This window comes from Strigops habroptila, chromosome 16 (assembly GCF_004027225.2).
Source record: "Strigops habroptila isolate Jane chromosome 16, bStrHab1.2.pri, whole genome shotgun sequence".
Lineage (NCBI taxonomy): Eukaryota > Metazoa > Chordata > Aves > Psittaciformes > Psittacidae > Strigops > Strigops habroptila.
The window spans coordinates 3,092,206-3,351,251 of NC_044292.2; the positions used below are offsets into that span (position 1 = coordinate 3,092,206).

General features: G+C 46.1%; 17 protein-coding genes and 3 long non-coding RNA genes across 41 annotated transcripts; 9 read left to right on the forward strand and 11 right to left on the reverse strand.

Moving 5' to 3' along the window:
- Positions 1-2,631: 2,631 nt before the first annotated feature.
- LOC115617270 (guanylin) lies at positions 2,632-18,657 on the reverse strand. 5 transcript variants are annotated; one of them, XM_030507558.1, is made up of 6 exons: positions 18,605-18,657; positions 16,769-16,855; positions 9,678-9,941; positions 8,176-8,225; positions 5,100-5,289; positions 2,632-3,643 (listed from the first exon to the last, which is right to left on the reverse strand). In XM_030507558.1, exons 2-6 carry the CDS (start codon positions 16,812-16,814, stop codon positions 3,576-3,578), a joined length of 618 nt encoding a protein of 205 aa, XP_030363418.1. In that variant the 5' UTR covers positions 16,815-16,855; positions 18,605-18,657; the 3' UTR covers positions 2,632-3,575. The 5 variants fall into 5 exon arrangements, 3 of the variants coding, with proteins under 3 accessions (XP_030363418.1, XP_032776207.1, XP_030363419.1); XR_004389998.1 differs by lacking the exons at positions 8,176-8,225; positions 18,605-18,657 and adding an exon at positions 13,922-14,229 and having other exon boundaries at positions 16,552-16,857; XM_032920316.1 differs by lacking the exon at positions 18,605-18,657 and having other exon boundaries at positions 16,552-16,847.
- A 297-nt stretch (positions 18,658-18,954) lies between these two features.
- On the forward strand, positions 18,955-24,516 carry LOC115617269 (pre-mRNA cleavage complex 2 protein Pcf11-like). Of its 2 annotated transcripts, XM_030507554.2 has the most exons (4): positions 18,955-19,040; positions 21,026-21,214; positions 22,589-23,275; positions 24,343-24,516. In XM_030507554.2, exons 2-4 carry the CDS (start codon positions 21,167-21,169, stop codon positions 24,412-24,414), a joined length of 807 nt encoding a protein of 268 aa, XP_030363414.1. In that variant the 5' UTR covers positions 18,955-19,040; positions 21,026-21,166; the 3' UTR covers positions 24,415-24,516. The 2 variants fall into 2 exon arrangements, with proteins under 2 accessions (XP_030363414.1, XP_030363416.1); XM_030507556.1 differs by lacking the exon at positions 18,955-19,040 and having other exon boundaries at positions 21,208-22,978; positions 23,188-23,275.
- LOC115617271 lies at positions 23,118-27,047 on the reverse strand. The gene is made up of 2 exons (XR_003994559.1): positions 26,911-27,047; positions 23,118-24,481 (listed from the first exon to the last, which is right to left on the reverse strand). It is a non-coding gene; the product is annotated as an uncharacterized LOC115617271 (long non-coding RNA).
- A 1,907-nt stretch (positions 27,048-28,954) lies between these two features.
- MIIP (migration and invasion inhibitory protein) lies at positions 28,955-37,015 on the reverse strand. 4 transcript variants are annotated; one of them, XR_003994556.1, is made up of 10 exons: positions 35,011-36,798; positions 33,968-34,456; positions 33,246-33,348; positions 32,675-32,786; positions 32,406-32,470; positions 31,831-31,960; positions 31,364-31,460; positions 30,399-30,506; positions 30,222-30,321; positions 28,955-30,099 (listed from the first exon to the last, which is right to left on the reverse strand). XR_003994556.1 is itself a non-coding variant. In XM_030507551.1 (10 exons), exons 2-10 carry the CDS (start codon positions 35,167-35,169, stop codon positions 29,935-29,937), a joined length of 1,428 nt encoding a protein of 475 aa, XP_030363411.1. In that variant the 5' UTR covers position 35,170; positions 36,875-37,015; the 3' UTR covers positions 28,955-29,934. The 4 variants fall into 4 exon arrangements, 3 of the variants coding, with proteins under 3 accessions (XP_030363411.1, XP_030363412.1, XP_030363413.1); XM_030507551.1 differs by lacking the exon at positions 30,222-30,321 and adding an exon at positions 36,875-37,015 and having other exon boundaries at positions 35,011-35,170; XM_030507552.1 differs by lacking the exon at positions 30,222-30,321 and adding an exon at positions 36,893-36,999 and having other exon boundaries at positions 35,011-35,188.
- Positions 37,016-37,663: 648 nt separating this feature from the next.
- Positions 37,664-51,295, reverse strand: MFN2 (mitofusin 2). Of its 2 annotated transcripts, XM_030507549.1 has the most exons (19): positions 51,216-51,295; positions 50,704-50,855; positions 50,273-50,451; positions 49,479-49,614; positions 48,961-49,123; positions 48,307-48,431; positions 47,874-47,982; positions 47,672-47,779; positions 47,140-47,293; positions 46,484-46,551; positions 46,190-46,311; positions 45,727-45,853; positions 44,989-45,093; positions 44,158-44,260; positions 43,258-43,478; positions 42,975-43,124; positions 41,883-42,079; positions 41,370-41,504; positions 37,664-40,708 (listed from the first exon to the last, which is right to left on the reverse strand). In XM_030507549.1, exons 3-19 carry the CDS (start codon positions 50,445-50,447, stop codon positions 40,639-40,641), a joined length of 2,268 nt encoding a protein of 755 aa, XP_030363409.1. In that variant the 5' UTR covers positions 50,448-50,451; positions 50,704-50,855; positions 51,216-51,295; the 3' UTR covers positions 37,664-40,638. The 2 variants fall into 2 exon arrangements, with proteins under 2 accessions (XP_030363409.1, XP_030363410.1); XM_030507550.1 differs by lacking the exons at positions 50,704-50,855; positions 51,216-51,295 and having other exon boundaries at positions 37,970-40,708; positions 50,249-50,330.
- Positions 51,296-51,502: 207 nt separating this feature from the next.
- Positions 51,503-69,183, reverse strand: PLOD1 (procollagen-lysine,2-oxoglutarate 5-dioxygenase 1). The gene is made up of 19 exons (XM_030507560.1): positions 68,965-69,183; positions 64,481-64,572; positions 63,873-64,009; positions 62,508-62,671; positions 61,894-62,006; positions 60,123-60,186; positions 58,925-59,022; positions 58,500-58,601; positions 58,258-58,389; positions 57,870-57,991; positions 57,583-57,687; positions 57,033-57,158; positions 56,063-56,204; positions 55,434-55,547; positions 55,084-55,149; positions 54,605-54,709; positions 54,052-54,198; positions 53,630-53,755; positions 51,503-53,361 (listed from the first exon to the last, which is right to left on the reverse strand). Exons 1-19 carry the CDS (start codon positions 69,044-69,046, stop codon positions 53,206-53,208), a joined length of 2,193 nt encoding a protein of 730 aa, XP_030363420.1. The 5' UTR covers positions 69,047-69,183; the 3' UTR covers positions 51,503-53,205.
- A 2,762-nt stretch (positions 69,184-71,945) lies between these two features.
- On the forward strand, positions 71,946-80,948 carry KIAA2013 (KIAA2013 ortholog). Of its 2 annotated transcripts, none has more exons than XM_030507561.1 (3): positions 71,946-73,060; positions 73,810-74,663; positions 80,883-80,948. In XM_030507561.1, exons 1-3 carry the CDS (start codon positions 72,082-72,084, stop codon positions 80,931-80,933), a joined length of 1,884 nt encoding a protein of 627 aa, XP_030363421.1. In that variant the 5' UTR covers positions 71,946-72,081; the 3' UTR covers positions 80,934-80,948. The 2 variants fall into 2 exon arrangements, with proteins under 2 accessions (XP_030363421.1, XP_030363423.1); XM_030507563.1 differs by lacking the exon at positions 80,883-80,948 and adding an exon at positions 76,012-77,018.
- On the reverse strand, positions 77,610-81,791 carry LOC115617275. The gene is made up of 3 exons (XR_003994561.1): positions 80,778-81,791; positions 79,166-79,297; positions 77,610-77,893 (listed from the first exon to the last, which is right to left on the reverse strand). It is a non-coding gene; the product is annotated as an uncharacterized LOC115617275 (long non-coding RNA).
- A 1,431-nt stretch (positions 81,792-83,222) lies between these two features.
- On the forward strand, positions 83,223-88,648 carry LOC115617469 (soluble guanylate cyclase 88E-like). Its single transcript, XM_030507984.1, has 6 exons — positions 83,223-83,233; positions 84,044-85,139; positions 86,672-86,806; positions 87,044-87,218; positions 87,665-87,763; positions 88,539-88,648. The coding sequence occupies exons 2-6, from the start codon at positions 84,105-84,107 to the stop codon at positions 88,646-88,648; spliced, it is 1,554 nt and encodes a 517-aa protein (XP_030363844.1). The 5' UTR covers positions 83,223-83,233; positions 84,044-84,104.
- A 17,415-nt stretch (positions 88,649-106,063) lies between these two features.
- Positions 106,064-108,525, forward strand: LOC115617274. Its single transcript, XR_003994560.1, has 3 exons — positions 106,064-106,346; positions 107,439-107,756; positions 108,234-108,525. It is a non-coding gene; the product is annotated as an uncharacterized LOC115617274 (long non-coding RNA).
- Positions 108,526-113,327: 4,802 nt separating this feature from the next.
- Positions 113,328-114,396, forward strand: LOC115617346 (natriuretic peptides A-like). Of its 2 annotated transcripts, XM_030507706.1 has the most exons (3): positions 113,328-113,684; positions 113,823-114,099; positions 114,245-114,396. In XM_030507706.1, the coding sequence occupies exons 1-3, from the start codon at positions 113,577-113,579 to the stop codon at positions 114,268-114,270; spliced, it is 411 nt and encodes a 136-aa protein (XP_030363566.1). In that variant the 5' UTR covers positions 113,328-113,576; the 3' UTR covers positions 114,271-114,396. The 2 variants fall into 2 exon arrangements, with proteins under 2 accessions (XP_030363566.1, XP_030363565.1); XM_030507705.1 differs by having other exon boundaries at positions 113,329-113,684; positions 113,823-114,396.
- Positions 114,397-118,380: 3,984 nt separating this feature from the next.
- On the forward strand, positions 118,381-121,168 carry LOC115617363 (natriuretic peptides A). The gene is made up of 3 exons (XM_030507737.1): positions 118,381-118,761; positions 120,331-120,616; positions 120,887-121,168. Exons 1-3 carry the CDS (start codon positions 118,642-118,644, stop codon positions 120,901-120,903), a joined length of 423 nt encoding a protein of 140 aa, XP_030363597.1. The 5' UTR covers positions 118,381-118,641; the 3' UTR covers positions 120,904-121,168.
- A 5,240-nt stretch (positions 121,169-126,408) lies between these two features.
- Positions 126,409-147,451, reverse strand: CLCN6 (chloride voltage-gated channel 6). Its single transcript, XM_030507638.2, has 23 exons — positions 147,346-147,451; positions 146,518-146,577; positions 145,389-145,454; positions 144,791-144,856; positions 144,040-144,106; positions 143,532-143,638; positions 143,166-143,292; positions 142,500-142,567; positions 142,348-142,406; positions 141,566-141,698; positions 140,558-140,671; positions 140,106-140,272; positions 139,119-139,245; positions 138,618-138,744; positions 138,124-138,277; positions 137,858-138,017; positions 137,606-137,712; positions 136,809-136,995; positions 136,026-136,183; positions 134,752-134,908; positions 133,933-134,040; positions 133,170-133,295; positions 126,409-131,846 (listed from the first exon to the last, which is right to left on the reverse strand). The coding sequence occupies exons 1-23, from the start codon at positions 147,427-147,429 to the stop codon at positions 131,766-131,768; spliced, it is 2,610 nt and encodes an 869-aa protein (XP_030363498.1). The 5' UTR covers positions 147,430-147,451; the 3' UTR covers positions 126,409-131,765.
- Positions 147,369-158,028, forward strand: MTHFR (methylenetetrahydrofolate reductase). Of its 4 annotated transcripts, none has more exons than XM_030507642.1 (13): positions 147,369-147,661; positions 149,884-150,135; positions 150,242-150,295; positions 151,274-151,512; positions 151,820-151,930; positions 152,109-152,302; positions 152,761-153,011; positions 153,737-153,871; positions 154,152-154,332; positions 154,687-154,869; positions 156,250-156,351; positions 156,588-156,707; positions 157,161-158,028. In XM_030507642.1, the coding sequence occupies exons 3-13, from the start codon at positions 150,285-150,287 to the stop codon at positions 157,356-157,358; spliced, it is 1,725 nt and encodes a 574-aa protein (XP_030363502.1). In that variant the 5' UTR covers positions 147,369-147,661; positions 149,884-150,135; positions 150,242-150,284; the 3' UTR covers positions 157,359-158,028. The 4 variants fall into 4 exon arrangements, with proteins under 4 accessions (XP_030363502.1, XP_030363500.1, XP_030363499.1 ...); XM_030507640.1 differs by lacking the exon at positions 150,242-150,295 and adding an exon at positions 148,225-148,269 and having other exon boundaries at positions 147,534-147,661; XM_030507639.1 differs by lacking the exon at positions 150,242-150,295 and having other exon boundaries at positions 147,534-147,661.
- Positions 158,029-158,997: 969 nt separating this feature from the next.
- Positions 158,998-179,045, reverse strand: C16H1orf167 (chromosome 16 C1orf167 homolog). 4 transcript variants are annotated; one of them, XM_030507645.1, is made up of 21 exons: positions 173,101-173,639; positions 171,847-172,630; positions 171,256-171,299; positions 170,460-170,679; positions 170,109-170,281; positions 169,542-169,639; positions 168,993-169,179; positions 168,371-168,552; positions 167,843-168,029; positions 167,466-167,688; positions 166,774-166,955; positions 166,518-166,611; positions 165,999-166,141; positions 165,274-165,485; positions 164,380-164,524; positions 162,293-162,560; positions 161,639-161,747; positions 161,164-161,395; positions 160,919-161,054; positions 160,099-160,209; positions 158,998-159,389 (listed from the first exon to the last, which is right to left on the reverse strand). In XM_030507645.1, exons 2-21 carry the CDS (start codon positions 172,282-172,284, stop codon positions 159,330-159,332), a joined length of 3,444 nt encoding a protein of 1,147 aa, XP_030363505.1. In that variant the 5' UTR covers positions 172,285-172,630; positions 173,101-173,639; the 3' UTR covers positions 158,998-159,329. The 4 variants fall into 4 exon arrangements, with proteins under 4 accessions (XP_030363505.1, XP_030363504.1, XP_030363503.1 ...); XM_030507644.1 differs by having other exon boundaries at positions 168,993-169,176; positions 171,847-173,639; XM_030507643.1 differs by having other exon boundaries at positions 171,847-173,639.
- AGTRAP (angiotensin II receptor associated protein) lies at positions 178,303-187,631 on the reverse strand. Of its 3 annotated transcripts, none has more exons than XM_030507650.1 (5): positions 187,510-187,631; positions 182,520-182,554; positions 182,196-182,307; positions 181,397-181,595; positions 178,303-179,203 (listed from the first exon to the last, which is right to left on the reverse strand). In XM_030507650.1, exons 1-5 carry the CDS (start codon positions 187,534-187,536, stop codon positions 179,097-179,099), a joined length of 480 nt encoding a protein of 159 aa, XP_030363510.1. In that variant the 5' UTR covers positions 187,537-187,631; the 3' UTR covers positions 178,303-179,096. The 3 variants fall into 3 exon arrangements, with proteins under 3 accessions (XP_030363510.1, XP_030363507.1, XP_030363508.1); XM_030507647.1 differs by lacking the exon at positions 187,510-187,631 and adding an exon at positions 182,726-183,561; XM_030507648.1 differs by lacking the exons at positions 182,520-182,554; positions 187,510-187,631 and having other exon boundaries at positions 182,196-182,511.
- A 5,802-nt stretch (positions 187,632-193,433) lies between these two features.
- On the reverse strand, positions 193,434-205,857 carry DRAXIN (dorsal inhibitory axon guidance protein). Its single transcript, XM_030507651.1, has 7 exons — positions 205,300-205,857; positions 199,405-199,882; positions 197,844-198,031; positions 197,205-197,316; positions 196,769-196,858; positions 196,424-196,513; positions 193,434-194,409 (listed from the first exon to the last, which is right to left on the reverse strand). The coding sequence occupies exons 2-7, from the start codon at positions 199,859-199,861 to the stop codon at positions 194,297-194,299; spliced, it is 1,050 nt and encodes a 349-aa protein (XP_030363511.1). The 5' UTR covers positions 199,862-199,882; positions 205,300-205,857; the 3' UTR covers positions 193,434-194,296.
- Positions 205,790-214,167, forward strand: MAD2L2 (mitotic arrest deficient 2 like 2). 2 transcript variants are annotated; one of them, XR_003994564.2, is made up of 10 exons: positions 205,889-206,034; positions 207,956-208,007; positions 208,236-208,354; positions 208,928-208,999; positions 209,939-210,039; positions 210,161-210,255; positions 210,366-210,439; positions 212,482-212,574; positions 212,870-213,118; positions 213,219-214,167. XR_003994564.2 is itself a non-coding variant. In XM_030507655.1 (9 exons), exons 2-9 carry the CDS (start codon positions 207,968-207,970, stop codon positions 212,909-212,911), a joined length of 636 nt encoding a protein of 211 aa, XP_030363515.1. In that variant the 5' UTR covers positions 205,790-206,034; positions 207,956-207,967; the 3' UTR covers positions 212,912-214,167. The 2 variants fall into 2 exon arrangements, 1 of the variants encoding a protein (XP_030363515.1); XM_030507655.1 differs by having other exon boundaries at positions 205,790-206,034; positions 212,870-214,167.
- LOC115617317 (F-box only protein 6-like) lies at positions 214,056-219,071 on the reverse strand. 2 transcript variants are annotated; one of them, XM_030507652.1, is made up of 6 exons: positions 218,983-219,071; positions 216,912-217,226; positions 216,179-216,305; positions 215,871-215,966; positions 215,421-215,556; positions 214,056-214,753 (listed from the first exon to the last, which is right to left on the reverse strand). In XM_030507652.1, the coding sequence occupies exons 2-6, from the start codon at positions 217,168-217,170 to the stop codon at positions 214,607-214,609; spliced, it is 765 nt and encodes a 254-aa protein (XP_030363512.1). In that variant the 5' UTR covers positions 217,171-217,226; positions 218,983-219,071; the 3' UTR covers positions 214,056-214,606. The 2 variants fall into 2 exon arrangements, with proteins under 2 accessions (XP_030363512.1, XP_030363513.1); XM_030507653.1 differs by lacking the exon at positions 218,983-219,071 and adding an exon at positions 217,352-217,394.
- Positions 217,422-223,318, forward strand: FBXO2 (F-box protein 2). The gene is made up of 6 exons (XM_030507654.1): positions 217,422-217,517; positions 218,908-219,183; positions 220,543-220,669; positions 220,767-220,862; positions 221,213-221,348; positions 221,778-223,318. Exons 2-6 carry the CDS (start codon positions 218,934-218,936, stop codon positions 221,910-221,912), a joined length of 744 nt encoding a protein of 247 aa, XP_030363514.1. The 5' UTR covers positions 217,422-217,517; positions 218,908-218,933; the 3' UTR covers positions 221,913-223,318.
- Positions 223,319-259,046: the final 35,728 nt, after the last annotated feature.

The following is a 259,046-nucleotide window of genomic DNA, read 5'->3' on the forward strand; positions in this document are numbered from 1 at the left end:
CCTTGGTGCCCAGCAAGATCATGGAGCAGATCCTCATGGAAACTATGCTAAGGCACATGGACAGTAAGGGGGAATTGGTGACAGCCAACATGGCTTCACTAAGGGTAGATTGTGCCTGACAAATTTGGTTGCCATCTATGATGTGGCAATAATGTTTGTCGATAAGGGAAGAGCGACTGACATTGTGCGCCTGGACCTGTGCAAGGCATTTTACACTGTCCTACATAACATTGTTGTCTCTAAGCTGGAGAGGCATGGATCTGGCAGATGGACCACTCAGCGGATAAGGAATGGGCTGGATGGTCACACTCAAAGAGTGTGGTCAACGGCTCAAGAGGCGGGCCAGTGCAAACTTCATCAAGTCCAACAAGGCCAAGTGCAAGGTCCCGCAGCTGCGTCGGGACAATCCCAAGCACAAAGACAAGCTGAGCAGAGCACGGATGGAGCAGCCCTGAGGAGAAGGACTTGGGGGCTTTGGATGATAAGCTCAACATGCCCCGCCAGCGTGCGCCTGAGTCCAGAATCCCCCCATGTCCTGGTCTGCATCCCCAGAGTGTGAGCAGCAGGTTGAGGGAGAGGATTCTCACCCTCTGCTGCGCTCTGGGGGACCGCCCCTGCAGTCCTGCATCCAGCTCTGGGGCATGAGTACAAGAGGGACGTGGAGTGGTTGGAGCGAGTACAGAGGAGGCCACGGAGGTGATGCGAGGGCTGGAGCAGCTCTGCTCTGGAGACAAGCGTGAGAGAGCAGGACTGGTTCAGCCTCGAGAAGATAAGGCTCCGGGGAGACCTTAGAGCACCTTCCAGTGCCTAAAGGGCCTACAAGAAACCTGGAGAGGAGCTGTTCACTGGAAGTTGAAAGATCTCTTCACTGGGATTGGGAAACTTCTCTTGTACAAAAGCTGCTTGACATTCTCTTTAATTAAGCTTTCATTTAAATCTAATGAAGATGCCAGGGGAAATTTGGACAGTGATCCTGTCCTATAATCTCCAGAATACCTAGTGGAGATATTCATCTGACTGACATCTATGTGTCATCAGTGGCACATGAGAATGTATATTAAAGAAAGCTAATATGTATAACAAGGAAAAAAGGACAAAGTGTATCTGTGATCAGCTAGAAGGATGAAAATGTGATTGCACCAGTATTCATGTTGTGTTACTTCTCTATAAAAGTCTGGTCTGCCAATGACTGGGCGTTTCTGCTGGTTAGTATATTTACATTTGAATTCAAGTTCTCTTCTATGAGGTGTTCATTGAATTTACTGCTTTGAGATAGTGGTTACTGATTTAGTGACATGGGCAACAAAGTGTGATTTATAGTTAAATCCGGGGCCTTCTGAGTTACCGACTTTCACCATGACAATGCTCAAACTCTGGCAACTCTTCCCAGGGCAGCGCTGATAGACAGGCACTCTTGCTGGGCTTTAAGGAGTTTAGCACCATGGGGAAGACACCAGTGACCCAAACCCGTATTATGGTTGCAGGTAGACTGGGAGACAGACAGCACGAAGCATCATGGAAAGCTTGTCCGGATTCTTTGTAGGACCTGTTCACAGCACGCCTGCCTGATTTCTTGCCTTATTCTGCCCTTTGCCATCTTGATACATGTTGTGCATACTTACTACATACAGCAAGATAGGAATACAAAGCAGATTTTTCTAACAAAAGCCCTGAGCCAAGACTCGATTGTCTGTAAAACTTGTATGAAGAGGCGAGAAAGATATCATCAACAAGACGACATCTATACTCTCATTAGTGATTAAACATACATAGGAAAAGCATGTAGATGCCACCATTCTTTCAGCCACAAGAGCCTGGAAATGATAGAGGTAGCCATGCCACTGCATGGCGAGATGTATCCTGAGAATTTGTTTCCTCAACTGCCTAGGATGGTTAAATGGTCATGTAAGGAATACACTGGGTTCTAAGATTTATCCAAAATCCCAGTCCTTACTGAACCAAATAAAAAAAAACTTGCGCAAAAGATAATCTATGAGATGACACTCTTAATTACACTTATGTATTAAGGGTATAATTGCTTACGATATTTCAAAACACTTCCATCGCAGCTGGCTTTGCTAAATTTCAGAAAAGGCTTTCTTTCACCTCTCTCATATTTCGTTCACTGAGGAGCTGCTCTTTATTTCTGGAATTTGAATATTCCAGCCAGGAATGTTTTGAAAAGCCACTGGTTCAGCTTTAGAAAAAGAATCAGAGTTCCCAGCTCCCTCTCAGAAAGGTTTTACATTCAGGCAGTTTCTATGTGTTTGCAAGTGTGTACTCTTTTGGTCACCTGTTCCTCAAGGCTAGGTAGGAGCAAACTCATTAACTTAATCACAATCACTACAGTCACAAACTTAACTACAACCATTATTTTAAGACCACAGCCTTCCAAGATCACATCTCTCTTCCACCCATGGGGTCATGTTATGAGAAATTACTAGGGAAGCATTTACTCAGAAAAGCTTTCATGTTGGCCAGGCCAGCAGCAACGGGCAATGTTATACTCTTACCGTTTTACCATCCCTCTGGTACTTTATCGCAGATTTTTCACCATGACGCAAAACACCTCTATCGTATCCTTCCCCATAAAATGAGCAGAGCATGAAATGCAAGCACGGCCAGTTAGACTATTTTTCACACTGATTTATTTTTCTACTCTCTTCTGAATTTACAGAAGAGGAAGTCTTTTTATGACTGCTTTATTTCTGCTTGCTTATCATGAGAATTTACTTTATGTGTTTACCTAGCAACAATTTCATAGCTTTGCTTCCATCTTCCTGGAAAAACACTACAAGACAGTGAAAGAAAGTAGACTAGATACAAAACAAGCTGAATGTTTTGAAAAAGCACCTTATGATCAGTAGCTAACATTTTCTTGTTAAAAATGCTGTGATTTAGGAATATGTTGTTGATCTGTTGATCTGTTGCCTTCTTGCCAAGTGTTCCTATCCTCCTGTATGGTAATTTCCTAAATTTGCAACAATTAGTACAAGTAACAGACTGAAATTTTCTGACTATGAAAAGGTTGCTAAACACCAATAACTTGTCCCCACGTTACTTGATTTGTTACAAACATACACATCACATGCAGATCTACAGGTAGTGAGATAGTTTTCCAACATGCTTCAAAGCATTGGCTGGAAAACATAATAACCCAATGCTGCTAGGTGTGATGTGTAGGGAAGGCCAAATCACAGGCAGATTTTTCTATCAAAAAGACTGCAGGGGGCTACTCACTTTCACCCATCATGTTCCAATTCAGAAAATAGTGGAAAATGAAACTGTGTCCAGGACATTTTTGTTCCAGTGTGACACATGTAACACATGCACAACTGAAACCTCCCAGATGAGGTTTACCAGAGGTTTTCCTTGTAACCAGAACCGCACTGCTGTTGGCTCTTGATCTAACTACTTCAGGACTGCCATTGATACGTCTACATGAGCTAGTAGCTCTAGTTTGACTGTAGTGGAGATGGAGACCAAATAGTGATTTGTGGAAGCATGTGATCTTGCCATATGAATGCACAAACTTCTTAGCTTGACACATGTTCTTTGGATTGCTTCATCTTTATTCAAAAGCAACCAGCGCAGGCAGCATTGGCACAGATTTCACATAAATCAGCTTCTTGGGCAACCAGGTCTGTTAGAGAGAAAAGAGGGAGTTTCAATGAATTGGCAAGAGACTTTCTTGGAGAGCAGAGCCACATATCAAGAGATTTGATGACTCCTTTCTTTAGGTTTAAATTATAGGTTTAACTAAAAATAGCGTGTGTGGCTTTAAAGTAACATAGTAAAATACAGCAAACTGTTCTAACTTGCTAACATGTAGGGAATAAGGAATATCTGGCTCATGGGGGAAGGAACATCATGGGACTGATAAAAACTAAGGAGGTAGTTAGTAAGACCAAGGATGTTAATCTTCAAGATAACAGAGACTGGAACAGAACAAAAGCAAGGTCATACCATTTTCTAACTCAGCACTAGGACCTTGTGAGCATACGAAAGCACTGAGGTCACTCATTAAACAGTGAGAAAGACGATCAGCTACCACCAGAGACTCCCACTCAGGAAGAAAGCGCATGAGTAATTAGAATGTAAATATTATAATTAGTTCCCGACAATCTAATGAATATGTAAATCATTTTCCCCAGAAAAGCTGTAAATAGGCATGAGTATACTAAATATATAGCCACTGCTGGCAAGTAATGGGTGCGCTCACCTTTCTGAAACTATTTGTGTGTGCACCCAGTACTGCGGTAAAGAACGACTGCTTTCCAAATCTCCACATCAAGTCTTCGAGAGTTTCTCTGACCAACTTTTGCAGCAACATTTCCATCACTGTTTTATGAGTTTTAATGTTCTTTGAAGTTATTACTTGTTTAAATAAAATTAGTTCTTGCAAAAAACAGGCCAAAAGAATGAAATCAAACCTGAATTTTTTTGGGGAAACAATGGGAATGTGGAGGCAAGAGAACAATTGGGAGGGTGGTGGGGATGTGACTTGTAGAATCACAACATTCACTATATTCTAAAGTGACCGTTGTATTGAACAGTAGATAAAAGCAACAAAATGAAGTGAAAAAAACAGAAGCTGTAGCAGCCTGCTCAAACATCAGTACACGACAGACATTGCCAAAGACTGATTCACCTCATTTAGATCTCACGCCTCTTTCCGGCTACCTGGAAAAACACCTTCTACACTGATTACAGAGAGCAATTGGACTCATTCAGAATTTGTAGTTTGCTAGAACTGAGTGATATATCCCTGCTTTTCCTGTAAGCCAGAGGATATAAGGGGCTCTCTCACTTAAATTGTGCACGTTAGCATGCAGCTACCTGGAGGAAGCTTTTTCCTGGTTACAGCAGCCTGATTTGTACAGCCTACAGCTAAGCTCAGCACATCAAGAATTGTCTTTTAGGGTGCTCACAATCAGTGCTGGCCAACAATTGTAGGAAGGATAGAAAGGCAACATGGACTCTCTTATCTGCTTTAGAAGTGACAAAGAAGGAATTATGTTTCTTTTCCTGCTGCTACTTGAATGTTTAAGGTTGAAAATTGTGACAATAATGTCAGCTATGCAATATGAGCTACGTACTCAGCCTCTCAAAAACAGTGGATGCGTCTTCTCTTTTGCACACAGATTGGAACTCCTCAGGGAGATCTTTTTCATCACATGGAGAGTAGCTAGCCATTGAAACCACAACGTGAGGGTTAAAGGATCTGTTCTCATCCATAAGCTCCTTTAGCTTCTTCACAGACTCAAGGGAGAATTTCAAGTCTCCATCCTATGTAGACAGAACCAGAAAAAAAAGGCATCAGGAAGTTAGACTTAGGCTAAGGCTATACTGTTTCAACAATGAGGTCTCCCCAAAACTATACTATAGGAAAAAGACAGTGTTGAAACAAAGCCTATATAAAATCAGTGTTAACTGAAAGTGAAACGATCAGTTCTTCAAGGCAAAGACCAACAGTGAGACCTGGCTGGCCGGTCAGAATTTTCATTATGTGGATGGCGGCAGACTTAGTGCATTTCTCACTCCCAAGAGAGACACCCATTAAATCTGGGGTTGAAAGATACAGGCTGGTAATCTTCAGCTAGAAATGATGACTTGGCAACACATGGTAGAGACTCATAAAATCATAAGCTGAATGGAGGTAAATGCTAGTTCAATTTTTGTGCTTTTTCTTCTAATACACCGGTGAAGAAATTCAAGCATTGGCTCTCATGTGGCAAGATCTAACCAAGCAAAAAGACCTATTCCTTTGTATTACACATTGTTAAGAGCTGAAATCACTCATGCCAAGGTACTGTTGCAAATTTTCTTTAATTTAAAACTTGTCCATATGGTTAATGGAACATAAATTATTTGCAACATAAATATGACACTTCTGACTCAAAGCTCATACCAAAAGCTTCAGGAAGCTGGGACAGTATTTGGGAAATATTACTCCATGCTTTATATTGCTAGACCCTCTGCATCTCTTAATGATCATTCCCTCACTTTCAAGTGAATCCCACTGCTGAGGTTATAAACTTAAACTGCAGGTATTGCAACAGTTAGTTTATGTGCATAAAGTCTGTGTCTGTCTGCAGATAATCAGTTTGGCCCAGAAGAGAGATAAGCATTTTCAGATTTGTCTTTAGTATGTGTTTGAAGTCGGTTTAATGAACAACTTATAGTCAGTAGGATGATAAGTAACACCTACTCATTCAAAGAAATCAAGTGAAATGACTTTGATATAGCATGAGGCCAAATATTGCCACTTGTTTCACACTCTCATGAGCCCAAGGTTGAATAGTATGAGATTGAAGGGGTGGAGGGGTGTAGCTGGTTTCAGGTGGAGGGGAGTGGAGTATGGGGTTGGTTTTGTTGTTTTTTTGTTGGTGGGGAGTTTTTTACAGAATAATAGAATTTTTGTGTAGAAGAATTAAAAAAAACCAAATCCAACCAACAACCAGATAAACTCTGGACATGCATTTACTTAGTGAATTCTTTTCTACCTGCAACTGGTTTATGATTTTACTCAGGTTAATTTATTGGTCATGGTCGCCTATGAATTTTTTTTCTTTTTTTTTTTTTGTATAAATAGAGTTCTAGATTCAGCCATTCGTCACAGACCCCAAAAGCATAAAACTGACAACTATAAAACAATGGTTTTCCACAGGTTCACTTTCAGAGAAAACAGAAAGTAGAAATGAACCCTGAGACATGTATGTCCTGGTGACAAAAAAAACCAACAAAGGAACATCAAAAAAACTAAAACAACCCCCCACCCCAGATAAGAAAGATTTATCAAAGAAAGTTCAAGAGGAGCAGCATCTTCCCTCCAAGGTGAAAATGCATATTGTGTTGCTGACCTAAGAGATTTTAACACAGAAATAGTGCAGGCCAGAACAATCCACCTCTGTAGTTTTTCTGGGTTTACTCCATGCCTAGTAAACCATCTTCCTCCAATTTCCATTATATCAATTCAAGATCTATGATAGAAGGTGTCAAGACAGTGAATCCCAGTCTTCAAAAACATTATATAAAGTCAAATGAACTTCTGCCTTGCAAAACATTTTGTTAAATGAACAAGACCATAAGCCAACCTTGTTCACTAATTACTTTTAGTCAGACCTTACGGGACCTCAATTAGTCCAAGTGAAAGGACAAACATGCAGAGTACACTGCACATATATGTGGAAAAAATACAGATTTAATGATTAATGAGGTAAGATTTCAAACTACAAAGAGGATTTAAAACTACAGAGCTGCATTTTCTGCACTTTTACCCAAAGTCTGTTATCATTTGGTTATTTTTTATGCTTCCAGTGGAAAACAAATTCTTCTCATTAAGTAGGAAGCTATCTGTTCTAAATGTTAAACAGTGATTTGGAAGAAAGGAATACCTTAAACCTACTATCTCTGGATATCTCTGACATCCAAAGGAGAGAAAAAAAAGATATTTCAAGACACAAAAAGAGTACTTTATACCAGGAAACCTACTGCACACATGCAGAGTCAGTAATTGTTTCAGGAATGTCAGTTCTTTTGGTACTCTCTGGAAGTTACATTTCAATCAAACTGAAATATCCCTAAGTGTTTCTAAGGATGAGTGCAGGCAGATCCAACACACTCCCAGGCACAGACAAGAGTATTGAATCTCTTAACTGCTTCCAAGACACACGAAAGTGCTTCATATCCTGGAAAATTTGATACAGCCTTCTCTAATACCTCATCTGCCTATTCATATTTCAGTGGATTCAGCTAACCATTTCTTTCACTTTTTAATGATATTTGTGTAGGCTTCATCTCATAAGCAGATCATTTCCATAAAGAACTTCCTGCCTAGAAGCAGCACCATTATATAATTTTAGAGGTGTTCCCAGTCTTGCAGCTTCACAACACATGGGGGTATGTTCAAAAGAAACACGGTGCCTCAGACAGCAAGGGATTTCAAAGCAGTGATAAGGCTGGTGAAGTTAAACTGCACCATTTTAGTAATACCCAAAGCACTTTATAGAAAGAAAAACAGAACTACAGGGAGATTAAGTTGGATATCAAGCCAGAGCAGAGCAAAACTTCAGGTCTATTAGTTTAGTTAAGATTCCTGTTGCAGCCATTTCACATGGTATCAGTACTTCATTGAACTTGCAACACCAACAAACTAAAGAGCAGAAAACTCACCTGAACATAGACCGCCTGAGAGCTGTGCACCAGTAAAAGGACTGCAAGGACTGTAAACGAAAGAAAGCCTTTCATAGTGCTTGCAAAGTATAGCCTTTCCTAATCTGAATATATTGTAATATATTTGAATATATTTGGTCTTTATCTTTCTTCTTCTGTCTCTCAGACTACCTCTTTTCTTCTAAGCACTCAGACTGCCTAGTCGTCAGAGATCTATGTTTCCAGTGCAAAGCTAGAGCTTTATAAAGAATTCACATAGCATTTCCTTGGTAATCCATTAATCTAAACTCTTTATTGACATATAATAAACCCTCAATAGACTATCCGTTATGTACTCCTGAGCAGAGTAGGACAGTCACACCCAAGCAGATCTTGGAGTTATGAGTCTCTCCCACTTTGAGACACTGGCCATGACACAGGCAAGCAAAACATTCCAGCCTACAATAAAAAAAAAATCACAGAGATTGATCTAATGCAACATCTGAAACTCCGTCTTTTATCAGGAATGTACTTAGGTTTCTGACCAGTTGCTGCAGAGCTGTGAAAAAGAGAAATTTGAAAGGAGATAGAAACAAAATGCTTTGCACTGATCACTGGCCAGTCAGTACCCTCTTTTTGGGATTCCAGGTACTAAGAACGTAGCAATGGCCAAGGCAGATAAACTCAGGCTGTGCCTGCAAATGACCAGCTATAAAACATCACCTTGCTAGTGCTTTTTGCTACAACAAATTAAAATGGACATATTAAAAAGCACAGGGACAGTCATTAAGGATAAAGGCTGCAATGAATTGTGTTATCCCTCTCCGGGGAGCTATTTCAGGCTCCCCAGAGCCCAGCTCCAACAGTGAAAACATCCAGCCCCTGCTCCCATGCCTAAGGTTCCAGGACAGAAAGCTAGTTCTGGGCATCGCCTACAAGTGGTGAGCTCTGGAATGGTGCCACCAACATGGCAATCCACCATGAAACTAATCACGTAAAACTCCATCTGTGTACTGCCCTTCTTTTGAGAGCTTTTGGGTGTCCTGGAAATGGCTCTCAGAGTGCAAACATCCAGCCCCTGCTCCCACATTTGAAGGTGCCAAAGACAGAAAGCTGTTGCTATGCATAACCTGCACATAGCAAACACGGGAACAATCTCACCAACATGGCAATCCACCCTTGATTAGCCACCTAAAACTCCATTTGCATTCTACATGTGTGTCCTTTCACTTGGACTAATTGAGGTCCCATAAGGTCCCCCTCCTGGGGACCCATGTGGGGATCTTGGAAGAGCTCAGGGACTGAGCGGTTGATCTGAATGTTGCAGATGGTGATGTCTGTAACGGATGGGAACCTAGCCAATAGTTGGTGACTATGAGAGACATAGCAATGTATGGTTTTGACAGAGTGTATTTAATAAAGTATATATATTTTTGTTCATCTTGACTGTTCAGCTGAAAGAGGCAGGAAAACATAATGATGCAACTGTTCTATGACTATTAATGGATAAGTTGGACACTTACCAACTGCAGATGCCTGGAGCAGATGGGACAACCTGCCAGTGGCTGCTGCCTGTGCTTGCTGACAGCTGTTTCTCATGGTGTGGCAGAAGATGCAGAGGGTGCTGGTGGCAGAGGAGACAGCTTGCAGCAGTGGCTGGCAGCTCCTGGTGCCCGAGTTGCGGGTGTGTGCCAGGGTGCCACTACTTGCACTGCTGGCAGATGGACTGTCTCCTCCTGTGTTATCACTATGCGAGGCAGTGCCACACTGTGCACCAGGCTGCTTGTCTGCAAGAGAAGTGGAGGAAAGAGGCTGCATGACGGTGTCTCTTGCACCCACGTCCCAGCTTGTGCAGTTCGGCTCCCCTGACAGCCCCCAGGGCAAGGCTTAGCCCCACAGGCGGCTGCTGCCTGCTTCCAGAGCCGGCTGGGGAGAGGGCTGGCCAACTGCAGCCCGCAGCAACTGCCAAGAGCACGTCTGGCATGCCTGGGCAGCCTGCTGGGCATGGCATGGGGGGCTCAGCTTGCTTCCTCCTGCACCTCCCACCTGCCCATCGGTAGCTCCTGTTTAGCAATCTAACCCTCCGTTTTAAGTGGTCAGACTTGTTAAAACCCAAACCAGAGTCTGACACACACACACAAAAAATAGAATATGGAAGCTACCAAGAAGCACTTTCCTTTGAGCAGCTGCAAGAAAGCCTCATGACAAGCAGACCAAACCCAGAGCATGCTTCACCCCACAACCTGTGCAAGCTCGTCTCAAAGAGTGGTCCTCACACCTATGTGCCACCTTCAACCAAGTTTAAGGCAAGTAAGAGCTTCAAACTCCAGGAGGCTACCCCACCATCAGCTTCACCCCCAGTAACTCCCTGCAGGATCCCTTGCCTGGGGAGCGCCACATGCGTGGTGCTAAGGGAAGCCAGATACCTGTATTTCCAGCCATGATTCCTTTGAGTTCATCGATTTGAGAACATGTCTCTGCCACTCAGTCAGTGGCCTGGCTCTCTGAGTGGTATTTCTGTAACAGAGCCAGTAAGAGCAGGGACCGTCAGCACTATGCTGCAGTTCCCTAACACAAAAAAAGGCAACTCCGGCTCACTGCAGGAGAGTGCAGACATAAATGCACTCAAGTGTTTTCAAGTTACACGAGACATTTGTAAGTGTGTAGACCAAATATTGACCTTCTGAGCCACCTGCAGGTCACACATAGAATCATAGAATCATAGAATAGTTAGGGTTAGAAAGGACCTTACATGCCCATCTGCTCCCGTGCTGTGGGAGCTGCAAGGCAGCCAAGCACCTACAACTCCCTGAATTCCCAGAAATAACAGCCCCCTTCAAAACCCTAAGCATGCGGCAGCAAAGAAGGAAAGTAAAGTCAAGAATCTGTGAGACACGGTGTCTCGACCTGGTCAAAAGACATATGTGACTCAGATCTGGTCACAGTATGTTTGTCGCTTGGTTGGAACTAATGCACAAACGAGGCCAGATGCTGAAACTCTTTAACAAACTGAAGTATTTATTCCTGGAGAGATCAAAGCAGAGAGAGAGAAGAGGGGGAGGAGAGAGATAAAAGAAGAGTTGCAAGCAGATAGTCACCACCTGTGGAGCCAGCGGCGTCTCGTTGGTCCTCTTCACCCAGGGTGTTGCTGGTGGTGGGATCTCACCTTCTAACCTGAGCCCTGCCCTTTTATGTTTGTGTTCTTTGGGGTGTTATCCATAATTTGCATGCCAAGCATAGAGAGGCATTACTATGGTAATGATGGACGTGTTTTAGTGAACACATGTGCAGTTCCAAAGTTGGGGGTTCTTTTGAGTCAGCATGTTTCAGTTCTGTGGAGGCTTATCAGCTTCGAACAACAAGGGGGTCAGAACGATCCTGCCTATGCAGTATCGAAAGCCATCATCCTTCTTGTTTGCTTCATTTGCAATAATTCTTGCAAGGCCTCCCATAGTCGAATGTAAAGGGTATCTGAGACAAGCTCACTTAAAGCTGTGTTTGAGAAGCGGTGTTTGAGACAAGCTCAGTTTCCAGGCTCTCACATATGGTTCATTAAACGCCTGGGCTACCTTCAGAGATCCCACTCCCACACATCATTTGTGAACTGATTATGAAGGCAGCACACTTCCATCACCTTCTCTACTTATCTCTAGAACACACCTTGAGAGCCTTTCGGTTTCACAAGCAAGACAGCATGCAGCCATCTCTGTCAGCATGAGAGGGAGCTCCAGCAAAGGTGAAGAAGGCCCGTGAAATGGAAACACCATACAGGAGGCACTAAAGACGGCCTGTTTGAGCAGACTGGTGGCTCTTCCTGTAGTGGATACACACAGCTCGGAGCCGGTGGGCTGCTCCCTAGACCCACCTGAGGAGGATTTCACACACTACCTCCCAGCAACAGCCCAGCACTCACTGACAGCTTTGCTGATACTGTGTTCCACTTTGACCCAGGGAAACATGTCTCTCTAGCAAAATTCACAAGTAAACTGTTTTTTCTTGGTTTTTTGTAACTTGTAGCCATTGCACTGACATCTGAAGATCTTCATGGAGCATTTCTACTTTAATAAGAGACCATCTAAAGAGACCGATAGCAGAGGCCAGGACTACATCACGACTGCTCTACGTGATGACCACCCATGTGGCCACTTAAACCCCAATTTTCTTCCAAATAAGAGCTCAATTTGCATCCGTTTCTGACAACACAGGAAGCCAGAGTCTCAAACACTAACAGCATTCACCTACTCAGGTCATAATTAACAGCTATAGCACCAAGTGCAACAGCTCCTTCGAACCTTCTCCTCAGAAGTTCCTTTTTTAGACAAAGGTGTAGGACGGGCCTGCCTTCAAAGCTGGCCACGGGTTGTACTAGAAGTGCAGCCTCCCTCTCCAGTGTTACCTGTGTGCTACAATTGAGTTGCAGTGTGATCTCTGAACTGCTGCGTGATCTCCTCCTCCACCCTCAGCATCACACTGAATCACAGAATCATAGAATGGTTTGGGTTGGAAAGGACCTTAAGATCATCTAATTCCAACCCCCCTGCCACAGACAGGGACACCTCACACTAGATCATTTCACCCAAGGCTCTGTCCAACCTGGCCTTGAACACTGCCAGGGATGGAGCATTTACCACTTCTTTGGGCAACCTGTTCCAGTGCCTCACCACCCTCACAGTAAAGAACTTCTTCCTTATGTCTAACCTGAACTTCCCCTGTTTCAGTTTAAACCATTACCCTTTGTCCTATCGCTACAATCCCTGATGAAGAGTCCCTCTCGGCAGCAAACTCCTGAAGTTACAGGAATCACCTAGATAATGGTCCTGTTCTTGCACTACATGCAGTGTTTGGTCAGTAGGGCTCTGGTCTCAGCAAGTTTTAGAGCCATCTGAGAAGAGAGTTTTCTGTCATGACCTAAATTCTATTAGCTGATGCCTGGATTTCCATCAATATGCAAAAGCTCCTCTTGTACTTCAAGGCTGGGATTTTTAGAGGAATGGCTCTGCAGACTGCCTGGTTCTTCCAATAAGGCAATTCATTAAGCTTATTCCAGCCATGAAGAGCTTACAATGTGAGGAGTCATCACTTCATATAGTTCTAGTCTCCACATATTAAAGCCTGGTGGAGAAGAAAAACTCAGTCCCATCCCAGATAGGAATTAATCTATTTTATTATGTACAGTGCCACACTGGCATTATTGTTCATGGCTTTCTATCTGCTGTATAAGCCAAAGAACAGTTTCTGCAGTGAACTATGTGCAACTCTCCATGCTCCTATGCCATGCCGTGCAACTCTCCAAATCATCTCCAGTAGTCACCAAGGGCACCCCACAAACAGCTCTTCTCACTAATTCCAATATAAACATCAGGCAGCAACAGTGCAAGTGCAAATCTTCACTTCACCTTCATCCGTCTTGGTGTCCTGGCTTCACTCTGCACCTCAACACACAACTGTTACTGCTGGAGAGGGTTATAAAGCTTCCCAGTTTCTACACTTAGGCAAGAGCTGAGCTCAAGGCTCACCAGCAAAGGACCTCTGTTCCTGTACTGTAATATCTCCAAACCAGGCACTTCCAGCAGGATCAGCAGGAAGAAAAGGCAAGCCCTCCATGGAGAACAGCACCAGCATTAACATGCTCCCCAGCTACAGCAGGCTGAGAACCTCCTGTAGTACATGTACAGCACCAGCTGTAGTTGCCCCAGTTGCCTCAGTACCAGTTGTAGGTACTGATTGTGTACAAGCTCTGAACCCAAATACTCCAAGCACATCTTACCTTTAATTCAAAACAACCTCACCCCAAACAACATCGCTCAGATTATGAAGTTGTTTGCAGTCAATTAAGAACTCTTAAGAGTCTTCAACAGAAGATTCAAAACAATTTCCTTGTAGCCTGAGGTTCTGTGCACTAATAAGGCTATTGATGACATGAGTCACAGGGCAGTTGTTTATTCCTCCTCTATTTTCCATCTGACTTCATCCATTTAATTTGACATTCCATCTAGCAGCATGTTTTCATTGCAGGTGCTGGAAGTACACCTGTGCAGGCAGATCCTGTCTTGGCACATATAATGAAACAGATAACTGCAGAGAGGAAAAAAGAAAAAAGAAAAGAAAAAGGCATTTGGAGCTGCCAGAGGACTAATCTTCTATAAGACACTACTGCTTGCAGGGCCCTCGAGGGCTGGAGGAGCAGCAAATTCCAGTTAGTCTACAGGAACTGACACAGATGCCAACGTATCCCAGCCCTCTTTGTTCAGGTAAATGTTTCCATTCCTATAAGCCACACTGAATTAGAGATCACCTATGTGTTAAAGAATCACTGGCCTCATATACTTCACAGCACTCCACACTTAGCAATAATTTTGTGGGTTGCTTAGCTGTCAAACAACTTCAGGTCCACGTCCTTCCAGCCACTTCCTTGTAAAAATAAAACATTGACAAGATACCCTGGGGTAAGATTTGTGTCTAATCCTAACCAATGTGCACACAAGCATCCATCCACTAGCTCATATGTGACAAGAGCTGCAGTTAATTGGGGTGACCAGGAAGACAACCTGTCAGTGAGTCTTGCTGGCACAGTGACTTGCCACCGGGTTGTGTTACCTTTGGTTTTCATCACAAAGGCTGATGGACAAAAGCAACCCCAGCAGAAAGTGAATTAGAACAATCATCAGGCTAACCAGGCCTGAATCAATTGGCTCAGTTAACTCTTTATGTGAAGATGACTTTGGCAGTGCAGAGCAAACACAGACATTAGTCAAAGGCAACCCTCAGTATACTGAAAAACGGTGCAAAGCAGTTCAAAACAATATTTTCCTATCAAAACTAAGCCAAGCTGTTATTTTAGGCCCATATCAATCTTTAGCACAATAAGTTTTCATCTGTAAAAACACACTATAGCGCTTCCGAAACTCAACTTTCTAGTTGGCTGAACAGCACTCAAGGAAAAGATAAAGCAAAACAAAGTAACTACGCTAAAATTACAGTAGAAAAGATTCACCATCCAAAGTACATTAGACCACAGGGCAGGCAGCTTCCTCAAAAAGCTCTCCAAAACCAAAGTTGAAGTGGGGTCCAAGGTGTCTAAATTTGTTTTCTCCACAGTTTCTTTAGTTCACACATCAGCACATTGACTTGTAAAAAGAAATTATTAACTACCATGCAAGAGTTCATAGTTTCTCCTTATTAAAGAGACAGCAGCTCACTCCTGACTTAGCTACAGGTAGAGCACAAACATTTTCCCAGCAAATGGAAAAAAAGTAATATCTGTGGCCAGTAAAAAAAGCTTTGATTAATTCAGCCAGAAGATGCAAACTGCTCGCACTGCACTTTACTGTACTCACTCCACATTGGATCTCTTGAGGTGCTGCCAACCCTCATTTTCCTAACAACGAAGAACTGCTGAGCAGCCCAAGTCAAAGAATTGGTGAGCAGCTACCACAGCACACTGTATTGATTATACAACCACGTTCCTTCAGATCCAGCACAATACAGTTGTCTGTGATGTTTTGGCCAGTCCAGCAATGGAACCAAAATTGCGTCAGTCTGTGGTACAACACCAGGGCACAGCCAGGGATACACAAACATGACTAAGCCTCTTCAAGAATCAGGTGACTGTCAAGTATCAAGAAATCAAACTCTTCAAGTTGCAGTTCCTCAATGAATACTACCAATATAAAGGAGCATTTCTAAAAGAAAAAAAATCATCCACAAATCCTCCCACCACCACAAACACTGCAAGAGATCAGCAGCCTGCAAGGAACCAAGTGACCAACCTCAGAACAAAGCCCCACAAACAAAGAGACATCTTAATCCCCAGAGCAGAACTCATGGTTCAAACTGAGGATTATAAAGAGGTTCAGACAACTCTTGAAAGCCTTGGCTCTTTTAACACTGGATAATCTCAGATGTCACATTAGTGAGGCGAGAGTGAGTAGCACCACAAGTAAGGTGACACTCGCTGCCACGGCAAAGACATCAACTCACAGGATCCACAGCCCTCAGCCTTACTTCAGAGACAGAAGCCACTTCTTTGGTAATGACACCTGTCCCAACTTTGGGCAGGATGGATGCAATGAAGCAAACCTGATTAACAAGGACCATATTTCTCTCTGTAAGCAGTGTCTCATGCAGCCCTGTAAAACTCATGTAACAAGTATCTATTAAACTGCTCATATACTACACATCTATTAAATTGCTAAAGAACATCTCTCCTCAGAAGTTACAAAAGGCAGGAATTAAATCCATTAGAACCAATTCCTTTGTCCACGACTTCGAGTACATGGCAGAGGGCGGCTGCCCCAAAGATCCATCGATGGCAGCAGGGCTAAGGGCTGATGAGGACACCATCCCCCACGTCCCAACATCCTCATCCTAACCAGCTCCCTCAACAAGCTCCCCTACCTTTTGGAGTACAGGGCAGAAGATGGCTGCAGTATGGAACTGGTGGATGGTGACAACACCTTCCTTGGTGGCCTCGACAGCCCTTCTGGCACTGCCTCCTTCTATGAAGTCCCTGCCTTGTTGCAGCACTGGGCGGAGGGCGAGGGACCAGCAGCAGCAACATTAGGAGATGCTGACCACTTCTAGGGGCTGGTGGCCTCCCCCTTTCAGGACTCACGGGCACTGTGGTGGTCAAAAATCCAAATCTTCCTATGTGTCACCATTCAGTGCATACTGCCGCAATGCTGCCTGAAGCGCCCAGATGCTGTGGACAAAAAAAAGAATGAAATGAAATGAAGTGAAATGAAACGAAACGAAATGGACTGTCCCCCACACAACATCCTTGTCTCTAAACTGGAGAGGCATGAATGTGATGGATGGACCACTCGGTGTATAAGGAATTGTCTGGATGGTAGCTGTTGTGGTTTAAGCCCAGCCAGTAACTCAGAACCATGCAGCCACTTGCTCATGCCCCCATTCCCTCCCCCACCCCTGCTCCCAGAGGGATGGGGAGGAGAATTGAAAGAATAAACCCCATGTGTTGAGATAAGAACAGTCCAATAACCAAAGTATAATACAAAACCACTGCTACTACTACTACTACTGATAAGGGAAATAACAACTACAGGTTGGGGCAGACTGGATAGAGCAGCCCTGTGGAGGACTTGGGGGTGTTGATTGACAAGAAGCTCCCCTTGACCCAGCTTCAGTGTGCACTTGAGCCCAGAAACTATGTCCTGGGCTGCATCCCCAGAGTGTGAGCAGCAGGTCGAGGGAGAAGATTCTCCCCCTCTGCTGCGCTCTGGTGACAACCCCCCTTCAGTCCTGCATCCAGCTCTGGGTCAACAGCACAAGACGGACGTGGAGCTGTTGGAGCGAGGCCAGAGGAGGCCACAGAGATGCTGCGAGGGCTGGAGCAGCTCTGCTCTGGAGCCAGGCTGAGAGAGCTGGGCTGGGGCAGCCTGGAGAAGAGAAGGCTCCTGAAGGGGAGACATTAGAGCAGCTCCAGAGCTACAAGAAATCTGGAGAGTGGCTTTTTACAAAAGCCTGTAGTGACAGAACAAGGGGGAATGGCTTAAAGATCACAGAATGTGGATTTAGATGAGAAATTAGTAAAAAGCTCTTCTCTGTGAGGGTGCTGAGGCGCTGGCACAGGTTGCCCAGAGAAGCTGTGGCTGCCCCATCCCTGACAGTGTTCAAGGTCAAGGTTGGATGGGCCCTGAAGCAAACTGGTCTAGTGTGAGGCATCCCTGCCCATGGCAGAGGGGTTGGAATTACATGATCTTAAGGTCCTTTCCAACCCAAACCACTCAATAATTCTGTTCCATTTCATTGTTTCATTATTTCATTTTGTTTATTTCCTTTCATTCATTACTTAATTTCATTTAGTTTCAATTTTTCTTTAAATTTCAATCAAAATAATTTACATTTATATTCTTTCCTTTCCCTTTCCTTCCCTTCCCTCCCTTCCCTTATTGCATGATTTAATTTTATTTAAATTGATTTTATTGTTTCATATTTATTTTCATTCAATTCTTTAATTCTTTCGTAATTTAATTTAATATAATTTAATTTACATTTCATTTCATAGAATCCCAGAGTGCTTTGGGTTGGAAATGACCTAAAGATCATCCAGTTCCAATCCCCTACCACAGGCAGGGACACCTTCACTAGACCATGTTGTTCCAAGCCCCGTCCAACCTGGCCTTTGAACACTGCCAGGGATGGGGCAGTCACAGCTCCTTTGGGCAACCTGTGCCAGGGCCACACCACCCTCTTCCCTGTGGAAGAACTTCTTCCAAATGAAGTGAAATGAAATGAAACTAAACAAAAATAACTTAAATTCTCTATATGAACTGAAATTAAATCCTGTTTCAATCTGTATCCTTTGTGAGTCCTGGAAATGCTTCTGGAGCCATCGCTGCTCTGTCCCTCTCCACCTCCTCACCCCGACCCACACTGCTGCTCCTCAGCCTCTCCGGCTCGCTCCTGCCCTTCTCCTCCCTGTGCTCACCTCTCCCGGCCTTTCCCGTCCCCTCTTCCCGCTCCCTCTGCCCTATGCCCTATGCCCGGGGGACGGTGTCCCAGCAGGCCCTGGCAGCAGGACGAGCGCCCCGGGGCACGCTGGGAGCTGCAGTGCTAGGGCAGGGGCTGCGGGCGGCCATGTTGGTGCTGGGCGGTGCAGCTTCTGCTGCGGCTGCGGCCCAGCTGAGGGGAGGGCCGGGGCCACCGCTGAGGCAAACGAGCCCTGTGGAGATGGAGACAGACCGGCTGTGGGCACAGGCACCGGGCACCCTGCCTGCCAGAGCCCGCCGAGCTGCCCCAGCCCCGCCTGCGCCCTGCAGCTGGCGCTGGAGCTGCGCAAAAGGAAAGGGGAAAGCACAGACAGGCAGAGAAAGAAGGGCCTCGGCTGAAGAGCTTCCCTGGCAGGACAGAGGGCGGGAGCTGTGGTGAGTCCCAGGCCCTTGGGGCCGTGTCACCCTCTTCTGCCTCTCAGTCCCTCCGGGATCCCCCCTTCCTTTTCCCTTGCTGTCATTTGTTTTGCTTCCCCACAGCTCTCCTCTATTCCTGTGCTCTCCTCCCTGCCCCTCTTTCCCCCAGGTCCCTGTTTCTGTGTGGCTCTACTCTGCCCTTTCCCTTGCTGCCGCTCATTCTGTATCCCACAGTCCCTTTCCTTCTCCCCCTTCATCTCTTCCCTCTCTGTCTGCTGCCCCTGCCCCAGAGGGCTCCTGATACTTCTCTTTTTTTTCTCCATCCCTCTGGGCTGCTCACTGCCCCGTGTCGTGGTTTAAGCCCAGCCGGTAACTCAGAACCGTGCGGCCACTCGCTCACTCCCCCACTTCTTCCCTCCTGCTCCCAGAGGGATGGGGAGGAGAATCCAAGGAATGTTGGTCCCATGGGTTGAGATAAGAACAGTCCAAGAACCAAGGTATAATACAAAACTACTACTACCACCACCAATAGTAATAATGACAAGGGAAATAACAAGGGGAGAGAATATAAAGCTAAAAGGGGAAAGGGAAAAAAAACAACAAACCAATAAATGCAAGCGATGCACAATACAATTGCTCACCACCTGCTGACCCATACCCAGCCTGGCCCATGCAGTGATCTGGGCCTTCTGGGTGACTCCCTCTGTTTATATACTGGGCATGATGTGCTGTGGTATGGAATACTCCTTTAGCTAGTTTGGGTCAAACTATCACCATTGTTCTCAGACTAAAGTCAAAACCACAGCACTGCACCAGCTACTGAGAAGGAGAACTATTCCAGCTGAAGCCAGGACACCCTCCTTTTCCCTTTCTCTTAGTTGTTTTTTCTTGCTAATAGCCTAATTGGTGGTGGTAGAAGATGCAAGTAGAATTCCAGCACTGACTTTGTTCCAGCACTGATGTTGTTACCAATTGAGTCTCAGCAGTAAATGCTCACTAAGTATCTTTAGACAATTGAAGTCAGAAACTTTTGCCCAGGCATTTCTGCACCTTATGCAGTGAACTTCAAACCCTCTCATTGCAAATTGTATAGAGGTACCCCCAAGAGATAAGTATGAATTTATTTGTGTTGACGTTCCTGCCTCTCTCGGAAAGAACTTTTCCAGACTATTCTGTGTCATGTGGTAACACCTTTGAAATAAAATGCAACAAAAACCGTCTTCATGGTCAATACATAACAGTTGAATTGGGATACTGAAATTAGGACAGCTGCATGTATTTTGTCCTCAACCGATATTCATTTATTGTTTCATCAAATGACTTAAGTTATGAAATGAACTAAATTTTTCTTTGCTGTAAATTTCTAACTTACCCCTCATGAGATAATCCAAACTAATTGTGAAGAGATAAAATGGCCACTCGCTCCTACAAGTATGCTTGATCTGTGGCTCACAGACGAGGCTCATTTTGCAGCCGAGCTGAAATATCATTGACTTCATTTTAGCTAATACCCCTTTTGCTCCATTTGTTGGGAAAAAATCCTTCTGTGACTCAACAGCTTTTTCTGCTCACAGAGTTTGTTGTTTATTGATGTGTTTGTCATTGTTCTATTCCATTCGGCACCAAGGCCTGCACAATGTATGGCCTCAGAGACTGTTGCCTTCCAGTATTTTTGTTACCGTATTTTTTTTTCCACAGAAATTGCCAAATAAAATGAGAATTTTGCTATTGAAATAGTTGAAAGAAAGTTTTCAGAGAATGGTAATGTACAATAAAACCTTCAAATAGCCTTAAAACAACAATTCCACATTCGAGCTTCTGATTCCGTGGGTATAGATGTATGACCTGCACTGCTTATAAATTCTGTATAGCAAGTTCATTGTGTTAAAACGGCAACCCGTTAACAGAAATAGGAAATAGATGAAACCTCCAGTTCTACAGAAAAGATCAAGAAATTGTTTTCTATTAACTTAACAAGCCATACAATTGTTTGATTGTTTTAGGTGGATGCAGATACTAAGATATGTTTATTTAAATTACGCTCCACATGGAATGCTACTTTTCCTTCAAAGAAATTACTTGTACTAGATATCAGAGTCAACGTGTTAGATCCTGCTTGGCCAATTCACCCTCTGCCCCCAGACATGGACTTTTCCAGCATCCGTGCAAAGCGCAAGTTTTTAAAGAAATCGGTAAGTTTGTATGCCTGCTGCATGAACAGATGGAGATACGTGTAGTTGTCATTGTTTGTCTGCTGCTTTCTGACAATTTAGTCTATTAATAATGAAGTGTCTGACCTCTGTACACCGGCAAGAGGATTTTCTGAACTGAGAATATTGGATAGGTTGGGTTTTAGATTTCAAAACTCTATTCTAGATTGTGGAACGATTACGAAGTTCTTGGGGTTTTGTTTTTAACTTCTCTCCAAAATGACGCCTGCCGATGATCCTCGTCTTCCATCTCTTCTTGTCGCTCACAGCAAGCCAGGCTATTTCAAATACATTTGCTCTTAGAGAAGAAGGAAGCCCGATTTTGGAAATAAAATCAGTTTCCTCATTAGATCAGGCTAGTTTGATGCCACCATCAGAAGACGGCGGTTAAGCTGTATTGTCTTATATTCATAAGTGAAAGCCTTGCTATGTTGATAGCTAATTATACCAAAATAAAGCACCTTTAAAGTGTAGAAATACGAAAATTATATCAGATGCTCGGCAGCTTAGTTGCCTTGAACATGTGGAATATGTAGAAAAACTAATGCTGTAATGAGAACATGTGCCTAGGTGACATATTTTGTAGTACTGATTTTGCAGGAATGTGAAAGCAAGACAGTATCTGAAATTAGGAAGCAGGATCCAAGACTGAAAAGACATCTTCAAGAGAAGTCAGAGGATAAAGAGGAGGAGGAGGTGAAAGAAAAGAGAAGGAAGGGAAGTACAGAGGAAAAAGAAGAGCAGCAACATAAGACACATGAACACAGACTGAGGTCACTCATTAAACAGTGAGGAAAGACGATCAGCTAGCACCAGAGACTCCCACTCAGGAAGAAAGCACATGAGTAATTAGAATGTAAATATTACAATTAGTTCCCAAGTTATTACTTGTTTAAATAAAATTAGTTCTTGCAAAAACCAGGCCAAAAGAATGAAATCAAACCTGAATTTTTTGGGGAAACAATGGGAATGTGGAGGCAAGAGAATAATTGGGAGGGTGGTGGGGATGTGACTTGTAGAATCACAACATTCACTATATTCTAAAGTGACCGTTGTATTGAACAGTGGATAAAAGCAACAAAATGAAGTGAAAAAACAGAAGCTGTAGCAGCCTGCTCAAACATCAGTACACGACAGACATTGCCAAAGACTGATTCACCTCATTTAGATCTCACGCCTCTTTCCGGCTACCTGGAAAAACACCTTCTACACTGATTACAGAGAGCAATTTATCAGATGCTCGGCAGCTTAGTTGCCTTGAACATGTGGAATATGTAGAAAAACTAATGCTGTAATGAGAACATGTGCCTAGGTGACATATTTTGTAGTACTGACTTTGTAGTACTGATTTTGCGGGAATGTGAAAGCACAACAGTATCTGAAATTAGCAGGCGGGATCCAAGACTGAAAAGGCATCTTCAAGAGAAGTCAGAGGATAAAGAGGAGGAGGTGAAAGAAAAGAGAAGTAAGGGAAGTACAGAGGAAAAAGAAGAAGAGCAACATAAGACATGTGAACACAGACCAGTAGGCAGCGGAAATGAAGTATTTGATGGTGCTCTTCAGAAGCAAGACACGACTACAGAGGACTCAGAAAATCAAGGTGGAAAACGAGGGAGTCCCAGTAGTCGAAAACAGTCACAATCACGCTCTCCTGAGGCACGCTCACCATGTACACAGGAGAGGAGCTCACACAAAAGGAGACATGGGAGTTTCTCTCCCAGTTCATCAACTCCTAAAATAAGGAAGGTATGTCAGATAGGCCCTAAGCAGCCTCATGTTGAAGAAGGCTTATGCAGTCCTTTGTGGACCTTTCAATACCAAACTGACATGGTTGACTCTGGGAAGGAGTTTACCATGTATAAAATCATTGAGAAACTTGTACAAGTTAATGATAAAAAAAGCAAGTTTATAATTGCATTCTTACACAAAGAATACTTAAATGCTTATTTCCACAGGTTTCTTTCACGTCTGCTCAACCAGGGCCTTATGGCCAAGGTCAACAGCATTTGCCATATCCTGGCAGTTTTGTTCAGAACCCTGCAGGTGTGTAACAAAATCGTTAACTTCCTTGTCTTTCTTTTAGATTGTTCCATTTGTTAGTGGCCACAAAAATTACCCGTTTGTAATGTCCTGGTGTACTAGGTCTACGTGGACAAAGGGAAGCTTCCTCAGTGAGGTGGCCATAGATGCGGTTCCTGTAGTACTTTTCATCTCTTCAGGGGTTTCCCTCAAACAGTAGAGGCTGTCAATAGTTTTCATTAACCATGTGGGTTTCGTATGTAGATATGCCCAAAAAAAAAACCCCAAACCAAAAACCCAAGATAAATTTTTGTCTGCTTTTCTGGAAGGCACCAGCCTGTAGGTGTGGCTTGCATCTTCCAGGGTGTGTCAACATTCCAGTATACGAGTGGTTAGTAAAGAAGAACTGCTAAACCGTCAGAAGCGTTTAAAGTAGGTGATGAAGTAGATTGGTCCTGGTGAAATATCTAAGCATAAAATAAGGAACATACTTAATTTCAGTAAAGAGTAACCCTAGAAATGTGTGTATGGGCAACCAGCTCAGGCTGCCCCCATGAATTGACGTGACCAGAATCCCAGAGGGCGGCGTCTTCCCTCTTGTAACTGCCAGAGGCTCCATAGAGCCGTTCCCTGATTAACTGACACACGTAGTTCCACCAGAACAGGGAGGATAGGGTGTAATTCCATATATTCGCCTATTAGGGCCTTAACTGCTTCAAATGCTTTATTTTGCTCTGGTCCCCACTCCCACTCTGTCTTTTTCCGGGCAATTCTATGCAGAGGTTTTAATAAAATAGCCAAATTAGGTAGTTGATTACGCCAAAAACCTACTGCTCCCAAAAATTGCTGTATTTGTCTTTTTGTATTTGGGGTTGGCCGTTCTTGAAGGGTTTTTCGTGCCTTTTCAGGCATCTGTTGGATACCATTAGACCACACAATTCCTAAATAGGTCACAGTGGTGGCTGGACCTTGTATCTTTTTCGGATTCACTGCTTGGATGACACCCTTTCAAGTAATTGTGAAAAAGTAGTGCTATTAAAAATTAAATTATTTGAATGTGAGTTAATGCCACGTTGACTTTCACTTTGCAGACGTCATCGTGTGATTGCACACCAGCAAGGTGCTGTAGAACGTCCACCAATGATAATGATGAACATTGTTAGTGATGTGTCAGTTTCAACAAACTGACCGGTTTTTGTTTTGTTCTGCTTTCTTCCAGTTTGCTTCATTCTGTAAAAAAAAAATAAATTGAACTGATAGAATTAAATAAACTGAAATGAAACAATGGAAAACTGAAATGAAAAAATAAAAAGAATGAATGAAAATAATGAAAGTTAATGAAAGGAAGTGAAAGGAAAAGATAAAGGAAGATGGTTAAATAGTGAAAATAAATAGTAAAATGAAAAAAGAAGCGAGGGAAGGAGGAAGGCAGGCAGGCAGGGAGGTAAGGAAGAAAGAAAGAAGAAATAAGAAAAAGGAAGAAAGGAGGGAAAAAAGGAAGGAAGGAAAAGAAAGAGAAAGAGAGAAAGAGAAAGAAAGGAATAAAGGAAAAGAAAGAAAAAGAAAAAGAAAGAAAAAGAAAGTGAAAGAAAGAAAGAAAAAAGAAAGAGGAAGGAAGGAAGGAAAAGAAAGAAAGAGAAAGAAAGAAAAAAGACAAAGAAAAAGAAAGAAAAAAGAGTGAATGAGTGCATGAATGAGTGAATGAGTGAATGAATGAATGAATGAATAAATGAGAATAATGAACTTTAATTAATTTAAATGCAGGAATGAAATGAAATTCTAAAATCATAGAATGGTTTGGGTTTGAAGGAGCCGTAAAGCCCATCCAGTACCAACCCCCTGCCACAGGCAGGGACACCTTCACTAGAGCAGGTTGTTCCAAGCCCTGTCCAACCTGGCCTTTGAACACTGCCAGGGACGGGGCAGCCACAGCTTCTCTGGGCAACCTGTGCCAGGGCCACACCACCCTCTTCCCTGTGGAAGAACTTCTTCCAAATGAAGTGAAATGAAACTAAAGGAAATTAAATTAAATTCTATATATGAACTGAAATGAAATCCCGTTTCACCCTGTATCCTTTGTGAGTCTTGGAAATGCTTCTGGAGCTGAAAGAACATCTGGCATTTCAGGCAAACAACGGTCTCATCGTTATTTGACTCATGGTCAGTGCAGGGAATAGAGTGGCATGGCATAGCACAGCATAACACAACATAGCACAGCATGAGGGGTTCAGGGCAGGGCTTTGGAGTGCACAGGAGGGTTGGGAGGTTCTGGGGGAGATTTTGGGGTGCACATGGCTTTCGGGGTGCAGGGGATTTTCCTGGCAGCCAGCCGGATTTGGGACTCCCAGGATGGTTTGGGCATTCAGGGAGGGTGTTTGGGGTGCAGAGGTGGTTTGAGGGGGTCCCATGGGGTGTTTTGGGGGTCCAAGCAGAGGTTTTGGGGGGCATATGTGGCTTTGTTGCTCTGGGGAGTTTCAGGGTGCAGGAAGCTTCCTGGGGTTGAGGCTTTCAGGGAGGGGAAGGGGGTTGAGGTGCAGCACCCGGAACGTGGGATGGAATAGCATAGCAGATTGAATAGAATAGCATAGCTCAGTTGAAAGTGACCTATGACAACCATCTAGTCCAACTGCCTGACCAATTCAGAACTGACTAGAAATTGAAGCATGTTATTAAGGGCATAGTCCTTACTGGCATTGTCCGTATGCACTCACAGGCTTGGGACACCAGGAAGCTTGTGCCAGTGTTTGAACACCCTGTCTGTAAAGAAATGCGTCCTAATATCAAGTGTGAGTCTTCCCCTGGCTCCCAGGCATGCTGGCCCTGGATCCCAGGGAGATCAGCACCTAAAACTCCATCTGCTGTTTCTCTAGTGCTCGTTCTCGGTCATATGGGAACACGGCTCACAGAGTGTGGACGTCTGGTCCCTGCTCTCACAACTGAGGAGCCCAGGCAGGAAGCTGGTGCTGGGCATCACCCACACATGGTGAGCTCCGCAATGGTAAGAACATGGCAATCCACCCTCGTTTTGCCACTTAAAACTCCACCTGCGTTCTGCCTGTCTGCTGCCTGCTCTCAGGTGTCCTGAAGCATGGCTCACAGAGTGTGAACGTCCAGCCCCTACTCCTGCAACCTAAGAACCAGGACAGGAAGCTGATGCTGGACGTCACCTACACACAGTGAGCTCCACAACTGTACGAGCAGCATAGCAATCTGCCCTCACTTTGCCACCTAAAACTCCACCTGTGTACTGCCTCTTCGGTACCTGCACCTAAACACCATCCTGAGCCCCCAGAGCACCCTCCAGAGACCCCAAACACCCTCCTGAGACCCGAACCGAGCCGCGAACCTGCCCCGGCTGAGCCCCGAACCCCCGTGTGCTGTGGGACGGCCCTGGGAGACCCGGCGAGGTCGGGCGGTGCTTGGAAAGTAGCCTGGGGGACCCACGGGGCGGGCCCTGCCCCGGATGGCCGCGGGCGGCCCTGGCGAGGGGCGCCGGCGCCGGCTCCGGCCCTCCAGGCTTTATTCCTCAGCCGCTCCCCCGTGCCCTCCCCATCGGGCCCCGGCCCCCCCGCTGTGCCCCATCACCAGCCGGGCAGCGGCACCTGTCCCGGCTCCAGCTCCCGGTGCCGGCCTCGGGCCGAGCCCTTCCTGCGCCTCACCTGGGCCCCGCCGGGGCAGCCCTGACCGGCCGCCGCGGCACCTGCGAGGAACAAGCCAAAAGAGAGGAGGAGGTAACGGCCGCCGCCGGGGCTCAAATCTCTTCGGTCCCGCCCCGCGGCACCGCCCCGCGCCGGGCGGACGTGGGGTTGGGGCCTGGGCGGCGCTAGGGCTGCCGCGAGGGTTGTGCGGAGCCCGCGCCGGTGAGCCGAGGAGCCGGGGACGGGACCGGGCCTCGCGGTGTCGGGGCCCTGCCGGTGTCCGCTGCTTCCTGGGCTTTGTGCGGGCACCGCGGCGGAGCTGTGCCCCGGTCCGGCCTCGCCGCCTTCGCCCCGGAGCCGCTCCCGGCGCCGGGTCCGCAGCGGCGAGCGGGGCCCAAGTTCCGCGCTGCGCGCTCCTGCCCGTGGCCGCTGCCCGCACCGGGCCGGGTGTGCCCCGCCGGGGCTCCGGGCACGGTCCCGCGGAGGCTGCGGCCGCGGAACGAGGACGGCGGCTTCACGCACAGCCCGAACCAAGACGCGGGGCTCCCGGGGCTTTCCACAGCCTGGAAGGTCTCAGCCTCTCTAAGCTATACTGCCGAGGTTAACACATCGGATATAAAACCTAAGCATCCAAGCACAAGAAATCGTGTGTAACAGACTTTCCCAGGACTGGCAATAGGGAGAGTTTTCAGACCTCTTTTCCAGAAAAAACTAAGACTGAAAGGAGCATACTGAGCATTTTGTATATATACGTATGTCAGTTCCTTTTTAATCAACGGTGTCACTGATTTCTTAACCCATTGGTTAAATTTGGCTGAGGATGCACTGTCATCAAGTTTTACAGAGCTTTATGGAAGGAGATGACTTGGATGCAGAGAAAAGGTTCTAGCAACAGTCTCACTGAGGGAAAGGCTGCAGTGGGAGGAGACCATTGCTCCTCAGAAGAAAGAATCCATCTCACACATCCAAAGTGAAACCAGGCTTCCCACTGCCATCCTTCTTAGAACTTCTTAGTCTTAAATTCATTCTCACTTGAACTAGACATTTAAAAGAATGGGAAGTGGAAAGTCCTTATTGTTGCTGCTGGCTTTTTGGAAAGGCTATTACCTCACACGATGCTATTATAAGTCTATAATAAAAGCAACAGCAATGAAAAGGGTGAAGAGGTTGGGTTTCATAGGAACTTTACAACCTGCATTCATTTTTAAGTGAATGCATTAATTTCAGACTTTGTGTGTTTTGATTTCAAATACAATGGAACGGGTTTTTCAAAAGAAGTCCTATCACTGACTGGCAGAAGCACCTCCATTTTATAAAAAACCCATGCTACTGTTCTCTAAAGTTTGCCTGTATTTCCTAGAAGATAATCCTCTATGTTAAGATAACATTAAAACAAAAATTAGCAGAACAAATAAAGCAGACAACCCTCCCTGATTTCTCTGCTCTTCCAGCAGAGGACAATGTCTATCAGAATAAAAAGCAGAAAACCCCTATAGGCATGCTATTGTTATTTATGCTATTTATTTGATTACGTGCATCTGTCTCTAGCATTCAAGTCTCCTTTCGTTTTAGGTGCTAAAGGTAGCAATGCCCAAAACCAAGGCTGCTTGGCATTTTCTGTTTTAGCTAATTTAGTTATAATGCCAAGCTTAGTTAGTGCTTAGGTAAGTTTTACACCAGGTATCTGATCTGTGCTGATCACGTGTGTGTAGCGTGAAGCTGAGGTGGAGGGGACCAGAGAAGGTCCTGTAAACCAGCAGTTAGTCAAATGTTGCTTGATACTAGGAGCAAAAGAATGCAGAGACCCAGCTAAGCCATGAGGGAAAGTCTCTTTAACACATGCCCACTGTCTATTTATTGAGCTGCAAACAGCGACAGCCTAGTAAAGAAAGGAGTAATAGAATACTACAGAAGTAGCTTTATTACACACATGCTCAAGCAACACTACTCATGACATTTTCTGATTTTGAAGTGGCTGATTTTTACGACTTCTAATGTTTTGGGTTTGAAGGCAAGGTAGTAAAAACCTTGAATTTTAATTTACTATAACATTTGGCAACTAGTGTTTTATAGTCACTGGATTAATTTCTTTTAATATTTTCAATCTTTAAAAAAAGTCTATTCGTACATTTGATTTAATAAGTAATATATTTGATATATAAATAACAGTGAATGCCAAGAAGCTGAAAATATCATTGCTATAATCCTAATTCCTTCTGTCACATTAGACCCCAGAAATAAGTTTGTGGCAAGAATTGCTGTTTCAGACTTATTCAAAGCAAAATAAAACATCGGGTTTATTGTTTTTAGACAAGGAAAATAAGATCAGTCTATAAAGTTTAAACAAATCACATTATATACTATATTTTCTTTTGTCACAATTTAAAAACTCAAAAATGTTTTTGGTTTATCCCCAAAAAAGCTTGGAAAAGCAGAGGCAAGCAGAATTTACAAACATCTTAAGGCATTATCTGGCTTTTTGGTAAATAACGTCTCATTTTACTTTTTCCACATTCACGATTACTCTGATGTAATGCACCCTCAGACATAGCACTGAAAGGAAACTGCACTTTTGTAAACTAAATTATTGAGTAACTCAAGTTGAAGGCATTACCAAATTATGTGTCATGTTTCCAACATTTGGAAATGGACATATTTGTATGCATTCCACTAAACCAGGCCATCCAGAGGCCCATTCCTCACCCTGGCATCCAGAGTTAACATTACACTTCTGGTTTATTTAGTTGAGGCGGCAGATGAACTCTGTTGCTACAGCCATCCTAGTGGTAACAGTACTAGTTAGTCATCCTGTACACATCACTTTATCCAGCCCTAGGCAGGGGAGCTCATGCATCTGCTTAGAAGTAGCTGCAAAAAGCAAAGAAAGAAAGTAAAAAACCATAGTTGAATGTACAAACTCTCATGTATGTCTATTGGTTGCTCCTGTACACACATGACTATGAAAACTAGTTATAAATCCATTCAAAGATTTATTTTTATCCAAATAGAGTTGTTTCCCTTCCCCAGGACAATCAAGCCAGTAGTTCACAGAGTTGAGGCAGTCAGGTTTAAATCTGGAGCTGCTCTGTAGTGGCCAGGTTTGTTTTGCTCCTTCTGCTGAGAAGCACTGCTAAATCTGAAGTGTGCCAAGCGGGTCAGGTTCAGAAGCTGGTCAGTTCTGGTTCCTCCTGACACTCTGGACACCAAGTTCTGGAATCCAAATGAAGAGGGTATTAATAGAATACCAGACTTTTCCCATTTGATGAAGACTGGGGAGCTGAAGAGGCTTTTGCCAGTTCTCCAGCTCCATTTGCTGTTTTGTGTCTGCTCACACTAGTTTCCACAGCACCAAAGTAAAATGCTTCCCTATGGAGATCAGGGGAAAATCTTCCAGGCATTTTCACTTGCTCAGCCACCGATGATTATGATGCCCTTTAGAGAGACAGGATTGCAATTCCTGTCTATGCAATTCACAGCATCTCCAGGGGCACTTAACAGGCTATTCTTACCAGGCGAGGATGGTGAGGAGAGTTCTCTTCCAGGGAAGCTCGCAGATCCAAACTGCTGAGTGTGGGGTTGCTGGAAGGGATGATATTTTTCCAGCCAGCCAGGCAGTGCTGTGAAGAGATGGGAGTGCTGCATTGGAGTGCTTTACCCTTTTTAATCTATTGTGGCCTGTTAGTTCTAAATAATGACTTCTGCGCAGGGAGGTTTGAGCAAGTAATTAATTTTTGGAGTTTTATATGACTAGCAGGAAAGAGAAGAAATCTCTAATGAAGCAGAACTGCACAGTTGTCCCCTCTTCCACCTTTCACTAACTATTTCTGAATCCATCTCCTGCTTTGTGAACTCAGGCAACCAGCCTCTCTGAACCCATCTTGACTTGTCCAGTTCCCTAAACCTCAAAATCAGGCTTCTTCCTACGTCTTCCCTGGAAATGTCTAGACCATGGCTAGGTCTGATTAGTAATACTGCCTGCAGCATTGCCTAGTGGCTGGAACACAAGACCAACTCTACTGATACAGTTTTAAACCCACCCTTGCCATTATTGATTTTGCCTGGCCCATGTGCAATACACTGTGAATACTTCATGGAAACTTGTCTTTGAGACTCCCTAACATCTGTGGAAAGAAACACAGGCACTCTTAAGGTCTGGTTCATCATGTTGAAATGTCAATGCCTGAAATAAGTCAGCTGAATCATGCCTCAGAAGTATATAGCTCCATATGGCACTTTCTTTTTCTCAGTGTAAAGCATTTGGAGATGTGTCATATACTTTATGCCAGTTACACAAAGGTATGAAACTCAGAAGCACACACCAATGGTTTTTCTTGCTATCTCAGTGACACAGATCACAACTTTTAGTGGAAACCTTGCTGGGGGATGAGTCCCAGATTCTCCTTCCTTCTTGTGCTGTAAACCAACGTACAGCCTGGGCTGTGCCATCAGTATCAATAAGAAGACAGCAACTTACCGAAGGTAACGCTAGACTGTCTTCTGGTTCAAAGCTCTTCCTGCGATGGGCTTTGTGTTTGTAGGCAGGCATAAGGGTAGACCTGGGAATGCTGACCCTGCAACCACACAATGGAAGTAACTGCCTACACTTTCTACAAGGCAAATGAAATTTGCATGCCTGCCCAACTCAGAATCCAAGGGTCTAATCCCAAAGTGAACCAAGTGAAACAGTTTTGGATTAGAGCATTAGACACTTAACATGTACATTCAGATTCTGGAGCAAATTCAGATAAAACATGCATTTCTCACTGACTTCAAAACTGTTTCTGCTTATGGAAAAGATCAGTGAGGAGTTTTAAAGCAAGAGAGAGAACAGCAACTGTCTACAGTGCAATTTGGCACTGTTTTCTCCCTCACATCATCAGCTTTTTCTTCCCTATTGTTTCCTTGAATTGTGCATATCACAAAGCAATAATTCTTACTTACCTGACATAGGCTGGCTCTCCCAATTTCTCTGGGGGCCAGTGAGTACGTGGGATCTTACACACGGGGCAGGCAGACTCTGAATCCACAGGGACAGGGAAGAAGCGCTGGTTTAACCGGTAACAGTAAACACCTGCCATAGAGTAACACACCATCACGATATTTATTGCTAGTTTGTCAGAAGGCTTCTCAATCCACTCAGCAAAGCTGGGTTCTACCAGTGTCACACATGCATTCTATAGAAAGAGCTGAAATATCTTTTACATTTTTCCTGAAATATCTTTTGCATTTCCTGTCCCCAAATAAGTTCCTAAAAAGCAAAACCAGAACTTCAACCTCCTCAAGTTAAAAAGAGATCAGCCAGTTACAGGAAACCCTGATGACACTGATGGAAAGGGGATCCCTAGAAGACTCCAGTATCTTTGGAGTAGAAAATTGAATCCGGTTTAGAAGCTGCAGCTAAAACCAACACATTCTTCCCTGTCTTGCACGATGTGGGGCTTTCTCAGAATGACAGGCAAAGACTGCTCAGTTGTTTTTGTTCACAGAAATTAGATAAGGAAGAAATATGATCTTACACTTATGGGAACTGGTTATCAAATCTGGTTCTTGTTCAGCATCTATGTAGTCCCGAGCCCTGCACCTAAAGAAACATACAAACAAATCAGTTAGTTTCAGGGGGGTAGGCTCCCTGAACAGGCCCACCTTTTCAAAACATACATTTCTGATTGGGAGGGAAATAAAGGCCTACAAAGCCACCTAGAATTTCCCACTCCAATCAGTCTACACTTCTCATTACTCTAAAGAGATACATTGCTGCTTCAGCCCTACCCCCATACCCACTTACTCTGGGTGCTGCTTGTGAATACATTCTTCTTTGTTGACCTGTCGGAACTCGTGCAGCTCAGCAAAGTACTGGTCAGATTTTTCTGCTACTGAAGGGCTTGTATCTAGAAGCCCTGAGAGCATCAAGGAAAGAGAAAAGATCAAGGATTTACCAAACACAGAAAAGCACCAAAGCAAGCCTCACACAAAACAGTCAAAACAAAGGCCTGAAGCACCAAAATGGATACTAAGAAAAATATGCATGTGTCAAACCAGAGATTTACTGCATCATTTGGGCCCATTATTGCATTCATTCATTTTGGTTACTTGGTATCCCCTCTGACCCCACTCAGCTTTGACACTTGCTGCCTGGCTTCCCATACCACTGCCACATCACCATTCCAGGGATGCACTGGTCTCGCCTGGACAAGGAACAGCATCTGACAAAACTGCAGCTTCTCTGCTGAGACCTTCTACATGGGCTCTAGGGCTGCGGTTCTGTCACACCTCAATTTAAAAGGGCCGTAAACTGTGTTTTAAGTTGTCATATTACTACAACATACTGAGAGCTTTGCTTCTTGTTTAGGACTCACCTGCAATCCAGTCATAGCCCAGGAAAGGACGCACGGACCAGGTGCTCACAGGTATGGTATGTTCTTCAGGGTCAGACTCAAAAGTGACATGACCAGCTTCCTTCTGGGAAGAAAACAATTCATAAAGACTTCCTACACAGGTAGCAGACATTCAAAGATACAGCTTAGGAGACAACTGGCAGCTGTTCAAATGGGACAGTTGTGGCTTAGTTTGTGGCTGGATTCTATCTATGCCTCTACCCGTAACTTGCTCAGCAGTCCTTTGTTTTATCAAGTCATAAAATAGAAAGAGGAGGCAGGGGACTTGCCCAGGGAAAGGCAGAATTTGTCAGGGCTTTAAACAAAATGCTCCCTGCATCACACATCCCCAAACATCAGGCCACCTCTGGTGACTTGGAGGAAGACCACAGCAATAACCTGCCCTTCACACCTATGGAAAAAAGCTATGTGGCAGCAGCACCACACCAGGCTGTTCTCTCCAAGATGTGAATCACATACACAGAGGACAAGGAGTCTCACAGTGAAGTGCTGCAGTCTTCAGTTCAAGGGCTAAGAAAAGCAGGGCCTGAACAAACTGCCACAAGCCCCCAGCTGCTAAGGCTGGGAACAGCTCTGACCCCAACTTCCAATTTGCCCAGTGAGAACAGAGCAAGTAATGTTCTCCTGAGCCTTTCTCCCCATCTTACTATTGACTGATGAAAATAAGCAAAAACCCCATTTACCTTTGACTCTTGGGACTGAGATGTCAGCAAGACTGATTCACGAATTACAGGCTCTCTAACAACCACATGTTGCTTGCTGGTCTCTTCACCTTGGCTGCTGCTCAGGGATGGGGCCAGACGACTCTCAAGCTGTTTCTTCTCATGGAAGCCATCTAGCAGAGTGGACTGTTTTCTGTTCTCTCCATGTCCCAGAGGGAACGATTCTTTCTCTGGACTTCCTTGAGCATGGTCACCCCTCTCCACTCCAGAGGTTTTTCTACCACAGGTAATGATTGCAGTCACTGGCATAACATTCTTCTCTTTCCCAGGAAAGCTGGAATCCAAACCTACTGCTTCCTGCATCTTCTCTTGTTGCTGCACCCCTCTGCCATTGCTGTTGTGTTTAAGAGATGAACAGAGGGCTGCTCTGGCTGCGTAAGCTCCAGGTTCCACAGACACCAACATTGCAGGGTCAGCTGTAGGCTCCACAGCATCAGCCTGATTTTCCTTCTGTAAGGACAGAGACTCTCATACCATGTGGCATCATTCAGATTACAAACACCTTTTGCTAGGACACTTCACTCAGTAACAGAAAATCAACCTCTTGTTCTAGTCTGCTCACCCCTTTACATTCCTGTGGGGAAAAAAAGCAAACCCATATATTACTCATGAGACATTATTTAAGTGCCTGGAGAAGATAAAAAAGGGATCCACTTCCAGATAAATGCAGCTCTTCCCAATTTGAGGAACCACTAAACTTTCAGCCTTCGTGCTTAGAAGAAATAAAAAGATTATGTTCCACAAAGTTCATTCCTATCTTAGATTAAGAAACCTATATTTCTTGGGCAGGAACTGATCTCTGAACCCTTTGCAAGAACATGGTGGAGACCACAGGATAAGCAATAAACAGCTACTTTTCTGACTCCATATTCCACATTCTACTTTCTACCAGCTCCTCTGTGTCTATCTGTCTCCTTTACTGCACCACTCCATAGGCAGAGCTGCTGTCTTTCAGACAAGGTCCATTTGCTTCCCAGCACTTCTAGCACAGACACAACACATACCCTTCTTGTGGGCAAGGGGACAGAGCTTTCAGTAGCTGTTCTGTTATCAAGAGATGGCTTGCTGGGAAGTCTTTTTCTGATCTCTTCCTGCTTTGTTCTGAGCCTTTGTAGAAGGTCCTGGTTGGCCTGACGCAGCCTCTGCAGGTGCTCTATCTCCATCCTGTGAAAACATTTTACTGCAAAGCCAGAGGAAGGGTGAACGACATAATGGAAGCATGAAGCAAAGGAGCAGTCTCAGGAGAAACCACCTGCAGGGGACTTCTCATAAAAACCACATATAGCTGTTGGAACACCGGGAGTGTTGATCATTGCTCCTGAGAAACCAGCCAGTCTCAAAACTCTTTATGCTAAGAACTAGCACCACTGCTTACTTCTCTCAGATGTATTGTCAAATATTTTGCACCCAAAAACTTGTAGCTGACTGAATGGAGACAAGACTCTCACAGAGGAAACAGTAAACATGAAAAACTCACATCAAAAAGCCAAATAAAAGACATTTGATTCAGAGGCTGATATTTAGGACAACTTTATTCTGCTTTAATGTTCTTTTTAAGCATCCAAATTTATATTGCAATACTAACAGGATGCTCAGAAATTCAAAATATGACTAAGGAATATGAATGTATTTACTACATCCAAAAGAAATACTGAGTTAAAACTGTCCTCCACTTCCTACCCCAGGGAGGAAGACTCCAAAAGACTCAATTATGACTCAGGACTAGGGCTCAGGCAATTCCAGTACCACACATTAAGTACTAACCGTTACTGCCCTTTTATTGGGAGAGGGGGGAGAAAAAGGGCTAGATAGATAGATAGATAGATCTATCTATCTATCTGAGTGGAAAGCTGTCACATTGTTCAACATGGTGACACCATCACCAGCTCCTTTAAATTTGCAGAAAGTGTTGTTTTAATTAAGAAAACTAAACCTACACACACACACCCCTCCCCCCATTGCTTTTGGCTTGAGTAATCAATTATACCCTGAAGACAACTCTGTGCTTCTCCAGGACCTTATGTCCCTAAGGATCCTTAAAGCCTTCTCCAAAGCTCATCCCATTTGTTTTTGTGTCTGCTGCCTTGGCAACTGGACATGAGGAATCAAATGCAAGTGCTGTATGACAGCACTGGTTGGAACGAAGAGCAGTGCTAACAATCAAAAAACTACAATATACCTTTTTGTTACCAGAAAAAAGTGAGAGGTGTACTACTGGGCATAAAATAGAAATGCCAGTCTTGAGGCACTAAATCTGAGATCATTTGAACAAAACAAGTTCTCACAGTACTCACAGGACAAAGCTAAGAGCATCCTCTCACCATTGCTCATCGGAAAGCAAATTCTCTGAAAATAACATTACTCAAGGGACTTCCTGGAAGGGTTTTACCAGATGAGACCCACTCTTAGTATAATCTATAAGAAGCTGTTAGTCCTTCATGCTCAGACCCAGGAGCTCAAGCTTATGAAACTGCTTTAGTCTGAATCCTTTGTGAAAAGGAGCTTAACTTCTTGCAGTTAAAAAGAACTAATGGTCGTGCCTGGAGCTAAGAACTCCCATCTCTGTGACACCGGGTTAAATAAGAAAGTTGTCTAACAGCTACATAGAGCTCCCCAGAGCTGTTTCTGTGCAGACTTGCTGGTTCCGATCTCCCTGCCTATGGGAGATTGCCCCGGGCACTGTCAGACTTCCCTTCCACCTCCAAGAGGCCTGGCAGGCTGCAGAGAAGCCGGTAAACCCCCCCCGTACAGCGCGGTGTGGGAAGCCCCCGAGTCTCGCCAGGCCGAGCGCCTCCAGGGCTGCGGGCGTTCCAACTCCCCGGGCTCTCCCGCCGCTGACTCCGCGTTCCCAGGCCCGACTCTACGCACCCGCCGCTCCGCGCCGCTCCGCACCACTGCGGGATCCCCGTCCTGCTCCAGCCGCCGCCGGGATTCCCCGGGCGGCCCCGGCCCAGCCGCTCCAGCCGCAGAGCGGCCGCCACGGCGGCTGGGCCCGCCCCTTGGCTCCCGGCATGCGCGGAACGGCTGGGCCGGGGGAACCCGGAACCGGCTCACGGCTCTGCCCCAACTCCTGTGGGGTTCGTCCACAGCTCCCCGTGTGAGGGGACCACGGAGCCCAGCGCCCCCCGCAGCCAAACGGGAGCGGTTCTGAAAACCCACCGCTGGGAACGTGCCCGTTGCTTTTCCATTCCACACAGCATAACCATAGAACCATGGTTTGGGTTGGAAGGGACCTTTAAAAGCTCATCCAGTTCCAACCCCCTGCCACGGGCAGGGACACCTTCCACTAGAGCAGGTTGCTTCAAGCCCCCTCCAACCCGACCTTGAACACTGCCAGTAATCAGTTGAGAACACCCATTGACCATGATTTCAGTCTCTCAACACAGTATCTGCTGACCATGACTTCCTGCAATATTCTCAAGAAATCACTGATCCCATACCAACATTTTTAGTGTAACTTAGGAAGCAATGTCTCAAACTTTCCATTGGATAATTAAGTATCATTGGTCTCCTTGTTAACTTTCACAGTAAGCACACAGATTAAAGGTCATTATTGTCTAACATGCAATTTACTACAATATATATCATCATCTGAGTAACTACTATACTTACAATTGAAGACTTTGTATCACAACATGCAGAACACATCAGGATAAATATTTTTCCAATTCATATTTATTTTGGTTTCCATTGTTTACAGCATTGATACAGGAATAATTCATGCAAATTTATCACCTTAAATACAGCAGAGAGAAAACTCACTGGTAAGAGTATTTCAAAGAGCTCCATCAACATAACACAATGAGAAAAGTGAGCAGCAGCAATAAGATAAAGTGCATTTAGCCGACCTTCTTTAATACGAGTTTGGGGAAGACTGGGTTTGGAATTACCTGTTCTAAGGATTAACTTAACATTCTTTACGAACATCAGAAGAGAACAGGCTCCTTGCTGATAAGTGTTTGCTCCTCCACCACTCTGAGTTAAAGAAGTACAGCTGCATTTTGTTGTAAAGGAATTCAGCTCATAGGCTTTTCTGTTAAAAGTTTGATTCTTGATCACTCAGGCTTCTAGGGACAAAGGTTACAGACATACTTAAAACATTCTTGCCTCCCATGTTAGCAGTTTTGCTTCTTAAAACTTTCAAGTGTTTCTTTCCCCGTTCTACAGGTTAGGTTTCAGCACAGCAGTGGGAATGCCTCCACCACCACAACCTGAACAGTGTCGGGAACACACACACTGGCAAGACCACAGATTCTAAGAGCCCCTCAGTCTCTCTTCCCTTTGCAGATCAGACACTGGCTTAAAGATCAGCTCATTTATCAGATTTCCCCTAAAGGTCCAATGAAGAGATGCTACCTCACGCCTTTAAAAGCAAGCTCAGCATTTCAGACAGCCTAGAACTGCTGAGCAGTGGTACATCTTCATCTTCCCCTACCTGGCACTGACAATTTCCTGGTGTATTAGGGATGTGCTTAATGTTTTAGCTCAACAGCACAGCACATAGCCTGTTAGAGCTGCGTACATGATAACTTGAGAGACTAGAAATCTGAATTTATTCACATAACGCCTGCAGCAGAATAACAGTGGATGATTCCACTTACTCTGGTATACTTCACCACAAGCCTAGGGAACACATTTCCAGAGGCAAGGACTCAATTTTCTTTCTTACTCCTTCTTGGATCTGATCCAAGACATATTTATGTCCTGGTGGTTGCCAACCAAGGCCAAGGCCTCTGATTAAAACAGCTTTTCAGTTTGGGTTGGATTCAAAGTTGTCTGCTGGAAGCGGAATGTTTGTTTGCTTCCTGCATTCCAGAGACAGAACAAGAGTCTCACTGTCAGCTCCTGCATGATCAAGATACTTCAAGTCTTACTTGCAAATGTCAGAACAGCCAGAAGTACTTACTGACGTTTCACTATTCTTACTCCCTCAAGTATCAGGCAGCTGCTTCTTTGTGGAACTTCTGTGACGTATGAAACAGGGGATTCGTGACAGGCATATATATTCACATCTGAGTATGAATGAGAAATCCTAAGGCCAGCTGATACCATTTGCAAGTGAAAAGTCTGTCAATGTGACAAAAACCCTCACTGTTAGTAGCTCTGAACTCACCTGGGACCTGCTCAAAGAGAGCTCATATTCTCTGAAGTTCGACACTGACCAGATTCGGGTTCTCACTAACCTCAGAACTACAGGATCCGATTCTGGATTCCTCAGACATTTTGTGGGGAACAAAAAGGTTATAGCCAACATATGGCAAAATATTGAACCACCAAGTGGAAAAGAAACTTTGCAACATAGGAACCTGATCCTGGTACAACTAAAATTAGTGGGAATGTCTCCTTTATCAATTCCAACAGGAAATGACTCAAGTCCTTACAATTCCCAAATCTTATACTCCAAATTCAAAATCGCTTTAGGGCAAACCTCAATGATTAATTTAATCCATTTGCAAATAAATAACGTCTTTAAAAAAAATAAGTTGCCATGACCCATTCCTGCCCTGGCATAACATACAAGGGATAGGTCTCCCCCTGGCCCAGAGGAGCTGCACTGCCAGCTCATTCTCATACTTTTAACAGAAGAGAAACAAAATCAAATCATATTACTGCAGTGGACTGTCACATCCTATGGGAACTCTGCATTAATCAAAATCCCTTACAGCTTGTAATCCTCATGCTGTTCTTGTGGCCAAATTGTGGTAATGGAATTCCAAAGGCCTGCTTCCAGAAACACAGCTGTGTGTTTCCAAAGACGAACCCCACATTCATCAACTCATCTCTTACATTCCTTTATACATTCCACCAACTGAGTGGTTTTTGCTATTTTTCTTCCCAACAAGCTGTCAGATTCCCTGCACTACCCCCTTCACAGGAGCTAGTTATGTCCTTGAAAACTATTTGTCCATGGTATGAAATGGGCCAGACTGCATGATTAAATTGCTCTTAACAGGAAGAAATTAACTCCAAAGACAATAAGCTTACCAAAACTAAATCTTACTCCCTCTTGCTCTGGAAGAGAACTGGGTTTTGTTCATCGGTTTAAACATCCTGACAGTAATAAACCTTTCTATGAAGGGACATGGTGATTCTCTGTCATAGTCTATAATAACGGAATATTAACCTAGGAGAGAGGCCTGCGTGGGCTATAAATGCACTGTGAAACCATCGTTACACCTGTGTGCAAGGGATCTGTGTTTAGACAATCTGCTGTTTGTCACACATACATAAACTCGGGGCTTGGAAGTCAAAAGATCTACCTTCATGTAGTAAAATGAAGGACTCTTTAAAGATGTGTCAGAATAACTTTTAGCCTGATAAATATTTGGTTTCAATTTGTTACTGTACTTGATTTTGCTTTAAAAAGCCCCCTGTGAATGTATGAAGCACACATTCCTTCTGAAGTAGCCTGAAGTAGTCTCACAGGAAGGAAAAGAAGAGTTATCGACAGCTAGTGTTTAGAGGTGGGACACAAAACAGGGAAGCACAATCCTATCGTTCACACAGCAACTGGAAACATAGCAATAGGCTTTTGCCTATTTCCTTCAGGGAATTCCATCACCCACCATGTTCTCTGCAGTAATTAAGAGAGCACTGAAGGGAAACAGCATTGATTTTCTGTTCCTCCCACACTATCTGCTTTGCTGCAGGTACTGATGTGTGAACATGTTGAGCTCGCTGTCAAGCCAACCCGCTTTATTCCTGCAAGGACAGAAAATCTCAATGAGGTGGGCACAACAGCTGTTCTCAAGCCCATCTGAAAGAAGCATGACTCAAATGAGTCAACAGCCAGGCATGGAGAGGAGTGCCAGAGGTCCATTCCAAAACACCACTACCATCCTCTGCCCTTCCTCAGGTCGGGAACACTTGCCCACTAACAATCCCTGGGCTTTGAGATTCAAACAGAGATCCTGGTCACAACTTCACATTGCTCTTACCATGTAGATAAGGCATGTTTGAAAAGTTCTTCCCAACAACTTTTGCAGGGTGAAGAAAAACATCAGACAACTGTGTACTGTGCAAGGGTGAGGCTTTTTGCATAATTTTGTAATAGCCTGAAGGAGTTTGTAGGAGCAGAGGACTGTATTTTGACAAACGGAAAGGAACTGTAACTCCAAACAAACCAAAAACAGGAAGGAAAAGGGGTTGTGTGAAACAGAAGATTTAAATGACTGTCAACACTACATGGGAAAGCACAGGGGGAAAGGGAACACGATGCGGCAGAGAGATGCTGATGCCTGCACATGAAATGCTATGATGGAAGGACTGCACTCAGATACACCCTAATCTGAACATCTTGGGGCAATGCCATGAAAAACAACTGTATGCAAACATCTGTGTATAGGGGATAATAAAATCTCACCTGAGCAGTTTTGCTTTGCTCTGCAGTGAATCCAGAACTTCAATTTTTTTATTCATGGCAGAAATTTCCTGCTCAAGATTCTCTCGTGTGACATCCACTTGCTGACACAAATGAGCAAACGTTCCAGCCAGCTCTCTGTGAAACAAGAAAAGTTGGATACAACGAGAAGTAAATCAAGAAGCAAATTCAAGGAATAAATCCCTTTGATATACAGTGATTACGATACAGACTCAGATGTTCATCTTTCCATTTTTGCACAAGAATATGTTAGAGCATCAGAACAATTTGAGAGGCAGAAGCACATTAACACTAATGATCAACAACACCCAAATACTACATCAGTAATTCAAATTTTCTTTTAAAACATGTTTTTAAATCTGGAATTCAACATGCAGCCTTATCTTATTTCAACAAGGAATATCACTGCAGCTAAACCCAGGACAATCACTGAAAGAAAACCAACAATCAAACAATAGAACTAGTTAAGGTTTTAACTGAATATAGGAAACTTACTGTTGGACTTGGTGGCTGCAATTAGAACCTGTGTAACTGACGATGAGCTGCAATTTCTCTCCAGCATACTCTACAAATTGCCTCTTGAAAGCTCTCTCCTTTGCTTTTGTGGTCCAGGTGAGGCGCTCATATACATAAAGGAGCCCATAAAGGCCAAAAGAGAGAGCAATCAGTCTCCAACCCACAGCCTTCCAGACCTAAAAAAAGCACAAGGAAAACCAAATGACATGATCACCCAGGAAGGATGCTGACTCCTAAGAGTGATGCCTAGAGTTTTGCACTTATATTTTAGGCACATGAAACTGACTTGCAAGAGGTTTTGCTGGTCAGACAGCTTACTACTGATGTGCAGTCTACAAAATAAACCTACCTAACGTAAACTACTGGGGCTCTGTATGGGTTATCTCTTCCAGCACATTTAAATTACATCTGCAAGTGCAAACGAACTTTGTTTGGTTCACAGAATCCCTGTTCTGGAAGTAAAAAGACATTTTTAAGTGACCATCTCCCCTTTGAGAAATCATCCACCCCTAGACACTGTGACTCTGGCACTAAAGAAATTTAAGATTCTTCCTGCAGGAGGAACTAGAGTTACCACCTAAGTTATACCTCTTATGCCTCCATAGTTTGGAGACATTCAAGATTCAAAACATCCATCACTTTCAAAAGACAGAAAAGCAGGAAGTGCTGATTTGATCTAAAATAAATTAGGCATAGTATCTAAAATTAAGTGCTCTCCTCCCCTTCCAGCAAGATAACCATGATCAGAGGTTCTTGTTAGATATTTCTGTCCTAATTTCTCTGTAAATGGGAAAAGAAAAATACTGATTTTTCTATTATTCTTACAAAGGAACCAGAGACTAATGCTTTTGTAATGTACGACAAATGTGTCATCTTCACAAGAAGCCTGGCTCCAAGCCTAACTGTTATGCAGAATAAGCTCAATATTTATACTCAAATGGAAGATATCAAAGAAGAATGTATTTCACTATCTGCGACCAGCAAATATCTACAGGATTCAGCAGTGCAAGAATTTTTCCAGTCAGTGCTCCCACTGTATTTACATAAATACTGCTCAGATTGCCAACGCACCACACCACCAACCACGATGATCCCCATGGAAGTTCGGGAAGTCAATGAGGCCAGTCCAGTCACCATCGACACCATTAGCTCTTCCTGGGTCATAGAGCCCTGAGGCAAAGGAGGCAGACTGGGATTTGCTGGTGTTAAAGGGCGTTGAACCTGATTACAAAAGCAGTGACAAAACAAAGTACAGAATAAGAGAAGGAAAGCCACTGGCCTTCCCACCAAAAAGAGTTCAGTGGCCACTGAAATTATACCACATCTATCCCAACCACAGAATGAGGTATCTTACCTGGTCATTATAGCCCATCAAGGCCCGACGACCATTCTTTGGTCCCAAAAACCTGTTCACCAGCATCGTCCATCCAAGAGAGAAATGGAATTCTATGTCCTCTTGGAAGTCGGCACAAAGCTTGTCACAGTTCAGATCATAGCTGAGCATGAAGCACTGCCGGGGAATTAACATGTCTATCTGGCCCCGCAAAGAGACTGGGAGAAGGGGTTTTAAACCATCTGCACAGACAGAAAATTCAAAACACATTCAAAAACCAGCTGCTGAGTTCTCAAGAATTAACTGGACTTGTATTCTGTAATCAGGGTGGTTATGGGTTGTTCCATCCTCCACAGTTCTTTTTCTTAGTACCTTACACTTCCTAAAACCAAGCATGTTGCAAAGCACGAGTTACATCATGAATTAATATTCGACTCTTATTTCTTCAGATCAACTCAGAAGGAAATCTTCCCACAGATCCTCTTAAATCCTTACAGGTAGGTGGTGAAGTTTACAGTTCAGCATTAGCCTGGAAAACCTAAAGGCCTGCGTAAGCACAATACTACTTTTAAAGCTTATATTCAGATAGGCACCTCGTTACAAGTCATGCACATTTCATTAGGATCTTGGCTGGAGAATCTCTCAAGCTGCCAAAGTCACAGTTACTCTCTGCTATGAGGATTAAGCTGGTTGTATATATTCATTAGCAAATCACTGCACAAGTTCAGACATAAGAGTGGAAAAAGCAGGAGTAATTAGTCCTCTCGTAACAGCATTACTACTCAAGATGGAAACTAAGACAATGCTATCATCAACTAAGACATCAGCCACCAGATTAAGCAGAAACCGAGAACATCTACCTACTTATTTTGCACTACAGCTAAAGGAAAGAACAAGGGCAATGTTGCCTGCTGCACTGACCTATCATTTCTTGCTGCATTGTCTGCAGGGAAGCAGTGATTGCATTGGAGCAACGATCTGACATGTTACGGCCCAGGCCTTCCTCAATGTGTTTATGTAGCTCCTGAGAAAGAAAGAAAGGGTTATTAAGCTTAAAATAACCATAGGCAAGATGCAGGCTGCAAGTGCTAGAAATTCTCAGTTGAAAAACCCATCCCAGAACAGAAGCACACATTCTGTCTGCCCACTATTCTAATATTAATTTCACTTTTACCCCCTTTCTTCAGTGAAAGAGAGGAAAAAGCAAATTAAAAATGTCGCATGTACTCTAGTCTAGGAAAAGATCTGTTTGATTTATGCAATGTGATACATCACATGCATCAATTTATCACTGAGGTTATGAAAAAAAATAAAATCTATTTCTCCATTTTTTATTTTGTTTTTTTATTTCATTTTTCAATTTTACTTAAGATGTTCACTTTTTATAGAAGCTGTCCAAACACAAGGGACATTCTAACAAAAGATTGTGCACAACATGAAAAGCTTAACTCATATCCTGTTTGGAAGAATGTTAAGTATCTCAATGATCTGGCACAATTAATGACTCAGAGCTAAAAAAAGGCCTCTTTAAATTGCTTAAGCAACCTGTGAGAAGCAAACATCACTTACAGAATCATAGAATGGTTTGGGTTGGAAAGAACCTTAAGATCATCTAGTTCCAAGCCCCCTGCAAGGGGCAGGGACACCTCACACTAGACCATATCACCCAAGGCTCTGTCCAACCTGGCCTTGAACACTGCCAGGGATGGAGCATTTACCAATATCTTCTGGCAACCTGTTACACTTACTTACACTTTTGTAAACTTTAAGAACTACTTGAGATGGATGGAAGTCTGCTTGGTATTCATCTACCAGCACTGAGAGCCGTCTGATTTCTTCTGCCATTGCATTTGACACCTAGAGAAACAGCACAGGACAGTTTCTATATATCCTGTCCTAGGAGAGACACAAAACCAACACTGAAGACACACATTTCTTAGTAAAAAGGCACTGCTGAACACTAGGCACAACTGTGCCACACATTGTGTGCCAACTGCAATACTGGTAACTTGCAAACAAGGAAGATGGCTGAGAAGTATGTAAACTTATGTCTTGTGTAATAATGCAGACAAAAAAACGAGGCAGTGCAAGACTGTGAAAAATTAACAGGCCTTTTCTGTATACTCATAATAGTGACATTATGCTAGACTGAAATAATAAGGAAACTTATCTGAAATATTTTAGTACTTTAGGAAACATTTAAGACTGAAATATTGTAGCAAAATAATTCCAAAATTAATCAAAGTCTCCCTGTTTATTTAAAGCATCTTGTACAGACTCCAAAAGTTTCCCCCAAGTATTTTCTTTTTCATTTTATTACCTCAAGGGAAAAAAAAGACTAAACCAAACCCCTCTTCTGAAAGTATTCCTTCTCTTCTGATCTCTAACTCCCACATTTCTAGCACTTCAAAGCATTGTCAGCACTTTGCATTTTTCCCACCATGCTGTAGTGGTTTCAGACAACGTTTTTCTGCAGCCACTCCTCCTTACCTGCCTCTCCACTTCTTCTGTGATCTGTTTTATTTTCCGCTTGTAGTCTTGAGTAAGGAGCTCCAGCTGTTTATCAATAAAACCTAAACGCTCCTGTCGTTCCTCTCGCGTTTCCAGACAGTAAACTCTGGGGGAAAAAAGGGAAAACTGCCCATCAGAAGTCAGATAAATGCATTTTTGATCTATAAATATCATTTGAATTCCAGAAACTAGAGAAATTCTCCTGTGCAAAACCAAAATGTTTCAGTATCTACAATACATTACATACACACAGCACAGGACAAAAAAAGAAGTTCTTTTCCCAAAACTTTCTAGTTCACCAGAAGCAAGACTACTGGTACATGTCCTTCCCACTCCCAAACACGCAGTATTCTGCTTTGTATATTAAATCCTCATATTCCTTTAAATTACTCCCAGAATACAAGCTTCTGTTATGCAAGCATCAAGACCCAGCTCTCCTCACCGCTGTTCCTGGGCAGCAATATGCACAGAATCCATGATGAGACGAACATCTTCTGCAATCTGCTTCGCTCTCACCGTGTGCTGCTCAAACTTTGTTTTTACTGCTGACTGTGAGATACATTCCTGCACATAAACAGCAGCCCAAGATTAGCCACAGGCAGAAGCACAATAACACAATTTCTCCTTCCCATATAATCTATTTCTAATACACGGTCCCACTCCACGTTTATAAACTCTTGCCCCCAGCCTTTCAGGAGTAAAACCTAAACAGAAGGTTGGTACACATAATGCTCACCTCAAATCTTCTCTCGAAGTTCTGAAACTCAAACATTCTTACTTGAAATCCATCTGCCAATGCTCCACCTGAGAGAAAGTACAAAACAACCACTTAAGTTTTGAGAAAGCAATCAAATGCCGGGTATCAGGAAATGCTCCTGCTTTACCTTGAAGCCAATGCAAAAGTGCTGCTAAGCCATCTCTTTGTTTTTGACTGCTCTACTAATAATCTGACCCACCCTAATTTTAACTTTTTTTTTTTTTTTTTGGACTAAGATATAGAATCACAGAATCATAGAATGGGTTGGGTTGGAATCTTAAGATTATCTAGTTCCAACCCTCCTGCCATGGGTAGGAACACCTCACACTAGACCATGTCACCCAAGGCCCTGTCCAACCTGGCCTTGAACACTGCCAGGGATGGAGCATTTACCACTTCTCTGGGCAACCTGTTCCAGTGCCTCACCACCCTCACAGTAAAGAACTTCTTCCTTATACCTAACCTGAACTTTCCCTGTTTAAGTTTAAACCCATCACTGCTTGTCCTATGAGTACAGTCCTTGATGAAGAGTCCCTCTCCAGCACCCCTGCAGGCCCCGTTCAGATATTGGAAGGCTGCTATTCTCCATTTTCTTCCCTATAAGAAAATGGAAAGTTTCTGTTAGCTTTCCTTACCTCCTTCTGGCATCCCTTGAGCTTTCTGAATCCTGGCATTGAGCACTTCTTTTGCTGACACAAAGAAAATGCGATCTCCTGCCTGGGCTCGATCCACCACACCTAGCTCATCTACCAGGAAACTGGTGCACCGCTCCATGTGCTGCCGACGCACCTGAGGGACAAACAGGATAAACCCCACATGCAGTTAAATCCACTTTACACTCCAGCTCTTCAAGGTTAGACCAGGCATCCTGATGCCCTCTGCTGGTCTAAACTACTAATACACAAGAATAAGGAATAGCTTTGCCACTTGATGGAATCTTCCAGAGGTTATCGAAGTGATCTCACTTCAAAAGGCCCTTGTGAAACTCTTGATTTCCAGCTCTGAATTCAAGAGGCCTGATCACTAGTCTATCCTCCCTCTAGTTGCCACACAATGGTAATAAAAATACATACTGTAAAACACATACAACACTATGATTCTACCTGCAAGGACCAGAGTCAAAAATGGACTCCATGCAAAGAGAAAGAATTTAAACACATGACAAACCTCTTCCATGTATTCTGGTTCAGAGGCAGATGCATCCCAGCGGTTATTTAAAATAAATATATTGGGTCGAGACAGACGTTCATTCACCTTGTGAAAGAACTGTTTCTCCTAAGCAAAATGGAACAAAACCTCTTCAGATTAGTATGTCAATTTTTTTCGTAACTTTTAGCCAAATTCACTGAACGAGTGGACTTGAACATACAGTTTGCATCAATGTTGATTCAGAATTTGCCACCAGGACAAATACGTCAGCATCTAGACAGAATTTGTCAATCCAACTGTCCAGCTCTGTGGTAACATCAATGCCAGGGCTAGCAATAAAAAGAGAAGAGATGTTACTATGCTGTGGAAACAGCAGAAATAGAATTAAAAAGGTTAACAAGAGATGTGTTTCAGCTTTTCAGGACATTAATTTCCCATGTCTGAGCTACGCTGTGCTGAGGTGACACAGAGTACAGGCTAAAAGGCAGTACCAATCAAGAGAAGCTCTGACTGCTAACTACAGGCAAAGAACTTTAACCCCTGTCACAGACTAGAACAGGGTCAATTTCCTTGATGTTTGTTAAATTAGTATTTGAAGACATTCTTGTAATTAATATGTGATAAGTAGGGAAGGAAAGAAAGATATTTCTCACCTGTCCATCAGCACCAAGTCATCCTTTAAGAGAGGACATTTGGAATTGGGCCACATTACACTGACTAGGCTGCCAGCATTCAGAAGTTCATCTTGATGAAGGGCATGAGCCAGCTGGTTTACTGTCTATTAAAAAGATGGATCATTTATAACATTTCCTGCATGCTAAGACCCATTAACACAATTACCTCCCCTTCAGAGCTCTTCACAGACAATTTAAGATAAAACCCAGCTCCAAATCACTTTCTCCCTGGGAGGTTTTCCACATAAAATTTACTTGAGTTTCCTAGTCAAAAGGCAACTGCCTAGTGAGAGTTTACTGTCAAGAAAGGTTACTGAAGAACTACCAGGAAGTCTGTGCTCCCTGCCAGTCGTACAGAGCTCAGAACTTCCCGAGTCGTTGTTCTGGTTCCCTGCTATCACTAACAAATGCAACCTATCATCTTTTTCATAAAATGAGAACATTCCACCCTGTAACTTGCTCCATTCCTCCCTTCCTACATCTAACAAAAACCTGTTCTTCATCTCTACTCCTTTAATGATTAAATACTTTAACTGTGAAGCTTATTCAAAACGCCTTAATTTTTTGCTCCTTCCTTTTTCTGGCACTTCTAAAGAGCTCTTCTCCTTTCTCTCATGCTTAAGGAAACCATACCTTAACACTTTTCTTTTCCTCTGAGCCTTCAGTAAGCAGGAAAGCTTCATGTCCATCTGTCCCCTCTACACGCAGGAAACAATTAGTGGTGTGTCCAATTCCTGAGGGAAGGACTTTGTCCCACAGCATGGCATTTATCACAGTGCTTTTCCCATTGCTTGTCCTGAAGTCAGATTAAAGAACAGTATAGCTAGGCTTCTGAGACTCAGGTATACTTGCCTTGCTATTACAGAAAGCAAGTTCCCTAAACCAAGCAGTACCACAAGCATTAATAATTTAGGTGCCAGAGGCAGCTTACAAAAAGATTTATTTTATTTTAAGTATACTTTCAAGTTGAAGAATTATGTGCTACAATATTTGTTTCCAGTTTACAAGAGGACTAGTACTAGGGACATGCCCATTACAAGCAAAAGCTGGAGCATTAGTGTTTCTATAAATATTTTTTACTGGCTACAGTCCTAAAGATGGCAGCTGTTTTACTGAGTGGGGAGTGTAGGCAACAGAAGCACGTGACTCACCTGCCAAAAAAAGCAACCTTCATGTGTCGCCTCGCCAACACTTCACTAATGCCATTCACTTTTGACAGGTAGCCTTTGACTTCCAGTACCTGCTCTTCTGTGGTGACAGGATCAAGCTCTACATTCTTGTGTGTGTCTAAAACCAAAATACATCACGTCTCTGAATTGCAGAAGTCATCTGTCTCACTACTCCTCACGATGTAACACACATAACTAAATTATTATCTGTGTCCCAAAGACTGCGTGGCTAATCTTCGCACATGCAATTACACCCTGAAGCAATTTTGCATCAGTGTTTATCAGCTGGTCTCTTTTGCATAGCTAATAACCATTCCCAACCTTAGGACTGCCTTAAACAGTACACAGCCAACACTTCAAATACTCCAACACTCTTAAAAATAAATCTTCTGTCTGTATCTTAAGCTGTTAAAGCCAATTATTGGCATACGCTATGTGTCACTTGCAACATGTCTAGGTAAGAACTGAAAGAACTACAGGCAAAAAACCTGAAGGGTCTCATATAGCTTATTTTTAAACTTCCAAACAACAGAAAGAACAAGCATAGCTCACTAACTAGCTGTTTCCTCACATGCGTGAACTTGTCAGCTTGAAAATATGAACCCTGAACTCCACCCAAATTCAATAAAATAATCTTCTTATTATAAATATTGATATATAAACAGCATGAGGGTACAAATAAACACAGGCCTAGCAGTGTCACTTAACTGAATGAGGGGGTTTTGCTGTGTGGGTGAAGCACTGTTACACACCTGCAGTTCAAGAACCCAGCTTACCTTCCAGGAACGAGGCGCTCTCACTGATGTATGCAGCCAGTTGTTCAAAGATACCATTGATTTTCTTCTTTGCAGTGACAAAATGTTTAAGTGGAGAAGCATTTACCTCAGCCATGTGTCTTTTATCCTTCTTCACTGCAACTATTGACTTGGAACGAGTAAACAGCAGGGACATTGCGCTACAGGGGAAAATACAGTAAATAAAGGTGGCTCACTAAGTGCAGCAGCTATCCAACTAAGCATCCTATGAAGAGCTAGTTAAATACACATTTTAAAAATAGCCTTCTTTCTTACACACAGAAATTGTTCCATTTTTTACAACTAGACATTACTCATATATCAGAAAGTTAAAAAAAAAATAAAATCCAATTTTCCTTCTCCCTCCCAGTAAACAGGCCCCTGGTGATCACTTCTCCTCTTCCTCCGCTTACTTTGAGTTTCGTTTTCACCAGACAGGCATGGTCAGCTCGAGTCCCTCTTGAACATGAACGCCTGCAGGCCGTTTACCTGCCCTCTCCCTCGCTCTGACCGGACTCTGTCCCGCAGCTCTTCCAGCGACGCCGAGTCCAGCCTGTCCCCCTGCCTGCAGCAAAGGGACATGGGGGATGAGGGACACAGGCTGCCGAGCTCCGTGGTGGGCGAGGCTGTGCTCCCCCGCCATCGCAGTGCCCAGGCGATGCGCTGGCTGATGCTCCGGGCGGCCGCCATCGCCTTCTCCTCACGCCTCAGGGGGCTGGCGCGCACGAGCAAAGGGCGGGAATCGCCCCTCTCCCTCTCCCACCGCGCGGCGCGCACCACCACGCAGAGGCGGCAGGACCATGCCCCGCCGGGTCCCCCACTCCCCTTCCCTCCCTTCCCCTGCCCCTACCGCCCGGGGGAGCCGGGCCCGGCTTGGACCGGCTCCCACCACCCCTTCGCCGGCAGGCACCGCCCCACCTCTCACCTTCACCTCCGCTCCCGCACGGCCGCCATGACACCCCGCGCCACCGTCACCCGCCCGGCGCCAAGGCGGCGCGTGTCATCGGCGCGCGACGGGCGGGCCCTCTCGCGGGGCACCATGGGAGCTGTAGTTCTGACGGCTTCAGCCCCCACCCAGGCCTCAGCCCCGCTGATAGAACCGCGGGTGCGGGGTTTACGCGGGTTCCCCGGGCCGGCATCGCGCAACCGAGTGACAACGGGCTCTGCAACCCCCACCGCGGCACGGGCGGAGGAAAGACACAACAAACCACGTGAAAAAAACAATCCTGCTGAATAAATACATACACCTTTTCGAGACCCTATTGCGTCCCTTCACTTGGTAACAGAGAGCTCTGGATGTCACCTAACACAATTTATTATTGTTTTACCTTTAAAACCCATTGCTCCTGCCTGGATTTTCCTCCCATGGGTGTGTAGCCTTGAGCCAGACCCAAAAAGCACATGGAAAGCAGTGGGAAAAGGTCAATGCCGCCTTCCTTAAAGCTTGGCCTTTCCCAACCTAGTTGATTCCTCAGGTCTGCTCAAATCCTATAAGGTTCCCTGCCACAACAGACGTCTAAAGCTGTTCTGCCTACTTTAATATGACCCATCCTAGCTAAAAGGGCTCCTTTATCTACAATAAGACAGAACCTGGAGCCACAAGGAACAAAGAGAAAGTTGGGTTTTTTCCCTAAGGACAGTTGTGGTGTGAATTTACTGCTTGTCAAGCATACTGACTGGTCTGGCAGACCCAGAGCGTAACAGTGTGTGGTGAGCAGAGTAGGTATCTTACAGGCAACAGCAGAAAAGGTTTCTCCCCTTCCCTCTCTAACCATGGGTCTAGTCTAGACAGATTTTTACACCTACCAGTTCACCACAATCTCTCAGCACCTTCCCACTGGTCATTTCTATCACATTCGACCCTCACATTCAAGAGTCTGCAGTGGAGTGTTTTGGTTTGCAATCTCAAATAATTGATAATGACACCTCCTAAGTACCAGAGAACAGCTCCTTGATGGCCCATTCAAATTAGATGCAAAGAAAATAATCAAAACAATCTCTGAGAACTGGAATGAAGCCACCAAAGACCACTGGGACCTCTGGGTTGTTATCCAGAGATTGATGAGAGCTTTTGACAATCTTAAAATGGGATAGAACAGATACAATTCAGCAGTGAAGCCCTCCTGACTAATCTAGTTGTTCTCAGCCTTCCCTTCCTCGGATTTTATCTGCACAACAGGGACTGATTCTGTCTGGGTATGCATGCTCCTTTCAGCTGCTGTAACACAAGATAGGGAGGCAATCTTTTATCTCTTCAGTCTAATCCCAGAGGTAAAGCATCATTAGTGGACCTTCCTTCAGCTAACCAGAAGCACCTATATTGCCACTGCTACTGCTTTGAACTTTGTGATATGCTTCCAAGGAACTGCAGAGGTAAGGAATCAGATGATCTCCAGGCTCTTACTACTGAGTTTCATCTGGTATCACATCTGTTATGACTCCTGGAGTCTGCTCCCTGATTGGCTTATATTTGGAATAGTATCCAGGAATTATTGTCTAATGTCCAGTCCCATGTATGTGGATACATGGATGAAAACGAGCTTCCAGCTATCTGGAGAAAGAGCTTGTGACTTGCCTCCAAGAAGCTGAATTTCAAGTCCAAGAAAGCATTTTTGTAAAGCCAACCAATCACTGAAGGTTCAAGTAAATTGCACTTCCAAGAGTGAGCAGATGAGGAGCAGAATCAAAAATGAAGGCACAATATCTCCTTCCAAATTCTACAGCAATATTCCTAGATATCACCTGCAGTATCAGAGAGGGAGATCTTCCAGTAGTGGAGTCTTAAAACATCATTAAAAATCAATATCCAAATAGCTTTGATCAATGCCTTAGAAACTCTCAGCAGCATTCCCTGATTCCACTCAAAGTCAGCAGTGAGCAGGGCCAAGGAAAGGTCCTTCCTGTGAAGCATGGCTCTAGGGGTCAAGAAAGGACACTGCAATGTAACGGGTTCCTTTGGTGGTGGGAAGACCTTCATGGTAGTGGGTCAGGCGTCCTGGATGCATAAGGGTCCACCCCTTCCGTGGAGCTCGAATGGAGCAATTGTAGCGCAGAAACCGGCAGCCTCCTCCCTGATGGAAACACAAGAGACACATCAGCTTGGTAAAAGTACCTCAGGGAAAGAGTCCCTGCCTCCTCCTTGGAAACTTTCAGAAAATCTGAGAAGGTACTTGGAGAATCTTCTGTGTTCTGATGCATTCAAAAATCTTTCCACCCTAGACATTTATTACTTGGCATCCTTAGTGTGAAGAAGCCAGATGTGGGTAAGAAAAGGGTTTCCAGCTGCCTGGACCGCTTCAGAAGCTGTACTGCATTCTTGACACACTGGCACACACTTACCTCATAGTCTGTCCCAACTCTGTTCAAAGCAATGTTAATGGTAAAGGTGGAAGCATCATGGTGGGGCACTAAAGATGGCTGCTCGTCAGGTTTGTAGCGAACAACAAAGGCCAGCTCAAACTGAGTCTGCAGGAGAGAAGAACAAAGTGCACATCAGTTACAGGGCTGTAACAGTCCATGGCTACTGAGCTGCAGAGCAGGGTGTGGTAAATTGCATCCTGCTGCTAAGAGAGAAAGGTAACAAGAAGGGAGGAGAATGTCATTAGGAAATCGTGTATTTCCTGATGCATATACTTACATCATACTCAGGGTCAACTGGGAAACAGTATGCATACTGCTAGAGGATTCCAGCAGTCTTTTCAAAGTTGCAACTGGAGGAGGTGCTGATCTGAGCATGAGTTTTGATGCTAAGGCCCACATACCTTGGTATAGTATCCTGGGTACAGTTTCTCTGTGATGGGTGCAATATAGTCCAGAAGAAACTTATACCATTCTCTTTCAAAGCCAATTTGGTTCATGTGTATGTCAATAGTTGGGACATTCTCATATCCTCCTTGTATTCTGCTGTCCTGAAACAGAATCATGAAAATACCCGTAAGGATGGGAACCTTGGACTTCAGGAGTGAAAAGCACTTGTTTCTGGAAACTACAAGTAAGCGTTTATTGATCAGAATTTCCAGGATGGACAACTCATTTCAAGCAATAATTACAACCTAAGGTAAAAAATATTACCATCAGAAGGGCTAAACACTGTATCTTCAGAGGATGCTAAAGAGGACTCAGGAAAATTAATTCACATTTAAGAAGACGAGCAAAATCATAGAGTCAAATCAGGAACAAAATTGTATTGCTGGTTTAACTGTTTCCTGGTTTAACTGTGAGATCTAAGGCCTTCCTACAGGAGGCACTGCTGCCACCCAATACGCATGAATGATGGTGTGACCCAGAAATCAAAAAGCTCCTGCTTCTTCTTACCGTGTTGTCACCTGTGGACCACTGGCCATAATGTTCCATTTCTTCCACCAGCTCATCACAGGCAATGTCAGTGAATATGGGGAACCAGTAAACATCTGGGCAGGGCTGCAGAAGGTAGACAGGTGAGAATAGCAGAAACAAGGACAGGTGCTTGAGGCAAAAGGAGTAAGACTAAATTGACTGTAGATTGAGTCAGTTTAAGTGGAAAGTAACTAAAATATTGAGGATAGAAATTTGTCTTCTGATGTATGTGCCCCACTTCCACTTAAGAGAGCTGGCGACGAACTTCTAGAAGAACAATTTGACTCTAAAAATACTTTCAAGGTCATGTTTCCTCTGGATTTGAAAGACTATGAGGTTGTGCTGAACTGCTTATTCCTGAGTATGACAGTAGTGATGACTGTCATTCTCAGGAATGTCTTCAGCATTGTCCTGATGCTAATCTCCCATTCTGATGGATAAGAGGGATGTTTTCTTACCATTTCTACCAATTTCCCTTTCAGAGCTGCTGTGTAGTTTTCATGGATGTACTTTTCCCTCCAGTCCTGCAGTTAAAAGAAAAGCAAACCAGTCATTTCTGTGGGGCCTGGTTAAAGAGGCAATGAAAGGCCAGGTACTCATGCAGCAGTTATTTCACAGGCTTTGAAAATCCAGATGTTATGAATCACACAAACACTCCCTGTTTAAATTCTGTGACTATTCTTCTCATCCCACCTGAGATATATTGCTATTACAAGGCCTGGACCTTCGTTATTGGTGAAGCTGGTCATGAAATCTTCACATGCCACATTGCTAAACCATGATAAGCTGCGCATGCAGGTCCTCTCACCTCAGGATTGCTGAATATTTGCCAGAGATCATTGTGGAGGTGAGTTGTCTGGTAATTCTCCAGTGACAGTATGTGTCCAAACTGATGCCGATTTGTCAGGTACATGAAGACTCCCTGCAGGATAGAGGGAAAGAATCAAGACCTCACATTTCTGTGAGCCACTGTGAAATATAAGCACTAGACAGTTCTCCAATGCTGATGGCTCTGCCCAAGCTATCCATTTACCCATTCTTTCTCCTATGGGCCTTCAGTTCAATTTCCACTCTCAATATGAAGAACTTTGAAAGGTTATAGACAGTAATTCTGTGCCTCTTGTCAGCCAGGCTTGGAAGCAGAGCGGAGCAGCTGCTGTGAGATTAGGTTCTTCCTTCTTACCCTGTCAAACTTATTTAGAACAGTCCTCAACAGGCCCAGAACAAAACTGTTATCCACATTTAGTTTTCCCTGGCTCTGTGTAGTTTCACAGCAAGACAGAAATCCCACACTGTTCCAAGTCTGAAGAGTACTGAATAATGCCAGTTCATTCTGTCCCATGCCCCACAGAGCTGAATGCCTTGAAACTTCTCAATCCCATCATCTCCACTCTGGCATGCAGTTCTTTCCTGGCAGCCTCTCTCTCCTCAACTGACCTGATTCCGAACGTTGTGGCAGAAAGCCATGTCAGTATCCAGCTTGCCACTGTGGAAGAGATCTCCCTGGTCAAGCTCTGATCGCAGAACCTTGGCTTTAACCAGGTAAACGCTGCTGATGTAGGGAACGTTCCAAAGCCCACTGAAACACATGGATAGAAGAGCAAGACTTGAAATACCACTAAGACAGAAGCTGCTGGACTGGACAGGATGGCAGGCAGCACTGCAGTGTCAGCCAGGCTTGCCTAAATGAGCCAACTCAGAACAGTAGGGAGAAACCATACCGATAGGGATTGTCATTCCAGGAAAAATCACTTACATTGCCCAGAGCTTTTAAGCTGCACAAATGTTAGTTTACTGTGAAAGCAATTAATTGACACTGTGTGGTTTTGCTGGGACATAATTAATGGCTTGAAACTCTTCTCAGAGAGATCAACATATTTTTTTCCAGTGATTTAAAAAAGTGAAGCAGCCAAAAGCGCATAAGCTGATTTCCAGCATTTATCACGCATATAATGGCCTAGAAAATAAAGACAGGGCCCTTCAAGAATACGAATGAGCCAACAATTGTGTTTTGTGAATATACCAATCAAGGATCATGTGGTATTTTATGAAGACTATCTGACAAAGATTAAACAGCACTTTACAGGATTTTAAGGATCACACTAACTACAACTGACATGAGTAAGATGAAGTGATTTCAGCCAAGTCAGAACTCTCAAACCCTCACTCTGATCACAAGAAAATGTGCCTAAAGTACATTATCGTCTCTACTCAGAGGAGAACAGAGAGCAGGTTCCAAATGGGAGTAGAGACTTCCTTTCCTATACACAAAGACATCTGTGCTCTCTGGTTCTTTGACATTAGCTAGTTTGATGAGAATGTGCTGCAGCAATGTAAATTCCTCAAATGTAGAAATGTTTTACATCTGAGGAATTACACCAGTAAGAAGCTCTGTTTGTGTACTCACACTCTCCGCCTTTGAACAATATCCACATAATCTTCTGAGCGGGCATAGTACCCATCAGGGCTCAGTGCTCCCCAGAAATTTGACCACAGCTTCTCATGACGGCTTACCAGTGGGGCAATCACCAGCCTGCGAGCACAAAAGGAAAAGGAATTGCAGGACAGGATGTTACCACAGGAAGAAAAGGGAAAGATTTACAATCCACAGGACTGTAAGAGTTAGTCTCCTGCACTTACAGAGTTGCTGCTTCTGTTTACTCTGTTGGAATAGAATCCCATATAAAAAAGGGCAAATATGGTCACAGTCTCCTATCTAACTGCACCCTGCAGCCGGTCTTCAAGAATCTGATTTGTTCTAGCACCTAGAGATGATTTACATCGACTGCCTAAAATTCAGGCATTACAACTACTGTGAAAAAAGACTAAATAAGAGGTTTTGTCTAATATTCTGACACAGTTCTCCTAGTGCTTTACATATCTCAGTGATAAAAGAGCTCACTGTATTCCTCATGTGAAAGATGACCAGTAAGGATTGCTCAGACCAAAGAACTCACTTGTTCTGCTCAATCAGGATCCTTAGAGTCTCCGTGTTCTTCAGAACTATCTCAGCATCCAGGCTAAAATAATAGTCACAGCCAGGATCCTTTCTGCACAAATCCCTATAGACAAAGAAAAAGAAGAGTCATAATGGCATGGGGAGTTAATGTCAAGAAAATTGAAAGAAAAGAAGTAACTGAAAGAAGAGAAGCATCCATTTGACAGTGATGATCCTCAGATAAAACAGACCGCCCTAGTGTGAACTCTGACTCTGCCAGCCATCACATATGGCCCCTTCACTTACATGCCCAAGTTACGTGCCTCAGCGTTCTCCACCTCATCATCTGGCCCAATCACTTTGACAGCGAGATATTCTTTGCCATGCTCTTTAACAAAAGAGTCCACCTGCATCAAGTGATGTTGTTCCTATGCCAAAAGAAAAATAAGGAAAAAGATGGGCTCATCCCAGGCTGCTCAGGCTCCTGTTCTCAAAAATGCCAAAGCAGACTAGCAACAGCTCTTCCCACTTCCACATCTTTACAGCTGGATGAAGCTATCTTATAGGTGCCACTGCAGATAAGTACTGGGATTACAGAGCCTGGAAGTCTAGTCAAAAGTTGCAAAGGTGCCTAGAGTACAGGAGTACATTTTCCCCACATTTGCTAAGACTATCACAAGCCAACTTTACTTACATGGTTGTGAATGAAAAGCTGGATTCGTTGCTTTGGGTAACGAAGGTTACGAAGCCGCAGGAAAAACTGGGAAAGGAATGGGGTGGGCTGCTCGATGAAAATGCCAATCAGAATCATTGGCAATGCCTCATCCTACATTGAGTGAAAAAAGGAGAGAAGTGGTGGCTCATGTACCACATCGGACACAGGAGATCCCATTGCAACTGTAAGACTTAAGAGCTTTGAATAGACATCAGCCTTACCTTAAACCCCGTGAGGCTTCGCAGACCTTCATCACACACAGTGCAGCCAGTCTCAAATGTCCATATTTGAGGAATGTAGTTTCCCAGGTAGTTCAGCTGCAGCTGCAAAAGGCAATTTACCATGTTACACATTATAGGGCAGGAGAGTTTCTTTGCATCCACCCCTTGTGTAAGTTCATGTCTCATCAGAACTTCATTTACCCTCTTCTTGGACTAAAGAATCTGAAAAGCACGACAGCCTGAGAGTCCAATTACACACTAACCTTTGAGCCAGGCTCACCTTGTGCTACAGACCTGGACCACTTATTCTTTTTCAAACATAAATGCATAGTCACTATACGGGAAGACAGTGACCTGATACAGGTCCTAAAGGGTCAGTTTGCAACAAATATATACCAAATCTTTTTCTCAGGACACCCCCTTACCTTGGTGGGTCCATTTCCATGAATCACCACAGGCAGAGTGTCATATAACAAGTTTCTTGCTCTCACTCGCGAGTTTTCAAACTTCAGAACCACCTCATCTAGAAAGGACATTGCCATCATGTTATCAGAGGAAGGCTTTTAGTGATAATTGGCAGCACAGTGCCTTGTTTCTACTGAATGACTGCTGAAAGAAGAAAGTATGGACATTTATAACCACGCACAAGTGGTTTAAGGGCTACAGACCATATCCAGAACGGAGAAAAATGTTCAGAATGATCCTGTGAAGTAACAGGAGGATGGCTGGGAAGTTGGACAAGAATCCAGCTTGCTGGGCTGACACACACACCTTATACTGGGAGTTAGCAAAAACCACACTGAAAGTGTCTTTCAAAATGGGCATTTACAAACTCTACAGTGAAGAACAGCTACTGATGGCCAGGGAGGACTCAGGTCCTTCCCACCTAAGCATTCAAAGCACGTGTTGTCTCTTTATCACCCCTGCCAGAAGTCCACCCTCCTGGCAGAGATCATCCAAGACGTCTCCCCAACACAACCACACTAAATCCTTTGGAAAAGAGACTAGTACAGATCCGAGCTCCAGTCTGTACCTGAGTACAGGAGCTAAAAACTACTGCGCTGTTACAATTTGTTACCTGACAGGAATAAAGGTGGAATGGTGCAAGACTGAAAACAGTAGGCAGCAGTGGCAGGAAAGTAAGTGAATCACTTTTGCCAGGACTAGCAAAATGAATTAATCAGGAGGTCAGGTCAGCAAGTGCTCACAGGCAGTATCTGCCTGTGTCTCACTTTCTATGGCATTCCAGACACAGTTCTGAAGCGGAAAGACAGGCAAGCCCCAGGCAGGGTTGTGTGTTATCACTTGCACTGAAAATCCCTCCCAGTTTCAATCCCCAAGGCTAATGCAATCTGACATGCTTGGAGATCAAAATGGTAGGGAGGTGTAAGATGGAAAACCTGACCTGCATTCCCCCAAGCGAAGAGGGAATTGCAATGAGAACCTAGTTGGTCACAGTGGAATTGCAAATAAATTCCAGAATTCTGGCAGAGGCTTTTTACTGAAGCTTATTCCGCAGGGACAGGAATTCCTGAAATTTAATCCCTTCAACCACAGCTTTATTTCTGGTGTCAATATGCAGTTGCATTCCAAGGAGAAATGAGATTCCTTCTTCCATCTCACCTAATGCTCCATTTAAGTTTTGGAAGATCCGACTTCTTTGGTCTAGACTGATGTTAATACTTTCCTTTAAAAGAATGAGATAAATAACCTGAATTAGAACACAAGTGGGCACCCATTCTTTACATGCAAGAGACCCTATGCTGAGCAAAGATATATTGCATTCCTATAATCATTTCCATACTCCAAGCTCTGAAGCCTAAAACACTCCTGGCTAATCCTCATTTTCACTTCAATCTGTGACAATTTGCCATTTTCTAAAACAATTTAAATGTTTCAGGCAAACCCATGCAAATAAACATTTTAAAGCTGCCATGGGTGTGCCAATAATAACATGCAGCATATTAATGAAGTATACTTGTAGGACAGTCATATAAACCCCACATATAACATGCAGGAATGCCAAGATAGCAAAACTATCTGCTGTGAAGACAATTTCTCACCATCTATCCACAGGGCAAGTGTTACCCCAAGTGTTGCCCCAGGTACCGATGTCAAACCAGAACATAGTAAGGACACAAGGCCAGTGTTGTGCAAACTTTGTTTTTACCCCTTGCTGCAAGTCACACTCTGACTGGATTTCTGTCAGACTAAAATCCAGCTCTGACTTAGCAGAGTTCAGTGTCCCTCCAGGCATCTGTTAAGATTGATTACTGGAAAGGACAGCAGGGTGCTAACATCCGCTGTCTGAATGCCAAGTCAGTGGAATTACTCAGCCTTTATGTGGCACAGGGCCAGAACTGCAGATGAGAACATTAAAGGAACTGTCCATGTTAAAATATCATGGGGCCATATTCAGATTAGGGGAAGTAGAAAAGTGCAGCTGTTCTGAATTTTTTTACCAGCTTTGCTGGTAAAAAAGTGCAACTCCTTCCCTGATCAGCCTGAAAGCAGTTTCACGTTTTTAATGTTTCCTCCTGACTTTATTGTTAGACTTTGACTTGTCAGTTCTCACGCATTTGTGGTGTCCCTCAGCGACAGACTGTGCTGCGTCATGCAGAACTGGGCAGGGACAACAGAAACAGAATCACCCTGTGGGCTGGATGATTCGGCCAGTGCAGCACACAGTGCTGAATGGCAATGCTGCTTTCCAGGTCCACCCCAGGCTTCTGCATGACGTTACATGGCATGCTACATAGGCTGATGTAGGTTTTGCTGGCCAGGATTTGGAGGTGTTTGCTGCAGTCAGTGTAGCCTCTCTGTTCCAGCAGGGCTACCCACATTGACATCGACGGTCCCCATCCTGTGGATCAACAGTGGCTAAAAGGCTGTGAACCTCTGTCCTTTCATCACCTCAAATCTACTCAGGCCTCATCTGCCTCTTCACCTAAAAGGTGCTTTAGTGCTAGGTTGGATATATCTAAGTCAGCACTATGCTCTGCAGGGAACAAGTCTGGGTTTCACATCCCCTGGGAGGAGGCTGGTTAGTTCTGTCACACTCTATAGCTTTAAACATCAGCACACACAGATACTGGCATGAGTTTCCAGTAAAAATTGTTTTAAGACATCTACCGTCCCAGTCACATTTTAAGTTTAAAGATAAAACCTCTACTAACAGAACAAGGGGGTAATGTCTAGAATACAAATTATCAGAAGGGAAATGAGTAACTAGACACACTACTGGCCATTTCCATGTAAGGATGCCAGAGCAGTAATTAAGAGTCAATATGTACGTGATTTACTACTTTTACTGTCAACAGGGATACTGTACAGAGGATTAACAGCAACGGTCCTCAGATAACTCCTCCTTGTCCCAAAATCTAGCCACACCTACTCTTTTTTCTGGATCCAAGAAGACATTTGTATAGAAGAGCTGGTCACTGTCATCATCCTGTCCTTTCCACTCCTCCACAAGTTTCTTCAGGTTTGAAGCATAACCTATGAAGCCTGTGGGAATAAGTAGGAAGAGGTATTTCAACCCATACAACCAAGAAAGGGAAGTACTCCTGTATACACATTCTTTCACACACTCTTCTCACCTCTTTCACACAAAGTCTCACTCCACTCTGTGTTATTGCAGAGATACATGAACTTTCAGCAAAGGCATGTATAGACTGCACTTCCCAACACAGACAGGATCAAACCTGTCATCTTCGGCATCAGCAAAGCTCAGATACCCCCACCCTGAATGACACATCTCACTGAAAAGGGATAGGGAGCAGGTTCCTATGCTTTACAGGCAATTCATAACTATGTCCCCTTTGCAGGTAAAAGACAAGAGCATTGTTAGTCTGGCATTACGGCCAGATATGCATAGGGCTTCAGTTTGCACCATCTTCTACACAGATGTTTTCCACACCTAGTCCCTTGCAACTTCTCCCAAAGCCTTTCTAAAAGGAATAAGCAGCTGAGAGGGGTTCTCAGCTGAAGGAATGTTCTGTGTCTTACCTCCAGAACCCAGGAAGCGCTTTCCATCTCGCACCTGAGGGTACTTGGCTTCCAGCTTTCTGTCAGGATAGATGTAATTCTCTGCTGAGAAGACCACCTTGCTCTTGGCTTGTTTGAACTTCTTCAGCAGTTCTGTGGGGCCCGAAGCAAAGAGTACATCATAGCTAAAGACAGACAAGAAAGGGACAGAAAGGAATAGAGTCAGAAAAACATGTCAGCGTGACAAGTTTCTAGGAACAGCTAATTCTTTAGGAATCCCTTTACTTTAGTTCTGCTTCACAGTATTACATTTTTTGTCCTAATTATAGCTAATTAAAGTGCAATTTTATTCATAGAGTGGAGGATGATACTTTCCACTGCAGAAGATTCCAAACCGGCTTGGGGCAACTTATGCCCATTCTTATTTGCACAAAGTTTCCAAGCTGCAAAACATGCTGATCTCTTCTTGCTTTTCCCCCATTTGGAATTGTGAAGCCCTGGTGCCTTCACTGTTTGTAACAACTTATTAGAAGAAGAATTGCTCTGCCATTTCTTTCTAGACTAAAGAAACCCACAGGTTTTTTTTTTCACATCTCCTGGCATCCAGCCACTCTCCACTGAGCTCCCTGCAAATCTTCGGGAGGAAATAGTGCTGGACACCAGTGACTGGATGCTGCACTCCAGCTGCTGTCTCTTCAGTACTGGTTAGAACTGACTAATTCCCAGGCAATGCTCCCAGAACAAGACTTGCATTTTCTGCAAGACGATTCGCATACTTCAAACTCATTTTGGTGAGTAAAGAAGTTACTCCTTCCAGAGATTAATCATACCAACTTCTCTAAATACACGTAGACGCTCAGAGCTGCAAAAGATACCTCCCTGCCATGGAAGCTAGAAACAGATACACAGATCCTAGCCCTGACTGTTGCTGTGCATATGAGAAGACACTGAGACTCCAAACTGTCCTTTTCCCTCTTCACATCTCTCTGGCAGACTAACTCTTGGCTCCCAGGATTGTGTTGCAGTCTGCCTTACCTTATAAAACAAATAGTTCTGATAAGAAAGGCCTGCCTGGATTCACAGAAATTGACTGTTCTTTCTTTGTAGACAAAGGCAGCCAAATTCCACCGTGGCAGAAACAGGTATAATGCCATCAACTCTATGCCAGAGCTGGAATCAGCCTATTGTGATCAGACCTTCCCAGCTGCCATGGATGCAGCTCTGAGCAACTCTCAGGCAACTGCAGCGAATTCAGGGGGAAAAAAACCCAGAGGTCTGGGCACACCTTCCAAAAGCAATCTACTTCACAGTAAATTTCTTCTTAGTAAGAACCTGTCCAAACAGCCTTATGATTCAGTTCATGGCAAATACTTTCCCACCCATTACCTCTCTATGAAAAGGATGATCAAGTCTTCCTTATCCACATACTGCTTCAAAGCTGATTTCAAGAGACGGACCTTCTGCCCACCTCCTGCTGGCTTCTTGTCATCTCCACCCTTCCACTCCTCATCCAGCCCCAGCACCTGAAGAATAACAAGCACAGGGTCTACTGAACAAGTCGTTTTCCCAGCAAGACTTACAGGAAAGGACCAGAACCCACAACCTTACTAATCCTGAGAACTCCCAGTGCAAACCCCAACAAAAAGCCTTCCAGAATCAGGACAGATGAACTAAGTATATTCACTAGCCTTTGAACCAACTAGCCTTTGTTACTCTGGGATGGACAGAGTAACACGTAGCACAGCAACAATGTGCTCTCAGCAACAGGGACAGAAGCACAAACTGTACTGTGTGTTTTGGCACTGCAATGGAAAAGTGCCACGGGGCTCCCTTGAGCAGGAGTTATGGATCTCGCTCAGGATAGAATAAAAGACTGGGCAGAAATGCCCCAGTCACAGTATTTTGTGGCTTCTATTTAATCACTTTGTGGCCAAGTCTTATTCCACACTTCAAAATTCCCTCTGACCAAGCACCACAGAGGCTGATGCCATCACCTGGACTTTGTAGTTGAAGAATTGGGCTGATCTTCTGAAGCGCTGGAAGCCCTCAGTCTGCTTGGTAGCAACAGTAAGAACCAGCAGGTTTTCTGCATACAGGAGAAAGCAGAAGAGACAAATTCAACTTGTTTTCATAACCAGCTGTTCTGTACCTGACGAAGAGGCTTTACTATCAATGCTGAGCCAAAGTAGGGATCAATAACCTTAGAGGTACTTGACAGACATGACAAAGGGAAGTCAAAATCCAGCCACTGAGAAGCAAAGTGACTTTCCCAGTACATTCTTTATGTTGATCATGAATCCGGCAATAGAATCCAGGAGTCTCAACTTTTGCACAGAGTCACTGCTGTTGAAGGACACAGGTCACATATGTTCTATATGACACTGGCAGATGTTCATTCAAAATCAGGCAAGGGAGGTAGTCAAGCTGTGGAGCTCCCATATCCTGCTGAGAACCAAACACACTGCTTACACCTCACCCAATTATCTCTATACTGTACAATGTTAAGCACTATAGGTGCTCTCCCCACAAAGCTTCAACCTCACGAAGAAAACCAGCTTCAAATCCTACTTATCTGCTGCCTGGATTTTCTTGCAATCAACTCAAAGAAAGAATGGATATAGCCAATGTTTTATTGGAGGAACTGTCACAGGGGACAGAATGTGGCAAAGGTGCTCTCAGATTTCACTGTTTGATTGAAGAACCCAAAACTAACTGCAGCACAAGCAAGACTGTTCTTTTGCAGCGGAGATTAGAACTTGGTACAAAATGAGAGATTATGTAAAGATACAATTTCATTGCCTGAGTTATGAGCTAGAAAAAGAAAATACAATGTACTAAATGTTTTTTCGCCCTGCTATTGAAAGCTACAATTCTCTTCTGTCACATAGAGTATGACGAATTAAACCTGAAGATAAAATATAGACCTACTACAAAATGCCCATTTGGAAGTCATCCATTTAGTGCAATTGGCTTCCTGTTCCCCACAGAGAAGCTCTTCTGTCGCTCAGCATTGACTGGGTGTGGGGAAGACCAAAATTAGGCTGAATGTTATTACTCACTCTCCCTGGCTGTTCCAATTTTCTATTGCATTCCTGAGGTGTTTTCCAGACTTTTTTCATACATACACAAACGTGAATTTAATTCTGCCATAACTTTCATTTACATGAACTTGCTTTTCATTTCCAGTTCCTTAAAAATGACAAAGCTAAATCCTGAAGTTCTCTTTCAGAGTTTCTCTATAGTACCACTGAAATGTTTTTTATGTGGAAGCTCTGATTTATTCATTGTAATGATTAAATGCTAAACTTCATCTTAACAGTATTGCTTAAGTAGAAATTTGTATAGGCTCTGGCAACAGTGCCTAAATGCAAATCCTGGCCATCTGATTTTAACATCAGAAAATACCTGGAAAACTGGAAGTACATTTTCTTGGCTTGAGCAGACTTCTTTTGGAACAATGATTTTTTTTTCAATGGATGTACCAGATGAATCTTCCTAGTGCACCCAAATTGATATTCTGCCTGATCTTAGAAGGATCTAGATAGACCTGGCAAAGGCAGTAAAAGTGAAAAATAAGTGTAAGAACCAAGTTAGGAAGAAAAAGGATATTCCCAAGGAAATTCCTAAAATTCTTCACCTGCATCAGAAAAAGAGAGGAGACTAGGAATAGTCAACAGAAGGTCAGCTATGGTTGTATTTTGTTAGACACTTACACAGAGAAAGGATAAATGAAAGAATATGAATCCTGCACTTTTTAAAGGCAGATTCTCAGAGGTATGAAGTGCATTCACAGTGCAGCTCCTCCAGCACACTCCAGTTCCTTGTGTCCTGTCCAGTCAGAGGGTGTAAACAAGTAAGTAAAATATATATTTCCTCAGGGAATATGTTAAAGCCATTAAAGTTTCCAGCCATACAGTGGCATGCACAAAACCATGGCAGCCTTATTATATAGGTCTGAGCTCATGGTTTTGAGAAGCTGAAGCTCATACTGCCAACAAAGAGGGAGGCAAATGTGGGCTTGCTGGAGAGGAATGTATCTGTCTAGATATCAAATTCTAGTACCTGAAAAGAGAGGAGAAAGCACATGATAATGATGAAAGAAGGCAAGAAAGAAAAACAGAGCCTGGCTATACAATTATTTCAGCCTGAATTCTCAGACATCTCAAATTAAATAGGTCCCTAATTCATATGCATGCCACCACCCCAAGAAAGCAAACAACTGTTTATGATATGACTTCCAGAAGTTTGTGGGAGGAGAGGTGAGAGCTAAAGGCTCACATGGATGAACAGGAAGCGGTGTCCTGTTTCTAAGACAGAAAAGGTTTTACCGTGCAGCACGTAAACTCACTGGAGCATGAAAAGCCAGCACAGAGACAATGATCCTCCCCAGCAGAATTCCAAGTTGCAGATTCCCTTTCCACTACTGGTCTGTGTGGGTAGGACTCTGAGAGATATTAAGCTCAGTTTCTGTTCTGAGAAATCTCTGCAGTAGTGAGAGCTTTCCATCCCAAGAGACATTCTTTCAGTCCAGCACTAGAAGCTCGTGCTGAGCTATGCTGCCTTCTCCTTTAACCCTTTTTTCTCTTTCTCAAAGATGTTGCTGAACATTGGTGCAGCTGAACATTGGTGCAGTATTTCAGAGCCAGAGCAGTAAAGCCTTTTATCTACAGTATCACACGCAGGCATTTTAAAATTTCCAAAAGCACTTTTATGCCTCCCTGTTTTCCATGTCACAGTTACTTTTCGGATGTAGAAATAGTTCTGTTAAGCTGGGCCTCCTGGGCCCAGAGGCTCCTTGGGCTGACAATTAGAAATCATGTAACTGGCAAAGCTGCAGAATAGGAACACAGCGTGATTAACAAAGCAAACATTGGACTAGGAAGCAGGGGAGCTGGGCTGTGCTGCTAGCTCTGCTATGCAACAAGAAGCCAATCTTGCTATCCCTCTGTAGAATGATAATCTTTTCCATCTGAAGAATGATAATAGAGAGCATTTACCACTTTTGTGAGGGGTTTTGGCACTATAGATGAAAGGATCCTGTAGAGACAAAGCACTGGAACAGGGACTCCGATATCAGTATCAGAGTTTTTATAGTAAGTGAAAATCTGTGACAAGATGAGTTCAGTAATAAAAGATTTTAGAGTTATTTAATCCTGCTCTGACTCTACAAGGAAAGCACAGCTGCAGCCACATTTTAAGACAAGGAATGAATTTATCCCTAGGCTGTGCTTTGGGAAATCTTACTGTGCCACTTCCTGTTCAGTGAAAACACCATTAATACAGGGATCAAATAGAAAAAAAATGGTGCATAATTTAGTAGTGGGCAATATAATCTCTGTATTAAATTCACATTTACTGAAGGTTGGGCTTTTTTAAGATTCAGTTAACTACAAATAACTATGCTTAGAGCTTTTGCAGAGATCTAAAAGAACATACAAGAGAGTATCATCATTCTCACATTACTCTGGGGAAGCTGAGGCACAGAAAAGGCAAGGCATTTCTTCTTTGAATGCAGTTAATTCCAAATCCCTCTTCCTAACCAACAGACCTCATGCTCTTTTCCCAGCACTCAGTTTATTATCTCTAGTTTGCTCTAAAGCCTTACTAAAACCATGGAAGACCTGGGGTGTGTAAGGAAGGCAGGATAGCACAGAGAGACAAACTTCTTACTTATATTTGTTTAATAGCTGTCCTAAACACTGAAATAGTTTTGCTTTACTTAACCCACTATAGTTAAAGAACTCCCCTTCCAACACACCATAGATACACATTAACTGTATTACTATTAAATAATATAAATAATAAAGGTAACTATACCTGAATCACATATTGTGAAGGGAAATATTCTAGGTAACAAGATGAAATCTCCTCTTAATTGTCACTTCTCTAATGAGGACAGAGATAATGATCCAAACTTCTTGGCAGAGCAACAGTACATGAACCTCTCTGTCAGCCTGGCTGACATCCTGCAGCTGCCCTAATCCTCTACTGCTCTCCCAGCTACTCTTCAGAGCATCTACCCACTGTTTACATGGAGATAGACTGGTGTTATTTTAAGAGCATTCCGGATCCCAGGTCACAGTGTGGCCAGTCCAGGATCAAACGCTCTCTGTTACCTAACTCTTGAACTGTGGAAGTTCAAGAGGAGAAGGGCTGACCCAAGTGGGATGCAGCCCAGGGGACTGCAAGTACTTTACTGGGATGAGATGGTGTCCAAGGCTGGTCTCACACCACTCGGAGCTGTGAGTAACTGAGGCGCTCACGAAGCATGTGCAGAAGGCGCCCACGCCGTGCCCTGCCTCAGAACTCGGCAGCAGCTCCAGATGCCACCCAGGAGCTCAGACCCCGCGGCGGGCACTCACCTCAACCCGGGCAATGCCTCCGAGCTGGACCGGGGCGCAGAGGCCGGTGCTGGCACCCACAGCGGCCCCTGAGCTGCCGGTCCCCACTCTCGGCCCCGGAGCGGACCCCCCCTTACCTTCCTGCGGGGAGGCACCGCCGCCCCCCGCCCCGAGTAGCGCCAGCACCATCCAAAGCAGCAGCACCGCCGGCGGCTCCATGGAGCCGAATTCCCGCCCGGATCCCGGTCCGGGAGCCGGTACCGGAGGCGCTGCCTGCGGGACGGACCCGGCGAAGGGCGGCTCTAGAAAGCTCCGGGGCTGCCGAAGCTTTTGCCACGCACCAGACCCGCCCGGCAGGGACGGGCGGAGGAAGCGGGAGGCGGCGGCTCCTCCTCCCGGGAGAGGCGGGGAGGCGGCTGGGGCCGGGCTGGAAGAGGGAGAGGGGAGCGCCGGGGCTTGTGCGAGGAGAACGGTTCCTTCTGCAGAAGACGGGAAGTTCGTGGGGGTTGACCCGGAGTTGCAGCAACTTTACCTGAGTCAGGGTCCAGCCTTGCTGCCGCGGGGCACCGGCCGTGGGTCTGCGGAGGAGGAAAGCAGCATTATTAGCATGATTCTGTGATGAAGCAAACGGAGCCTGTGTAGGAGGAAGGGGATCACTTTCTGGCCAGCTTCAGTTAGTGCTGCAGCTGGTTGACATGGTCATCAAGTGTGAAAAAAGGCAAACCAGCTAAATGGATTATGTGCAGCTCTGGAATCTGGGAGCTCTGATTAAATACTTTCTTGCCAGCTGTCATCTCCCTCATATACTTCCCTGGCAAAAACAAAACCTGCTCTGGTCTTGTTTCCCATACTAACTTGTTTTTCTCTGGCCATGCAGACGTCTTTAAGGCTTACAACTCTCTCTGCTGGGTTTTCTTGCTGTAGCCCTCTGACTTACCCATGCATCTTTTTCTAGTTGGCTAACTTTGACAACTGGTAAAATAAACCTATCATAAAATTACACACACCAAAAAAATGGCTTTAGGGTCAGTGAATCTGCAGAACACCAGATGAGGTGTTCTCTGACACATACCTTACCTGAAGCCTTGAGCAACACGTTATTTCTACTGAAGCAAATACCTGAAAGCGACAGTGCCATTTTCTCAGGCACTGTGTATAATTAAACCCAACTTTGCTTCCATTACTGAAAGCAGCATTAAGAGATTGCTTATGTTCTCTCTTGTAAGGTGTGAACAATAATATTTACTTGTCTGCAAAGACCTCCAGAATAACAGATGCTGTATAAATGTCACATAGTGTTCTGTGAGACATGACGTAGGTGGAAAGCAATGTTGAAGCCATCGTTGAGTCCTCAGCCATGCCTGAGCTCAGCCCATGCAGCACACACCACAACAGGAAGGTATGAAAGGAGCAGCACTGGGGAGTTCTAGCAGAGGCATGGAAAAGGAGTCGTGCTGGGTGATGGTGTGGCACGTGCACTGAGCTAGCAGGGAAACGCAATGCCTGGAACAGCTGGAAATGTTCAGGGCATCGTAACAGCACTGGCATAATAGAGAAGGCTCCTCACTGCAGAGTTTAGTTTTAATAAAGAATTGGCTGTGTAAAACAGGGAGGCCCAAGTGCTGTTTTCTGTCAAAGAAGAAGTGTGAACCACTTCTTTGAATTAACAGAAATCACAGCTAACATAGGATCCCAATTTTCAAAACAAAACCAAGAAAGTATGATCTTACAGGAGGAAAACCCAAGCACCTTCGAAGGGCCACACTATAGCTGACTAATATGCATAACAGCATCTTCCAAAGAACTACCATTACTATTGTTTTGTTCACTGAGAAAATTCTTAAGTGTGTTCAAAGCACTTTTATTTCCATTCCCTTGCCCCAAATCAGGAATTCCCTCATAATTACCAGGCAAACACAATAGTCCTCATGCTCAAATGATGTACTACAGGCAATAATCTAAGGAAGTATCAGTTCTCCCTAAGATGATGATGCAGGAAACTTCCTTTTGCAAAGCTGCCAGTCTCCCTAAAGAAAAAGGAAGAGATTTAATTAAGATTCCTCCAGTACTTTGCAGGCCCAGACAAAGCCCCTGCTCAACGCTTTAAGCCAGGAGCCCCACCAAAAGTGTTCAGCTCCTCAAATCTCAGGCTGTGACTCAATCTAGAATTGTAAAAATTGCAAGTTTCTCATTTTAATGAAGTTAAATGTCTCCATTGTAAAATGAAAGGGGGGTTTGCACACCAGAAATCATGAATGCATCGTTGTTTATACTGCTGCACTCGGCCTGTCCCTGTCTGACAGCTCTGTTTGCGTTCTGCAGTCATGCCAACCCAGCAAGCCCAATTTCTTTCCCTGCTTCTATGTTTGTACTGCTTTATGCTCTCCAGCTGGAATTGGCTGCCTGTCTTTTTAAGCAGAGGCAGCTGCCAGTGCAGATGTTCCAATGAGTACGTGCAACACGTGCTCCAAGCAAAGCAGCAACTTCCTAAAAACTGGAAAGGATCAGAGCTCGGTGTTGAAAGCAGCCTCAGCACACACGAGACCTTCTGAAGAAACTCCAGCTCTCCTGAAACATGCAAGGGACAGGGTCTGACCCACTGTTCTTACAGATCCTTAGAACTTCCAGTGCCCCCTCACAGATCAAACAGCCCATTTGCAGGAACTAGTTCAGAAGGTGTCTCCTCTGATCCCCTGCACTCAGCTGGTTCACTGGCTCGGTCACACTTCATTGGAACTCACTGTGTTTCCCTATGGCTTGCTCCTGTCTATTGGGAGCTGCACTGGGGTACAAAGCTTCCCACTGCTTGCTGTGCGCACCCAAGTCACATCATCAACTTCTATCTACTGCACAGGGGAATGAGGTTTGATGGAATACAACTCGCTTTCCCACACTGGGCCCTGCTGTGGTAACGAGAGTAAATCGCCACTGGAATTACAGGCAACTCCGGGCAGTGGGCCCGGAACCATGGGAAGAGGCCCGGAGCCATGGGAGTGAACCCGGCTCCGCGGCGTCGACGCGGGCCTGGGGCTCTGCCAAGCGCCTCCTCAAGGGGCGGTGCGATGGGTCTGCCGCAAAGCGCCGCGAAGAGCGGCGAATCTGCCGTACAGCGCGGCGCTTCCGGGCGGCGGCGATGATGGCGGCGTGAGCGTCGCTGCGCCGCGGCGGGATCGGGGCCGGGAAGCGGCCGCGGGGTAACACCGAGGCCGCGGGACGGGGCGGGACGGGGCCCCCGCTTCGCCCCGCCGCCGCCCATGTGGCTGCAGCAGCGGCTGAAGGGGCTGCCGGGGCTGCTCTCCAGCAGCTGGGCGCGGCGGCTGCTGCTGCTCCTGGCGCTGCTGCTCGTCGCCTACTGGTACCTGGGCGCGGCGCGGGCGCGGCGGGGCGCAGGGCGGGGTGCCGAGCCCCGCGGTGCCGCCGCTCTCTGCCTGCAGGCGGCCACGGGCTCCTGGCGGGCTCAGGCCGAGCGCGGCGATGCGCTGCCGCTGCCGGAGGAGGCGGCGGGGGGCGGCGGGCCGGGGCCGGGCCTGGCGCTGGCTGGTAACGGCTTCCTGCTGCTGGACGTGGCCGCCGGCCGCCTCTGGGTGTCGGCGGCGGGATCCGGCGGCGGCCCGGCGCTCGCCACCGAGTATCCGGCGCTGGTGCGGCTGAGGGCGCTGGGCGGGCGCGGCGAAGCGCGGGCAGCGCTGGCGGCGCTGCGGGACGGCGCCGTGCGGCGGGTGCGGTGCGTCCAGACGGGGCCCGGGGCGGGCGCCGGGGACTGCGTGACGGTGCGGGAGGAGGTGGTGGCCCACCGGAGCCGGCCGCATCTCTACCTGCAGCGCATCCGCATTGCCAACCCCACCGAGAGGGTGGCAGCCTTCGAGGCCTCGGCCCCGGCTTCTGCGCCCTCGCTGGGCAGCCGCTTTGCCACCAGCCTGGAGAAGGCGGAGGAGCGGCAGTTCCTGCTCTCCTCTGGTCGCCTGCTGCTGCCTGGGAGCCCCAAGGTGGTGCTTATGGTAGTGGCTGCCAAGAAGCTCGTGAGCCGGGTACAGGTTGCGCCTAAATCCCATTTTGATGAAACCGTACTCTCAGTCGTGTACACCTCAGAGCCCATCGAGGTCTCCAGGCTGGAGGAGACCTTCAGCAAGCTGAGGGAGTCGGCCAAGAAAGAGATGCTGGAGGTGATGCAGATGGGGGTGGAAGATCTTTTCCAGGAGCACCAACAGACCTGGTCTGACCTGTTCATTTCAGGTAAGGAAAGTGATGTTTAACTTCCTTAGAGGTTGCTTTAGAGGGCAGGTGAAAGCTCAGAGACTGGTTGTTGTACGGTCTCCAGAGGCTCTGCTCTTCCTGATGGGTTTCTCTTGGTGCCAGAAGGCATGTTGTGGGATAATAAAATAGCATTCCTAATTTGGAACCCTGCACACTTTACAAAAAGCATTCCTTACATCATAAAGGAAATTATAGAAGAGCATGTCTAATTATAACTTGGATGTGCTGGCTTTCACATCTTCAGGAACTTTACTGATGTGCCCAGCATGTTGGTTGGAAATAGTGACAGTATAAAAGACAGATTTCTTAATTGAAATTAACGAGTGTCCTACAAGGATGCTTTTCATTAAGATTGTAGTGGCCTTGCATAACAAAGTAGCTGCCCAACTAATGTAGGACTTGCTGCTTTATAGCAAGTAAAAAGATAGATGTTCCTTTGACAGGTCATCCTTGCGGAGTCATGGTGACAGCTCCATAAGGCATCTGTTTATCAAACTAGCTTTGCCTTTAGTGGGAGCTTGGCTTTCAAACTCCAAGCAGCAGAGAAAGCATCTGAGGAAAATAAAAGGAAAACATTTTGCTTCAGTGTTTCATAGACAAAGGTTTCTTAGACATTATAAAGAACCCCTGTGTATTGAACAAGTTGCCCATTTGATCTTCTTTTTCTCCTAGTTAATGTCATATTCATATGTGATCCTCTGACTCGTGGTTGTTTTCTTTTATTACAGGGGTTGAAATGAGAAAGATCACAGATGCGCATACACCATCCAGTGAGACTGTTAACATGACCCTCTACTATGTGCTGTCGAGCATGCCAGCTCCTCTGCTGGATCCACTCATCAGTGGTGAGGACAGAGAGAAAATGGAAGCCAGCTTGAACTATGCTGACCACTGCTTCAGTGGCCACGCGACCATGCACGCAGAGAATCTGTGGCCAGCAAAGCTGACCAGTGTCACCCAGATCTTGCAGCTCTCAGACCTGTGGAAGCTCACTCTCCAGAAACGAGGATGCAAGGGTCTTGTGGCAGCTGGTGTCCATGGGCTGATGCAGGGAATGGTGCTTAGTTTTGGGGGTCTGCAGTTCACAGAAAACCATCTTCAGTTTCAGGCTGACCCTGATGTACTTCATAACAGCTATTCCTTACGTGGGATCCATTACAATAAGGACTTGATTAATCTAGCTGTTCTGCTGGATGCAGAAGGAAAGCCCTTCTTGCATGTGTCTGTGAAATTCCAGGACAAGCCAGTGAAACTGTATGCATGTGAGGCAGGCTGTATGAATGAGCCTGTGGAGCTGACCTCAGAGGCACGAGGCCACACGTTCCCCGTCATGGTGACTCAACCCATCACACCACTGCTTTATATATCGACAGATCTGATCCACTTGCAGGACCTGAGACACACACTGCATCTAAAAGCTATTCTGGCTCATGAGGAACACATGGCCAAGCAATACCCAGGCTTACCCTTCCTGTTCTGGTTCAGTGTGGCCTCCTTAATCACATTGTTTCACTTGTTTCTGTTCAAACTCATCTACAATGAATATTGCGGGCCAGGAGCCAAGCCACTCTTCAGGAGTAAGGTATAAGGCTGCTGCTTTTGGCTGCTGTCCACTGAGTGTTGTCAACCTGATTTTCTGTCAGCTGTGCCTAGGGAGGTTCTGTCTTGGACTGTGAGGATTTTCAATCTCTATTGCAACAAGTGATCTGTGACCTCTTCTTGCAAGAAGTAGGATTAGGGCAGGGATTAGAGCAGTAGAGCTCACAAACATTAGAAAAGATATATCCATTGTCCTTAAACATTTGTAAGGCTGCAGATCAAGACAGACACAGCTTTTTCTGTCCTTTTTCCATCCATCAATGTAGGACATTGGTTTTTTTAAGCCAACAGTTGCAGCTGTGTCATGAGATGATGTTTCTTGTTATGCAGTACTGGAGTGCTTGCGAGAGAGCTGCTATACTTGTCTTTACTACTGTGTGGGAGGCGTGCAGGCTTTTCTGCCTGGCTTGAATGTGTGACGTGTCATACAAGAACACACAGACACAAGCTGGTGTTCTTGGGTGAAAGTGCTGACCTGTTGGGACTACTGGTAAATGTTCACAGATTCATAAACACTGTGCAGTCCTCCATCAAACCACATTTACCACCATCATTTTGGGAACGTGCTGAGTTAGTGTTACTCCCATTCAGATGAAATACATAGCCATGTTAAGAAGAGTACTGAGTGCTTTTTACTGTGAGTTTGAGGTTCTGACTTCAAGCTCTACTGCATCTCACTTTGGTGTAAAGAATTGGAAATTCTTGGTTTGAGTTGCCTTAGAAAACTTAGTTGCTAGTAAAAACTTAGCACAAAATAGACAATAGATGGTGAATTGTGCTCAAAAAAAATTGAATAGAGCTGTCAGAGAAAAGGTCTAGCTTTACATTGCGCTGTTTTTTCCAAATTCTAAAAGCAAATTCAATTTTGATAGCTAAGGCTGGACAGAAGGTACTGAACTAAACTTGACAGTCGGTACGTAAGGGGTGTTTTAAAGTGAGCTGGCTGTTTTCCTCTCAGCTAACTGGCTTTGTAATGTTGAGCACTGGAGATCAGGCCAGACCCCAAGCAGGTCTGAATACCTGTCACCCATTGAAAGATTGAGAGTGGAAGGGGCTCGTGGCTAGACAAACCTAGGAAGAGGTAGGGTAGATATGTATATCAAGTACAACTGCAGTTACAAGCCTATGATCATGATCAAAACCTTAATGCAAAAGGAGGAAGTGGTCAGGAAGTAATTCCAATTATTGTGTATTCAGCTGCACCCTGCCATGCATCCCAAAATGTGTCCTTGAAATTATGTCTTTTTTTCACTGCTGTCTATCTGGTTGCCTTTGTCATACACAGACTTGCCTTCTGCCTTTACAAAGTGACTTGTTAACCATTACTACAGGTAACTGTCCCTGACACTATTCTCTGAAATGCCGAGAAGCTTCTCAGCTACACGCCAGGGCTGATGTAACACCTCTTCCTCCTCAACACTGCCTTGCAGTGTACAGCAGACGCGTCTGTTGCCTCGTCTTAATTGGACCTTCTTAAAACGAAGATGATGCAGATCTTGATTCCAGAAGCAGGGGTGAAGGGAAAGGCAGCTGAAGCTCAGGCTCTCTGTAGCAGTAAGCAAGATGAATGGTGTTCAAATAACGCCCTGTTCATTAATTGAATGGGAACATCCCAGTGTCCAAGTGAACTTAGTCCTGCTTTCCACCTCCATTTGCACAGACACCTGACAATTTTGCAGCTGAGAACAAGGACCTTTTGAAAGCAACAATCCCTTTGTGCCTTGTTAAGAGAGGAAACTGAGACTTGGAAGGTGTGGTTATTCAAGAGTTTATCCTAGAAGCTTGTGTAACAGATGTGTCTTTTTCCATGTAAGCTGTTCCGTTCCCCAAGATAAACCCATTTGGTGAAAATACTTGAAGATACCCTAAGTCCTTTGATATTTTGATTTGTTTCTTAATTTTACAGGAAAATAAAGAATGATGCTTCCCTTCACAGAGTTAACAACTAGAAAATTTTAGTGCAACTTCCTTTCTGGTATACATTTTTTAATTTATTGCTGGGGAAGTGGGAGGATGTTAATAATTTTGCCTCCACTTCAGTGACAAGTCAGTCAATTGAACTGTAGATGTCTAAGTGCTGGTAACAGGTTTTTCAGCCTTTTTGACTGTAGAGTGCAAAACTGATTTAATGAAATTGTTTTCTGGCTTTACACTTGGAAATCCTGATCTGCAGGTTTCCTATTCTAAGCATATTGAGACTTTGTGCATTTATTTGTTTTGGCTATGGAGGGGGGGGACGACACATCCCACTTTCTAGTGATTTAAAGGTCTTTTGGTTTTAAAATACCAAAGCTGTTGTTTCTAAATAAATCTCTTTCAGTCTAATCTGATCACTAAACTGTGGTTGGGGTTTTTTTTTTTGGTTGGTTTGTTGTTGTTGGGGTATTTTTCCAGTCTCTGTTCTCTTCTCCCCTTCCTCCCACCCAGTTAAAACAAGCAGAGCCTTATGTTAGATCTGGGGCCAGTACTGATGACAAAAGTGCTTGGATCGAAAACAAATACAGTGTGGAAAATAGTACATAAATGGATTTAGGATGGGGACAGACAATGGGGAAGGCACAATAAGACAGAAAGACACAGGGTGGTGCTAATCTCCATTCCCCTGGCTCTGTGTAACCTTGTTCGATCTTGAGGCATGCAGGCCAGCTGTAGTTTTAGGAACACAGAAATGAACCCAGGGAACAATCAAGCAGCAGAGTTAATGTCCATCCAGCAAGTAACGAATTTGGCACACCTGGTGCTCCCAGTGAAAAGCTACAGCAGGATTTAACTTTGAATTTGTAAATAGTTTCAGATGAAAAGCCTTCCTCAGAAAAGTAGATTTCAGTTCAGTTCAGTTCTGTCTGTTACTTATCTGCAGACCATTCCACTTACTAATTGGTTTAGCATAGTTACTACTGTAGAAGGGAACAGACTGAAAATATGAGGCAATGGATTACATTATAAATTGTGCACTAAGTACACTGTGTATTGAAAGAGTTATTAGGCTTTAACAGAACATACCGGAAGTTCCTGCTCTTTCTTACTGAAGTTCCATGAGCTGCTTAGTCTCTGTGAAACATCTGGCATGAAGATGATAAGACCTTCAGGGTGCTGTTTCCAAGCCACCATGGTATCAGCTGGAGGCTGATGCTTTTGATGTTCACTCAGAACCGCCAACAGTAGGATGCCCACTGAGTCCAAGAAAGATACTTCAGCCTGTTTAGACTAGGCCTGAAAAAGATGATGGATAAGCAATTGTTACATAAAGCAGGAGTGGAACAAAAAAAGGCAAAAAGCTTTCAGAGTGTTTTACATGAAATATATTATGATTCTTATGAGCATTCTCCCAGATAATAAAAGAACTGTTTCAGATTTCCTTTGCAAAGAAAAAAAGGGAAAACCAAAGAATAGGGTTTCTCTATTTAGTGTGCAAGACAGCAGAAGGTCATATTTGTGAAATTGCAGAAATGTTTAAAATCTAAACAAAATTCCATGTTTACAAGCACACCCATAAAACAGGAAAGCTGAAATAGTAACTGAACATCCAAATTTATACTTAATTTTTAGGTGATATTCAATGAAGGTGATAGTGGCATGGAAGTTAAACTGGAAAGTGTGGTATGGTTAGTTTGTAAATTCAAACATTAAGAAGAAAGCCAACTAGTTAATGAAAAAAACAATTTAGAACCTCAATTCTGCACGCAGCTTATCCTGATTTATGCTTTTGTCAGATAATAAATACAAGATGCCAGAACAGAGTTTGGCTGATTCCACTTGAAATTCAGAATGCAGCCTTCTCAAGTGCTATTGTCTGGGTAGGATAATACATTCTTAAGAAGCAGACAAAGCAGCAAAGCATTATATATTTCTGCCTTCCACATGTGTGCTCCAGGCATCTTCTCTCCAAATCAGTACCTACTGTGGAATGGCAGCTATGAAAATCAAGGGACTTGCTGCTTATTGTATTAATAAACATTAAACAGTAGATTAAGTTTGTTTGAAACCTCTAGTTTGGTCTGTATGTACAATACAACTCTGGTTACAAAACTGGCATTATGATATTTGTTTCCGTTCTAAGAAGTTTGCTCCCTCTGTAGGACTTGGTTTATGCTATAGAGATGTTTAGTTTTTAAATAGTAACAGTTTGTCAGGTGAAGATGGAAACATGACAGAGAATGGAAAATATCCATAGTAGAAGGAAAAAAGGAAGAAAGAGACACAATAGTAAGTGTTGCTGTCAAGTAATTGATCTCAAATGTCCAGTAATGAATTAGGACACTTCATTTTGTGGCAGCAGCTCTGTAGAGATCTAAATGTCTGCTCTTGCCTGGTGTGTTCTATTAGTGAAGATGGTTTGCTCTTTTTCATTAACAAGCTGACACTGCATTATACCACAGGTCAGCATGCTGATTTGGGGTGTAAAAATGCCCTATTCTATTCTATTCCAGGGATGTGCTATTGATCTAACAAGGGTGAACAGGGAAGAAAGGAAGTCTGGCTCACCCACTACAGCAGCATTTCTCCATTATCATGGACAGCTGTTTTTTTGTATTGCTTGAAACATCTTCCACTTCAAAGTGATTACAGTTTGGTTTATTGAAGAAGTATGGCATGCTGAAATGCACACAACTTGATCTAGAAAAGAAGATTTGGGTTCTCAGTCAGTGCAAAGTGGTAGTTGCCATTCAGTCACAAAACAAACCAGAACAAAAGAAAAGTTCATGATCATAGGCAGACTCGTACCAGAAGTCAGGTTGGAAGAGGGCTTCCAGAGATCCTCTAATCCAACCCCACTGGTACGTCAGAATCTATCACTGTCTGAATATATCAAACACTGTCACTGTGTCTGATATTAGAATAATCCATTTAACATTTTTCTTCTGAAAACACCACTTACGAACTTTCAAGGCAGTGGGAAAGCAAACAGCTGCTACAGGCAATATGCAACTCTGTTGGATTTTTTAAACCAAGTTATTTATATAGCCTGGATCCAAGGTCCATCTAAACTGTTGTTTGGTTTTATTTTTAGCAACTTTTGCATATAAAAATTTAACCTGGAATCACACAAGTTTTCCATTGGTATCAGTCACATGTCTCGGAGATAAACTAACTGCATTTTAAGTCCCATGTCCCAGAGACAGAAAAGAAGCTATAAAAGGCAATATACAGAAAGCTGTCAGCAGGAAAGTGGACAGTTCTGCAGGGAATAGCCTTCCCGTCCATGGATTTCCCATTGCTTTGAGGGTGGAGGAATCCTTACTGCTTGTGTACTGGTCTCCTTGCTCCCTTGCATCTCTTTCGAATAGCAGTTATACAGCACTTGGCCTAAGTATTTGTGCTACTGTGTCTTACTCTATTTGCAACCCTCTTCACACCCTCCCTTTCTCTTCCTCACTCTCAAATGTGATCAAAGCAATGTCCTACCTGTGCTCACATGCACAAACTCACCAAACACATCACCTTAAGTGACCACATTAAGCTGGCCTGCCTCCCCCTGCTCAAAGCACCCTGGCATCCAACACTGCTAAATGGGGAAGAATACAGAGTAAGTACTTGGCCATTTGCAAAATTGTGGAACAAAATCTTTCAGTACTGCCTTTTCCTTTGTGATTGATTGGGAAAAGGCTCTTGACGCTGCTCAAGATCCCCTCAACCTCAGTGTAGTGAGGTAGTTTATCAAGCCCCACTTCACTCACAGTATGATTTTTCCCTGCGTTCGAGTTTATTTTGCTTGTAATGGGGCTAGTAATACACTAGAGGGCCCTATACTAAGCTTTTAGAAGCTATTGTAACCCAAATGTTAACAGTGTGCAGCCTGGTGAATTTGCTAATCCTAACATACCCTGCTGAATAACTCAAAAGACACATAAGGGAATAGATGAAACGTGAAGAAAATCTCAGAGACTTCAGCAGAAGTGTCAGCCCAACTCAAGAGGCAATTCCCAGAGTGATAAGTAAATTGCAAACTCCTGAACAAAGAGCAGCCCTTCATTTCTCTAACAATGAGACCTTTTCAAGTTAAGACCATCCGTTAAGAATGGAGCTTAGGAATGGCTTATACGGTTCTCCTTTAATACAGCTTCTCCTTTAATACAACCCCTAGGGAGTTTCTTACCTGGAGGGACAGTATCCAGATCCTGGGAGAAATGAGTTAATGTGGTTTTGTTCTTTCTTCAGTGCCAGCTGGCAGTATAATTCCTTTGTTTCTTTTCCCTCACAGCAAATGGAGCTCTTCCAGATGACCTGCAGCAAGGCCTTTTGCTGGTGGTAGATTATGCACTTGCTCCAAGCCTAGCTGCTGGGGAGGCACAGTGAAACCCATCATGGTTTGCACTGGTAGGGATGGAGTCACCTCCACATGTACGGTGAGTCCAGAGAACACCACTTGTAGGGTGTGGTATCAGACACAAACAGGCCTGATGGGACTGAAAGCCTAAAAAACCCCAAGGAGGAGCTATTCACGCTATGACTGCCATTAACTGTGTTTCATCTTCCTCCCAAGGGTCTATGGTGGCCCACTTTACAGCCAAGGTGCTGGTGGCAGGTGAAGGGCATGGTATCATCAGCTTTGCTCCATTCTTGGCTGCAACTGTTATCTCAAGCCTTCTGTCTTCACTCAGGTCTCTGCTGGATCCTGCAGAGAAGGTTCTAGGTGTCACTGCCAGAGAATACAGACACTGTGCTCTTCCTGGGGTTCCCCCTGAGATTTCTGCCACCTACTCAGGGAGCTGTGCCACTTTTGAGCCAAACAGCCAAACCTGTTACTTTATGTACAAGTAACCTCTGTAGACAAGCCCTTACCAGCGCAAACACAATCTCTGCAGTAAAAATAAAGTACTCTTCTTAATAGTTATCCAAACTATTTTCACTTTCAAATAAGTCACAATGTTTAGGAAGGCATTCTCTCTCTGTACTAGCGCTGTATTTATAGTTATGAAGATTTTAGTGGTATGACTTCAGAAGCTTGTATTCATCAATAACACTGACTGTTGCAATTGCATCCTAGAAGGCACCACATCCTGCTCAAGTCAAGTCAATCAATTATTTTTTAATATAAACTTTAATCTAAAAAATTACTGAGATGCAAAATTCTTATTTCAGCTATTTAAATCCTGCATCTTGGATGCAACATGTATTATTCACAAATTCCTGGGTCTCATGATCTGATTTTTCACTTGTTCTACATTTTTGTAGGTTATGGCAACCAACTAACCCAAAGAGAACTGGATGATAGATACCAAGATGGGAAACAGTTTGAATAAAGTCATAATCATGACACCTTTGATCAGAAAGAACTGGGAAATTACACTTTTAACAACAGATTATACCAAATCATACTGCAATATACACTATTTTTCACAAGGTGAAAGAAAAACGTGTCCTTGCCGCTTCTTCCTGTGTATTGTCAAGACTGGAGACTGTGTTTAGTGATAACACTGGAGACCTTTTACAGCCTTTCCCCTGCTTTGGGCTGGAGCTTGCTACCCTCACCTGGGGGAAGATGTGAGCCTGCTGAGAAGAGGCTGAGCAGTAGGAAGAGTCAGAGAGCCACAGAAGCCACCTCGGCGTAGGGGTGACAAAGCAAGGCACAGGCAGGGCGGAAGGCAGCAGGCAGCTGCTGAGCAGGACTCACCGGAGCAAGCAGTGGCGATGCCGCATGGGAAGACAGTACGGATGCAAGCTGGTCCATGCAGGTGAGTGGGGAGAACTGCAAAATGCTTTTACAGACACGTTTTAATACCCTGTGGTCTTGGGACATAGCAAGGAGAAGGGTAAAACCCAGCAGTACCTCTACAGACCCATCTCCTTCATGTCCCCGTTGCTCATTTTTAAGCCGTTCAGATGGTGGATGAAGACCTCAGAACCATCACTGTCGGCTGACAAACAGACACAAATGGGGATTCTTTGCAAAGCACAAGCAGAATCACCACCTTTAGCCTGGTATTAAAAGCCCTATTTATATTTCTTTCATTGTAAGAGAAGTTGGGCAGTATAAAAATCAAGGTGGATTTCTGTTGTGGTTTTCTTCTCCTTCCTGGCACATATATAGGAGGATTTGGGATAAAACGACTGATTAAAAATGGAGCACAAGTGATTCAAAGGTAAGCAATAGGTAAAGATTGGAAGTTCATTGTGAGAACAGAAATGCGTCTGGGTTCAGAGATTAATTTTCCTTGGCTTGCAGTTCCTTTCAGTGAGACATTTTGCATTTGTTACCTTTAGATTGAAAATAAATATATATAAACATATATTGTATTAAATAAATAAGATGTGGCTGTTTATTATCTTTGGGCACTGTCCTTTCAATATTTTCATCTATTTTACAACCATTGACCACCATTCTGCTGCGAAGAGCCCAGCAGAAACTTGTTCTGCCTAATATCAGCCTCTGCTGAGAAATAGCAGGCTTTACTGGGGTTTTATTTATCTTATTAAAAATATAATTTCATGTTTCTGAAAGAATAGGGGATCTGAGGAGGGCTTTTTTCAATTACGTCTACTATGCAGAGGAAAAGAGAAAAGCAAAAAGAAAGATGGAGCTGAGGGGATTGATCATCAACCCAGTCCCAGGTTTGTTCTGTATCAGTGGAAATGAGGGTTGCCCAGTTATTCAGGAGTTGCCAGCTTCAGCATAACATCCCAAGTTGTTTATGTAAGATTGTATTAATGTAAGATTGTAACTGATTAGTAGTTCTAAAAATGAAAACCGTTACTTTGCTGTATGGAGCCTAGGCGTCAATTATGTGCAGCATGAAAGAAGGACAGAAAACTGCAATCATGAAAAACAGTAAAAATCTGATATGCCTCTGCTGTAAAAACTGAAACAAAACTGAAATTTTATTCATTTTCCTTTTGAAATACTTAGACAATCTTTCGGAAATGTCTGAGCTCATTTGAGCATATCAACACAAATTATTAATCATCTGGAAATTCCAACTAAAAACAACTTCTACAAGTTTGATTAAAAAAACCCAACAGTTCCAATTTGTGATCACTGGGATAAGTAACCCACCTTTTCCAGGGTACTTCTATCTAAATGTGGATAGAAATACCACAGAGAATAAAATCTACAGCAAATGATTTAAACATCACAGAAAACCAGTATGATTTTGTTAACGTGTTTCTGCGCCTCTGAGTGTATCATGGAAACAGCCTCTTTACTACAGCTTTTCTTTTAAAACTAAATGTCAGCTGGAACAAAACATCATAAAATATGTCTTGCAATAATGTTCAGCTACTGCATGTTCCCTGTACTTTGTTTCAGAATATAATGAATTGTTAAATATTGCTACTATTTCCAGTCATATTTTCAGGAAGAAACACCCCAGGGATCAGACACCTCAATTCTTTCATTTTTTTGAATTCTTTCTCTTTTTGTAGATGTTCTCCCCCCTCCAATGCCGGTGGTAGAAAAACAGTTCAAAGGATTTTGACAGCATGCATGGTCTCCTTCTGCAGCCTCCTGGGAGCCATTTCTTTTGATTTGAGCAACAGCTTGGAAATATGGAGAAACACAGGGAAAGCCCTTCAGGAACTTGCCTCTTGTGAAAACCTTTGGGCTGTTCACCTCATCTATCTCCTGCAGGAAGAAAGGCACAACTGGCTGTTCCCAGCAGCGGACGAGAGGAACAGATCATTTCATGCTCAGCTCTTGGGGAATTTAAATTCCCTCTGTAGGGCAAGTGAAGCAGAACTGTATTGTGAGAATTGCCAATGCAAAAAGGAGAAAATCTCCGTTTGTAGGTTTTACATCACTGACATGAGACGAAGACTAAATAGCACAGGGGATACTGACGCCACACAGGTGCTGTCCAGAGTGATCTCTGAACTGCTGGAGCATTTCAGTAGTCCCCATCAAGACCTCAAAGCTATGAGATACAATCCTGACTGGGCACACATAGTAGCTTTTAAACTCATCCTTCAAATAAGAGAAGCCTTGCTTAAAGCTCATTTGATGCCAGAAGCTACAAACTTTCAAACAGTACTGCATCAGTTTTTTGCCATTCTGAACTATGCTATCTTCTCATCAGAGAGCGTACGTCAGTGCTGGATGGATAACGTCAATCTGTCACTTCATTTCACCCACTACGAAGGAATCCCTTTTTTCATCCCATTCGTGGGCTCTTATGAATTTGTGTCCACTACCACATTGGTAAAGGGACTGCATTATGCACAGATCTGCCTACTGCAGAAGGGACAGGAAATTCTCCTCAAGAAATCTAAAGAAACAGTCTCCACAATGAGCCTTAAGATCAGTCTGTTAGTGATAGCTTGCCTCATATATCCCATAATCCTGATGTCCTTTAAGCAAATGACAGATTGGATACACAATTATGCCAGGAACCTCAAGGAAAAGACAGAGGACTTGAAAAGGGAGAGGCAGCTAGCTGAGGACCTCTTACACCAGATGTTGCCAAAATCTGTGGCCAAGCAGCTACGGAAACACCAGAAAGTTGAGGCAGAAAACTACGACCAGGTTAGAAAATTGAAAGGATGCTGTCATGAAGGAGAAAAAAGTATTCACCTAAAAAAGCACCTACCTTGCTGCCACTTGAGAAACCTGGTTTTGCACCAATAGCTGAGCGTGGATGGAAATCCAAGGATTCATGATGGGTTTTGGAAAGAGCTGTGCAAAGAGCCATGGAGCAGTTAAGCTGATAGGGAAGGAAGAAGAGCTGAAGTTTCCAGACGTGTAGCTTTAGATGTCAAAGATCCTATATTAGCAAGTTGTCTCCTTTTGGTTTAAGAGCCTACTCATGAGAGCCAGCCAGCAGCATTAGATCATGAGTACCTAGGAGCAAGAATTGAGTTTCCACCTTGTAAAATGGGAAGAATCCCAAAACACCAACACAGGACAAACCCTGTCTGTACTTGTTGGTATTATTTCATAAGCATAAACTGAAAGGAGAACATGGGACTTAGAGAAGGATGAGAGGGACGGATGATCTCATAGCATCAAGTGTGTAGCTGTAACGAAGCCTGTTGACCTAAAACCAAGGGTAGGGTTTGGTCAGAGACCCATTTATGTGCAGCTCTGTCACACAGCATGTGCTGCCTCCTGAATTTAGCAGCTGTGCTGCATAGCCGACAGCCAAAATCCTCCTGCTACAGCAATTGCAATTCTATTCACTCTTCTTGTCCTGGACGCTCCATTACTTTCAGCTGTGAAACACAATAATAAATGTTTGCATTTAATTTGGAGGTGTCATTATCAAAACAACAACCTGTAATTGCACAATTAATTATAATTCACAATAGTCATGACATCAAAAGTAGCTGAACCAAGGCAGGGAGTGAAAAGATGCCTCTTCTGGATTAATTGGAATTACCAAGGATGAATAAAAGACCAATTTTAGCTTAAACACAGACACAGTTCAGGCAGCACAGAGAAGAAACACTGAATTCTTTGCCTACAGCTATAAGGCTCATTTCCCTTCCTCAATTCAGTTATTATGGTTTCTGTGGGTCTTTCTTTTACAAATTTGATTTTCTTTTAAAGTGAGTTTCTCTGTAAAGTACTTGATCATAACAGAGATAAATATCATTTGAAGAGAAACCAAATCCAGTTAATATTTCCTAATACAGCAAGAGCAGAGACAGCAGTTAGGTTTTATTTTGCAGTTTGTTCAGATACCTAGCTGTAATCTCTACCATATCTTAAATCACTTTAAAAGAAAAATCAGGCCGTACTTTAGTAAGTCTGTTGATCACTGCTCACAACATTCAAAGCATTTGACTTTCAGCCTCCCATCTTGCACAAGGTATTCAGAGCAGTGCAGATGATAAAGTTATGCTTCTTTCCAAAGTTTATCTGTCAAAGCAATAGAGAACAATCTGGAGGCAAGACTTTGTCAATTCAGTCTTGTATCTATTAAGTTATGCAACACTGGTTCTATGTGCAGCCTGTGCCTTTGGCTGTTCTGCTTGGAATTTCACAAGTTCCCAAACTCTTCAAAGCCAGTGTTTCCTGGAGACCTGAGCTTCCCACTTTCCTTCTCGCTCTAACAGGTGACCATCTTTTTCTCAGACATCGTGGGGTTCACAAGCATCGCTGCCTCCTGTACTCCCCTGCAAGTTGTTGAGATGCTCAACAATCTCTATGTCTGCTTTGACAGCAGGATTGAGTCTTATGATGTTTACAAGGTGAGTACAAACCTGCAGGCAAGGAATCTGGAAGCTGCTGCAATCTTTCTTACCGTGTTCCTTAGTGAATACCTAATACACCAGGCCAGCTGGCCAAAAGCCATGAAATCCAAAACCTGCCAATCCACAGGGACCACACAGCAAGTGGTGGACAGCTGAGATAGGTTCTATTCTAATCTCCATTTGAAAGTAAAGCTGGGTGCCTGCCACTTAGTGTCACATGCCCCTTCCCATCAGGTGGAAACCATTGGTGATGCCTATATGGTGGTGAGTGGCTTGCCAGAGAGGAATGGCACCAAACATGCTGATGAGATTGCCAAAATGTCTCTGGATCTGGTGGCAGCAGTTCGCCAGGTCATGATCCCTCACATGCCAACGTGCAGACTGCAGCTGCGGGCTGGGATACACACAGGTATGTGGGCTGAGCTGGAGGCATGAGAAAAAGAGAATAAGACACCGTCTAATTATGTGAGGAGAAAAGAATTCCGCATTTCTATACAAGCCATTGACTCCCTGCAGGACCTCGAGGTATTTCTCCTGGTTCCTGGGGTATTTCACCCTGTTACAGTGGCGTGAAATGACTTTTGCTTGCATCAGTGCGGAAAGAGCTGTGAAACAATTTAGTATTGCAAGTGCATCTTCCCCTGATATCAGCACCAATTGGCTACAGCTAATCAAACCATGACTTTTCCCCTTAAGTAAATTCTGTGCAGCCAGGCCCCAGATGCACTGAGTATTCCCAATTCCCACTGCTCTCTGAGGATCCAGAGTGACTAGGAAAGGTGCCTGCATTTGGCATCTCCCTGCACTTTTCCCACTTGTTTCTTATTGGGGTCTCTCTGTGCTGTATTTTCTCAGGACCCTGTGTAGCTGGAGTTGTGGGGTACAAAATGCCTCGATACTGTCTTTTTGGGGACACTGTAAACACAGCATCCCGCATGGAGTCCACCAGCTTGCGTAAGTGACTTGGGCAGCACCATGTGTTCCTTACAGGCCAGTCAGGCTCACATCTACACTCTACATCTCTTGGGTACTGCAGTCAAAGAAAACCCCTAACACCCAAGCTGTGTGTGCACGGCCAAGTGTGAAATAAGGTTTGTACAGGAGAAGGAACATTCTCTGTGGCATATCACAGGCTAGAGAACTACTTACCATAGATCTAAAGAACCAGCACATGCATGACCTGCAATCCCCACTGTCCCTGTACATACACTGGTTATCAAATAAGCAAGAGAAACTCTTGTGTATCCATATGGGCATGTAGAGTCACATGCCCTATGCCATTTCTGGAAAGTGATTGGAAATAAGGGGAGAAAGAGGGTGACAAAAGCCAAATAGGTGAGCTGAGTTTGATTTTAAGAACTTTTAACACAAAGGCATTATTAAGAAACATGATGGCTATATAGAAGAGGGCAGTGCATGCTTTCTTGGTCTAGCCTTTGCTACCAATACTGCCTATTTTAACTGCTGTACAGCGCTGCTGTGAACATACCCAGTTCAGCACTGTGCTGCTCTGTTTTAGCCAACATCTATGTACAGTTGCTGCAGAGTCCTCAGCCAACGTTTAAGCCATCTTTTCTTTCTCTGTGCTTCTTCATTTGTGCTTCTCTGTGCTTCTGACATTTTCCAAAGAGGAAGTAGAAACACTGGACTGATAAATGCAGGAGGGCTGGCATGTGTTCTCTGGGAACAGGGGAATCACTCATTTCTAATGCTCTGCTCTGAACCCTAGCGCAGAAGATCCATATCAGTTCTGCTACATATGATGCCCTTCTCGCAGATGATGCCTATGAAATTGAACTGAGAGGAGAAATTGAAGTCAAGGTAACAGCTTTTCTCTAACTTAGCAACAGTAAAGATGTTCAAGGAAATAGGAAGGAGATATGATAGATTTGGCCATTGCTCTTCTGTGAACTGCAAGTCGATTTTTAACCATAGCCTCAAGGTTCTTTTGCTAATTCAGTTGGAAGTGACTAGACATTACTCCTTCTACTGACAAAAAAGGGTTACTGTGTGCTTTGAAATCCAGCTGTTAAGTCTGCACTTGCATGGAACCTCATGAATATGGTTGAAAGCATTAGGATTCAGTTAAAAAGACACTGATAAGGCTGATTTTAAACCCTTAGCAACACTGCCAGCGACCAGCCTTTCTCTGAGCTAAAAGAATTATTAGCACCCAAACTGCACATAAATTACCATTCTTTCCCCAGAGAGCAGCCACTTTCAAGAAGAAGAGATAACAAATGCAGTACAGGTAGTAGCTCTGGCCATAGTGATTCTCTGCTCTCCTTCATGAAAACAGCTGTTTTCTGCTCTCTCCTCTTCATGTCCCAGGGCAAAGGGAAAATGAAAACCTACTGGCTTCTTGGTAACAAGAACTACAGTGTCCAAAATGACAGCCTGGTGTGTCACTGGAATCCAGCAATCTCCAAGAAAAAGAAGATGGAAAGTAGCCAGGGATCTGTGCAACAAGTAAGGAGGTGACCATTCAGCAGGGTGAGACTTCCTGAGCCGTTCACTAAGGGCTAAGACATGTAGAACTTGCATCTTTGTCCTGCAAGCAGGGCTCTGGTGTGTACAAATACAAGCTCTAACATGTGTTCTTCTCTCCATAGCATAGTGCAAGTGCTGGGGGAGCAGCACTGGCTGAGCAGAGCCCTGCAACGCCCTCTGATGAGCTGAGCCTCAACAGTCACGCCCAAGGGAGTTCCAGACCAGCCCAGACCCCTGGGAAGGTGACCCACAGCACAAGCCAGCAGCAGAGGAATGCCTCTCATCAGAGCTTACACCAGAGCCTCCAGGAGAACCTCGCTTCACTGGGCTCACCTGCCCTGGGGGAAGGTGACAAAGGTGCCAGTTTAGAACACAGGGCACAGCTTGGAAACCCTGGTATTAAAGCAATGCCCAAAATTGAGTTTCTCCCAGGTTTTGTAGGTGAGATGTGACAGGGTAAGAAATGACTGGACTGCCCCAGGCACATTTCTTTGAATAACATTCTCTTTTTGTTCTTAGCCATAATTCACATTTTCAACTAGTATGTTTACTTGGGAACCTAGAACACCAACAGACACTTAGAAAGGTGTCTCTGAACAAGGAGAAGCTACAAAAGTGCAGGTAAAGTTCCATCAGGAGCACAAATGGTAGATAAAATATGTACAGCAATATGACTGCTTTCACTCCATCCAGTAAAGCTACTCTGGATTGATATTTGCAGGTGACACAGAATCTAGCCATTGAAGTCCAGACATAGTGAGGACACTTTCAGAACCTGAGTCAGCTTATTTCAAGCTTATTGTACAAACTATCACTTGAAAAACATGCATAACTGTAGATGGTAGGAAATGGAGTAGTTAGAACCTGATGGAAGAGAGGCTAATAACTCTTTGATCATTGTTTCAGAGATACAAATGAAGAGGAAACAATATTAAGTTACTTCTATTGAGTCTCTGCAGCACTTTGTCTTTCCGGCTCTTCTTCACTACAGAGGAATCTCCGCTCCATACGTGTATTTTCTCCTTTATCCAATCACCAAGGAGTTGATGGAGAGACAAAGATGCAGTCTAGCTGTATGGAAGACATTAGAAGGACAAGCTATTTCTATCATCAAATTGCAATTTGCTTTTCTTTCTTTGATGGAGGAAGAGGCACCTCCACAGTGATAGCAAATTCCTCTTTATGTATGACTCAGAGAAATCAAAGCAAACTGCATTACTTCCTGACATTAACAAATAGTAACTCTACAAAGGATTCAATTCATTTGTAAGTGAGCTGCACATATTAAACCTATCCTGATAGCCACCTTTGAGCAATTCCAGAGTGAGGGAGCCATTCTGATGGGAACAGAAGCACAAGGTGGGGTGAGGATCTCCTCTCCCATTCGACAGGTTCATGCAGAGCATTACTACTGTATAAGAAAAAGATATTAGCAGATTAAAGTTCTTTTTAAGGGAGACAAGGCAGTGCCTAATGGTTGCAAAGGGTAACAAAACCAAAGGTGTGTATTTAAGAGGAATTTGAGTTTGGAAAGTTGCAATTGGTCTTTGTTTTTTACTTTCTTTTTACCAAAATAAAAGTAGTTTTATGAGCTTCAAAGGAAGCTGGTTGAGGTGTCTTTTTGTCATTCACTTGCCTAGTAAGAACAACTGAAATGCCACATATAAGTTGTCTCCTTACAGAATGAAAGCCAAGAGCTGCTCCTTTCAGTCGGCTCAGGGAAAGTCACTGTAGGAGTGTCTGTATGGCTCTGTGTAGAGCAAGCTTAGCCCGAGGTGATGAGGACAACTTGCAATCAAGTGAAGTGCTAGGGCCTGAACAACAGGCCCAAGCCAGAGTTGACTTATAGATGAATCGTGTACATCGTGTGATCACTGCCCTTTGTACTAGTTGACATAATATTAAGACATAATGATAAACCGCTGATGCTGATGTTTTGATAAACCTTATATAAACCTTATATAAACCTTATATAAACTCAATAAACCGCTTATGCTAGCTGTTTTAATACTAGAATGGATACTATAGGTCTGATGACTCTTGCGAAGATTCTGTGCAACTGTCTGCAAGGATCTTGTGCAATTGTCTGCAAGGTATTTTAGGCAACCCACCAACCGTGCCCTGGGCTCTGGCCGAGCTCTGGGCTCGCTTGATCAGGAGGTGTACCGCCAGGTATTTCTGCACAAAAGAATATGCAAGTCATTCTGACTTGCTAATTTGTGTCTACAAAAGCTGGACCGTCTTGCAGTGACTTTGGAGATCTCCTCTACGGTGGATGCACTGCGTAGAACTTCCCAATTGCCAGGAGAGGTTCCCCAAATCCTTGCTGCAACAGGGGCTCCCCAGCGACTGCAGATCTGGATGATGGTAACATATTTAGGCAATTGGTGATATATCTTTTTCTTAATCGCTATTCTCTTTCTCTTACAGCAATGATTAAGTGCATTGCCTTGCTTATTTTGTTTGTTGCGTAAACCTAGAGCATAGCAAGCTAATTGTGTTATCAAACATATAATTTTGTTTCTATATTATCTTAGTATTAATAGTAAAATACGATCATTCTTTACGTCGGTGTCTGTGTCCTTCCTATCGCCCCTGTCCATTAGCAAAACATCAAGAGCTGCGGATCTCCAAAGGGCAGCTGAAGAACTATTTGGTCTTGTAGATAAGGAGGCTGAAATATTCACAGTAAATGTAAAAAGCATGTTTCTACATGAAAAAGAATGAGCCACAGAACCAACTACAGCACTAGTGTCTTATGAATCAAGATGAGGTGTTGCTCTAAAAATATATTCACCAGTTCAAGCAAGAACTCCTGCAGGATTTTGCTTCAATAATCACAATAGTCACTCCAGTCTCACAGCTTATAAAAACCTAACAAGATAAGACATTTTGTGCATCTCCAGCACAACTTCCCTTCCCACCTCCCTAGTTCTCAGAACTTGTCTACATGGAATATTTACATAGATGAGAATACAATTGCATTTGTGTTAAAAGATATCACAGAAAGCCATGAGGAAAACAAATCAAACACTTCAATAACTTTTTTAAGTCAGTCTCTTGAATCCAAGGGGATGCTGGTGTGTTGATTTTAAATGCTTGATGATGGTATTACTGGAGATGTGCGGAAGCTGTGCAGGCATGCTCACACAGCATTAAACACACAATCACACATAGTCAAAACCACCTGCATAAATCCAGGTTGATGCCCAGCACTGATACTGAAAGGCTGGAATCCTTTCATCTGGTTCCTGTCAGCACTCAGCAAGCAGGATCAAATATGTATAAAAAAAAAACCAGGAAAGGAAGGATAGAGATAAGTGTTGAGGAGCTGTGACTTTCAAGTCAGAGAAGGAAAATGCCTCAGGTGCACATATCCCTTCACAAGCAGGCATGAAAGAAACACCACTGGGGAGAAGGAAAGGGCCAGCTGGGTACTGCAGGGCAGCTTGAGGTCCCGGGAGCCCTGTGCTGCCTCTAATTGTTATGAAAATCCTGGGTTAAGATCAGAAGCAAATTATTTGCATGGAAAATTGAGCCTGTTCTGATCTTCAGAGGCTGCAGGGTGGGTTTTTAATTTAGAAAATAGGAGAAAATGGCCTCATGTGCTTGATGATAGGCGGCAATTAGTGTTTATTAACAAAATATGCTTTGGTTCAACTCTGAATAGTCCCTCTCCAGAGAGGGAACAAGAGATGAGCTGCTTTCTATGCATACGGCTGATACTTTGATATGGTGGCTTGGTGTTCAAAATTTTTTGGGTTGCCTATTATCTAACATACAACAAACCTTGAAGTGGATGAAGTCTGAGGTTCTACCAGGTTATCAGTTTAGCCATCCTGCACCAATCATACTGCTGAAGTACATGCGGAGCAGAGCCTGGAAAATAAGCTGTCGCGGTTCTCTGAGCAGATCTAGAAACAAGAGTCTCTGTTTCCCTCTTCAGCCAGGCTGCTCACACTTGAATTCTCACAAGGCCAGAGCAGGGCAGTACAATCATCATCATGTTCCCAGACTGAACGCCAGGTGTCATTACAGGCCTGCCTGAAAAATGGTGCATCCACAGTCCTTGCTTGAAGCATCCTTTTGGACTGCCAAGAGAGGACTGGATTCGAGTAACACACACCCACTTCGCTACAAGCAGTGAAAGGAGGAGAAGGGAATGTCACTGAGTTGCCACAGCATGTTCCTCTTGAGATGGGGAAGGGCGGATAAGCAAGACGAGCAAAAACAAATCTTTTAAGACAAGGCATGAAATGGGAATGTGCCCTTGAAACCAGAGAACAGGTAAAAAGGGAGACAGTTGAAATAGAAAAGAGCACATATCCTGAAGTATTCATCAGCTGATTCCCAAACCCACTCTGGCAATGGCTGTTCCATACTCTCATACATTCCAGAACAGTTGGGATGATCTCTATGGCCCAGATGCAGAAATGGAAGCAAAAAAAAAAGAAAAAGTCAAGGCTGAGCACTCAACTCTGATAACAAGTTGACCTCCAGTAAGCTACCTAACCTGTGGGCTCTATACTGCTTTTCAGGGTGTTGAGAAGCTTGTTATTGAAAATGTGTCAAAATGAGAGGGGGAAAGCTGGAAACAAAAATAGTTTATTGAAATAAATCAGTTTGACAAAGTTCTTGCCAGTGACATTTCCAAAGATCCTGGATGATACTGCTGAAGAAAGAGAGCAAAAGCTACTCCAGACTGTGCAGCAGTTGGGGTAATTCAGGTGCTCACCCAGAATGGAGAAGTCCTGTCCCTCAAGTCCCTTCTGTCCTTCCAGTAATGTGCTGGCACACTCCCAGCTCCTGCTGGGATGCTCAGCACATGAAGCCCTACTGCCACTTTTGTTCTCATCCATTAAAGCCCAGCTGGAGTCAGGCGCCAGGGGTTTGGCCTTTCGAGTATTCAATAACACCAGCCTCTTTGCATGTACCTTATGTGAGCCAAGAGTATTTTTAGTCCTCAGCTGAATGATGGCAAGCTGGGAAGCTCCCCTGGCTAATAGCCTTGCACCCTGCAGAGGTCAGGCCATATTCCCAACCACTCTGGCAAGCCCCAGGTAACAGCCTCAGGGGTTATTGTGCTTTGTCTCACGTGCCTATTATCAGAACTGCTCAGAAAAGGCCCCATGGACAAGTCAGGCTGGGATCTGGTTAGATCCCCAAGGGCTTTTTGCCTTTTCCTATTTATCCTTCAAGACATGGTGCACTGGAGACTGCAGGGAGTCCATTAGCTGATCAACTGACCTGCAGATACAAGGAACTGCTTAATTAGCAGGTCTATAGGAACATAGAGGGGGAGTATATCACTCCCAAGAGAGTGACACAAAGACAACAGCTGCCTGGAAATGTTTTTTCCTTTCCTATTTAGAGAGTTCTTTAAAGATGTGGCTTTTTGCTCTCCACTAATTAAAAACAGCAGTTGAGGCTTGCATTGATCCTTCAGAACAAGAGCTCGCATATTCAAGTTCATGGAAACAGTGAAAGGCGGGAGCATAAAACCCCAGTGATTCTGTGCACTTTGTGCTCCTTGTCCTCATTTCACAGTAATTCTTACTTCTTGAATAAGAGCTTTTTACTTGTTCTCAAAGCAGGTCACTGCAGCACATGCCCTTCAAGGACAGCCCAGACAGATACAAACTGACTCTGCTATAGGATCAGAATCACAGTTTATTGCCTCCTGGGCCAGTGCTCATCTAGTTAGGCCCCAAAAAGAAAGGATGGTGGTGAGAGCAATTGTCCTAGGCAAACCACAGCAGACACTGAGCAAGTCCATTCACTATACTTCTAAATGTCATATCTGGCTGCAGACAGTCCAGAAAACAAGAAATTACTTCTATTGCAAAGTCCTTGAAATACAGAACAACTCATCCATGTTGGACCAGATCCATACAACTTTGTGATGCGCATCACCTGAGTGTCTTCCTCTGGAATATTCCTGTCCTGCTGAGCTCCGTATGGGTCTAACAGTGGCAGCAGTTTCCCCACTGCACTGTTCAGTATTTCTTACTGCCCAAATTTAGGCTGAGAAAGGCCTTAGCTGTGGATCCTAAGGACCAGAGATTTTGTTTTTAAACCCTCAAGAACACGCACAAGGCAGGAGAGAGTCAGTGTCTATTCCAGGAAGGTGTTTGTGGCAGTCAGGCTAAAATTAGACTATTTGTTCCTAAAAAGACTGTGTAGAATGACAAGGATTTGGCAAGAGGCTCTCCAGTTGGGAATGTGACACAGGAAGCGGTTCTTGGCAGTGATGTCACCTGGCTGTCCAACGGCGCTGTGCTGCAGGGTCCTGGGAAGCGCCGGGAGCGAGCACTGGAACTTGTTCAAGCCACTCTGTATCTGCAGGCGGCTGAGAGCAGAGCAGGGCGCGAGGCAGAGGTGTCGACAGGCTCCACCGCTCTCCGCTCCCAGATAAGGGAAACTGCAGCCACCACACAGAACTGTTATTCTTGCACTATTTGTGATGGGCTCTTCAGCCAACTATCAGCCTCCTCTTCCTGTCATGCCACCCTCCTCTTGCTGCTCCAGGAATTCCTGCCTTCTGCACTCTCAGCCTTCCACACATGGCTCACCCACACTTGTGCTTAGTCGCCTCGAGCTGGCAGGATCATTAGGGAACAAATTGGTGGGCACTGGGCCTAGAAGCTCAGCCTGGAGGGATGGGATATTTTGTTGTCTCAATGAAGGTACTTGCTTTGAAGCTAGTTAAGGGGTACCAAATCAAGCTCTCAGACCTGTACAAGTAGGGATCTGTTCTGAGGTTTAAAGTACAGTAGTATAATGATTAGGGATGTGCAAAAAATAGCTCTGGAAAGCCACACAGTGTTACAGTTTGGAGGTACAGAAGTTTTAAATGCAGCCTCTCTCCTCCAGTAGAAGCTTTCTGGTCATCAGGCGGTTACTGAACATCTGCAGAAGCTCTGATTCATTCTTGCCTCTATGATTACAGAGCAACAACCTAGTTTCATAACACCCATGTGAGACGGGAGCATCATACACACTTTGTGCAGAGGAGAAATACAGAGGCAAACAGTTGTTTAGATTGCAGACAAGATCTTGAAAGTGATGCACATTTCCACTTCTCAAAGCAATACTTTCATCACTGGCCAATCCTGTCTCCCATACAATTACAGAATAAAAGACCTAAGAGCAGCTAAATCTTAGTTTAAATCATCCTGCTTTCAATGCTTGACACAAGGAAACCAGGAGAGAGAAATGTGCTCTAGCAATTTAGAGAGCAGATGATTTACAAAACCAGCAGCAAGACAGCATGGGATCCGTCTGTGAGTCAGCTCTGTTTGGACTGTAACGAAGGACTCCTACGCTGTGGGCAAAATGAGACTGACACAACCCAGCCTGAAGGTTTGTCTTGGTTTGGACTTCAGTGATAAGCCCCATGGCTGTTGGAACCTTGGAAGCAAAACAAGCCTTCAGCTTTGTAACCCACTGAGGAAGACCTCAGAGATAATTTACTTTACAAACCTTTCCCCTCCCCCCCCCCCCCCATTTTTTTTTGTTATTGTTTTAAACTGACTAATCCCTTTCTGGTTTACATCAGTTCAGAAATAGTGGAAACTATTCAGTTTATGAACCAACACTTATAATGATTTCTTTCTGCATAAAACATTACATTTTCTAGAAAATGTAGTTTGGTGGTTTTCTCCTATTACCACCTTCCTTACCTTCCACACCCCAAAAAGCCATAGCTGTTAATATGTGTATAAGACTCACTGGTAGTTTTGATGTGCCTGGAGGGAACTATTGTTCTAGCAGTCTAGAGACTGGGGCCCAGAATTCATTCGTAGGATTAAAGAAAGTTCAGATTCAGAGCAGTCTATCTGTTCAGGTCCATATACCCTTTACTTCTTATTGTCTAAGGGCAGCTCTGATTTATTAGCATGCTATCTAGTGGATTTGCACCCTAGTTCACCTCTACCTCTCACAAGCCATCTCTCTGCACTAAAATATCATCATGTGCTAAAGTGTGAAAGATCTCCTGGTCCTATTGCACTTGTCAGGTGCATCTGACCTATCTAGGCTAAAGAATGTTGCTGTATCATATCCCTTCTCTCCTCCATTCACTCTTCCCATGGCCAATATTTTAGGCCTTCTTGGTCATTTCCTGATCTCCTCTAGCCTGAGATATGATGTCATGGCTCACAACGGTCTTCACACTTCAACACTAGGGAAAAAAATGTGCTGTTATCCTCAGGGAGGTGACATGGTAAAACAAATCCTCTTGGTCCAACAATGCAGAAGTTATGTGAAGCATCTCCAGTGGCCAAGCTAAAAGCATTTTCTACCTCCTAAGTTTTGTTGCATCTCTCAGCTGTGCAAAGAGGAGCCATACTAGTGTGTTGGTTTTAACTTAACACAGTTAAGGATTTACAGCATAGACAACTGTTCATAAATGGTTTTTTTTCAAAGATAGCTTTTGAGTGCTCAAATGAAGACCCTCTGGAGAGTTCTCCCACATTTCAGAAAGCACTGAAGCATTGTTTCCTGTAAATAGGACTAGTAATGTGGCCAAGTCAGATCATGTGGCTGTATTCTTACACTACCTGCCCATTTCTCCTTATCATTGCACAGCTTTCCCACCCAGCTTTCAAGGCAGATCAGACAGAGACCAGGCTTGAGGGAGAGAGTGGTGGGTATATGGAAGAAATACACAAATCAAACTTACTCTTGGACATCCTCCTCACTGCAGGGGGGCACAGTGTAACCAGGTTGTTAAAGTTCAGGCTTAAAGGTGGCATCTAGGGCTCCCTTCAAACAGGCCTTGGAGATAAGTCATGGAAAGCAAGTCCAACATGTCCTATAGCCTATCAGGCATGCACAGACATACTGCACAATCCCTCCATCTGCAGATGCTACTCTAGCCTCACTGCTTCACTGAGTGCAAGCAAACTGTGTGTAAAAGTGCTATTTGCTAACTTACACACATGCAGATGTAAGCCTTTTTTTTTTTTCTTCTTTTTCATTTGTGCAAATGGCCAAAACCTTCCCTACATTGACAGAGTTGTATCATTTATGAGAGTAAAGAATTTAGCCCCACAGAGGTTGGAAATCCTTCAAGGTCTGGACTGAAACACCTAGAGGGAGAGAGAACTGCAGCTGTGTTTGTTCAGCTGATCAACAGTGACACAGATTCCTCTATCTGGTTGGCAGTCATATTAACTGAAGTAGCAACCTTAACTCTCCAATCACTTGGTGAACAGAGGATCTCTTCACCTTGATGAAAAATCCCATTCGTTTCCCCATCCCACTGGGGAAGCGTGGGCCTGCTACACCTTACTTTTGTAAGGAGCACTCTTGAGAGCTGAAGCTGACACCATACATGTAGGAGGACACCTTTGAACTCCATATTGTCCTCATCCTGAAGCTAGGCTTAAACTCTGTTTTTGCAGTGATTAAACTATTTTGGTTAGAGGAATGATTCTTTTACCCACTAGCACAGCCCCAAGGGTTTCAGCTTTCTGGCAGCATTCAGTTGCTTAACACAATTGTCTTTTGTCCTTGTAACTGAATTAAATGAAATCCAGTAATTCCAGAATAACTTTGTTCAGCCCATAGTCACTAAACACTTGACTCAAAATCAACCTTTTTAGAGAAAGAGAGAGAGGTACTGTAAGTACCCTGGAGTGAAGTCATTGCTTTCCTCAGCATCCACAGCCAGATTTAACTGCCTTCCCCCAATCTGTCATTTCATACAGCACATTTGGTGTTTGTGTTCACGCAAGGAAGTAGCCGCACTATTGTACATCCCCTAACTCACACCACAAGCCCCGGCATACAGCTTGTGCACCCATTTCTCGTTTGTCCAGACAGCAATGGAGGAAGTGGCTGAGTCCAAAGTTAAGGGTGACAATCCTCAGTGACAAATCTATTCCAACCCGCAGTATTTCCTCTAGCCACCTCAATGTCACCACAAGGGCACATGGAGCAATGCAGCCCCTGGAGACTCTGTAGACGAAGGCACAGGGCTTGATACCCCTGTGCTGAGGCTTTGTAGCAAGTGACTAGTGGGAAAGGCAAGACCATGGGGTGCCTAATGTGACAGGGGAGGTGTGAATGTGGTGCTGACAGTGGAGTTTATCTCAAGCATGAACACAGGCTCCAGCCCTGTAGCCTGAGCACCTTATCGTAGCTTTAGAAGTGTTAGTTTTTGAAACTACTCGCCCATCTTGCTGTGCTGACAAGCAACAGCTAAAATACCCTGCCCCTCTGGCCCACAGCCACGCCATCCTCCACCACAAAAGGATGCTGCTATTTCCAGAAGCTTGGCGAACACAGTGAGTATTTTCTGGGAAAACAAAGAAGGGTTCTCAAATCAAGAACAGTGGCTGATAAGAGTCCCCATAGCTACACTGAGTTACTAAGAAAGAGGAGCTTAGCTAAGCTCTGGATGAGGCTGCATTCCTCCCACTGCAGCTCATCCACCTGAGGCAGGAAGGAGCCCTCTTTCTGTTCACACACAGCCTAATGTGCATCCACTGCAGACCTCCAGTCTCCCTGGCACAATGAACTGCTTGCAGCACTGTGACATGAAGGACTTTCCTTTCAATCCTAGTGAGCAAGTGTGGGCACATGCAAGTGTCCAGTTGTGCTTGAACTGATAAGAAGCATAGATGAAGAGGGACATAAATGTCTGCCAAACAAAAATAGAGATAGTTTACCTCCCTGTTCTCAAAGAGCAGGGACCTATCTGTCTAGACAAGGAAAGTCCACAGGTCTAAGGTGTGTCAAGACTAATGGACAATTGGGATCCTGCTCTGGGAATACAAAACTGAGGTTATGCACTGCGCCAGTCTCTCACGGGCTGAAGAAAAGCTACAGAGTGTTCAGCAGAGGACAGGCTTTATGTAATGGCTACATTTTTAGCCAGTCAAGTTATTCTTAGGTTCATCACCAGTCCGTTAGGGAAGGGAGGGGGACATAAACAACCACAGCAACTTCTAGGACAGATGCCATTTCATTCCTGTAGCTGTTTAGCCATTTCTAGAAATGGCTTCTCCTTCTGTACGCTCTATCCTGACACATGGCATGCAGCAATAAATAGCACAATGGGATAGTGTGACCTCTTGCCCTTTATTTGGCTCGGTGGCTAGCAGACCTTCTGGATCAATGGGCACTGTTGACAATGCTCTGAGCTATTCCAGGATGAGCCAGGTTGCAAAGAAAATCCTGGCAAATGTCACCCCAGGCAAAATGTTTAAGAAATGTCCTTCCCACTCCCACCTCTTCTTACAGAAACTCACATCCCGCAAAATCCACTGTAAGAGTCCAGATCAACCCCTATATATAGTGGTGGATCTGAACTTAGCCACCCACCAGAACATGTGGCATTGCTGTACATACAAGCTTTTAAATATCACGTACATGCACTCATACATCACACACGTATCATGTGCCTCTCACAGTGCCTCATCTGTTTTCTTTTTTAAGCAGAATTTGTTCTGACGGAACTTGGCGGCAGATTCTCTGTTCACCAGAAGAGGTCACCACACACCTCATTAATGACAAAGGCAGCGTGGAGGCGAGGTGGGAGCTCCCAGGAATGACCTTCTAGATTTGCTGAGAACAACTGGGGATATGTCATCTCCATGATGCCCAGGAAAGGTTCTCTTGCTTCTTCCTGTCAGAGGTTATGAACTGCAGACTAATGTAGCAACCTTTCTGCTTTCAGCTGTACAAACTGCTGTTTGCTATGCAAACAGTTTTATGAACTGTAGTCTGGCCAAGCTCCTATTTAAAAGTCCAATCTTTCTATAGCAAGGCAATAGTATGTAGGCCAATTAGATCTCAGTTCAAATACTGAAGGTATCTAATACAACATAGAGAATGGAAGACTCAGATTCTGAACAGTTTAGTAAAAGATCAGCTCAAGAATTTCTGTGGACCAACTTAAAGATCAGGGGGAAGACACAGGGCTAGACCCATGTGGTTTAAAGCTATGCACAGCTAATCCATGTTTTCAGCTGCAGTGTGCATACCTAGCAACTTGCCTGTGTAGACATTCCCACCTTTCCAAAACAACTGGGCAGCAAGATGCCGTTCATCTTGCTAGAGATGAAGCTTAGCCAAAAATATAGTTTCAGGTGAGGACTGATGGAACATGAGTACTTCTTTAAGCCTCTGCCTCTCACCAGGCACTGAGCAGAAGTCTCGTGCCGTTGCTCTGACACCTCAGCTATTTGTTTCAGGATCCATTTTATTAGGGTCTCCTAATAAAACCCTAATAAAACTCCTAGTAAAACCCTGATCCTACAATGTTTGCCTGGCCTTCATTCCCTGCTTGCTTCTCACATTTCTCTAATAGAACCCCTTTCTTTTCTTCCCATCATCCTGGCATGTTTAATCTGAGAATATTCTCCAGTACTACAGCCTGTAAAAGCCATCTCTGTTTTTCATACCAGCTCCCCAGCAGTTTTCACATTTAATCTGCTTTACACTACTATTATTTACATCTATAACTTGACCAATTACCTCCCACTTTTTCCTTTGAGAGCTCAAGACACCATTTGCTGAACCACAAGCAGTACAACTCTGTGCTTAAAGTACCTTGGGAAAAGCAGCTTGCCTCTAGATGTCAAAAGAACTTACAGCAAGACTAGCACAGAGCAAAGTCAGGGATCTTGAGCACCGAACCACACAGTAGGACCACTGTACCTAAATATGCCCTCAAGCATGAAGAAAAATCTCCTTTGGGAGACATCACTGAAAGGGGGCCAGGAGCACCCACCAGTGAATCAGTGGATATTGCACTTCCCTCCCTAATGTCATCCAAGTCACAGCACTGGAGGATAATGAGAGAAGTCAGACTGATCATGGCTACTACAGGCCAGATACAGAAGTTCCATGTGGCTTCTTTTTTTCCACTCCTGCTGCAGCATAGACCAGAACTGGGCCCAACTCCTCTCCTAGCAAGCAGTTGTGAGCCACAGAGCATACAGAGACAGCCATTTGACCAGCACTGAGCACAGTCTCAGGCTGTTTCATCCCCTCCCTCGCTGCTGCTTCCCTGCTGGCCTTCATTAGCGTCAGCAGGATGTGATAAATGTGCCTGATAAACCTAATGTTACAATTTTGCCATCAAAACCCAACACCCAAAACCACCTACGACCTGCTACTAAATGCCAGCCTGCTGCCCATCCTTGTTCCCAGGTAGCAGGACACCCCTTCTTGTCCCAAAGGGCTACAGAGGAAAATATCCCCTCTTCACCCCTATTGAAGAGATCACTGAGCATTAGCGAGAGCAGAACGGATCAGACAAAGACAAAATGTGGTTTTGAGACCCAAGAGAATAGTGGTGGCAACACTGAATCTAGCCTCCTACTGGCCTTTACAGTCCCACAGAAGGTGCTGTTGGACAGGAAGAGGGGGGAGCAGTGGGCTGCTATGGGTGACCAGCCCACAAGGGAAGCTCCTTCCAACTCACCTGAAGCTTTGGTTTATTCCTCACAGATGGTCCATCACAGGCACTACGAGATCACAGTTCCTCTCAGCACACAGTCCCAGCCATCCCTGAGGTAAGGACCAAATTCTCCTCTGGATTGTGCTGGTGCAGATCTAGGGGGTAGCTGCCAGCTTTACACCAGGTAAATGAGCTCAGCAGCCTCTGTGCCAGGTCCCGTTTCTGTAGGGACAACTGCTGCTGCAGCCCCTCCTGCACCAGGGCCTTGCTGTCAGCACATCACCTAAGGAGAAGGCAGTGAAGTGCCAGAAGAGCAAACAGAGCAGCTGGAGCTGGGTAATTACAGCCAAGCCTGGGCTCAGGATGATGCTGTGCACTGAACCCTGCCTCAGCACAGTCACTAGACCACTCAGGAGAGGGCAAAAGAGGGGGACAACCAGGCAAATGCTTGGATACCGCAGCTAAATGTTAATGACTCACAAAGAGGGGCCCCTGGTGCCAGCTTCCATCAAGGATTTGGTGATCCCACTTTGACAAAAGTGCTATACACGTCACTGCCCTTTCAGCCAGCTGCAGTGAGCCAGGAAACACTGGCCTGAGCAATGGGCAGGGGGAGAGGGGCTGAAAGGGGTCACTGAGCTAGGAAGGAAGAGGATAATGAGTTACTGCAGCAGTCCTCTAATGGTACCTATCTAAGCATGGCACTCACTATCAACTTCAGAGCACGGCTTCTTCACAGCAGCCTGTAGAGATGAGGCAGATACTTCTCCTGCATCAGCAGTGATCTTATTAAAAGAGTAGGGTCAGGGCATACTGTGGCTCTGGGGATGTGTCACAGTAAGCTAGGAAACAGTTTACTTTTGGAGCTGAGCACCACACGCCAGCCTGCCTTCTTCCTGATACTTACTTCCATCCTATATGGAGGATTTGCCATACCAAGGAACACTCAAATCACTTCACAAATGGGCACAAAGCTTTTTCCTGTCTCCCAAATATTCTCTGCTGTCCTCAGGGGTTCTTCCATTCTCCTACACTGAATTTTGCTGTTGAAGTCTGTATCTTACCTGCACCACCCAATGGCAGTATTTTCAATTGCTGTGAATATTCAGAGTTTTGACGCTACTCTGAGCCCTGAGAAGATCCAGAATGTAAAGCAGAGACTTTTGCTGGCTGACTTTCTGCTTCTAACTACTTTCCACTGAACTAAATCTGATTTAAACCCAGCTGTTGACTAGATGTACTGAAGCTGTCCTCATTGTCTAGGTTAGGCAGAAACACTCACATTGAGTGTCACTGTTCTGGGAGATGGAACATCCTTTTGTTCTGCTCATGGACAGCATCCAGCAACGCGTTAGAATGAGAGGCAATGACACAAATTGCAACAGGGAAAATTCCAACTAGATATTAGTAAGTCATTGTTTCTTGAAGAGTTTCAAAACCCAATTTGACAAGGCACTGAGCAGTTTGATCTAAGCTGGCTCTGCTTTTAGAATGAGATTGTGACACAGACCTCCAGAAGTCCCTTCCTATCTTATTTATTCTAATTTTACCAACATAGTCATAGATGGGGACTGTGCTAGTGTACATTTTTCCAACAGTTGCCAGAGAGACAATTCTGAAGTCCCCCAAACCAAGTCCAGAGATTCCGAGGTCAAGATTTATTACCCACATATAGCAGACTTGTGACAAGCCAATCAAACCAACAAACTAACCCCAGGCTTTTTCAGAGGAGATGAGAGGAGTCTGAAGCTGTCCTGACCTTCTTTTTCTGTCTTGTTACACCACAAAGTGCACATCTCAAACTCCTGAAATTATGATTTCATTTCCTAATAAGATTCAGATCAAATCTGGTTTTAAACAGGAACAACAACAACAACAAATCCTAACAGTGTAATAACACCAGACCTCCCTTTCTGTCACAGAGGGATGCTTATAAGCTGTCCCCTTAGATTACCCATTTCTAGAGACACATAACAATTAGGTCTTAAACCAATTTGCAGATGAAAAACCACTGAAAACATTAAACCCACTGGCACAGCATAGAATTATTTTTTTCCAATCTTTTGGTACCACAAGATTCTTAACCTCACTGATGAGATGAAAAGTGCCAGATGGCCTTTCATTTCCATTCCTCCATACAGATCCAGCTTAATGACCTTGAACTTTCTGCCCCACATGTATTCAAAAATGAGGTGAAAGATCAGAATGTATTATTGCATACTCAAGAACATGGCCATTTTCCAGTGGGGCCCAATTTCAAGCCCCTACAAAACACGCAACTTAACAGATTCTATTGCTGCTCTTCCTCCCCGCCTCCAAAACTGGGGGGGGGGAGTCATTTCTTGGTATGGAAACTAGTAAAACACCCACTGGAACAGACAGGGGTTTGGAGAATCAGTATGAGAATCAGTTGGAGAATCTATGTACATCTTTATCAGGGTACTCACACATCTCCCAGGTGCTTTGACAGTAGAGAGAGGTCTGACACAATAGTACTTATTTAAATACCCTCAGGACCCTGGCTAAGAACCAATTCAGTCCCTCCTGCTCCCCCTAACATTGCACTAAATTCATTTTGTTTGAAGCTAGTGCTTCAATTCATTTAAACTCCTCCCCCCCCAAAACAACACTACCACCACCCCACCCACTACCTAAAAAACCCACCAAAACCGCATTCTGATCCTGCACTTTTTAATGTGCCTGTAACTACATGTGGTAAGAAAGTTGTTGGAGCTATGCTTCCTTTCAGATTTAACACAAATTTTGTATGATAAACTGAAAAAGAACACAGAGAGGAATGTTTTAAGCTGGATCCAGAGGAAAAGAGGAATTTCTTCCTCAACTTCAGCCATGTAGAAGCTTTTTGTGCATGTCATCCTGGTTTCAGGCACACTCTCTGTCACTCAAGCCACTAATTAACGCAAGTTACTTGTCGTATTTTAAAGACTTGGAGTTCCCTCCTTCTCCAAATCTCACTCTTTCATCTCATAGGTTACTAATGCCATATTATGTTACATGTATATAACACTTAGTTCTGACATAGAGTGTTTTATGAGACCCTCGTCCATCTGATTTGGTACTTCACGGTGACACAGGAGTCAGGTGAATGTGCACTGGATACAATTTGCTTCCTTCCTCACTTTATACTTCTCTCACAATTATTTTTCTCTGGAATGAAAGGAGAGGTTTAGCAGACAACCCAAGAAACACTGAGATAAGTAAACTGACATATGTAAGTGGCACCAAGACAGCAGGCTGCAGAGACCTTCAGATTCGCAGCAGCAGAATGATGCTGCATTGCATAAATGTAAAATGCTCCTTTTATTTGCTATCAGAAAAGAGAACTATTTCCTCCCTCCTCCTCCTGGGAGGATGGAAACAGATCAGAACCTCAAACCAATCCTTGCACTGGCAGGAACTCAAAAGGTAGACTTGGGAGGGGTTGGAGGAAGATATAAAGGCTGGTAGCTGGAGACACAGACCAGCACTGAACTGGAGAAACTCAAGGAGAGGAGGAATCAGAGACACCAAAACATGAAGATGAACCTGAAACTTCCGTTTTGCCCTGGACTCCTGCTGCTGCTTATTGTCCGTCAAAACCAGGCAATGGCCAGGCCCATTTTCAGCTTACAGGTAAGTGACTGGCTGCTCACGAGCACTGAAAGAAGCTGATGCTTCTTTAGGACTGAGACACTTCAGATTAACTCCATTTCTTCCAACCCCAGCTAAAGTAGGAGGAGACACTCAAAGAGATCATGACAGCAGGAACCCTGAGGTAGGCAGACGCAGAGTTATTAAGTGGAGGGAAACTAAAGTAATCAAGGGTTTAAATTTCTGATCACATGAAGCAATTGAAAGGAAAATGTTTTCCTGTAGAATCAATATGGGGATTGCAGGCTCAGGGTCATCCTGTGACTGAATGAAGCAATAAACTTTTGGAGTAAAAGGAATTTTTCTGGAAAGACTCTGATCTAGAGCAGTCACCTGCATGGTCCTCCCTGAAGCCCCTGGTTTAAGCTGGAAAAGGAATGAATGGGTTATACCTGCATGATCTCCTCCCCAGCTCAGCAGTGCAGTAATACAGTCCCAGCTTGTGAGTCCCAGTTGTAGAACATGAGAAAGAGTGTGTACATGTGTGTATGTGCCTGTATGTATTTGTGTGTGCAGGAATTACAAGTCTTTAGGAAAACACATTTCAGCTACCTGACTGGGGATCTGGCATTCCCAAATATGATGCAACCTTCCAATCTGTAAAGAAACAAATAATCATTGTAGCACCAATTTCAGCATGTCTCCTGTCATTGCGGTGCTTCTCTTATTATTCCAAGGTATCAACCATGTTTTCTTGTTCCTTATTCACTCTTGACTCTTTCATCATCTTTCACAATTTATCCTATATCCCAAATCCCTAGCTCCAGGAAAAACTTACCTGTCAGCTTGTCAGCCCAGAACTATAGAATATGGTAACAGCATAGCGCCTTAGAGCACTCTAAGAAAGCATACAGTCTTAGCTCAGAGCAGCTTGGTAAGCCAGAAGAAACTAAAGACAACCATCATCAGCTTCAGAAATCACTTCTGTACTTTCATCTTTTGATAAATGTTCAAATTAAGTTTCTCCAAACTTAGCACTGAGCCTGGCTTATACAAACATAATGAGAGTGACCCCCGAACTCCTCCTTTTTCCCCCTCCCTCCCTCTCCACCATCTACCTTTCCCTTTTTTCAGAGCCTATCCAAGCTGTTAGATGAGGACCTGGAGCATCCCCTGGTCTCAGAAGAGACAGACCATGAGCAAGACGACATGATCCTAACAGGTCCCTTTGATCAGCAAGGCACTGAATTCCAGTGGACCCGAAACACTAGGGAACAGCCTGAGAGCATGTCCATGGATGATAGTGCCGTCCAGAGGTTCTTCAGCAGCCTCCTAAGTTTACCCCATAGATACCAAGGCAGAAGCAAAAAGGGTCTCTCCAGGGGCTGTTTTGGTGCCAAGCTGGACAGAATTGGGTCACTGAGTGGACTGGGATGCTAACTGCTTACTATGGTAAGAGAAAGTGAGCGGCACATGGTCTGTGTGTTAGCGTATAACTTACATATACTTACATATACTTACATATACATAACTTACTTATAAATATGCAGAAGAGCAGATTTAATTCAGCTTTAAGGAAATGGTGCCTTAAAGTAACTTTTACCCTCCTATCACACAGTTTACTAATTTTACCCACCTCAGAAATCACTGTCATCAGGTGTATACTTAAACCCCGTGAATACCATATTACCATATCTCTGTGTTACCTGCTTTCACTCCTGTCTCCAAGTCAGCCATCCACACGTCATCTTGTCATGGGAGGCAGATCACAGAGGTTTGCACCAGCTCCCCAGGGATGCTTGTGTCAATCAAAGAAACTGAGCAGAACAGTGGAGCTGAACCTGGCCCTAGAACAGTAAAAAACCAGTTAATTTCCATGCATGAAATCCTGTTCACTTAATTTTACTTATTCCTCTGCTTTCTTGACAGGACTGACTTGGAGGTTTCAAAGGACCTGTTGCCTTTCAGTGAGATATTCAGCCCTTATTCACATTGGCTCCACCAATCCATCCACTACATGATGTACTGAGCAAACTGCACCCCCCCATCCCCCCCGAATTACTTGGCCAATTGAATACACCATTGCTGTACTGCCTATTTGTATCACAGTAATATTTTGTGAACATCTATCTGAAATTTGATTACAGAAAACATTTGTACTGTGTACTAAATGTATAAATAAACAAGTTTCATTATGGCACAGATAATAAACTGTTTTCCCTAATTTGGTGAGTTTGCTTCCATCCTCTGCTGTGATTCTTTCATGTATCATTCCTGAACCAGAAACAGTGCTCCGGTTTGCAGTTAGACACAACCCACTCGAATTCAGAAGTATTTCAAAAGACATAAAACAAAACCAAACCTTTCTTTTTATCAAAAGAACCTTTTTGAAGTTAAGATACTGTCTAAACATCAATATGACAGGGACAAGACTGATGCAGCCATTTTCACAACAGTCATCAGAAACCAGGACACAAAGCCCCAAGCCCTCGACCACCACAATTTGAACTAAAGGGGCAGCTACACAGCTGACTTCAGTAGAAAGCTGTTATTCTGTATTTGGATCTGCCACTGACAGAAGGAAATGATTGCTTCTTACTAGTACAGAATCACACAGTGGTTTGGGCTGGAAAGGACCTTAAGATCATCTGGTTCTAATTCCCTGCCATGGGCAGACACCTTCCACTAGACCATTCTTTGAAGAAAGTTTGAGGGCACCCTACTCTTCCATAGGCAGATCCAGACATCGCAAAGCATTTTTCCAACAAAAAAAAGTAAAGCCAAGATTATACCAAACACATGTATCTGACCATTCTACTTTTTTAAGCAAACCAAGTATTCACTGAATCTAACTACAAACAAATCTGAAAGCAGCTACTTGGCAAACAACCTGAGCCAAAGGAATTCAGTATGAAGGCTGGTTTGCCACGATCATGCCTCTGCTATCCTGATTTGATGAGAGCTGAACTCTGCAAGCAGCTCCCTCGGAATCAGCAAGGATTCTGCTCACACAATGTCTATGCTGGTGGTCACAAATGAAGGCCCAGCTGTTCACTTCCAGCCTTTTGCTTGGAATGGACAGATGGGCTACACGGTTGTACTCCTCCCATTCTCTTGCCCACAAGACAGATGCTCCTGGAAGAAAATATGCTGGTAATAAGCCTGTTCCTAACTGGAGCCCTGGATGTAAACTGCAACATAGAGTACAAACGTATATGCAAAGCAAGTTCATCAGCAACCGTCTGGCTGCATGTGTTCTGAGCCTCTGGCAGTTCAGCTCGCATTAGGAAAGCCTGTTAGCACAAAGCAGCCAGAGGTCTAGTTTCTGAGCCTGCCTCAGCCACTTAAACTCTATGATTTGGTTCTGCTCCTTCTAACCACAATTCCCATTGAATGCAAGTGATCCAGGACCTGTTGCAAAGCTATTCAGAGCCAAACTAAAGACAGCTTTATCCATCTATCATGCTATTTTCAACATATAACTCCCACTCTGATTCCACAGACTTGCTCTAGAGAGGACATCAGTACAACAAGCTCATAAACATGTTTCAACACTTAAGAGCTGGCTATCAGAGACCAGAAAGCACAGAATGATTTCTTAATGGAGATACTCTCCCCTTGCACAAGCTACCAACCAACAGCTGCTCTCTCTTTCTTCTTGCCATCTTTTATTCTTTCAGTATCTCTTACATATTTAGACATTACCATTAATTCTATGTGTATGGCTTTTCCACCGTCCAGAATATTTCCCTCCTCAGACCCGTAATTATGAGGTTATCAACACAAATCCTGAACAGAAATTCAACAGCATATCCTGAAGGTTTCTCCAGTTAACAGGTCTTCTGCTGTTTGCTACTTATTCTGTTTAAGTTAACTGTGATAACAAAGCAGCAACAACAGTGAAAAGGCCCTAAACAGACACTTGCTGGCAAGGAGAGGGCTCATCATTTACACAGGCACCCTCGAGTATAAGCTCTTGAACAAATGGAATAGTCCAAATAACAAATTTCTTGTACTGTGTTGCTCTTCCTAAGCAAAGCAACAAGAAAATGAAGCATTTCACCTGTCAGATGAAGAATTAAAGTGAGGAATAGAGGATGAAAGAATAAATCAGTCTTCAGCATAATTCACGTATCAATAGACAGGATCTTCATGCCTTAAAACTAATGCTTAAAACTAATCAGTGTGAGCAGCTTTTCTAGATGGAGCCCCATAGACTGCACAGTAATCCATAGGCAAATTCTGCTGGAAGTCTGAAGTCTTGTTAGGCCATAGAGGTAACACCCTCCCTTGCTGTAGCTTCCATTACACAAAGACCTCTGCCCCACACAAACATGATCAAAGAGATTTCTGATTCATTATTCTAACTTACCACACCTTTACATAGTCAGGAAGAGATTTTCACTTCTTTTCCCCCAAAACACAAGTGACTTACACTAAGAAGCAACAGACATGGTTACTTGTAGGAACCTGGCAGGAAGCCTCTAGCTTCCTTATATAAAGTGCCTCTTCAGGCACATGAGCCCCAGGGCTGCCTCAGGTGCAACCTGTACAGTGGAAAAGTCAATCCCCACAGCCCAGGGACATTATGGTGTCAAACAATGAAAAGCAAGTATCTTGTGACTGTTGGTGCTAATGGGAAGGTTACAGTCTCCTTCCTAATAATCCTGAGTCTGATAGCTTGCTCTCTAACTCTAGGAGCAGGCATATTCTAACAGGCATAAAGCTTCCTGATGTTGAAATCTCACTGAAAATCAATGAAGGGTAAGTGCTGCTGAGTTTGTTTCCTGAACATCCTCAGCCTGTTTCCAAACTCAGCTACACTAACATAAACTGTGGGTTGTTGAAATTATCTGCAGATAAAATAACAGAGGCCAGAGGAGGTTGAAGACTGAGCTGTGAGCACTTATGAACAGAAATACAGAAGATGAATAAGAAACAGAGAAGAGCTCCAATTCCACAGAGGCTGAGCTGGTAACATGCCTCCCATCACCTGTCATTTTATCTGAGCATTTTAAAAAGCCACATTTCAGAAAGCAAGAACAATTTCTGTCACATAAAAGGCTCTATAATTAGGTCCTGAGGACTGAAGCCAGGTGTGTTTGTACTTTAGGTAATTTGAGTTCTATTAGCATTTAAATAATCAAAGCTAACCTTTGAAGTTAGCATGCCACTCAGATGCAGGAAGCTCATCTTTAGCTGTGTCATTTCCACCTCCACTAAGCAGCAGTGTGTGAATTTACAGACCAGGATTACAGAGGTTGCTGAGGAGAAAAGTCTGCAATAAAGCTGCTACACAGAAAGATATGTTTCTCAAATGTGTCTGCTTTGGGGGTACCTGTTTCTAAGTGATTTTTAGGCAGCAACCAAGATTTGGTCTCATCCAGCATTCAGGTCTGCCTAGCTTATTACTAAAGGACTAAACTGTATTCATTTCCCTTGGTCATCACACAGGATCTGTACATTCACACTGTTTTATCCCTTTCCACTCCTGTCTTTACTATACACAAAATCAAGGATGATGCACACCCTTACCTTAGCATCTGCTCTTATTCTGTATCAACATAATACCTGACGTTAGCTTCCTTCAGTCATATCCTGTACTTTAAAAACATGCACCTCATTTCTCCGCCAGATTCTTCTTTGTTGTGATGCTTTAGACAAAACCACTTGCCAACTGTTAAGGCTGTTGGATGCAGAGATCATTGCCCCACATCAGCTGAACTTGCTAGTTTGCTTCCAATCTAAGATAAATTATATCAGCCGTAGGTAGATATGTGGAACAGAAGGACAAGGAAATGGGGGGAGATGGAAAAACATGTTCTATGTTGTTTCTTGTTTAGGCAGCAAGTTGGTTCAAAACCCTGTGAACTCAGAGGAAAGACTTTCTCTGGCTTTCCTGAGCTTTAGAACAAGCTCTAAAATAAGGGCCCAAGCAGAAATCACTGCATATCAAATGAAATAAAAAAGATTTATGAGTGTGCTGGCTAAGCAAAAAAGGAGGGCAGAAGGCAGAGATTTAGTGTCACTGCTTTAATATTACCCAGGTGGTGATTGAAAGAACCCTGTCTGCTGCTCTACCCACTGGGTATCGCGGGTTCTGCCTTTCATTCTGTTAGGATCTAACAGGATCATCTTGATTTGCACCCCAGGACCAGTGGAAATTGTACTCATTTATAGCTGAAATTCACCACTGACACAGGAGAGACGCTGAAAGTTTTACTTCAAGTTAATAAGAAGCTGCTGTAGAGCTCTGAGGTGAAACAAGAAGGCTGTGTACAAACAGGCTGCCTGTCACATTAGTAATTCAAAGACTTTTATCTGGGGAGCATCAACCCAAAGATCTACAAATTCTCTTTGGGGAAGGCCCCTGGGCTTTCTGGAAAGAACATTTGCTCCAAAAGAATTTCTCACTCTGACCCAGGGCTGTGGGGGACAGAATACACCGTCATTTATGGGAAAGGTGGTGGGATGAGGAGAGGGTGGTGACTGGTTCACTGCTGCAGCCAAGGCATGGGTGGAGGGCAAATAATGTTTATAGCAAAGTGGTCAGCTATGCCATTGCTCAAGGCACTAAAAGGTTAGTGCCTCTCAGCTATAGAGGGAAGGGATTGCAGACAATGCCAGAGGAAATGAAGAACCATCATGACATGAACTTGCGAGGAAGGAAAATCTCCTAAACCCAAATTTCAGGACATGGTCTATCGACAAAGCACAGAAATAAGTATAGAGTAGAAAAAGCTGTTGGGAGCTGCTGCAGACAGAGGAAAATTTCCAATCCCCCTCCTCCCTTGTCTCTCCGATGGAGGAGAGATGATCTATCCCTCATCCCCTTGGAGGGGGAATCAACCCCCTGCTTGGGCCAGCTCACAGCTCCCGGGTGTCTGCAGATGTGAGGCAGGGCAAACAGGCAGAAAGGGTCTTTCACTGCATCAACTCTTTCCTAACAGGGATGGAGAGAGGAGGGGGAGGAAATCACTGGGGAAATGAGTGCTGCCAGGGAGGGCGGAGATGACTCGGGGTAGCTCTCTCCTCTGGAGGAGTCGCTGCACACAGGGGACCCCCCTCTCCTGGAGAGTCACCTGTGGGGCCAGTTGTAACCAGTTCCCTTATCGGAGCCGGGGGGCAGAGTGCGGCACTACGGCTCCTGCGGGGATCTGGCAGGAGGCAGCTGAGCTCCCTCCGGGCAGAGAGTGGGGATATAAGGAGAGGCATCCATGGGCAAAGCAGCGACACGGTGCCGAGCTGGCATAGGGTAGGATATAGGATAGGATGCATCTCCCGGCTCTCTGCTGCGGGGCCTCGCTGCTGCTCGTCCTACCGTGGGCCGGAGTGCAGCCGGCGGGTGGTGAGCACGGCGCGGAGCTGCAGTCCCTGCAGGTACCTGGGCCGGCGCGGGCCGGGACTCCCGGGGCGACCACCGCATCCGTCCTGGCGGGGCGAAGCGGGCGGGAGTGGGGCTCTCCGTGACCCGCCACCGCCGTCCCTCCTTCCCCTCCCTTCTCCTTCCCTCTCCAGGACCTCCTGGAGGCGCTGGGGCACCTCCCGGAGGAGGAAGGGGAATCGGGCCCGGAGGACGAGTCGGCGACCGGGGCTGATGACGGCGGCTCCGAGTGGGAGCTCCCGAGGCCGGAGGGCGGCCCGCCGGGGACCCCGCTGCCGGCGGAGGGGTGGCAGAGCCAGTGGAGGAGCCTCCTCTCCTCCTACAGACGGAGACACTTCTCCGGCTGCTTTGGGACGAGGATGGAGAGGATCGGGGCGCAGACGGGGCTGGGATGCAACCAATACAAAGCTCGTAGGTCCCCGCGGCGCAGGGAACCGGGGGAAATCGGAGCTCGACCCTGCCGGAGCGGTGGCGGCCGGGGCAGCCGCTGAGGCCGCTGTCCCCGGCTGAAAGCCTCGGAGCGGCTCCCCTGCAGCTCTCCACCCTTCTCCCCCAGGTTTCTGGAGGAGAGGGAGAAGCTGAAGCCAGAGCCGGCTCCCCACCGCCTCCTGAGCCTCGAGGCCGGTGTCCAGCAGCCAGCCAGCCAGGCTCCCTCCGGAGCCTCTGTCACGGTGGAGTGTGGAGCATTAAACTTTTGTACAAAGCCTGCTTTGCCTTTTCTGAGTGATTTTTTGGGGTCACACGATCAGAAGACATAGAAATCCCCTCCAGAGCACTCCTCTCCCTCTGCCCTGAGGGCTCAGTCCTGACCCTGGCCAGAGCATCCCACCCGGTCTGGACAAGCCATTGCTGAGGGTTGCAGCAGCAGGAAGCATGGTGGTTGCATCCTGCCAGGACAATGATCAGTCCAGTGCTCCTCACGCCGCACTGAAGAGGTCCTGTCAGGCCCCTGTGCTAGCTCTGGAGCCGTGCTGGGATGCCTTTCCTGACGGCTTCACTAACAGTAGCTGTGAATCCTCCCAGGAGGTGGGCACCGGGCTCGGGGTTAATTCCAGGTAACGTCCCACACTCGGCCCTGACCCGCCAAGTTTGGCCGTGGGGTGCCTCTGAGGACAGAAGGGCTACGGCGCTTTTAAAATACACTTGGCAGCGGTCGCGGAGCGGCTGCAGCCGCGGGCCACGGGCGGGCGCGTTCAGCACCCGGGACAGACGCCAGTCGTCCCGTACGACGAGCGCCGGCCCCGCCGCACTCCCGACGAGCCCCAACCCGCCGCCCCGACTCATGGCCCTGGCGTTCAGCGCAGCCCCCTCGCTCTCCAGCCCGGGTTTCACGCACACCCCTCTCAAAACAAGGCTGTGAATGAAGCGCAGAGCGCCTCAAGCAGATAGAGAGGCTCAAGGCATTGCCAAACACCCTGCTGCAGAGGAACTGAGGGAGGAACGGCCCGTGCTGCCTGCAAAGGAGGGGGCAGCGTATTGCAGAAATAATACATCCCGATCAGTGAGAGAAACAATCCATGTTTGGGATGAAAGCTTCCTCCCCCATGAAAAAAGTGAAGCATCACTTAACTATCTTAATTGCAGTATGGCCTGTCCTGTGATCTTGGTGCTGCATGCCCTGCACCAGGTGTTACTACATTTCTCTTTTGTTTCCTACGCTCATGTCTTCATTTCCTTCGTAACCAAACTGAATTGCAAGGCAGGGAAAGAGAGCTTGGGTGGGGTGTGGCATAGTCTTGGCAAAGAGTTTAGTCACTGGGAGATAAAAGGAATCCAAACCTAGCTTCCTCCTCAGAACAGGACTACAAAGGCTCTTCACAATCAGCTCTAGCACTTGTCAGCTGTAAAATAGCAGTAGGAGAATGGACACTCCTGGAAGGATGTGCAGTGGAAGGGGGCATGAGATCTACCCACAGAAGGAATCCACCAGCCCCTAGGCTTACAGTCTGCAGCCGTACAGGGCTGAAAACCAAGGGCATCTCACCATCCTGCAGGGAAAGATGCTGAGCTCCCTCCATGTATCACCCTCCTTCCTGCAGGGATCCACATATGGGGCTGCTAGCAGCACCTTTGGTGGTCTCCCTCTCTACTCTGAGCAACCGAGGCTGCTTTCTAATGGAGCCTCATGTCACTCCATCTCTTATCCCCTACCCTGGGGCGCTACTGGGGAAATGTGCTGATTTTCCTGCCCTGAAACAAGTCACAGTGTGCTTTTTGTAAGAACCTGCTGCCCTGGTAAGACTCCCAACAGGGGCTTTACCAGACTAAGGGCCAGCTGAGCACAGTCAATGCCAGATCGTGACTATCCACAGCCAGGCTATAACACCTAAAGTCCACACTAATCTTGCCAGATACTGAGATACCACATGCTAAGAAAAAAGTGAGCTTTATAGCTCCAACAAGGATGAGTTGAGTTCTGACATTTTACACTCCATTTGCTTTGGTAGGACTGTGCAATGGGTAATAGAGGGCAGAATTTGGCTTTGAAAATGCAATCGCTACTGTGACAGTCAGCCCTTTGATCCCATCCACATACTTCCACACAGAGCACATGAAATAGTGCACAGAAATCTCCCTGCCTTAGAAAAGTGTTGTCATGGCTTAAGTCAGGCCCCTACACCTCATTTACCTGCTATGCAATACAGAAGATGGAAAAGGAACAAAGCAGGAAAAAAAAAGGAGTATCTCTGGCCCCAGGTTATTGAATACAATCCTAGAATATTAGATTGTTTCATAGGGACAGGGTCGCTCAGAGCTAAGTACTTCACACCTATGACTGATATTGTGTTCCTCGGTTCCTTGCTGCTGGGTTTGTGCCCCAGGGGCTGCTTTATAGATGTGCTGAGCTCTGGGGTAAAATTCAGATCAAGCAACAGAGTGTTTTTACACAGAGAATACTCAGCGGGTGCGGGTGTGTGAAAGGAAAGAAACAAGAAATAAATAAATCAATTATCTTAAATTGGATACTCAGTATTAATGAATAATTCTGGTTTGTCTTCTAATGCTTTCTCAGTTTACCAAACGAAGTTACTCCCTGGTGCATACAAACACACACACCCAAGAGCAGCTGTAAGAGAGTATTTGTAACTGATTAGTGAATTATACACACACTGCATTAGGGAGTGTTAATTACAAACTAAAAATAAGCTATCAGGATCTTCTTTCTTAATAGCACAGAATAAGAATGTGTTAGGATACAAAATAAAACCCAAGTACTGCCTCCATATACTGCAAAAGAAAGCATTGGGAAAAATAGGGATTGCTCATATAATAAAGGGGTTCATCAGAACTCATCAGAGTTGGGCTGACTTCAAGCTATATTAGGGAAAAGTAGCATTTGAGCTTGACTTCACAACCTTGAGAATGTCCTTTCTAGTATAATTTTGGTAGCTGATCATGTGAACGGTGTGTGCACATGTTTGTGCACAAACAGCATGTTAGCACATTTAAGACATGAGAAATATTTTATCGTTCTCTTGTTACTTAGAAACTGTACTCAGGAGATTCTTTCAAGATCTATACACGTATTAGAAGTCAAATTTGTTGACTTTTACATGATTTTATTACAAGCATAATTTTATTGCGAGACTGACATATTCAACTTGCTCATATAGCCATTTTTGTTTCAGTTTAGAATAAGAAGAAACATAAGGAAAATGAAGGATAAGCAATATGCTTCATGATTTAGAGTTCTCCTGCAGTTCTGTAAAGAAGATGAGTTTTTAATTGCTCTATATACACAAAGAAATGCTGGAAGACGAACTTGAAGCAAATCGGCATTTCTGTAATTTCTCATCTAAGCATAGGCAGCTTTTAGCTAATCTTGAAAACTCCAGTTCTCAAAGAAACAACTAAATACTGTTTGGTTCTAATATATTAAAGTAAACATTTCAGTTTAACCCTTCCCAGAACATACATACACACAAATCCATTCACTCTTCCTTGGGGCCAGACTCTGATACCTTTGCCGAACAACACCAAAAGCCATCTACCTAAAGTTCTCAGCGAGCAAGTTGTATGATGTATCTTGTATGATGGCACAAGAAGATTATTCCTGAATCTGAGCATCTCTTCTTTAAATTTTATTGATGTCAGGTCAAGCCTTACCATCGATGTTTAAAGAAATCCCATGGATTTAAACGTTTAATAAAGACTAGCGGTTTTCAGTGGAGCTGGAGCCAGTTGCCGTGGGAGGCTGGAGGTATTCAGTGTCCTGCAGAGTCAGTCTAGAAGTTATCATCTGGATTGAGGTGCAGATCAAGGTGCCTCTGTTGCTGTAACATGCAAAGTCTCAACGACGGTAGTACCCCAATAGCAATGGGAAAAGAGAGGTGGCCCAAACCTGGGATTTTCAGCACACTCCATGGTATGCAGTGGCTGCGCAGATTCCATATATAGAAGGAAAATGTGCACAGTACTTTAGGTGTCCTAAAAGTAGATTTATCTTCAGCCTTTACTCTCCACCAAATACTCATCTGAAAAGCCTTTTGTTTTCCCTGCAAAAGGCAATTTCCCTATGGAAAGCTTCTAACTGAGCGGAGTTTAGAGCAGTTTCAGGGTTGTTTCCCATCTCTGTAAATCTGACCATAGGGGTCTCTTGAAAGAAAATTGCTAAGAATTTCCAACTGGACTATGTAATCACAGCGCCTGGTATCAAGAGGAGGGGGAGTGACATGAAATCACTGACTTGTGACATACATTCCTCAGCAACAGCAGCTGCTGCCTAATGACAGCTAATAAAGGGAATCTTCCCTTGACAGAGCTGCATGCCTGCAATGGGACTGGAATGTGCCCCAGATAAATCCACTGATAACCTAGGAAGCAGAGATCACACCCAAAGAGTATAAAAGACCAGCTTCGGAAGACAGAGGACAGGACGAGGAAGAGAGAGACCTGAAGAGACATCTCAGAAGAAACAGCTTGAACTTCCATATTCCCAACGAAGCCAGCACCATGGACACTAAAGGCTCATTTTCCTGTGGCTTCCTCTTGCTGCTGCTCATCCAACTCCAGCCCGGCAGAGCCAGCCCTATCTACAGCCTCAGCCCTGCCAGAGAACTGGCCAGCATGGAGGTGAGGACTCTCTCCTTTTGCAAGGTTAAACTTTCAGGGTGCTTAGCAGAGTGCGAGTTGGTGGTTTTGCCTTAATTTTGCACAATCAGATAGCTGCATCAGCGATCACACGCTAGGAAACAAAGTCTCAGTTCTTCACAGGGGTTGAAAGAAGCTCTACAGAGCAATAGCTTCACTTGAGCTCCTGGATAGTAGTGGGAAACAAAATTGTGATGTTGTGGGATGTCTGCTTTGGCTCTTTGGTTCTTTTTCTCTTAAAGGTCCACCTTCCTAGGAGCAAATTCCCAGAGAGGGAAAAAAGCATCACAGTATCTGTACAAAAACAAACAGAAAACATTCAGGCAGGCTCCTGTTTGTCCCACTAAATGGCAGGGACAGCAAAGCAGGACAGCCATACGGCACTAGCTTTGCAGGTTTAAGAGAACTGGCTGCATGTGGATTGGAAATGAGGAAGTAAAGTGGAGCAACCCAAAGCCAAATATTTAGAGAAGTTGCTAGAGGAACAGTATGATCATTTAGTGTGGCTCAGCCAGAAAAGCTTCTAGAGCTATGAAATTACCAGCTGTGTATTTTAATGAACGATAGAGAACATCCATTGCGGCAGCACAATACAAGCTCTAGAGTCACTCTTGCAAGATGAAACCTGAAAGCTCAAGCCTTTCTTTGGGCTGTACCAGTGACCAGCTTCTCGCAGCATTAGACCCTGAGAAAAAACTCCTCAAGATGATCAGGACAGTGCCAGCCAAAGCTAAAACATCCCCAGCCTCTAGGCTGATTCCAGCAGCTATCCAAGAAGAATGGCTTCCAAATTCACTGTCTTGCAGGCTGTAAGGCTCACTCCTCTCCACTCTTCTTCTAGAGATGGACAATTCTATTCCTCTAATTGGTTGAGCTGATCCTTGTTACACAAAGCTTTAAAAATTATAAAGAATAGTACCCAGGAAGAAGTCATATAGCAGACCTGAATTTAGCATACAGGTATTTTCATGTTACTTTAAGAAGCAGCAATCCTGTAACTCCCGGGGCAGAGATTCGTGAAAACACCAAGAGCTTCTCCAAGTGATGTCCATTGAAATAGCTAGGGGTGACAAGCAAGCAGATGGTCTTAGCCAAAAAAGGAGAAAGTCAATTGCTGGCAAGCAGCATTGCAGGCAACTTCTGAGAACGTGGGAGTAGATTGTGGATTCAGAGGTACTTTGAGATTGAGTACTTTGAGATTGAGTACTTTGAGACTGAGTACTCAGTAAACTGAGTAGTATCTCCCTGTGCAACTCAGATCTTGCTCTTTTTCTCTGCCAAGAGTTCTTCTAACCTTGCCAATAAGATACACTTTGGTGGCAAGCAGCTTCATTCAGTTCTCAGCTAGAGCTACGAATAGTTGGAATTAATGTGGACAGGGATTTATTGCAAAGCACAGAGCCCAAGTACCACCAGCAACCCTGGGATCCAACCTGACAGTCTCCTAGGGCTGGCTATGGGACCATTGATGAATGCAGCACTGGATGACAGGAAGAGTTAGGAAATTACCACAAAACAAAGAATTTTATGAAATTAATTCTTCTATTGTAGGCTTTGCTGGAGAAACTGGAGGATAAGTTTGCAATGATTGAAGCCCTGGAGTCCAATCCTGACCTGCAAGAACCCAAAAACCAGGAGGAGATCCCATCAGAACTCATGGATGAAAGTGATGACCAGAAGGCTGAACTTAGGCTAGCACCCAGCACCCCTCTGTCCTACAGGGACCCCTTCCTCAAGAGACTGAGGGGGCTGCAGATGCCCAGGATGATGAGAGATTCTGGCTGCTTCGGGAGGAGGATTGATAGAATCGGCTCCCTGAGTGGAATGGGTTGCAATGGTGAGTCCCACCTAGGCCATTTCACTGAACAGAACAGACTGCATCTGTTATTTGTGACAAGGGATGAGCAGGTTCTCATTTAAGTCTTTAATAAATTACAGCTTGAGAAAGGAATTAATTTTAGCCTAACACTTAAGCTAAGTATTGATTTTCAAAAGAAAACCTGTGTCTATTGATTTGGTAGGTAAAAGCACTGCTGACAATATACTGAGTGCATATACTGAGAAGGAAACAAGTTCTAGTAACACTTATTTCATGTTTGGCTTGCAGGTTCCAGAAAGAATTAAGATAACCTCCCTGTACTCTACTCTGAAGAATGCTTTACAGTACCTGTTCCTCCCCAGACGAAAGCCGGATGCTTTCTAAGCTCTTCAACAGAAAGTGATTCCTATTTCTATTTATTTATTTATTTATTTATTTGATGGTTGTTTTTTTTTAAAGAACATTTCTTACTCAAGCACCAAGAGATCATCTTTAAATAAAACTAACACGTTAGACATCTGTGCTGGACCTCTCTCCTGTCTGTTGCATTAAAATTTCTTGTATTTTCCTAAAGTCAGAAGCCTATGTTTTATTGGTACTCTGGTACCCACAAGGCTGGATCTTACTTACACTAGACAGAGAAAGTAGGAACTTGGTAGGAATGAAAATGAGTTTTTCACTAGAGTTTTTCCCTCTGCACTAAGATATTGTAATAAATTAGCAGATAAAAAAAGCTTGCTCGACATCGAAACACCAACACGAGTCCTCCTATAGACAGGGGTTTAGTAACAAGAGAGTCCTGTTGCTGGTGTAGATTATTCAGTCAAGGGAACTGCCACAAATCTCACATAGAAGCAAAATTTACATGAAAAGAAATAAGAAAAATCATGACACTCCACAAGTTTCAAGATAACCAGAGGGAGGAAAGGGAATTCATTGTATATGCTTTCTAGCACTCACCAAATAAAGGTTCTGAGCATCACACAAAGATACATCATTAACTGTGTCTTGTCTCACTCTGCATGTGGCTGAGGTGCTGCTCCTCAGGATCTCTTGATGGAGCCTCAAGGGGCTTGAGTCCTATCATGGTATTTCCCATGCGAGGGCAGGTGGGACCACTCCAGCTACAAAGCAGCTTCTACATAACATTTATCACTTTCTGGGAATGGCCCCTCATCAAGTTTTTTTACACATGGTTAACGGGAACACTGCAAGTCTGATCAAGGCTTCATTGAATCCTTTGTAGCTAGATTTCACATCTATGATCTGAATTTGCCCCAGACTACATTCTCCATGTTCTCCCCCCTCCAAATAGGGTTATATTGCCAAGATCACATTCAGTCAGCACCACAAGGACCAAATAGCTTGGATACCCAAGTCATCCACAGCAACGGCATTGAGGCTCAGCACAACTCTCCTGTGATTGCACATTCCACTAGAAACTGTTACTTTGAGCATTTGATTTTGGGTCTCATTCCCAGCATCCATTACTTGAGCATCCCACAAAGGTCTTCCAGGACCTAACACACAGCTCCAGGATAGACTCAACTGCAGAAGCCTAATTCTGACTTTGCTTATGCATATGCACATAGAGAGAGGAATGATAGTTGGTTAAGACAGGCTACAGGGAGGCAAATGTGCCAGAGCCATGGCAGTTGCTGACAACAGCTCTCGGGAACCACAGCTATAGTGAAACCATGAGTTTGAGTGCTGAATGGCACATCACTCCTGCACAAGCTGTACCACTTTCACAGGGCTCATGTCACGCATCACATTTCTGACAAGCCATCCTCCTAGTCACTCCCTGTCCTGCTGACATGGACCTGAGTGCTCCCTGCTATGCTGGGCCCTGTGGCTCTTCCCTAGAGAAACAGAGCAGAAGGCTTCTCTTAGGGAATCATTTTGCTCCACTCCAATGGGAATCAACACCTACTGTGATACAAATCAGATGTCAGAGCCTTCCAGCAGTGCCAGCCAAAGATAAAATACTCTATGCTATAGTGCTCACACAGGTTTCCCTGGCAGGAAAACTGATTCCCAGGTCAAGACTGCCAGCAGCTAACATGAGACATATCTGCAGTGAAAAGCTACAGCAACTTTGCATTTACTCAGAGGTGGTTTCACAAATCTATGTGGTGTGAAGTCACCCTTTGAGGAGCCTTTGTGGGGATAATGGGACTTCATCTTCTCAAACAGGCTTTCCAAACACAGCCCTGCAGCCATCTGTTTCCCACTGCAGCACGATGGGAACGTGCAGTGGATCCCTCCATGCTAGCAATGGGCAGCAGCCTGACTTTCCATGTGCTGCTATAAAGGAAAGTAATAACAATCCTCATACTCTAACAATAACAGCCCTTGCTGGAGCTGAATTTTACCCAGTCAAGCAAAACTTGTACAGACACTGTAAATTGTCCCTCCCTGTCAGCCCCTCAAGGCACAAACCACTAATAGTTCAGTGGAATGTGCTAAAAATGGCAAGAAAAGTTGGTGCTGCCTGACCCAAAGCCAGGTGGGTCCAGTATTAACAGCAAGCCAGTTCCTGGTGGAACAAGTCTGTATTGGCTTGCAGACAGTATGTTAATAGACCCTGGGGTCTGGGAGAACCTAATTGAGAATAGGCAATCTAGGAAAAAAGCATCTTTGTGGCTGGATTTTTACTGCTACTCCCATAAACACACTGAGCTGTAAAGCTCCCCCAGGGAAATCTCACAATCAGGTCAGGATAGGACTGCACATAGAAACAAGCACTTGGAAAAGCTGAATGAGAGAAACTGAGCACTGCTGGGCTCTACAGGCAATGAGCATCACCCCCGAGGACAAGCAACGCTGCCACTCTTGCTGTGATCACAGGGAACAGTCTTGGGAACAGCCAGTCCCAAACAAGCATGCAGACAAAAGTAGCCCACTGCTTATGGAGAAACCTTATCTGAAAGCTAAATGTCTCTCTAGAGCTGTATTGCTTTCTAAAGAGGGTACTGTGGCCAGGAGGGTGCACATAGAAAACACAAAAGGTTCCACTACAAACTTGCTTTCAGTGAGACGAGGAATTTCAGCCTGGTGCAGAAATAAAGGATCCTGGAGCGAGCAAGGGAATTAATTTATCATTTGTTTCACAGAACAGCCACATACACTGTGACCCAGCAGCATCAATGGCAAGCGCCACAGCTCTGCTCTTCACCAAAGGTCAGCAGGCTGACCTTTACAGCAGGGGGGTAAAAGAGGCACAAAGCAGTTACCACAGCATGGGATACATTGGGTCATGCTCTACCTTACTTTACAACAACCTGGACTTGTGTTCATGGTTCAAGATTCCGAGGACAGGCCTGTCATCCCATGTTTACTGGGATGCCAGCCTTTTATTTCTGTTGCTGCTGCTGTCACTGCAGTGGATTTGCAGAGTTGCACATTCTATACATGAAAGGATGCAGGGATTCCTCTAAAGTAGGCCCTGCTCTCTTCCAGCAGTAGCCAGTTCTATACAGACCCATGTCTACATGTGAGGTAGTTTCTTTCAGGTTTGTAGTGGATCTGCCTTTGGTGCCTGTAAGTTTTGGAAACTAATCCTGACAGAACTTTCTGGAGGAAATATGGGGTTGCGTTGGAGGAGAAACAATCCAAGAGCAATACCAGGCTCTGGTGAGGGTATGAACTGAAGATAACATTAATCTTCAGTTCTACATTAATTCCTACTAAGTCTTCACACCTACCCAAGATACATCTCTTCTTCCAGAGAAGCTTCCCCAAGGGGAAGGGAAGGTTGGTGACACATCAGTAATAGTGTAGGAAGAAGGTTAGCAGCCACACAACCAAACAAGCACTTCAGAGGAAGCTTTAGGAACTGGGCTGTGAGTTAGTCCCAAGACAGGGAATTGGTGTAGCCTGTAGTTGTAAACAATCCAGGAACAGTCTAAGCACAGGATGCCTGTGGGACAAAGCTATCACTGCAAAGCAAGGGCTGATGTCAAAAGCAGCTAATGAAGGTTAGGTTCCAAGCAACTATTCAGCACTGAGCATGCACAGTGTCCTGAAATCCTGCCCTCCTCCACCCCGTCAGGCAGAGTCCTTTATACATTAATCACCCCCCACAACACAGCATCTGGGATGCATCCAAATGCTATCACGGTCATTGCGCAAAGGAAGAAATATCCCAGTGGGATCAGAGAAGGACCAGGGTGACACCCTCCACCCAGCTCTAATGACATCTGCCACCTCCTGCAATGCCAGACTTCATACTTGCTTCTTCATAGCTCCTGGCACTAATCTTGGCTGGCAGTGCATAATTCAACAGCTTTCCTTCCTTTGATCTCTGGAACACAGTAATGACGCCAATATGCCTCCTATGCCTCTCGTACACTGTAAGGCAGGAGCCTTATTCACAAAAGTGGTCTGGTTGGCATGGGGTTTTATTGCAAATTCGATTTGAGGGTTTCTTTCCCCCCTCAGATACTGCACTATCCCATTGAGCTTCCCACTAGATGAAGTGTTTCACTAAATCCCAGTCTGCAGGCACGAAAAGCTGTCACCACTGCTTTGTTTCTCTAAGAAATCATATGGGAAGTACCCTCTGCTGCTGCAGGGAAGTGTGGAGCAGTGCCAATGTGCATAACAATCCAGTTATATCCAGCTTGCTTGATTTATTCTCACTGAAGCTTGGCCCCCAAAGGCCTTTGCTGATTGACATCTGCTTGATAAGTGTGTCCCAGTCATCCTAGCAGCAACTCTTTACAGACAATAGCAGACTGGCCCTCTGCCCAAAGACAGAGGCTACCTGCACTATGGTCACAGCTCAGAATGTACCACAAAGCCTGTGACAACTCTGCTGTGTTGAAAACAGCCTCTCCCCAAGTCTCTCACCTGCTTACACAGAGGTATAGCTCTCATTAGCCAGTTGGAACCCAGTTGTCCAACAGTTGTCTCAATTTTCACACCAAAGAAGGAAGAGCCTGGAGACATTGCTGAGAGAGAAGGGAAGTGGGATCGTTTCTGGTGCTTTTCTCACACCTTTGAGGTGTGAAACATCTTGAAACAGATCAAGAACGTGTCTTGCAGCAGATGTCCCTGTGCTGTCAGGCCTGATATGGTGGGAATTGGGAAGAAGCAAGAGAAAGTTAAAAATCTATGTGTAAAGTTGGCCACCACACAGAGATATTCTCTAGTATAAGCATCAAGGAGCTGCTAGGGGAGTCAACAAGGGTCTGAGGGTTGTCCTGTACTTGTGTCATGAGTTCTTCAACACAGTATTGTTTTCTGTGTTCATCTATTCCCACTGGTATATATGGATTCCAGTCTCCTGCTCATAGATGCTTAAGAATCACTCGCACATGGCCCACACAGTGAGTCAGGCTTTTATTTCTACAGTTTGGAATCAGCCTGGAGAAAGGGAGGCCCTGCTTACTTTTAAACAGTGATCTCAATGTCTAAACCTCACAAACTGAGTGGAACTCGCTGCCATCTCCTTCCAGCTATGAACAAGCTTTTCCCCCACTGTGCATTTGAAAAGCTCCAGTGGATGCTGAAGGGGCTGAGTGTGTCCCAGTGCCGCTGCAAAGCGCTTCAGCACCCTGGACAAGAAGAGCAGCAGCTTCCTTCTTTCATCTTACACACCAGTGCAGCCATCCTCTGTTCTTCCTGCATGATACACACCTGTATGGGTATGCACACGTGCTAAAGGAGGCAGCTTGTATCCCCCAGCAAAGCAAAGCAAAACTGGAAAGAAATCTCACCAAACACCACTAAATTCTTCTGCTAGATACACAGTTTACAGGTACGGAGATCATGACATGTGGTTGGAATTAACGAGTCTATAAACCTTGGTAGAAAGGGGTTTTAATTCAAACATGAATATATTACACAGCTTTTCTAAGTAACCAGCCATGGAAAATGCAAGACAAACCACCACTTACAAGTTTTTGATCCTTCCTCTTTCAGGCAAGAAACTTTACTACTGTTATTCTCTGCAGTAGAAATTACCTTGCATATAAACTTGACCCCTAAAGCTGGCAAGGCTCTAACTTAGTGTCTGGTGTCTACATCGGTCTCACTGGCTGCTTTAGTAGGTTCAGTTGTAAGGATGCACCAAGTTCTCAAGCTTTGTGTGTAAGCATGGATGGAAACACCTCTCCCACTACTTTTTGGGGGCAGCAGAAGGTGAGAAAGTGGCTGAAGGAGTGAAGGCTCTGGGTAGCCTGAGCAAGCTCCCCAGAGAGAGCGCTATGTGGCTTAAGCCACACTGCTTAGCCACCTAATGCTCTCTCTGTGTATAATGATCTCTCCCTGTGTATAATCATCTCTGAGTAGCTCTCTCGGGCTCCCCAGAGCCCAGCTCCAAGAGACAACATCCAGCTCCTGCTCCCACACCAAAGGAGCCAGAGGAGAAAGCTCTTGCTGGGCCTCACCTACACATGGCAAGGACTGGAACAGTGCCACTAGCACTAGGGATCTGCGCTTGCTTAGCCACCTAATGCTCTCTCTGTGTAAAATGCTTCATTTTTGGCAAAGCTGGACATTCTAGAAGGCAGCAAGGTCCCTGAAGGGCTTTTGCAAAGCCCATCGATGCCTGCCGATAGAGTGCATCAGAAAGCTACTACATGCATCCTGTACAACACAGCTACCTTATCCCCAAAACTAGCATGGACATGGAAATGCAGTGAGTGAGCTTTTCAGGTCAGGTATTTCCACAGTGCTCAAAGACTGTACTTACATTTTTGGCCTGCAAGCATGTGATAAAAGAATTGTCACAAGTTCTTTTCTGTAAGGCAGACAGCAGGCTAAAGGAGGGAAGATAGCCACAAAGTAAGAAAAAGCTGAACTGAAATGAAGGTTTTTCACATCCTGGAGAAGCCACCTGTAAAACAGGAGGTGCAACACTGCACTCAGTGTCTTCCATTAACTCACCGGGAGGAGGGCAGAAATCAAAAGTGCTCAGGTAAGAAAATCAGCAGTTGCTACACAATGTGCACAATTCAACTCCTCATCAAACATTTGCTATTCCCTCCTTTGAAACAAGCTGTTGTGAGAGAACATGGGACTGGAGTGTTCACAACCTAAAGGATTACATTAATTCCTATCTCTGCCCAGTCTCAGAGCACCTTCTGCACAAGCTGTTAGATCCAGAAAGCTCATAAATAGCAATTACTCATCGTCCTCAAATGGTGTTCTTGGATATCGCCATGTTCTACTAGTTTTATTAGACTAAAGGGCAAAAATAAAATACCGCTAGAAACATCAAAAGGCCTTGAAAGTGCTGAATGAGACACACAAATGTTTTACTCTCAGACATGTTATGGTTACATGAATACTTCCCAAGTGCCATAGTTCAAATAAAAATATATTCATACAAATTTAAAAAAAATACCATTTATATACACCAAGGAATTAGCTTACATCATTTCATAACAAAAAACAGTGCAAAAAACAACCCCAAAACCAAATGGAAAGGTAAGTTGCTACCATTAAAATGGCTCACAGTAAGTTAACTCAAAACCGCATCAGTAACACAGCACAGGAAACCATGAGGCAGCACAGAATGCCCCATACTACCCCCTAACTTCTGCCATCAATACTAATCCAGTTCTTGGTTACTATTCCTTTAGTGTTGCTCTGAGTAAAAGGTTACAGGCACCTAACATTAGAAGTAAGTTTCTTGTAAATCACTAAGCAACCAGAGCCAGGGTAGAAGCAGTGAGAGTGTTGTAAGAAAGGAATTAAGAGACCAAAGTGTAAGAACAAGAATGATTCAACACAGGCCCCTTTGCATCAGTCCTTAGCATTTCCCTTCCTTAGCAGAAGGGAAATGCTGCACCTCCAAACATTAGGTGAACTTGTAATTCCGTTTCTGCAAGCTACAGAACAGTGATTGCACACTGAGTTTTCCCTTTAAAGCAGCTGACAAGGTCACCCACCATCCTCATTTTAAACTTCTTTATGGAAGGAGTGAACAGGGTGTGCTTTCCAGCTGGAACATTTGGATAAAATAGATGCACAGAGCAGACAGAGCTGACAGCAGGCTGAAAGCAAGTGGCCTTCTCATGGGGAAGTGCAGCTGGTGCTCAGACAAACCTTGACAAGGTTTTTCAGCCTGTCTCGTCTGGATTGCCTGACTCCAGGCCTCGGTAGTGATGACAAGACATCCCACAGCAAAATATACTGCTGCAGTTTGTGTACAGAAATAAAACAGGACATGACCAGCCCAAGGCAAACCATCTAAGGAGCCCTACTGATGTGCATGAAGAGAAGGAACTTTCCACACACAATCACTCATGAACAAGAGGAAAGAGCTCTGTCATGGAGAGACAGAGGGCATTCTTGACACGTGCTCTGCCTCTGTGGGATTGCTAAATCCACATTAGTGTGAGCTGAAATCCCATCAAAACAGGAGTCCTGTGATTTGTAACTGCCCATGAGCACAAATCCTTCGAATGAAAGGTAGGTTAACGGAAGCATACTTTAAACCTATAGTCCAGCTTCAGCGAGTACTTAAGAATGCTGGAAGTTTCTTGGGATAGCTCAGTGCAAGACCAGAGCTCAGGCAACAGAGGCAAATCAGGAAATCATCAGCAGAGACTGTCTGGAGAGAACAAACATCCTTACTCTACTTACAGGGAAAGAACTTGCAAGCCAAGAGCAGTAGCTAATGCCAACTGATCTGCTCTAAGGAACATGCCCCACCTGTCCCAGCTAAGGAGCCCAGGTTGAAGGCACAAGATGGATACTGGCTGTAGGAAAACACCTTCACTTTACTCGTGGAAGCTGAAGAGGTTGCATGCCTTCTTTAAAATAGAGCTAGGATAGTCACAAGCCTGCAAAGCTATTTTAGTGGGGGAGACGAGCTGTTGCTGCAAGTTCTACAGCAGGCAAAGGAAAAGAACAAACATTCCCTGCTCTTTAGATAGGTCGCTTCCCAAGCAGCCACTCTCCAGTGGCCATAGTTAACAAAGGGTCCTTGGACACACACAGCTTCCTTCCCATTGTGGAAACAGTATAAATCCGTTCTTGAAAACAAAGATGTGCCTCTCATCTCCTAATACAGCAGCAGGCTTGAGACAACACTAAGTGGAAAAAAGGCCTCCAGATGTCAATGAAGAATAAAAATTAGAATCTAAGTGCTTACAAACAGCTTTGCTAAAATCAAACTTTCCAGCTAAGCCATGCGCTGCATAAGGACAAATTCTACCCTAAAACTTGGCCCCAAGAACCACTTTAAGACCAAGTTTTCTCTTATCTGCTGGCCAAAATTCAAGATTTTCCCATGACTCAGCTGTCTTCACTGCAAGCATGACCAGAGAATACATCTGTCTACCAACCATCCAGACTGCAAAGACTGCATGAACATCTAAGAGTGCCAGAGACTTACGAGTTCTACCTCAAGACCTGGTGACCTGGGCACAAAACCTCCTCCCAAGCCTATGTGTAGGAGGGCTCAGCAGCCAGCAGCGTGCAGAGCAGTGCCCTGGAACAATCACCTTCCACAAAGTCAGTCAAAGAGGCAGTTTTAACAGATTTTTAGTGTTTTGATACATATAAGAAAAGAGCACAACTTCTTCAGGCTTAGTCAGGAAAAACTTTGCCATAGATGAGTTCCTGAATTCGTGAAACACAATAATGTCTGATTTCCTTCTGCCACAGCTCTCATCTGTGGCAGACAACAGGTTAACTGGAGTGCTCAGAGGCTGTGTAGAAGCTTTTCTGGGATACATTCCCCATGATACTTGGCCCAGTCTCTTGGCTGAGAGAATGCTCTGTGCTCTATCAAGCCAATCAGCTCTGCAGCCCCCGGAGGCACAGTGCTGGCTTCCCACTGAGGGTTATCTCTATGCAAAACTCGGGAGGGCAGGTGCCTGCTGGAACAATACAGGTGCTGGCCAGGATGGTACCTGCTAAAGCACTGAACTGGCTGCAACTGGCTTCTAAGTGCTGATTTTACCATTCTAGATATTTGGCTGTTGCTATTGCAGACATTATCCCAAGCGATTTTAGAGCACAGACAGCCCTACTTATCACCCTGCAGCAAATCCTGCCTGTTAGTCACCAGCACCAAGTATCCCTCCTTTATGGCAGCTTTAAGTTATAGCTCTTGTTTCAACAGAGATAATTCAACCAAGCCCAGAGACAGGGCATCAGTTCTATTTGCCTCCAGAAAGCAACACCTCATCATGCTCTGAGGATGTAGGTTCCCTGGTCTCCAACTCTAGCTCAAAAGGTGTCCCAGGCTCTCACTGTTGGATCAGTACAAGGACAAAGTGCCTACAAATGCCAAGAAATGTAGGAGTGTCAGGTTAGTGACAAAGTGAAGTGCCACAAAGTGCCTTAGAAGAGTCTCTTACCGGGAGATATTAACAATAGCTAAGAGGGAAAGAGAGCTCCCTTCTCTGAGATGCTCTGCAAATGTATTAAATATTTATAACCCCAAACAGTAACTGGAATTGAACTGTTCTGAACTCCTGATTTGCTGAGCTGCTCTCAAAAGCCAGCTGCTGTCAAAAACATCACAGCAGGGACACTTCCCCATGAAAGAAGGAGAGAAATTAGGAACAAATGAAGCCAGAGTGGAAAAACATGGGCAACTGGGAACACCCGCAAAGACGTGTACTTCCAGAGCTGGATTTTATAATACTAATACTGAGAAAAGGCATCCTCCAGAGCAGCTATTTGATAACTGCAAACTTCAATATCTCCTCTCAGCCTTGACAGTGACTCCCTTCTCACATAAATAAGGCAACAGTTGCAGGAACAAGGGAGGAAGAGGAAAGAGGTCTCATACAGGAGGACAGGGAAAGATGCTGCAGTTCTCTGCACAGGACACAGTGGAGCTAGATGATTCTTTTTCCAACCCCTAAAAAAACCCCAAAAAACCCAAACAAAACAAAATAGCAGAACATACAGTGTCAGGACAGTTGATGAAAGGAGATAACTGGGGCACAGGAAAAGAAAAAACCTGGATCAAAAGTGGTCAAACCAAGTGCCTGAGACCAACCAACAGCTCTGGGCCCAGGCAGCTCCTCTAATTCTCTGGCTAGCAAGGTGTTTTCCAGCTCCCCAGGCTTGATATGCATGTGAGAAGCCAAACGGCAAGTCTTGGGCCTTGAGGGGTCCAAGCGGAATGCGAGCGCGTGTGCAGGCTTGGAAGAGGGAGGTAGCCACCGACAGTGGGGCAGGGAGGGCAGGGGCATCAAATGCTCTGATAGTGTTGTCTCAGTCTTGCCTGCAGAAATTCGTGGGTCAGGTTGTGCCGAGTGATTATCCCAACAATCTTAAAAGAGGAAGAAAGAGAGGAAAAAAAAGATACAAGTCAGTATCACAGATGTGTCACTGAGAGATGCACATGGTAGAGCTGTTGTTCTAACCCCCAAAAAGAGGGAACGTGCAAGCAGTTCCTGACTGATGCTGAGTTTGAGTGGGTTCAAGTTCAAATCTTGCCAAAACAACACCCCTCCCTCTGCCAGCACTTGTCTACAGGCAAGACACCGCTTTAACTACACCCAAACAGACAGCTTAACTGCTGCTACAGTGTCTGGAAACAGCAGTAGTTACCCCTGCCTAGGAAGGGAAATCCTGTCCACGTTTGACAGCATACAGATGTAACCAAATCCTTTGGAAAGTGAAAACTGTAATTGCAAATAACAGAGCTCTCTTATGACTTCTGTAGAGAGGTTTCAGATACCCCACATGACATGACTGCAGATAGCTCTTATCAGAGCTTACATTTTAGGAAGCTCTAAAGACCACAACAGAGAAATGGTAAAGAGTAGCTAAGTGGTGACTGCACACTGGCCATCCCCAGCTGGCAGGTCACAAAAGGGACCTTCTCCCCAGACTGAGGAAACAGTCAAGCCATGTGTTTCAGCTGATGAAACACCTCAGTGATTTTACACATTGAAAGAGTTTAGAACTAGGCTGCTCTCTAGCACTGCAACAGCATCTTATACTAAACATGGAACGAGTTAACATCTCTTGTATTCAACAAACAGGCTCTGCAGAGCAGCTATTGGCAACCCCAAGAGGCAGAAAAGGCACTGCTGTCTCATACAGACAGACCACTTCAGGCCTAACTGTAACGGTTTCCCACTGTTTATAGGAAGTTGCTGACACCTACTGACCATTCCTGAGCATTGTAGATGGCAAAGAGAAGTGAATCAAGAACAACACTCCTTTGTTCTGCTGCTCCCATGAGTAGGAACAGAATGCAAGTTCCCTTCCAGCAGAAAAACCTCCTGTCCCAACGTGCAGGAAATTCTGCTTTTGGCCTTGAATAAAGCTGACAAAGAGGAAGCCAAATGAGTGGCCTCTGATGAGCTCAAGGCCCCTCAACAGGTACAAGACAGTAAGAGCTTCCACATGCTGCCAGCCTGAGACTGCATGTGGAAAGCAGGAAGCAGGCATGGACACAAAAGATGGTAACAGAGACGCAGTAATCAACAATGCTTCAGGACCTTAAGAAGATCACATTCTGATCCCTTTAAAGCATTTCTGTTTGATGTTAAAACAGATCTTAATTCTCCCAAAGGTGAAAGACATTGCAAAAACCCCAGTGGCTTCCTTGCTTTGCCAAGAGAAAACGGAGATCAGGACTTACCTCTCCAACTGCGTTCACAACCGGTAAATGTCTGAGTCCCATCGTCCTAAACAGGTTGAAGACTTGTGACACATGAGTATTTGGAGAGACAGCAAAGGGTGAAGGGTTCATGTATGGGGTGACATCCTAGGAGAGAAAACCAATTATGTTATTTACAAGAGGCATTTTCACTATCATACAAGTCTTCCAATGCACTGATCTCTGGGCAGGGTATCAGACAGGGGGCATCTTCTATTTCTCCACAAATATGAAATTATTTCAGGAACCTGAATTTTTCATAGTTTGCTTGAACACTGTAACCCATGATCTTAAGAGCCCAATGCTGCAGAAAGCCTCTGAGCAGGATAAATGCAGGCCCATGAGAATAAGAATGAATATTAAAAAAGCACTTTGGCCTCCACAGCAACCTTCCTGTCACAAAGACAATGAGAGGCCTGCCACTGTCTGACTGCCAGCACATGAAGTTACACACAGCAGCAGTTTGCCTGTCCAACCTCACTCAGGCAGGAGTATATATTAGAAGGAAGTTAAAACTAGACAGGCAACATCTTATTCTCAAAGTAAAACACCTGTGTGTGATGTTACCTCACAGCAGGTATGAGGATTGACTTGCAGACAAAGCTGACTGAATGCATGAGAAGTACAGGATGTTGGTCACTGCACTCAAGGGTGGACTTAAATCTGCTCTCAGACTTTTTTAAAGGCTTGAAATAGTCCTAAACATCTCTTAGGAAACACTGTCACACTGCAGTGCATCACTTACCACTATCATGCGAGGGTTCAGCAATGTGAGGTCCAAGTCATGGATATCTGGATAACGGGGATAATCCTCTGACATCTCTGCATGGGACAGACGAGGCTGACTTGCACTCTGCATTTAAAACAAATCCCGCTGAGCTGATGTGTCACCATCCCACACAGTACATGGGCTGCAAGCAGCACAGCAAATGATGCCTCCCAGTTGCTCACCCAGATCCCCCCATGCCCACACATACATCTGCAGAGGTACTCAGAGCAGCTCATCTCAGAACGCAGCAGTGCACGCCCAAACCTATGCAGGCATTTAGCTATCAGAGCAATGGACCTACTCTCCAACCTCTGACAGATCCACATGAGACATTGGAGGGCAGCAACAAGTCAGCCTCGCAAGATGGGCCTAAAATACAAATGCTCATGCTGATTTCAGTGATAGAGCTGACACTTCTGGTAAGACCTTGGCACACAGGAGTTAAGAACGTGCAGTGTACACTGCTAGTTGCTCTATTTGTATTTGATATCTGTCTTCCATTCTCCAGCTCTGACAAGATTGCACCTTTATGCCACAAATGGGCCTGTTGGTTTATTTTTCAAACAGTAGCTGTCCTCTTTTCCTGGCGAAACTTGAACAGAAATTCAAGTCTCTCTATTCTAGAGCTGCCAGGAGAATTCACATTATGTGTCTGCACCTTTTAACACACAGATGCATTCCTTAAACTGTAAAAACAGGTAAATTCTTTTTTGCAGCCCATAAATACTTTTCCCAAACTTCTCAGCTGGGAGGGTAGGGATGTCTCTGCTACAATTCCTGATTAGGAAGACTCACCGACTGGCTCTCGGAGTAACAAACCCCCCTGACAAGGAGCGTGACCAGCTGTGAGCGCAAGATCAAGCCATGGAAGGTCAAAGGTCTGAAGCGTTCCTCCATGGTCCACTCCTCACTGGGAGACTGGTCAGGGTACAGGTTGGGGTAGGGAGTGTACCTGTGGCAGATTTAACACTGCATGTTACAAGATGCATGAACTTAAGGAGAGAAACATACCCCCACCTCCAAAACAACAGCTACTTCAGCTCTTTGCAACCTTCTGAACATTTCTGGGACTCTTGCTAGTGACAAGCAAGTCTTTTCTCCACCAAACAAAATAGCAGAGAGGGATCAAGAGCCATTGTCATTGGCAGAGTATGACAACAGCAGCAGAATGGAGTCTCACAACTCTCAATTTCAAATCACTTGCTACTAAAGCAATTTCCAGTGCCAAATTATTCAGATTCTAATAAAAGCTGAAGCATCTGGCAAAACGTCAGGGTCAGGACCCCACTCGTAAGAGTCACAATCACTAGGTGATTAACTGATTCACTGGACTGGGCTTCTGCTTGGAAGTAACTGCAACACAAGCCTGGTGACAGCCCGGTTACAAGAAAGGTGGTATCAATATTACAGCACCAGGTCAATAACTCCTCTCTTAGGAGAAGTGAGCTTCGTAGAGCCCTCAGTTCTTTGAAGACAAGAGGCCATGGATTTCTACAGACAAGACATTTCCCCAGGAAATGTTTCTGGATAGGTGTTTGAAGGGAATTTAAGTTAACAGGTTGGACACCACCATAAAGTCATTAGGACTCGGTCACAGGTGTGAGCCCCAGCACCGGCTGATGAGACCTGACAAGTGCCTTCTCCTAAAACACAGAATCATAGAATAGTTTGGGTTAGAAGCAACCTTCAAAGCTCCTCCAGTCCAACATCCCTGCAATGAGCAGGGACATCTTCATCTAGATCAGCTTACCCAGAAGCACATCCAGCCTGGCCCTGAATGTCTGTCTCCAGGGATGGTGCATCCACCACCTCTCTGGGCAACCTGTGCCAGGATTTTACCACCCTCACTATAAAGAATTTTTTTCCTCAAATCCAGCCTGAATGTCCCTGTTTTAGTTTAAAACCATCACCCCTCATCCCATCACAACAGGCCCTGCTAAAAAGTCTTTCCCCAGGGATACTAGCACTGTTTTCTCTGACATATGGAATGACAGGGACTGTAAGAACCATCACATTTCAACATGTGCAAACGCCCTATTTCTATACACAGGCGCCTACCAGGATCTCACCTTCTCTCTAGCATCTGCTGCAGCAGATCCTCCTTTTCTGGTGGCTCCTCCGTGGCTATGTGCTCATCACACATATTACGCAACTCACTCGAGGGGTAGGACTTCATAGACTGGCTGCGTTTGCGCTGCTCTCCGGCTCGGGTGAGGATGCTGGATTTCTGTGTACAGCAAACCATTTGCAGATACAAAGCAGGTCAACAATTATCCAAGAACAACTCTGAACTATATGATCATAGCTTTATGTCACCAGATAAGGTGTTCCTTAGTACTTGTAAGTAGCTGCAGTACTTGTAAGAATAGCCAATAGGACTGTACTCTCCTTGGACACAGAACCTGGAGTTTAGGAACTCAGGCACCCCTTTTTGCTAGGGCATGAGCATGCCACAAGCACGTTCATTATTCATTCTGACCTCAAACTTTAAGTTTCCCGATGGAGTAAAGGACCTGTCCCGCTATCCCCTCTAAAAAGGAGAGAAGCATTTAGGCACCTACTACTGATCTCAATGGTGGATTCAGTACTTCAGTGCCAAACCCGAACTTTTTCCATGTCTATCCTAAACAGATTACTCTTAACTTTTGCCTCTAGGAATGCAGCTCACTTCTGCCTTTACCATGACACGGATAATGGAATGAAACTGAGTCCTTGAAAATTTTGTATTGCAGTAGGTGCTTATCTCTGACCTGAATTCTGCACTGACAAAGGCCTAGATAACAAAAGAAAGGGCCTTTCACCTGCAAAACAAAATTCTTTACCCTTTAACGCATCGAACAACTTCTTTTTACCTTGAATTTGATGTTGTTACTTATCAGTTGATTTCCCTTCATGAACTCCCTCTCGTTGCCTCGGTTCTCAGTCACTACAGGGAAGGCATGATGGACAGTTGTGCGCAGGATGCTGACAAGGGACTGGATCCTGGTGTGTGGGTACACATAGGTCAAGTTGGGTTCCATGATGTCACTGGCTCGTAGTCTGAGGGAACAGAAATTCAAGATTGTTGCATGCATCATGTCAGTGACAGAAGGCTGGTGATGGACAAACAAGGAAACAAACCAGTCCCAAAATGAGATCCTAAAGGATTCCGCTGCCGTATAGTTCTGCCAGCTCCTTGTACCTGTGTGCTCATCTTTACTGTGTTACTAGCAGTGCTGGCACAATTGATTTGATTTTTAACAGTGCATCAATGATGCACTATAGGCAAGGAAAAAGGTTCCAACTTGTGACACAGAAAGTGTTTAAACACTACTGGGAAAAGACGACAGTTGGGAAGAAGATGGAATTCTGCAAGAAACAAAGTACAGTGGAACACTTTCAGAGATGATGTTGAACCTCACAGATCTGCTTATCAGATCTCCACCCATCCACCCCTCCTCAGAAACAGTTCCAGCACCTCTTTCCTGCCACAGGCCCAATGCACAACTCCCAACTCCTCTCACAGCAGTCCTCCTCACAGCTGCTCCTCTCAGAGCAGTCAGGTTTGTTAAAGATGAAGCACCATGCCCCTGCATTACAGTATTCCTTTCTGAGTAAAAACCCTACCACAAACTCTAACCCACAGCCCTGCCAAGAGGAGCAGCCTTACTTATCCATTTCCACCTCTGTTTCCCACTCCAGCAGAGGCACTCCTCGCAAGTTCACATGGATATCATAGATGCCTTTGTTGAAAAAGTCTCCTGTCCATTTGGCTACCTGCGGAACAAACACAAGGTCTACAGAGTTGTTGCTCCAAGCACAAGACTCCTTGACTTATCACAGCCCTTGAAGGAACAGAGATTCAGGGCTAGCACATGTTCAAGCAGCCTGCAATAAGCCAGAGCTAAGACCCTGCACTCACCATGAGGGTGATCATTATGGGGAGCCCATAGGTGATCTCGTTGGTGGACTCAATTAGGATGACAGTCAGGCTGATTGTCATGCGGACCACTCCTCCCAGGAATGCTGCTGCCCCAATCAGTGCAAAGGTTCCTGAGTAGATGTGATCCAGGCCGATGTAGCTAGAGCAAAGCACAAAGCCTGGAGATTAGAACACCCTGACTGAGAGCTTGGTGCATGCCTGCAGCACATCTCTCTCACACACGCACACACACACACTCAATGCACCTTTTGAGGAGGTTGGCGACCAGGCGTCCGAAGGCAGCCCCACAAAGCAGTGATGGCACAAAAAGACCACTGGGCACAGAGATCCCATATGTCCAACAGGAAAGTGAGAAATAGAGAAGGAAGAACAAGGACAGTGTGACTGGGCTGAAAGTACCTGCAACACAAGAAGAATCATGACTAAAGGGGCACAGGTCTGTCAGACAAAGACAGCAGTAATGCACCATCCACCCCTCAGCTCACAGCAGGCTCATCTCGCAACAGCTGCTTCATCTCCCAATCCAAACACACATGAAGAAAATGAGTAAGTGAAAAAGAGAGGAAAAGCAAGCCTTTCTTCCCATGGAGGAGGCTTTCACCCATTGTACTAGCAGTCCCCCAGAGCCATGAAGGCCTGAAGATGCTCTTAGTCTTGTGGTTCTTATGAATCTTATTTCAAGCAAGATGAAGCTCTGAAGCCTAAGCATGGGATGGGACACTGTTTCTTAGCTACTCACCGTCCTGGTGGAAGAGCTGCAAGATAGCTGACTCCTGAGGGTTGAAGAAGAGTGTGGCCATGTCATTGTAGGTTTCATTTGGGCAGAAAAAAGTTTTAATGCTTGAATTCACATCCTCTGACATACCCTAATGCAGGACACAAAAGACATGAACAATTAGAATTCACTCTCTCCTATATTAGCCTTTGAGCAGAATGGAAGTAACTGTTCTGCATAGGGCTGTCAGCCCACACTTTGGGAAGTTCAGACCGAACATCAATAACAGAGATGGGGCCTGCAGCATCAGTGGAATCCCTGAATCACAGCCTGAGCTGCTTTGCCAAAGTCCAAAAGCACAAAGGGTAGTTTTCATGATTGCCCTAAGGTCCTGAAACTGTCCACAGGCTTTCATTGAAGTTCTGCTATGCACTGCGTGCTGTCAAAAGCTCATTATGTACCTGTGCTTCTCTGGAGGGTGAACAAGATGATGGGGATGTATAATCTTCACATAAGATGCCTTACCTGCAGGCTCAGAGTGTCATTGCCACTATGGCCAGTGGAAGACATCTGCCGGCATTCCCCCAGAACCATGGAGGCTACAAAGACCACAACTGTGGTTGTCAATGACACCAGCAGGCTCTCCAAGACTCTGCAAGTACACAATAGAAACCATACATTGAAGCCACACTCAGCCCTTTAACCAGGTCCCAGCCCTGCACATGACTTTGGTAAAGCTGCAAGAAGCAGCAGTCAGCTCAGCTGAACATCAGAAGCAGGGGACTCTGCAAGTCAAGCTGAATCACGACTTGGTTGCCAGGGATATTGTTAGCTCCCCTTTTTAATTGCCTGCCCCAAAAAGGAGCTATTTCTGCCCAGAGAACATATAGCAGTCACATATTAAAAAGCCACAAGGAAGGGTTCAGTGATGACATGGAAACAATGGTCGGTAGATCCTTACAGGCTAAAAGGCTAGACAGGATTGACTAGGTTGATGCATCATCTCATAATCACTTTTCTAACTGCTGACATACACTTTTTTTTTTTCCTTTAAACCTGGGCTTCTTATTTAAGAATTGTCTAGAGCAAAACCAGCTATTTTCCAGAATAACATGGCAACTCCCTCTAAATAGCACAGATATTAGCTCAGTTGTGGATTTAAACAATTAATGGCATCAGCTATTCCTCCCACATCTGTCTGGTCAAGACAAAAAATACTGCATGGAGAAAAAGCTCTGTCTTGTTCAGCTGTAGTCTTTATAATAAAGACCTCCCTTCACAGCCCTTGTAAGAGGGGTTGCAGGTCTCTCTGTACCACCAGAGTAAATACAAAAATGTACAGGGACTGTAACATCTGATTTCTGATGTTCACTTTGGTGTTTTGAAGTTCTATGGAGTTTTGAGACTTCAAAAGGAACAGCTCTGGAATTTCCTCCAATCCCACTCACTGGGTCTTCTAGATTCTGAACACAGAGCAGAGATTCCTGCAACAACTCAAGAGAGCACAAATACCTGACCAGCTTTGGCTTGGGATGCACGTTCCGCATGCGGTACTTAGCAAGTCTCTTGTTCAGGCAGTTGAAGGTGGCTCCGAGAAGGCCTCCTATAATCCCCATCAGAATGAAGAAGCCCAAGTCCACAGCTGTCCAGAGGTGGCATTTCTTATCAGACTCAGAGCACTACGTGCAGAAAAGCATTAAAAAAGCATTACAGTATTTGTTGCTATTTCCTACCAACACTTCTGTCTCTACAACAGGAGACTTCAGCAGCTATGACCAACGGGGAGCAATTGTGTCTTACGTTATCAACCTACTACAGCTAAATATCAACTGCCCTTCAATGAAATAGAAGCATGTATGGAAAAAAAAAACACAAAACCAAACCAAAAAACCCAAGTAACAGAAAGAAACCCTGAACTGACAAAAGTCGGGGGGGGTATGGGAAATAACAGCACTAAATCTTACCTTAAACTCCCCAAAGTTCAGCAGTCCAGGGAGCTGGAAAGATCCCCAACTTCCAAACTGAATCCCAGAGCGGAAAAAATTCAGGGTGAAGGTGGCAGCCATGGAACAGAAAAGCTGAGGTAGTAGAAAAAAAAGAAAAGAAGTAAAGATTCCCAGAATTAAGACTGGCACAGTCAGCTCTGCCTTGAGACTTATGCCTGGGAAGCCTTCTCAGGCTTTAGGAAAATAATCCACTGAGATTTAACACCCATTCCCTGCTGCAAAAGACAGCAGGGCTAGAATGGACTACTATAACCATCTGATTTGGTTTCCTGCACAAGAAGTTAGGAATTTCACCTAGTAATTCTTGCAGCAAAAGCTCTTTTTGGTCAAATATGCTAATTTGCAGTTGCTAATCAAATACAAGGCACCAACACAGCATGTTTGGAGTTGGAATTGAGCTCTTCATTGGCTCTAAGAGAGCTGCTATCTTGGAAAATCCCCTGGCTTCTTTTACCGCTGCTGAGGAAGAGTAGACTAACTGAATCCCAGCAACAGGATGTTTAGTACAAGAAATGCCAAAAGCATCCTGAAATCCAATACATTTTTTAATATACTGTCAACTTCATAAAAGTAGGCACTACAGGCATAGAAATCTGCAACCTGAAGGCATGGGGCATTGCTGCAATACAGCTCCCCAACGCAGAGAAAAGCAGAAAGAAACCCAGCACCTGCCTACTCTGTCTGCTCCCAAAGGATGGAACTACCAAGAGCCCGGGCACAACAGCCCTTTCTCCCAGGTACACTAAATGTGCTGCCCACAGAGCCATCCCAAAGTTCCAGATAGTATCAGACTCATCTCTACTCTTGATCTGTAGTGGTTCTGGAGCACTGATAGAGCAGGCAATCTCTCTGCTGCCAGAAGAGCTCAGGAGGAGACAGGATAATCTGAACACTCTCACAGACAAGCCTTCCTAAAGGTCCAGGTCAAGGAAGAGACACACAGAAAGAGCCAGAGTCATTACTCACCACTTTCCACGTAAGCCCCTGGTTCCAGAAAGAGGAACCTTCCTCCAAGCTGAAAAGAGTGCCCCCAATTGGTGCTCCAAAGGCAGCCGCAACCCCTGCAGCAGCTCCAGCAGACACAAAATCCCTTTTATCCCTGAAATTAAGAGGAAAAGTCTCAGTTTAGCAAAGTAGAGCTCTGGAGGTGCTTAGGTTCTGCAAAGTAAGAGACCATTCCCATTTACGGATATATCCCAGGGATACAGGAGTGACAGCTGGGAGAAGTGCTGGCCACGGCAGTAAGACTTACTCAGTAAGTCACTGCAGCATCATGCTCTCTTTCTCTAGAGCACCAACACAGAGCAAAACTCTGACACTACACAACTGCCCTGTATATAAGCAACCATCCCAAACTGTGAAACTCCAGCATCACTTGAAAGAATTACAGAGAGGGAGGGGCAAGATTTTGTTCAGTCAGGTGAATGAGCCTTCTCTGTAGTATATCTTGGCCATAAGGGGTGAGTAACTGGGCTTGTTCCTGACAATGAAGCCATTTAACCATTCAGGTTAATGGCTTTAAGTGGGTAGAGATTTGCTGAGTAGTAGACAAGAACATCAGTGAACACGGAAACAGAGCAGAGCAGCATGAAAGAGTCAAGTCCTGGTGTTGTCTTGCTGCAGAATGAAACTGCAGGACACTAGAGAGACTGAAAATACTACTGACTGATTCATCCCGGCTCACCACCCTTCTCCCAAGTCTGCTCACTCATCTTCCTCTCCCCTCCTCCACATTCTGGGTACAGTACCTGTCACTGCGGAAATAGGGAAAGTTAAACTGGATCTTCCTCAAAGAGATGCTCTGGAACTACAAAGAAAGAAAAGATTTAGAAACATAGAGGAAGGAAACTTAATCCTCACAGCACTCTTTACAAAGCCAGTGACCCAGGCCAGCACTAACCTGTGGCAAACCCGCACCCACGACAGCACCACTGTGAATCATTGGACCCTCCTTCCCGACAAAAAGACCTGGAAAAACAGGACTAATGAGGCAACGCACTCCCCCCTGACCCTGCTGCCACCCTCCCTTGCTGACTGCCAGGAGAGACCAGCTCACCACCCCCATGCCACGGCACAGCCCCCTGTGCTCCTCAATCTCCCTGCAAGGTGCAGAAAGATGCTGACCCCTGGTCCCTCAGTCCCCCAAATGTTTGTGAAGACTTGCACAGACTTTACGCTCCAAGTGGGTGGAATCATTCCAAGAAGCTGGTACAAGGACTCTGAACTCTCCAAGTTATTCTGCCCTGCTGCTCAGTACATAGCCTCCTTCAGGCTGCTCCAGTCCATGTGTTCTGGAGAATTCTCATGTCTCCCTCTTGGATTGAACCACAAAGTCTCACTTCTGACTAGCCCACCCAGAAAAGCACTTGTTCCCATGATAGTCCTGATCCTTCTATTTTCTACTCTATAGATGCATTCAGGGCTCATGACTCTGCTCCAGCCCATCAAAATCATTTAACTGGAAAGGTGGGAGAAGCCTTTTGTGCCCTATGTACAGCAGGGACATTTTTTTCCCCTTCAGTGACTCCCTACCCCAACAAGATCAATACACCACAGCTCTTCTTACCTCCTGCCACACTGAAGAGCACTCCCATAGCTTTGCACACCACTGTCCGGAGACGCACAACCCCTGGAACTTTTACCCCATTGAGGTAGCACTTGATTTCAGGAATTCCTGATCCAGCTGCTACAGGCTGTAGAAAAGAAACACAGATGTTGTGCTGCACTGATTTCATAGCTGACCAGCAATGTGCCATCAGAGAGCATAGCAAGGGACCAAGAGACCCTGCTTAGCTACATCAATCAGCACTGAGAAGCTAGTTTGGTGACTTGGGGCAGACAGTTCTTCTAGCAAGAAGAATACTTCATACCCAGGACCTGTGTGAGAGGAAAGGGAGGCTGTGTAAGGAGCAGCAGTGGACCCAAGACTTACTTGGATCAGGACCAGAAGGCTGGCAAGAAAAACAAAGGTCAGGTTGAACCCCAGCAGCTCCAGCAAGGACAATGCAAGACAGCCTTTCTCAGTGCATTCTTCCACCGCTGCAGGGACGGTCAAGGAAAACAACAACATTCCCCCCAGCAACACACAATCATTCAGTACTCTCTGGGAGTCTCACCGGTGCCAGGAGCCAAACTTGCTAATCCAGCCAGGGCTTCTGACACAACCCACCAGGAAGCCAGGCTTCATTTCAAGAGCACATCTAAGCTATGAGGAAGGGAAACCACTCATTCTTTCAGGGATTAGCCATTGCCTGTGTACATAATACTGGAAATATTTCTTGGTTTCAAGGGCTGAATTACAGATCCAAGTTAAAAACTTGATTAATCAACAACGTGACTGATGGCAGAAGCCTGAGAGTCAGCTTTTCTGAGCAGAACAGCAACAGAAAGGAAAAGGTCACCTGAGCCTAGCAGGAACCCACACACCAGATAAAAGATACAGCTTTGTACCACCTGGAACTTGAGTCGGGTAAAGAGCCGTACGAAGAAATCCACAAAGAGGCCCACCTATGGAAGACACATCTGTCATCAGAAATTACTACATACAAGTAACAAAGACCACCCTCTAGTAAGTCCTACCAGAAGTATGCACACATAGGAGGACAAAGAATGAAGAAGGCAAAAGAAGTGTTGTTCAGAGTAAAGTAACTTTGGAAGCTCAGATTTGCTGCCTCCCTCATTCTCACCAGGACAGATCCATCCTAGAGTTATTCCTAAAGGAATGCATTTCAGAGTGCTAATCTGGCAGCATTTTTAACACCCACAACACATTTCAGGGTACAGAAGAAAGCTGGTATTTAACTGAGGCATACAGTCAGCAGTGCTAACACTCTAGAAAGCACATGCAGTGACACTAGTGCTGACAAACATACAAACCATACAGTCCAACTGTAAATTAACATCTTTTTAGTAGGTGCTCACTTTGGACAGGTTTTCTTGTATGCAGAATTAAAGGATTTGCCAGAATACTTTACAAAGAAAGCACAGCAAGTTCTAAAACAAACAAAACAAGCTTCCTGGAAAATAATCTAGCAACAATGTGCTATAATTCCCAAAAGACAACTCCAGCTACTAAGCTCTCCACTTCATGAAAGATTGTTTTCTCCTCTTGACTCCTCAGTCATTGACTTCTAAATTATCCCTGCTTAGCCTCCTGAATTTTCCTCATTCCCCAAATAGTATGACCCTTACCAGTCCTGTGCAGACTCCAATAGCAAAAACGATCACCCACTTCACTGCTTCGTATCTCTGTGCTTTCTGTTTAGGAAGAGAATGAAAAAAAAAAATGAGCTAAGTCAAAGCAATATAGAAATGGGGATCAGAGAAAGGCATTTTGGAGCTCCACAGCTTAATTCCAGCTAGAGTGACAAATCAACAGAAGACGGTGACAACAGAAAACTGAAAATAGGGAACTAAAAGTACTGAACATCTTGCTCACTTTAAACCTGAGGCTCAGAACAGATGCTGGAAGCTATCATCTCCATACATATTTTTATTCTTTTCATAAAGAAACCAAGAGAGCACATAGAATTTCTTTCATAAAAAAGAAAAAAGCCACAAAGCTTCCTTCAGTGAAACATATTTAGAATCACTGAATAGTTTGGGTTGGAAGGGACCTTAAAGCTCATCCAGTTCCACAGGCAGGGACACCTTCCACTAGACCAGGTTGCTCCAAGCCCCGTCCAACCTGGCCTTGAACATTGTCCCAGATGGGGCAGCCACAATTTCTCTGGGCAACTTCCACAGTTTTAGCTCTCAAGCTAATGAAAGAGAAAGAACAAGGTCCTACCTTGTTGTCCATGGTCTCCAAAACTTCCAAGTATGGGTCATTGATACAGCGATCATAATCCAAGCTCTGAAAGAATGCCAAAGGTCAATTTAAGAGAATCAGCTACAACAGATTGTGCAAAAAACCATGGATAGAAGACGTTATTAGAGATTACAGAAATCATTACCACCCCCACAGTAGGTTTTGCAGACAATGGTAGGAGAAAAAACTTCTGGAAACAATGTCAATTAAATATTTCCAGCAGAACCAGACCCTGAGAACCACAAAGTGAAAGAACAGACCAATTTCACTGCCCCAGCTGAGAGAGACAGGGAGCCAAACAGGAACATGACTTATTAAAACAACTTTAAACTAAAGAAATCACATTGTACAGATTTAGACTTTACTTAAGTGCCTCAAATCTGATAGTGCAGGGGATAAACATTACATGTTTATATTTAACCTATCACTACAACACAAACACTAGATAGGAATTTCTCTTCAGGTGAACAGCATCAATTTTTAAGCTTAGCACAGCAGGGAGTTGAAAGCAATATAGAGTTGCCCAGTCATATTCATGAAGTACCACTAGCTTCTATCTACATCAACTTCACTTTTTCAAGCCAAGCAGTAACAGGCTGAGCTGGTGACACCCATGTAGACAGCAACTGCTCTAAACAGCTACAGGCCACCATACAGACATGCAAAAAGCAAAAATCTCCTGTAAGAAGCAGAATCCAACAGACAAGATCTGCTGTGAGCCAGCACGACAACAGAGACAGCATAAGGCAACAGTGACCAAGCAGCAACAGATGCTTCATACAGTCATATGGAAACAAGACCAATAGAGCCTATAAATCCCACATTTAAAAAGTGGAACAACGCAGCAGACTCTGAAAATTAATTTTCTCGACAAGAGGCTGATTTGAGCCATGGACATTCAAACTCCACCCACAGAGCTTTGACCCAGAAACATGTGAGGAATAGTTCTTTGCAAACACAGCAACTCTTGGTATTTCTGCTGATGCCAATGCAATCTAACTAGTGATGCACTTTGAATACCCGCCTCACTACAAACTCAAACAGACCAAAACCTGTCTGCAGTTCTTTTCACATTCATTTCACCAGCTGTTATCAGTTAAATTCCCACCTCATAGTCTTTGCGTGGAAGGATCTCATCCTCCTCTTCACGAGTTTCTCCTAGGATTGTCTGCAAAACAAACATGGGAAAGGAAAATCATCAGGGAAACAAATGCATGTACAGGCACTCGTGAACATTGGTAGCAAAACCAGAATTAAGGAAGACCTATGCCACTATGGCTTATAAAGCCAGAATATGGACTACCAGACCACCATGTACTCTGAGGTAGCTGTATAGGGTCTTACCTTGAAGCTTGCTCCTCAGCAAGAATACGCCACATTACTTCTATATGGGAGCTCCCCATAGCAGAGTACCAAACCCTCATGCCAGCTTCCCTTACAGTAGTGGATTACAGGGAAGCACAAGACCAGGAACTTGCACAGACAGCATTCGCCTGTGCCGGGCAGCTGGAGAGAGCCCCGCCAGAGCCACTTGCCTCTGAGGGCTGCAAGGGGCTGACACCAGGCCCTCCCACAGCAAACGCTGACTGTGGTACTGGGACAGCGCGGGCTGAGGCACTGGCAGGAGCGGCCGAGGTACCGAGCCCAACATGAGGCAAAAGAGCGGGAAGGGGCTGAGGTACCAGGCCACGAGGCACTGAGGCGCTGGGCCAAGCGCGGGCTGAGGTACCGCGCCCTAGGCGCCAGCTCCCGGGATGAGGCGCCAGCCCTGAGGGGTTGGGCCAAGCGCAGACTGAAGTACCGCGCCCCGAGGCACCGGCACCCGGGGAGGAGGCACCGTGCCCAGCGCCATAGCAACGCCCCCCCACAGCCGCCCGCCCCCAGGCGCTCCGCGGGGCCGGGCCGAGGCTCGGTGTGGGGGCGCGCGGGGCCGTACCAGCTCCTCGGGGGTGCGGCTCTCCCGCTCGCCGCAGCAGCGCGGGCAGCAGCAGCAGCACAGCCCGGACCCGCATCCCGCCATCTTCCGCTACCGCCACCGCCCCTTCCCGGCTCCACCCCCCGCACCGCGTAACCCCGCCGCGGCCGCGGCCTGGCTCCGCCTCCTCCGGCGCGGCGCGGGGCAGCTGAGGTCGCGGTTCCGCCATGTCGGAGCAGGGAAAGCGTGGGGCGGCGCCGTGTGACGCATCCCGCTCCGGCCCCGCTTAAAGCGCCGCGGGATGGGGCCGCCCAGCGCCGTCCAGCACCGCCGGCAGGTGAGCGGGGCCCGGGGCGGGCAGCGGGCGGGCCGCGGCACCCAGCCTGGCTGCGGCGCGGGGACCCCCTGGCGGCAGGACCCCCCTTCTCCCCCGGCCTTCCTGTGGCCGTGCTTTGTCCCATCAGCCGCCCCGCTGGCACTGCGGTAGACTCAGCCGCGGGCCACCCCCTGCTACCCCTTGGGGCTGTCAGCCTGGTGCCCGGACCCGCACAGGACCCTTGCAGGCCCGATGTGAAGTGCACCTCCTGCAGCAGAGGTCAGCTCGGGTAGGGAAGCTGAGCTTGGGAGGATACCGATCGCAGCACTGCGTGTGTAAGCTCGGGCCTGGGAGCGGTAAAAGTGTCCTACAGCGAAGTAAATGGGCACCACCATCACATAAACGCAACAGGCACATCTGCGCTGATCAGCACCAGGGTGCTGATCATAGATCTTTGCTCTGAGCTCTGCAGTGTATTGCAGACAGAAGAACAGGAGTGCTGAGCCAACAGAGCTCAAGGGTGTTTAAGATTGTCTTATTTTGCAACTGGTCTTGTTGTTTAGAAAATACTTTGTTTCCCTTAGCAATAGCTGCAAGCTTCTGCCAGGAAATCTGTGTTGCGTCTGATGGTAAGGAAACTGCTCCAGCCGCTGCCTGTAGGCAAAATTTAAGTGGGGCCTTTCTCGTGTCATTATGGCTTCAGATTGCCGCTAAGATAAGGACCATTCCTCAACGGCAAGTCTTACCCTAGAGAGACGCTAATACATGACCCATTCCCTTTGGAATCTCGAGTGGGAGAACAGCAGTCTTGTGATTGGCCTGTGGTGCCATGGCATGCTTGTGGGAAGTGAAATATTGGGAGTTGACTGCACATGGTTTTGCACCGCTAGCTTGATCTCCTGCATATGCTTTGGGATAATGCTCCCAGATTAGTGCCACGTGGATGGCAGGCAAAGTCCTTTGAGAGAGTGTGGTCAGGGCTGTTACTGTGCACCCAGTTGCTTTTGCTTCACTTGTCAATAGCTCTGTGCTGCTGATTTTTACTGTGACCTGCTATGATTTAAGATCCCCCATTCCTCTTGGCGGCAGAAGGCCTGTGCTCCCTTCTCATATCTCCTGCCAGCAGAAGTCCCCAGGTGATAAAAGTAGACTTTCTCCTGAGGCATTTTGCTTGCTTGGGAACTCAGTGTAAACAGTAGAAGATGAGTTCAAAGGCCTTGGATGACCTACACTCACAGAGCTTATATGATAAGGACAAAGTGTACATTAGCTCGTGCAACTAAAAGCAGGCTCAGTGTTAAATAATGCTCAGCAACATGCTGCTTCCCAATGGCAATTTGAAGTTTTGGCAGGTACAGAAGCAAGTAACAAGATGCAGATTTTATGGTAGCTTTTTTCTCGTTATCTGTCATCACTACCTCATTTTAAAGGCATAGGATAAAACACTTTTGGGAACTAAGTGAGGCAGGGAGAAGGGGATGGTGGCTGCTGACCTTGTTTCCAAGCAGCCACAAAAAGGAACATGAACAGTGTATCCGATAAAGGAAAGAACTGTGTGCAGTGGTATTGGCACAGGGGAGAGTTGTCTGTGGAGATGGTGTGTCTTGTGGAAGAAGGCTAATGGTTAGAAATGCAACTGTGATGCCAGCAAAGGCAAAACAAAGGATGGTATTTGTGGGGATGGCCTGATCAGAGGAGATTGTTCAGGGGTTCTTTTCTGAGACAGGAATAGTTTGGGCATTCTTGTGTACCTGCCCCATTACCACTTGCTCTCCTACCTACGCTGTGAAGCAGCACTGCCTTTTGGGAACAAAGAGTGGAAATTGGAGATGGACACAGTCCAAGAAGCAGCTTGGACTTAGTAGAAAGAAAAAAAGTTATCTGCTGGCATGTCCAGCCCAAGGCTACGAGATCAAAGAGGCTGTCACCTGATACACATGAGAATCGTGGCTTAAGTTGCACTCAGGGCAAAAGTGCTGTTGACCTGACTTTTGAGAGCCAGATTTGACCCAGCAAGCACAGATCTGCATCAAAGTGGCATGAAACCCTCTGCAATTATGTTTTTACCAGCTCTCCCACTACAGTGTACAGTGAAGGCTGGCAAAAGGGACTCCTTGGTGATGATTAACATCTGACCTTGGCATAGGCTTCCTTTCCATTATCTGCTGCCCACACCAGCAGTAACTGCTTCTTGCTCTGTGTCCTGCCTTGTACCCACTGTTCCTTCTGTGACCCTCCTCCAGAGAGCTCACCATGGTCAACGAGACCCAGCATACCTGCAGTGCCAGCTCCAGCTCCAAGTCTGATGGTGGCAGCAGCAGTGGGAGCGAGAGCTCCAAGGACAGCTCGCGCTGCTCCACCCCTGTCCTCGATGCTGACCGGCATGAGCGGTTGCGGGAGAAGATGCGTCGACGCCAGGACGCTGGAGACAAGTGGTTCTCCCTGGAATTCTTCCCTCCACGCACAGCCAATGCTGCTGTCAATCTCATCTCCAGGTGAGGGCTGCAGGGTGGGAGAAGGGAGAGATGGAGTGTCTTTGGTGGAGGGTTGGGAAATAGCTAATGAGGCAGGCTCTGCCCCATGCTCTGTCTCCCCTTCCAGGTGACGAAGCAGGTAATGGGGCTGTGCTTTCCTGAGGAAGGTAATGGACACCAGGTAATGTGTCTTCCTTGGAGGCTCTGCAGAGTTAAGTGTCATGGTGGGGTTACTGAGGGGGCCAGGGCCAGGGCCAGGCTGTTTTCCCTCTCCAATGCTCTGTGAAGACAGAGCAACCCCACTGTCATGCTCAGGCTGAAGCAGAGTGCTGGGGGATAATGGAGCAGAAAAGTACCTGTTAAGAGCAGAAAATATTCCTCGATGGGCAGTGTGCCAAAGTCTGTCGAACAGATGCCACTGGCTTTCAGAATCATCCAGCCACTGTGGTTTGTGCCTCTGTATTACTGAGGACTACAGTTTTAGCCTCTGAATAGGTGTCCCCATTTACATGCTAAATGAAAGGTGACAGTTCTCAGCAGAGCTAAAGGTCATGCTGGAGCCCAGTGGGAACCCCTAGGAGCCACCATGTACTCACCAGGAGGGAGAGAGGCTGTTCCATAACTCTGTAACTGCTGTATACCAGTGCCAGTTTTACTTTAAACAGAAAGGCCTGTTCCAACCCAGAGCAGGAGAGAGATGAGTTAGGGGAGCCTCTGTCTCTTCTGTTAGGCACACTTGGGAACACAACAGAGATCTGGTCCATCTTTTCTTATCTGTGATCTCTACAGTTAAAGCTGGGAACAGGGGGTTGCAGCACAATCTCCCATCTCAAAAGGAATGGGACTTGCACTGCTGCCTATCAGAAGACATACCAGTCTAATAGAACATGCTGGGAGGAACCTTATTGTACAGAGAACAGTTAAGTTGCCTCTTCAAAGACACTGGCAGCTCTTCCTCATAAAACCTAAAAGGATGACTTCCCTTATTTACATTGGCCACTTGCTAAGCTCCTAGTTCAACACTTTTCTTAGCCTCTCCTGCTGTTGTCATCCAAGCTCCCTCTGCCTGTTGCTAGCATTCCAGCAGTGAGCAAGATATCCCAGGCATAGAGAGGGGAGTTGGCTGGCTGGTAGGCTAATGCAGCTCTAAAATCCACAGGTTTGACCGCATGGGAGCAGGTGGTCCACTCTTCATTGATGTGACGTGGCACCCTGCAGGGGATCCGGGATCTGACAAGGAAACCTCTTCCATGATTATTGCCAACACTGCAGTCAACTACTGTGGCCTGGAGACCATCCTGCACATGACATGCTGCAATCAGACTAGGGATGATATCACCGGGCATCTGCAGAAGGCCAAGAGGCTTGGGTTGAAGAACATCATGGCATTGCGTGGAGGTGAATCCTTTTGTCATACTATGCCTGAAACTGCATTGCTATTGCATTCAATTCCAGGGTAAAAATGGAGAAACAAGATTTAGAGGCTCCTTCCACTGTGGGAATTAAATATTGAGACTGTGTTTCGCCTGATCCCTTTGTTGGTAGTCCCTCCAGCTCAGGGGTAGACAAAAGCAGTCCATGGGTAAAACTGCAAGCTTGGGGGTGTCATCTCTTTGCCCTCCTTTTGAAAGCAGGAGGTTTTATGGAACTAGCAGATCTGAGTCCAGCAAACAGTTGGAGAGCTGTGGATTTGTTCTCTCTTCAGATCCTGTCGGTGAGGAGTGGGAAGAAGAAGTAGATGGTTTCAACTATGCTGTTGACCTGGTTAAGCACATTCGCAATGAATTTGATGATTACTTTGACATCTGTGTGGCAGGTAAATATCCTTCATTGCAGAGTGTGGGGTAGGGTCTGAGTCTGAGATAGGGACATCGGCTCAGTCCCTCTCTAGACCTGGGCTGGGACAGCACAATCAGATTGGCAGCATTGGTTTCTAGTGTACTGTCCCTACCACCAGGGTTTCACTACTTCTTTCTTCCCCTTTCTCCGCAAAGGCTACCCCAAGGGCCATCCTGAAGCAGAGAGCTATGAGGCAGACTTGAGGCACCTGAAGGAGAAAGTCTTTGCTGGGGCAGACTTCATCATTACACAGCTTTTCTTCCGATCAGAAACCTTTCTCAAGTTCATGAAGGACTGTCAAGCCATTGGCATCACCTGCCCCATTATTCCTGGCATCTTCCCCATACAGGTGAAATCCAGTAGTTTTGGTTTGGGGAGGGAATAAAGATCCAGGATTAGGTGTTTGTAGGTCAGAGCATGAGAGGGGTCTGTAAATACCCTCCACAAAATTTCTGGGAAGTGAGAGTGCTAAGTGTGATAAATCTGTAGGTGGTTTGCCAAATTAAACTCTTAGGCACGTAATAACAAGTTAAAAAGGTTTTCTGTGCTCATATGGCAAAAAAGGATATAAAGGACAGTGGTCTACCAGTCCTGAGATGTAAGTCATCACTGTGAGCATGCTGGGCTCAGGCAAACAGGAAGAAACCACCTAAAGTGACATGACCATCCTAGAGATGGGGCCTAGGAGTAGAATCCAGGAGCCCCAGTTCTAAATCTCCTGCCACAAAATAGAGATCAAGTACCTGTGTTACTGAGATGTCAGAAAAGGGCCTTTGAAAACTGAAAATCTCCTGCATCCTCACCCAGGGTTACCACTCCCTGCGCCAGCTGGTGAAGCTCTCCAAGCTGGAGGTGCCTCAAGAGATCAAAGACGTGATTGAACCCATCAAGGACAACGATGCAGCTATCCGGAACTATGGGGTGGAGCTGGCAGTGTCCATGTGCCGGGAGCTGTTGGATAGTGGCATGGTGCACGGGCTCCATTTCTACACCCTCAATCGGGAAGTGGCTACTACCGAAGTGCTGAAGCGCCTGGGCATATGGAAGGAGGACCCCAGGTGAGCAGAACATGCTGGCTTCTGTTAGTTCCTCTTCCACATCCATCCATCCCACCTACTAAAGGCTCAAGCAATGGATGGATGAGCACCTCTCCTCTGCTGCTTTTTGGGTTTCTAAGCACCTTTCTGCATTTAGAAGTTCACACTTCCTGCGGGTCTGACAAAAGCTGGGAGGAATAGAGGGGACAGCTGAAGGAGGAATTTGATTCAGTCAAGCAGCTTTAAAGTAGCCCATTCTGGAAGTATAACCACCTACACTCCTGCCACTTGGAAGAAACACTTTTTTGAGGTCTTTCACAACCCCTCTTATGGACAAGGTGCTATGTAAGCTCCCACTGTAGATTTTTAGGGTTCTCTGCAGCTGATAAAGGGAATGTGGACTTCTCTCTGAGCCCACAGGCTTCAGCATAGACAAGAGGAAGCAAAACGGATTGCTGTTTTTTCTTGCTAAAAACAGCTTCACACAGTGCTTTTCCCTTACATCATCCAATTTCACGTATCAGTCCTGTACTTAACCATTTAATAGACACCTACTGAGCATCCTGTGAGGGAACTGAGTGGGAAAAGATTTTCCATAAAGGAAGAAGAGTTTTGTGTCCTACTTACTGACAAACAGAACTTTTCTCAGCCCCTGTTTCTTGCAAATCTTGCCAGGGGAAGGGGTTCCAGCCTCAAGGGGAAAGTCTATGAGAGGAACTGTGTTAACATCTGCTCCTCCCATGCAGGCGGCCGCTGCCCTGGGCAGTGAGCGCTCACCCCAAGAGAAGAGTTGAAGATGTTCGACCAATCTTCTGGGCCTCCAGGCCAAAGAGTTACATCTATCGAACTCAAGAGTGGGATGACTTCCCCAATGGTCGGTGGTAAGCTCTCAGCCTGCGATGGCAGTGAGGTGGAGGTGTGGTACAAAAGCCTGCTCCACAGTCTGTCTCTGTTAGTGGGTGTCCTGGGCACACTTTCGGCTTGACAAAACAGGTGGCTTCTTAAAATGGTCCCCAATTGCTTGGATTTGAATGAGGTGAGGAGAATGGCATTGAGATGTCTTTTGGTCTCTAGGTGGATTTTGTTCGATACTTCTCTTCCTGGGTGGCTGTCTTCCTGCATCACCAAATCCTGTTAATCTTGTGTCTGCTCCCCTTACAGGGGTAACTCCTCCTCCCCAGCCTTTGGAGAACTGAAGGACTATTACCTCTTTTACCTGAAGAGCAAGTCTCCCCGGGAGGAGCTCCTGAAGATGTGGGGAGAAGAGCTGACTGGTGAGGAAAGCGTCTTTGAGGTGTTCACATGTTACATCACTGGAGAACCCAATAAGAATGGGCACAAGGTGAGTGATGGTCAATGTGGCACAGGCAGTAGCACATATTTCCTCTTGCTCCTGGTACCACATTGTTCTTCTAAACAAGAATTGGCACTTCCCTATCCAAAAGGATTTGCTGAGGTAGTGGCTGAAGGGAATTCATCAGTCAGACTTAGGGCTCAACATAAAACGAAAGCATGACAAGATCAGTACTGATAGACTTCAGCAGTCATTTAGAGTTGCCTCTGGAACCAAACCTGGGAATGCTCTCCTGAAGCAGGTGTGTGAGACCATTAGGGCACTTCTGAGTTCCTTCAGCATCCAGATGGTAACCAAAGGGTTGTTATATCCATTATGAGCCATCCTTTCTCCTCATGATAGGTTACGTGTATGCCTTGGAACGATGACCCTCTTGCTACAGAAACCAACCTTCTGAAGGAGCAGCTGGAGAAGGTTAACAGACGAGGAATCCTGACCATCAACTCCCAGCCAAACATCAATGGGAAACCATCCACAGACCCCATTGTAGGCTGGGGGCCCAGTGGGGGCTATGTTTTCCAAAAGGTACTAGGGGCTAGGCAGCAAAGAGTTATGACCCAGTTTGGTCTCTGCTAGGTAGGCTTTCAGCCACATAATCCTTCTGCCTGCTGCTTATCTTAATGCCTTCTTGCTGAGATGAGGCAAAGCTCCTTTGGTGTCCCAAGAGACAGATTATGTCATCTCTATGGCTTACCTCATAGTTGTTTTTCCCACATGAAAACGTCTGTTGAACATTTACAGAGATTCTTGTTTTTACTCTGAACAAGTAATTATTGGTCAGAGAGGGGTGATGAAGTTCTAGATAGAAGCACATGCCTGCCCGCTGCATCTGATCCCATTCAGTGATGCAGGAAGCACATGGGTTTTGCTTAAATAGGAATCAATGAGTTGTATCTCTACCACCCAGCTTTTCATGGTAGTAACTGGGCATTTAAAACCCCCCCATATGCCCTTCTTCACCAATTGCCCCCACCCCACAGCACTACCTCTGTGCTCTTCAGACAGCTACCAGCAGTGAACCACAACAACCAGGTTCCTTCCTTGGCTTGCAAGCAGCCTTGTCTGCCGCGCCTGCCTCCTGCGGTCATGCATTTTCAGGCCCTGGAGCCCTGCCACTAATGGCTGTGATAGGAATCTCCCATCAAGGTAAATGCCGGGCAAGTGGCTCATACTAGAAGACAAAGCAGCCCTGTTCAGAAGGGATCCAAACCGCTAAAGCCATGAGACCAGCAGATGGCAAATGCAGTTATGTTTTCAAAGGGAAAAATTCCCCCGAGGTGAGGGGAAATCCATCATCTCACACAATAGCCAGGAAATGGGGGGAGGGGAAGCAGTTGTTGGGAGCAGCCAAGCACAGAGTAGCAGTAGATGGAGCAAGTACAGAATTAGGCTCTATAAGCACACAGGGAGAATTGGGAACAAAAGATGGGGACAGGGAATCGTGGGGTGCTTGGGAGAGCCCAGCTGAGACCTGACTTCTGCTCCCACCAGACTGGGCTGCCTCAGCAGGACACTGCTGTTCACAGGGTACCACGTAGAATGGAGGTCAAGCTCAGGCCTCTCCCAAGCACTCTGTCTGGCACAGACTGCTTCTGACGGTCAGTAGTTGTGGTTATACTGGCTGGAGCTTATTCCAGCCTGCCTGCTCATGTGGGTGCAGAATGGGAAGCTTGTAGCTTTCCTGAGTTCACTGCTTCTGGGTTGCTATTTCTGCTGTCAGCATTTCCCCTGCCCTTTGCTCAAGCCTCCTCTGTAGTACATGTTTCTGGGAATGGACATAGAAGTTTTAGGCTGCCTGGTTTCCACACAGCCCAGACTCTATAACTGTTTTCTTGGTTGCCTATATTTGTCTCAGCTCTGCCATGAGTTAAGGCTCTTATTCCCTTTTCCCTCCCCTCCCTGTAGGCATACCTGGAGTTCTTCACCTCCAGCGAGATCGTCACAGCATTGCTCAAGGTGCTGAAGAAGTACGAGTTGCGAGTGAACTACCACATTGTCAACGTCAAGGTGAGCTGTTGTTCACAGGACACTTCCTTTGACCACCTTGGGAGAGAGACAGAGATTCAGATATCCCTGAACAAAAAGTGGGACAAAAGGGCTGATGAAGGGAAAGTGAAGCAAGTCAGCTCTGACATGCAGTAGCTGTCTGATCCCTTACCAAGGAGACGATAAATGCACTTGTTCCATCTCACTCAATCTCTCCTCCAGCACTTGCTTCAGAAAGGTTTTCCTTCTTTTGGCAGGGCCAGAATATCACCAATGCTCCAGACCTGCAACCCAATGCTGTCACCTGGGGCATCTTCCCAGGCAGAGAGATCATCCAGCCCACTGTAGTGGACCCTGTAAGCTTCCTCTCCTGGAAGGTGAGTCCTCCCTCCTGCTGGAAACATTGCGGTGATGCCCTGGGAAGTCCAGAGTGTCTGGTTTGGTTTTAGCCTATGATACTTCTCATAATTGAGCAGTTGTGATATTGCTCTTCCTGCTCCCTCGGTGTAAGGACAACTTTGCTCCAGCAAGAGCTCTTCACAGATACCAAGTTCTCCGTTAAGGGAGGCTCTGGCAGTAGCTCTCCCTCCCCTCTTATACGCATAGGGGCAGCATTGAGCCATCTTACTGCAAACACGTCTGGGCTTTGGGCGCTTCCCAGTGCCTGGAAAGCAGGAGGCTCCGTGCAGTTTTTACTGAGAAGAAACAAGCCACAGGCTGGCCAGGCATGTGTGACACTGCTTGTTCTAAATGAAGTGATATGAAGATGCAGCTTTAACATATGCATTACACCACTGCCAACGTGTAATTTTTGGTTTTACCCTTGGCAGGATGAGGCCTTTGCACTGTGGATCGAGCAATGGGCCAAGCTCTATGAAGAGGAGTCACCCTCTCGCATGATCATCCAGTACATCCATGACAACTACTACTTGGTCAACCTGGTGGACAATGACTTCCCACTCGAAAACTGCCTCTGGCAGGTTGTGGAGGATACTTTTGAGTTGTTGAACTCTCAGACTCAGCAGTGAAAATTCCAGTTCTAGTCCGTTACTTCCTCCTTCCATCCACTGACCATGGGGAGAGCTAAAGCAGCTCCTGTGCTGATGGTGGAGCACACACTCCTAAACCCAGTGACCAGGCTAGTTCTGATCCATCCACCCTACATGCACTTCTGTCCCCAACACAAAGGCTCCCTGACCCCTTCTCGCTGAACAATAGCCAGAACTACCCCAACCTCTGAGCTGAGGCTCTAGACTGAGCTTGAAGGCCAGCTCTGCAGGATGAAGAGGTGCTCATCATGGCTATGCTGATTACATGATAATGCTTATGCATCTGTGACAAAACTCAGTGAGATTCTGGTAACTTTCTCACGCCAGAAATGGTGCCTTGGGGGCAGAAACACTCCCATCAGCAGTGCCTATGCAACAAAGCTATCTCAGCAGTTACCAACTGTGACAAGCAACTCACGTTGCTTTTACAATGCACTCCTAAGATGTATTTCTTCATAACTGATATCAGGCTCTTCTGCACTCACTCCAGAAGCAGGTTCAAATTTTCTCCTAACTTTTCTCCTTTTATTATATTTCCTGTTTTCTTTTTCCTGGGAACATGTACATTTCACTTCTGGATGAGACTGAGTAGGAATCACAGTATTTCTTAGATTATGTACAATAAAATGCACAAATACTGTTCTAAGTAGCAAAGACTCATGTTGTTTGCAAACTAACCAGCCTGACACAAGGGAAAATTTGAAGAGAACCAGTTTATGGGGCAATTCTGCCTTCACTTTCAACAAATGCTCTAAGTAAAGTACGGACAAAGCTCCCTGGTGGAGCAGAGAAAGCTTAAATCCTAGAATTTACTAACAGCAACCAGCTACAACTTTTGGCTTGGTTCTGCAAGGTCACAGGAACTGTGGTGGTCCTTTTCCAGTGCCTGTAGGGAAGGACAGCCTATCTTTCCTGACCTAATGACTCTTAACAGCCTTAGGCCCCACAGCATTGCAGTTAGGGGTTAGGGGAGCTATGGAGGGAGGCTGCTTTGTGTACTTAACAATCCTGCAAAGCTACCACAGGCTAGGAAAACAAGGCCTAGGGGCAGCTCCCAGTGGGATTTTGAGATCCCTACCATGCTGTGAGCATCTCTTTCAAACAAGCAAGGAAGAAAAGCCTTTTCCAGATTCTTCAGGCCCTCTCGTTACAGCTGTCTGAGACCAGGCTCATATATCCAGGGTAATTACAGGGCATCAATCACAGAAGCAAGTAATGGGAAGGTTGAGGGTCAGACACGCCTGTCTTGCCTCAGCAAAGCTTTTGGTGCTCAGCTGTTCCCAGCAGGTTTCTTCATCCCCAGCCTATTCAGCACAGAAAGGAACCAGCAGGAAGCAGTCAAGAGGTTGGCCACCCACTGAAAGGCTTAATGAAGAGCTGATGGACCCAGACAGGGGGAGGAGGTGGGAGCCATGTGAGAATCCCCCCCAGGGGAAGAGTCAAATCTAAAAATAAAGACCTGAGTTTGCACCTACCCGGGACAAGCAAAGCTTTGAAATCAACAGGATGTAGCATTTGCACAGGCAGAGTCCTGCTCATCTCTAAGATTGATGTATTTGCTCACTCCCCTGCATGACACTAAACTCCTGTCCAGAAAAAACAACACGGAGTAAAGAGAGAGCCTGTAAGGTGTTTTTTGACGTTTAATCAACTCCAGCAAAATCAGGGTCCGGAGGAGAAGGGAATGCAGCCTCAAAATAAAAGGGAATAACTTCTCCATTTGTGCCTCTAGGGAGGTAGGATATTAAGTCCTTTAAAAAGGACCTTTCATAGGTACCATCTCTTCCTGGTTGTCCTTTGGCTATCATGCTTCTGACCTGCAGTGCTGCTTTTACCCTGTGAGCACAGCGTTGGCTTCTTGCTTGTGCAGAAGCAGCTCTTTGTTGTGACAGCCAGCTGTATCATCCACGTGTCCTCAAGTGAGCAGCAGCTGCAGGCAGGCCCCACTATTCAGCAGCCTCCTTTGTCCTGGAGCTGGAATGCTGTTAGCTGGCGCCACCTTCCAAAGGCCTTAAATAAAGTGGACACATCAAATACTAAGGTTACCCTTGAGGGGTTGCAGCCACCCTCACAGTACATGCACCTTTTCCTCTAGCAGTGCCTGTGCCAACTGCTTCACCATTCACTCAAAGCCCTCTCCTGTCTCCCCTATGTTCCTGTAACCAGTAAGTGAAGTGCAGAGTACAAATCAATGTGAGAAAAGGAAGACCAATGCCCCCTCTGCCCTTTAATTTCAGTGTCTGCTCTCATCTCGTTAAAAGAGAGCCTAATCCTGCATGGATCTTTGGGAGGCAGGCAGAGGAGCAAACAGGTTTTTTGAGCTCTAAGACTTTGCCTCCTCACTCAAATTTATAGCAATTTACCTGTCCCCGGGTGCAAGCCAGCACAGTTCTCCTGCACCAGTGTGAATGTGTTTCTTCCCTGAGTGGGCTCTTGAGAGGCAGGGGATTACTGGATTAACATCTCTGATAACAGTGAGGAAAAGGGCACACATCAGGGAGATTGACTGCTGACACAAAGCTTTGAAAAACACCCAAAGATGAGCCCACATAAAGCTGGAAGCTATTTCCCTTTGTTGCAGGCAAGTCCCAGTCCCTGATGTATTCAACTTCCCTCTAAGTGCTTAGTGCACCGAGATAGAGGGAGCACCAGCTGTCTCTTTGGGGTGCTTTTTTTGTCCACTGAGGTCCACAGAATTAGAGCAGTCATAAATGCTTACCTGAGATAGTAGGCTCCTGGCTTCCTCCTCCAGGAAGTTCTCCACCACACGGCTTTGCAAATGTCGTTGTCTCCACACCCTCCAAACCTTTTCTATCAGCCGCTGCTCGTCCTGCCACGAAAAGAGGCAGTGCACAGATTAACTGGGCTCTACAGGCAAACTATCTCACATCCTTCTGGTCCCACCTTGCTTCCAATTGCTTTCCCAGATCCCTCTTGAATGACTTTGCATTGCTAAAGAACAAAGCTGACTACAAACAAAGCTCTTGCTGAACTACTGCCTCCTGCAAGTATTGCGGCTATTAAGTCCCAGTACCCTGGGGAAAGGACAGTGCCCCACCAGTGCCTGCTGTATGTGCATCATCTTGTCCCATGGGTGGGACAAAGCACATCCCACACAGCTAATTCCGACAGAACATGGGCCTGTTCCATAGACGGCACGGGCCTGAGCAGAAGGGGAAGCCAAATGACAGCCCTCAGTAGGCTGAGGACGCTAGAGGGATGTATCAGGAACACAGATGAGGATAAAGATTATACTACTTGCTGTGAACTTTTTGCTCAGGCTACAGACAATCTATACAAATCATCCTGTCTCAGTTTCCCATCTGTAAGATGAGGCAAAGCACAATATGTGGAGATGCCAGTCTGCCATGCTGGCATTTCAAAGAGAAAGACAGAAAAAGTAGCCACAGGATTTCTGATGTTCACTGGTACTTGTTAAATCCTCAGGCCTCATCTCCCAGGATGTATGCGAGGCTGCAGGCAGCACAGGCTTGCCCAGTAACACCCATCACTGCCACTCTGGTAGCAGAACCACTCACCAACACTTGAGCCAATACCACCACCCTGCTGGCTTCTTTCCACTGGTGCCATCCCCTTGCCAGACAGCGCAGTCTCCTGTCATGCTGCCACCGGCGAAGCACCATCGTGTGATGCCACCACCTCAGATACTTCCTCCTATAGGCACAAGGGGAAAATAAGCTTTATGAGCCCAACTGCCCTACAAAGGGAGTCCTTGCCTGATGGCAGCAACAAGAGGGAGCCCAGAGCCCTCCACTCCCCTTACCCAAGCCACTTCTCATTCCACTTCTCTAAGTCCACCTCTGCTTTGTTCTCCTGGATCCTTGCAAGTGTAGGAGAGGGTCCTACCACGCCAGGTCTCTCTACCAGGTGAGGGACCAGCAGCCTTTCAGCTCTGTTCTGGTTTCTGTACATCACCAGCCAGCGGCGAATGGCACTGGGAAAAAGCCCAAGAGGGGCAGCTGGTGCTGAACCCTTTTCCCTGTCTCTTCTGCTTTCTAGGAAAGAAAAGAGGAATCATAGAGGAGCTAACCTCAGAGACAGAGAGGGACTGATCAGCGCTGCCATGAGCCCTTGGTCCTTTGGCTCCTGAACACAGTAGCCACCCACAGCCAGTTTGACTGCAATGAGCACATACTCCACAGAGCAATCCCAGTCATCTGGCTGGCAAACACTCCCCTCTTCACTCACACTCCCCACATGGCCCCATGAAAGGAAGAGAGGAGGGGGCATCTTCTTACTCATGGACCAAGACAGAGACATCTTCCTGCTCTTCCTAGCACCTATCAGGGTACTGCACTGCCGTGAGCACTGGGAAAAGGCAGCTGCTTTTGTCCAGTAGTTGCAGGCCTGCAAACAGAAAGAACACAGCTGCAGCCAAGGCTAAACACAACGCACACAGACAGCACACACACACAAACTAGCCTTAGAGATACATTTATGTTCATATCCCTGCAGGTCATTTAATGCTAGACCCCAGGCTGGAAACTGCACAGATGAGATCCCAGCAGGACTGACTCAGCCCTTCCAAGTCAATCGACCTCTTTGTGGTTTGCTAGCTGTGAGTCCTTTGAAAGAAGCTGCAACTCTGAGAGATCGCTCTGCTCTGCAGGGATAGTGATTATCCCATCTCATCTTTGAGCAGAGACGAAGGAGTGTTCTTGTCTCTGTGGTCAAAATGTCCTCATTCTTTATTGCTGTGCTCCAGATGGTGGCTGTAATCAGTGCCAGATTATGGTGATGAAGTTGCTTGCACAGTCTGTGAAGAGTTGCAAGGCAGGGCCTAAGCAGTCACCATGGGTCAACCCTGTCACTCTATCTCAGTGCCTAGTGACTCACTGAAAGAACAGGCAGTTAAGAACATCTGTCTCATAGGGACCTTCATCTTTTCTTACTTGTTTTACTGTAGCCACAGATCCTAGGCGCAGGGCTTGCCGTCCTCTCGAGGCTAGTCGCCAGCGGTGACAGGCTTTGCCCTGAGAGGGTTCCTGCCACTTGTGGTTTCTCTGTCCCAGCACTCGCTGTTCAGCTCTCAAGAATTTCACCCTCCATTCAGTAAAGCTGACAGCCAGGACACGGTGCTCTCTGACCCTTCTAAAACAAGAGAGGGCTTCGTGCTGCCTCAATCTACAAGCAGTGACATGGACCCAGGCGAACAGGCATCTGAAAAACAATACAAGCACAGAAAAGTGGCAGATGCCTGAAGTTATATTTCCATGTCAGCACCAAACAGGCTATAGACCAAATTCCACCTTCTCTCCCCACCCTGCAGTGTCACATGTAAGTGGTAAAAGCAAGCAAAAGAACATTCAACAAGGAAAGGTCTGTTCCTATTATTCCTTCTGCAATCAACATTTATGTATCTTTCTCCATGTTACTTATTTTTCCCAGTGCCTTGTCCTCAGGAGGTGTAAGTTCGGACTCCTCAACTATAGTTTCTTTCTGCTAGAAACTTGCTCTCATTCTACTTCAGATTCCCAGCACTGTTACCTCTCAACTCCTCAAAGCCCAGGAGTCTGGCTGTTTCCTTCTGGCCATTTCAGCATTTCCTCCTCTTCAAAGGCCTCTGCCAACTGAATGCAATGTTATACTATGTTTTTGTTTTGCCTACAAAACAGGCTGCTCTGCCACTACATGTAGTGGATCCGTCAAAAAAAGAAAGGAATTAGGTCAGTCTTCCATTTTAACCTGTGCCAGCAGCTGACCTTTAGGATGATGCCTGAGGAAGACGTTTTTTCTTATGGGACGAGAATAAAACTGCTAAAATCTCCTTCAGCATGGAACCCAGCAGACTCCTTAAGCCTTAAATGCAGAACCAGGCTGCCTTTAAGACAGCAGCTTGTTATCAAGATTCAGATTTTAAGTTTTTTCTTGGCTTTCACAAACCTGCATACATGGGACGTACAACCAGAATCTTTATGGAGACAATTTTATTCCAAAACTATCAGTGTCTACAGGAGTTACTATTAACTGCATTATAATTCTGCACCCACAATAATCCCTCTGTATCTTTGAGTCTGATGCAGTCTTCCTCTGCAACCCCAGAAGCCAATCTGCTTTAAACTCCTGGCTTATCCTTTTGGTTCCTTGTTCCACTTGGACTTTCATTATGCAAATCATCCCACTGCACCATAGGGCAGAGGTGTAAATATCCTCTGCCTGGCAGGCTTCGCTGAAGATCAAGAGAATCTATTGCAGGTTATCCTAGCATGAAAAATGCCCCCCTCAGAAGAGACAGGGCTCAGGCTGTACCACATCCAGGTGAGAAATTAGAAGCGCTCCCTCATCAAAGGAGGAAGATTAATGGTGGAGACACACTCTACAGGAAGGAGGGACATTAAGGACTCCTCTCAAACATACTTCCCGCTAGGGTGCCACCTCACGGATTGATTTGCAGAAGAAAATGCAGTTGGGTGGGGTGAGTGCAGACTCTAAGCATCACAGCCACTAAGGTTTTACTGGGATTTTAGTTGCTCTTTCCTCACCAGATCTTTGTCTCCTCTCAGCTTAAACCTGCAATTCAAAAGAAAATCTGCTAGGGCTAAACCTGCACTTTTCGTGCCTTAAATTAATCCTTGGCAAAAAGAATCTTATCCATTCTTATGCTCCTAAATTATCCCAAAGAAAACCACCTGAACAATTCCTGGTCCACTGCAACTGGACACTTCGCTGTGTTTCAGGCAGAGAGTAGCCTCACACAACATAAACCACACACAAAATGCATTTCACTAAGAGAACTACTGAACAGCAGCTAAGAGAGAAAAGATGTTCTTCATGATGGGCAGCAGACACCTTGCTCTTCAGATTAAATTCCCATGTTTTCAGGATCTGCACCGTAACATAAGTCTCCAAAACATATGACAGCTTCACCTATATTGTAACTAACACAAGCTCTGGTTTGAATACACTGGATTCTCTGCTATATAAACAGCTGTTCACTCAAAAGCTTCCCTCAGTAGTGCTTTAAGGGCAGGAAACAAACCTGTGCAGGAGAAGACGTTCCCAGAATAAAGCAGCATATTTCTGCTTTCTCATTTGGCAATACCATGTCTGCAGGACCAACCTCTTCCTCTCCTGACAGCTGTGCTGAGTCCATTGCTGCTGCAGCTCTCTCACAGCACACTTCCCTGCAAGAGAACACATGAGCTTGCTGAGCTGAGCCCAATGGTTTTCTTTCCATCACAAAGAGCAAATACCAAATGGAACCAGGCTTTTCTCTTTGAAGAGACTTTTCAATTTATAGGGGGATTTTTTCTGCAATGCAGTCAGACCCTCTTCTTTTAGCCTGTCCTTCCCCAAGCAAGGGATAACAAATCACTTCCACTCTCATCTGCAAGGCAGTTTTCCATCAAAAATTGGGAGTGTTCCTTCCCTGCATGTAAGTACTCACAGTGTAGTACTTACGGTGTCATTACTTAGCACTGAAAGTACAAGAAACCCCTTAATGGACAGGATTAGGACTGTTGAACAGCCTAAAAAGATACACCCTGCTCCCGCTGAAACAAAGCCCAACTGTTGGGTCTGAGGAGACGTGTTCAGGCTCAGAATGCTGCATCTGAACTACATTTAATGCCTCAGTTGCTAAAATACACTGCTTGAACACTCCTTTGGTACTGCAGGTAAAGCAAAATCCACCCCTTTTCCAATCAGCTGCCAAAGGAGCATCTTCCCTAGCATAAAGCACTGCAAAACAGCAGGGCATGTGTCCTGCTTATAACTACAAGAAGACAGTGTCACAGGCACTTACTGACCCCTGAACTAGTATGTGCCATTCCAGAGGAGTAGTGCAGAGTTACAACCAGAAGTAGGACTTTCTCCATCCCAACCATTCCCACAGCATCCCTCTCCCACAGACACGTGCTGCTGGTTAACTCACTTTGCCAGCGGGAACGCCAACGCCACAGAGCATCAGCAGTCATCTGGTGAATGTGACACCTGAATCTCCGGTCAGCCTCCACTTTCTGGGCCAGTCTCTTCTTCCAGAGGCCGAAAGCCATCTGGCAGCAATGAACTTCATGTTTTAGAGCTGCTGCTGCTGCTTTTCGATTCTTATTTTCCATGGCCCAGTGGTGCCAGCTGAGAAAGGCTCTGAGAAAGACAAAGGTCATTGTATCAAATGTAGGAACAACTCACACAGATTCACAGCCTTGTAACTGAAATTTTAACAACAAACATACACATGAGGCAGTTTAGGAAATACACCTGATCTAGTAACATCCTTTCCCCATTAAATGTGAGGGGAAACAATGAACAGGGCAAGTTGTTGGGAGTAAGGTGTTCTGTCGTGGCTGTGCCAAGCCTGTTGTGCTCTTCAACTTCCAAATGAGTAGAGAGCAAGGCCAGTTCAGTGGATAGGAAGTTACAAGGGCTTTTTATCAGCAGCGCTGGGCTTGCTCTAATTCATGAGGCATCCCATCAAACCAGAAATGATTGTGTTCAGATATAGTAATTTTGAAGCAGGAAAAACCCACAATAATGGGCTGCAAAACTCTCACTGAAGACAGAAGAAGATGATAGCTGGAGGAAGAATTTTTTAAAAAGCAGATGTAGAGCTCTCAAAACAGACAATTTTAGGCAACTTCTGGAAAGCACAATATCTACCGAGACAGCTGAATGAGCCTGCAGTGCTGCTGGGCCTTCACCAGTTGCTGAGTCCGAGCTGACCAGACAATGAAGTACCTCTGCAAGAAGCATCTCTCTGCTTGGTGGCAGCAACTCTTCACCTCCTTGTCAGAACTGCAGTCCTGTCACCCAGAAAAGTAAAAAAGGGCCTTGAACTGCTGGTATAATACAGTTATTCCATGCAGCTCAGCCCCTTCCCCTTGTGGCTGTGGCTTCTATGATTGCCTAACTCCCTGTTGCTAACATGATTGACTAGCACATCCCTTTTAAATCCTTGACACCTGGCAGATCCCCAACTCAGCTGGCAAACGGTAGGGAAGAGCTACCCTGAGAAATGCCTCAATCTCCCAAACCTTCTGTCTGAGAGAGAAGAACAAATACAGAACAGCAGTGAGACCTTCCATGTGCTGATATTGAAACCCAAAGGCTCTTTGCTAAATGGGGCTCTGCAGAAAACACTTGCACATTCACATGCATCACACCACTTTTCAGCCTCACCTCTTCCCACGTAGGACTGTTTCGAAGCTGGACATTATTATCTGGACTCTGCAGTGGCAAAGACTGGAACTGACCTCCTGCAAACCAATTTCTTCTGCAAGACAAGAGACAGGGGAAAAGGGAAAGAAAGAAGAGGATAAAGCATCCAAAAGGATGTGTGAAGTGATGTGAGGTACTATCCAAAAGGAAAGAATTCAGCCAGACCAAACAAGGGACCTCTTTTACCAGCATCCCAAGGAACTAATCTCCAACTCACCCAGATCCAGTACTCCACGGAGGAAAGGAGGCCTGCAAGCACCGCTCCCCACCCAGTTCAGCTGGCAGCTCTGCACACTGGTGTGGTTGCGGAAAAGAACTGTAATAGGGCATGTGTGTGACATCCTCAGCAGTCAGAACAGAGGAGAAACCCTGCTGGCTGCTGTCACTAAAGCTGTATTCCTGCAGGTATGGAGGGAAGAACATACTGTGAGGTAAGCATCCTCACAGTGGAATCCGTCCGTTAACAGTTACAACCATGCCATTTACTCCTTTTTTTGGCAAGGATTCAGGGAAATCCAGGATGCATCCAAAGGAACTGCAGGCTAGCAAGTACAGCTCTGGAGTGCAAACACGTAAGTGATGGAAAAGTTATGTCTATACTGAGAAAAGGGGAAATGGGCATATGCCCTTTCTCAGTGATGAGGCTCTTTTGTACCTCACTCTTTCTACCTTGCAGCTACAAACAACAGCAAGTGCACAAGAGAACCTCACTAGCTCAGCACCTCCCCACACCACTAAATAATGAACCAGGAAGGCCACAGGCAGAAGTGACTTTACCATTTGATTGCCTTAGAACTCGAGGACCCCAGGCTCAGTGCTCTTCAAGCCTAAATACTAAGCACAGTTTGCTGATGACAACATCATGTTGAAGCAGAAATTTTCCCCCCAAAAATCCCCAGACCTCCCCACCTTTTCCAGTGAGCTTTGGGAGGCCAGAGTAGCTGAAGCACTGCTGTCAAAGCCAGATGATGTTGAGAGGTCTTCAGAAAACAGCACAGTGAGAGGTTCTTCATAGACAGTCGTGTGAAAATGCTTAGGACTTTGCTCAATTGTCTTCAGCATGAGACACTTTTGGTGCCACAGTTTCAGAGCTTTCTGGAGTCTACATTGCTCCAAAGCCTGAGAGAAAGAACTGAGACAGAACATATTGAGACAGCTGTGTGACTAAAAAGGGATACCAGAGGGGGACACTAGCGCAGACATGATGGATGACAGATGGTACCAGGAAGTCAAATGGACACTACTAATGAGGGCAGGGTGCCAGGAACTGGATGTTCTTCACTCACTCGGCTCTGTGATGCTCGCACAGCCTTGCTTTCCACAGCAGATAGACTCTCTGGAGCTTCACCTTTTGGCAGAAGTCATCAAGAGAGTAGCCTGCTTTCTCTGGAAACCATCTCTCTACAGTCCACAGTGGCTGATCTTCATCCCTCTTTGTCACAGTCTTGTCAGCTACTGAGCTTATAACTGGTCCTTAACCAGTTACAGAAAGTGACAAGAGACAACATTTGTCAGAAGGCATTCCTGAGAAATTCAGTCCAGCCCAGCCTTCAAGCTGCTTCTTTTCAGCAAGGTTTAAGACTTTCTGCTACATTTACAAAGCAGCACAACAAATATCCCTGTAGCTTCACTACACATTCAGAACACATCCAGAGCAACTAGTCCCATGCCCACTCTAGTTTGCTAATACCATGTATCATCTGAGCCTCTCTTTTATGTGGCTGTTTTTGGCTGGTTTTCACATACAAGAAGAGAAGGAAGGAGCCTAAGCACCTCCAACTCTTAGATTCTGCAAAGGAATCCAAGCTGCTCACCATAATGCTGTCTCCATTGAAGGATGAGGAAGTTTGCCATTGCCTGCTTATCACCTTCTCTGACCTGCAGCCTCTGAACCCACTGCTGGAAGTATTTCCTCAGTGATACTGCTCTGAGATGGGCCAGGTTGCACCTGTAAAGTGCTTTCTGCTCAACAGTCTCCTTCCATGCATAGAAGCACCTGGATACCAAGGGAAAATAAAAGCACATGGAAAAACACGTGTACAAACTTGTGTCTCCTCCTGAGACTGGATTTAGTTCAGGAATGACAGACAGAAGCTGTCATCTTCTGAGGTTCCATTAGTTTATTTCATTAAAAAGCCACTGTCATGCTCAGAAAACAGCAGCACAGTGGGTGTTGTTGGGTTTGGTCTTTCAGGACATGAAAGGTCAGGACCAAAAAGCTTTGGCAGTGCACGGGAGGGCAAGTCATAACGTCTCTGGCCACAGTAGTTCATTTTCCTGTTTCTATCCCTACTTTCATCTTTATTAACTCCTAAAACAAAAGAATAGATGCCTTTACAGTAGGACAGACACGACACTGTCTTGCTTGGCTCTGACACTCCTTGGACTTTCACAGTGAAAAACTTTTCACATGAAAAATAAACCTCATCAACTTACCAGGAGACCAAATTTCTTTGGATCCGAGTTGTCAGTGCTAAAATCTGTTCCTTTTCCAAGCATCGGGAATGCCACACCCAGAAGACATTTCGTAGCTGCTTTTTTTCTAGCAGAGCACGGGCTTCCAAAAGCCTGGCTTCCTCTTTGCTCAGCAGCTCCTTCTGCAGGCGCCACAGTCTGAAAGCTGCTGTGTTACAGGGCAGGAAGAGATTGACAGGAAGAAAGATAACTTAGAAGGACTTCAAACAACTTAGTGTCACACAGCAAACATCCCGTGGCTGAACTCCAGCTGTCTGAGAAAGGGCAGTTAAGGGAGACAGCTCACACTGCTGCAGCAACAGCATCAATAGCTGAACTGATCCAAGGAAGAAGGCAAAAGGTGTACGATATGGGGAGTGGTCCATCCCACACCATCACAGATACTGGCCCTGCTGTTTGCAGGATGAGGTTCTGAAGTCAGGTCAAAGCAACAACCAGCCACAAATCAAAAAAGATGGTGAAACAGTGATTACCTCCAAGCTGTTCCAAGGCTATGGAATGTGTGCTTACCAGCTAGTCGTCTCATATCTCTGATTGCCTGAGCTCTCAAGCAGAACTCATCTCCTCTCTGCCTATGATGAAGTTGTGTCCACAGTTTTCCTTCCACCCTGAAAGAGTCACAAGATGCTTCAAAATCCATCTGTCCAAAGAGACACTCACAGAACAGAACCCAGCTCCTTCCTTCTCCTTGGGTAGCTTTCTCTTTTTGTCTGGACTTGCTCTTCTGCCTTCGGAATCAGAAGGCACAACAAAAGGTTTTTCTTTTGACACCTCTACTGTCCTGCTATAGACTGTAGTATTGCCTCACTCCAACTTCATTTATGCCTGTACTCAAGAAACAGTAGAGGAGTTTTTCTGTCAGACACTCAAATCAGACAGAAAACACTAGTGCATGGAAGCTCTGCAATAGGATCGTTTCGTTCTTAAAGCTAAGTTACTAATTCTTGCAGTGCTTATCTGTAGCAAATACATCCAAGGACCTGGAAACAAGTTTGCCACCACATAAGAAAAGATTCTCCCTGTGTTTGTAAACCTCCACTTGTCCAAGACAACACAAAGAGAATGCTCTCAGCTTACCTACAAGCCTGCTCAGCTTCCTTTGAGTATCCTTCTGTAAGCTGGTGCTGAGCTGAGGTTGTCATAGTTGCTAATCTTCCTACTCCAAAACCCCCCACTGATGAACTGTGGGTAGAATACAGCTCAGGCTGCGGAGCTTGCTTCTTGCTCTCTTTTGCCACAGCTTCCTTCCACTGAAGGAGAAACCACATGATTAGAACAAACTGCAGGCAGAGTGTCAGGGTCCACATGACTGAATTTCACACAGGATAACCCCCTTCCTCCTCCCTACCCAAATAGGATTTCTGCCCTCTCCGACTGCACAACAGAAAACTCATGGCACCGCCTCTACTGTCCCTAACCCATCCTCACCCTGTGGAAGCTGACAGCTAGCAGAGCTGAGGCATGTCTCTGCTGGGCCACCTCTAGCTGCATCCTCCTCTGGTGCACAGCCCTCTGCAAAGCACCAAGGCCCTTCCGAAGCAATTGCTGTCTGTAAAGCTGCCTGGCTGCAGCCCTTTTCCAGAGGACATGTCTTCTCCAGGCTTGGAAACACCCAGCTAGCATCTGTCTGTCACATAAGTGCTGGAAACTTAAAGAGAAAATAGAAGTGAACTCCAGTTAATAGAAACGAAAGTCAAACACAGCCAGGAGGTGGCAATCAGAGTTCAGCCATCAAACTGCAAAGAGGTATTTCAAATCATTCTCTCTAAAGAGTGAAAACCCAGCAGCTTCACACCAGATTACAGTACCGCTGTTGCTAAATTGGCAGCAATCTCACACATATACACAGGTCACAGATTTGAATCCCATCTCGTGGATAAACCCAGTTCTTAATCTTCTTTAACTATGCAGTGAGCATGCTGCAATTTGCTGCACTGAGAAGTAGCATACAAGTAGCATTTTTCTTTGCTAGCAACAACCAAGGTTGAATTTAGAACCTAGAATTTAAAAGGTAGAGAGATTATTTTTTAGAGCATATTCCATTCTAGATAATAACCCTTTGAAAAGAAACGAATGCAGCCCTGGAGCCAGCCATGGCAGAATAACGGAGGTTAAGTCCTAAACCCAAATGTTCCCAGGAGCATGGCTCCTTGGCCACTTCCCAGCAGTTTTCCTCCCCTGTTAACTACCAGCACACTCACACAGAAACACAGAGTCTTTTTACCTTTGCTCATTCACCTTCAATGACCAGAAGCTGTTCTCCGAGATCTGCAAACAGACAAAAGACAGTAACTCACATGATTATTCATACTACTCTGTTGAAGAATGTTTGTTGCCAGCACATCAAACCATTTTGGATGGAGACCAGAACAGTGCTGCCTCAGGGTAGTGTATTATGTCAGATGCCTTTGACATTACCCCACCATTGTTCCGTGAATACTCAAGTATTTCAGACATGGAAAGGCACAACAAAACTGAATCTCAGGGCCATGCAACTACACACAGAGTAAAAACCAGTTTAATGCTTTCCCTCTGCGCCTAGATCTAGAGAATATAAACACGTGTTTACATTCTCAAGAACAACTAAGTTAAGCTGGTCTTTAGGAAGAAGCATGTGAGACAAAGATGCATATGTTGAGATGGAGTAGGACCATAGGAGAGGAGATTCCAGCCGTTCAGTGCCAGAGAAAACTGTAGGAGAAGCATCCCATCACTGTTGCACCTCAACTCTGCACCTCTAGCAAGAAGCAGAAACAAGCACAAGTAGTATCTGTGAACAGGGTTGCTACTACTACACACTTGAGTACACTCTCACCTCTCTGGACGCAGCTTCCTGTGTCTGGCTCCCTTCTTCACAGCACTCTGGTTCTTTGGCACTCCTCTCCACAGAAGGTTCTTCAGACCAGTCGAGATTGGCATCAGCTTCCCAATTCCTCCAGCTCCTTTGGTGAGAGCATTTGTTTCTCCTTTCTCTGCTCACATTCCTACAATCTATGTCAGAATATTCACCAAAGCTGCCTTCAACCTGAGTAACGGAAGGGCTGGACTGGCTGCTGCTCACCACAGCCATTCTGGCTGCTTGTGATCCAGAGTCACACACCTCTTCTGACTCTTTGCTGGACTTAAAATGAGGTTCGGAGTTGTTGACTTCTGCAGATTTAGTACCAAGCTGCTGGACTGGTCTAACCTCTCCAGGAGTGACTCTCACACACACTTCTCTTGGAGTTCCATACATTGCTACACCAACGTTCATCTGAGCTCCCCCCGAATCCGTCTCCAGTGACACCTGCAGACCCTCTGGATAGAGACTGGCTGGAAGGTCTTTCCTCCAAGATACAGCACATGAGGACGCCCCATTAGATGTCTCTTTTCCTTTAAGAACCTTTTCAGGGGAATGACTTTTCGTGTGAACATAACGACTACCAGTTTCCAGAGTTGGCTTTCCCTGGGACTGGCATCTGAAATAAGGGGAGAAATTGTAGGAGGAATGTGCTGCTGTATCCACTAGCCCTCCAGAGCCCACCCCAGAAGTGAGGGTTTCTGGCTGGATGTCACCTGAAATGTTGGTCCTCCATGTGTTTGAGTCAATGCATTCATATCTGTGAAAGACAGAGACAGGTACTGCACGACTGAAGTCCCTTGTCACTGCACTAAGGCTCCAGTCTTTAGCAAATGGGGCACCCCATTTTAATCTTGCCTGAGTGGCACTAGTCTTTACTCCAGCTAGTTCTCCTGCACTCAGGATACTAGGAGCTGAATCACCAGGAGCAAAGCACAAACTGTCACTGACTGGAGAAGACCGGGGCTCCAGGGGAAGGGAGCCCCATATCCCCATCAAAGCACTTTCTTGCTTAAGCCTCTGGATTGCACAGTACAAGCTAGCAGAAATCTGTGAGGACTCCAAAAGAGTCTGAAGGGACTCCACACTAGATGGCTCGAGCTCCCCCAAGGTCAGGGCTGAACTACAACAAGCATTCACACTTTCACTTGAGCTCCTTGAGGCAGGACACACCAGTAATTCCTGCCTAAGAGGGGAATCTACAGTACGAGATGATAAATGTGCACTGACCAGTGAAGGGTCCACAGGATCCATACAAGAAGCAGCAGGAGGCTGATGCTGTTGATTTTCCACTGGACAGTCACTATTCTTGTTCCTACTTTCTAAACGGTGATGGTGAGCAGTGTGTATGGAGCAGCTGCCAGCTGCCTTTGCTTTCTGATGGTGTTGTTGAGGTAAGTCAATACTCTCACTCCTTCTCCCTTCTAAACTATAAGCCTCAAGATGTGACTGTCTGAGGAGATTCACAGCTGGGAGCACTCACAAAGCAAGATGGGGAACCCTATGAGCCACACATTTAGAGCTGTGCTGCTGCAGCCTAGGGCACAGATTATTCTGCTTCAGAAAACAGGAAATGGAGAACTGTCTGGAGTGTCCTGGAGTGGCTGAGAAGGGCAGGAGAGATTAGTCTGTCTCAGACTGGGATCTCTCTTCCCAGCTGACAGAGGTGCAGTACACAGTTCTGCTGTCTGACTGGGAGTTACGCTGACTGCAGCAGCAGCAAGCCAGTGATGAGAAATGCCTATTCAAATTGCAGCGCCCAAATACAGATCAACAGCCACGTTCTTCTGAATGCTGCTTTGCTCTGAAGAAAAATAAGAAGAAATATAAAGAAAGAAGCACATATATTTCTTATCACATCTTGCCTAGCTTGCCAAAGGCTTTGGGTACGTTCCTTATTAATTTCTTGTCTCCAATCCACCAGCCTTAATCCTAAAAGTATTATGGACCCTACTGGCTTCCTGTTTCTCAGCAGATACTCATGTCTAGTAGAGCAGGAATGCCTGCAGGGAACAGACACAGTCTGCAACAGACAACCTGGAAAACAAAGACTTCCAGCATTACACATGCACCTGCACCCTCAAAAAGAACTTCTTGTTAGTAAGGCTGAATTATGCTGCTGCGAAGACAAGGTAGACTGTAGCTGCTTTTCCAGAATGCTTTATATCTAACTAGATCTACATGACACCAAACAAGAACAGGTCTAAAAGAAAATATGTTTACAGAAGTCCTCCCATGGCAGGAGGGGTTGGAACTAGATGATCTTAAGGTCCTTTCCAACCCCAACTATTCTATGATTCTAAGTCAGAGCAACATGGTGCTGGAGTACAATGCCTACCCTCTTCATTGATTGGAAATCCAGCTCACATCTCTTCCATACTCATATTTTCTCCAGGGCTGATAGAAAAGGTAGTGCCTTGACTTAAGGTTCCATTTAACTGCTTAACAAGTGTAAATTTTTTCATGTATCATGCTACAGCCCTGCAAAGCTTCAAAGCTACACAGGCCAGTTTCTTCTGTCCACACATCCAGAGAATCTACGTTGTCTCCTAACCTGGAAGAGTTACAGCACAGATGGAAGGCCTAATTTGCAATCTAGCCACTAAGGTAGATGATTATACATATAACACTCATGCTGAGCACAGATTCTTAAGTTGCTGCTAACAGGTAAGTGCAATTTAAGGGGACTATACTTTCATTCCCTCAAATTTTAAAAGCAAGTTGTCAATCACTCTGTCATTCAAAGCACCATTCTTTTCCACTCCCTTTTAAAAGGACGAAAATGGTATTGTGAAAAGACACACACACCTCTATCATCTTCAAAAAGCCCTAGTCAATCTGAAAAGACAGCACAGCCTATGAAATCAATGCCCATTGTCTTTTTCAAACACACTCAAATACCAGAAAGGCTCCTGTCAAAATGCACTCTGTTTCCAAACTACGTTTATCTCATTCTCTTCCAAAAAAGCATCTAAGCCTCAGTCATCCATTGCAAACAGCCCACTTGTCCTCATATGCAAACTCTTTTCAGTAATCATCCCAAACTGGGGAGTAAATTCAATTACTAAAGCAACAGGAGATAGTCATGCAGTTGCAATTATCCTTCGGAACTGCCATTACTGCCTTTCATACCTCACCAAGTGTACCATGAATGGAAAGATCCCATTATTTTTTCCAGACAAGCAGAAGTTGACAACTACAGAGTGAACAGACAAACCACAGCTGCCTTCTTTAGGGTGCCTATCACTGCATGAAGTATAACCACAAAATGCAGCAGACTGGTGTTTCCTAGAAGCATTCCTTGCATCCCAGAAATGTCCAGCCAACTAGCAAAGTATCACAAAAGGGTATTATAAAGGATTTGAATTACAAAAGACATGAAACCATCATGTTTATGAGTACTGTTTAGCTCCACGAACACCTGGAACCTGGCGCTGGACTACTTCATGCTCAAGAACCTAAACATAATCTATTTTCTTGATAGTTCATGCCATTTTTTTTTTAGTTCTCCGTTGCAGTTTGTTCTGCCAGGTACCAGGCTCTCAACACATGGCCATGATTATTTTAGCTGGTGTTCTTCACCTTACTCATTCCTCATTTCAGTCTCATTGAGATCGGGAAGAGATAGCATCCTTTAAAAACCATCTTTGTCTGCCTTCTCAAAATTGCCATTCAGGACTTTAGTATAATCACTTTTAAGCAGTAATTAGTCTTACTCAAAAGGGAACAAGATTTTATGAAGTGCTTTTTTTAAAACTTCTTCCAAGGCCAAAAGGGATACTTAAGGCAAGCTGCAGATCTTGCGAACTACAAAATCCATGACCAGTGGCTTTCATATGAGCTTTTATGTTTCCAGCTAAAACATTTTAACACACGCTTGCTATATACACTTTGCATCAAGACAGTAAAACATTAAAACCTGAAACAAATCCAATTAAGCAAACAAAAATTAAGCTTATCAATGTACTTCTGTTGTTATAAGCAAAAGGAATGGCACGGCTCATGAACAATAAGTCAAGCTCTTTTAAGCGAATGCTGTTTTAGTATTAGAGTAACAATGACAGACTCGTAATAAAAACATAAGCACTGCACAGACGATGCTCATTTTTCCCACCCCTGCAGATCTATCTCACACTGGAAGTTGGGACTGGTGACCGGCACAAGAACATGTTTCACATGCCTTAGAAACAAGGCTTTTCCCCCACTGCTCAGTCTTACAGACCAAACCATCGCTGCCATCACATGAGCCTCCCATTGCCACTCAACAAGCACACATAAGAGGTCTTCCCTCCACCAGAGAGAGGGCAATTACTGCTCCAGTACCAGCCAGGAACCAGCTGCTGTGCTGGGATGTGGTGGTGGGAGCTGTGGTGGGAGCGGGAGAGCCATCACCCGCAGACCCATTTGAGGTGAACACCCCAGGCCCTGCTCAGCATTCCCGATGGCTCTCAACCCTCCATGGGCACACTCACACCTCTCCTCATGGACACTTACTCACTCTGATCGCCGGACATGCTGCCGGGCCTCGCCAGAGCCTTAGGGACAGGACACGCACCTCTTTGTGCCCACACCTCCGCGGGGACAAACCCGCACCTTTGTCCCCCTTCAATGCCCAAAGCCCGGCAGCGAGCGCGCTCCAGCTGGGTCGCTGTAAGCAGCTTATCCCCCGCGATTAGCAACGCCGCCGGTCACCGGGGCTGCAGATGGCGCCGGGAAAGCCGCTCTCGACCATGGCTCATTAAAGCTGCGTCCTGAGAGCGGCACAGGCGAGGCGGGGCCCGGCAGGGAGGGACCGGCCACAACCACCCCACCCGCCGGGGGGCAGCGCCTCAGGAGAGCGGGGCTCGCCGGCCCCGCTGAGGGGACGAGTGTGTCCCAGGCAGGTCGTGGTCAACGTGGAGAGCTGCCGGCTCACTGCCGTGAAACCCGGGCACGTCAGGACGTGAGGATTTAAGAAACCAAAGGAAAATGACCTGAGCAGAGTATGGCGCCTGCTGCACGTCTGGGTGAGGAGCCCTGCGGTGAAGCCAGGCTGCCGGGACCAGCGAGGCTGTGCTCCGGCACCACAGGCTCCATGAATCCCTCACACGCCCGGCTAATCCAGGTATTGATCCAAGAGCGCGTTGGTGTTTGTTGTAAGCACTGCTGAAACAAAATCCCTCCTTCACATAAGTCAGGAGAGGGGCTTCATTTTTATCATCACCTTTCTGATGTGCTTCCCAAAATAGGTATCTTTGAGTCTAACATAACTCCTGCCTTGCTCTGCTTCCTTGAGCAACCAGATGTGCCAAATCCTCCACAAAAAAGCACACAGCAGGTCAGCCTGACAGGCATTTTGCAGTGGAGAATGGCTGGGAAGGCCTCACTAGCTGCAACTCTATAGAATATACATATATATATATATAAAATATGCTCTATACAAGTAACTATCTGTGCAAATACCCAAAACCCATTGCATTTAAAACAGTTGTTTTCAGTCTGGCCTTCATGGGTCTAGGGAACAAAGAAACTGGGTGGTTTAGTGTGTTGTTCAGGGATCTATGCTGTCACTGTACAGTTCTGAAGAGCTGAAAAACACATGAACATAAAGGTCTGCCTCCCTGTTCTTTCTTCCCCATCTGATCACAAGAATAGACCAATTCCTTTTCCTTTGCTCTGTTGCATGGCAGCCTGCAAAATGAATGCACAACAGTCACCTGGGGACAGTAAACCAGGCTATCACATTTTTATGGCATTTACCATGTCCTTAGTCCAAGCATAAATGCTGGTGGTCCATGTACAGCAGCAGGTCATTATAGTGCTTGTGCAGCATAGCAGAGGAAGCATCTGCTTATGTTTAAAGTGATCAAACCTGGGAGAAAATTGCTTAGTTTTAAAAATACAAATGGCATAGTTCCAGAAGTTAAAGCAAAGTTAACAGGTCTCTTGGTCACTGAAGAATCAGTGCAGCAGCAGGTCTTGTCAAGAGAAATGTGACTGTAGAATACCAGATGTAAACCTGGAAAATGAACCTGCTTTAGAAAAACATAGATCTTCCTAGCACTAGTATTTTCATTATGCCAAAGCTGACATACCTTTTTTCTTCTGAAAAAGTCTCCTGTTGAACTTCTTTTATTTTACCTGAAGGCCACAGCAGAGCAGATTTACTGTGCATAAGATTAGAGTGTTTATAGTTTGTCACACCCCATGAAGTTCACCACTGCAGTGTAAGTAAAGCCATCTTTTCCTTCCCCAATCTTCATTTTACTAGCCCACCTTCCCACCTACATATTTACAAGCAGTACCGTCTACTTGTCCAAGTAAAGCTTAAACTAAAAGCCGTCAAAGCCCCATAGACCTTCCCTCATAACAACTCTTCCAGACTGCCCAGCTACAGTCCCAAACCCTCAGGAATACCTACATTTTCAAATGAGACATAAGTGACCAGTGTAATTTTTTGTAACACACAAAAACTGTGTCCATTTTATAGTTTTCTTAGAAAAATGTAACATTTCAAGTTCTGTTAAGATAGGCAGCTGAAGGCGAAAGGACATTTCAAGGCACAGAGTATCTATAACCTACATTCAACAGCCATTTTAAGTATCCTGAAGAACATTCAACTTGCATAAAAGCATCAGTGAATAAAACCAAAGATTAGATGCTGGGAGCACAAGCAGCTCCCTGGCCCAGTAAGAGCATTTTGTACCAACCCCAGCTTTGTACAAACCACCATAGCTAGCATAGGGAGTTACAGTCATAAATCTTAAATAACGCCATCAAAAACAGCCCTCAGGAACTTCCAGATGTTTCCTAGGAACTATCTGCATAAAAGCAAGCTAAACTGTATTGTTTAAAGGCTTTTAAAGATATAAGCCTTTTAGGGATAGCTTGTCCAAGAATATTTTGGGTGGTTCCATTACTTACAATAGAGAGGATGCACAATACAAGACTTGGAAGGCTGCAGAAGGTGCATCCACTCATACATACAGAGGAGAGATTTAGGGGAAGGGAGGAAAAGAGAGTAGTGGGATTACAAAGAGTCACAGTGTTTAACATGACACCTCTGAGATCTTCTGGACTTACTGCAGGAACTCATCTGCCTAACCTTCAGGGAGGTAAAAGAAACGAAAAATCAGATCCTCTGCTGTTTGCTCAGTAGCAGGTCTTGCTCCTTCAGAACAAACATGGGAAGAGCAGAAGGCTAGGCTGGGTGAGGGAAGCATCTGTTCTCTGCTGCGGAGCAGGGCTCAGTACAGATGATGGGCTGTCTTGCTTGAGTCAGGCCACTGTGGAGGGGCATCCTGCTGATCAATTGGCTCATAGGTGCTGCGATCCTGGCCTGCACAGGTGGCACCTGAGTGGAGATGGAAGAGAGCAAGCTTGGGAAAAAACACAAAAGCACAAGAACAGAATCCTCTAGAATAAACCAACAGCTTAGGAGCACATGTCACGAGCTGCTCTGTGAGCTCCCCAGCACCTGTGTTCTGTAAGCCTCACTGCACAGGCCGGAGGTGAGAAAACTCATCCTTCCAACAAAGGCAAAAGAGCTGAGATGCATTTGAACATGCCTCTTCATTCCCTGAGAACTGCTCTCATAGTAGCCACGTGGCTGTGTGGAAAGCAACACTTGCAATACTACATAGCAGCATAAAAAGCTCCTGCAATAGCATCTTTCAGCAAGATCAAGTTTATGAGATCTAGTAGGAAAATGAACAGAGAAAATCAGAAGCAGCAGGAACCATGGCTAGCTGACAGCATAGATTTAAGAGTATGAATCCTCCATGAACCACTTTATGCCTCAAGTGTGCAACACCATGGCACTAAATTTGAATCCAGCAGTGCTCCCAATTCCACTATGAACATGTGCCTGTGGTATAAGACTGGTACAAAATCATGTAACTGTCCAGGGGACAAGCAGGAGAGAATGTGCATGGACAGCTCTTTATTTATAGGCCAGGCATCTGCCATAGCTAGGAAGCTACCTGAATCAAAGGTGGGCATCAAGCTATATGAGAGGCTTGTCTGAAGCAGCAAGGATACTGCCAAGCAACAAAACCAGATTTGTGTGGAAAGAAAACAAGACAGAGAAGACCAGGAAAAATGCAACATTGTTAGGTTCAAAAGGAAAATGCCAGATAGCAGGAAAATGAGAGGAAATTTGTCGACCACATTCAACACAAAATGACAGCACTGAGTTTGTACGGAAAATGCTGTGAGAAGGGCAGTTCAGGCGAGGGTATGAAACTACAATGTGTCAGAATTCCAACCTGTGCCTGAAAGGAGACTTTCAGGCAGTATCATGCCTGTGTTGGGATAGTGTGGTTGAAAAGGAGTGGTCCCAAATTCCAAGCAAAGGGATGAACTCCTCAATGATACCTACACTTTCCATGGGATACAAATGTCAACCCCTAGTTACAAGCACAGTGAGCAGCTAATACAAACTGGCACAAACATGGCCCAGAGCAAGGCAATGTACTTGACTCACAAGCCTTGTGACCCAGTTCAGACAGATCTGTCAGGCATTTGCATAAATGGCTGATGGAGAAAACATCCACGTTCCATTTGTAGAGAGATGCACATAGCACCCAGTGCCTCAAGCCATGGTTTCCTTCCATGGCCTTTCCTCTTCTCTTTTCGTGGGAAGCATTATGTTTGCTAGCACCAAAGCACCACAAACGGCAGCTTTCAAACACTGTCATGCAGTTATACCACCCCTTGTCCTGCACAGCCTTCTTAGGAAGGGAAAAAGATAATTGCACCAGGCTGCTGGTTCTGCCAGAGTGAACTCCCACACAGCAAACAATCCCTGGCAGCTGCCCCAGCATGAACTAGCACCAGGCATGCTTGGCAAAGCTGACTGAGACTCAGAACCTCCAGCCCCAGCCCCTTCTCTCTGGCAAGGCTGCCACATTATCATTAGCAAGTACAACCAGGAGAAAAATGAGTGCCTCCAGGCAAAGTCCCATAAGATGAGCATCAGTCCCATTTTCCAGGTGTTGAAATGGAGGCCCAAAGCAATCAAGGCAGCTAGGACAATTGAGGCCCAGAGAAAGCATGGAGTTAGAAATCCAGCTTGCTTTCCTTCTCATGCATAATCCAGTTAAAGGAAATGCTGCCTTTGCTTTCCCCCAGAAGGAAAAGAAAGCGTTGGCAAAGAGAGAAGGACACCCAAAGGCTTCCAGCAAGCACGCACAAATGCAGGAGGAGGAAGAGAGTAAAAGCCTCTCAGTTATATTGAATAAGAGAGACTGTAGTCTCTCTTACTCTCTCACGATACCATTGTGGGCAAAATGGCTGTCAGATGAGGACTCCAGGTCTGCAAGTGAAGAGAGGAAGAATGTAAATTTAAGGCCTAAGACACATCAGAACCACAAAATGGGAGAACAGACATATGAGAGAGAGAAAGAGCATGCATCCCCCCTCCTTGGAAAGGGGGCAGAATCCAGCTGCACAGAGCCCAGGCTGAAGGGTCCAAAGTGCAAGGCAGTCAGTCCTAACAGCAGAGGAGGTGGCCTACGTTGACATGGAGGCAGAGGAAGCATCCTACCTAAGTTAAAGGTGTACTCTCCTCCACGCTCCCGATACATTCGATACACCAGGTAGCAGGACAGAGGTTTGAGGAGGAGGCTGAAGATGGCCATGCCTATACTGAATCGCTTCACATCAGTGAGATAGTTGTTTGGAGGGTAGAAGACAGAGACGTGAATGATGTCTGTGAGGACTGTGAGCAGCAGGCCAGTCAGGAACTGGAAACAAAGAGAGAATGGGACATGAACTGAATAGGGATTAACCACCAGGAGAAACAGTTACAGCATCTATTTCCTGCAAGATCTGTGTTCACACAATCATGCCTTCACCTCAGTATCACACATTACAAACCCTTGACACTGCCCCAGGTCGACAGAGATTCCTACATGAATGATCTTGTATTTCATGCATTTTCTTCACATCTGTCAGACACCTCCTCATGATATGCTCCAGGATTGTTTAGTTTTGCTTGCCAATCTCTTTAATGTTCAGAGAAGGGTTTTATGAAGCCCCTCTAACTCAAGCATATTAAACACTTCAAGTCCTCCTCTGGCATTACAAGTCACAACAGCAGGTAAAAAAGTAAGAATCAAGTATGTCTTACCTCTGAGATGTGAAATAAGAGATAGTGAATGATTCTCACTATGGTTTGCAGTGCATATAGATTTATATGCTCTCTTATAAAAAAACCCCAAACCAACCCAAACAGGCAATTTGACTTGTTCACAACCAAAAATCATCACGGACTCAAAGAAGCTGTCTGCACCCTCCACCCTCTCCCTGAGCAGCCTGGTGGAGGCACATACCCTCACACTCACCATCATGATGGCATCAAGGGAATCTCGCTGTACAATGGCCCAGATCCCCACTGCAAGGACACTGAAATTTCCCCAGGCATAGGAGGCTGGAAACATGTGGTTCATGCATCCCCTGCCAAACAGGACAGAAAAACCCAGCCCACATTCACAATAAGCCTCCAACTGTTTGTTTGGATTCACCCCTGTTCCCATACAAACACCTCACTCCAATTTAAGATCTTCTTGCACACAGGCAGGCAGAAACAGGGAGTGCCAATCCCCCAAGAATGTCCCATTCCTAGTTTGAAGGAATACTCTATTCTCGCCCAGTTACCAATCACTCACCACACTGTGAGCAGCCAGTGCACCAGAATGATGGCCTATGGAAAAACAAAACAGAGAGGAAGACAGGTCAGCAAGTTGGGAAAACTCTGGGAAGATCAACATCAAATGACACTATCTTTTTTCCAAGGGACAGGTAGAAGACTGCCCTGGACCCATGAACCAGTGCAGAAAGCTGGCAGAGCAACTGGGACAGTGAAAACACAAACCCATTTTTCTCTGTGTCTGTTGCTGAGCATTTCCTGTGGTGCTACACTGTAGTCATTCATTCTCCTTGTCATCTCTGTTGACAGTTGATTCAGGGCTCACTTAGTCTTTTCTAAATGGGTTATTGATTTTGGAAATCCAGAAGAGTTTGTACAGAAAGCTGGGCAATCTGTTTCACACTATGCTAGCACAGTTTACACATGACCAATCTGGCATCCCATCACCAACAAGTCCATGGATAGTTATGCCTGCAGCTCCCAGCAATTTCACTCCAGTCCTCAGTAAATCCTCCTTTTACCTGCTTCCAGTCTCTTCAGAGCAGTTCAACCTCACTGCAATATAACAGACCTGAAGGCAACTTGTAGGAATCTGAGAACAAAATCCTGCCATAGTACACAGCTTTTCTCACTCCAGCAAAGCCACCAGGACCCAAATGCCAGCAGTGCCCTAAGTAGCAAGAAGATGATGCTGTAACAGATTCTGTACTTTGCAAATGTCCTTAATGGTCCTGATCCTTGTGCTCAAGGGGACAAATCCAAGGAGAAAGCATCTTATTGTAACAAGCAACACAAGGATTCTCTTCACCAGCTCTTGACATTTCTGTAACCAAGGAGACATACTCTACATGACAGCAAATGGGAACAAGAATATACCACTTCAGTCTTTTTCCATACCTATCTGCATGTGCTCACTCCTGTTGGCCAATCTCAAAGGGAGATCACTCACATTCACTCTCTAAACATTTGTGAAAACAAGAATATGGAAGACAGCCTCATAAAAGAAAGGCCAAAGCCCAGATGTATCAAAGGATCCATGGGAATTAGGCATTCTTCCATTTTTTCTAGCTGTGAGAAGGGCTCCAACTGACATTTATATTGACCTCAGACCCTCACATGCTCCCACAAAAAAGAAAAACATAAACTAAATTGGGAAATGAGTAAGTAGCAAAAGGCTCAATTATTCAGTGAACACAGAAAGCTGCAGGGAGATGGGAACATTGAGACACTAAAGAAAAAGAAATTTAAATTTAAGATCTACTGACATCCTGCTACATTCATCGACTTAAAATGTCTATCCAGGCTCTAACTTAATGCAAAACTAGTTGCTCAAGAAGAGAGTTAATAACCCACGAAGCTGTGACATGAGTGAAGCACAGCTGGGAAATCAACAGCAGTGTCACATCTGCTGTGGCTCATAGTGCTCTGTGTAGATGAGTTCTGGTAAGACACAGTTCTTGCTTCACTGCAGCAAGCTGAGCATTCACCCAGAGTTGCCTAGACTTTGTCATAACTTCAGACATTGCTGAAACAGATTTTTATTAATGATTTCTTTTAAGTGTTCATGAAAGCCTATAAAATGCTTCACCACCACCCCCTGCTTTCCCTTCTCTCAAACTGTACCATGGAGACCAGGCAGCAAGTGCTAATCAGTGAAATACAAGATGTTCTGGGATAAGAATGGAGATGTGCAAATAGCATTTACTCAAGAGACTATCACAACATCAGGGAAATTCTTAATGAGGTGGTATTTAATTGCATGTTACATAGCTGCGAGCCCCCTCCAGGCTAACCAGTTAACATAATGAGGCAGGATGGCTTTTTATTTTAAAGCTGTCTAGATCAATATTGCAGTTATTAAATTATGAAGCATGCTTAGTCACCAGCATTAACTGATAGTATGAGGGACTGCTGAAATAAACCCAAGGCATTCCCATCCTGGTTATTAGCCCCATTTACCTGACAGTTCTTCAGGGCACTATGGAATTAGCTGGTGGACTTGGTTTCAGCTTTAACATAGAAAACGGAGTGTTAATGAAAAACAGGCTTTAAAGCTACAGTTGCTATGTGAGATTAGATAGTTTGCAGGCAGTCTCCTGATGAGACAGCAGAAGAATCTAAATTTTTTCCATCTGTTCAAGGCCTTAAGTCTGTGCCTAAGAAAAACACACATTGCAAAACAGCACACATTGCTTCTTTGGGGAAAGTAACTCCTAAGACTTGAACTAGTGCTGAGAGCAGAAAATAAGAAAGGTCACCATCCCTTCCGGGCAGAAGGATGACCATGTGATTAAAAGCATCCCATTGGAAACTGGGGAGAGCTCAGGAGAATTCCCTGTAAATCCCAGCATGTGATGGGATGGAACTAATTGCCAAGCATAAAAATAGCCTAGGTCTGCCTGGGTCTCATTAGATGGGAAAGTCGTTGGAACAGGAACTCCTTTAAACATGCTTCAGCACAAGGTTGAATTTTGACTTAGTTAAAAATTATGTGGTTCCAAACTACAATTATTTTCTTGTAGAATCCAACTTTTAAAGTTTTATTTACTCTTCCTTTTTTTTTTTTTCAAGTGAGCTCATCTACTGTGTGACATATTCACCTGAGGATATACTAACCAAAATATAGATCTGAGTGGCCATCTGTGAGCATATTCACTATTGAAACAGAGTGATAGTAATGAGTGGTTAGGCAGTGGAACAGGCTGTCCAACAGCCTTGTCATGGTTCTACCCTTAGGGATTTTTAAAAGTCAGATGAATTTTGAGTTGAGCTATTTGATCTAACTTTGAAGTTAGCTTTGCTTTGAGCAGGAGGTTGGATTAGATGACATACAGAGGTCTCTTTAGGCTGAATTATTCTGTGATCCGGCATTTCGAAATGCCCAAGCACAAACTCTATGTTTCTAGGCACATGGATTGTAGAGCACTGTCCAGGCTTGACCAAACTCACTTTGTATTTTGAGGCTCTGCATAGTTATTGTAATTATCTTAAGTGTCATGCAAAAACATGGCTATGCTGCTTCCACATGCTTTGCTGAGCATTACTATCTGAGCTGAGCCACTAGAGGTTGTTTCATAAGTATGTTCCTCATCCACTCTAGGGCAAAACCTGCTACATGAATTTTATAGCTCTGCAAGTAGCTTAAGGAGATACCTCAAGGCTAAGCCATTGCTATGTCCTGGCACAAGCACAACTCAGTCACGCAGTTTTCTTGGAGCTGCTTCTATCACGAGGCTCATCTTTTTTTTATCTCACAGAAGCTGTAAGCAGATCATGCCAGCAAATATCAGTGGTGTGTGTTATTTCCAGTCCCTTTCTGAGTAAAAGTCTTTCCCACCTTTGCAATATGTTTTGAGGAAGCAGACCCTAACTCAGGAAGAGTGCAAGGATGAAATACAATTAACTCCCTGTCCCCCAGCTCTTCAGCCCCAGAGCAGTACCATCAGACTTGACAACAAGGAATTTCACAATGCTGAAAACAATTTGCCCAAGACAAGCTCACTCTTATCTAGTAACAGATTTGGGAATTGTTATCTGAAGCCAAAGAAAAGCAACATTTCAGTTGTGCTGTCACGGTGACTCATTCATTCAACAAGTCTGTGTTTTTCAGCTCCCCTACCTCCACCTCCCATGATAGAAAATGTATATCATGCTAGCAAACTTACTAATTAAATGTCCTTATTTTTCACTGTTGTTTTAGCTTGGGGGGGGGATCAAACCAAGTTTAAAAATTAAGTAGAAGGAAAGATCTTTGAATCTTCCGAGTGCCCTGGGAATTACCAAATAGTCCAAACTTGTCAGAGCAAAGCATGAGTTAGTTCCCAGATGGTAATGTAATGGCCTTGAAAAATCCATTTTCTCACTTGCCTCTAACAAGGGAAGTTGCTTTTCTTGGTGAACTGGTAAGAGGGGGAAGCATCGTTTTATGAATGCCAAGCTTTTATTTAGCACAGCCACATGAAAGCCTTCCTCTACAAAGCTGAATTCGTAATGGCAGCTGAGATAATGCTGTCCTCCCACCCAACCTGTAGGCAGCCTGCTTCAAGGGCACCACTTGCAGCTTTATGAATCAATAGCAGAAAAACCTGATGTGATCAGGTGGGATTAATTCTCTGGGTTTTAACCAAAGAAAGCACCTGGAACTTGCTGTACCAAAGAAGATACACAAAGGAGTGAAGCTGGAAAAAGGCACACGCCCCTACAGATCTCAGGGCTCTGAAAATAGGGAAGACGAAATAAAGGAAAATTTCTGGTATCAGGGAAGGCTTCAATATCAAACACCAACATCAAAAGCAAAAAAGTGATTTTAGCATTCTCCAGCTTGTCTGCAAGGATGTGCTTCTTCCCAGAGTGAAAAGTGTAACGTAAGTCCCTTATTTCCCACTTCTCTGGTTACCAGATATTCACCAAAACTTTCACGTTGCCCCCAACTGAAGCCCTTCCCAACAGAGAAGCAATTTCAATTATCACACAATAACCCCAAAATAAGTGGGAGCATCTTTCTAAGATACTTTGCCTGACAAGCAAAAACTTTGCCTCTTCAGTATCTGTGCAGTGTTTGTCCTGGATGAACTCTGGTCAGCCGAGCTGGAAGCCTCCATGGACACAAGTTAATAACCAGCTCTTATCCCAGACACTTTAACAATGGCCCTGAAGTAAGAGAGGGCCTTGGAGTCATTGCCTGCCGGGCTGAATGCGCAAGAGCTTTGGCAACACCAGGTTTAGAAACACCAGCCTTGCCTCCTCAGAAGCCTGCACGTCTCCGGACCAGGCCCCCAGGCAGGTCCCGGACAGGGGAGGGCCGGGCAGGCCGGGCCGAGGGCCAGCTCCGGGAGGCCGCCCCCCTAGGAAGCGCGGTGCCGCCCTCTGCAGCCGCCGGCGGGACGCCCCTCCCGGCGAAGCCCCGAACCCGCGGACACCGAGCGGGCGGGCGGACGGCCACCGGGGAAGCCGGAGAGGCCCCTCCCCGCCGGGGAAGCCCGGGAGCGGCGCGGCCCCGCGGCCCCTACCTTCAGGTTGACAGCAGGCAGCTCCATGGCAGCGGCCCGCCCGCCCCGTGACTCTGGCGGCGGCGGGGCCGGCTCACGAAGGGCTGGGCCAGGCCCCGCCGCCGACACGGGCTGGCCACGGGCCGCCCAGGGGAGGGCGGCGGGGCGGGGGGAGCCGGGACACCGCCCCGCCAGCCCCCGCCGCGGGGGGTCCTCGGGCACCGGCGGGGCAGGGGGGAGGCGGAGGCCCGGTCCTCGCCCGGCCCGAGTCTCTGCCCCATCAGCTGAAGCGCGGTGGGTCTGGAGTGTGCCTTTATGCCCTGGGTGTCTTGTCAGACGGCCGTGTTCCAGGCGAGGAGATAGGCTGGATGCTCTGGCTACCTGATGTGTATGGCACAACACTTGTTTCCAAACCAGGAAGCCACCACTTGGTTAAAAGTGTGTCTGGATGAGTTTGTTGGCTGCAAACACTCTGCTGCTTACACACGAGGTTTGACATTGTACCTGTGCCATAGTCAGTGCCCAGGAAGGTTAATGCATGTGTAGGAGGGAGAAGGAGAAAGCTTCTGTGCACACATCAGTACTGTGACAAAAAGGCGAGGAGTGACAAAGAGACTCTGGATAAACACCGGTAAAAAGCAGTTGTGAGGTGCTGGCTGTGCTCAGCTGTGTCACGCAATAACCCAGGCAAGTTAAGGTCAGTCTTTGCGGTTGAGCACTGCTCTCCAGCCATGTAGATGGAATGGCTGGTGGATACTTAGTTGCTTCCTTTGGCCCTAGGTTTTTCCCGAGAACTCAATGACTGAACTCTTTGCCTAAAAGCCTGAGAGAAATCATGAGTTCTCCATCTCTCATTCTGAAAGAAAGCTTGTTCGATTTCAGAGCTAGGGAAGCTGATACCTCATCACCCCAGCCCCACACAGTACAGCTATAACTTACCATTTCCTGTCCAGTTCATAACAGCAGTCTTCTCCTCAAGTGTGGCAAATGAACTAACAGAGCCAAGAAGTCAGGATGATGACCCTTCTCAAATCCTCCCTTCCTTTCCCAGTGTATGCTTTACCTGCAGTGTAAGACTACAATATTTTACTGAGTCAGTTGCTTTCTTGTCATCATGTATTGCAGAAAAGATGAGGCCTCTAAGGAATGAGGCAGGAGTCGGAAGTTCATTGCAGAAGCTGAATGTGGAAATGTATGAGTGAGTCATCCTTCAGTCTCATTTCCAGTCCAAGCAGTGCAGTGCAAGGTTATGCATGAGAATTGTGCATAACCTACACACAGACAAAACAAATAGAGCTACACAAATGTAGCTCTATCTAGCCTGTCCCTGAGTGCTATGAACCGCTAGTATGCAGCACACTTGAGGATCTCCCAAGGCAAAGTATTAAATGCCAAAATGAAAAAACCTAGAAAATGCTAACTAGAGGAAGCAGCAGAACAAAACTGACTGGCTGCATGGCTCAGAATGACAGTAAAAAAACAGGCTAGGAATGTCTGAATGTGCCACTTCACCAGATGAACGACTGCAGTATAACTCATCCATTGCCACATGGCACATCAGCTGTGACTTTGTTTCCATTTGTGTCTTGAAGGGAAGTCCTGCCTCTATTCCCAGAAGCAGTGGCATCAAATGGGATCAGTGCTAGTGGGCCCAGTAGTGTCAAGGACTGGATTTTACCCTACATGACAGAAAGAAGATGTGACACCTATGGTGGGCGGAAAGATAAAGAGAGACTTTGAATAGCCATATTGCTGGCTCAGTGCTCGGGTGCAAAGTGTGGGTGCCAAAGTATCTATCAAAGGAGAACTGTTGGTTTTATAAAGACAAATTCCAATGTCCCAGTTTAAGTACAGCACTGTTTGGACGCAGCAGTATGTGGGCATCTTTGCTCCTTTGAGTGAGGCAGAGTCTCATTATCATTTATGCAGCATGAGCCATAATTTGGATTGATGTGACTGCTGTTCAATGCAAAGTATTCCTTTCCCCTTGTACAATAAAAGCACTTCATTTTGTTCGTCAATGTATCATGCAATTAATTCAGCCCTGCTTATTATATCCTGGGCTTGCATGTCATGGACTCAAGGGGCTTAGAAATGTCTTAATGATCTCATGGCTATGAAAACAATGAGAGCTGTGATAGACATTATGCATTTGCACGTCTCTCACACCTATCTGATCTGGGGGGTTGGTTGGTTTTTATCTCTGCTTTGCAAATTTTATCTCTGCCTTGTAAATTGCCTCTCTGTGTAACCTACTGTCTCTGTTCCGTTCCCTAGGCTTGATAACTCAAAGCAACATCAACATGGTGAGAAAGATAAGCACCAAGTTAAAGAAGACCTGCAGGGAGAAGCAGATGACCCAGGAGACTAGAAACAGGATACAGAGATTTTCCTGGCTAGAAGACTAGTGCAGGTGAGTTCAGCTCACTGCAACTAATACCCAGCAATTAGCTGCTTTATGTCAAATACGTTGGTGGTATGTCTTGTGCAGGCTGAGTAAAAACCTAACAAACAGCTGGCTTCCTTCCTGACAGCAGAAAAGTGAGGCTAATAAGGCAGAAATGCTTTCCTTTGTGTTTCCAGGACACTGTACCCTCGGTGGGTAAGGTAATAGCAATTCCGTAGGGAAGTAGAGGAGCTGATACAATTGCTCCTGCTGCCCTTATGTAGCCTGTGGGGATGGAGACAAGCTCACCCCTCATAGTTCTGCCCTTCTTGTCCCCTCACTTGGGGTCTAGTCTGAAGGTAACTAAAGTCTGCAACTGGCACCAGTGTCTTTGAATTGTGCCCCTGGCTATGGAGCCAAGAGTAATGAAGGCATCAGGTCTGCACAAATGCATATATTATGAATAGAGCCTTTCTGAATAAGCACGGAGGAAGGGCATGTAAGATTTTTCCTGGCTGTACAAACTCCCTTTTAAATCCCAGTGGGAAATCAGCAAGCAGAAACATTATTTGGATTGGAGGAGAAACTGAAGGTATTTTGTAACGCTGGTAGGGAGCCTCCTCCTGTACTTCACTGCAAAACAGACTATGACAGACAGGAGGATTTGGGGAATGGAAGGGGTTAGACTAATGTGGTATCTTGAAAGCACACTTGAAAGTCCTTTCCAGTCTTAGCAAGGAAGAGCTGCTTCTCTGTTCTTCTCTCTTTAGAGCTTGAGGCATAATTGAGGGACTACTCTTCAAGATTCACAGGGACTCTAGAAAATGAATTGACACACCAGAAATGGGTTTCTCACAGCATTCCGAGAAAACAGCAGCTCATATTTTCTGATTGAAAAAATAGGAAAGCAATGCTTTTTCCAGGCTTTCTGTAGCAGAAAGTGGCTGGCATGGACTTGAGCAATTTGATATAGCCTGGGTTTGAAATTGAAGCACTTTCACACACTGTGGATTGACAACTGGGTAATTACAGGAGGGTGGGGGGAGGAGAAAGGGTTTCAATAAAACACCCCCAAGCTAAAATGAATGCAGACTATTACAGACCTGAGCCAGAATGATTCCCAAGTGTTTTAATTTGTGCTTCCATTCCTTGTCTCTCTTGCAGTCATCATTTTGGCAACTGCCAGCAACATCCCCAAGATTCAACTGCATTTGCAGAGCAGGCAGCTGCTGAGATGATTATGTCAAATCAGCACGCTGTCCTCTCTTTTCCATGTCTAATGATTCTCACCCTTGGAGAACTGCTTTAAAATGATGCATACCCCTTGGACTCATTGTGAAGCTGCTAACAGCAGGAGCTGTAGAGCAGGAGTTTGGGTGGGACTCTGTCATTCACCTTTCTTGCATGCATGCCCTGCAATTAACTTGAAAAATTATTCCACAGAGCTCTGCTATGGGTGGTTTGGGCCTGGTCCAAAGTCCTTTCAGAACAATAGAAACTCTTGAGAGAGCTCTGAGTTAAGCTCTCTGGTGCCAGTAGAGAAGCTGAGCTTGTGTGAATTCTTAATTTGATTTTCTCAAACAATCAGTTTGAGAAGAACATATATATCGACTTGCTTGACTTTCATCTCCCTCTCTCTTGTTCAGACCTAATGCCCCCAAAGGCAGAACTGTCACTGACTACACTGTAACTGGGAGATACTGGGACGGAAGGGGAAAGTTAAATGTAACCTGGTGATCCTACCTCTCTGCAGATGCTGTCATGGCCTTGAGACAGAACAGGGAGGCACTAAAAAGCTTTGCTGCACTTAGAAGTGGGTTGGACGTGGACAAACGTTGCCCTGGGGTTTCATATCGTAGGCTGGTCTTGCATTCCACACCTTGGCATGTTATTTACTCAACAGCTTTCCATTGCACTGCAATTGCAAAGTCAGTAGTTGATCTGCTGATATATAAATCAGGTTTCCTGATTCTATTCACACTGCTGTGGCTGTGCAGCATATGCCTGTGACACTGCTCACCCCTTCTGCTTCATCTCTGCAACATCACAGCTTGATTCAGAAAGAATGAGTCATGCTCCTGGGTTCTCTTTTTCAACTCCAATATGAACAACCAATCCAGTAATGATGTGACTTGATTTATAATAATAACTCAATTTTCACTGACCATACACATTGAACTAATCCCACCAATTAAGAATAACGTGTTCTTTGTATTCAGAATTAATAGCAGACCAAAAGATGAAAAAGGAAGAGCTGTAGAAGAGAGTCTCCTTTTGGAGTCTAAAAGCTCTGGCTTAAAATTTAGACTTACTATTTAAGCCTGCTTGTATGTCACATCATTTGCAACACAGGCTTGCCCAGGATCTGCCTAGGATCCTACCCAGATTTTGCATGCAGGGCAATGAATACCTCCATCACCAAGGATAAAGGTCCATGCAAAATTTCCTACTTTCTTTCAATTGCACTGTTCCAACCAGATCTCGGTGCTGTATGGAAAGCAGTGTGGTATCAGAACCTGGCTTTGAAAATGCTGTGCATGTGGTTCCCATCAGCGTCACACACACCAGGGTTTGAGAGCTCTGCAATTGACTGTGATCATTTAAAGCCTTTTTCCCTTTATGCTTCCACTGACAATAGCACTGGCAGCACCACCCACCATTCTGCATCTGGGCTGAGGGAGGGGCTGCTTTTCTCTTTCTGGGTTAGCAAATTGTGTTGTGGCACAGAGCTGGAGCCAAACTACCTTCCTTTATTCCTGCCTTCTGGGCTAACACTGTAAGCAGAAATCTAAATAGCTACATTCAACCCAGTGGTAGGTTTTGCCTTAACACTCCTTTACAAATTCCTCCTGTAGTGTACCTTCTAGCACTGCAGGTGTATGTGGGTCAGAACTAATATTGTATTCATACCATAGCTCTGTAGTCAGACTGGGCACTCATCGTGTTACAGGCATAAACTATTATGCTAACAGCATTTGAGTGAATACACAATGCAGAGTGACACTACAACAGAAACAGGAGTGCAAAATGGAGATTTGCCTACCTAAAGGGAGCACAGGGCAGATCAGGGTAGCCTCATAAAGAGGGTTCTGACCACAGCACCAGGATTAGTATTTCTATCCCTTCAAAAAGTGCTGTACATCTCCAGATTCATGAATATAAAAGGCTTCAGAGCTCTCTCCCACCAGAAACCAGGGTGCTGGGGTGTTAGCAGTAGGAAAGAGCAGTAGAAAAGATGTTCTTTCTAACTACCACTACTCCTGTTTAACATAGGTAGCCTGTGCTCCTTCAATATATCACTGAAATCAATAATTAAGCAGTAATATAAAGAAGTTTTAAATGTCTGGATGGCTACACCAGGCAGAAACTGACTGTTGGCTGCAGTTTGAGTGAGAATACAGGGAAGACTGGATCCCCAGTTTGGGTAGAGAAATTTTTCTACCAAGTGGCTCTGTGTGAGCTGAAGTCATCACTGTTATCTGCTGGCCAGCTCCCTCGTAGGCCTTTCTGGCTCCTGCCACATCCTTAGGAGCAGTCAAAGAAGCAGAAGAGTTGCACAAAAGATATCTATCATATCTTTATTTACATATCATGGAAACACACATGCAACATATCACAGGATTTACTACAATGGAACAGCCTGTCCCTATCTCCTGTTACCAAAACCCTTTATTTTTTGGCTCACTAGGAAAACTATCACTTCCCCAGCAAGCTCCTAAACATAATCATTACAAATAACAGACTTGGCAGGGTAACTAAATGAGTGAGAGCTGCAGGCTGGGATGTCCTGCCACATCCTTGCAGAAGCCAGGTGGTTTTCTGGAAGCTAGGAAAGGACTAGATGGTGCCAAAGAAAACAGGTAGTGTGTAACAGCTAGGGAATACCTGTCTGTAGCAGTGAACAAGGGAGAGAGCATGAGCTCTGTCAGAAGGGCCTCTCTCACCTTCCTGCTGACCTGTTTCCTATCTTTGATTCCACCAGCTACAAGCTTCCTGTCCTCTAGGAACCTCTGATCCTGAAGGAGGCTCTACCTTTCTTCTCAAGTAATAGTTAAGGGGTGAAGTTTAAGCTCATATCCCATTTGATGTGAAGGATGGGTCATATCTTGCCTCTGTTGAGAGGAGGAGCTTACTACCAGCAGTAGAATGGTAGTCATGATCACCTCTTACTAACCAGGAGAGGGGGACCCAGCCCAATGGCAGGAATGTGCTGAGGGAAAGGAGGTGGAATGCAGTCCTGGTACAGAAAAGCCTGAGGCCACTCAGTTTATAATTAACACGAGCTTCAGTTTAGTTGGAACATGGCATGTTCCAAGCCTGCAGCTTCAGTCATTTGCTTGACTTTTCTCCTCTAATTCCCATTGCTAGGTATAAAACAGCTTGACCCCAGCTCCTGACCATCCAGGCAGGAATCCCACCCTCCTAAACATTAATGAATGATCCCTGCTCTCCGTTGGCTGACTCGGGCTCCACGCAGCGCCCTTTCCTCCGGGTCACTCTTCGGTTCCGGTGGAATTTGGCATAACAGCGTAGCCCTATGGAAAAGACACGTGTAAGTGAGCAGGAGGGACCAGGGCTCACTACAGCAGTAACATCAGACAATTAGCTCTTGGCCTCAGTTCACGACAGAGCCTGCTGCAAGTGGGGACAGTCCCAGGGCTGGGAAGCCTGGATTGTGTCAAATGAGGTGGCAGAGAAATGCCTCACATGGACAGGGCATACTGCTTTCTGGGCCCTGCTGTTCTGCTTGGCTCACTGCTCTGGTTTGGGATGCACTGGCTCAGGCAGAAGCTTTCACTGGCTTCTTGAAATGCCAATGAATTATCTGGTTTGTTTCCAGTGATTTTATGGAAGCCCTGCTTGGTTTCCCCCTATTACTTCCCATTACTGTCTAAGTGAGCTCTCCACTGGGAAATTACTATAGATTCAATGTGCAGCAGCAATGGCAAGGGAGCTCCCCTTGCTGTTTATTTCCCTGAAGCTTCAGGAGAGGAGGGAAGAGACTTGGAAGCATTGTTACTGGGAGGTCTGATCCAAAGCTCACTCTCCTTCAGTTTCTGTTTTGGATGCTTGAAGTGCAGGGTCTCATGGAAGCTATCTGATATAGCATTGATGAACACTAAGGTGGAAAAAAAGGCATTTTAGTTGTAAAAAACATGAGTAGTTATTCTCCCATGGCAATGGAAGGCAATGGGAGCCTCTGCTCAGGGTAACTCATCAATTTCTGGCACTGATTGATTTATCTTTTGGTGTCTATTGCCTGACTTTGCTACACCAGAATGAGTAGCTAGTTGGGCCAGACAGGGTGCAGGCTTTGCGTAAGTAATTCTTATGAAATGCATTTCAACAGATTTTCAATAGATTTTCAATTTTCAATCTGGTCATTGAGATTGGCAGGAGCTGATTTGGTCATCCTAGAAACTGCAGCTCTTTTTCCTTCCAGAGCAGGCAGCAGCAGCAACAGTGCCAGCACCCCCGGAGTGGGGAAAGCTGAGGATTTATAGCTTTTATAATGAGACAGCCCATAAACTGTCCTTGAGTACTTGTACACAGGAGACCCAGCCAATGTCACAGGTCACTGAGCAGCCTTTTGGAGTGCATGTCCCTGGGCTACCCTGTGACCCGCTACTTTAAAGTTGGGTTTCTGCCCCTCATTACCAATCCCTCCAGGGCAGTCAGGCCTACCAAAAGGAGAAACACACAAGATCAGAGCTCTGCTCTTATGTGAGAATCTTGTCTGTCTTATCTGGACGCTATACCTCTGGGGATCTTTTTAATGCTACAGAGGATGCACATTTGACATCAACTTATAACTAGCTTAAGTATAAAGCAGGGCCAGGGGCACCCCTCGTTAGGCTTGCAGAAACACTTTCCTAGGCTAATCTATCAGGACGTCATCTCTGATGAGGACCTTCAAGTGTTACATCACACACCCAAGGTGAAGACTGTCATTTAACATTGCAACTCCAGGAAAGCAGTCTGCTTACCTGGGTAAAAAGCTGACTGACCTGGTCAGAGTCACTAAGTACCTAACACAGGTCACAAAGCTTGGTAACCAGAGTTTTGTTCTAGCCTGGACCTGATCCTGAACATGTTCAGACTAGTAGAGTGCCTTTCAACATCTTTATAATGCAACTGTCTATAAAGGGCTGCTGTGCATCCTTCAGAAAAAGGTTTAAGAAACAAAAGTCTGTGTCCTGCCCACACCTACTAAATTGCTACAAGTTCAGTTGAAATTAACTCAGGAAAGCTGAGGCATAAGGTCACACAAAACAAGGATAGTAGGCTGCTTTTATAACCTGTGATAATTTAAAGCATCATTGAAATGTTAATACATTGTGGCTTCTTCTGTTAGGATTATAGATATTGAGATTTTTGTTCTCAAGAGGGAAAACAAGATGTCTCAATGGTCACATTGTTAATCAGTGGCAGGGAAAGGCTAAAAGCAGCAGAGCTTGGCTCCTATTTTCATGTACAAATCACTATCCTGAGCCACCACAGCCAACCATGAAGCCAGCTGGAAGGGGGAGAGCAAAGAGCTGAACTTACCTTCAGTGCACATACAGTCATCATAACACTTGTTGTTAAGGCCTCGATTGTGTGGTTTGCAGAGGTGCTCACGCAAGTCACAGCAAGAGCCTGCAACACAGGAACAAGGCTCAGCACAGCTCATTTATCCCCTTTCTCTTGTAGGGCTACTAACCCCCATGACAGCTCCATGGTACAGGCATCATCTGTCTCCACAACACATCTCTGTGGCACAGAGAGCCTCTGCCCTTCTGTCTGCATACCACTTCCTACCAGTATTAGAAATCAGGATGTTGTATTAGAACCTGTGCTGGGTTTCAGACAATCTCATGTTTGGAGAAATGACTCCACAAAGCTGATCCTGACCTGGGAGGCAGTCAAGGTGATGATCACAGGGCTCTCCTTCAGCCATCACTGTTTCATTTCCACTGGTGGGGCTCTTACTGCGGCGTTTTTCTGTGGAAAACAAACAGATCCCAACAGAAAATTTCATGCTAGTGTTTTTATTTTGGAGACTATATTGTTCCAGGGGAAAACAGCCTCAAACTTGCAGAGTTTGAACTCTAAACCTTCATCTCCTCCCTATTTCTCAACCCTCCATCTATCATTCTTCCTCTGCCCTCAAACTATGCATCCAAAATGAGAAATATGCTGAAACTGAGTACAAAACACAACCAGCATTATGCTTTTTCTCTCTTTCCACACCACTATGATCTCACATCCTTCAGCACAGCTGTGAACACTAACCATGGGATGGACCTTACAGAAGGACATTAGGGAAAAGGATGGGGAGGTTTAGCACCTTTCTTTTTAGCAGATGGCCACATTTCTGGTTTGAGATCCTCATAATCTGTCCAGTCAAAGAGTGCCATATCTAGGGTGGGCATCACATCCCCATCTTGCCTGAGGCGGGCCTGCAAACCACAAGAAACCAAACAGACAACAGATTACACTTGTATAGTGACCCTGAAGTCTCTGCAAATTGTCCTGATGCTTTTAGACATTAAAAAGGCTTTATGATTCCCCCCCTCCATCCCTGTCTTATCCACTGGGAATTCTTGTCACCTTATTTTCGAAAGGGAAGAGCTTTCCCTTGTTGTAGCTGAAGCCAAGAGGGAAGTTTCCACTGGGTGAGGACAAAAGGCAAGCAAGGAGCATTAGGACATGCTGCCTCTACAGCCAAGTGCTCCTACTGCTTCTCTGGTCCTTAAAACTGAAAGATGACGACTAGCTAAGGGAGAAATAGGGCAAGGAAGAGAAGCAATAAAAGGAAGTGTTTGTGAAGAAGAGGTGTTTAGATGTCTCCAAGACAGAGAGCTGCTTTTGAGCAAGAGTTTTGGTGTTAAGCAAGCACTGACCTCTAACTGGAAACAAAAAGGAAACTGGACCTTATCTGCAGGAGATACCTGTCTGCATCAGAGGTACAGCGCTGTCTCTTTACCTGTGACCGTGGTGATGTGGCTGGAAGAGCAGGAGGCTCTTCCGTGGAAACAGCTAGTTCCAGTGCAGTGATGAGAAGCGTGGTGGGAGCCAGACTTGTAGCTTCCTCCGCCTGCAGGTGTTGAAACTGTTCCTCAAAGCTTTCAGGTTTCTTGTACAGGGAGCTTGGCCCAGCATCAGGAGTCTTCCCTGCAGAGGGCAATAGGTATAGTAGCATTAGCTTTCTCATCCCTTTTTTCTCTGAGTGCCATAGATTCTAGTCAAAGGAATTCAGATTTCATCATCAGTGTTCCACCACCCTGGACCCTGTTCAGACCAGTGCAAAAAACCAGTCTCATGCTATTAAATCAGGTCCAGAATACATGCATCTTGATTTTTACATTCTTAAGTCATACATAATGGTCTAGTGGGAGGTGTCCCTACCTATGGCACGGGAGTTGGAACTAGATGATCGTAAGACCCTTTCCAACCCTAACAATTCTATGATTCTATGATCGTACCTTCTTGAAGATACATCTATCTCATGCTCAAGAAGCAAAGAATTTCTTCTTCTGGTATCAAGAGTACAAAATGTACCTGATTAACCATTTTAAAAACAATGGATTAAGCTGCTGCAAATACATGTGAACACACTCTTATTTGACTTTAGTAGTGGGTTAGCTCAAGTGAGGACCTACCTAACTTGAAACAAGAATATCTTCACAGCCTAACCCCTGCTTTTACAAAGTATTACTTAAATATAGCCCTTAAGTTAAACCAAAGAAACAAGGCCTGTTTTGTAGTCTGCAAATGGTGTTTCAAACCAGCTTTGTTACATACTCTTCCATATTGCTTAACATGAGTTGTTTAGTCAGTCCCCTGAGAAAACAATAGAGCTCTTCTTACTGATGCAGGGAGGAGTGATAGCTGGAACTCAAGAATACTGACACCCAGCTCGACAGATAGTAGATTGACAGAAGTCTCCTGCTTTAATAGAGCTAAAGATTTACCACACCATACCCCAAAGACACACACCCACAACTGGACCTGCAAAGGAAACCAGTCCCAGTCAAACACAACAACATTTTGAAGCAATTAATGCAATTTCACCTCTGCAAAATTCGTAGGTTTTGTAGTTCAACATAAATATAGAAGAATACAAGCTCTGATGAGAAGAAACTGATCTTCAAGCAGAGTAGTGGTTTGTATTATTTCTAGTTCTGGTCATGCTTCGAAGTCAGTGATTGAGCATGGCTTGGACATGTTTGTTCATAAATTGAACCATTTGCTAAAAAACCAAAACAGGCCACCCCAAAACAACCCCTCAAATCCTTGGAACATTTAGAGCTCCCCTGTAAGGCAAACCAGGTCATTTCCACAACATTGCAGCCAGCAGTAAAAACCTCTAGGTCTGGAGTTCCCCTTTTTTCTTGTGCCTCTTTTGTTTGGCAGATTTCTCCCCAGAGCAGGCACACATCCCACACCCTCCACACACCCATGTGGCTCAACCACAGCTGCATCTTCTTGCCCTCACACAAGTGGCACTCATTTCCAGTGACCCAGCAGCCCTGGAGAGCAAATACCTCGGTGGTGTTTCAGCCTGTCCCTGCGGCTGTGGCGCCGATGTTCTCGGTTCTGCTTCTTTCCTCTCTCAGACCCAGGGGACTGGTTTTCCCTCTCAGGATATGGGAGTTCAAACCCCAGGAACACATCCTTGTTCTGCTTCAGGGCTGCTGGCTGTCCCTCTGCCGCCAGCTCTTCCACAGCTGGAGCTCCACTACCCGTTCTGAAGGCCTCTTCCCCATCTGGCTGCCCTTTAGAAGGCATGGCATGGACCCTCTCCTTCTTGGCCAAGCCATGCTTGTGGTGGTGGCCACTTCTGGGCTGCTGCAGCCACATGTCTTGGTTTTGAAGATGGTTGTTGTTCTCTGGAACATTTTTGAGCTTTGTGCCAGGGTCCGGGGAGACTGCAAGGCTGATGTCAGAAAGAACCAGCACGCACAGGAAAAGGAAAGGAGGGAAGGTGGAAAAAATTGCCATAATCCTGGTGCTCTGCCTCTCCTGCAATTAAAATGGTAAAGTAAGCAACCTCTAGGAACTGTAAAGGCAAGCAAGATTCAGACCTAGGACACTTAGATGAAAACAGTTACGGTGTTCAAAGCTAGAAGTGAGTTTTTGCCTCCTTGGTTACCTTCTCTCGCAGCCCTGGTTACAGCAGCTGAGACACACGTGCAGGGCCTGCAGCGCTGAAGGGTCCCAGTTTCATGTGCAAATGAGGGCCATCAATCAGCAGGACACTTCCCTTTGATTCCTCAGCGGCCCCCCTACCCTCCCATTCACAGCCCACCATCTGAGGGGCTGGGACTGGCTCCTGTGGACTACAGCTCCAGCACAGCACCAGCTGCCTGGCCAGGGCTGTTCCTGCCAGGGTGGCATCCCAGGCTTGGCTGGCACTGGCCCCTCCTCACTGCTGGTGTCCCTGCAATGAAGATGTCAAGATGAACAGAACTGGAAGCAGATGGCGGCCTCGAAGGACCAGCAACAGCCCTGAGCAGCTCAAGATAGACACACATGTACAGCAACACACATACTGCTTCAGGGTGGCTGAAGCTGGTCAAAGGGAATTAAAAACACTAGAGATTTTGTGCTGATGCCTCACAGAGAAACAAATCTGCTGTCAGCAGAGCAGGAGCTGCTGGCCTAAAGATCAGGGGGCAGGGAGGCAGACTGAGGTTGTCCCACTTTCCCTCCTGGACTCTGCACTGGTCACTTCACCTCACCCCACCAAGGTGGGCCTGTCACTGGGAGGGTAATTTAAGTCCAAGGAACACTGAGGCCAAGTCCCTCAGCACAGTGGCTGTGGACTGTTCTCATTCATTCTGTTCCACAGGAATATTTGTGAGGATCTTCCTTCATCCCTGTGTTTACGTCATCAAACATGGCTTTGGGACGTTGCAGAAATTAGAGATTTCTCTAATTAAGTTATTCTCCACCATCCTTTCCCACAAAAAGGAGAAAAGTATTTTCAGCATTTCCAGTGCAGCCTTTCACTTTGCAGCAACTTTCTTAGACTGTCCCTCTCAATCTGGGCAGCTTAAAGCCAGAGTTCCCTGTGACTGTCAGAAAACCAAATCTATGCTTACATTTGAGAAAGTCTATCACATAGTTACAGCCACAGCTCTTCACTCAACCTCCTCCCCATCATTCCTGCACCCCAGCATCCCATTGCACTGGATTTCCACCTGCCTGTTCACCAGGTGAACCACTTTGCTCCATAGTTACAATGGCTTGTGCTTCCTTGCTGTTTGACCAGCCATTGTCACCTGTGAAGGGCAGCAGGTAACATCCTCTGAGGCCAATCTCAGTGCCTTTTTGTGGAGCTGACAGGAGATACCCTAAGAATAGCTCTTGGCTCTTCCTTTCCTCTTTTCTTTCAACCTGAGGTAGATATGGAGGGTTTTGAGTCAATGAAACCTCTGCCATCAGAGCAGCCCCAGCCTCCTAGAGCACCTGGGGATCTTAGAAAGAGATGTCTTCATCCTCTTAACTGAATACTATGAATAGTATTTTATTGGCAGCTACTTGGGACAAAGAGAAAACAGACTGACAGCTAAATCTAGTAACAAAGCACTTGAAGTCCTACTTCAAAACCAATGGGACAAATAGTAACCCAGCAAAACCGAAGCTCTGCATCCACAGTCTTTGGTTTTTCCTAGGATTTTCTCTTTGAGAACCAGAGCAAACCAACTGGATCAAGGCATCACTTAGAACAACTCAAAGTCTAGAAACAGTATCTTACCTTTTCATCTGTAGGCAAAATACTAAGAGTACAAGTGCAAAGAGAATACAAGGTGAGTGTCTCCTGTCTCCCTCACACAGACGTGGCCCCTTTGATGGTGAACCTGACAGGCACATTAGCTGCAGATTCTGGCTTTCTAGCTAGAAAACAGCTAAATGCTGCTAGAAAACAGCTAAATGCTGCAGGGCAGTTAAACAGAAGGTCTGCTTCAACGTGCAGGGGGTATTTATTTAAGCTGCCCAGCTGTCTTGTTGGCATGACACAGGATGAAAGTGCAGCTCAAGCACAAGGGTTGCCTCATCTCAGCACTGGCTGAGCGGGCAGGATAACACGCTGTGTTACTGTGTCTCTGGGAATCACACATTAATAATGCAGATAAACACCTGTACTGCACTGTGGTCAGGGAGATCTGAGCTGTCTGTCAAACCAAAACAGTGTGTGGAAAAGTTTTGGTACCTTAGGTTACTGCAACACTGCTGTGCTAGAGACACAGCCTGCTCTTAACCACTTGTTTCCATGCTCTGATCTATCTTTAACTTCAGAAACGTCTTCCTGCCTCCTTCATTTTTCTTACCCTGCAGAAGCAGTAAAATTCACACTTCCGAAAGGCAGCTGAATAACACAACAGCATCCCTAGTTCTTTGTGCTCAGGTCCCTCAATGTCTGAGCAACAAAGTAAACTCTACCTTCAACTCTGTGAGGACCACAGTCCACAAAAGACAGTGCTAGCCGCAGGCTTGCTGATGTGGGCATCAGAGATGTTCTCACACTGCTGATGCACCGCTTCTTAGAGGGTAAATTCTGTCCCGAGCCATATGCCAGGCAGAAAGAGGTCTGAAAGATGCCTTTCTTAAATTGCTCTAAACCAAACATACATACATGTTACAAGTATGGAATTCATCCTCGTCTTGGGGTTCATATATTAATAAAGGATATAGGTGAAGTACTTTACCAACTTAAGCTGCCCTTAGAGCTCTTGACAACACCAGACGTGCATCCGCCTTGTTCCACCCAATGCCTTGCACTTCCCTTCTGTACCCTCAGGATTACAGCCACCTACCTCCTGAGGTAGCAAAGCTGCTACTACTAAGGAGAAAATGTGTAAAGAAAAGATAAGGCCTTAGGGCTACCCAGGGTGCAGGCTCAGGGCTGATGAGTGAGTTGTAGTGCTGTCTCTCAGCCACTATTTCGATCCATTTTGGGTTAGTAGTGGATGGTCACAATCCTGTAAGGGAAATTAGGGGCGGTTTTTGCATCTTGAGTAATTTTCCCTGTGGGGAGTCTCTTTCTCTGGACTCCCCTGTACAATTGCTATTACTCTGCTCTCTGCTTGTAATCCTGCAAGGCAGCCATGGACTGAGTAGGTACACACAAACTCAGGCATGTTTTCCCCCTATAAATACAGTTGTGTCACTTGGATTTTAAAATAGGTTCTGAAACTGCCCCTGCTGTAATTGTTTTGTATTAGACAAAGCAGGAACGTCAGCTCAGCTGTGTTCATTCACATATCTCACTTAAAACATGGTGCCCAACAGTCCTAGCTTTAACTTCTCATGTTCTTCATGTCACAGCCAAGAGGCACAAAACTCTTGAACTGAGAAATACAGAATATCAAGACCCTTTGTCACCCCGGACCACAAATGATGCAGTTTGAATGCTCAAGGGCTGAACCAAGCTAAACCCAAGCACGTACGCTGGGACAGATTTCTCTTTGGCTCTGATAAGCTCAGACTTTGGCAGATTTCCTGGACTCTAGACATGCCCAAGCTGCAGCAATAGACACAGTGTATGTGCATCTACAAGGGTGCTGTGTGTATGTGCATGTGTGGCAGGGATGCTAGACAATAAACCCAGCTTCATGTGCCAGGCTCCCTGTAAATAAGAAGCCACAGGGTGATGGATGGGCTTGGGAAGGCCTGGAGCAGAATGGACGGGGTAGGCTCTGGTAGCTGACATGCAGAGAGCTGGCTGTAGCCAGGAGCTTGGCATTGTGCAGATAAATGAGATTTCACTTCCCTGCTGGGTCTCTTTCCATCTGTTTTTCTGTTTCTGAAGGCAAATGCTGGGAAGCTTCATAAACAATCTGCCAAGAGACCTTCCCATTTCAAAGGGCTCTCTCCAAGCTTTCTAGCGTCCCCAAAAGCACACAGGTAATCTTATATGCACCCTTTTCTTTTCCTGCCCAGGGCAAAAGTAACAACACTTTTCTTCTCTCCAACATTTCTGAGTCCCCTGCTCACAGATCTCCAGTCCTTTTGGGTCCCTCTTTGGAGCTGCCCTTTCTTAGGTTTCCTGTACCCATCATCACCTTTCCTCCCTACCTCGTCTTTCATATTTATCTGACTCCACAGATTCCTTGACCCCTGTGACTGTGTTTGGTGCGAGAAGGACAGAGCAGCCCAGCAAGTCACACTGTATTGGGGGGGAAGAGGGGCACATGAATGAATATGCAGTACCCTCTGCTGTTCTTCCCTCTGGGACTTCCAGAAGTGGCTGACACAGCCATCATAGGCGCGCTGCTATCAAACAGAGTCTACGCTGCCCAATAATGAGATTAAAATAGCAACGAGGCTGAGATTAGCATCCAAGATATAGTCACTTGCTGTCAGCACAGCAGAGAGGACTCTCCAGTTTAATGCACAATGCCGGGTGACAAATGAGACACAATCAATAGCAAAGGTCGTTGCTCACCAGGCTGGAAAGCACCCGCCAGTGTGACAGGGAGAACGGGGGCATATTGAGCGCGATCGTCACTGGGAGGAGAAGTGGATGTGTCCTGCCTGGCACAACAGCCAGGCTGTGCTTTCCCCCTTTTTCCCTGCATGTCATTCTCCCTTTGAATCAAAAGGTGTGGAATTAATGCCTCCTTCTGCAAGGGAGAGGAGCTGGGGGATACAAACCCATTTCCATTAAGCCTTTGGTTGACGGGAAGACTTCAGGTGTGAATTGGATAAATGTCACTTAAATCCCACAAGATGAATTACCAGCTGTAATAAGCCATTAACTGATGCCAAACTGATTTAATTCAGAGACGAGATCTCACTTTTATCAGCAGAGGAAGAGCAGAGAACAACCCGCGGGTACTTAGGGGCTCGGTGCACGGCAGCGCACGGCTCCGCAAGCACAATGACTGGGTGGGAAAAGCTCTCTTCAGCCCTCAGCTACTTTCCAGAGCCGGGCCGTACCCGTGCAGTGCCGCTGCCTCTGGCCGAGGCGACCGCGCTGCCGGGAAAGGGGAGAGCCATCTCGGGGCGGGGGGAGCTTGCAGGAGCCCCTGGAGCAGCAGGGACCTGGGGCGGTGGGACGCCCGCCCCGCACACGCCTGCAAGGTGTGTGGCGCTGCACATCGCGCCGGGCGGCAGGACCGCGGCGGGACCGAGAGTGCCCGGAGCCAGCTCCCGGCACGAGTGACAATAGATAGGGCTGGCTGAAGGCACCGCGCACCGGCGCTGTCCAAGCTCGGGACTCAGCTCCCGCCGCTGAGCGATGCCGCCGCGACCAGGAGCACCGCGCCGGGGGTGCCCGTCACCCCCCAGCCTTTGTCTCCTCCGGGGCGCACGGAAAGTGGGAAAGTGCCCCTCGCTCCCCGCAATCCGTGCGGGAGCAAAGGGAGTTCAGCTCATGGGAGTCACCCCCGGGCTGGGCGCGGGGTGAGCGCGGAGCGGGCAGCGCTGCCTACCTGTGCGCGGCTCCTCGGTGCGGGCTGAGCCCGGCGGGCAGGCGGGGCAGGGCAGCGGCGGTGCGAGGGAAGGCAGCTCTGCCGGGGGGCAGCGGGTGCTCAAACCCGAGTGCAGGAGGAGGAGGAAGAAGAAGAGGAGGAGGAGGAGACAGGGGGAAGGCAGTGGGGGAATGTGGAGAGGAGCCGGGGCCGCCGGGAATCCCGGGGGATTGGGGTGCATGGTGCGGGGGAGGTGGGGCTGGGAGGGGCGCGGGGGGGCGCAAGGGGCGGGTGATGTGGGATGCCCGGTGCGCGCTCCCGCGGGGCTGGAGGCAGGAACAGCTCCTGCCCCAGGCGGGGACCGGGGCGGACAAAGGACGGAGACAAAGGCGGGGCGGCCCGGCGGCAGGTCCCCGCTCACCTGCGTGGGGCGGGGCGGGGTCCCCGCTGCCCGCAGGGGGTGCCCCGTGTTACGGTAGCGGGGTGGGAGACCGGGATGGGTGACCAGCGTCCCCCCGCTCCCCGCACCGAGTCCCGCTGCAGCGGAGGGAGCTGCGGTGCGAGGCGGGGGAAGCGGCCGGGAGCCGCGGGGGGGGCGGTGGGGGACGGCGGAGCCTCGGCACCGGACCCGCCGCGGCCGCTCCTCCCGCCGCCAGGGGGCGCTGGGCCGCACGCCGCTCTGACGTCACACGGCCGCGCCGCCGCCCGGCTCCGCGCTGGGCGCCGCCGCGAGGGAGGGAGCGGCGCCGTGCGGCGGTGAGGGGCGGCGGGCAGGGGCAGCCTCCGCGGCTCGGGGCGGGCGGGGTCGAGGCGGTGGCGGTCGCCGGGATCCTCTGGGCGGTGGGGGCACGGAGCGCGGTGCCGAGGGGGCTCTGCGGGGCCGGGAAGCCGCTTCGCGAAGGGAGCGGCGCTGCACGCCCGGTTGCGCGGCTCGGAACAGCCCTGCTGTGTGCTCCCGCCTGCCTGGCCGTTGGAGCAGCTGGTGTGCGGGGCGGTTGGCGGGCAGGGCACCGCGAGAGGCCTCTGCAGCCGTTCCGCGCAGTACACACGGGCATTTGGAAGGTGATGGGTTACACACTACGTGATGTTCCTGCCTCCTTTGCCTCCCTTTTCTTCTGAAATCCCCTCAGTAACAGATTGCTGCCTTCCAAAAGCGCCACGAAGGGCGGGCAGGCTTTTTCCTGATGCCTCCTTCCTGCTTCCCCTATAGCATCCCTCCAGTGCTCTGTTACAGCAGGAAGGGGGGACAAATTTATCTGACCTCATACATTTAGGACAGTGGATTCGAAAGGCTGTTACCTGCAGCATTGCTCCGACCAGTCACTCCAAAACCTTGAGCTGAGAGAGTATTAAATGTGTGATTCTTTGGCCTGACGCTGTGACTGAAGGGTGGATTTCTTGGGATGCTGTGGTCTGTTTAAGAAAGGGTGATGTTAAGATGAAGATATGAACCTAAACCTCTAAAAATACAGATTCTTTATGCTACTGTGATACAGATTGTTCATTCACATTTGAGAGTCACTGTAGCTGAGGTGCTAGAGATGCTTGAGTATCTTTAATTTTATTTATTGTAGCAGATCACCAATAGTCCAGGCATTCTTTGTATACAATGGTAAGATTCTAATTTAAAACAGGAGAGTAGCTGCCTGTTTTGTGGTTGAAGTAATTCTTTGTAGATTTGCAAAACAGGGGTTGTTGCAGCTGAAACAACTTGAAGATCAGTGGCTCAACATCTGATTGCAATGTCTGTGCCTTACCAGGGGGCTGAGAGACACTTGTGCTGCTCATGGAGCACGGTTTATGAACAGTGGTGCTGCTATTAGCAGTCAGAGTTTGGATGCATGGATAAAATAATAGAAATCATAAAAATAATAGAAAAATAAGTAGAAAACTATGTGCAGCTTAAAATGCAGACTCCACTGTATAAGGAAAGCTGCTGGAAAGTTGAACCCCAGTGTCTGCTGTTTGATTGTTGGCTCAATGATGTCCCTTTATAATTGTCACAAATGTCAGGCTCCCCAGGGCAGAGGTCAAGGAATGTCTGGGCAATGCTCCTAGTCATATGGTTTAGTTTCAGGTACTCCTGTGAGGAGCAGGGAGCTGGAGTCCATAATCTTTATGCGTCCCTACCAACTTGAGATATTCCACGATTCCATGATTTTGTGTGACAAATTCCATGTTAACAATTATGGGGCTGTGTGGGGTTTGGTTTCCTTGGGACTAGAGAGTGAAAACACTGAAGCTGTTGGTAGTGGACAGCACGTGACTACCTCTGTTGTGTCATGTCAATGAGGGTGCAGATCCAAGCCTGAACAAGCAGTGGTTGGTGGTGGTGGTGTTAGAATAAACCCATAGAACTGAAAAGTTCTTGTTTTGGGATAGGATATAGGGGTTAGCAAAGGGCGTGTTCTGGTATGAGAACACTTCTATGGCTTTAGAAGAAAAAAGTGATTGCCTAAACTTTGTGTCTTAGGAATCATGAATTGTCCAGTCCTGGCCAAATGTGTCAAAAAGGGAGATAGCAAAGAACTGTGAGTTGGGCAGATCTTAACTTTTTCTTCTTTAGTGTGTTGACTCTGAGCTCAGCAGCACTAGGGAAGGGGACGGCTCCAGGAGCTGACTGTATTAATAACACAGGAACCAGAGGATAAACATTCTTTTTTGTGGTTACTTCCAGGTTCTGGGAAGAATGACCACTCTCACCCGGCAGGACCTTAACTTTGGGCAAGGTAATGTGCTAAGCTGCCATCTGGTATGTTTGCAAGGCTGCTTGTTGGCACTTTAGCTTGTGGAAGTGTTGTTGGAGGGTTGCTCTATCCCAAAACTTCCTGTAGCTCAGGGGGAGCAGGTGAAATTAATACAGGGAAAGACATCTTTCCCTGAATATATCCCCATGAGTATATAGTATTGCTCTGCATGTTTCTCCCCTCCCTACATGAGCATTTTTTGTTTTTCAGTTGTTGCAGATGTGCTTTCAGAGTTTCTGGAAGTGGCTGTTCACCTTATCTTGTATGTCAGAGAAGTTTATCCTATTGGGATCTTTCAGAAGAGGAAAAAATACAACGTACCTGTCCAGGTAGGAGGTTTTCCTGGAAGCTGACAGCCACATGGATGGACAAGCCAAATAGCAAGTGTCAGGCAACGCTCACCAGAACAGACTAAATCACCTCCATGCTTTGTTTTAACGTGCAAACTCATTTTTTGAAGAGAACTTAGTTCCTGTCAAAAGGGAGAACAGCTGAGGATAGAGCAGTACTTGTGGAACAAGCACATCATGGGCAGCAGCAGTAGTAAAAGGCTTCCCCAGCTATGTGCAGTAAGGCAACATGGAAGCATGCTTCCTAGAAGTAGTGATGGTTGGGATATACTATTCCCAACGTGCTACTGTGGGTATATATTCCCACTATGCTACAGCTGTGTGGGTACAGTGATCTGCCTCAGCTAACTATCCTTCCATGAAAGAAGGTTATGGTTTGAATAACTGGTTGGAATTGGCAACTTAGTGGTGAAAAAAGCTATTTGAAGCCTGACTCAGGGACTCACGTGCTGTGTAACACTCTGGTTGGTGCTTCTGTTTAAGCCTTCCCCGTTAGCATTGTCCTGGTTCACATCAGAGCCCAGCTCTGACTATTCACTGTGTTTGCTCCAGATGTCCTGCCACCCGGAGCTGAACCAGTACATTCAGGACACCCTGCACTGTGTAAAGCCCCTGCTCGAGAAGGTAAGATCATATTAGGGACCCGGGCAAAAGTACTGCCCGGGGTCTTGATAGAAAGTAAGAGACCATAAATACCATTTTCACTGCAAAATTCATTTACAAATTTACCATTTACAATATAGTAGCTGATAAAACTACTAACAACAAAAACATCCATCACCTTCCCTTGCAGTTAAGGCCCTGCCTTGCTGCTGATCATTGGCATTTAGTTGTGTCTGATACCTGCACGTGAGGATACACATCTGTATGTTTCCAGTTATATCATTCTGTGTGTTAATGTGCTGCTTTTGAATACATTTAAGTTTAAGCACCTAGTTGGCAGAATAGTTTGAATGCTCTGCTGTAAGCCAGCAAGCAAAGGTAGGAGCGAACTCTGGGCTTTGTAAGAGCAAGGTGTGACCACACAAAGCATTTCAGGATGTAGGATGCTGGCAGATCTTGCGTTCTCTGCTCTCTACAGATGCAATTAGAGAATGGAAATAGTATTTCGCCAACGGTCTAAGCATATCTTAGCTTCCTTATCACTGTCTATTCCTGAGGGATGCAGTGAGATGGCTGTACATTTCCTCCTTTGTTCCAAAACAGTACCTAGAGAAATGTACTATTTGGTGCATCTCATAGCATCACAGAATCAAGTAGGTTGGAAAAGACCTGTAAGATTAAGTCCAACCTTTACCCTAGGACTGCCAAGTGCACCACAAAACCATATCCCTAGGTCTTAGAGATAAGCTATCAGTTTAACATCTAGCAAGTAATGGCTTTGCAAAAGCCTTTTTTCTCCTCCATAAGAATAGTCTGGCAGTGCTGAAGCTCTGATAACTGCTAGTGCTGTGAGCCACAACAAATAAGCATACTCCCACTTTATCAGAAGCATGTGAAGCTCAGCGGGGGCAGAAGACAGCTTGTTTTAAAGAAGAGGTTTTTCTATCTTTGTTCTTGCAGAACGATGTGGAGAAAGTTGTAGTTGTAATCCTGGATAAAGAGCACCACCCTGTGGAGAGATTCGTCTTTGAGATCACACAGCCACCTCTTCTTTCCATTAGGTAAAGCTCCCCTTGCTGCTTGCCTGAGGCATCCACACCAGCCTCTGCAGAGGTGGGCTGGAGGTAGCCCCAAGCCCCAGAACTTTATGCATGCCCATAACAACTGCTCTCTCCTCACCAGTTCAGAGTCCCTGCTCTCCCATGTGGAGCAGTTACTGCGTGCCTTCATCCTGAAGATCAGCGTGTGCGATGCTGTGCTTGACAACAATCCCCCAGGTAAACATTCCCTACAGCCTGACAGCACGGCCTTGCCTGGCTTGAGACAGTGGGTGGTGTCTGATCCTCTGTTAGTTGTCCCAACTGGGATCTTAACATGTCTCTTGCAGGTTGCACCTTCACAGTTCTGGTTCACACCCGGGAGGCCGCCACACGGAACATGGAAAAGATCCAGGTGATAAAGGTGAGCAGTTCCTTCAGCTACTTGACTGTGAGCAAGCTGCAGAGCCAAGACTGGAAATGAGAGTGTTGGCATCTCTGAGGTTAAGGCCACTAGCTGTTTTGAACATGTACGTTAGCTTCACGTGATGCACTTCACAGCTTTGCTTTGAATTAGTCAAAATGGTTTACAGGGCTGAGCACATTCACCAGCCACGACCACAGACGATAGCTGCTTCAGTGCCTGAATTAGACCAGAACAATGCTTACTGCGGAATGCCTGCTCAGTCACTTACAACAACTGACGTACTGTACATTTAATCAACACCAAAGTAAGCCCTCATCCCACATCCACTGTGTGTGGATGGCTGATTCTTTATAAACAGCAAGAAACACTAAAGATTCAAGTAACTAGTGGTGTTTGAGTGCACAAATACATTTTATCTTGCAGGAAAGTGTGTGCACTTCACTTTTTAAAGCAAAAATACATATATTTGTTTGAGAATCCTTGCTTAGGTACAGGGAAGCTCTTTTCCCAACCAAGTTATTTTGGGTGTCTGAAGGCACAATAGATAAAGCTAATGAAGTGGTTTCAAAATGGAAGTCTGCTCTGTACTGCTCAGTAATGGAAACTGGTAATATTGTAGTCCAGCCTTTAAACTTGCAAGGCAGGACAGAAATCCATGCCCTGAGCATTGCAGAGTTGCAGTGAAATGCTGCTGCAGTGACTAGAACATGCTGACTCAGGGCAGCTAAGAGTGTATCTTTTAAAGAAGCGAGAGATTACCTTTAGAATAAGTTAATATTATAGTTTGATCCTATAACTGAAGATAATTACGCTGAGTCTGTCACAAAATGAACAATTTAGGGTCACTTAAAGAATGATCAAAGGTAGCAAGAGTAGTTTTAATATGAATTTATAAACGTGCAACGTAACAGAATTAAATGGAACATTGACTCTGTTACTCATTACATGGATGGAGCATACAAAGGAAAACAGAGGTAAAAATAAAGCTAAAAAATGATTGATGCAGAGACTGAAGGCACAAAGGGTGAGGGGAACCCTCCCATTGAGTATCGAGGTTCAGACCAGACCCCCCCTTGCTTTCTGAACCGCTGGAGCCTAGGTGCAGCTAGGTCTGGTCTTAGTCTCAGACTTGGTCAACAGTTGGGATCTAAGGGCTGTCAGAAGTGTCAGCAGTTCACCACGGGTGCGATTTTTACCGGCTTTCACCTACCAGCAGCCTGCAGTTTTAAGGTGAGTCAATAGAATCTACTACACGACATAGTAATACACTACATAGTAATGGGTACACACAGACAGACACACAAACATAAAGACATACAAGGGTACCTGTTAAAAAATTCCCATTGAGTGCAGCGAAATGTTCACATCAAATGTCTCAGAGGTTTGAGCCTCAAGGAGCGGGGGGGACTTCAGCCAGGCCCTCTCATCAGCTTCAGTGATGGTCCTCCAGTTACCACAAACCTGAGAGTTTGTGAACTCTGGGGGTGTCCCACTCAGAGGGAGATGCTGGTCACAGCCCGCTGCAGTCCAGGAGAGCTCAAAGGGCCTCACTTGGCACCATTTATAGGGTCACTAGATGATGGGCTTTAGTCATTAGTAATTCCCATCCCGGCCACAACCCAAGTCAGTAATTACTAGAAATGTTTCAGAACTCCAGCAACAATGGTACTGTGCCACCTGGGCACCAGGGGATGACTGATTATCCTTGCTCTTGCTTCCCTCCGTAACCATGTAGGAGTTCCTGGTATGGTCAAGGGACTCTTTGCCACCCAACTCACTACACAAAGGCCAAGGCCTGATGGGAATTCCTGAGGTTGTGGGGCAGCCTAAAGTATGTGGGGGAGATGCACCACTGCAGTCTCAGGGCCAAGTGTGCAAGTGTGAAGTTTTGCTGATATGAAAGGTTTGAGTTACCTGTTTCTTTGCTCAACCACTGGATTTCTCATTCACTCAATGCTGATGTAGTGCTGAGAAAGAGCCCTCGCCTGGTGGAGCCTGCCAGCCCCTGCAAATAAAGCACCTTGTGTTCCTGCCCCTAGGATTTCCCCTGGATCCTCGCTGATGAACAGGACGTGCACATGCATGACCCCCGGCTTATTCCCCTGAAAACCATGACATCCGATATCCTAAAGGTGAGCAGAGCATTCTGGCCCAGGAGGTGGCTGAAACTGCATGTGGGTCCAAGCTTTGTCTGCTCTGATGCCAGCTCTGCAGCTTTCTGTAGAGGAAGTTTTAACACTGCTGAGCTGTAGTTTAGTCTGGCAGATGCCTGTGCCAGTAATCAAAACAGGGCAAGACTCCTCGTGATAAAATAAACCTGGTTATGAGGAAAGGAACAAACTCTTCCTGTTTAGCCTATTGCAGACTTTTTTCCCCCATTCACCTACCTGCATATCAAATGATCTGGTGCTTGTTTCTCTCCTCCAGATGCAGCTCTATGTAGAAGAGCGAGCCCACAAAGGCACCTGATTACCAGTGTTCCTTGCCTTCAAGCCTCATCTGATCTTCTAGTGGATTAAGATATCTCACAAATCATACCTTGCTAACTGTCTCTTCAGCTGGCCTTCTGGGTGAATGTAGAGCAGCTGCTGCCTCTCTATTTCAAGTGCTCTTACCACTGTATATAGAACTGACTTGGAATGTGGAGCCAGAGCCTGTTCCCATGTACACTCATGTGTGAGTATAGGTTTTGTTACAGTGAATCCCTGGGGGCAGGACATAGGTGACTGCAGTGTGCAGTCAGTGCTTTGTACAGCTCCAGTTCTCACCTCAATAGGGCATCTCCATTGCACATCGATAGTGATATACAGCGATCCACTACAGCAACGGACTCATGTCAAGGGTGAGTGAGGCCTTATGTAGCATCTGTCCACTGTGACTGTCCCAAGTAGTCTTCAATAAATGCTAAGTTTTACCTGAGTTCTGTCCAAACCAGCCTCCCCCTGTAAGCAAGTATTTTTATTCTGTATGGAGCTTTGTATTTTATTGGGTTTTTTCCATACCTTTTCTAGAATGTATGTGGAATCCGTCAATTCCCATGAAGGGGTTATACTACCTTGGTCTCTCTCCTTTCTATGGGAGAGCTTTCAGCAACAAGTGGCATTAGCAAGAAGGAATGTGTCTGTCCAGCAAGGACACCTGCCAGATATACTAAATAGAGGACAAGGGGAGCACTGTTAATCGTATACCTGTCAAAGGAGAGGGAAGAAGGCCTTAGCATTGGCTCTGTGCAGACAGGGGTAGAAGACTTGGTTCATAGTATTTAAGCTGAGCTTGTTGGTCAGACAATTTGATAACACAGCCAGTACAGAACCTCCCTGCTCCCTCCAAGTAAAAAGTGCAAGAATACTCTAGAGCAAGGTCTTGTGCTGCTTTAACACTTTATATAGGGTCAGACTGTTCAGTACAAACCAAGTACTTTGGTAGTACAAAGGTAGTAAGGAGAAAGCCCAGCACAATCAAAAGGCACTTCTGTTGTAAGGGAGCCACCTTGAGGTATTTCTTATCTCCTCTTTCTCTAGTGGTTTATTCAAACAACAATGGACTGGTTTTGGACAGGGAAGGCATGTACCGTTTTGATCTTCTACACTTAAAGAAACAATAAGGAATTAAGTACCAGTGACACTGCATTTATGAAAAAGGGTTGACAGTTTCCTTATGCTATGAAAGGGCTGATGTGAAAGATACACGTTTTTATACACAATAAAACTGAAACAGGAAAATAACATACAAAACCAAATGTCTCTGTAGCAGAGCCCTTGAGGACAGCATCGATAACCGGCATAAAACATTTTTGCCTTATCTTTTGTAAGTTCCATAAACAAACAAGAAGGGGTTTCTATTTAAGACTTAGGGTTTGGCTGCAGCACAAGGACATATTAACTAGACAAACAGATGTCATTTCATTGTCCTAGTCTTCCTCCTGTGGAAGGGCACTAGTAATTGCAGTAATATCCATGGTGCAGGAGGAGGAAAATGAGGACAGAAGTCCTTCCAGAGGGCCAGGCCTGCAGAAGTTCTGCTGTAAGGAGCACTAGCTGCCTGTGTTTGAGATCAGCTGTGCAAGACAAAGCCAGGACACTCACCCAGAGAGTACAGACAAATAAGTGCACCTGAGACCACCTGGTTACAGTCCTGAGGTAAAAGCAAACACATATTGTGCCTTCATAACATTGTCAGGGGCCCAATGGTGATGCTGGAGTTGGTCACTCGGATCCCATACCATCCTGCCCAGAACTGGGTGTCTTGGCCTCCGTGCTGGAACCAGATGTAACGAACTCCAGGTGGGTAATTCTGGAAGGTGTGAGAAATCTGGAGAGAAAGAAGAAAAATCCTTCTTAATTTGTCTAAGTAAACCAACACTGACCTAGAAGCTCAGACCACTACAGTGAGTCTTGGTTTCAGAAAAAGCTCATTCTAAGGTGTCTCCCATTGAAAGTGCATCATTCCTCTTTTTGAGGGACAGGAAAAAGCACCTCTTACTCAGCCTCTACCCTAAGTCAAATGTAATATTAAGCTTGATTCTTAGATTGTTATGTAACAATCTAATGGGGAATTTACAGCCAAACCAACCAGTTAAGCACGTTTAGCAGTTTAAGGAAAGTAACATCTGCAATACTTTAAGTGATATCCATGTAGTAGTTTTAAAACAAAGCTTTGTGATCTAATAGAAACAAGAGCTGTGCTCTTGTAACTCAGACAAAAAACTGAAGTGAAAAACCAGAAACAATTAAAGAGACTGAGCTAAAACAACAGAAGAGCCCAGGGCTACTCTTTAGGAAACCCTGGGCACCTGCAAACCAGCATGGTACTGGTACTGCTGCTTCTTCAGCATTGGTAACAGCAACTACTTATCTTTTGTATTGAGTTTAGCAGGCTGAAGAGCACAGAAAGAAGATCCACGTGGGACTCTGGCTAAGACAGACTTGCAAGATTCGAGTGTCACAATACTGATGTAAAGCCACTGGGCTGTGCTTACCTCTCTCCACACGGCATCATTCCACTGCTCTATAACCACCGGCTCGGGGCGGAACTCCGCAAGGACAATGTAGTCTTCAGAAAGCAGCCTCACTATAAGCTCATAGCGACACCCACAGTCAAATCTGGCAGCATACCTAGAGAGGCAGGGAGTAATCAGGGAGCAGGGTTGGATATACAGTGTTGTTTCCCGGAGTGTTCAAGAACAGTCTCCAAAGGGGTCCCCATCTGCAGAGGAAAAGGATTGTCATCCCTGTAGCTATGAAGTTCTAATACTTCCAGCTATCCTGCTCTTCACCTCCTTACAGCCTACTGAACAAACTTAGGATTTAGTTTCTGTTTTACTCAAGCTACAACTCCCAAAGGATAAAGAGCTAATTTTATAGCATGAGAAGCTTCAGAGACCTGGCTTGTCTCTAGGCCAATGCCAGTTTTCAGTACATACACTTACCAGTCCTTGACTACAATTTCAGGCCGTTTCTCATCCATCAACTGATTCCAGTATCCTTCTTTCTGCAGGCTGATGAGTTGAGACTTGAAGCACGGCCTGAAACAGCAATAAAAACATTCACAGTGTCACAAAACACATCTCTTCCCTCCCAACATCTGCGCTTTCCCTGACAGCTTTCCTCTCACCAAAGGCCCACCCCAGACCCTGCTGATCAGTGACCTCCCTCAAGCCTTCCAACTGTAGTGCCTTTGCAGAGAGATAGAAGGAATCGGGTCTCCAACTCCAGAACACTGGAATCCAGTTCTTACCCATATGAAGTGACGAAGTATTTCTGTACTTTGGAGTCTGGGATTTCTCTTCCATGAGGTCCAGGCATATTCTCAACCTTCCATTTATCTCCCTCATTATTATCAAGTTTCCAGTGCTGAAATTTCTCTAAAAACATCAGTATCAAAAATGAGTGTTAGGACCTCTGTGCAATTTCCAGCTTTTGAGAAAGAATCAGCTACAGAAGAATACCAGGAGCCTACTTTGATGACTTTTCAGATACACTCTATTATTCCTACAGCTGAAAGCGACTCCTGTCTCTATGTTGCCATCACTTTCAATGTGGCTGTCAGCAGCCAGGCCAACAGGGAGCAACTTCCTGACCACATCAGAAACACAGCAATAAAGCAGAGTTACAGTAGTCATATTAGTCAAGTCTTTGACAACAGAAATTCCCCAGCTGCTGAACGTTTAATCCCAACACCTGATGGTTTCACTGCCATGTTGTACTTGCTGTGCAAATTAACAGCCAGCCTGCAGCACTGGGGCCTTTGTGACTCCAGAGATGGAGATTTTTCTGCTGGCAACCACAGATAGGTATTTACTGATACTTTATCTACCCAGAGTAGTTTCACTGCAGATGTGCCCCAGCAGAGATCCATCAGTAGCTGGACAGTCCCACACCACCAGCAGCACTTGCGTGATGCAGGACACTGACTCATTCTGACTGTTAGGAAACTCTTAGTCCTCTCTGCTATAAATAATTAAACAAACCTTCAGCACAGGGGTTTTTGATTAAGTTTCTCTTCAAGTGGGAGAGCATGTAGAAGACCTTCCAGTCCGAGACGCTCCTGTCCAAGTTCTGCAGGTAAAACCCCTCACGCTGGCACTTGCGCTTCCACAGGGTGGTCAGATCCACCACGTACCGCCACTGCGCGCAGACCACCCTGCAGGTGCGGACCAGGTCCCGGGCGGGCAGCAGCGACAGTAGTTCCACCAGGACGTCTTCGGGGAGGTCGCAAATGGTTGTCATCGCAGACCGGCGGGCGGCGAGCGCGGCGGAAACCCCCGGGCACCGACAGCGCAGAGCTTGGGGAAAGAAGCAGAGTGTTTAGCACTGACCGACACACCGACACGGCCCCCGGGCGGGACGGTGCCGTGCCGCGGGCCATTGCCCCAGCAGCGCCCGCCCCGCGCCCCCCGCCCGGCCCCACCTGCGCCCCCGGACGCGGATGTGAACCGGCCGCGGCCCTTCCGCAGGGGCGGAGCGCGGGGCGGGCAGCCGGGAAGGAGGCGGCACCCGCGGGGCCGCGGCCCTTTATCAGCGGAGCGCGGCCCGGCCCTGACCCGAGCCGCGGCCGCCGCCGAGCAGCGCCCCAGGTAAGAGCGCTCGGCCCCGGTGCGCCGTGACCCCGCGGGGGGCAGCGGGGAACCAGAGCAGGGGATGGGAGCGACCGGGGAGGGCGGGCCGGGTTTAAGACCATGTGAATCGGGGTGGGAAAGGAACTGTCACCCCTCCCCGGAGCACTGGGAATCCTTGCTTCCAGCCATGCTCCAGCACCGGGCCTGGGCAATGAAACCAGCGCGATCTCTGATTTTACAAATCACCGTCTTCAGAACTGTGGTTGAGGGTTGGAAGGGGAGGGGGGGGTGTGGAACGGGAAATCCCTAATGCTATCCTCGTAAAAGCCCGAGGATGTTAAATGACAGTTTCCTCCTGCTGTCTGCAGTGCAGATAGAGGAAACATGATACCTCTGTATCTAGAACACCTAGATTTAGGATGCTGTTACAGTGGTGACTCCTCTTTCTTCCTTTCCTGGCCCGAACTGGCACTATTTCATCACGTATCATGTGAGGATATTTCACCTGCTTTGTCCCTAGTGCTCTCCTAGGCTTAGTAAGGAGTTAGGCTGCATCTGTGCAGTTTGCTGCAGTGTGGGCAGCTTCCCAGCATCAGGGCTCAGCTGAGCTAAAAGCAGTGTCACAGGGCACTGAATGACACAGGCTCTCAATCCGCACACTCATCTGTCCTTACTCCTGCAGCATCCAGTTCAGGAGCTCAGGACAGCAGAGAGCAGTTGGGAGTCAGAGTGCAGATCAGCACATGCAGTTAAAGCACACACTTCTGACTTAACTGCTCAGATTATAAGGCCATAGAAAAAAATGAATATTAGAGAATATCAACTGAGTAATTTTCTGTTATGCTCCGATTCATACTTTATACAGGCTCATGACTAAGGAGATTAAGTGCCAGCCCCTCAAGGGGAAAAAAGCCTTTCAGATATAGAATGAGCCATTGCAAACAGGGTTGGCAGGATGCTCACCACTGATATTCAGGTGCTGCTCTGCAGCATTTATCATCATTGGTGATATTCTTAAAGGCAGAAAACCCACCCAGATGCCTTTCTCTGCAGGGAAAGTCATTGCTAAAACTGGGTTTTGCAGCAGCAGAGACTTCTGGAAGGACAGATTCCAGTCTGGGAACCATCCAAACTGCAGCTGTCAACTACTTGCACTTTGTGGATGAGTTTAACCAAGGCCTTTCACTTAAAACAGAAAATGTTAATCTACTCATGTGCTTCAGGGCATTAACTTAATAGGAGTCAGGAGGCCTTAAGGTTCGGAAGCAACCTATGCCCCCAAAATCATGCTTTCAGATAACATGCCGATTTTCCCTTTTTTCCTACTGCATCAGCATTTGACATCACTGTGTGTGTGAGACCTCCTGTCTGAAGTCTGTATCACTGCTCTTTTCCCCTTCTTTCTCAGAAGGCTCCATCCAGCTTGGCCCAAGGATGGAGTCCCTCCCTGAAGCAGTCCTGATCAGGATCCTGGCTTCCATACCTGCGGTGGATTTGGTGCTGGCCTGCCGCCTGGTCTGCTGCCAGTGGAAGAACCTGGTTGATGGAGCTGCACTTTGGATCCTGAAGTGTCAGCAGGAAGGCCTCACTGGAGCAGAGTCACAGGAGAATGCAGAGAACTGGCAAAACTTCTACTTCCTGAGTAAGAAAAGGAAGAATCTCATCAAGAACCCATGTGGTGAAGGTGAGAGATGAGCATAACAAGCCCCAGGATTTCATAGAGGTGACTGGTCACTGGAATTGGGTATCTCCAGTCTTTGGAAAAAAGATCTTAGTTGCTACCAGGTTGTAGCATTTTCTTCTTGCCTAAGAGTCAAATCACTTAATGCAGTCAAGTCATTTAATGGGCATGAAGGCCTTTGATAATCAGCCTTTGCAAAGGGCTCTACTTGACATCAACTTTATATAAGCCCTTGCAGGGATCTGATCATATTTGAGACAGAAATGTCCTTTGCAACCCCTGTCCAGTGCAGTAACGGGGGACAGAGCCCCTGTCCAGTGCAGTACTGGGAGGGGACAGAGCCCCTGTGCAGTGCAGTACTGGGAGGGACATGTGCATTTCTAGATTGCTTCTTGCTAAGCCAGGACTGGAAAGATGAAGCCCTTCCCTGCTCAGGAGCTGGTCTACCCATAGCTCACCAGGCACTTCATGCTTCCTTCCTTGAAGCAGCTCAGGCAAACCTTGTCTGTACTCTCCTTCCTGCAGCCTGTCAGAGCTGTGCGCACCCTCCAGTTGCCATTATGATGATAATCTATGAACTTTGCTTGCCAGATCTACAAAATGCTCAGCAATAAGCAGCCGTAACCAGGCCTCAACAAAAGCAGCAATAAACACATTTCACACATGATAGACCAAAGCAATATCAACACAGCTGCTCCATTCTGTTTACAGATTATCATTCTGGAAGCTTTCCCAACACCCAGGTTCCCTCTGGCTAAGACCAGAGGAGCCCAGTGTTTAATACTGCTTCTAGAAATACCACTTAGCAATTTAGAAAGCTTAGAAATCCAGCAGTCAGCATCCCTCCCCAGGCTATGCTTGTGTTATAAAACTGGAAGTACTGAAGCACAGTTCAGAACACCTAGATCTCTCTGGAGTACTTAAATACTAAATAGAGTACTTAAATATACCCACATAGCCATTGTACATGGCCATTTTGGTGGGGAATGTTAAAGTGTGTTAATATTCGGTTCAGCCACACTAAAGGTATTTGCCTGACCCCTACTTAACAAACATCTCTGTAGCCTACATACAAAATCATACAATCCCAGAATGGGTTGTGCTGGAAGGGACCTTAAAGCTCACCCAGTTCCAGCCCCCTGCCACGGGCAGGGACACCTTCCACTAGAGCAGGTTGCTCCAAGCCCCTGTGTCCAAGCTGGCCTTGAACACTGCCAGGGATGGGGCAGCCACAGCTTCTCTGGGCACTCTGTTCCACAGCATTCCTTGCACAAGCCAGAAAAAGGTCCCAGGGGAGGTGATCAGGTTCCCCAAGCCCACAGAAACTCAGACTCATTCAAGTCTCTTTTCTGCCATTTGCAGAAGACTTGCAGCACTGGGGAGAGGTAGAGAATGGAGGTGATGGCTGGAAAATTGAAGAGCTTCCCGGGGACTTTGGAAAAGAATTCCCTAGTGAAGAAGTCAATAAGTACTTTGTTACATCTTATGAGTAAGGCTGCTTTCTTCTCTTATTCAGGGAAGGGGACATTTTTGGCTGCCCCAGTCCCAGGAGAGACTGTAATACCCATTAACATCTTGTGTTTCAGGTGGTGTCGAAAGGCTCAGGTCATTGACCTGAGGGCTGAGGGGTACTGGGAAGAGCTGATGGATACAACCCAGCCTAAAGTTGTGGTAAGAGACTGGTAAGTAGCAAGGATGCCTCAGAAGGCAGGGAGAGAGTCAAGAAAGAGAAGGAAGGGCATACACCTGCCCTGGACCTTAGAACCTCAGCTCCCAGGATCCCCTAGATGTGGGACAGGGCTGGGTCTTGACTTACAGCACCACAGGCAGCTCCCACAAGCTTCAAATTGGTGCGTGTGGCCTCTAAAGACCAGGTTCTTGTTGTGAATGAGGGGAGGTGGTAGGTTGGGGTAGGAACCATTGCAGATTTCCACCTCAAACCAAGGCTCCAGTACCTTGAGGAGATGGAGCCTGCATTCAGCAAGATGTGGTTGCATGCTCTGGCTCTTTTGCAGTGTGGGTCTCCTTACAGGTATGCAGGGCGCAGTGATGCTGGCTGCCTCTATGAGCTCTGTGTGAAGCTGCTCTCAGAGAACGAGGATGTTCTGGCCGAGTACAAAAGTGAGACCATTGCCATCCCACAGGACAACGACGCCAACTGGACTGAGGTGAGTTACATTCTGGGCTCAGCAGGTAACACCCAACCTGCGGGAATTGGGAATGTTTGCAAGCAGAGAGAAGCAGGAGAGTTCTCCTAGAGGAGAAGGCATCTGTCTTGTTCTGTGGAGCCATGGCCCTATGTTTGAACACAGGGATTATACTGGGAGGCTGCCTTACATAAAACTTGGGAACTTGCTGAGCCGCCACTGCAGGTGTAAGATGAAGGAGATGCCTAAAACTGGGAGAGGTTCAATGGCCTCTGAAAACAATGGGATCAAAGCTCCTTCCATCTAGTAACTCCCACTGTAAATGTCCTCACTGCTACCCAACCTGTTAGGTATGATTCAGGCAGGTGGGGTTGAAGGCTCTGTGCACTAAAGGGTAGGTTCATGGGGGTTTGACAATTACCAATAACCATTTTGTGTCTCATCCCAAAGATCTCCCACACCTTTTCCAACTACGGGCCTGGGGTCCGCTTTGTCCGCTTTGAACACGGTGGCCAGGACACGCTGTTCTGGAAGGGATGGTATGGCATCCGTGTGACCAACAGCAGCGTGACAGTGGAGCCATAGCCACGCAGAACTGGGGCCTGCATGCTGGAGCTGACTTCCCTCAGGGCATTCCATGGCCTCTGGATGGTTTCCGCGTGGTGCTGCTTCCAGGCTGTAGAGGACACGGCCTTTCTGCGCATGAACGTGTGTGTGAGATGCCAGGGGCCACCATCTGCCCTTCCTCAAGGGGACTGTGCAAAGAATGTGAATGAATTTGTGAATGCACCACAGGAGAGAGAGCCTCGCCGCTTGCATGGATGTTCCATCAGCTATGAGATCCCCAAAGGTCCTGCAGATCTTGCTTCTAAGCCATGAGCACCCTGCCTGCTTCCCAGACTTGGGCACCCCTTAACTTTAAGGGGCACTAAAGCTTATTTTTTCTAGAAGGTAGAGTAGAAAAAAGGGAAGAAAGAAAAGCATAGTCCTTGTGTCTGAGAACATGCCAGAGCCTTGTCACATCTGAAGCATCACCAACTGCTTCATAAGAACCTTAGCTTCTCCCATTTATAAACCATAGATGTCATGGCTGGCCACAGAGGAGCTCAAACTTGGCTGCCAAGTGCTGTTAGTTTAATTTTTAGTGAAAATGCAAAGCAGTTGGGATTGGATCCTTTTCTACTGTTCCCAGCATCCATTTATCAAGTGTTGGGAACTGAAATCTCTCTAATGTCCAACCCTCGTGCTTCGTTTAGCTCCCTCAGACAGAGCAAGCAACAGTAATTGCTGGGGGAGAGAGATGCCAAGGCCTTAGGGAAATGGGTTAGAAGCAAACTGGGGAGGGGGTCCAGGGACAAACTCAAACTCATCTACCCCTTCCTGGCCTCTGCAGGTGCTTGTTCATGCAACAAGCACCCTGGTCATCTCCTGGCAGGCAGGAGATACTCTTCACACAGAGCTGTTGTTAGCCCCACTTGATGGCAGTTCTTTCTGCCTACTAACAGTGTCTGCAAAAAGTACACGTCTGCCTCCACTCCATATGCTCGCTGACAAGACTGCACTTCATACATACTCCCACTAGTGCCTCTTGCTATCAACTGAAGGCTGTGAGCCACCATCCTGAACAAAGACACCTAAAGCTCCCCTGAGCCAAGTCTGTCCCTACTGGTGAGTCCTCGCAGAAGAGCATCCCCTTGATAGAGGTGGTGTTGCCTAGAGAGAAAGGCACTTACATTTTTGCATCCATCCATCTGTCTTCCCTTCCTGGGCTGCCAGCACATACATACTTGAATGCCACTTTGCATCAAAGTGCACCATTACAAGTGCAGTGTAACTACTATTACCTGTAGCCAAAGGAGAGAGCTTGCAAGCTGGTCACTGCATGCTCTGCTTCACCAGGCTTTCTGCACTCAGATGCTTCCAAACCACAGCCACACCAAGCCACAGGCCAGGCAAACACAATAAAGTGACACAATTGTGTGTGGATCTTCCTTTGTGTGCTGGGTGTTTGTGTCCTGTGCTTCAGTATGCGTCTTCTGTTCAGTTACGTGGACTGCTGTCAACAACCAGGAGTCATTGTATCTTGGATAATACCATGAGTCTCCCTGAAAGAGGTACATGTTCTGTTCCCTGACCCAGCAGCCTGAACCTGTCAGAAGCACTTGATGGGCAACAGCTTTGCAGAGCAGCAGCAGGCAGAGGTGCACTTAAAACACAGTAGGAATTCATGCAAGGCACAGAGGAGGTCCAGGAAAGCTCCTACACAGCCCAGCCCTGACAGATGCCCTCCAGGTCATCTGTAACTGCAGCTCTGCTGTGAGCTCAGCCTTGGTTCTGACCCAGGAGAGACCAGAACCAGTTCAGAATTTCAGCCTTTCCCCTCCATCACCCTTGCACTCTGTCACACACCACCACAGCCTTTAGTGCAGCTGACAAAGTTGCTAGTTAGTATTCAACTCGCTGCCAACTCTGCCCCACAATAGCAATGAGGCCTCCATCTGCCCCTAAGGAATTAATACAACAAAGGGATCAATATTCCACATCTTGATGTGGTTGTTAAATTGAACCTTTCCTAAGTCACCGTCTCGGAGTCAGGCTTAAGCCTTCAGATATTGTGTCCCATGTAAATCCAGGGTAGGGCCATGGTCCCCATTTGGGCTCACCTAGCCTGGACCACTGAATGCACACAGCCCCCCCAGCAGCTCCTTACAATGAACACAGCTGCTGGGGGCTTCCCACTCAAGCCCCCAGGCCTGATGTTCACATGCCAGGGGCATCCTGACCTTCCTGCTCCCCTCCAAGAGTTGCTGTCCAAGACACTCTGCTTCCCTGCACACAACAGCTACCTCTGCTCCACAGAGCTGCCTGCAAGAGCTGCCGCTGACCACAGGGGAGAGAGAACTCCTTTCCTGCAGCCACATCAGTACCAGAGTCCCAAAGCAGGTACTTGAGGGGGAAGGAAGGAATAAAATCTTGTTCACATTATAAATATTTCATTCCAAATGCTTTTTGAATTTTGATCAAATCCCACAGGTCTGAACGCACTGACATCTGCACCGCACACATCTAGGTCCAAGGCAATGTCAGTTCATCTGTCAGAGACGAACTGAGCATGGGAAGTTAACGGGTTCTCACATGGTACAGACTTCATTGAAACTGAGATGATGCAATTTCATACTATTGCAGAATCAGTGCAACTGACAGAAGGGTTTGATGTATTTAAGCTCCCAGCCACTGAAGGGCTCCATCACACACAGCTTCAACAGGAGTGCCTTCTGCTTTCTGTTGTGCATCACCCACAAGCAGCTGGGTGATGCTACACAGGAGCCTTTGGGAACACTGATGAACAACGCAGGAGTGTGCTGAGCAGACAGAAAGGTCTGTCCCCAGGTAATCTATAACAGAGATTCTCATCGGCCAGACTCAGAATATTTAGAAATCCAAGCATTAAACAGACAAAATGTGATTGTTGCTGGAGGAAAAAAGCCAAAATCAAAACCACACAAAAGGGTCTCCTGCCAGTCCTGAGCATGGCAACAAGAGCTGTAGAAAGGGCTCTTATGTCCTCTGCACATCAAACCAAAGTGCATCACAGCCACTTCTGGAGCGGACACCGCTTAGTAGCGAGCTACACCAAAGAATAGAAATGTCCTCCAAAACAGCCCTCAAAGCAGCTGGACGATGAGAGCTAGAAGGGAGAGTTTAAGGCATGATTTACTCGCTCCTGGCCAAGACACCAGCACGAACACACCTCTTACCCTGCCTGCTTTAATACTCAGTGCCACTAAGAGAAGCCCTACACACAGCACTCCACACAGCCCCTTCTGCTCTCAGCAGCTGACATCTCATTTCCTGGGTGCCAACTGCATCCTTGTGGCTGCAGTTGTACAAGATCCCATTGTGATTTTCTTTTCTACAAAGCCCACCACAGCTAGTCGTGGCTATAAATGCCACTATACTTAAAAGGGGTGGTTGGGGTTTGTTTTCCATAGTAGCTTCTACAGCAAGTCTCTTGCAGAGGAATAGACCAGAACAAGCTGGGGCCCTGGCAAGGAAACACTAGCATACATCTCTTGTCAAGTCTAATTGTATTTTTCTGTATGAAGAATCTATTCTTACCCATCTGGGGGGTTTGTGGACAGATGGAGAAATTTCCTCCCCCATCAGGCATTCAAGACTGGGGATGGGAGGAATGGGGGAGAAAAGAGAGTAAAATCTATCTAACAATTCCCTGTTGCTTGCAGCCCAGCTGTTCCAGCCAGCTGTAAAAGGAAGAATAGTTTAGGAGTCTGATTTCCCTAAATCAAACAGCTTGCAGGGGCTGGAAACACCGCTTCCTAAAAGCCAGGACAGTGTGGCATCAGCCTAAAGCTACAGCAGAGGTGAGTATGGCCACAAACAGGATGGAAAGCCCTTGCACTTGGGCCCACGGGCATGTCAGGAGCGGAAAACCTGCAAAGAACTGGAAAACACTGAGCTAATGAAGAAACAGCCCCCGGGCATATACCTCCCTTTCCAGTTCAGACACAGCCATTCCCACATCTTCAGTGCTGTCCCATATCACACAGGTATTTCAGGGAAAAACAGAGTCCATGGGCAAGCAGCACTGGCACTGAGCTAAGACGATTCCTGCTTCTCTTTCCATCCACCTAGCTCATCCTGACATCCTTTGGGCAATGACTGCCCTGACCTTCTCAGTCTCCTTAGCTGTTAGTGAGAACAGGGCCTAAAGATGCTTTCCTACTGTGCAGGCACTTTGGAGTTAGTGCTGCAAGTTAGAGCTGCAGTGAGCTCAACTGGGAAGTCTCAAGGAAGCTGGAATGCTTTAGAAGCAGCATGACTACTGAGAGCATAACTAAAGCATAACTACCAAGACAGCTACACAAGGGAGCTGAGCTCCTTACACAGCAGCCTGCGTGTAAAGCAAAGGTACCCAGACAAACCAGAACCTGACAGACACGGTCAGGATTGGTGTGTGAGGAAGAGGTGTTGCAGGAACAGAATGGCCAGACACAGCCAAGCAAGCACATGAGCACACTTCTGGACTCAGTGTTAGCCTTCCTCGTTTACTGAGGAAGAGTTTGTCTCCTGCCAAGACTGCACTGGAGGTTCCCAACCGCCTTCACCTTCCCAGCAGCTCCAGGCTCTGGTGCGGTCCTCCAAAGGCCGCCCCGTTTGCAGACGACGCACCGGGGATGCCAAAACCTCCGGTGACCCCCGGCCCCCGGCGCTCTCCGCAGCCGCTGCCGAGCGCTGGTGTCAGCAGAGGGCACTCGGGCTACAGGTACCGGCGCCGGGGCTGCTGCTCCGGCAGTGCCCGGAGACCGGCGGCGCAGCTGCCATGTACCCCTGCAAGTGCTGCACTTGTGGGCCTGTTCCTCATCACTGCACCTTGTTTCTTGCGGCTGCAGCTTAGGCTCAAGTTAATGTTTTCTCTTCTCCTCTTTACATAGCTGCTGCTATGGTTTGCAGAGCAGCTTTGCAGGCAGACCCCAATGCTTACCCTACTTTTGCTACACAGACTCAATGCCTGCCATCTGGGACACCCCATGTATTTTTGGAAGTGCTTGGCCAAGAGGCACTCACAGCACACTTGTCTTGGATGCAAGGCAGTCTTTTAAACTGTCACTGCACAAATCAGAGAGCAGTGAAAGCTTTCTTGAACACAGATCAACACCTGCCTTTCAAATTGAATTGGAAACAGCACAACTTGCCCACCACTATCCTAGGGCATTGATTTAAGAGTATCACTCAAATCAGTAACATTCCTTTCCTTGCAGAATATCTTCTTACCTTAATCCAGCCCACAAGCATCAGAAGAATCACACTCAGAGCAGCAGGGCTGTCTGCATCCCCATCTACGCTGTGCCCAGGCACTCAGTGCGCTCCAGCTACCTCCCTTGCATGCAAAGTTCAGCAGCCCTCCCCAGCAAGGCAGAGTCCAAGCTATATTACACATGCCCTTGGCTAACCTCCCTTGCAGGCAGTTAGAGCAACTCATCTGGAGCTGGTATCTGTGCAGACCCATTAAGCACAGCACAATCAGTGCTCTCAGAAAGGCAGAGAGGCCACAATAAAGTCGTAAGAGCGCTGGCTGGACTGATGCATGGTGGGGAAACACATCTGACTGCAGCAGGAACAGGAGCACAGGGCTAACCAGGGAGGGGAGCAAGCTCTGGCAGCAAGATGCTTCCCACAGAGCGTGTTGCAGATGTAGGTACCATGGTCAGAAGAACCAGAGGAAGAGGAGCATGCTGTGCTCTGGGAGGGAGCTGCCTGGTGGGGACAGGGTAGAAGGGGAGCCTGGTCAGTGGCATGGGTTGTTTGAGCACTCACAGGTAAGTGCATTGGAAAGCACAGGGGTAGATAAACCCACAGACGTGTGCATGTGCCATGCAGAGCATTTCAGAAACCACCCCTTTGGCCTTCCTGCATTGCCAGGATGTCCTCAGACACTAAGGGAAGAGGCTAGTTTTCCTGAGCACAAAGCTCCTCCGTGGAAGGCCAGGATATGGGGGCTGAGGCAGGATGATGTCAGAGCTCTGCTACCTGCAATCCTTCCAAAAGGTCCCGAACTCAAGCAGTGCCATTTCCACCTCACCACACACCACGCAGCTCCTCTTGTTAATATTGACATGTGAAGCATTGCAAAATGAAGCAGATAAAATCCCAATCCAGATATGAAGAATGACTTTGCAGTTGTAAATGAAACCTAATTTCGTGTTGACTGTGCCATACAAGGAGAAATAATGAACTGGATTAAGATGAGATCTTGTTCACTCGTGCTGAACAAAAGCCAATTAATTGCCAGCAGGATTACTGTGAAGTCTTTCTTGCTTAGAGAAGCACAATCAGGTAGAGTTGAGGTGCTGGTGGAGGAGCCCTGCTTACTGGAGCAATAACTCTGCCTGGACATACAAATACAGTGCAAAGGCTCAGTTAACCACACGGAGACTCTTATCTTGCTTTTGCATCAGTCTCTATTGCCAATCTGCACACAGGAGAGAGACGCTTTAAAACCAACACAACCCCAGGCTTGCCTACTCCAAGTCCCTTTCTCCTGTCTCTGGCAGACCCCTCCCCATCTGTAAATCACTCCTGACACAGATTCATCCAGCCTTTTTTCAAAGCTTTCTGGCTACAAAGGCTTTACCCCCTACAAAACCTTTCTTAGTCCCTTCCTACACTGAGATGCTTCCTCCCTGTTATCCAAGGTAAATCTCTGCTGCAGTCTCTGCTGCTTGCCTGGTTCACAGCACAGCCACCTTCTACCTATCTGCCATGACAAGCAGCAAGATCATTCCTGTCTCTTCTCATCTGTCCTGTTCCCAATATAAAACTAGAAATCTGAGGAAAAGCAGAGATTGTAGGAAAAGGATCCAATGCCATTGCTCTCCCAGGAAAATGAGGGAAGGCTTGGCACAGAGCTAATGATTTGATGAAAGAGTTCAGCACTGCAAGGCATGTCACTTGGGGAGAAATTCATGCACTGCTGGGTACATTCACCACCATATGGGAACCCTAAGCCACCACTAGTCTGTGGGACACAAGGATAGATGCAGCAGAACAGATGTTGTGGCACTGATGGGTAGTGGTACATCACACAAACAGTTGGCATAGGGAAGCAAATCCTAGTTCTAGCTGGGAAGCTTCAGGGTAGGAACAGGAGCCAACACCAGCATGGCTGGAACAGGAGGAACAGCTGTGTAGAACTCACTGCCCCATTCCAACAGCAGAGGGAAGCTGAAAGGGATCCTATTCTGTCAGCTTGTAACAGTCCCACCTTCCTGACAGTACCAGCTCCACACATCCCACCAGGGCAGGGATCTGTAACAGCTACAAATAAAAGGCACTGAGTGAATTTGCAGACAATTTACTTGAAGAAAATACTTCTTACTTTCACACCAGGTTAAAAAAAAAGTAAAATTAAAGCCTGTCAAAGCCTGCAGCACTGGCATTGACAGACAAAAATTACTTAACAGGAAAAAAATGGGCAGGGAAAGCGATTTTCTTTGCCTGCATTGCCAGGGGAATTAAATCTTGGGTTTTTTCCCCATCACCACCAAGTGGAATAATCCAATATATTAAAGCTAATGTGCTTCTTGTATTTATTGCTGTGTATTTGACCTAACAGAATTTTATTCCTACATTCAAAATAAAAGCATTCCGGAAGGCAGGCTGCAAAGCTCTAGATCAATTACTACTCCCTCCAACAGCTGAAAAGTGAGTTATTTCTTGTAAAAGGGAGGAAAAAAAAAAAAGTGGAAAATAATAATAAAAAACCTCCTTTCCCCTTGTGCAATGCGTTCTGCACAGCAGAGCTTGTGGATTTCAGCAATATTGAGTTTGGTTTCTAAGCAACATTAAAGAAAAACAATCAGGCAGCAGCCTCAGTCACCTTTTTCGGATGCTCATGTCCCCATCCTGCACAGCATGAACTCACAGTAACCCACCATCACTGGTAACCAGGGCTTGGGAGAGCAGAGGCCACAGCTTCCCACTGTGCCCTTGGGGACTGTGCCAGGTTCAAGTGCTCCCAGCAATGACAGAATCATAGAATCAACTAGGCTGGAAAAGACGTTTAAGATCATCAAGTCATGCAGAACAACCCGCACAAGGCAGCCCTTGTTGGTGAGCAAACAAAGCCGAGAAACACAGCACTGGGTGTGAGAGGGGTAGACAGAAGCGCACAGAGGCAGGGGGATAACTCACACCCATCCCAAGTCATGGAGACAGACATGAAAACACTCCTCCTCCAACCCAGGCAGGAGGCAAGCCCTCAGTTATGTCAGGCACAGGATGCCACCGTGCTGGGAGGGGTCTGGACCACCACACACGAGCTGACTTTCCTCTCCTACTTGCAAAGCTCTGACACCTTGCTTTGGGTGATTAACTGGAACAATAACCTGGTTCTGGGGATCTCCAGAGGCAACAGCAGCTCCTAGTGACACCACTGGGGGCTGTCTGCTGGAATATCCAAGTCGAGACCCCTCAGATCAGCAAACAAGGAACACTGCTACTTGCTGGTGCAGCTATGCCACCATTTCTCACAGCACCGGCTACACTACCCAGGGCAGTGGCTGCTGAAAATGCATCATGGTACATCTGAAGCAGCAGAGGACTTCTATCTTCTCTAGAAATTCTATTGTAGCAGTGGTTTTGAAGAAGGCCAGAAAGAACAAAGGAAATTACACCGATTAGTTGCCATTGGATGTTTCAGCTCAAAGCAATGAGAAGCTGCTCTACTTATGGTTTGACACACTCCTTACAGAAAAGGAGATGCTGCTCATAGACAGTTATGAAGCTCAGTGCTCCTCTTCCTAGCAGAGAGTTTGGGATTCAGTATGGACAGAAAAGAGGTGGAAAAGGGGCTTTGATACAGGCAGGCAAGCTTAAAAAGCAAGGTCATCCTTAAAAAAAAGCATGGGATGCATTAATTCCTGATCTGTATGTAGACAGTGCTTGCTCCAGGAATGAAGGCCACAATATACCTATGTGCTTCTGAACCATTAGCAGATTTTACTACCTTCCATGAGCTATTATCCCTATTTCAGTACAGGGATGGCAGGGACATCAGCTGCCTTGGCTAGAAGTCACACAGGAAGCCTGCAAACACAGCCAAGAGTTCCAAGCCTACAACCCTATGTTCTGAACCATGCTGCCTGCCTCACCCAGCCTCCAGCACAGCACATGGCCATGTAGAACACAAGTTCCAACACAATCAGCATACAACGAGAAAAAGCATCTCAATTGTTATGGTTTCAGTAAGACAAAGCCATTCCTCTCAGGGGACAGGGCTGGCTTAGGGTTTTATTACCCTTCATGCTATTACGATGTAAACAAAGTTTAAGGCAATGTGAATAGAAGTAACTGTGAATTCCTGAACAGGCATTTGTTCCAGTTACATTTAACTGCCACCTTCAGCTCAAAGTGCAGCCAGTAAATCTGAACAAACTGGGGTTTCCCATAGCTGCCTGGAAGTCTCAGTTTTTGCTCCTGCCTTTTTCCTTTCTTTAAGCCCTGAGTAACTGTTATGTACGTGCAGCCCTAACTCTCATTTGCCTGGGAAGTTTTAAATTATTGATCAGGACAAGAGCTCTCCCTTCACACATATTCCATCTAATCCTTTCATTTACTGTGCTTTTTGCCTGCGTGCAAAATGAACGTCATTTCACCTCATTTCCAAGCCCCAGTGTCAAGGTCTCCTTTCTTCAGTAACACCATCCACTTGGAGTGAGATGGGGATCCACACAAGGTCTCCCTCCCTGAGCACATCAGTGCTGCACACCTTTGTGGCAGGAAGGAGCTGAAAGGGTTGTTATGCACAGCAGGGAGAGAAACAGCCAGGAAAGACACTCTCCAGACACCCAGTGATGTATCTACCACATGAGGCAAAAGCAAGCGACCACGATGCTTCTTGTCAGCGTGTCAGTGCTGGATAGTGACATCTGTCCCACAAGACACTGGAAGCCTGTCTGGGGCCTGTCCTGACTGGGAGTATGTCAGTGCCAACCAGTGAACTGCCAGGCTTCGGCAATACACTCTGGGTCTTCTCCCTTGTGGGTTACACTCACCAGCAATGCCACAACCTTCCCCTACACACACGAGGAGCAGCTACCTGCAGAGACCTTTGAACTGCCTGAATAATTGAGTCATGTCCAGTTCCCTATGTCCCCACATCACAGCCTGGCCAAACAGCAACCTGCATCTCCAGAGAGCGTTAGAGCCAAGAGGTGCTGCTGTTTTCCCAATGACTTGTATACTGCGACCCAGAAATCCCAGCCAAGCTTTTCCAGGCTGCTTTCAAACTCCTCCATCACATTGGCTCCTTCATAAGGCTAATCATCTTGAATAGGAGGAGATGGGAATAGCCAAGCTGGGAGCAATTCCTGTCCAGATGAACCACTACCTTCCTTTGGACTGTGACTAAGTTTCATGCCTCCTTTGGTCTTTTAAAAGTCTTCAGGAGGTTTTCCTGGGAACTGGAGTCTTGCTGAGCTATGCACCTTACAAAGAGGCAGGCAGAGCTTGCACAGCAAGCACAGACAAAAGCAGACAGAGCACACTGCAGGGCATGTAACACGTAACAGTTTGAGCATGCCATAGAGACCCAGATGAAGAGCTACAGCATCTTCTCCCTGTCCATAGTGCCCAAGAGAGAGGGCTTTGCTCTAACCCACAGCCCTCCTTGCAAGAGTGATGCTACAGGGTCTGTTTCACAGCCACACCAGCACCGATGCCTGCTGTGCAACCCACACCCTCTGATTCATTCTTCGCCTGACACGAGCCATCACTTTCCACCTTCAGCTTTGCTCATCACCCCTCCTGGCCTGGCAGGCACCCACAAAGCTGGTCTCCACCAGTATGCACAGCAGGAATTCCCTGCCTCATCCACGCAGGTCATCAGGAGTCTGAAGCTGGCCTCAGAGACCACAGAGTCCAGTCAACTACTTGACACTATCACAGTCTCACCTGGAAACAGACCTGGTGAAATTACCCTGTGTGTACCTGCGAGTCACCAGATAAGGATGAATAGCACCTTTAGAGAACAGCAAGTGCCCCATAACAAAAAATAGGCAGAGCTGCAACACCTGCGTTTGGACAAAGCACTTGGGCTGGAGTAAGAAGAGTAAAACTCTAGTGAGAAGCAAAGTTCTTCTTCAGGTGCCAGACTGTAGGTAGGAGACATGTCACTGTCTCATTCAGGCACCCAACCCCAGTTCAGACAAACTGCTGCAGAGGCAGCAGGAACGTGACCCATATTTTGGCTGATGAACAAGGAGTACTAGGGCATGGATCCCACCTACCACAGCCTTGACCAAAAAAAAAAATCCAGGGGTATTACCCCAGTATCCTTGGTTCTTTGGGTACTGGTAACCTCAACAGCAAGTGACAAGAGAGACCTAGTCCCTGGCCAAGCTGCTGGTCACCAGGGCTTTTGTGTACCCCATTGCATCCCATGCTCACAGTCAGGGGAGGAACTTGGCGATAGACATCAAGGACAACTTCAACATAAGACTAGACACCATCAATCACATCGTGAGTCAATTGACACAGAGTCCACTGAGCATTCATCTGCCACCTGGAAATCTTTTAATCACAGCTCTGAAGACTGTTTAATGAGAGGGATGTTTCTTTACACTGTCTTTCTTAGGAATTAATTCGAGCAGTTTCATTATAAAGAATAAATAATGAAAGGCACATGGCAAAGGACTCCTTGAAAGTCCAAAGGGACAAACTTCTGCTCCTAAAGAGATCCCAGGGGAAAAAAAAGGGGGGGGGGGGGAGAAAAGTGTAATGTTTCTGAAGAGATCAGTAACTAATGAAGGGGAAAGCCTCTCCCCAGCACTGCCAGTGGAGTTCCACGAATAATGCACAGCTACTAAGGTGATAAAATGAATAGAAATGCTTCCTTGCCTCCTGGGGCCCTCCCTTCCAGGACTAACACAACTGAACAGGGAGGCTGCTACTATCCAAGAAGTGAAATAAGGCTCCAGAGTATTCCTGAACACCTTTGTGCTGCTGGTTCAACATGTCGCTCTGCATAGTCTTCCTGCATGGCTCTTGAACATGCCACCTCATTTTCAAGGTCTTGGATGTCCACTTACAGACCTTGAGACAACTCCACTGTCTGACCCTATCCAGGCCAAGCACTGGGGGAAAATAACTCCATCCAAAGGTATTGGTTATGGAGCAGAGAGCAGATGGTTGGCTGCTGACATCTTTCTCCCACTGTGTGCCAGGCATCTCCTCTCTCCAGCTCAGTCAGCCACGCTTTTTTGGTGAGAGCTTCCACCCTGTCACGTAGGTCTGAAAGCTCCATTTAGTTGAGCTGCATCACTGTGGTTTATTCTTAAACACCACCACATCATCCGCTTTAGCCCCTTTCATTCCCACACGTCGGAATGCTTTAAGCTTCCTAACAAACATAACTAAGGTTATTAAAGGACAATGCTCCTATGGGGTAAGAATGTTAAGAGATCCCAAAAGACACCACTGAAATGCATCCACCTCTAGATGGTACCAGGAGCTGGAAGGATAACACAAACCAGTTACACAGATACATTTTGCCCCCTCTAAGTTTTTGACCCAGTCAGGATTTTCTCAAATTATACTACTTGATATTAAGTTTCCACCATAAATGCTAGGAACAATTTTTGTACTGCAATTGCAGGAATTAGACCCCCTTGCTATTTCAATGACAGGCAAGAGAAGACTTTCCACGTCCTGGGGATTAGATGTGCCAAAGCCAATAGATGTTAACTGAGAAGAGAGCTGGTATTCTCTCCTGGCAACTTTTGAGACAGCCTGGCTTCATATTCTTCACTTGGTTGCATGTCCCTGGGGGTTAGCGCATTCTGCCCGTCCAAGTTAAAAATACAAGCAGTGCTCTGGACATGGAAAAATATTACCACTATCAAAGCTGTTCCCATGCTTTTTCTATACCAAGCGAGCAGCACAGGAACATAACACATAGGGGCTAACTTTAGAGTTCATTTCAGTCCCTCCTGGCACTCTGGTCCACTCCCAGAGCCTCCCAGAGCACTCTGCACGCCCCAGCAGGCTGGGACTGACAGCTTCCCCTTCCCTTATCTCTGCTCTCCACTTTCTCCAGCAACGACTGCAGGTGAATCCAGCTCACCCTTTGCCATATATCAGAGCACTGAGAGCCAGGACAGGCAGCAGGCAATAGGGATGCCCTGGAGCCCAGTTGCCAGGCTCGGCCCAGCCCCTGTGCCAGGGAAAGCATCAGCCTTCCAACACAAATGACTGCCTGTGCAAAGCAGCTTCCATAGGGAAGGGGGAAATGAATTCCTCCCTGATCCCCCTCTGAGCTCAGCTTATCCCTGAAGCATGAGATTCAATTACCCTTATCATTATTGTAGCTTGCTTCACTAGGAATGTTATTAGCAGTGATGAAATTATCCAGCCCTGGTTTACGCTGCAGAGAAATGCAGGAGGCTCCTCTGACAGCTGGGAAGGAGAAGGGCTCATCCCCAAGTGCCACAGCAGCCACCTCAAACGCAGAGCCAGGACAGTGGCCTCAATTTGTGCTGCACACCTCTGTCACAGAAGTCACCACCTGAGGACCATAAGCACTACACTCATGTGAGCTGCGACTTCCAGGTCTTTGTAGCAATACAGTATGCAGACCTGGCTATCAACAGCATAACTCCCAATCCCATCCCCTCTTTAAACTCTGGCTCAAGCAGGGCTTTCCCAAGTTATACTACTTGAAATGAGAAGTATTCATTCCTCAATATCACAATTGATCCTTGATCTGTAATTGTGCTGGGCAGAACTCCAGCTGTTTCACCTGGGTAGGGAGGTACCAGGAGATGTTTAAGACCTAGTGGATCATGAGCTCTGCCATGGAGGACTGGAAACACACCTCAAGAAAAATCAGGCAGGATTTCATTCCTGAAGTGATCTGGAAGCAGGCAGCCCTATAGCTTTGTCCTCCAAAAGCACCTGACTGGCTGTTCACCATGGCTGCCACACAGAGAGAAGGAGGAAAGCAGGAGCTGAACAAGCAGGGCCGCAGGGACCTGACATTCCAGGGTCACTTACCAGGCATTATCTGTACTAAGAGAAGAGCAGCCATGTCCACTCCACAAGCAAGGCAGCAGACTGGCCTCAGGCACACAGCACTTGGGGTTGCCTCAGCTTCACCCCTGCCTCAGTTATAGGGCAAGATCCACCTGGGTATCATTGTGCCCGCAGGACACAGATGCAGAGTGCCAGGCAACAGAGGCTTTGCAGAGCAGCACCTACCTCCCTGTACGACATAACCAGGACACTGCTTCCCTGCCTCTTCTGCTCCCTGCCTCCTCTGGGGAGAGACCTGGAGCACTTCTCAGCACAGGCAGCCCTGAGCAACAGCAGCTCCCAGGGCCTGTAAGGACTTGCAAACCAAGCTCAGTGTGTCAGCAACCAGCACAGCCAGTAAGAGACAAGAAAATCACGCCAGAGCCATTCGGGAGACAACTAAGTTTGAACCAAACCAGTAATTCCCACCATGCCCTTTATGGTCCCCTTTTGCTAGGTTCAGGTTTAAGCTGAGTTGGAAACAGCTCCAGCCTTGGTTGGAAGAAGCAAGCAAACTATGAGTAGTGCAAGGGAGAGCTTGTGTAAGTGGATTTGGGGTGCCCTTGTAAAATGGGAGCATACATGGGTAAAAAGGAAGGAGAGCTGTGGGCCTGCAGGTGAATGCAGCAGTGCATGAACAGGTCCACAGGCCGCTGTGCTGTGGGAAAATGCGTCATGCATGGGCAGAAGCAGGACAGCAGTGGAATACAGGTGGAATAAGACTGCAGGAGTGCAGCACGGGTTCACATAGGGAGAACAGAGGCACAGTGCAGTCAGTGCACAAGCACAGCTATCCACTCTGGAGCTGGAGTAAAACTAGGCATGTTCTGGCAACACCACCCTGTATACACCAAGATGTATGTGACCAATTAGGTCAGCCAGGTCTGTTTTCTAGGCTTATGCATAAGATATTGCCATCAGAAAGTCGGTATGGAGCAGAGGAGTGAAAGCAGGCAGGCTTGTACACAGACACCTGATCAGCCACGGAACAGATGGGGTGCTCAAGTCCAGGTGTCGTTGCCTTTGGAAGCATGGTGTTGTGTCTATGCATGCTCACATGTAGGCACACAAAATGACACTGCACAAGAGCAGCATGTTGGGCATCCTATGCACAAATCTGTGCTGGGGGAGTTCAGCGTCTCACATCCTCAGTCCCTGGTTCCCCTTGCACATTCAGCATCCCCTGAAGGGGCTTCCCCTTCTCCTGCCAGCTCCAATCCCTCCTCAGCTCCTTCTCCCTTTGGAGCAAGTTTTGAATTCATCACTGTTTTGAAGAAAGCAGTTAAAGAACAAAGCAGAACTGATAGCTAAATTAAACCTGCTGAGAGCGCTTGTTTAATTGAAAATGCCATCTGTAATTTAAATGTCAGAGCTGGGATGGTTATTAAAATCCTCCTTGATTACTGCGCCTCATTTCACAGTTTCAAAACAGACAAGAAAAAGCTGCAAGTGGGCCATGTAACAGCAGCACCAAGTAATTAATAACCCCCCCAGCACACACCAGCAGGGCCAGGCCAGCTCAGTCCTGCCCTGCAGACATTGCTCCTTCCCTCCTTATGCCACACACACACACACACCCCGCCAAAGCTGGCTCTTGTCTCTGCCCAGTACCAAACCTGCCTCCCCCTCTTGGAGGCTGCAGAGGGGATCACAGAATCACACAATGGTTTGGGTTGGAAAAGACCTTAAGATCATCCAGTTCCAAGCCCCTGCCATGGGCAGGGACACCTCACACTAGACCACGTCGCCCAAGGCTCTGTCCAGCCTGGCCTTGAACACTGCCAGCACTCAAGGATGGGGGCATTCATCTCTTCAGGTCTGGCAGGCAGGAAGCCCTCTGATCACTGGGTAGAGCAGGGCCCTCTCCAGAGGTCTGGCTGCAGCCTGGAACAGCAGCCCTCTGTCCCTGCGCTGGCTCTGTCTGCTCCTTGCTGCCTGCTCCCCTCTCCTGCTGTCAGCAAAACCACTGGCACCCATGGGGTGCTGCCCTGTTGTCATCCACCCATGGCTTCCTTGCTTCTGTGTGCAGTGCTCTCTGCCTTGTAGCCAGCTCTTACCAAGGCAAGGAGGAGAGGAGGTGGCTGGTGGGGTGGGAGGAAAAGGGACAAGCTCATGCCTGTATCAAGGTCAGAGAAAATAGTGTCTTATCCTGCTCTCAGCTAGGTTACTACCAGCTCTGATGCAGAGGAGGACAGAAAACAAATCAGCAGCTGTTGAAGTAGCAGCACCCAGGGCAGGTTTGCATTAAATAAGCACCATCCATCATTCCAAGACTGCAGTTAATAAACCACGGGGCCTCAGTAAATTAGAGCAGGAGCCAGAGGAGCATGTAGGTCACCATGAGCACATGGTGCAGGTCATCTTCTGCCTGCTCCCCTCTCCTGGGGCAGGAGAGCAACCAGTACCCCCACTGCTCACTGCCAGGGAGAGGACTTGTAGCAGCAGAGCTGGCTTCACACTCAAACCCATCACCAACCTTGGGTACAACAGCACACCTGGCCACTGGTCAGGCTGGGGGTGCCCCAGTGCCACGAGCACATCCATATGCCATGCAGGCCCCCCCTTTTCTGTATGGCTACTATGTGGAGGGGGCTTGTTAAACTAACCAGTACTGCAGTGAGGCAGTGGGAGCACAACTAATGAGTCATTAATGGTCATGGTGAGAGTTGGAGGAGATTTTAAGGAGTACTTGGCCACAGCACTATTGCCAGTTGCCTCCTTCCAGCTGCCTACCCGCTACTTTACCATTAAGTTTAGTCTGGGGTGGTGGTGGGTGGATGAAATCCATCGCTCCTCCTTCCACTCCTGGTATTAGAGAAGAAGGAGCAGCAAAACCAGTGCCAAGAGCCGATCCCCTGATAAGCTGCTCCATCCAGCTGCAGCAGCACAGATCGGCACTGCAGAGCAGCAGTTGATGGGGTTTTGCACACAACTCCCCCTCAACCTTGACCTTCCTGGTTGGTTTTGATTTGATTCCTCAGCTTCACAACACAAAGAACATGAAAAGAAATAATTAGGAAATTAGAAAATGCATCAAGAGCTAAGCTGGGACAAAGGGTAATGAATATTGCCCCTCAGTAACTCTAAGGCCACTGTAATTAGATGGTAAAGCACTCTGCTTTATGTAAAGAAAATAGTGAGTGCAAACAGATTCCTGTTACAGAAAGCTCAGCCCACATTAAAAAATGCAGTAATTAAAACCATAATAAGCTGTAACAATTAATGAAACCTTTCAACAGCATCCTCAGGCTACAGCATCAGAAATGGTAATTTTTAAAGACAAACTTAACAGGACACTATAAATGGAGAAAGGGATCACTGGGGAAGGATCTGCTGGCAGCCAGTGCCAGGAGCAGATCTCAGCTATCAACCTGCCAGTAACTAGCAGCACTCAACCCCTTCAGCAGTGTTCCAGGGAGCATGAGGTGGGCAGGAGCTGGATCCTCCAAGGAGCTTGGCACAGCACATTCCCCAAAACAGGCACAGAACCCTTGGTAAGGCCATACAAGAACAGCCCAAATACCTCCACACTGGCAGAGCCCCAGCTTTAGCATCCCAAATACAGAGTCCCCACAAGCGCTTTCAGTAATCAGGGGTTAGAAAGTAAAGAAAAAGTAATTTCTCTCTATCATAGCTCAGAGGGGGAGTTCGAGAGCCTTGTGAGAGAACTACAGCACCATCAACCTGGCTTAAAACACAGCACTTGCAGACAGGTATGTTGTTTAAGAGGAAAAGGGCTGTCAGAAAGAAGGGAGGTATCTCCCCTGCATGCTGATCTCTGTCTGCCCAGCAGCAGTCCCAAGCTACACATTTTAAGCCTGGGGACTGTGGCTGGTGACAAATGGTATGTGTCAGATCTCATGGATTTAATGAGTAGGGCTCACACAAGCCCAGCCTGGACTAGAAGCATGCAAAGTTACACACAACTTCCCGGCTCTAGTATCTCTAGATTTGTAGTAAATCACATCAAGGCAGAGGTATCTCAGCATCGCAAAGGCTACCACATCCACACGATTCACCTGCAAATACTTGGCGGAGGACACAACTTTCCTCTTGCTAGTTTGACAAGGAGCAACTGCGTCTCCTGTGGCACATAGCAACTAGTGAATCTACAGGGAAACGGGCATGGAAGACAAATTGGCTTTTTCACCCCTTTCTTATGTGTTTCTTGACTCGTTGCTCTACAAAATATACTCCCTTTGTTCTGGGTGAAGAATTCCTTTCCCTTTGGGTAGGCAGACTCCGGAGAGCCATAAAATCCCAGGTTTCCTTCTGCATCAGCTATTCCATGCAACATTAAATTAGGATAGTTGCTAATACTCCAGAGTAATTGTCTCCTCCTTTCTAAGGAGTTAAGTAGTGGCATGCAATGAAAGCAGAACAGATTCTATTACTTCGGGTCAGGATAGGAGTCTGCAAGTTGACCTGACTTGGCTTAAGGATGAGAAAGGCCCACTTCCAGCTGTAACACTGAGTATTCCCCTCCCCTGGCACCCATTCACTTGGAGGAAGTGAATTCTTCTGCCACAGGAGGAGGATTTGAGAGAAGTTTGATTTGGAGTGTGACTGAGTGCCCTGGCTTCAGCCCAATGAAGCACTTGCAGCCCTGATGAACTGTAATCATAGATAAGTCCCAGAGAGATACCCCAGTGTTATTTTGACATTCACTACTACCATTTGTGAGTAGAAGAATACTAAACTAAATACTCAAACCAGTACTAAATGCTAGGTTCTGCAGTCAGAAATTGCAGTACAAGGAAACCACACCTGGTTGTTCAAGGCTACCCAGTATCAGCACCAGAGCCAACAACAGGCACACACATTAGCCTCCTCCCGACAGCCTATCAGCCCCAATGCCTCCCCTAGAAGAGGGGGAACTCCTTCATTGTCATTATCTCTAATGGCAGAGCTCAGAACTGCTCACATGGAAGAAGAAAGAAAGGTCCAGAATCCAAGCCCTCTCATGTACCAGCTTCCCCAAATACAGAAACACTGCAGAATCACTGGGCCAGTGGCACACATCAGGCACCGGGGCACTACAGGGAGGTCTACAGTGCCCACAAGAGCACACTTAGAACCCAATGTGACTCAGTAATTCCACAGCCAGTATTCCCTGAGTAGCTCATGGACCTGGATTTCTACCAGAGAAACCAAGGCAGCAGTCCCCCCCAGTCATGCAGTATGTGATTGCCCAAAGAAGTGGTGAATGCTCCATCCCTGGCAGTGTTCAAGGGCAGGCTGGACAGAGCCTTGGGTGACACAGTCTAGTGTGACGTGTCCCTGCCCATGGCAGGGCGTTGGAATGGGATGATTTTAAGGTCCTTCCCAACCCAAACCATTCTATGATTCTATCATGTGCAGAGCTTAGATTAGTAAAGAGGCCTCTAGATTCAAAACTACACCTTCAGCCCACCAGGCCACAGCTGCCAACACTCACATCAAGCCACTCTGCAGTCAGCAGCTTGCTTTGATTACAGCACATTAAGCACTACCTCAGACACTGGCTTCCTTCCCCACAGCTTGGCTTCAGGTGTCCCTGCCTCCAAATCAGAGCACAGGGACAACTTCAACCAGCCCAGCATCTTCAGAAAGTCTTTACTCCATGTTCCAGAGCAAAACTAGAAATGCAAAACTGATTAAGTCTTACCAGAGCAGAGACAAGACAGCAAGAAATTTCAGGTTCAGGCATCTCCAGCACCATTTCTTGTACCAGTTACTGAGGGGGTTTTATTTCACGTTTGGAATATGTGCTCTTCAGAGCCTGATCTCAGCAGCAAAGGTGAATTATTCCTTAAGTTATTTTAACTTACTCCTGTGCATTGTATATGGTTAAGTCTCTTTTATTATCACTTTCGAGAGAAGCCAAGCTAAATACATGCCCAGGTGCAGAATGGAAAAATCCTTAGGGTATTTTTTAGGATAGCTTAAGGATTTTTCCATTCTGCACCTGAGCATGTATTTACATGATGGATTCATTACACCTCATTGAGTGAAGGATGGCACATTTTAAGAACACTTATAAATATGTATTCACCTGATAGACTGGAAGAACTAATCTACGTTTGAAAAGGTCCATAATTATGAATTTACAAGTTCTTCCCAAATTATCCCTAAGGGATGGGGTAGGGATGGGAGAAGAGCATCTGGAGCTACAGGGGGATTATACATATTACAGATGCTTCTGAACACAGTAGGAAGGTTCACATGCATACAATGGATATAAAAACCCATTTGCAAGACTGTTCCCTCCCTCCCTCCCTCCCTCTCTGCCCCCAGCATCTCTGAGCAATGCCACCGTTTCTTAGCAAAGACACTAACAAAACCACAGCCCAGCTCTCCTGCTCAGCAAGCCACACAATTAGCAGAGCACTGCCATACTTTGCAGGCCTTCTCCCCCTCATTTGTTTGTAATTAGAGATGCTGCTGCTGGCAGGGGATAGCACACTGACAGCCCTGAGAGCAAAGGAAAAAAGCCAGTTACACAAAAAGCATTCCAAGTTTCTCCCATCCCTTCTCTTCCCCTTTTCAAAGGGGATTCTGGCCCAGTAGTCTCCGCTCTGTGACTTGAAGGGGAGTTTCCCACTTCTGCTCCTGCTTCTTTCCAAGCACCTCTCCCATGTTTCAGAGGCAGCTCAATCAAGGGCAGAGCAAGCAGGTCAGTGCAGGAGAAAGCTCCAGAGTTGCACGACATGACCAAAAGGGACTTGTTCTTTCAGAACAGAAGCTGCCCAGGTCATTCCTCTCCCTCCTTTCCTTCTTGGGGCACATCCATCTATCACAGAATCGCAGACTGGTTTGGGTTGGAAGGGACCTTAAGATCATCCAGTTCCAACCCCTTGCCACGGGCAGGGACACCTTCCACTAGAGCAGGTTGCTCCAAGTCCCATCCAACCTGGCCTTGAACACTGCCAGGGATGGGCAGCCACAGCTTCTCTGGGCACCCTGTGCCAGCGCCTCAGCACTCTCACAGGAAAGAACTTCTTCCTTATATCTAACCTGAACTTCCCCTGTTTCAGTTTGAACCCATCACCCCTTGTCCTATCACTACAGTCCCTGATGAAGAGTCCCTCTCCAGCATCCTTGTAGCCCCCTTCAGACACTGGAAGCTGCTCTGAGGTCTCCACGCAGCTTCTCTTCTCCAGGCTCAACAGCCCCAATGTTCTCAGCTTGTCTCCACATGGGAGGCGCTCCAGTCCCTTATCGTCCCTGTAGCCTCCTCTAGACTCACTCCATCAGATCCATGCCCATCTATCTTCCTCTCCTCCAGAAGGTGGGGAAGCAACACCCAGGATATGCAGCAACTCTACCTCCCAGCATGCTCCGCACTCCCTGCAGTGAGATCCTCGGCTTGCACAGGAGAGCTGGACCCTAAGGGTCAAACAGTTTCAAATTCCTGCAGGAATTACATTCCCCTTCCTTTTGATTTGTGCTTTCTATTTGTGCATCTCAGTCAAACCCAAATTTTCTTCCCTTCCAAATTTCCCGGAGATGCTGAAGTTTCTAATTAACTGGAAAAGGCTTTTTTCATTCCTCACAACTCTCCAGTTGTGAATAATGACACCAGCTCATAAATGAAAATTGTCTTTCTATTTAAATTCTGTAATTTGGGGTGGGTAAATGGGGAGAAAAGCAAGCACGGAGCAGCAGCCCTTGGGTCATTTGCAACTTATTAATTTCAAGCAGAGCTCTTAGCTTGCTTATTAACACTGAGGATACTGCAGTGGAATTTAATGGCCAGGATATTAATTACCTTGCAGACTTGCATATATAGAAAATGCTTTATTTTCATGTTACAAAGCAGTAATAGCAAGGGGATCGTTCACCAGTCTCAGCTCTGGTCCTAGCAACAATCAGATGGGGGATGCTCTAAACCCTGCGCCTGGCACTTGCCTAAGCAGGGCGCCCTGTGCCAGTGAACTGCCTCTGAATGGCTGGGTCCTGCTGCCTCTTCCCAAAATGAGACAGCCTGGAAGAAACCCACAGCTCCACACTTCACAGCTGAAGCTGGCATGGACATAAGCTACACTGGATATGTCTATGGCAGTGTCATCTGCCTCTCCTGGTGGAATCACTCTGCACACACTGCAGATGTGCAAGCTGTGTCAGTACAGAAAAAGGACAAAACTAAGTGGCTGCCTCCCATCCCAGGACACCAAGGAGGTAGCCCTCAGGGGACACAACCATTGCTGCATCTTCCACCCACACCAGCTCCAGTCAGAGTCCTGGAGCTACTAGGTGCTCGCCTGGGTGAGCATTAACAGCCACAGGAGCACTGCAGAGCATTTAAATGCCAGTGTGCTTTGGATACAATCTACTCCCATCAATTTTAACATAGTCATAAGACACATAAATGGGCCTTTCACCCATGCTTAAGAGGAGCCACCCATCCCTACCCCACACGCCATTGACTCATTAAGCTCAAATCTCATGGCTGTATGCAGAACACGGGTCAGCCAATTGACTGTAAATGGAAGCAAATAAAACGCAACAGCACTTCACAGAGCTCACTGCTCAGTGCTCTGCAATAATAGCAAAGCTATCACATGGCTTATCCTGGTATTTTCCTCTTCAGGAAGGATTCCGCCTGTTTTGGGATTCAATACAAGAACAACAGGACCTTGCATGTCTGTTAAAGCAATGTGACCCCTTGCAAACCATGCTGCTGCTGCCAAGTGACCACTTTCATAGCTGTGCTCACCCTAAAAGCTCTTCACCCTCCTACACGGTCATCAAAAGAACTCATAAATAGAATTCCCCAACAGTTCTCAGTGGAGAAAACTGGAGTATAAAATAATTTATATATACAACCAAAGCACTGGAAAACAAACGCAGTCTCACTGCTAAACCAGCAATTATTATCACAAGTGGGGGTGTTCAGAGGTGCCCCCAAACCTAAGCACAGTCACTCCTCTTCAGCCATCAAAAGCCGTGGCTATTTGCTTGGTAATGTAATGCACATTTGTTCATAACCACCTCTTACAGGATGGAGAGACAGATGCCATCCCAAATGCTTATATCTGACACACAACCTGGGGCTATCAGCAAAGGAGCAGAGTGCAGGGTAGAGATTGCAAGACTGCAAGACGAGTTATTCCCAAAGGGGGATGCATTAAAAGCATGATGCTCAAGGTAAAACACTACAAGTGAAGCAGCAGAGAAACCACCTGCATGTGCCAAGGTCTTTGTCTAAACAAGCTCTGTTGAGGGACCAGAGGGGACACCAAACACCACACACCATGTATGTTCACTCCAGCCTGAAGCAGAACCATCACAGCACAAAGAGGTGGCTGAAGACTCATGAACAGAGGAGAAGTGGGGAAAAAAAGAACAAACCCAAGCTCACAGAGGTACCTACAGCTTTGTGCTGACATGAACCATACACTAGGAGTGTAATGGCAAGGCCAGGTCTCCTCCCAGGGACTGAAACAGGGAAGTGAGGAGACAAAGCAGCATCATGTCCCACTGTAGGGACAACAGCAGGAAAACCTGAAGAGTCACAGCACAAGGAATGGCTTCTGGAGTAGTAAAATGAATGCAGAGAGGACAATTACAGGTTAAAATTACGTTCCGCTCCCCTTCCCCCCTTTTCTTTTAGTTTTCAAACCCTGCTAATTCCCTCCTTCCCTTTTAAAATACAAAAAACCACCATTCTCTCATGTGCTCAGTTCTTCAAAGAAGTTAAAGGATCTGGCACTTTCTCTCCCCTTTGTACCTTCTTCAGATGCATGTGTTGAATATGGAAGAGCACTCCTTTCATGTTCCCAGCTCAAAAGGATCTAAACAAGGATCTGGGGATGGGTGTCAGGATTGTTACTAGGGCAGAAACCCAAAAGCAGTGATGCTGATCTCATCCTGCCTCTCTCAGATGCTCCGCAGCTCCTTCAGCCCAGAGCATCTGCCTTCTCTCTCCACTACTTCACTGAGGATGAGGACAGGAATCATGACCAAGGTGGGTCATTTTTAACTAAAACCCCATATCTTCGCTAGAGGAAGGAGGAGATGTGGAGAAAAATCAAAGTTGTTCCAGGCAAAACAACACATTCTGATTGTTACAGCTCCAAAGAAACCAAAGTTCCTTGTCCCACCTTTGTCTAGTGTCTCTGTCTATACCTTGGTCTCTGCAAACTCCTTTTCTCCAGCTTCTCTAAGACCTGCCCCGCTCAGGTCCTGGCTCCCATCAGCCTTTGACCAGCTCACATTTGTGTTCAGGAGGTGGGAACAGGTCTGGTGACCAAGGGAAAACCACATCACACTGCACTGCCTTCATCCTCCCCCCCTCAGTCACTGGGAATTGAGCTGACTATTATGTTGGTTTAATGAACCTCTAGGCAGAGGTTCCCCAAGCAATGCCAGCCCCATGGTCAAAGTGCTTTCTGCATTAAAAACAATCAGAGCATGACCATGTGGCTGAATCTTCCCCAGTTTTAATGGCTACTCACAGGGCATTCCAGGAGCCTCTTGTTTTGTGACAGCTGGAATTATGGGCAGTTCTACTAAAAGGACCTTTTTATGGTGCAGATAGATGCTCTCATCTGGTTTAATGTCTTTTCCAGCAAAGCTTTTGACACATTCTCGTTACAGTAATGCTTTAATGCAGAAAGCATTCATACAATTAGGATAAAGTCTTCAAGATCTCTTCTTTATGGAGGGTTTTTTTTTCTTTCAACGCTGTTTTTCAACTCACACAGCAGGACCAGCTTTAAAAACCTGCTTTTACAGACCAAACTGGACCCAGGCCATCCTTTAACATAAAAACCCTACTTCCTAGTCACTAGGTCAGTTTACACGTGGTGTAAACACGCATCACCCTCCTCCATAATCCAGGCCAAGTCAGAGAGGAGTGTCTGCAGTCGAGAGGTGCCAGCTCAGGATATTATCCAGTTTCCATAGACAGCAAAGTGTACACTGCTCTGACAGAGGGGTGAGTGAGCACAGAGCCCCTTGCTCCTCCACACAGCCAGGGTTCTGTCCTCTCCAGCTCTGAGGGCAGGGTAACCATCACCTCCACCACATCCTAGTTACTTGCCCAGACCCCCATATCTTCCAGCTCCACCTACAGGAACCGCTTGCCTCTTGCTGGGCATGGCTGTGAGAAACAGCACCTTTTAGGTACTAGCAAAGAAGGAAAAGCCTGTATAGCCTGTATAACCAGTGAGCAGTCAATTCCCAGTCTCAGGGAACAGGTTTAAAGGTAGACTGCAGCACAGAGTAAAGATCAGACAACTTTTGTGAGCTAAATCAGTTAAAAACAAGGTCTTTGCAATCCTGTCAGTGTTAAAGAGCATGAATAGATCAGAAACACTGTTTTCAAACCCTGGGACTTCATCGCACCGCTGACAGGAGGGGATAAGGACTGGCCATCCCCACTGACCACAAACATGCTTGGAAAATGACCCCTGCAAGAGTGGTTTCCTTCAACACTAACATAAGCCTAAGCATGGAGTGGCCATGGGAAGCCACTAGAAAGCCTGGGCTCTGGCAGGTCTGACAGCACTGGCCTCATAGCTCCCTCAGGCTATGCCCTGTCAGGCACAGACTGCTGAGGCAGGGGAAAGACAAGTAAGACATCATCTCTGGTTGTTTCCAGTCTCAGCAAGCTGAGAGCAGGCAGCTTGCTCTGTCTGTATGCAAGAGCTCCTCACTGCCAGCCCAACTGAAGTCTGTATTTGACGGTGCAAGATTGAACAGCCAAACCGAAAGAGCTGCCTGGGCCAGCCCAGACCAAACCACACCACAATGAGACTTGACCTGAGGAGGGCTCCACAGCATCACCCTCTCTTTAGTCCTGGCTCCTGTTGGAGTCAACAACTGCATCGTATCTTGTGGAAATCCTGCAACTGACACTGCTCCTCACCACTAGACACAGAGCAAAGGTCTTGCCCTGGAACAGCCCCACACTGTAAGAGATGGAATTATATTTCTGGATCTACTACTTTCTTCCTTCATCTATGGTAACATGGTTTAGTGATGTTCTTGGCAGTCCTGAGGTAATGGTTGGACTTGATGATCTTAAAGGTTTTTCCCAACTTAGCTGATTTTATAAAACAGATCCAGTGAAGAGAAGCAAGCAGCTCTTCATTTAGAGAGGCTTGGAAGATGTTTTCATCTCACTGGTATAGCAAGCTAAAAATAACCTGAAGGAATGAGGTAACTTAAATCAACTCTGTGATTCAAAAGTTTATTTTTAAAACCCCTTAAATCCCAAACCCAGCTCCTCCCAGTGCAGAGGAGGACAGGATGTGTTTGTACCATCCTCGGCCTGGTCCACGCAAGTGCTCCCAGGTCAGACCTCATGCCACTGGCTACCTCCCCCTCAGCTAATGCATAAGTTGGTCCAATCCCCAGCCTCAAGAGCCCTGAATTAGCAGAAATACTTCCTTTACTGAACAGCAAAAGAGAAAACATAAATCTTTCTGAAGTCTCAGCTAGTCTTTACATTGTGCCCCAGCATCACCTGGCTGCCCAGCCAAATGGAACTCCCAGTGTGAGCAGCAGAGCTGGAACACATCCAGTCCCAGGGGAGGGAGCCCCAGCAGCCCGGCACAGGTGGCTCAGGAGTATTTCCCACTCCTTGGAAGAGGAACAGAAAGACAAAAGGGTGCTCAGCAAGCGTGGCTCATCTGCAGAGCAGGCAGTGATCCTGCTTCAGACAGCAGAGGCTCATTAAAGCATAGAAACAGGCTGTCGCAGAGGGCAGATTTATTCCTAATGCGAAAAGCAAGGAAAACCCTTGCCTCCTCATTTCACACTGATGAGGATGTGAATGAATTTTATATTGGCTTGCAATAATATTTCATTTGGAGATGACTGCCAGCAGAGGGGGTCATGGGTTTTCTATTTGCCCTGCTGAGAAGAAAGGGCTCTAGTGAAAGGCAGAAAGCTGGCAGCAACCCACAGCCAGCAACTTCTGCTCCAGGCCCAGGAGGAGCTGCCAGCATCTCAGCCCCCCTAGAGTGAGGAAGAGAGACCCCTATTCCCACAGCAGCCAAGAGAACGGTGCACAGAGATGGGCTGGAGAGTGGACGCTGGACAGAGTCTCACACAGGTAGCCCCACGGCAGGGAGAAGGCCACTCTGATGGAAGCAAGTGACAGCTCACTAACTAGGTGACACAAGTACAGCACACATCTTTGCAGGGAGGGAGAAGCTCAATGCCTCGTGTCCACTTAGCTCTGATGGGAGATGAAGGAGCATGGTTTCCTGGACATTCCCGTACTCCAGAGCCTGCGGAAGTCTCAGGTTTCCATAGACTTCAGTGGCTTGGCAGGAGACCCACTACTGCAGCAGTCCAGCTACTAACCCTAACCAGAATGCAGAACTGCATTCTGCATCCAAGTGCAAAGCACCACTTGCCTGAATGGCATTTTCACCAGCACTAAGACTCAGTTGGACAGGTCAGGAACACCATGTACACAGACAGGACAGTGGCTGCATGGAGGTAATACGCTAGAAACCCACCAACTAGTAGACGAGACAAGCAGTGTAGCTGTGCTTCTGAAGAGAAAGCATTCTGATGCGCAGGGTCTGTGCAGCTCCCTGGCAGGAAGCTGTGGTTACTGTGTTCATTACTTGCTGCCAAACATTATTAAGCTCCCAGCATGACAGGGGGACGTGAGTACAGAGCCAGGAGCACCATCTCGAGCTGGAGTCTCACTCTTCCCTTCCCCATCACTGCTCAGCTCCCTAGGCCTGCAGCCACAAATACCAGTGTTGTGCAGGGCTTCCCCCGCAAGACATGAGCTGATGAGAGGGCACCGCAGGAACAAGCCAAAGAGGGTTCCCCAGGTTAATGGGAAATCTGTCACTTGAAATGTCACCAGTGATGTTGCAATGATTAAATCCCAGTCTGAAGTCCCTAGCTCATTTCTTATCGACTAAATCAAGTGCTTTATATTGACAGGACTTCTGTAAAATGTGCCAAGGCACAGAGAAATCAATTCATTATTAGACTAGTCAGGCCACAGAGATAAATTTTAAGCATTTCCTAATAAAAAAACCCCAAGAAATCTCATGTTTTTCCAGCCATAATTCAACCCTCCCCTTCACACCTTACTCTCACCCTCAAAGGTCTGACGGGTGCTGTTGACCGACAGGCACTGAGGAGAGGGGACATGTTCGGGTCAGCTCCATCCCCACCGTGTTGCTCAGTGCCTGCCAGGGCTCTGCTCTCCATATCCTCACTTCAGCCAGTGCCACTGGGGCAAAAGAGGCAAAGTCTCTTCCCAAGCAACAGCACCCTGGGAAGCTTGCAGCATCCATCGGGATAGTCAGAGCTCAGCTTGAAGAAGGGGCTGGGAGGGTAGAAAGCCACTGTGGCACCATGAAACAGGCTTACTTGGCCCTGGGGTGATTTGGCAGCACTGGAAAGCATCCTACTAATAAAGAGGGAAAGAACCAAGATAAATCAAGCTCTACAACTCAACAGCATAAGCTGACCCAACAGCCAGTTTTCTTAGACGCTTCATTTTTTTAGTACTCAGCTGCAGGTAACCAGTGGTGCAATGACTGGATGCTCTAAGCCCCTGCATCTTCTGCCAGAGCTCAGGAGAGTCCAAAGCCATCTGTACACCAACCCCCATCTCTACAAGTGGGATCATCCAAAATTAAGTGAGAAGGCTGCATGGAGACCTCAGAGCAGCTTCCAGTATCTGAAGGGGCTACAAGGATGCTGGAGAGGGACTCTTCATCAGGGACTGTAGCAACTGGACAGGGGGTGATGGATTTAAACTTAAACAGGGGAGATTCAGGTTAGATATAAGGATGTTCTTCCCTGTGAGGGTGGTGAGGCGCTGGCACAGGGTGCCCGGAGAAGCTGTGGCTGCCCCATCCCTGGCAGTGTTCAAGGCCAAGTTGGATGGGGCTTGGAGCAACCTGCTCTAGTGGAAGGTGTCCCTGCCTGTGGCAGGGAGTTGGAACTGGATGAGCTTTAAGGTCCCTTCCAACCCAAACCAGTCTGGGATTCTATTTTTGGAGCATGGGGCTGAACTAACCAGCCAGACATTTCTCACACTAAACAGGACAGCAAAACAAAACCTACTGGGGGCAAAAAAAGGGACAGCAACATTCCTCTGAGGCAGACTGCAAAAGCATGAGGGAAGCAGCTATTCAGCTGTGCAAAGTACACAACTGTAGCCCTGACCCTACCTGGTTTGGGTTTTTTCTAATAAAAAGAAACAAGCTAGTGTTATCCACCATACCGTGATAGCAAAATCAATTCCTTTGCACCAAATTACCTCTATTTAAATAGATTTATTTTGTGGCAATTGCCAGAGAAATGTATCTTCTATTGGCAGCAAAGCAAAGCTCTTTGCTCCTTTTAAAAGGCAGGGAAGCTTTTCACAATGTGTTACCAGCAGGGAAGATGTTGAGCAGCTCTGTTTTCAACTTAGTGCTCTCAGTAATACAACTGCTTATGCAGCTTCAAAGGAGCAAGAGTTTTTACAGTTAAGAGGTACAAGGAGCTTTTCAACATCAAACAGCCACCCCAACCAGCACACAGCCAGCTGAATGGAGCCAAGGCTGCTCCTTGCTTTCCCGACCTCTCTGGGAACAGAGTCTTGGGGAAGATAAGCCTGAAGCAAGTGTGCATCTGCAGCAGTGGCAGTGACTTGGAGACCTGCATTTCCTCGCTGTCAGGGACACTCATTGCTGCACCAGTGTCAGTCATGGCTACACTCACCTTATGGGGTCAGAGTAAGGAGCTTAAGCATCTCAATTTATCTAGCTCACCTGGCAGTGTCCCCTCTTGCCCTTCCCTGCTTTCCTGGTCACAGAAGGATGAAAGAGATGCTGCTTGGCAGGGACACGGCCACATAACCTCCTGAGCCAGCCTGAGGGATTGTTATTGGATCTCTGTACCATTAACTGCTTGTTAATGGGGGGAAGGAGCATCTGCAGGAATAACCTCCATTCATCATCCGATGCTCAGCTGAAGGCAGAGCCAGGAGTGCTCAGCAGGGCTCCAGAGCCTTTCCTCTGGCAGGATCTAACCAGGCAGGACTTAAGTCCTCCACCTAATACCTACTGATGGTCTAACACCCCTCCTCACTGCACCAGGGCGCTGGGAGATCCATGAAGGACCTGCTCAGCCCATCGTGTTTCTCAGCACAACCACTCTGCCCCTGGACAAATGCTGCTCAAGAGACTCAGGAATCCTCCCTGGCATCAGCAGGGCAGCAGAGAGGGGAGCAGAGGGGAAATTAACCTTGAAAGGGGAGGACAAGGCCAACATTTAATGGGCCTCCTCCCTAGAGCCTGCAGGAGACATGCAGATGAGCCATTTCCTCCAGCAGGATGCATACCACTGTGTCTCCCAATTAATCTCCAATTAAACACGACATAGAGGAATTAGAAAGCATAATTAAGAAAAATGCTAGGACACAAATTCAGTTAGGGCCAAGTCAGGAGGACTTCAGTATCCAGAAACAAACATGCCTGCCATCCAGTTGGAAAACAATGCTTTCCGAGCCACTGGTCACAAGAACAAGTACTGAGCACTCAGCCACCCCGCTCCTCCCTGCGCTGAGCAACCACGCAAATCCCTCCCCACCAGCATAAGAGGTTTCCTCCTCAGTGACAGCACAGAAGCTTAATCCAGACCCCGGGGCCAAGGGAGGAGTCCCAGGGAACAGCACAAGAGCAAGTCTACTGCAATTGCTCATGTCTGAAATACCCTACTTAAACCCACGTTCCTTTCAGCACAAAGTCCTGTGCAAGCTGCTTGCTTCAAGCAGCTCACAGGGTGAGTGGACATCAGGAGGCAGAGAGCTTGTTCAGACAGCTCACCCATCCTACAGCCTCAGGCAGCACAGACAGGGCCTTGCTGATCTGCACAGGGGAGGTAAGGCCACAGAGACCCCCCAGCTGGACCACAGGCTTGCAGAGCCACCTCACCACATAGCATCTATTAGCCACTGCCCAGATAGCAGCAGATCAGAGGAGAGAGCCTGAGCAGTGGAAATAGGCAGGCAAGGGAGCACAGTCTGATGAGGGTCACTCTCAGAGCACCTAGGATTTCTAGGGCTACATGAGTATGGCCTGGCCAGATCAAGCTTACTTCATAGAGATGGTGAGGAACATCCAAGCAAGGTTTTTCCAGTCCTGTAAAACAGTGACTTCCAAAACATGCCCTTGATCACCTGCGCTGAGAAGGGTGGGGAAATACTGTGTCCAGGAACAGCATCTCAAGAACAAATACCGAACAGGGTCTACCCCTTCCAACACTGACACCTGCCAGCGAAGTTCACTGGAAGCAGCAGGCAATAACTCAGCCCAGCAAATAGAAGCAATCTCATTCTGCTGATCTCAGGCTGGGCAAAGCAGAAAATCAATGAGGTGCTCTGGATTTGTGTCAGGGTCAGGGAAAGCAAAGCCAAACCCAGAGGATTTTTTTGCAGTTTGCTCTAATCAAGCTGAGAGCATGCTCACTTTATATTTCCCCAACAAGCCTGGAGATTGAAATCCTCCTTTGTACCCTCCAAATTCCTCCTCTTGCTCTTTCTAGTACCTGCCAGTGTCTTTGGCCTTTTGTGAATTTCCTTAACAAGTCTTCTCTCCAGCCCAGAAGAGCTGCTCTTCAACTGGGTAATAAAGGGGCAAATTGCAGGGCCCATGGGTCCCAGCAGCTCACAGAGCAGCTGAGGAAAGGCACAGAGCACTCAATTGGCAGATAAAGAACTAATCTGGACAGAAAATTGGTTTTCCATAATATTGTGTGCTCTGCAAAAGGAAAGAGGCTGGATGGGGCTCAGATCACACACAGTGATTCTGGTAGCCATGCAACCAGAAAAGCACAAGCACTGATGTGCAAGCTCAGCCCCCTGGACTGATAGCAAACAGCAAAACCCACCCCAGGCAGGGGGGACCACAGGGGCCTGGGACCTTCCCAGTGGAGCTGAGCACTGGGCTGTCTTCTCCAGCACCAACACAGGGCAGAAACAAGAGAAAAGAGGAGCTAGAAATAGGCAATGTAAGGACAGTCTCTCAGCGAGGACCATTTCATCGTGACCTCATTAAAGCAGAAGGCTGATTTAGAAATGTCTTTCCAACATTTCTATTTTACAGCCTTTGCTCTCAGGACTCCAACCACACATCCACACCCATGCCCACACACCATAAGGGCCCCTATGCACCTCAGAACTGCCATGATGTATTTTGGTAGCAAGTGGCACAGGGTAATTTGTCCTTTGACACTGACCTAAGAAACAGGGGCGTGAGAGAAGTATTTCTTTCTATTCACAGTTGAATCAGCAACAGCAGCTCTGGGATTACACAGCCTGGTGCCCTTCCCACCTTGAATACTGGGTCAGGTCCCTCGGTCCTGCAAACAAACAGCTGAACCATAGACCTGATGATTAACATGCAAGAGAGGAGAGAACTCGGGCTCATTTTCAACTTGTCAGGGAGCACCAAATAAATTACAGAATAAAATCCCAGAGTGACAGAATAATGAGCAATTCATTTGAAATGTAAAATAAATAGGTAAATCTCTAGTGAGCTGGGAGAATAAATGGCATTCAGCTGACATTTGGCAATTAAATTAAACAGTAATGACCTCATGAATAATGGGCTACAAGATTGAATTTGGAGGGCAGTAGTTTCTTAAGTGGGGGGCAAAGGGACAACATGTCCAGTAAGAGGCAAGCTACACTTTGCACAAGCTCCCCACTTGTGAAGAGCTGCACAGCCCTGAGGACATGGGCCCCCTCTGCAGGGGCTAACCAAAGCCCTGGTGCTCCCAAGTGCCTTAGGCAAGGTCGTCAAGCAAGAGGGTCCCCAGCCCCAAAGAGCTGGTACTTTTGGCTCAGACACAGAGTGGTCAAGGGGTGACCAAAGGGGATTCCTCCTCCCAGCAGGCAGCTGCAAAATTAGGCAGGGCACAAGCACAAGCAAGCACAGGTCCTACTGCTCCCTTTGGGGTGGGGAAAAAGAAGTTAAACACAACAAGAAGTAGTAACTTGGGCATGCAGCAGAGCATTCTTCCTAGTAAAACCACCTCATGTGCTCAGACACCCACCTTGACCCGTTTTGTGCTCCAGCCCTCCCTGGGCACATGTCCTCCTCTCCCATGTCAATGCAGGGCCTGGTTTTCTAGTGTTCCCCTCCCTCCCCTGCTGGTATTATGTTGGTACTATTAAAGGATTATGTTATCAGGACTTCTAGGCTAATGACAGCTGCTGTTTCCCGACCTGCAGTTCTGAGCTTGTTCTTTTACTTATCAGCCACAGACAGAGCTGTTACTAACCCCTGCTGCTACTACAAGCTCAATCCACTAGTGTCCCAGGACACCTTCCCCAGTGCAGTGCTGGGCCAGGCTCTTCTCTAAAAAGCAGGATCCCTGAGGATATGGGGTCAATCTCCCCTTTGGCAGCCTGGGGAAGCAGTTCATTCAGGGAGTTAATTTCTTTCTTTGCTTTAGCTGAGTAATTGACCAAGGAAGACGTGAAAAGTGAAACTTCATCTTGGCTCAAGCCCAGAAAACCCTGGCTTGTTTCAAACACAACAAACCCGAAGACTTTGTTTCAAAACATACTTAAGGATTTCTGAAAAACACAAACACTGAAACTCAAAATATTTCTCTTCCTGCCTCACTTCACACCCGGTCACCAACTTTGACTCAAAAGAGGGTTTTCTCCTACCTCCTCAGGTATATTAGCAGCAACCCCTCACACTATGTAAGGACAGTTAAGCAATGCTTAGCACAGCAAAGCCACCGTCCTCTTCCTGCACAAACCCCCTAGTGTTCACAACACCAGAAAGGTGAAGACACCAAAGGCAGCAGGGAACCCCAAACCCAGAGCCCCTTTTGTTGTGGGACATTTCTGCTGGGGGACAGAAGCCATTCCAAGATGGGGAAGGAGAACAATTAACTCATCAAGGTAGTATCCAGTGTGTAAGTATTGTCATAGCAATGTTTCACTTCAAATCTGCAGCACAAAACATAGATGGTATGGTTACGAACTGTTCCCTTTGCCAGTGCAGAACGAGCTTGCTGGTCTAATAACTTTTTTCCCCTCCTGCAAATCAAAGCTAAGCAGAAGGGTTGCCACAGGCCAATAGATTGAGAGCTGGGAAATAAATCAAGATCTGCAGAGATATAAAACCTAATAATTCTATTAAGACCAAGTTAAGACAATTAAATATTGGTGAGACATCAAAAAGCTAAGTAGCCTGGAGAAGTTGGTTTTATAAATGAACCCATTCATTTCAATCTGTGCCTTCATAAATTGCTTTCCATTCCTGCTACATGTCTCAAGCCCCAGGTGCCTCTTGCCGAGAGGCAAACAGCCCCATGCTCTGCTAAAGGAGCCACCTGGGAGCAGCATTCCTCTCAATTACTCTTCACCTTGTAATAGTAAGGGGCAAGCTGCACACGTGCAGCTATAGGAGTTTGTCAAGGCACAGACATCTCAGCATTTCTGGTTCTCCTTCAGAATCAAAAGGAATTTAAGTGTCAAAACACTCTGCTGGCCTGTATTACCATTCTCCATGCAGCTCTCCTCTTGACCATAGTCTCTCCACACTGTAAAGCTCCTATCCATAAACTGAGGAATTGTATTACTCCACAGGGATGTGATGAAAAAGGCAGGTAATTAAGACTTGTAAAGGCACTGGGACTTTGACATAGAAGATGCTTTGCAGAGAGGCAAAGGACTGTCATGAGAAATACTAAGTTTGATTAGAGAAACCATCAATCCTGGGGCATGAATGCCCTATTTGCCCTAAATACTAGCAGGGGGCTGATCCAGCCCTGGATAACAACCATTTAGATGGAGTTTACATACATGTAGAAGAGGAAACTGGGCCTTGTGTTGCATGGCTGGTGCATTTAACAATGTGACATCCCTCTAGATGCACACCAGGCAGGAAACACTTGTGAGGCTGATTGAGCTCAGGATGTTTCCAGCTTTTACATCCAGGCAACCCATCTTGTCCCACAGGGCCACAGCCCAGCTCTGCCCCAGCCACCCTTTCAGGGAGCATGAAAAGGCATCCCCTCATGTACTCACCTCACCCGCAGCCCCTAAACTGCCAGGAACTGGAGATCAGCTCTTCCAATTCAGATTCAGACTGCCACCACTGGTGTGGGGTAAGCACTGCAAACCCACTTCCTCCTGCAACCCCAATGCCTTCAGCATAACCAAAGGCAGCCACATTAACCCTCAATACCCTGCCCTGAAAAGCAGAGGGCATTCCTCTCCTGTCACACTAGAACCAGAGCTATCTCTAGCAGAAGAGAAAACAACTCACAAGAGCAGCACCAGTCATAAAGCAGCTGAAGAGGATTTAACTACACAGCTCTGTACAAAGCAAAATCCCTGCAATATACTTGTTGTAAAGCCTGGAACAGCCACGCAGCTGATCCCCACCAATCTCCTGCTCTGGGTACTGCTACAGCTGTTGCCTTGCAGGTCTCTCAGCAAAGCTGTTGAAACTAAACCCCCAGCCACAGAGCACTGGAAAATAAAACAGTAAGAAAATCATATGGCTAAATCCCTATACATCATCTCCTGATGCTTCTGTTGGGAGACTGGCAAATTTCTGCTGACCCAGTTTGTTCTAATTCACAACTGTTTGGGAGAATAGGACAAGTAACACAGATGAACAATGGGACATAACTCCTAACTCCACAGGACCTTCTCCTAACCTCTCTCTCTCTCCCCCTCCACTTCCCTCCTGCTGCTCTTTCTTCAGCCTCCTCTCTGCCTGACTAGCTGTATCCTCCTCTCCTCTCTTTCCAGCTCTGTAGGTTTATCTGCACAGCCTCAGAGATTAAGAGGCCTGACAAAGACCAGCTCTCATCAAGATGAAAAAAAAGCCTTTATCCAGCCAGCAGAATGAAACTGATGAAAAGCAAAGCCATTAGGAAACATTTGGACTCTGATCTATACCTTTCTGAGAGGCAATTCCAGGGGTTAGTCTAGGGTTTCCCTGTGCATCCTTCCCAGCAGCCCCACCATCTCCTACCTGGGCAGAAAGCCTACAAGCCACAGTCAAGGGGTAAGTAGTTAAAGATGCCCTAGGACTTCCAGCATGTGCTGGATTTGCTGGGGTTGCAGATCCCAGCAGAGGCACAGAGCTTTTAAGACAGCCATGGCCTTGGCAAATGCCCAGCAGAGTCCCACACATTCCCAAAGGTTAAGAGCAGGCAATGCTTTCAGAAGCCTTTCTGCCAAAATGTCAGCAAATTCTGCATCACTAGCAGCCTCAACAGCAGATAACAACCCTGATGAAATAAAAACGCTAATACATCTGAACCAACATCTAGTGAAAAAAAGGGAAATTTAATTGGAAATGTTGCCTGCAATTTAAATGTCAAAGGAGAAATCATTCCCCTGCTTTCTGCTGGTTCACAACCACAAAGCACCAGTTTCAGTGGCTGAGGAGGGGTGACAAGGAAATGTCAAGGAAGCACTTGGTGTTTCAGTTGCCTGCCCTTGGTAATCCCTGCTCCATGGAGTGGACAGTCCTGTTCACATCTGCATTCCCAGATACTCAGCCAAAAGCTTGTTCCACAGGGTGACCAGAGATGAAACCAGGCTGGGGGCTTCCAGCACATGGTTCGCAGCACTCCAAATCCCATACCTCCTACACCTGACTCCGTCACACCGCTGCGCACATCACACCTTTGCTCTAGGGCACAGCTTCATGCACAGCTCTTCTCTGCAGACAGACTCAACACAGGCAACAAAGCCATACACTCCAACCTGTGTGCAGTGCCACAACATCCACAGGCACTTCTCAAACCCCTGCAAAACCCTGAGACAGCCCAGGAAGGATGCACACATATGTAGGAAGCCAGGCAGCAGCACAGCCAGCTCTGCAGCAACTCACACAGCAGCCACCATCAGCCAAGTCCCTTTCCCCAGGGACCAGTGTTCTCACACGGACATGCTGGAGTCAGCGAAGTTCAGGGCTTGGGCACCTCCACTAATATAACCAGCTTCTGCTCCTTAGTGAGGGTAAGTCAGAACATTAAGGTCCCCTTGAAGAAATGTCACATCCTGAGTGTTATTTACTTGCCTGCGTGCTGTTGGTGTTTAGACAGATATCCAGCTTAATTTGTTTACAGTGCTACAACCAGAGGCATATTTCCTTTGTATTGATGACTGAAGTTAAACCTCTCATTTCT

Excerpts from the sequence above, each read along its gene's own strand:
- LOC115617469 (XM_030507984.1), top strand. The coding sequence starts at position 84,105 with ATGGTCTCCTTCTGCAGCCTCCTGGGAGCCATTTCTTTTGATTTGAGC. Across the intron at positions 85,140-86,671 it reads AGGCAGAAAACTACGACCAG|GTGACCATCTTTTTCTCAGA; the intron begins GTTAGAAAATTG and ends TCGCTCTAACAG. Across the intron at positions 87,219-87,664 it reads GCGGGCTGGGATACACACAG|GACCCTGTGTAGCTGGAGTT; the intron begins GTATGTGGGCTG and ends GTATTTTCTCAG.
- CLCN6 (XM_030507638.2), bottom strand. The coding sequence starts at position 147,429 with ATGGCGGGATGCGGGTCCGGGCTGTGCTGCTGCTGCTGCCCGCGCTGC. Across the intron at positions 146,578-147,345 it reads GCCGCACCCCCGAGGAGCTG|ACAATCCTAGGAGAAACTCG; the intron begins GTACGGCCCCGC and ends TTTGTTTTGCAG. Across the intron at positions 136,184-136,808 it reads GTAACAACATCAAATTCAAG|AAATCCAGCATCCTCACCCG; the intron begins GTAAAAAGAAGT and ends TGCTGTACACAG.
- MFN2 (XM_030507549.1), bottom strand. The coding sequence starts at position 50,447 with ATGTCCCTGCTGTTTACTCGTTCCAAGTCAATAGTTGCAGTGAAGAAG. Across the intron at positions 47,983-48,306 it reads GACTTGGTGCTGATGGACAG|CCCTGGCATTGATGTTACCA; the intron begins GTGAGAAATATC and ends TTTTATTGCTAG. Across the intron at positions 43,479-44,157 it reads AATGCAGCAAGAAATGATAG|ATGGTTTAAAACCCCTTCTC; the intron begins GTCAGTGCAGCA and ends CTGTCTGTGCAG.
- AGTRAP (XM_030507647.1), bottom strand. The coding sequence starts at position 182,797 with ATGACAAGGAGAATGAATGACTACAGTGTAGCACCACAGGAAATGCTC. Across the intron at positions 181,596-182,195 it reads CCCTTGATGCCATCATGATG|TTCCTGACTGGCCTGCTGCT; the intron begins GTGAGTGTGAGG and ends CTTTGTTTCCAG. Across the intron at positions 179,204-181,396 it reads AGAGTACACCTTTAACTTAG|GTGCCACCTGTGCAGGCCAG; the intron begins GTAGGATGCTTC and ends ATCTCCACTCAG.
- DRAXIN (XM_030507651.1), bottom strand. The coding sequence starts at position 199,861 with ATGGCAATTTTTTCCACCTTCCCTCCTTTCCTTTTCCTGTGCGTGCTG. Across the intron at positions 196,514-196,768 it reads TCACCTTGACTGCCTCCCAG|GCTCTTGCTGTGACTTGCGT; the intron begins GTCAGGATCAGC and ends CCTGTGTTGCAG. Across the intron at positions 194,410-196,423 it reads TGACTGTATGTGCACTGAAG|GGCTACGCTGTTATGCCAAA; the intron begins GTAAGTTCAGCT and ends TCTTTTCCATAG.
- LOC115617346 (XM_030507705.1), top strand. The coding sequence starts at position 113,577 with ATGCATCTCCCGGCTCTCTGCTGCGGGGCCTCGCTGCTGCTCGTCCTA. Across the intron at positions 113,685-113,822 it reads CGGAGCTGCAGTCCCTGCAG|GACCTCCTGGAGGCGCTGGG; the intron begins GTACCTGGGCCG and ends TTCCCTCTCCAG.
- MAD2L2 (XM_030507655.1), top strand. The coding sequence starts at position 207,968 with ATGACCACTCTCACCCGGCAGGACCTTAACTTTGGGCAAG. Across the intron at positions 209,000-209,938 it reads TAAAGCCCCTGCTCGAGAAG|AACGATGTGGAGAAAGTTGT; the intron begins GTAAGATCATAT and ends TTGTTCTTGCAG. Across the intron at positions 210,440-212,481 it reads AAAAGATCCAGGTGATAAAG|GATTTCCCCTGGATCCTCGC; the intron begins GTGAGCAGTTCC and ends TCCTGCCCCTAG.
- PLOD1 (XM_030507560.1), bottom strand. The coding sequence starts at position 69,046 with ATGGAGCCGCCGGCGGTGCTGCTGCTTTGGATGGTGCTGGCGCTACTC. Across the intron at positions 62,672-63,872 it reads ATCATCCTTTTCATAGAGAG|CTATGATGTACTCTTTGCTT; the intron begins GTAATGGGTGGG and ends GTCTGTCTTTAG. Across the intron at positions 56,205-57,032 it reads ATTGTTCAAAGGCGGAGAGT|TGGGCTTTGGAACGTTCCCT; the intron begins GTGAGTACACAA and ends CATGTGTTTCAG.
- MIIP (XM_030507551.1), bottom strand. The coding sequence starts at position 35,169 with ATGGAGATAGAGCACCTGCAGAGGCTGCGTCAGGCCAACCAGGACCTT. Across the intron at positions 31,961-32,405 it reads GATAACCAGTTCCCATAAGT|GTGTTTACTGTTACCGGTTA; the intron begins GTAAGATCATAT and ends ACTCTATGGCAG. Across the intron at positions 30,100-30,398 it reads CTCCTCACCATCCTCGCCTG|AACTTGGTGTCCAGAGTGTC; the intron begins GTAAGAATAGCC and ends TTTGGATTCCAG.
- KIAA2013 (XM_030507561.1), top strand. The coding sequence starts at position 72,082 with ATGTGGCTGCAGCAGCGGCTGAAGGGGCTGCCGGGGCTGCTCTCCAGC. Across the intron at positions 73,061-73,809 it reads GTCTGACCTGTTCATTTCAG|GGGTTGAAATGAGAAAGATC; the intron begins GTAAGGAAAGTG and ends CTTTTATTACAG. Across the intron at positions 74,664-80,882 it reads AGCCACTCTTCAGGAGTAAG|CAAATGGAGCTCTTCCAGAT; the intron begins GTATAAGGCTGC and ends TTTCCCTCACAG.
- LOC115617269 (XM_030507554.2), top strand. The coding sequence starts at position 21,167 with ATGGACTTTTCCAGCATCCGTGCAAAGCGCAAGTTTTTAAAGAAATCG. Across the intron at positions 21,215-22,588 it reads GCAAGTTTTTAAAGAAATCG|GAATGTGAAAGCACAACAGT; the intron begins GTAAGTTTGTAT and ends CTGATTTTGCGG. Across the intron at positions 23,276-24,342 it reads TTTTGTTCAGAACCCTGCAG|ACGTCATCGTGTGATTGCAC; the intron begins GTGTGTAACAAA and ends TTCACTTTGCAG.
- LOC115617363 (XM_030507737.1), top strand. The coding sequence starts at position 118,642 with ATGGACACTAAAGGCTCATTTTCCTGTGGCTTCCTCTTGCTGCTGCTC. Across the intron at positions 118,762-120,330 it reads GAGAACTGGCCAGCATGGAG|GCTTTGCTGGAGAAACTGGA; the intron begins GTGAGGACTCTC and ends CTTCTATTGTAG.
- MTHFR (XM_030507640.1), top strand. The coding sequence starts at position 149,894 with ATGGTCAACGAGACCCAGCATACCTGCAGTGCCAGCTCCAGCTCCAAG. Across the intron at positions 151,513-151,819 it reads CATCATGGCATTGCGTGGAG|ATCCTGTCGGTGAGGAGTGG; the intron begins GTGAATCCTTTT and ends TTCTCTCTTCAG. Across the intron at positions 153,012-153,736 it reads ATATGGAAGGAGGACCCCAG|GCGGCCGCTGCCCTGGGCAG; the intron begins GTGAGCAGAACA and ends CCTCCCATGCAG.
- LOC115617317 (XM_030507652.1), bottom strand. The coding sequence starts at position 217,170 with ATGACAACCATTTGCGACCTCCCCGAAGACGTCCTGGTGGAACTACTG. Across the intron at positions 216,306-216,911 it reads CAAAAACCCCTGTGCTGAAG|AGAAATTTCAGCACTGGAAA; the intron begins GTTTGTTTAATT and ends TGATGTTTTTAG. Across the intron at positions 214,754-215,420 it reads ATGATGCCGTGTGGAGAGAG|ATTTCTCACACCTTCCAGAA; the intron begins GTAAGCACAGCC and ends CTTTCTCTCCAG.
- LOC115617270 (XM_032920316.1), bottom strand. The coding sequence starts at position 16,714 with ATGTTGCTGCTGCTGGTCCCTCGCCCTCCGCCCAGTGCTGCAACAAGG. Across the intron at positions 8,226-9,677 it reads GCTCCAGGCATCTGCAGTTG|TCCTTGCAGTCCTTTTACTG; the intron begins GTAAGTGTCCAA and ends TTTCGTTTACAG. Across the intron at positions 5,290-8,175 it reads CTCAGGCGGTCTATGTTCAG|GATGGAGACTTGAAATTCTC; the intron begins GTGAGTTTTCTG and ends CTGTCTACATAG.
- C16H1orf167 (XM_030507643.1), bottom strand. The coding sequence starts at position 173,124 with ATGGATCCTGTGGACCCTTCACTGGTCAGTGCACATTTATCATCTCGT. Across the intron at positions 166,142-166,517 it reads ACAGTCCTACGTGGGAAGAG|GACTGCAGTTCTGACAAGGA; the intron begins GTGAGGCTGAAA and ends TCTGGGTGACAG. Across the intron at positions 161,055-161,163 it reads TGGAATGAGAAGTGGCTTGG|GAGGAAGTATCTGAGGTGGT; the intron begins GTAAGGGGAGTG and ends TTGTGCCTATAG.
- FBXO2 (XM_030507654.1), top strand. The coding sequence starts at position 218,934 with ATGGAGTCCCTCCCTGAAGCAGTCCTGATCAGGATCCTGGCTTCCATA. Across the intron at positions 220,670-220,766 it reads TACTTTGTTACATCTTATGA|GTGGTGTCGAAAGGCTCAGG; the intron begins GTAAGGCTGCTT and ends CTTGTGTTTCAG. Across the intron at positions 221,349-221,777 it reads ACGACGCCAACTGGACTGAG|ATCTCCCACACCTTTTCCAA; the intron begins GTGAGTTACATT and ends CTCATCCCAAAG.